Raw genomic sequence first — 288,358 nt, forward strand, 5'->3', positions numbered from 1 at the left:
GGGATAACATTATTTTTATCCCAACATATTCTAACGTGTTACCTGCATTATAAACCACACGTTCACATTTGATGTTGTCTCTCACATAAAAAAGCACCCCTCCTCCTCTTCCATCAGGTCTGTCTCTTCTGAAACATTGGTATCCAGGTACTGTGAACACACTTGCAGGAGTTGTTTGTTTCAACCATGTTTCAGTCAGAAAGAGAAAGTCCAGATTTGAGTCAGACACAAGATGAGTTAGCTGATTGCTCTTTGCAGTAATGCTTCTGATGTTCTTGGATGGATGGATGTCTTGACCTGCTCTATGTGAAAAGTGCCTTGAGATGACTTTTGTTGTGATATGGCGTTATATAAATAAAAATTGATTGATTGATTGATTGATGTTAAAATGTCCACCGAATAGCCCCTTTGGTTTCAGCTTCAGGTCCCATAAGACTTTGGAAGGTTTTGAATAACCTCTGCCTCCTCACTGCAGGGTTTCGACACGCAATGGTGTCAGCAGCAGGTTTCGTGAGATAGACACTGGACCTAGCAAGGTTTCCACAGCCCAGTAGTGAAAAAATCTTCATGGAGCCATCATGCCTGGTGTCAACAAAATCTGCAATAAACTAATATCAATCAGACTCCAGTAGCTAGCTAGAAGTAACATCTCTGAATGTTTATCTCTGTGAATAAACAGACTGCAAAACCAGTATAGCAGTCAAATTTGTGTTCTGTTCGCTACCACATAGAGATTTGGTAAACATGGAAAAAAAAAGGATTGGGGCAGTTACTGCAAGCCTCGTATTCTCTTCTTCCTATCCTCTACCTTTAACTTTCTAAATAAACTTCAGTTTTACAGAAAACATTTCAAATGCTTGTCTGAGTCAAACTGAAAGTAAAAACAACAGAACAACATCAATAAACTCCTAGCACTAAAGCTGTAAAATCTGCAGCATTCCCACTTGACCATACAGTATGCAGTATGATTTCTGTACATGTGATGGCAGTTGTGGGAATAATTGCATTGGTTTGTTTGTAGGAGCATGATGACTGACAGTGTCCATTTGATTTACTGATCCACCTGCTGCTGATCAAATTTATGATCTGTTTTTCATTGAGTGCTGTGGTCGCCTCTCATGAATAATAAGTAACTCTCTTAACTGAGCAGTGAGTCTTGGGCTTGAATATCATACAAGGTCAAGCTGAGCTGCATCAATAATTTATCCTACCCCTCCACCCCCCACACACTTTTTTTTTCTTTTTGGTATTTTTGGATATCCCTTTTAACTTATTTCTCACTTCCACAAGCAAATATACACATAGGAAAATGCAAACACTCACTGATTTCTCTATTTCTATATTTTTATGTTTCTCAATTATATTTTTTGGTCATTATCTTCTCAAACAAGTACACAATTATGGATGCATATACTTGCAAAAATATATTACCCACTGCTTCTTTCATTGCTTCATTTGATCTATAGGAACAGGCATTTATGGCCTTGGCTACTTCAACTCTCTACTGCAACTCTAGTCCCTAGATGGACCTTTAAATGTTTATGGCATTTATGGGTACATCTAATTCGAAATCTAATGTCTAATGTCAAAACTTAACATATTTAATTTCCAAAGAACATAGTGGGATCTTATTAGCTTTGTATCCAAAATTTAAAATGCATGATTGTGACAGGAAAGTTGTCTAGTAATGTCATGGAAAAATAATGGAATACTTGAGGCTCTAACACAGCATAGCAGTTTTATTAATGTTTGAGACATGAGTTTTTAAGTAATGTTTCTATAGATTGTAAGTACTGGTACTGGTGGAAACTGAGAAATACATAGTTCTTCAAGATATAACAGTATCATCTGCATACATGAAAACCTACCCTATGACATGATTGTGGTAAATCATTTGTATATAAACCAAGTGGCAACTACCACAGCTTGGGGTTGAAGCCAATAGATATAGATGTACTAAAGTGCAATGCCACTGATGACCACTAGATGCTGGCTCCAGTTGACTCCTATTCAAAAATGGTCAAAAAGTCAATAAGTCAATAAATGCACTGCTCGGTGTTCCCAATAAGCTAGTGTTAGCTTGGGTCCAAGGTAGTGGGATATGCTTCCAGAGCGTGAAAGGCAACACCCTGCACTACTTATTTGGAAGGTCCAAATGAAAAAGATGGCGCCAACTGTAAACTGTAACTCTGGGCTTTTAACTGGCACCAGTGCAAACCAATGGGTGACATCACCTTGCTACGTCCATCTTTATATACATTCTATGATATAAACTAAAGCAAAGGAGACCAAGGATAGAACCTTGTGGTATTCCTCTTTTACTCTCTAAAAAACATGATTTTTCATAGTTAATGATTACACACTTACAAAGATAATTTGAACCATGTCAGAGTTTTGTCAGAGCCATGAAATTGCCATGAAAACTGCCCCGATCACATTGTCTAATGTGACTGTCTGTCTTTTAATTAAGGATTTAAGTGTTTAAGTACTTTTATTAGTAGTTTTGTGCATTTTAAGTCAACTGTGTTGTTCATTTCACTGCGAAACACACTAACACACAAACATCTACCTGCTCGATCCAGCTGCCTACTTTGACTGGAGTGCAGAACAGCTTCACAGTCCTTTGAAAAAGGAATGAGAGATGAGCGAGGAGGAAGGGAGGGAGGGTAGAGAGGGTGGGCGTGTGTGCATGTGTCTGTGTCTGTAAGAGAGAGAGAGAGAGAGAGAGAGAGAGAGAGAAGGAGGGAGGCGCTGCATCAGCCCGGCATACAGCAGCAGCAGCACCAGCAGCAGGCTGGGCTTAAGGATCTATTGTTCCCTGTTTTATTACTACCAGACCTCGTTCTCTCTCATTAAGGAGCAAAGAGAGAAACAGAAACAGAGAAGAAGAGGAGAGCAGGAGGAGACCTCAGCCCTGTTCACCCGGGATTACTTCTTCTTGGACGCACTGGTGTGGACAAAAGCAGAAAACATTCACACTTCAGTCCAGCTCTCTACCTCGTGGCCAGGCTTCTTATTTCCTCCTGACTGCACTGGGAACTACAGTACTTGCCGTGTGTTGGCCATGGGGCTGGCCAGTAGAGCCATGGGGACGCTGGGGGTCTCGAGAGGGGCACCGCTCCCCTCTCTCTGGAGGTTAGCGCTGCTCTTTCTCTCCATCTGGGAGCTGGATGCACAAACTGCAGTGGAAACTAAACCCCTGTACATCTGGCAAACAGGTACGGTTCACCCTCTCTACTCTTTCACACTTCCCCCCCAGGGCTCTGAGGATGGGGGGAGTCCTAGAGATGCTGAGTTGCTGGATGGATGTCCCATCCACTACTACTCTTGCAGTCTTGATGAAATATTAATATGTTAATGTTTGTGTACATAGAAGGGTGCAGGAAAGCTGGTGAACTTTGTGGTTTATCAATTCCAGCTTCTGATTTTTTATTATATTCTTCACTTTTTCTGTCTTATAGTCATCCTGCAGAGGGACCACATTAATAGAACCTTTCATTTAAAGTGAAAGTTTCTTTCTTGGACCTTTTTTTCCCCCCTGCAGAAATTCATGTGGCAGGGGTTGATGCATTGGAGCCATCTTGCCACAGTATAGTGTGGTAACATATTTACTGCAGTCCCTGAGGTGAATGTCTCTGTGCCCCTCGACTGGGGGTTAGAGGAGCAGGCTGTGCTGGCTGTCTTTTGGCTGCGCTTCCCCCAATCTGGGCTGAGGCAGCTGGGACTCCTTGCCTGCCCCGTGCTGCTATCGGACTCATTTATCACAGTTTGACATGTGTGCAATTGATGAGAAATTGTGTGTGCACTGTAGCTGCATGTGGCTCTTTTCTGAGTAAGGAAATTCAAGCTCGCTGTAGATGGCAAAAACACTTCATAGTATTTTAGTGCTGATGCAAGTGTTTGATTTGTGAAAAAGTGACCCAGAGGGGGATGGAGTGGATTTCAGTGTTGTGACTACAGTAGCTGTACAGACTAGGCAGCTGTGCAGTACAATACAAGGCTCCCTGCTGCTGCTGTTTTGGGTGGTGCCTCTCACCGGTCGAGGCTCATTCACTATGACAGAGCAGCACATGGTCAGAGGGACACAATACTAATACATGGTCCAGCAAGCAGAGTGAAGGAGAGGAAGGAGCATGGGTGGGGGGTGGGGGGAGGTGGTGGTGATGGGAGCAAGAGTAGGGGGATGGATCCCCCCCGACCCGTCGGGACAGGAGTGCCCTTTGGATGCAGCTGGAGATCAATGTTCTCTTTCACTACGTGTAATCTCTCTCTGTTTCTCTGGATCAATGTACTGGTTTCACTGGGATCCTGCAACCCCCCCACCAGTAGTATCTGATCAATGGTTGTAGTCCTGGCAATGCAGCTCAGCCTGCATGGGATCAATGTAGGCTTTGGGTGGAGTCTTAAATGGAATCTATACTTGTTAATAATCTGTGTTTGTAATAACTAAAATGTGCAGGAAATAATTATCTTCATGTTCTTAAAGTCTCACTAAAATTAAAAAATCATTTAAAATACATACTGTATGTATATATATATATTGTTTTGACTTGTGCATTTATTTTGGTGCTTAGCAAAAAGAAGAAATTTAGATTTTTCTGCTGTGATACCGCCCCCTATATTGGTGTTTTCCAATGTGGAGTGTATGCTTGGTACCTACTGATGATGCTGGTGCTGTTATTTGATTGGTACAATATGTGTGTGTGCAGGCATGAAAAACAGCTTGTTAGATCAATTCAGTTCCAAAGAAATGAAGAGTTCCATACATTACTCCATGACTTTGTGCGTTAAAGGACAACCCATTGCTAGGAGTTTTGACAGTCTGGTTATTTCCCATCACCACATTTGGACCCATGAAGGAGGTCCAGACATGGTCTAAGAAGACCCACTCCTTTATGAAATGAGAGACGAACACAGCACTGAGTGTGCAAGAGCTGCAACTGAGCAGGTGTTGAAATAACATGCATGAAAAATAACCTCTAGTGGGAATCAGTGTTTAAATGAGCAAGCTAGCCTAACTAGCTTCTTCTTTCCAAGTGAAATACGAATGTAACTGCATGTTAAGGGACAGATGGGTTAAATCACTAATGGCTGATAGCTAGCACCATGTGGTCTTGTTGAGAAAGGGAGAAAAAAAAGTCCTGTTGGCTATACAGTATGATGAACTCTAGTTAGCAGTGAACCACAGAAGCTAACTGTGAATCCTGGCAACACCATTACTTAACCAATGCCATAGGAAACACCCAGTTAGACACTCGAGGCTTGGACACTGTTTTCACAAATGGTTCAACCAAATAGGATAATGGAGAAATAAGCACAATTATTGTATCATTTTAGCTTTTATTTCTACTCTTCAAAAAGGGGAGAGTTTCAGTTTGTCTGTAAAGGTTAAAATCTTAAATTACATATGTTTCAAACTGATTTCAAGAAAGGTAAAACTATACATTCAGCAGTTATCAGATGTCAGCCTCAGTGCAGCTGATTAACTTAGTCTCTAAAGACTGACAAGCCTTGTATTTTCTTTACACATTTTATGTTTCTGTCTAATTGTCCAACAATGGTTATTTTGTATTTAAAGCAAGAACATGCTTGTAATTTTTTTGGCAGCAAAATTCAAGAGAAAATCAATTGCTGTCTCCCTTTTTTAGCCCTCTGGGAGCAAAATTTAGCAGAGGAGGGAAAAAGACAGCTTGTTAGATTTAAGACATTCTGTGCCAAAATCTAAATTTTAATTTGTAATTTAAAATGTTGGATCTGAATAACAGGCACCTCAATCAGAAAAAAAAAACAAAAACAAACCCACATATAGGTCAAACTCTCTTTAGATTCTCTCTTACACCATACATGATGGTTTCTTTCCTCACTTATTGTTGTTTACCAGCTTCATTGTTCACACCCTGTGCAAAGGAATGGAAATCCCATTGTATTATGTGCTGTGCCTCCCACCGTGTTAAGGCAGGGGAGGAGATTAAGGGTAGAGAAACCAGAGCAGATTGGCCAGACAAAGTTAACCTAGATACGGTATAGACATGTTTATGTGTGTCTACTCTTGGCTTAAGTGCGTCGGCAGTTGCCTCCCTGATGCTAGTTTGGTTCACTGACAGGAACGTGGCCCCGATGCCGAATGGAAGTGAACTGTTTTTGCATGTTGATGTGTTCTTGTCTTTGATGTGACATTTGGGTGAGATTCTGCCTTCCTCTCTGAGCTCTGATCCTTCCTCATGTGCACAACACAACAATGCAGAAGTCTTTTTCTGTACCTCTGCACCCTCTGTCTGGGAGGGAGGGAGGTTCAGGTGCAAAAAGGTTGCCTGTTGAAGACCTAGAAAACAGAGATTTTTGAGGGGAGTGTAATATATTACAAATTGGCACCTCTGGTGCAGATGGGTGGCTGAAATTTCGCACACAGGAGCAATGTGGGGGGGTGGGGGATTGGCTTCTCAAGAGACTGCTGTTCCCAGCAATATGTGCAGAAGTGCCAGAGGAAAGAGAGCTATTTCACTAAATGCACTATGGAAATATTAGTATTTAATCCATTTAATCTCCCCCTGTAGACTGGCTGGTGTGTAACCAGGCCAGAAATGCAACATGAAACTAACAGATGAGTCATGTGTGTCACATTGGTCCACTGCACTAATTGCATATGTATGGAATTTGTTGCGATGTGTAATCTGGCAGTGTGTGTAATGTCTTTTGGCAGAGAATTTGTTTGTATTGTCTCAGCGTTCGAATCACAGAAGCCCACTGACAGAAGGTTGAGGGATTAGATTCCTGTTCCTCTCTGAGCGGAGCTTGAAAGTTGTGCTCTTGGGTTTCCTCCCGTTGTCAGCTGGACTGGAGAATGTAATTGAGTGGAGCATCTGGGTTTTGCCATTAATGGATACATATGGTTTATTGCAATTTAGGTCATAGAAAAGTTTGACCACAAAAGGTGGTTTCATTGGTTCTTCCTTAAGCAAAGTATCCTTGCAAATTTCAGAAGCCACCAAATCAATGTTATGCATGTATTCTTGGACACCAGCTTTGATTCAAGCTGCTCTCTGTTGTAAATGCTAGCAGATTAGCATCTACCTTGGGCAGGAATCCAGCTCAATTAAAATTGAGGCTTTGTTGATGCCTCCCTGTGATTGCTCTGCCTTGATTCAAGTAAAAGACATGGTCAGTTTTAAAAGCACAAAAACTGGACCAAACTTGTATTAAAGTAATAAAAAGAATCTCGCAGGGTACTAGCTAGTATCCAGTATCTGGATCTCAGTTTAGCCATCACTCCTATTTGTAATAATGTACTCATCAAGTTAAATGGTGAGATCTGGGAATGCATCAACAAGACAAACTCCCAGATTAGTCACATTTATGTTGTAAACATCCATTACAGTTTACAGACAAACTTAGTGGTTTAATTTTTACTTACCATGCCTGCCATAATTGTGTGTACAGAGTTTTCTGTGCAATGAGGGAGTATTAGAAACATTTTGGGTGATCGTCTGCCTTTCAGACTCTAAGATCCCAGATTTCAGCAATTACTTTGCAGAGTACAATGTTATTGAACAAATAAAAAAGGTCAAACCTACAACTTAGCTTCAACTTAAGTTGTAATAAACTAGAATTATTTATTAAACTCCACTTTGAGCAGCTCAGGAACCACCACCACCAAGGCACCACCAGACCTTTTGTGTACAGATGTGAAACAGTAACATGTCCAGCCTTGTGGGTTGAACTCTGCAGGCAAGTGTTTTTGCTAATGTGTCATTTCTCATGACTCTGGTATAGTGATCTCTAACTTTTTTCAAGATACTGACAGTCACTTCTGGAAAGTTCTTTAAACAAGTTCATTTGTATCGGAAGCAGGTTGAAATGGTCTCACCACACTTGCACAATTATTCATTTAGGATTAAATAATGGACAAAATTACTTGGGATTTTGAAAGAGAATAGAGCATGTGCAGTAGGTTGAGTGGTAGATTCGGACAAGGAAAGGTGGATTTTGAACACCAAATAGAACTTCTCTGTGTCTTGTCATTCATATTGATACATATTATAAATACAGTCAAAGGAAGTTGTCAGAAAAGATCACCATTGTGGATCAACCACCTCTTTCGGCACAGTATCTTCAAGATTTCCATTTCCAAATTTTAGGATTAATGGCATACAGACCCAAATAAAAGCCGCTGAATTGCAGTGGCTGTTCAGGCTTCACTGACAAACAGTTGGTGTAACATGCACTCGTTCTTTTCAAAGCAACCTCCTACCCATCACCACAGCCAGTGTACACCATAGAACTGGACACTTCCTGGCCCGGAGCAGGACAACGAAAGTCTCTGCAGATCCAAACACAGTGTAGCAATGACTGATGGTAATTAGCAGGGTAGCTCCCCTGTCCAGACCCAGTCAGCTTTAGAAAGACCCAATGAATAGAGGCTATTTAGGGCTGTATAAATCACACACACACAGAGAGAACAACACAGTGTCTCTGTATTGTCCTCATGCAGCGTGCGGCTGTGTTCAGGCCCTCTGCCGCAGATGCTCGTGTCCATGTGGTGCACAAAAGAAAGAAGAGGCTTCACCTCGAGTCACATGGCCCACTCTTTGTTCTTCCTCCGATGTCCCCAATCACACACACACACACACACACACACACACACAACACACACACGCCACCACCACCACCACCCTCTCCCTCTCTGAAAGTGACCTTTAACCTCAGAGCTGAGAGGGGTCTCGTGAGGGTATCAGTAGTGAAAAGGAGGCGGGGGTGGAGGGTGAAATACAGCAGCTTCTCCAGATCAAGTGTCAAGTGCTTAATTCAGCCATTTACACCAGTAAATTTAATAAGCTGTGGGTGAACTGAAGGTCGACTGATTTAGGTTTTTAAAGGTGATACAGTGATATTATAGTTATATTTTAAAATTAATGTTGTCAGCAATTTGATTTAAAGCTACACTGATCAATATATTGTATATGAACAATGGATCAAACAACTATGTGTAATGTGAAAGATGTTGCTTGTTGGGACAAACCCTAAAAGAATTATAACCAAATGTGCTGCTCCTCTCAGATCTATGGAGCTTTTTGGCTTCTTTTAGCAAATTGTTTTTGTTTTATGGAACACTGTTTTGGGTCAGTCTCACCACCCTCATTTCCAGCAGCAGCAACAGGCAGCTGTTTTCAGTAAAAAAGACTCTGATAAATCTACTATACACTGCCTATTCAGCATCAAACAGCAGACAGAGTTAGACACCAGCTGGTTGAGAACAAACCACAGATAGAATGACAGTGAATATTGAACAGGTCACCACAAACACGACTCCAAATAAATACTAATCTTGCTCCATGTCTGCTGGATGTGTAGTTGCCAGTTTATTACATACACCTAGCTAAAACTAATGCAGTCTAATAGGTCCATAAAAGCCCTGCAATACTATCACACCCATATAGAGGGTATAATGTTTATTTTTCAATTAATTAATTTTCTAAAGGTGTTGATTGAAGTTATGGTCATTTTAGAGGCTGTTTGTGATGTTTTTTTCTACCTTGCTGATGAGCTTGCTTGTTGTGCATGCCTGGAAACAGTACTACTGTAATAGTACTTATTTTTGTTCATAATAAAATGAGCATTATACATGCTAAATTGACCCACTTGACCTCTCTCTGGCCTTGTTTAGTGCTGCAATGCTGCAATAACTTTACTTACCTTGCTCTGCTTAGGCCAGCTCTACAACTTTACTCCGACAGATCCTGAGTAACACCCGACAAATTCAGAACATTAGACAAATGACCATTGCATACCTGTCATGTTAACATGACTGAAATCTGTGAGGTCAATGATTGAAATCCGTGTGCCACCCCCCCCTCCTGTCTTCATGCACACAGTGCAAGAGCAGAGGGAGAGCCTATGACTGAGATTACTCTAAGCAGTATGCATGGGAATACATTACAATATAGATTTGTGTATATTTCTCTGCTTCTCTGTCTTATCTGTCCATGCACTGTCAGTATCCTCTTTCTGCACCACACTGTCATCAGTTATGGCTTTGTTTTTCACTGCGTGAGAAAATGGACATGTGGCGTGAGAGCGTGTGAAAAGTGTCAGTTGTGTGTATCTCATGGTCAAATGCGTGAGAGTTGGCACCCTGATTGCAGGGCTGACTGTTAGTTATATCGAAGTATGGCTAACTGAGTGTATGTTTTATCTTGTCATGTGGATGAGAATACTTTCCTGAAGGAAAACTGACAGGAATACTGATATCAGTTTCATCTCTGTACATCCAGCACAGATAGGTCCAGGATGTGTTTAGCCTAGCTTGGCATCAAGGCCTCGCTCCAACAAAAGACAACTAAAAAAACAAAAACAACTCTAATTTATACATTATTTTTAATTTATTCAGCACATATACATACAGAAATACTGTATATATTTAGCATTGGAGGTATTTCTTAGAGGTGTACTTCAATATGGGTTTGACTGCTACCACATTTCATTTGTAAATACTGTATTTTTTTTATCTAATTATATTTATGTACCACAGGTAGTAGTTAGTTTAACACATTTTACACATTACATACAATAAATATAACTGTTGTCAGGTAAAAAATGTATATGTCAACTTTGCAGGGGAGACTGTCCTCACCAGAAAAATGATAGAATTGGTTATTTATGCAAGCACTTAAATGGCCTATGTTTACCTATTCTTGCAAATAATGACTGTTGTCTCACAGAAGCAAAAGCTGAAGTAGTGTGCTGTTGTTACTGCAGCACAAAAACCTTGAATGGAGGAGCTCAGTGTAGGCAGTTGGGGTTTCAACTTTGACACCAAAGAACTACCAGTCTCCTAAAGACAGTCAGCATTGGTTTCTTTCAAACATGACCATGAGTAGTTTTAGTAACCTTAACTTAACCAAATCTTAACTATACAAGTGGCAGATCAGAACACATAGTTATATATAACTTATAAATAAGAGATTGTTGGAAGGCACATTTTTTCATTTTTGATAGAGATCATTTCAGTTTTCCTCTGCTTTCAGTCTTTATGCTAAGCAAGGCTAATCCCATCCCAGGCCAATCTGTATATGGTGCCCAGAGATAAAAAATTGAAGACCTATCAATCTTCACATCTCACTGTGATGGAAAACAAGCCTGTCTCCCAAAATTTCTGACTGCGCTGATGGAACTCCAGTCTTTGTCGCAGCATTTGCAGCTTCGGGGGCGGGAAGGCCTGTTTTCTCTTTTTTTTGTTCGCTGCTGATGTCGAGCATCGCTTTCAGTGAAAACATATGGATGTTCACAAGTGATTAAAAGGTATTTGTTGTTTTGAACAGACACTTGAGTGTCAGATTGGCCTGTGCAGACGGAGCTGGATGAGTGCTATCAAGTCATAATGGAGGCGGCTGAAATTATTTCTGTTTTCTCTGGGATTCATCAAGTGCCAAATTGCAGCCATTATTCTGTGTGGGTTTGAAGAAGCTGCATCCAGCTGTTCGATTCTGCCTGGCGGGCTGCCCCAGGTGGAGGAGGGATGTCTGTTTGAGGGTATATAAACACACACACACACAGGTGCATGCACACACAACCACTCCACAGAACTCACTGCTGTGTCTTTGTCTCTCCATCGGCCGTCTGCTGTCTCTAATTGTCCCTGTAATCCCCATTAACATTAACACACTCTTATTCCTCCTTTCTCTTACTTGACAAGTAAAAAAGAATTTATAATCAGGTAGTTTAGAATCTCAACCTCCTCACAAAAGCAGAGTGACAGTGCAATTCGTCCCGCACCCACCTCCTTGCTATTTTATGCTATTTCTTTTATTTCTCACTCACACAAACAGCTACAGCAACACTCATTCACATACACACGGGGATGGGCTTTGTGCAGAGTGTGTGTATGTGTGTGTGGCATGCCTCATTACTCCCAGTGAGAGGGTTGACAGTGGGGGAGGAGTGTTGCTGTCAGTATCCCACCTACAGGCAGTGGACACAGGGAGGCTGAGTAATTACATGGGAGTGGGGTTTGTTCGATCCGGGTGCGACTGCACTGCATGGCCGCCACCTTGTCTGTTAGCTGACAAGAGGCCAGTTCAGACAAAATACACACTCCGGTTTGACTGATAAATGGGTTTACAGATGTATGGGGCTGACACCGGCCAAATATTAACAAGAGTACCTGTCTTCAGAGCCTTTATTTTCCCCTAGAAGCCGCAGTGCTCATTGCAACCATGATACAAAGGTGTTTGGCAGGGCCATCAACAAACTCATTGCTAAATCCTAACTGGTCTTAGAGCTTCACCTGTAGAAACTGCAGTTTCTCCTGAGGGTGATACTAGGGGAAAGGCCATACGGTCATTAAAAAGGATTCATCCTCTGGGGAGCATGGATGTGCTCAGCAAAATTCAGGGAAATCTGCCCATTATCTTTTGATATTTCTTGAGTACAAGTGTATATTTTTACATCATTGGTGGAACCTAAGGAAGGGCAGAGGTCATCAAAAACATTAGGATTCCACCTCTGGGAACCATGAAAATCCATAGCAAGTTTAATAGGAATGGGGCCATTACATTTTGAGAGGATCATCCTCTGATGGCTATGAAAATGCACAACAAATTTCACAGCAATCCATTCCAAAGTTGTTGAGGCATTTCACACTGATCTCATGGTGGTGTTAGAGCAAAGTCAGGGGATCAGTAGGATTCATCCTCTGGTGACCATGAATGTCAGTACAACATTTCATGGCAAGCCAACCAAGAATTTTCAAGATATTTTACGAAAGACTGACTGATCGACTGACTGACTTATTGCCATACCCTGAGCCACATCACTAGTGTGGCCAAAAAACATAGAAGGAAGTAGAAAAGAACCATAAACAGTTCTTTAAGTGAAGCCTAGTTCAGGCAGTTAACCGATACGTTGCTACACTTACATTGCATGCTACAATATACTGTGAATCTAATGCGCCCTTTTTGTAATGGAAGTGAACTTACGCCATCAGTGCTCTGCTCACGCTCTCTACCATGCCCGCTGCCACACCACTCATCTGAAAGCTATGCTGTCACTTGCAACTACCGCTGCATATGAAGACTGAGTCCCACCTCCAACCCAGCATCCACTTGTTGGCTCTGAGTAGGTCACTCCCCAGTCACTGCAATGCTGAGCTTGGTGTTTCCTTGTGGGGAGCAACAACATCAGAGCGTACATACAATACATACACTGCACATTCTACATTCACATAACAGTGCATGACATGTGAGTCAGCTGACTTAATTACAGTACACATATTGGTCACTGTTGAGACACATTCAAACAGTGCTGAAAAGATGAGAGGAATAGTCCAGTGCGACACATGAACTGATGAGTAGCTGTTATTACATTAATAACAATATTACAGATTTTGTACATAGTGATTTAAAAACCAGCCCAAGATTTGAAGCATCCAGCATACTGTGTGCAGGGTTTGATTTCATCTATAGGTCCAGATTATTATTATTTCCTTCAGTCATGATAATCTGTAACTGATCCTTGATCTAAACATATCCAAACATATCTTGTATCATCCATCACTCACTGTGTCCTCACTATAAAAGGGCTGCTTACTAACCACTAACAGACCTAATTATGCAAAGAAAGAAAGATAAGAATGGAGGCGTGTGGAGCAAGTGGTGATCGCCAAGAGGACAGACTGTTGAATGCCAAGCAAGTGTTTGTGTGTGGGTGCAGCCTGTGGTCCAGAACAATACCAGTCCAACTAACCACATTACAGTGATTAGTGGTGCCTTCCTGCTCTCAGATAAACCCTTGTTCCCCTCTGGCTAACTCGAGCTTCCCGTGTGGCTTGATTAGCCCTGGGAAATGTGCCGAAGGATTGGCCTAAGCAGCATAAAGAGCTTTTCATCAGCCTGTCTCTGCCTCTCCATGCCATCCCCTATTAGTGCTCAACTCCAGCTCATCCTCACCTGACATATGATCTAAAACTCCAGCCAATGCGCTTAGAGTATGGTATCTTGAATTCTCACCTCAAGATGTCAAACCAAAACACATATGCAAATACAAAGTGAGATACATCTGAGTGCATTTGCTCATGCAACATGCATCTATTATATATTCATGTTCATAGTGGTTTATTATGTTTTTCCAACCTGGGGGACTTTTCACAGGGGACTTTCTACAATTAAAAATGTACCCATGCCGGTCATTTTGCAGGCTTATCAAGTACATTTAGACTTGATATACATAAATTTAACTACTTTCAGACCAACAAAAAAAAAATTAATAAAGAACTATGGCTGGATACATACAGTATAGAATACCTTACATTGGGGAATATAAACATGTTATGGCTCTTTTTACACGTAAAAATCTATCAAACTGTTCAATGAAAAGTGTTGCCTAAATACAATAAAGTCAAAAGTTAGAAATGTTTCCTGATTTAAACAAGACATATGTGATCAAAGAATCAGAAAATAAGCATAAGAATCTGACCAAGCATTCAATATCAACTTTTGATACTTGACGCCTGTCAATACTCAATGCTATGCTCTCAGAATGTATCCAGCCCTGTACAGGACTCAGTGTTTCTCCACCAGAATTTAATTCCTGACCTCTGTACAGTTGGTACATTGGCTGTTTATGCCATATAAACACAGCCTGTAGAAACTCAGTGGTCACATTTGCACAAATATATTTCTGAATGAAATCAAGCTCAACCTTGAAGAACCTTTGTCTTATCCTGTTTCAAATGAGGTAAAGGGAACAACTTCAAAGTTTCACATTGACTGTTTGTAGTTCTGGCAATCATTCTTACTTTATTACACAATTGCAACGAAAAAGTTCTGTTGTACTCACCTTTGTGTTAAGTCTAGATGACTGCTTCAAGCATCTAAAACCTGTCAGATCCTTTAAGATCATGAACCCACATCCACTCCCACTGCTATAGTTAACTTTGGTGAAGTTTGTGGAATTAAAATGGATGGTTGAGGTTAGAGAAAGATTGTGGTTAAAAGAAACTGATGTTGACTGTTGTAGTAGACATAATGCCAAAAAGTGGTCTCTGGTGTCAAAGGGAGACACTTTCTGTATCCAATCATACACCCAAAGAGGTGTCTAACTTTTTCTGTTAGACAATTTGAGATTTCCAAAGTTTCCATTTGTCACCTCTTGTGTGCAGAGAACTGCCTAACACCATAATTTCATTTGGGTTAATAGGGGAAATCCACAGTGTCTTAGTTAATGGTAATGGGGCTCAGCCACATGATATAATGGCTTTAATGATGGAGTCATGCAGTAGGGAGCCCTCGGATTTAGACAAATTAGTGTTCCTCTGAAAAGTATCTCTACACTACGAGGCTGTGCTGGCAGAACCTCAATGACACACACACATACAGATATAGTGGATAGTACTATTTTAGTTCTGTGTGATGTGTTATAAATAGACAAGGAGCTGACACAAGCATAGCTTCACCTCTGGCAGTCAAAACTGTGCAGCAAGACAAACACAATGGAACATGTACACACAGAAACACACACACAGGCACACGCACACAGATAAAGAGAAATTTAAAAAAAAAAAAACATAATGATTTTAATGCCCACAGTGATGAACAAAAGATGCCATTTCCATGGAAAGGAAATCTAAAATGCATTTGTTTAGTGGGAAAATATGTTTTATCCTGCCAACATGTCAGATACAGCCGAGGGAGAAGAGGAAAATGAAATGAAGCCACATCAAATTACAATGTATTTTCTAGTATTGAATGAGGCATAATTACGTTTTTTTTTTTTGTATTTATTGTGAATCTCCAGGATCTTGTATTTCAATTCTAAAAAGAACCCCTTTTAGTTCACCTATCAAGTTTTCTTTTTTTTAATGTTGGTCTAATATTTCCTTAATCAAAAGCATAAAAACATAAGATATATTACAATGCCAATAGAGATTGTATCTGGTTTGCAGCAGGGCTGAAGGGTGGCCATATTTGTTTACATTTGTCAGTCCAATGATCTAGACCAAGATATCTTAAAAACTATGGGCCGGATTGTAATTAAATTTTGTATGGAAACTCACAGTCCCCATGGCATTTATTGAGCTCATTCATGCTCCCCCCAGGATGATCCCAAATAATTTTGCTGAACCCCTCACCTTGAGCAAACACCTTGTCACCTTGACAAATAACTTGGTCCATGATAAGATCTCTCAGAAACATTGACTGAATTGCTTTAAAATTTGGTATGGACATGCACAGTCCCCTGAAAATATCTGATTTTTCATTAACTGCTGTCCTTGAGAATACTGGCAGGCTAAAATTTTTTTCAAGAAACTTGATGTATGATTGGCCTCAAAATCAAATGATTGGATTTCAATGACATATGTCGTGGATACTCATGGTCTCCAGAGGATAACTCCCTAATATTTTTGTGACTCTCTTCTTCCTCTAGAATCACCATCAAAATTTACACTTGTACTTAAAAAATATAAATAATAATAATAATTAATAATAAAAATCCAACATATATGCTGCAGCTCATTCATGCTTCCCAGAGGATAAATCCAAATGATTTGCTGAGCCCCTGATCTTCAGCACAGCAGTGCATTTAGATGGAGATTTTGGTCCATGACACCATCTCAAAAACAATTCCATAAAATATGTTGTGAATATTCATGGTCCCCAGAAGATGATGCTAATAACTTTTCTTCCAGCACCACTATCAGCCCAACTGTTTTCACATCTGTGCTCAAGAAATATAAAATCTAATATAGACATTGCAATGAAGAGAGCTCATTCATGCTCATCAGAACATCAACTTGTTGCACCTTGGTCACTCCATGATCTTTTCTCAATCCCAAAATTACATTTTCACACAGCATATTTTATAATCTACATGGCATTTCATTTTTGGATAAATCCCTAAGGGGATGAAGCCTTCATATTTGGCTCCATCATCAATTCAAACTGTACGTTTTTACCCCAGCTCCAAGGAGAACAACAAAATCACTATATCACTCGCACTATACAACACTTTAGTATGGTAGGTTGTCATGAATAGTGTATTACAGCCTCTGAGGGGGCTTAGACACCCAGTCTGGTTTTGAATTGAATTTAACTGAATTCTTTTCATTCTGTTGAGACTGAGAAACAGAGAGACAGATGGAAAATATGAGATGTGAAATATTTCTTCTCTATACCAGCAAACACCATATAAACCACCTTAAATTGCAGCACTTTAACTGCAGTCATCGCTGTATTATTCATCAGGTCTTGGAGGCAGCGACTCCCTGGAAGACACAAACACAGTTTCACCAGTCATCTTCGGCTTAATGAGGCCCTGAGGAGGCCACTGAAGTCAAAACACAACTAGAGCCCAACAAGTGCGCTTTCTGTTTCACGCTCAAAAGAGACACACTAACCCTTTAATAAATGATCCTCCAGTAGTAAAACTAAAATGAAGCGACACACACTCTCTTCTGAATGAGAGGTTAAATTCAGGTCCCAAGTCATTGCACAAAATATTAGCTGGCACTGGGTCACCACAGTGCCACTTCATATCTCTCTCACTTAATTTCACCATTCACTGATAGCCAGTCAGATCAGCTAATTGACATGAGAGGTTGTCATTTCCTGACAAAGAGAAGTGGTTACATAGATTGATTATAAGTGATGAGATTAATGAAAGACTTAAGAGTAAGGGCCACATCTATGATAATTGTATTGTTGAAATTAATTACATTTTAAAACTTATCAGTGATGATTGCAAACCTTTTAATTTGGTCAATTAAAGCACATTTGCTTTATGCAAAAACAATTTAATTGTCTTGTATGTCTACAACTTCACTTAGCACTTTCACCTAAACCAAAACCTCCCTCAGCACCTTCATGTTAACCACCATTTTAATGTTCATTAGTTCTGTTTCACCTGCCACTTCAAGTTCTTTCAGTTTTTCAACTTTAGGTACCAGTTAATTTACTTAAACGTTCCTTTATCTTTAGCTTCACTCATGACTACCATGCAAATATATTTCAAAACCTTCAAAAAGTCAACATGTTAAGACACTGAAACTGTTGAAATGTTTCAGTTGATATCACGTCAATTTTCTTCAGAAAATCCCTTTTTTAGTTTGATTAGTTTCCATCCACTATAATACTGACTAGATGCTGGGTTCTGTTATGCAGATGATGGTGTTGGCTGTGACAGAGCTTATTTAATAGTTCTGTGTCTATTACACTAGAATCTGGCATGTCCCGTATGAGTCACTTTATTAGTGTGTGAAAGGCTGCTGGCAGGAGTTACTGGTCTATCTTTAGTTATGTTTTTACTGCATTCTGAGTAAATAGTGGAAAGATTATTTGAATGTGAACAATCTGCAGGTTTGGCCTTTGGAGTGCTGCAGGATGTCCCTGCACTTCAAAAGCATTCCATTACTGCCAAACATATTTAAGACTAAAGTATACTGGTTCCACATCAACATTAGATGGTGTAGCTTATAGGTCTTAATGCAACCTAGCTGCCATGTATGGATTAACATCACCATACTCCGCTATATTGTTCTGACAAGTTGATCACTAGTGCTTGATTGCACTAAACTCTCCTGGCTGGAATGATCAGAACAATCAAAGAGTAACTTGCTTCAACTTAGTCACTGAAAAAACTCAACAGTCCCAAGGTACATTTGGAAAAGCAGCAAGCTTTACATTCTGTCACCTTGCTGCAAAAGTAGGCAGAAGTTAGAAGTTGAGCTTTGTTAAAGATTGCTTGAGTCATTTCACTTTTGGATTATGAATCAATTTCAGATTTATTAGAGTTTGGATTTCATGACTCTGGCTGGCATTCTCCATAGCAATGATCATTGAGGCTCAGGGGTAATCAATGGACATAGCAAACGTGGTGAATCACCCAGATCCTGCCACAGGAAACAACAGCCGTACTCATGAAATACATTGCACCTTTCCGCCCCCCAGCCCCACCAATGCTACAATCTCTTGGAGACCTTTGTGTTTCTTTGCTGAGGGACATCAAAGTTACAGTAAAATAAAAGTAGTAAAAGTAAGCCAAAACCAACTCTATCCCCAGACAGACAGTTGATATTGGATGATTCTGTAAAACCCTGCATTATGTTTTCACGTTTTTTTTCTTTCCACATTATGGGGTATCAGAGGGCTAGGCTAGCTGAGCCTCACTTTGCTTATGGTGAGTGACATAAAAAGCAGAACGAGTGCGAAAACATTTTTTGCCCACTTATGTCAGACCATCTCCAAACTCTTCAGTGTGACATCATCAAATGGGGTGAAGTCAGTTGTGCAGCAGCAGTGAGCAGAAGGTGTAACTCATGTTTCACCTCCCCCAAATTTGAGTGGTTAGAGCTTTTATGTATGTGTATTATACTATTGATAGAATTCTCCATATATGGAATTGTTAATGGCTCAAAACATCTTTTTGTGTTTAATTGCTCTTTAAACAAACACGTTTAATAACTGCTCTATATTTAGCAGAGTGTGACAGATTCATACCAGGAGTTCTTATAACTGGGTCACATCACATCATCTGACATGACATAAACACAGCGGTTGATCAAGAGGGTCAGTGAGCTCTGCAGGGAGCTTCAGTGCGCTATGGGTCAGATTTGGCAAACTGTGTCCCTGACCTTGATTTATGGACAGAGCCATTTCCTGACTTTGATGATTTGATTACTGAAAGATCAGTCAAATCATTATCCCACAGCTACACCAGTAAGAAACTAGCTAGGACTACAAACATGAGCTCCTGTCTAATAATAAACACTCTTGGATGAACTGTATACTCGAGGCTTATGTATGTAGAGTGAAAAAGAAAATTAAGATATTGCAACATCATCTATGAAGGAGTATTAACAGGAACAGTATGTGCAGAGTAAAAAAGTGAGCAAAGTGTTGATGACAGAGGGGGCAAAGCTGGTAGGAAAATAAGTTGTGTCTTTATCTGTCAGTTTCCTGGTAGAAGTGAGAAGAAACTTTCAGGCAGCATCTCTTCCTTGGGTTCTAATGCTCATGCTTACTTTTGCCACCTGGACACAAAATTCGGTGAATTTCGTAGATAAAGATGATAACAAATTATAGTAAAAAAAACAAACAAAAACACCAAAAGTATATTAAGCTGGTAACAGACTTTCAACCTGCATTAACAGATTTTTGTTCTCCACTTTGGGGCAGCAAACACAACAAACAAACTTAACAATGACATATTATTATCTTATTAAATAGTTATGGTGAATGGGTTAGCAAACAACCTTTTTACACATCAACTAGAGCAACGTTAGCATTCACTTGTGTTTGTGTCCACTAGATGAATGTAAGTCCTACATTCACTCTCCTTTTAGCTCTGTTTTGGTCTCCACCAACTCCTGCCACTTATATCGGGCTCTTTAGCTGCTAAATGCTCCACGATATCACCAGCTGGTTCTTCACTTTGTCTGTATGCTGTTTGGTGCACCTGGTGGGCAAGGTTTTTCACTGAAATCAGCTGCCTGCTACTGCTGGAAACAAGGTTGATGATGGAGATAATGAACCAAACTAATTTTGAGGCTGTAAAACCAAAACAATGTGCTGAAGAGGCTAAAACATCCATAGGCTTTTTGGGAACTGCAGAGTTGGTGATTCTCTGCCAGTTCATAAGCACAAACTGATTAGTGCAGCTTTAAGATTATTGAACAATAATATGCAAGGACCAGGCACCCCATAAATAATGACTATTTCTACCAAAACACAGATTTTTTTGGTATTGACAGACAGAGAGGAGCACATACTGAACATCTAAAAGCACAGGTAATAGTATAATTTGATTCTCGCCTATGAGTAGATTAATAAACAGCTTGGCTTGCTAACTAGTGTTGCAGGTTGCACAGAAAAGGCAAACAAATAAATGAAATAAAAATGCCAAAATTGAATGCGAGGGTGGATAGAAATAAAATGGCAGTAATAAGGGCTTTAAATTCTAGCTGGAGGAGAGGGTCAAGGGTTGTACTGATTTATTTTTTCTCTTGCCACATGATTTTGACAGTTGTGATTACGTTCATAATATACATTAAAATAATGTTGAGGAGATTGATGGGAAACGACTGAGTCAGAAGGCATATGATAAGAATGATTAAAGACCCCATACTGTGTGATTTGATCTGCCAACTCAACATCAACTGACCCAGAATGGAACAGAAGTGGTCCAACTTGGTCCTAATGGTCATGATGCTGAATCATAATTGACCCTACAATAGTTCCAACACAAGCCTCCAGAACACGTTCAGTGCTCCTTGACATAGATTCTCCAAGTGTGTGGAACTCTACTGGCGGTATGAACAGCATTCTTCAAAAAGATATTCCCTTATGTGATGTTTTGATGATCTAAATCTCAACTGGTGTTCAGCAGGGTTGAAAAATGGTGACTGTGAAGGCCGTAGCGCATGTGGAGTGCTGATATCAGTGGTGCTTTCCTTTGTGTCTTTGTACAGTCTTTTTTCTGTGGCCTAAATTAGTTCATGACCTAGGAATAGCTTTCTGGCCTCCTGCTGAGAACAATAATATATTTCGTCAATAGTGGATGAGCTAACCTACCTATTCAGCTGCCCGGGTTGCTACTGTACTACTCCGTCTATGGGCATTCTCTTACCTAAAATGCCACTACATCCTCTGAGACATGAATGAGCTCCTTCAGAGCAGATACAAAGAGAATTAAGTAAAAAGAAGACAAAGTTTGTAGAAAAAGTGCTTGGTTTCATTCGTATCATTTTTCATCTGCAAGTGTCTACGTGGCCTGGAGTTAAGTGAGTTACAGGCGCTGGTCGATTCATCACACTTATGGCAGTCACTGAGCCATACTCCCCAAAGGAATGCTCCCTCAAATCATCCTACTCTTTCTTCCCCACAATGCACCATTACCCACAACCCACCAGCCGGTCTCCGTCACCTCTGGCTCATCAGGTTCATGCGGTATGGAACTCACTGGCTGATGGGTTTTGTGTGGACCTGTTGGTCTCATAACTGTGTTGACAGGAAAACCATAATGAACTCTTCGGTTTGGTGGATTTATGTTTTCTTTTGTTGAGTATACAACATATTTCTACTGTTTCCACTGGTGGCCTCATAATATATCTGATAGTAAGCAGGGGGAATGATGATCAAAGGGTAACAGGGAAACAGAGATTTCTTGTTCTCAACCAAAGTGTTGGATGGACAGACTGATTGACCAATCAACAATGGTATCTTAAGGTAGGCCCCATCCCCAACAGGCATTACTCTAATCAAACCACCACTAATAACCTATACTGGTTCCACTGTCTTATCCTACAAGGTGTATTATACATGTGGATTGTCCATGGAAAGGGTTCATCATGTGGGGTGTATGTTTACATTCAGTACATTAAATTTTTATATTTTCTTTGTTGAAGTGAAAAATTGGACCTGATGATGTGTCATGAAATTACATCTAATTTCAAGGCCCAAATTTCATGTTGAGCTATCTTGTAGACTGATCGACTGATCAACGACAGCATCCTAATTTTTTTTACCAGCCACCAATTTATAGGTACCTCTATAAATTGTGATGAAATGTGAAAAACAATCTTTCAATGCAACTGTGGTGAAATGCACCATTGGCAGGGGCAAGAGCTGATTTCTAAAGGCTCTAAAGGTTACAACCTTTCATTTCAGCCATGGCAGTTCAACCCAGATCTGATGAAAATCGTACAGTCTTTTAGACACATCAGCAACTGAACATGCCAGACATTTTGGCAAACATTCTTTATCACATGAAGGATTGTATTAGTCGTGTTAATTTCTTTCTGCTTTTCACACAAACAACTCAAATAGGTGCTTTATCTGACTCAGCATCAGTTGTTCCTACATGATATGAACACATACACAATATACACACAAATACGCTGACATGCACAAAGCCAGACTAAGATAGAGCAACACTGTTGTTCTTGTATATTGCGACGTAAGCAGAAAAGGCACCGTTTATTTTTTTTATACCTGCTCACTTTATTGCAGCTACCTGTGCTCTCCAAATGCAGAGCATTGTGATTCACCTACCTGTTCAATGAAATACTGTTCACTGTCTGTAGCTTGAGTAAATAAAATCTGATAGCTTGCATGCAGTAATATTGCTTTAGTGAACATCTAGAGGAACTGAAACTAACATTAACGTTACATTCAGAGCCCTTGATAATGTTACGTTAACGTTAGCTTACCTGTCTATAAATTTTAGCATGCTAGCCTGCATGTTTTTGTTTTTTGTATCTGTTATTCTGTTGCTGTTTCTTAGTTACTGAATGCTGCATATAACGGCAACCGGTCAAGCAGCTACAGTAGTTTTAGGTGATGGATGATATTGTTTTATTGTTAAAGAGAATACAATGTATGATTTCTCAGATGTTTGGAGGCCATTGATTAAGACTTGGCATTAAAGCAGTAATTAGTGTGTCCATTTGTCTTTCTTTCATATAATTTAGTTTTTAGTCTTTGATCAAAATTGTAACACATTTAGTCAAAGTTTAAGTTTTCAATACTTTTTATTTCATTTTCATCTTGCTTTCATTGTGTAAAAAGGTTGTCATCAAAGAAGTAAATAGGATTTTGCTATTAGCAAACATACTCTTCAACATCATTCTTCCAATTTTTGTAAAAGTGGAAGAGGAAGGAGCTGTAGTGACAGTGAAAGACTATTAATAATCTAATGACCATGCTTACACTAATTCCCAGACACTGCTGATATGAATATGAATATGCATGGATGGATTACAGATTATTAAATGCTGCTTACCAAAACTTGCTTAGAATGCTTTAAGAGGATTTGGAGACTAGGTGCACTTCTGCTCTTCATTTGCAAGCTTTCCCGGTCTGCTTTAGAGCTTTGATGAAAGGTGTACAGTCATTTGAATCACTCACAAACTGGCAGCCTATTTACAAATAGTCTGCAATTCATGCCAGAGCAGATATTTTTAGGATGGTTCTCATTTTATCCTGTTTAGCCCATTTTCTCATGCCTACTGTGTCTCCTCAGTGTGTGTGTGTGTGTGTGTGGAGCTCATGTCAACTCTGTTTGGCTGTCCTGATTACAACATGTCACAGTATATTTTTGGAGATTTGGTGGTTGCAAAGGCTCCATGAGTATGGGCTTTGATGATATTATTAACACTAAAAGTTTTACAGGTATTACAGCTACTCAGTGGAATTAAAAATGAAAGCCTTATTACTATGCTAAAATGAAAAGTGCTAAGTTGATCATTTTCACACCAATAAATCATTAGTGTAATCTACTGTAAACAAATGGATAATGGATCTGACGTTACTGATATTTTTCTTGATTTTTACAAAGTTTTGTTTTCTGCAATCCCTAAATATTTATTCCATGATAACTAAATAACACTCTGACATCAAGTTGACAACTTATTTTTTGTTTCATGATCTTCAAATAGAATCTGGGTGATCTCAAAATAACAGGGTGGATTTGTAAATATATTATAACTTCCTAGCAGATCATGAGAAGTTGAAAAAAAAAAAAAAAACAGAATGAACTTTGCCCTCTATTGCCTTCCCCCTGTATACAACCCCTTATCATGTGAACACCAGGTTTTTCTGCCTATTCAAATGTACCCTGTAAGGTTTTTGACTAGTAGCAGTGCTATGGGACAATGTTTTTATGAGACATGATACACATTTCTGCTAATGGTTTCACAGTATTCTGCCTGTTGGCAGTTGGTGATACTAACACGCAAAAAGCCTGGCAATGTGCCTACTAAGGCAGTAAAGAAGACTGAAAGCTAGCAAATGTGGATGTAAACAACACATGATTTCAAATGTTTTAAAATGTGGCTTTGTTAATGCTTTATGAGGAGGGAAATGCATTCAAAAGGTTTGTTAGACCTTAAGCATACATCCAATGCATTTTGATGAGACACATCGATTGTTTGCAAGAAAACTCCACAGGACACCTTTAAATTCACTACACTGTGACCAGACATGTTTCAAGATACTCTGCTTTGAATAACAATGTGACCTAACCAGTTACCTTGTTTAAGTCCTTTAAAAGACATCTATTTCCTCTCCTGCAATGACAAGTCAAAAGTCTATGTATATGCAAATGTTGTTCATTTTTAGAGTTTAACTGCTAGACACGAGATGTTTCCTACTTCACTGTAAAGTCCATTCTCAATGTATGTGCACTGGGATTTTCAAGTTTCCACATCAGACTTGTGTAAGTTGCATACTGGAGCATGATTGACTCCAAACTAGCTTTGATGTCACAAATCATGCTTACATGTGTATGTGTTAAACTGAGATTTAAGATGAGCACAAAGAAATGTTCTTCCTTTCAGCAGATGAATGTGAAAACAAACTCTGCACATACATCATTCTGCACAGTGAAGCTCAAACATCCAACTGAAGGAACAAGAAGCAAAACACATTTTAGAGTGAAGGGGGACTTTAAGTAGTTTTGAATAAATTATTGCATGATTGTGATAACGGTGTGTTTTTCATGATCATCAAATAAAAAATTCAAATAACATAAAAATATAAAAAAAACAAGCTAATTTAAAATAACTCTCCTGACCCGAGAAAGAAAATTTAAAAAAAATCCTAAAAATTGTGCCTTATTATGGATAACTGATGTGCACACCTCCCAGTATCAATAACCAATTGTGCCGTCCTGTGTGTCAAGCAAGCTGATTGGTTGACTTCTTGCCTTTCTGCCTATTTAAGTTGACTACACTGTGTGTGTGTGTGTGTGTGTGTGTGTGTGTGTGTGTGTGTGTGTGTGTGTGTGTGTGAGTGAGTGTGTGTGTGTGTGTGCGGGTCTGAGTGACATTCCCCGGTGCATCTGTTTCGGACCACTGGCCAGCAAAATAAAATGGTCTGCACGCTTTGCTGACACATTGACACACTCACACCCACACAAGTACAAATGTATCACACCGTACACACACATCACCAAACTCTGCCTTTTTCCCGTCTTCTCTCTCTGTGTAACACACACACATACACACACACACACACACGCACTTGCATCATTAATGTTCTGTTTCTGCAGACTGCTTGATTCAGTCTGGCCTTTCATAACCTCTCTCCTACAGAAAATTATTCTTTCCACTTCATCATTTACTGCCAGTGCATTAAACAAAATGTCACAGGCCCACAAGTGCTCCACTTCCTCAATAGCAGTAATTCGCTCGCCACTTGATGGGCTAATGGCAAGCAAACATGACAGTTGGAATTGGTAAGTGTTGGTGTCTGGCTTGCACTAAACAAAAGGGCAGTAGGTCAGGCTGAAGCGTGATCTTTGAATGTGTCCTCATCAGATAATACTCAGACAGGAACACACGGTTCACTATCGTTATTACACTGCATAAACTGTTAACTGCCTTTCTAGCTCTATCGTTTGCAGCTTGAGGTGATGCTGTAAAATCACAGTGCATTTAGTCTGGTGATTTGGCTGCCATTCACATGGTTAACACTGTAGATAAACAGAGAGAGGCGAATAAAGAGGGGAACTAAATGGGGTTGGTAATGATACAATTTTTACTGATGACATATCTTTCTTTCTACACCATCAACAGACTATAAAACTGTACAGGTTAATGACTCAGTAATTCTAACAGTCATACTGTACAGACAGACTGGTGAGACTGCTCAGTAACCAGTTATTATCCATGAATGGACAGTGTCAGTGACTCTTCACTTGATAGCCCTAATAGGTGCCCTAATTGTCTGACATCAGGTAATGCAGGTCAAAAGTCATAAAGATTATTCTTAGCAGGGTGTAGAAGCCTGTTAAACAGTGTGCTTATTTTTAGTGTTTTATGATGTGCCACCTCCTTGGTTAAGGTTAGTGAAAGATGGTGTTCATGGTTAAAAGAAACCAACATTGACTGTTGGTAGGAGACAGTTTCTGGTGTCACAGTCACTTTGTACAAGCAAGCACCCACCTTAACCTCTTTGTGCATTATAATACGCTGCTGTCGTATTTCCTTGCAGCAATTTTATCACATTCACTCCGCAAATCTGCACTTTTTCCTGTATGACATGTTCGGTGGCCACTGGTCATTGAGACCAGAGAGTAAAAGCAAACAACTTGAGTCAGTAAAGCAGCTTACAGCAGCATAGCAGAGGGCAGCTGGACATTAACCTTCAGGTGTTGTCACTACAGGGTCACTGGGTGGTTTGCTGGAGTGTATCCTGGCTGTCAGAGTAGCTGTCTGAACACTACTGTGGTTAACTCCATCCACACATCTACCAGCTCTGTGGGACAGAGACAAATGATACCAGAGAGAGAGACAGAGAGGTTAGAAACAAACAAACAACATATGCACTTTTTCTCTCTTAACACCAACAGGGACTCAAACTGACTGTTTCTGGATTTTATTGAATATTTTATATCATGTAGTCAATGTTGTGTACTATTGATACAGTATGAGGGAGCGTCCTCTATGAGTTTGGATACTTCATTTGTTTAACTGTCCTGCAGTTTGTCCAACACTCTGGTCCAGGGTAAGATAGGTCAACAACTGGTGATGTGGTGTATGTTCACGTTCCCTAGAGGATGAATCTACTTTTTGAAGACAGTTTGACTTTCTGTCTGAAATGAAAGCTCTATTGACAAATAATGTTCAGTGTACTTCTAAGCATGATACTACCATGATAATAAGGAAATTCAATGTCATGTGAACTTTTCAATTTCAAATTTGACTTTTGCATGTGCATTTGAATTATGTTCTAATTCTAATTATTAATGAAAATTAAATGGAAATAGTCTTTTTCATGGTAATTTCTGTAAAGATTGTCTTCACAAAAGGGGCCTAGGAAAATCCTGCCATGAAATTCTTCACTTTAATCATAAATTAGGTAAAATCACAGTATAATTCAAATTTAATTTCTATTTTGGCAGTATTTATGAAATGTTGATTTTTTTGTAGCTCATTATACTTACAATGTTTTGCTCCTCTTAATTAATTCTTATTGTTTTTCTTCTTTGACCATGAAAAAGCAGCCTGTCCTCACAAGAAAAACAACAGTTTAGGTCTAAAATTCAGGTGGGCAAAAATGACCCCATCTAGCAGTTGTAGTTTTTATGACCCAGGGAAGTGATGCAGTTCAGATGCTTTCTTAGCAGGTTGGGTGGATGGCTAGATATTTAGTTAGAGGGCAGAAAGTGGAATTTGCTGCAGTAGGCAACTGTTTGCTTCCGGTTTCCAACTATGAGTGTCAGGTTTTCAACTGCGAGTCAGGACAAAAACCATAACGTGGTGTTTACTGTTGCCATGATGATGAATGTTGTGTTTTTTGAGTGTTTTTTGTGCCTAAACCTAACCAGACCTTAATCACAGTTATAATAGGAAGTGAATGTTTTCAAAGTAGAGCGACAATACAATAAACACATAAAGGTTATTGAAAGGACATTTCAGTGGAAAGGAAATATGCAACAAAGGGAGAAAAGGAACTGAGTGTAAGAAAAGAGATAAAGACTGGAAGCAGGAAGGATTTATGAGGAGGTGCAATGAGGGGGGCAATATAAAAACACATCAGGGTTATAGTGTTTATGGGCTGGTGTGAGACTTTGTGTGTGTGTGAGAGTGCTGGTGTATGTTAGACTGTCAGTCAAGACATGAGTGATGAGATGTCAGGATGTCTTATGGCAGTGAGATGCAATAAGAGGAGAGGAGAGAGCTCTCCCGCTGCTGTCATATCAGTCTGTGCTGAACTGTGCTGACAGCTGAGGCAACAGATAAATGTGCTACAACCTTTTCTTATGGAGTTATATATAATATTGTTTCCAGTATTTAAAGCCTCAATTAATGGTAAATGGACTGAATTTATATAGTGCTTCTCTAGTCTACCACTCAAAGTGCTTTACAACACATGCCAACATTCATCCCTTCACACACTGATGGCAGAGGCTTCCATGCAAGGTGCCAACCTGCTCATTAGGAGCGATACAGCACTTTACAATGTTTCTAATGCTCACACACACTCGCACATCGATGGCAAGGACACTTTGACATGCAGACTGGAGGAGCCAGGGATTGAACCACCATCAGGAGTGATGTCAGTTTGGGTTAAAATGGTATATATTGATACATAATACATAATCAGTGTTGGGCAGTAAGGCATTACTTTGTAACACACTACAGTAATGTGATTCCTTTTTTTCAGTATCGAGTGGTGTAAGGTATTATGATTCGAAATTCAGCAACTGCATCACAGTTACTAATCTCAGTACCGCTCCCTTACTTCCACAACTTGTTTGCTGTCTTATCGGTTGTTTGATGGAGGGTTGATCAGTTTGGTCTGTAAGTTCCATGGACAAACTGGTCCGCTAGAGGTGGAGGTGTGGTGATGTGGTAAGCTGCCACCAAAACTAAGCCGCTATGGTTAGCCACTACCAAAACTGTAAGCTGTCTTGGTTAGCTGCTACTACAAGAAGAGAAATGTGACTCCAGGTAACTAAAGTTGTCTCATTTACATGTTGTGTCTTCTTAGCTGGCTAACATTAGTCACTGGTAAGCCTCCATTCAGTAATCAGCTGGTTTAGTTCAGAGCTGGAGGCTGAGGAGAGAGAGGACCACACTTCATGCAGTCACTGTGGACACTCATGATCAGTAAATACCTCCGAACTGTAAGCTGGCTGCGTTTTAAACCGCAACCTCTCCTTTTATTCCTCTACATGTGTGAAACACAGAAAATGGAACGTGTGGCTTTGAAGTTGTTTAAAGGGGAGAATTTCCTCCCAAGAAAACCAACAGTCGTTTCAGCAAGTGCTTCACAATCACAGTCCTCTATCGGCCGTAGTAATTACGATGGGAGCAAAGGAGGATATCAGGTGATGTTAGAGTGACAAAGTTCACATAGACAAAAGGTCAGGCTGGATGCATGGGTCCACAAACATTGGATTTTAACACGAGAGATCACTGTTTATTTCCTGTTTCTAGAAAATCTGAAAAAGCATACGATGGCCCCTTTAACACAAAGCTCATCTCACTCTCAGGAAAGAAAACAATTTCCCCCAAATTGAACTATTAATCTAAAACAACACTGGAAATGATCTTTGTTCAAAATGGTGAAAGACAATATTGTCTCTGAAATGAATGGCAGCCTCGACCCTGAAATATCTATATCAGCCCTTAAAAACTCATATAAGCTGACATGCAATGATAACATGATTATTCCCTGCTCTTTTTCCAGATGAATTCAGAGTGTGGCTTTACAGTGGAACAGACATCACAACACAGTGCGATTACAGCAAATGAGGAGCAAACAGCCTGATTGTAATTAGCTTGCTGCAGTGTGCCATTAGCTCAGACAGGGTCTCCTCATCTCTTCCCTCTCGTTCCTCCCACTGTGCTGCTCGCCTCGGTCTCATTAAGAAAAACTCCGAGCATCAGCAGAAAGCCGGTAGTGGGTAGCAGACGGGGCTGGCCTCCCTGGGACACTCACATCCCTGAATATTATGCTCTGTTTTTACTGGGGTGGAGGAAGAGGCGCTGCGGCATTTATGCTAAATCCCCAGTGACTGCAGAAAGAAGGCGATAAGGGGGAGAGAGCAGGAGAAAGGGGGAGCCCGGGTGGGTCAGTGGCTACTTTTGATCTTGGTTTCACAAGAAGGGGGAGATTACTATCAAAAGTACTGCTTTTGCTATTCTGCTAACATACACACCACGGGGTGTCTGAGCAGTTGGAATCTTTGGGAAACATCAACTCAGCTTTGAAAATGTAAATCGACACAATTAAAAAAAAACTGTCTTTTTGTGAAATATGCAAACTCACAGCCAGATGTAAAGATTAACATCAATGTACGTTTCTATATGAGCCCAGCAAATAGTGGATTTCTCACTCTGATTTCTCATTTTAATGTGAACCGAGAAATTTGCAGAAACGAGCTGAAACTCCTGCTATGGACGCATGTCGTTTTTGCAGGAAAACTGCATTAGTAGGCTGATACAGATATTAATACTACTAGAAAAACGAAAGTCTGATAACAACGTATCTGCCAATATACATTTTTTTAACAAAGGTTTAGTGATCTGTATAAAGATATTTTACAAACAATTAACTTTATCATCAAAGTAGAAAGCAATAGTAAGATACAATAGCCCCGAAACACATGTAAATAGACAAAACACAAGCAAATGAAGAAACCTCTTCACTAATTTGACAACATATGTTTTTTTTTAGGAAAAAAAAGAAGCTGCTTTGTAAGAAAACACAACCAAGTACAGAAATGCAATACAAATATAAGAAATGGTGTCCTTTGGAAACTTAAGTTGTTTTGTAATTCATTTTCATTATGTTCTGTACAACATGCAGCATTTTTGGTTTTGTTGTGTTTTCTGCTTTTATAGCACTTTGCTTTTCTCACTTTGTTGCTATATTTCCGATTCTTTCAGTAATTCAAATAGGTTTGGTTTTCACTCACTGGTGGCCATTCTCCAGGCTGGAAAACCAATCGAGCCAATCAGATTTTTTTTAAGAATGGGGGTGTGATCTTCCTGTAGCAGAGCCAGAATCCTGTCCAAACAAAAATGCGTAGATGAGATCAAAGCAGGTGTACAGCTTGTTGTAAATCGACTTACAGAAATAACTTCAATAGTCATGAAAAACTGCACTCCTCATGACCACAACCTCAACTTCCATGTTGACTAAAAATTATGTCAACTGGACGGATTTTACTGACTAGTTAGGCCAAAATAACAGCCACTCCCATACCAAGAAACTGACTAATGAGAACATGTCCGAGTGAAAAATGTAAAATTCAGTCTGATCTTCCAGAAGGAGTTAATTAAAAACATTTCCAAACCTCTTACATTGGCTCCACATTCCCATGCAGCCAGTACTATATATCGTATTCACTCACGCAGGCAAACTGTAACACCTTGACCCCAGCTTCCTTTCATTGTTCTCTGCAGCTGGCTGGCCTCAGGCTGTTTTGCCACATTGGCTGCTTTGGCACAGATCTGCTCTACACTATTTTATCCTAACAGAGATTTAATTTGCCACTCAGATAGAGTCTTCCTGCGAGTATGAGGGAGTCACCCACCACTAGTGCCACACCTTTTGACTCTCATCTAGCTCGGCTCACCCCGGTATATGGACGTAGGTTATTATTTAGAGAGTTTAAGTTATTTAGGGGAGAAGCTGTACAGGCCAGTGGCTGCAGGGCTGCACAGAGTCTGAGAGGTCACTGAGGAGACACAGGCCTGATAGTAACAGCACAGGGAAAGGTTATACTAAGTTCACATTTTCCACTTAATTCAGCAAACTTGTGCATGCACAAAGTAACACTAGTACTGATTGTGAAACTGGGATAAAGACTTCATTGTAAGCCGCTTCCTCTGCCTGAGAACTGCACAACTAACATCATATATAGCTATATTTACCTGCAGTGCTTTGCTCTGTTCCAAAAGCAGGTGGCTGAACTGCCCTTCATCACCTCCCTCAAGGATGCTTTCATACAATGAGAGTTCAGGAGAGACTTCCTCTAAGCATTAATAAATACTGTACAAGTTTTATTTTCTCCTTTTTGTGTTTCTTACCTTGGGGTTTATCTTGAGATTGTATTGTACCACAAATACCCAGGGGGGAGGTCAGAGTAATTCTATATTAACAGTTTAATGGGTTTAGCAAATCCATTAGTGGCAGTGTTGTCCAAATACTTGCCAAGACATCAATTAAGGGATTTCAGGTGATGTAATGTGTCCCGTGGAGGATATTGTAGATGTCAGAGAACACAGCTGATAACAGCTGGGTGCATTTCTAAATGTGAATCCCAGTATGGTATATTATATATGGCTAACGTGTAAGCTGGTTTTAGCTGGCGATGGATAATTCAGTCACCCTGGTAGAACCTTGAGCAGCCTGATCATTTCCCTGTCACAGTTTGTTAACATGATGTATCAACCTAGGGAGGGGGGGGGGGGAATTTGGAATAATTCCATAAAAAATAATTTAAAAATCATTTTGTTTACCAGTAATCTATCAAATTTGTTTCTGTTTTTGTAGCCATGGTAACAAAATGGCTGGCAACCCCAGTGCAAGAGAAAATATTGATATTTTACAGAAACTTAAATTATGTTCGTTTATTTCTGCAATATGTGCATGGTAACCATGGTATGGTGAAGGTGTTGGTAAGGTTAAGGAAACATGATTATAGCAAATAAACTATGGTTAAAGCTGCACTTAACAATGAACAGTGTATAATGTGAAAGAGATCACTCATGACAAAAACACAGAGAATTATCGCCAACTCTGCAGTTGCCTTCAGCTCTACAGAGCTTTTCAGCCTCTCATTGTTCTTGTTTTCTGCTCTCAAATTTACTGGTTTTGGCTGAATCTCACTTCCACACCCTCACCTTCTGCCTCACTACACGAAGGGCAGCATACCTCCCGCATCGGCACTGAACATTAAATTGAATGTTGCAGAATTGTCCAATAACCTAGGTTTTATTATATTTTGGCCGGTCTTATTGTACTCTGTAGACTTTATGACATTATACCATGCATATCTTTGTAAAGGGGAAGTTGCTTAAATGACCCGTATAAGTGGCTTTAATCAGTTGTTGTCCAGGTAGCCTGTGTTTTGCCCAGGGGTAAATTAAATATTCCATCAGAGGAAGTGGATCAACAAACAGCAGCTGCACTGGGAGTGCTGCTGGTTCCTTACAAACCACTCTACAGCATGATGGCTTCTTTTAATGGTAACTATGGTGTGTTTAAACTACAGGTGAAAGAGAACAAAACTGCTGATGTGCACGGATACTGTGTTGATGCACTCATTACTGGATGGATGACGTATATAATAACATTACCTGGTGAATCAGTGTTAAAGAGGTCACATGGGTTCTTCCTTCTCTGGCTAGTGTTGTCTTTTTTATTATATTGTAACACTGGTGTAAGTTAGCATTAACTATTACATTGGAAACGGATTATAGTGATCATGTCTGTCCGGGTCAAATTGATGATGATTATTATAACCAATTTTTTTTCTTTTTCTTTATTTCTCATGCAGATTAAAGTCTAATTGATATCTGTATATTTATTAGGTGAATATAAAGTAATGAAACGGGCAGCTTCACTATTTACAGAATTTTACTGACTGTTTCAAAATAAAGTACAGCTATTTCAAATGCTTGTTTCGCTGCTGCATCTCGTTGGCTTGTTTTTGGCAGTTTGTCATAGGCTTCAAGGAGACTATGTTTTTCATTGAGAGACTTTCTTTTTCCCATCATCATTTCAATGTGCACTGCACCAGCCTCAGGTAACCAGCTGGAAGCAGACAGGTTGTGTGTTTAGGCTGCGTGGGTGGGGGCCACAGCGGCCTGCAGCAAGAAAGTTGAACCAGAATCAACTTTTGGAAAAACACAACCCGTAACGCTGCAGTGGCCAATCACAGCCAGCGATCAGACTGATTAGAGCTGTAACCCTGCCATGAGGGTAGACAAAAACATTACTAGGAAGAGGGGAGGACATTTCTCCTCATTGAATAACAGTAAAAGTAAAGTTAGGCTTTTCTGTCGTCTTCTTGACTCATTTTAAAAAAGACAGGACAAAAAGAGAGCGAGCGAGAGAGAGAGAAGCAGTGGTCGAGTGAGCTAGAGAGTGGATAAGGAGAAAGAGCAGTGGTAGCAAGAAAGCTGGTGAATGAGAGAAATAAAATTTATTTTGTGGTTGTTGCACGGCGGTTACAAATAAACACACTCTGCACATCCACACAACCCTGTGGAGGTGCACCGCAATGCCTGACAATGGTGCCGCAGCCACTAATTGCATATTATACATGTATCATAGGAGTAAGGTTAAAAAAAAATTTGTAGTTTAAAATTTTTTTTCCATATGTTTTCATACTTATTTAGATACTGCTTGACGCTAAATCTGGCACAGTGCATCATTTATGTTAAAAACTGTACACTGTCCCAATAAATAAATAAAATACAATTACTATAACTGAATTATTTAAACTGCATTTGTATAGGAATGATTCTATCCCAAGCTTTTTGAGCCATATAAGCGGTTGATCACTGTAACCATGATCACTATAAGTGGTTTCCACTGTACTTTGATTAAACCTGATTTCCAGTTGTGGGTAAGTAAAAGCAGAGGGACAGTTTCATCACAGGAATGTGTGTATTTTAATGTCTGTTGCAACCAGTAGGACCACAGAACACTGGCAACAAAAATGATACATCACTTCACTATACAGCGTATCACTCCGCCCAGTCTATACTATGCTGAACACTCCAGACAAGACGCATAGTGTTATAGTTTACAGTTTACAGTGCATAAAAATATGAACGATATATATAATTATCAAATCTTGAACCATTAATCAAACCATGTTAAACATCACACCAATACCAAAGTAAGATCTACAAATCTACAAGACAAATTTTCACAAAAATAAATCTCATCTTACAATATCAACTTTTTGGGTTCAAATCCTGTGAATGTCCTCTAAATGTTTGTTAAATATGCCACACAGGTAATGTTCTTTTTATCATCTAGCACATAGTAGCAAACATAGCTTCATTTCTAAAAGACTAGCAGCTAGGATTTGTCCCTCTGGTTTTTCTTTGGACCTCTCAATGGAGGGTTCTATAAAAAAAACTCAAATTAATAATTCCTCTATGATCTGTCTATGTAGTGAAAGATTTTTGCTGGAATCTTTTATTAACTGGATGGATAGAAAAGAAACAAAAATAAACTATGAAAATAAGACCCAAGTTGTAATAAACAAGTATAATTCCTTTAATTTGGGCAAACTTGAACCAAATAAACTCATAAGAACCAGCAACTGAAATTAGTTCAGCCAGATTAACTCTTTGCGTTGTAGAAGTATGTGAATTGTTTTGTCAAGTACTATAAAATATTAAAGCTGCACTAATCAATATTTTTATCTGAACAATGGATCTAATTACTATGTGTCAGATCATTGTTTTGGTTTTACAGCCTGAAAATACAGCCGTTTTCAGTGAAAACACTCTGCTAAACCCACTGTACACTGCCTGCCCAGCACCAAACAGGAGGCAGACACAATTAGAAACTAGCTGGTGAACATGGTGGAGAATTTGGCAGCTAAAGAGACAGAAATTTCTCTCAGTAGCTGGTGGAGACCAAACCAGAGCTAAGAGGAGAATGAATATTGGACTTAGATTCATCAGGTGGACACAAACATGAGTCCAAATGAATGAGTTAACCATAACAGTTCTCTAAGGTGATGCTAAAAAGTGTGGGATGTTCAGCGTGATCTGGAGGTCTGATTAACGCTGCTTTTTGGATGGGCAGCAATCAACAATCAAGAAGCTGTAGAAACTAATAAAAGATGATCAATTTATTACTAAACTGTTTTAAAATTTAGGCCAGCTTATTGTTTTTTACAGTGTACCACCCCACCAATGTATTCCAGGCAGAAGCTCCTACTGCCTGCTCTCCTGTGAGTTTTGCTTCTCCTCCTTCAAACCACACTCTACCATGTTGTCAAAAATTGATGAAAAACAGCTTTTAGAGACATGCTGCTGCACTGATGCTTGGCATCTGTTATTTTATCCATCATGTACTCTTCTTTTTCCCCTCATGACTTTTTAACGCCAGAATCACTGCAAGCGTATCAGTGGCTCCTTTCTACCAGAACTGAGTATGAATCAAGTCAAGTCAATTTTATTTATATAGCACCAAATCATGACTGAAGTTATCTCAGGGCACTTTTCACATCGAACAGATCTAGGGGCTGACAATCACAGATCCAGATTCTACAGCTCTGGAGGCAGAAATACCTGCAGAAAGCAATAGGAGGAGAAAGAAGAGACACAAGAGAGCAAAAAAAACTGATGCTGATGCTGAGGTAGTAACATGAAATAATGGTACATGAATGCATACATATAGAGAGGGGGAGGAGGAGAGAGGAGCTCAGTGCATCATGGAAAGTCCCCCAGTAGTCTAGGCCTATAGCAGCATAACTAGGGGCTGGTCCAAGGCGAGCCTCGGTCAGCCCTAACTATAAGCTTTATCAAAAAGGAAAATTTTAAGCCTACTCTTAAATATAGCGAGGGTGTCTGCCCCCCGTACCAAAACTGGAAGATGGTTCCACAGGAAAGGAGCCTGATAGCTGAAGGCTCTGCCTCCCATTCTACTTTTGGAGACTGTAGGAACCACAAGTAAGCCTGCATTCTAGGAGCACAGTGTACTATTGTGGTAATCAGTAGCTAAATCAGTATGGTAAACACTGCTGCACAGTGTGACTCATATTAAGTTGTGTTCCAATTAGCAGCATTTGTCTGTTCTCTGAACATGTTTTGCCATTGAACATCATAAGCTTTTGTTTTCTAGAGGTATATTTCCTCCTCTCCTGTTCAGATGGCTGTTGTCAGCATCCATCCCCCCCTCTCTCTCTGCTTCTACACCAAACTCCACCATGCAGCTCTCCCAGGAGCACTTATGGGCACTGTGGGTAATTTCATGCCACCAACATAATTAAATTCAGTGCTGAAAACAGAGAAGTGGTTGTGGTTGTGAAATAAACGTGCAGTCCCTCTGAATACTAAACATGGGAAGCTGTGCGACTGCAGCAGCTAAATGGAACTTTTTCCTGGAGTCATGTTAATATCCCGACCACTCAGGCATGAACACCATTATTAGCCAATTAACCATTGTCCCTTATTGCTGTTTTCAAAATGGAGGACTTATATGGGATCCATGAGTTATCAAAGGCTGAGCTAAACACCACCTTGCACTGCTGTGCAAGAATAAAAGAACCAATTAGTTATATATACACATAGTAATTGAAAATGAAAATCCTCAAAGCTTAAAGCCTGACTTAAATTAATTTGCATGATTTTTCTGCTGTAGCATGCATATCTGCTTTATAAATCTCATGTCCTGTGTTCTCTTTTCAGTAAAAAATCTGTACCCAAAAGGGAGGGATTTATATTTTATGGTTTCTGGTTTCACGGCGGTGTTCCCTGTCTGTTAATAATAATCAGATTCATAATCAGATAATTGTTTCTCTGTCAAAGACAAAGAACTTCTGTACATATAGCCTATCACATGGTTTTCTTTTTAAACTGTGAAAAGCATTAACGGCTAAAAAGCGGCAACAAAGACAAAATGGCCTATTCGCTCCCTAGCTAGATTTATAGAAAGTTTTCTTACACCTCCTTTTTATCAAGCATGGACACACGTCTGATGTCGGCTTGTTGAATGAACTACAAACGAACATCCCCTTGGCTAATGTCAGGTTGCTTAGTAGCTAATTAATTAGCTAGTCAGCTGTAGCAAATTGAGCAGCTTTAAGTCCCAGTGAAACAGCAGTTAGAGCGTCTTTAGCTTCCATACGGTGATGTTGTTTTCCAGTGAAATGGAATATGCCGGCATTTTCAAAGGCATTTTCAAATCAAAGATCAAATTATTTCATTGGACTGCTAAAAAACAGTTGTGACTTAGTGAGCACCAGTCTCTATACATCTATACATCTTATGTTAGATCAGGAGGAGGGTGTCAGAGGAGATAAATTAGACTTAAACCAAAATCTTTTGGAAATGTAAACAAAGTTTTTTCCTAATTACATCCAAAAGTGCACCTCTGACTCATGATATCTCTCCGCTGGCTACTATGACCATGAGCTAAGGGTCAAGTGGTGTTTTATATGATTAGTGAGGATAGATGTTCATGCAAAGTCACATGTCTCCAAGTGTAGGTTGAGTCATCAGAAATACTTTAACACTTTGCGGTGAGCAAAGAGAGAAGGATCTGGACATTCTTGAAATATATTTGACAGATACCTAGAGACACAGGAGACACAGTATAAGAACTTGAACACTGTATTTTTTTTTATTTCACTGGGTTTAAAAACTTCAACTGCAAATGTCAGCACACATGCTGTGGTCCTCAGATCTCAACAACACACTTTCTGTCCTTAGCTTGTGAAAGGAAGGATGTGTGATGATATCGTTCAAAGGAAGAGCTGGCGAAGTTCATATTTTGTAGACGTTTATTAGACGATGGCCATCGGGTCCATTCCATGTACAAAGATGGTCTGGGCAATGTACCACTGTCGGTGCATAGCTTATATGGGGTTACACATCTGTATCTTATCACTTGAATAACATAGGTTTTCCATGGGCACTAGGTCAGTTGGGAGCCCTCCAATCAAGTGGTTGACAACTACCTCACCACATATTATGTGTCACAACATACCACATCTGGAACAGTTCCAAACTTGACCATAAACCCATTATTTGTATTTAAAGGTCCCCCCAAGAAGGGCTCTATCATATTACCTAAAATGACATGCAAATTATGGGATATTTAGGTCCCATGTCCAACATCCAAAATCAGTGAAATACATGGGGTCAGATAAAAGTCATACTAACAGCTTGTAAGCTCAGCTGTCAATCAAACACATACCTGCCCATCCACTCAGAGTATAAAGACATTTTTTTCTTTCTTATTACAATAAAAACATATTAATGATACATTTGAAACAATGTATTTGCATAAAGCATTAATGTCACTGTTATGGGCTGTGATGTGTTGACAGACACAAAATGTTCCACAGACTGAACCATGTTAGCTTTCTAGATTTCTAGCAGGCTCTCTTCAGCATGAATTTGATAAATCAGGATGATGTTTTGATTTCAGTTTAATGTTAAAGTCCTCTTCCAGTCAGTTGAATGTTTGAGCTTCACTGTGCAGAATGATGTATGTGCAGAGTTTGTTTTCACAGTCATCTGCTGAAAGGAAGAACGTTTCTCTGTGCTCACCTTAAATCTCAGTTTAACACATACACATGTAAGCATGATTTGTGACATCACAACTAGTTTGGAGTCAATCATCCTCCAGTATGCAACTTACACAAGTCTGATGTGGAAACTTGAAGCCTCCGGTGCACAAACACTGAGAATTGACTTTACAGTGAAGTGTCCAGCAGGAAAACTTTTGGAAATTGGAATTATTTGGAAATAAATTATAAATTATTTGAAAATAAATCGATTTTGGATTTTTCAATGAGAGGGAAGGAGGAGATGTAATTTTAGGATTTCAATGAGGTAATTGGACTTTTTTGTGGAAAAACCACATTAGACACATATTATTATTCCAAGCAGATGCCATATGAGGTGTCTGTTCATAACATCCTTTACATGCCGATAATGCTGTGTATGTTTTAATTGGCTGCCCTCGTGCTGCGCAGATAAAACAGTTCAGTCATACAGGTGTAACATGTGATACAGCCTGTTTTAGCAGATGTTTTGCTCTCTGCTGAAGAAACAAAAGGTTGCAATAGAGTTATACATCTCACAAAAAATAAAAGGCTGTAAAAACAGAGAGCGACAGTCTCTTGCTGTGAAAAGCAATTGGCTTAGTGGGGTGTGCATGCGATTGTGATTGAATCACTGTTTTATACCATGGGTTTATCAGTAATTCTGCAGATATATGTTTTCTTGTGCATTGTATTTGTGATTAGTGTTGCGTGTGTGTGTTTTTATAGAGTAGCAGGCTCAGTTAGGATTAAGACGAGCACTCCTCCATGCTTAGCTTTTTACACGGCTCCTCTACGAGTCCTCAGCTTTCCATTATGCTTAGCCAGGTGAATATCACTGCAGGGCAAGGCAATCATTCCCCAGCCAGTGCATCAAATGATACTTTAACATTAAATATTAATGCCAGCTATTGTCTGACAATGGTGCCCCCCCCCCATAAGACTGATGTACTTGTGGAACCCAGATTTGTCATTTTATATTCTAGTTGTCAGCAGCAGCCAAGAATTGAAAATACACAGTGTTCAGAGCAGAACCAACCCTAAACCATTTTAAACAGACTGGAACTGTAGAGGAGAGGCCATGTATAATATATACTGAACTTTTTGTTTTTCATTTAATCTTTTCTTCATATTTGGTAATACGTGTTCATTATTAGGATGCGGTCTCTCTTTAAATGCTCCCTGGAATTACAATCTGTTTGCTATTATGTTTTATCTTGGTTTGTACACGTTGCTATTAAAGTACGCCTCCATTCAATTACTGCTGAAACAATTAGTCCATGCCTCAATTAGTCAGTCAATAGAAAACTAATTAATTTTAATCATTAAGTCATTTATGAAGCAGAAGTACAAAATATCCTCTAGTTCTTGTCAGTCAAGTGTGAGGATTTGCTGCGTTTTCTCAATTTTGTAAACCGAATATCTTTGGGGAAAACAACTAATTTGAACTTGGGCTTTATGGGAAAGTTGTGGATTGTTGTCACTTGTTTCTCTCCCAAAAATGTTACTTATATACTGCTAATTTGGATATTGGAAAACTCAACACTGACTTGAAACCTGAGACACAAGCATCTAAACCTAACCATGTGACCATGTAGGACACAGCACTCAAAATCTGGTCTCCAGTGTAAAAAATCCTACAACCCTCCATTCCAACCTCCTTCCTAGGATTTGTGTGCACTAGACTGGACAACACATTCCTAGTGAACGTAATTCAAGCAGCAATTATGTATCCTATGAAAACTATTGACAAAACCATTAAGCACTATATAAACATAATGTTTAGCAGACGGCTTTGGTCTGTGCACATCTGAACTCTTTCCAGTGCTGCACTTGAGCACTGTTGTGAAAGTCTGATTAACATAAATGATATCACTTCCTGTACACCAAAGGAGCAATCAGACACCTGATACTTGAAAACTTTCTATTATTGGCTAGTTTTCCTCACTATTCTGTAATGTCAATAAAAACATTCATTAGTTTCCATCCCAGTATTTTGTCCCACAGCAGGATGATTTTTCTTATTTTACTTTTTTACTGGAAGGCGGAGGACTGTAATGTCTTTTAATTTGGCAGAGCAGTGCTCATCATCCTGTTGCCTGAAGGTGGTTCATCCTCACGCTCAGTACTGTCCAGGAGGACGCTCCATGGTGAACAACTGTCAGTCAGGGCCAGCTGTATGAAATAACCACAGTGTGTTTGCAGAGCCTTTAAAGGACACATGTGCTGAGGGGTCTATTGTTTGTTGCGGGTGATAAACCCCTTTGCTATAGCTTCCAGATGACAGATTATAAAATGTCAAGGTGGAAGTGGCAGAATTGAGAGAGTGAGCACACCGTAGCTACCACTTCTCTGAACTAAAAAAAAATGGGTTCATATTAAATTGCTCTTCAAGTTTTGGTGTCCGCATTATACCTAAATAGGTAATAACAGAATGAATTCCTCTACAACAAAAGGAGTGACTATTGGGGATGTACATAGATAAGAAAATGACTTCTATGGGGTGTCAATAAGTCTGCATCATTTAAAAATGAAAAATACTATCTGCAAATAAAAACAGCTCAACCTTTCTATGTATCACTCCTGAAACTATTGTTATCCATAATGACCTTTATAGCTACTGCCAGAGGCTCGGTTGACACTAAATAAATAAATAAATAAAAGGGATAACAGGCACTCCTGTTCCATTTGACTGTGCTGTAGCCTTTTGTCTATTACTATACTACTCAGGGGGTGTAATGCAAAAATACAACGTGTATCTCTTTATGTCACAAAAATATACAGTATGTATTTGTGTCTATATTTATAAATGTGTGATGCCTACAATGGAAGTTCTTAGAAATCATCTACACTTTCTGTGTTAAATTGTTTTCTACTGTCATTCATACTCTGCAAATACAAAAATAAAACAAAATTGTAATAAATTCATATTCATTCACATGATTACCACATGGTGCTGGGATCCTAACTGCTGTGTGTCTGTTAGCATCACCTGCTCCCTGCTCAGCACATCCCACCTGCATGGCGTCAGCCCTGCAGACATCCCTGCTAATTTTCCACCTTCATTAGTCCACGCACAACTGTGCACATTAATATTTCAATGAAGCCATATGCTAATTTGAATATATTAATATACAATAGTCAGCATGGCTTATTTGAAGATGCTCACAAGCCGTGCATGAGATGGAGGAGTGGATACTAGAGTAAAATCAATTAAGGAATGTATTTGACACAGTTTGTACTCCGTTGGAGTCATCTCTACATCTACATCCCCCCACTTATGGAGAGATATATCTCATATATATCTGGTTTGAAGCAGAACATCATCTCATCTGCAGGTCCTATTCAAACAAATCCACATTGCTGCTTTCATCTAATAATACACACAGTGCCTGAAGAGTTCAAGACTGTACAATTTAATTGAAATCCCTGTTTTCAGTGACAGCAGCGCAGATTGGATCCTCTGAAAGCTTTTATGCATGGTAGCTGGTTTGCATGGTGAACACAGGAAAATGGATTACATTCTATGTATTAATGTATTTCTTAAAAAGGGAGAAAAATGGATTAAGCATCAACTCTGTGGATTGTCAAATAGCGTGGCGGCAGGTTTGTGCCAACTGAATGCATTAAACCAACTGAGGAAACTATCCACATCCCCCTCCACACACACACACCCCACCCTGTTTCTATATGTGAGAAACGCTCCTGACTGGGAGTGATGAAGCTAAATATATCACTGGCAACATGTCGACAGCCGAGATCTCGGTGAATCTATGGTGGGCTAATCAACACCTCCTCCATCCATCCATCCATCCGTCAACCCCCACCTTCACCTCCATAAAGCCCTCCCTTAGGTGCCACTGTACCCCATCTGCTCTGTTTACTGCAATTAGCCTGAGCAGGAGGAGATGGTGCAGAAGCAGGGGGTCACTCGCTTATTTTCCCAGAGTGCCTTTCTCATTCTCTTTCATATTGTCTTTTATATGTTGAGTAGTTCATAGGATGCCCCGGCCGTCTTTGTTTTGTTGTGCTACAAAAGACATGTTGTAGATAGATAGATAGATTTATTTGACAAAATTTAAATCACAAAGGAGACTGTAGATAATGGATAGGTAGATTCATTTTTGAGCTAAGCTAACTGTTGCATGGCAAACAAAAGCACATATAGTGAATAGTTGATAGATTCTAGGGGTTGCGCTGAGCAAAACTCAGGAGACTCAGCAGCACAAATTTTCCCATTATCTATTTCTCAGTTTAGCGTCGTCAGGTTAGGCTAACACATTGTTTCTAACCCCTTTCACTTTTCCAGCAGTTGGGGAAACAGTAACTTTTCTTGAATCTTGAGAAGCTGCAGCATTTATTAACTGACACACTGTAGCCTGTACTGTACATTTACTGCCAGATTGACAATTTACTGCTAACCTTTTCCTCTGCTCCGCTAGCATCCACCGTCACTTTTCTGCTGCTCTCTCAGCACTGCCCTATTCCTTAAAGAGTTTGCACAGAGGCTCCCAAACGCTACTGATATCCTGGCGGGGGATCTCATTGGCCTGGCAGCCTGCCAGACCTGTACAATTATAGGGGAAACACTGAGGTGTGTTGCCAAAAAGGCAAAACAATATGAACAAAGAGGCCATCACACTGAATATAGAGAATGCTCCCAAAAAAGATTTATTGAATAAAACGATTTTGTTTCCATATCATGTCTTGTGACCAAGAAGGTCCATACACAGATTTTACTTGTTGGGATTCACAAGTAAAATCTGTGTATGGACCTTCTCTGTTGAGCCCTACCATCAATTATGTCAACAAATCAAATTACTTACAATGTTTAGATATCAGTCATAAGAGGGTGCAATCAAATATTCAAATTAAAAAGGAAGGGATGAGAGGGATTATGCCCTTTAATCATGTGGAAACATGGTGCTATTTGCTTTACAGCAATAGAAAAAAACAGCAAAGTTCCAGCAACTGAGCATTTTTATTCAATAATTTTTATCAGTAAGGGGAAATGTATAGCGGCAGAGTAGTGAGTACAAAATGATTTTACTGATGGAATTAGTGCTGTGGGAATGTACACTATATTAAATGGAATGACGAGGGAAGTGTATCAGCAGCAAATTAAAACAGGAGCAGAGCAAGAACCAGGGAGGCTTGCTACTGTAATATGATGACATATACTTATCAAATGGGATGATGGGAGACCCTAATATAAGTCTATTTCAAATACAGGCCTTGTTCTCAATGTATTTGAGGTAAATATATGAATTTATGGTGTGCTATATTAAGATAATGGAAACTCAGGTGTGCAGGTTTTTACTCACTAGGAAATCTTTGTTTTGAAGTTTTGCTGGAATATGCTCTTTCCATTTACTCTCTGTCAATTGTTATTGACTGAAAATGAGCCAAAAAAACCTCTCTGTCTTCTTCATACAGTAAAGCATATGATATCACACAAAAACACACATGCTGAGGCTTAACCATTGCAAAGGATAAATCTCTTTTGCTATGGTTATTAATTTTTCTACTGTATTCAGATCAGATTCTCCTGAGCTGCTGGCCAACACGTGGAGAGTAAATGTTTTTTTTTTGTTTTTATTGCTGGAGGATTATATATGTGTAAAGAATGTGTGTGAAGATTGAGGCTGTGTGGCTTTTCTGGCATATTATTTAATGTTTTCTCTATATGGCATGCTACCACCTACAGAAATAAGTGGCTTTTGACATTATATAGAGTGATTCCATTCAATGTGAATATCAAAAATATTTTTAGATGCAGCTTTTAAAATGGTGTTAAACTCTGCAAATAAAACTCAAGCAACTTTAACAGTCTGCTGCTGTTAACATTTTGCAGCAGCTATTTTATGCATTGTTGAATTGCGCTGCATGTGTGTTCCTACTGAGCCTGTGTGTGTGTGTGTGTGTGTGTGTGTGTGTGTGTGGACTCCCATCCCCCACTTGTCAGAATGTAGCTTCTATTGAAGAACATGCCCCACAGGCTGGCTGGCAGACACAGACAGGAGATGACAGCTCATCCCAAAGATTGTGACACATGGTGACCAGTAATGTTTGTTTTTGGTCTTCGGTCATGTACTGCATTGTGTATATACAGTATGTGTATACAGCATATGAGAGTTGTGTATATAGGAAATTATAAAATCATATGAATAAAAATCTGGTGATTAATAAAGTATATATTAATTGACTGACACATATTTTTAATCTATATTTTTCTTAGTATTGTAATCAACTTGAAGGTTATTTGTATCAAGAAAACCTGCAGTTCAAGTGATAATTGCTACATTACTGGGACAGTCAACTACCTCATTATTCTCAAAAACAATTTTTACATTTACAAGTGTCAGTGTCATTATATGAAGACAGCTATGTAGTTTTTCATGTATGGTACCCACATTCTTAAATGACGTTGTTGCAGCTTCACTTTAGTTGCTGAGCTAACGCTATATTAGCTAACGTGATAATTTCACAGACAGAAACAATCTGCTGCTCATTGCTGAATGCTGCAGGGAACCTGTTAAGGTGATGAGCTCAAAATATTGTTTAACTAAGGGATTCCATTTATTGTTTACTATCTGCTAGCATTAGCTTCCATACAGAAATCTGGAAAACTGCTACCTAGCTAAAATGTACACAGCTACAAAATCACATGCACAGTCGGCTAGGTTGCTCAGACTCACCACTCTCTCATTGCCTTTTAAACAGTAAAATACATAACTTTTTAAATATCAAAATGATACAGAACGGTGATTCTATTTTTAACAAACCAATTTTGGCCGAGCTTATGACATCAGACAAAAGCCAGTAGCTACAGTACATTTTGTAGTTTGGCAGAATTAGACTAACCTTAAAGATCGCCTCCAGACATGTTTTAATATGTATGTAAAATATGTAACTTTGAATAATAATTTCTGTCTGATATGGTTTTTCCACTAAAAAAGTTAAATTATTGTGTTAAAATCCTTAAAGTTACATCTACTCCTTTTACCTCATTAAAAATTCCAGAATTTCTGAATATGCAAATTTTTTTTTTAATTTCTAAAGTTTTTCCTGCTGGAAACAAGATGTCTCCTACTTCACTGTTAAATCCATTCTCAGTGTTTCTGCACTGGAGGCTTCAAGTTTCCACATCACACTTGTGTATTAGACAGTGATTGGCTTCCAAACTATTTGTGATGTCACAAATCATGCTTGTAGGCTCACCCATTAAAACTGGAATTTCAGTGAGCACAGAGAAACCTTATATTTTCAGCAGATGAATGTGAAAATGGCCTTCTAGTGTCAAACTCTGCTTAATAAACAACAAGCTCCAGAAATGAGAGGCTAGCTAACAGCATCTGCCCTTGATTTCATGGAGAAATGTAGGTACACCAAGGTCACAGTGACAGGACATTTTCCCATTTCTAATGACGTGGGTAGACTAAATATTAGCAACATATCCAATATAACACAGTGTAAGTCAACAGCAACATGACCTGCATCCTCAAAAATGACAGTAAAGTGGAATCAACACGTCTCTGAAACAGTTTCAAAACAAACTGAACATTAACCTTCATGAAGGAAGGATTATTACAAGGCTTTTGTGCTAGAATGTATTCATTTTTTTTTTATTTTGATGGGCTGGTTCATACAGATACAGACAAACAAAGATGCTGCATTGTGATGAATTAATTGCAGCTTCTGCATCTCTTCAGAAATTTTCTTGTATTTATTGATGGAAATTCAAGCACTTCTCTCCCCAAGGCCATACAGTAGCATGGAGCGGGGAGAGGTGGTGGTGGTGGTGGGGGTGGGTCATCACTAAGCCAAGTCAATATAGCCTAAGCTTTCGTTTCTTAGCATGCATATTAGCATGCATATGCATATGCATGCTGTGTGCTTTAAACACGCCACACCTAATCCCGCTTACATTTCCACAGCACACACTGTGGTTAAATGATTCCCAGGCTCTTTCAACTGATAACTTAAACACCAAGTGTCATATTGCATTTCATTTGTGTTTGCCACCATCCAGGAACAACACAGCCTGATCCCTGCTTTGAATAATTCATCAGTTACAGTATGCTGCCAGACATTGACTGGAACAGGAGACAATTTTAGAGCGGAGGGACTGCGCTGGCAGTGGCTGGGGGAGATGGCAACCAGGTTTCATGTCTGTCACATTATACTTCAAGGTGCCTTCAAGGTAGCTGCTCTCCAGCTAGGAGAGATATCATCAGTGGCTTTAACACAAACTGTTAAAATTACATTATTCACTCTTATCAAGGTTGTTGATAAGTAGCAGTAGATAATTTTGTGTTTGAAAGTCTTGCACAAGGTGTTAGATTTAACTAGTACAGTAAAAATGATAAAAAAAAAATATCACTTTGTACAACTGTGTAGCTGGTACATCAGCTGTGAAATGCATGGTACTGTAACTGACATTAGTAGACTGATTTATATGCCAGTGTGTTTGTGTGTGCCCACTGACACAGTGGCCCTGATCCGCTGAGCTAATGCTATGAGGCAAGGCTGTGTGTGTGTGTGTGTGTGTGTGTGTGTGTGTGTGTGTGTGGGTGCACTGTGCTAATTTCGCTCCTGTCAGAGTGGAAAAGCCTCTGAAACTGAATTTGACCCAAATGACACTAACCCTCCACTTAAACCCTGAGCAATAATACTGCTAATGATACTAATACTACACTACTGCTGCTACCACTAGCTGCTGCTAACAGGCATTCAGCAGCAGAGGCCCCGCAGTATGATATGATGTTATTACTGGACTATGATTAGGACACATGCTTTCTTTTTCTTTCACATCATAGGTGATGATTGAGAGTTTTACAGGTAAAATGTGAGACCTGACATGTGGGCTGTTATACAAGTTTGGTCTGGGACACCTGCTCTGCTGGTGTGCTGGACTGTGGTAAAATTGTGTGGACACCCAAAGTAGTACAGTATTTCTCATATTTATAGGTAACAGTATGAACAAAAATATTATAATGCTGGCTATTTCTAAAGCACATAAAGAAAAATAAAGAAGCTGCGACTCAAATGTGATTTGGAAACATTTGGGTACAGTCAAACTTTTGCATGACATCCATATTGTTTATTGTTTGTCCTCCTGATTTATTTTTCTTATAACATACTGTAGCTTACAAATGAAACACTAGTAGCAGATATCAGCTATCAGATATTCATGACTGATGATATATCTTTACAAAACAATAAAGGCCTCTGCAAGTTAATTTACATATTGCGGTGAAAGAACTGGAAACTAATGGCTGCCTGGAAACTAAATCTGATCTACAAGCTTTGACAGTAATATAATATATAGGGTGTAAAACCTTTAACTCAAAGCAAACAAACAAATAAGTATGACCTAAATCATAAAGTCTATAGCGGAGGTAAAAAAAAAATACCAGCATAAATATGAATCAGTCCAATCTTAGTATATGCTAAACACACACAGAAGACAATATCTGAGAACTAATGGACTCTGCAGGCAGCTGTGAAGAGGAGAGATGTGGGTTCATAAACTAGTATAGTCTCTGCAATTCACAAGAGGAAAGAATCATTTTTTCAATCAAATTATTCACACGTACAGCAAAAACAGCCCGAGGGAGCACTCCACTTAAGCAGAATAGAAACATAAAAAATGATTTGCCTCCTCTCTTGTAAGGCAATAACCGAGAGCTTGTCAAACACAAACAATGAAATATTCATCCTTCAGGGCCCCTCAGCGTTCACCTTTTTCACACTTTCACTAATCACTGCAGTTCAAATAGAGTTAAAGGCTCCATCGGAGAGAGTGGAGCCTTACAAATCCTTTCTCATATTTAGCTCACTGATAAACTCAGATATAGGCATGGAAATTTAAAGCCGTACTGAGTTCCTGAACAGCACTTTTTTTTAATTCAGAGATGCTCCACACTGAAGAAATAGCTGTTGTGTTTGTCATTTCAGAGCCCCTGGGTGCTGCTGGTGTCTCCACCCATGCAGGGAATCCCCTCATATCATCATATCCTCCCCGCTGTGCTCACCGAGCCAAGCAGCCCTCACCTCGACCTCACAGGCGGACGAGGCAGCTCTGATGAATATTCAGAGCTTTTTTTTGAAGGAGGGACTTAATGTTGATTCAGAGCAAAGAAGGCACAGCGAGCTCATTTTTGTGACCTTGTCGTACAATCGCCGATCATTAGTATGCAAAGCACAGGAGATGGTCAGCTCTATCTGCCTCATTCTTGTCAGTTATCCATTTTTTTTCATTTATTAACCAAATCTGTACTAATCACTCCTTTCTTAATGCAAAATAAATAGAATTACTTTTCATTTTACTCTTTCCTCGCAGCAATTACACTCCTTAAACTGAAGGTTTCATCTCTCGCCTTTGTATATCTGGACAAGTCTATTTTCTTTACTGTTAATTATCAGGAAGCCCAACAGTGTAAAATATGTCCATCAAGAGACTCCTCTAACCTTGCTCATCATAGCAGTGGAATTATTCAGTCTCACAGAAACTTGACTTTTCTACCATTCCTCATTAGTGGAATTATTTCCCTAAAGACAATCCATCAAGAGAAAGTCATCGTCTGTTCATTTGCATCAAATTAAAGAGGTGTTTGACTAGAAATTAGCAAAACATTTTGGTTATAAAATAGTTTTTTGAAAGGTCCAATTTCAGTCTCAGTTACAAAAAGATTTTACTGTAAATTCTCATATACTGGCATTTATTTACCTCAACCAAGTATGGTTATATTATAGACAGGGATTTATTTCAAATTTTCTGTTGCATAATATATATATTTTTTAATTTTAGGGAGACTCCAGGTTCCCTGTCATGTCCATTTTTGAATCTACTGTTAATGCTTCCTGCTGTTAATTCAAACTCAAAACTTATTGTGTACATTTCATCAATGTACATTTCCATGGCACTACTGTTGAGCTGCTGTCTTCTATTCTTCTTCTTCTTATTGTCTTCTATTTGAGCTATTCTGCAGTTATTTGAATACTGGCATTTATTTGTAAATCCAGTTATCTGCATCGCTAATGGTTGTTGGCTTCTCGTACGTCATTTAAAATTTCAACTAATTTTGACGATGAGCCTGGAATTATTAGTATAAGATCTTCTCTCTATTCTAAAAAAGTCATTTAGATATATTTTTGAACATCGTCTTGGATCCAGCTCATCGCTTCGCATCATCTTTGTTCCTCTCATGTCTCCCCGTAGACAACAGAATACCACGTGTATTGAAGAAAAGGATTAGGATTTGTATATTTCCTTCCAAGAATTGCATTAGAGGCAACATTCCAGAGATTTCCTCAACCCCAGGGAATCCCTGATCCCGTTCTTATCTTGTAGTGAGCTGTAATGAGATCTGTACTCATGACCTCTCTCAGACCCCTGGCTCGAGAGATTCGGGAGGAACTCCCACTGCTCTCAATTCACGTCTTCTTTAACATGTCTGCTAGTTGAATATCACTGAAAGTCAAGGCTCTGATGAATGACCGTGTGATGAATAGAATACTTGACAGATTTTTTGATCATCTACTTCTTAGCGTGTAATATCAGGAATCTAAGTGATAGACATGAGCAGATCAGTTGCACGCAAGCTTGGCAACTCAACAAGTCGGAGGGTTAAGGGTTGACGACTTTGACTTCATTTCAGACTCAGTCAGACAAAAAGTTTCAGCTGTGGTGTAAAAAAATCTTGCCAGCTGGCAGACAGAAGCCACTGTAACACTATTTGTCAAAAAGGCACCATATGCCCTCTTGACAAGAGGGTTCATCTTGTTGATGTAATCTCCATCTTAAAGTTTAATCCTCATTCACATCCGATGTAGCGGTGCATATTATTAATCTGCTGCTGCTGATCCTACTGTCCAAACTTGAGTCTTGTTATTGTTATGAATCAGTTTTCATTAGCTTGTCTTTAGGTTATAATCAGTCCTTAAAAGGAAATTTTCACCCTACTCTAAAAGAACAATGGAGAGGCCAACTCATGGTCATCAACAGATTAGAGTCAACATCACCCAGATCTGATTTACACTGATGTATAAAGACGTCTCTGTGGATCTCATCTTCCCTGCCTTCTGTCTCCACATTTCTCTAGATTTCATCTCATCTGTTCATGCCCTGTCTGCACTATCCCTCTTGCTGTCGGCTGGTGCTGATATACTCTAAACGCGTTTGCGCATTATCATCTTCTTGTATTCTGACTGGCAGCAGCAGTCATTTCCTGGGTAATGTACCCTGTGAGGAAGGAGGTAAAACTGACGTACAGGAATTAGGTTGAAGAGGAGTCAGAATCTGATAAAAGATGATGTGAAACCTGAACCCTGTCCCTTATTTAGATGTAACTGTGTTTTATTATTTATTATTTTTTCAGAAGACCCTATGGTCAAAAAGTTGGATTAACATTGGATTAATAAGTATTTTTTCATTTACACAACTGTGACAATGTGTGACTGATTGAAGACATGCCTGAGTTCTCTGGAATCTGGGTTTAGAACACAGTTGCACAATTTAATACAAAATGTTCCATTGCTGTCTGAAATCACTATAACACAAGATTGACTTTTAAGAAGAATAGTTCAACTTTTTGAGAAATACGCTACGCTTTCTTTCAGAGAGAGATGAGATGATTGATATCAGTCTTACAGTATGTCTGTGTTAAGTACAGAGCTGGAGTCAAGACATGGTTAACCTATCTTAGCAGAAACAGAAATTTAAAAATGACAATATGTAGTTGTAGGGGGATTTACTGGAGGGGGCATGCTAGAACAATCTCTTGACAAACAACATCCATCTGCCTTGTACTTCTGTGCTTCATCTCCAGGTACGACTTGGGAAGCTAGATTTGAAACAATTTCAACTCCCATGAAAAAGTCTTTGTGTCTGTTCATGCTGCCCTGTGCTTAATCCGTATTTCCATTGACTTTGTATGTAATCACGCGTCTAAAATTCACTTTGCGTTGTGTCTGAATTCATAGTTAGAGGTGTTTGTATGTGTACTTTTCAACTGAAGCCTCCAGCTCCGTACTTAACACACATGAGACATGCAACTGATATCAATCAATCTCAATCTCAGAAAGACAGCAAATAAACGTATTTTCCAAAATGTTGAACTACCTAGATTATGATTCTAGCTTTCAACTTTTTCTAAATCACTATCTTACAAAGCTCCCAAATTCCAGAAAGATGAAGATAAAACATTTGTGTATGTGGTCATATGTTATGATAAAGATAAAAAGATATATCATCTGTCAAGACTTCGGGGGCTCTGTACTATCTAGATTATCAATCAGAATGACTCATACACAATACAAAATGCTAAATCAAATGTGTGCATTTTTTGTAAAATGAATATTGTCGTTCACAATACTCAATTTCCTGCTGATTGGATAAAAAATCAGTTTCTGTTTTCCTGTGGTGCCTTACGTTATGTGTCTCTTAGTAAGCAGAAGCCCCCCACCTACCCATTCCACCCTCCTCCTATCCTTTGTCTCATCTCACCTCACTCCCAGTGACATTTAAGCAACCTGCCCACCCCCACCCCTCACCACCACCCTCCCTGCCACCCTTTGTTCCCCACCCGTCTGCAGAAGATCCCTTTTTCACATTGCACCTCTGTCTCCTGCACCCTCTCTCATACAGCTTTATTTTCCCTCTTTATTATTTCGCATTCCTGAACATTTAAAACTGGATTTAATAATCTGCCAATTTCATAATATGCCAGTTTATGTGATCAATGAGCTTTTTATTAAGCTTTTATTAAATTCAAAAGATGGTGGCATTGGCCTCCATACACTGAACCCTGATATTAATATTTTAATAAAGTGGCCCCCACTGCTGACCTAGAGTGATCATCATATGAGGATGTCTAAAGAGGAAGAAAAGGTCTTTCAAAATCCCTTCACACTCACACACACTCTATTCTACACTCTATTAGTATTCTTTATTAGTATTCTACTAATTCTTTTAATTTGGTCTTCCCCTTCTACATGCCTTTTTTGTTCTCAACAGCAGGCTCAGAAAAGCTAATTAGTTGAGCATGCTGATGGCATACATAACATGTACATGGTGATTAAAAATGGTTACACTGTAGTTTTTATTAATCTTGGTAGCTATTTGCCATGTGAACCTATACACGCATGACAGAGTCGTGTTCAGTACGACGCGCTCTTTCAGTTTGATGATTTTTTTGCAGCTTTTAGACAATTATTGGGTTCAGGACAATCTTTCTATTCTTTTGCACTTCCCAGAGAATTCATGTTGATGAAACAGTGGGTCCAGAGCTGTGACATCCTGTTTGGATTTTCTGTTGATGAAATTTGAGCTTCTGTAGGTATATACATCTAAAAGTATCTCAGCCACACACACACACATCTCTTTTGGACCAGGTCTCTTTTTGTTTAACTAACACTAACATTACCAGTTGTTTTGGTTAATATTAGGGAATTTTCAAACCTATATTTCATTTGCTCTGGTACACAATCAGAGGATGCGCTGTTGAACTTGTCAAGTTTCATACCTTGGTTCAATTTCTTTTCATACAGAAAGAAATTCAAGAAAATGCATCGTTGAAAGCCACATGCATTGTTCAGTCTGCTAATTACCTAGATGTTTCTGGGGCAGCAGTGAGAATGGAAACACAAGAAGAAGGTCCTGTGTTCTGGGTTATACTGTATACTTCTGTGAGAGAGCATCTCTCTCCTGTAAGTACCATTTGACATGGCACTCCTTCAGCCATTTTGAACATTTCAGTATTTTCATGTTTTGTGTCATTTGTAGAAGCAAGCAGATGCAGTCATTTGCCCTAATATCAAGAAGCCAACGTACTCTGGTGCTACTCCACGTCGGACCTTGGCTAGCTGCTAGCAACTGCTGATTTTGCTTATCCACATCCCAGGATGCAAAGCACACCTGGCTTCAGGAGCCATTAGGGTCAAACTAGTAAACCCAGTAGTTGGGTTGGATCATGTTCCCGCCACAAACGAACTGGTCCAAAATTACTTTGTGGCAGAACTGAGACCGCTTCCTTTAAAGGGTCTCAGTGCCTTTTCTTGTCCATACTAGACTACAAATAATGTGTTCAGATCTCCCCAAATAAAATCATAATGATGAGTAAAACTAACCTGAGTCCCATTCAACTGGACTAAACAACATAGGTTTGAAAGTGCCCTTAACCACTAACATTAACGATGCCATAGTTGCCATGCATTGGCGTTGAATGTAGTCTGTGGTTTTGCAGAACTGTCTAATATCAACATTCTTGTCTGACGAGTTTTGTTGGTGTCATTCGGCCTGAAATACATGCCTACATACAGCCCGGCACTGGTCCTGGAGGTTTTTTTTTATCACATCCTACCTGAACTCCATTTTATATTGAGCTGCACTATGGAGAGTGCTTTTTACATGCAATTTGTATTATCATCAGGTGGGAAAGAGCAGGTAGAGCAGGGCATGGTCTGAAGCCACCGTTGGCTGTTACCAAGCAGAGTCTCATTATCAGATCAGGACAAGTGGATTAGTGCCAATCCTGACCGCAAAGCTGGCGACTCCAGCCTCAGCAGGCTGCGGGCCACCAAGCTTCTCCCAGATAAACACCCCCTGGCTCAAACTCTCTTCTCCTGTCCATCGTTTTTTTTTCTCCACCCCCATCCTTTCTCCCTCTTCCTCAGGGACTGTATTTCCCCATGTTTCACAGCCAAATCCAATCATGTTAGCCTCTCCACTCCCTCGTCCTGGCTGACTAATGCCTTTTCATCTAAAGGGCAGATTTTCGCGAGAGTCACTCTGCTATCTCCTCTCTGATGCCATTCGTCCTCTCCCTCTCGACCCAGTCGCTATGTGTCTCCTCCTTCTCTTCCTCCCTCAGGGCTGCTATTTCTCACTGTAAAGCCTTTTCAGATCAGCCTCAGTGCAGCCAGGCCCTCAGGTGCCTTGATAAGGTCAGTGGCCGCTCAAATCATGATGGTTCTTCATATTTTCTTGCTTCTTGGAGATCATTCAGCACTGCAACACAATTTTCTATTCGTTCATTTTTTTTTGCTCAAATGTACCTAAAAACTACATGCTGGGGAGGGGAGACCATTAACAAGCATGCATTTCACCTTGAGGATATTTTTTATCAGCAGCTATTGTCATTTTTAGATTTCAACAGCATGCAGACTAATTAATATTTCACACTTCCTTGGTGTTGTTTCACATCATTTATTTCGGCAAGTGGCGGTTTAAAGTGGCAGGTGAAAAATGTAGGTTAATTTAATTTCAGAGGAGGAACTCTCTGATACATTTCCAAAGCTAATGGATGCTTTTATTCACCGCATATCTCTCGGTCACAGTGCCTGCGTTTTCTGTTAACATTGTGATGAGGACAAACAGTCCCTGCCCACCCGCTTCAGTCGCACAGTGGATGCTTGCTGAAGTCAAGAACAAAGGAGAAATTCTTAACATCTGGGGGCTGACGGTTTTTAGGCTGGGTGTCTGTATTGGGGGAAGAGAAGGGGCTGGGTGGGGGGTGGGCTGGCAGTTGCTGTCATTAGGGGAAACAAACAGGGAGTCATTGTTTCCAGTGAAGCTCAAGCTGTCACAGCAGGCATGGTCGGTTGGTGTGTTAATGGTGAGCAGGGCTGCAGAGTAGGGTTAGAGTGATAGTTGTAGCCAGTAATGGGATGTTATTACATGTACCTATCACTGTGTAGCTATGTTTGTGTCTGAAAGGCTTGGCTGAACCTGAACCACTTGACATTTCATCTTGTTGAGGTATGATCAACATCATGTTACTATACCAACCCTCTGTACCTGTTTAAGAATAGCTCAGTCAGTGACACTTATATCAAGAAATTGACCATTTATCGCCTTTATGATCCCACAGTTAGACTCTGATCCCTGAAGGGAGCTCTCAAATAATATGACTCACAAACAAGGAGGAGGTTGGCATGGTGGAGAGAGCTGCAGCAATAAACAGCATTGTCATGAGCTCAAGAGTTACAGAGGCTAACTGTACACCTGCATGGAAATGATAAGACATCATTAGTAAGCTGGTAGCCAAGCAGCTAATGAATATGTCAGTGATAGTGAAGCATGAATGGCACTAGTACTAACAAACTTCTCCACTGGCTCTGATTACCTTTTTACAGTATAATGTGAGTTAAGGGGCCAGTATACTGTGTTAGAACTGCTTGTCAGACAGTCAAATAGCTTCCCCTCACACCTTTCCAATGTAGGATTAGGGGAGGCTGTGCCCAGCCATTTCTGTAACTTTACCAAACCAACAATCCAACATTCACACCCACTGCGGAGGTGAAAAAGGAGCCAAGGTTTGAACTTATTTCTCAGCTTTCTTTTTCTATTCTTGACAGTTTCTGTCACTTTTTATGTGAATTACCAAGTGCAACACTATGAAAGATTGTCTGACTATATGCACCGTTAATTAACATGCACTACATATTTAAACAATATTATATCTACCCCATTTCTATGACAACTAACTTTTCACTCCACTTTTGAGTTGCCGTTCAGAACAAATATAAACTCTTTTGATTTCCAACATGGTTAGACAACACAAAACAAACTAGTCCTGGTGTGCTGTAGAGGCCCATTGGGAGTATTCCACATCACTTTCCCTGACCTGAGATGTGCCATGTTTGTTGATAAGTCCATCAACCATGTACTTATTTTACATATTGAAATCCAATCACAATGTGGGCAGAATTCAGATAACAAGAATGCTTTTTAATTATCATACTGATTTAATGCACAGTTTTAGTGTCTGGTGTTCATGATTGCTACTTCACAAGCTTTTCCTCCTTGACAAGAATCAAATATTTATAGGAAGCAAAATATCCTTTGGTGCTTTGCAAAATATTGAGTGGCAGAAAAATCTGTGCAAAAATAGTTATTGTTGATCAATACTGGTTGAAGCGTTTGGTAACACTATTTGGAGCGTGTCTTCTGATTTTTTGTCCTACATGAACAATGAAGCAAAGCACTATATCTTGCAGCAGTAACAGCAGAATGGTTAGCATGGCACAGAGAGGCCTCCTCTTTGGATTTAGCCTACACTAACCCAGTCTATAAAATAAACAAGTCTTTAACATTGCCTTCATTTAATAGTATATTTGATTGCTTGCTGCATGAATACCAAGTAGTAATTATAACAGTGGTATGTGTGTGTTTTCCTGTATTGCTGGGAGTGCTGTGAGTGGGTGGCAGTGTGTAATTAATCCTTTTGAAAACACTTGAGATAAATGCTCTTATCTCTCCCCAGTCACTCTGGCATATTTAGTCAGATAACTATCATCTGTTTTCTGCTTGAGTAGTGCAGTAGCCTAAAAAAGCCTTCATGTGTTGGGGTGTATGTGCGCGCCTCCTCCGATGTGTTTTGTTTTTGGCTGTATAGCTAGCATACTGATGAGTCACAGTGAGCTGGAGAACACATTGCCCTTTGCTCATGTGATAAGGTCAGGGAGGCGTTATATCAGCAGATAGAGGGAGTCATTTTAAACGAACCATTCTTAAATCTGCAGTGCGGAACTTTGACATATAAATGAATGTTCATCACATTCAAGCCCTTGTCAAACGAGTTCACACAATGCTGATTAAGGCTATCACTGCCAGGTAAATCTCTCTGTATTTCACAGTATACAGAGTTTTTAAATCTGGTGTCGGGTTTGACATTCCAGCGCTGGCCGGATGAATGCATACTGAGAGACTTCTGCCGGTTGAGCAGCTAACTTCCGGTTAGCTCTCTGCTAAAGTGAATAGGAATAAATTAGTTTAATTGTGCGGCTCCTCTAGACTTTCCAAATGTCATCGAACCAAATGAATCAAATTCTGATAGTGAAACAAGTCATTTCACAGGGGTTGTCTGACGCTCAAGACAATTTATCCACTCTTTTATAGCTGCAACAGTAGCAATGGAGTCAGCTACGGTGGAGCCTATGATATAAGCACGTCAACAGTGTTTTTGTAATTGCTTTCAATGCCAGAAGGGGGAGACAGAAGTCCTGCCCAACAGCTTTAAACATATGAGACCGTTACAATCAAATCCAACTAAGTTTGAGATTGCTGTCAAAGTTATTGGACAGGCCCAATGCTCAGCTATGTGTATTAAAGGAATAGTTAAATATCTTTGGAAAGAGATTAGATCAATCTCATGTCTGTTTTTTAAAAACAATGTCAGGATGTGGTTAGCCTGGCTTAACATAAACACCGGAGGCAGGGGGAAACAGCTAGCCTGGCTCTGTCCAAAAGTAAAAATACACCCACCAACACAATTAAAATGTTGTATTTCATTTGTTTGTTATGTATACAGACAGAAAGGAGCTATTTCTTGAAAGTTTAGTTTATCCATTCACCCAGCACTTCTCAGAAGCATATCCAACTATGGAGAGCCAAAGTGAAACCAGAATTTATCCAAAAGCGTTGAGGAAAGAGCAGCAGGTGCTCTTGACCCAGTGCTTGAAAACATTTCACCTCCAATCCAAAGGGCTTCTTCAATTCTTCCAGAACTCAATGCTTTTGGAACTTCAATGACCTGGACTACTTATAATCCTCACAGAAATCATTCAAATTCCCATTGACATCTGTAACAACACTAAAAATCCAGCCTTTCTCAACAGTAAGTGGTGTGGCTTGCTTTATGTCTAAAAAAGAATCTAACATTGTTTATTTAATTGATATTTAATTTTTAATTACATAAAAATTACTTTACAAGAGAATTTTGTTGAGATTTATGGATATGGATGAAACCAAGTTGCAATGACGTAAGTAGCTGCACAGCTACACCTGTAAATTTTCATGGGAGCTATAGGTATAGGCTTTGTTTTTTTCAGAAAGAATATTGCATTGAGTTACAGAAGCTAGTGGAACAGAGGCTAGCCCGGATGTGATGTCATGACTTTGACTCTCTATAATGCAGATTTACAGATCCATGAGCACAGGTTCTAGTACAGGTTTCTGTACAGACATAATTGGCGACAAGGTTGTTTATTGAGAAACTGATTTGGATGGACAGAGCCGCTATGTGCCATTAGTTTGGAAATTGTTCATGTTGTAGATAGAGGACAACAGTCATTCAACAAAAATAACACCAGTTACTTGTTAGCAAAATCAGCATGCAAGCAGTGAAAAATAAGAAATAGGCTACACAATTCATTTTTGTGACCTGTAAATTATATTTCAATGTATGTCAGTAGATAGCTGCAAATTTTCACTGTAATCAATTCAATAAAAATGACTATGTTGCCCAGTGAATAAATAACTCTCAATGTTCCCTAAATTAATATTTATTTTTACAGAAGTATAGTCATTAGGCATAGAGTCTGACCATCGTTAGTGATACTACAGTATTATTTCTATAGCTGGTTGCATGTGTTTATTAGTAGCAAGACAACTTGCCCTTTACTCACATTAACAGAACCCCCCGCCCCCGCCCCCACTGAAATCGTTTGTTTATCAGTGTAGGGACCTATAAGCTACATATATCCAATTAAGGTATTGCACCAATCCCATGGAACACTGTAGCAGCAGGAGTTTAATTACTCCAGGGTCCATGCCAAGACAGCTTTTCTTCCATGACTGCATAAATGTTTGACTTTTCCAGGCTTGAAAACATCGATATATCAGTGCTCTATTGTGATTTATCATTACAAAGCCAAAATTATCCCAGAGGTTTGTGCCACAGATGTAATTTTCAGTACATTTCAAGGCCCTATATGACTCCCATGCATGCTTCCATATACCTGCCTTGTGCTTTAAGTATTACCTATTTAATTACTCCCACAGTTCAACTTCCATCTCTCCTTCTTTCTCATTCATTATTACCAGTGCTCAAAGTGGGCTGGTACTCAACAGTACACAGTACTGGAACTTTTACATTTTATTCTTTGGTGTACTGTGACTTTGTGCACCGACACTTCTCACAAGCTGCCAGTACTCTTTTCTTTTTTTTAATAATGGCCCTAAATAAACAGCATTACCTAGGGGGACTATGTGACGCACTAAGTAACGTTTCATTAACCTAACAATAATGTTTGCCTGGCTCCAAAAGGGCACAACGAGAACATGAACAGTCAGACAATGACACAACAGTGCTTTGAAAGTCAAATCCTACCCAACCACTATTAAATGCAGGCCAAGAGCAGCAAGCTAACGATAGCGCCACTCCTAGCAGCGAATAACCTGTTGATGTAATGTTTGCATCAGCAAAAACACCTGCAGCTACCGCCAACACAACCGCAGCCAGCTACTATGTTAACAATAACCTCAGCCATGATGAATGTCCTAACTGTTGGTCAAAGAATAAAATGATGTACTTTTGCTCCCAGAACAACTGGCTCATTGTCAAAGACAAAAAGCTTGGGTGCAAAGTATGTAGCAAAGTTACATCGCCTCCTGCTCAGAAAGAGCAGGGACTGAGGCTGTCAACTGAGTGGAGTGGGTGTTTAATTTCTGCCTTTGGTGCTGACAAGGCTAGACAACAACATTCATTGCGTAAGAAAATCAAGGAACACAGAGATTCCAGATCCCACTTAAAAGCAGCAGAGGTTGAAAAGATGGCATCACGCGATGAATTTCACAAGAAAATTCAAGACATGCACAGCGCTGAACATGATACAAGTTGCTGATACACACTTCAACATGTGAATAAGGGGAGTACTGGCACTTTTTTTTCCACTTCAAGCATTGATTATTACTCTTTTTACCAATGACATTTTTAAAGGTCAGAGTATAAACCAATAAAGAATATAATCTTGGCAGGAAAAGGTGAAAAGGGACATAATAGGTGGGGAAGGATTACTTCTATGAGCTTCAATAACTTCTACGTTTATTTAAAACATATGGATACACTCAGGTGTGACACTAGTATTTTGCATTTAATGTTAAATTTCCAATTTTAGTTGTCATTTGCCGACAAACACATTAGCACAAAACAAAAAAGTATAGGGGACACTAAAATGGGTGGTCTGGGGTCCTCCCCGAGAAAAAAAATTTGCAATTTGAATCCAATTTCCTGCATTTTGTACATATATTTAGGGACTACGGTAACCAACACAATATCTCAGAAATAATTAAGTTGGTCATCCTGCTAAAGTCTGCTAGAATAGTACTAAATGTTGTTTGGGGTTTGATGATGGTGGTGGAGAGCGCTGTCTACCATGACATTCCAAAATCTCCCATAGGTGTTCAATTGGGTTGAGATCTAGTGACTATGAAGGCCATAGCATATGATTCACATCATTTTCATACTCGTCTACTCAGTGACCCCTCGTGCCCTGTGAATTGGGCATTGTCATCCTGGAAGAGACCACTCCCATCAGGATAGAAATGTTGCATCATAGGATAAAGGTGATCACTCAGAACAATTTTATATTGATTTGCAGTGACCCTTCCCTCTAAGGGGACAAGTGGACCCAAACCATGCCAGCAAAATGCCCCCAAAAGCATAACAAAGCCACCAGATCCCCTCACTATAGGGGTTAAGCATTCAGACCTGCACCAGTTTTTCCTTTAATTTGTCAACTATCTGTTTATATTTTGAAGAATAGGACTGACACATCTATGGTACATTATTGTGGCACTATCGATAGATAATAACTTCATACTAGCAAGAGTGTATCGATGTTGGCTCAGTCAACGTTAGCCTAACATCAACGGGTACACACAAAAAATATGATTATCCTGGGCTAAATTACTGAATAGCCTTCTAATCAACTAACTAACATTTCCTTTCTTTCTTTTCATCCCCCCTCCAAAGAAAGACACTAAATTTAACTGCTGCTGTTGACATTTCATTTTTATGAACTAAAAAATTGCTCATTCAGTGAGCAATTTTTTTAAGTGCACAGGCGTGGAACACATCCACATCAGTTGCCAAAATGTACTATAGAACCATGCAGGCAGAATATCCGTGTCCACTACTCGTCGCTGGCAATTTTTTGGGGTATATCAGGGCTTTAATGGGGGGGGGGGGGGGGGGGTGATGGAAATTACGCTCCAGAGACAAAGAAAAATTTGACCTAATAATGCCGCAAGATGAAAAGTGTCAAGAGACAACCAAAGGCAATACATCCTGAGTGCCATGAATGTTGGAAGAACATTTTATGGCAATCCACCCAATAGCTGATCCATCCTGACATAAAATTGAAGGAAACATTGAATACCTGCTTGGATCCATATGAATGTTTCCATAATAATTTATAAAATATATAAAAAGAGATGGCTGCTGGTTGTAAAAAGTCCTTCTTGAAATTCTGACATGGGCAAATAAAAAAATAAAAAAACAATCAAAAATGAATACAAGTCAGTACCATCTGTTCATGTTTTGCTTCAGGTCTGTGTTACAATATCCAGAGCCAAACACTGCATTTAACAAGCAGCACAGTCTGCTCTGTTCTGCTGTAGTGAAGCTGTTTTCCATGTAGCAGCACGACACCCCAAATGAGCCGTGTAATGTCCCTTCCTGAGAAGGGATGGCTTCGCTACTCTGACAAGCCTTATGAAAGATGCATGAACACTGGTTTGTTTGAGCCTCTGGTATTTCTACATACCTTTATCTAATAAACCAGACAAATTGTGTCTGTCTTATTATTCTCGCCATGCTCTTAAGGTTACAAACTAAACATTGTTGAAACACAGCGTATTGTCTTTGGATTAGTGTTCACTGCTTTTGTGGATACACTGTAATGCTTCTTATAGCCCTCACCATGTGAGGTCTGGGTCTTACAAATCGGCCAAATCCAGTCACATTGTGCAGCTGTGTTTGGACGACTAATACTGTGTGATCATGTAGAGACAGATCTATTTTCAAGCTATATCTTCCATCAAGCTGGCAGGGGGTCTTTGGTGACCCCGGGACAAACACAGACCACTGTCCTCTCATTTCCACACCAACTACTCTTTTGATCATGCTGTCTGCAGATCAAAGACCAGAGGCACTCAGCCAGAGTCGACCACAGCCAACCTGAAAGCAGTTCACCCTGAAACAAACAGGGACGGTGGTGAAGATTGTAGCAGACAGACAATGAGCTGCTGTGAAATATGATGATTGGAAACACTGTTACATGCATGTCATGCCTGGTCTACAGTTAATGTTGATACATTTAAAATAGTTTTCTGTTCTCATCTGTGTTTTCAGATGGATTTTTTTTTAAAAGTTTGCTCCTCACTCTCACACTGAAACAACAGATAAAAGATCAAATATCTACTCCTTTTCTATTGTCCTGCAGCTATTTATTTTAATTGATTAACAGAAAATTGAGCTGGATTAGTCAATGAATGTATTAGTTGCCAACTATTGGCAACTCCAACTTGTTAGAGTCATTCTTAAAGAAAAAAAACTCCAAATTCTCTGGTTCCAGTATCACAAATATGAATCTTTTCTGGTTTCTATCATAGCAAACTGAATGTCTTTGGGTTGTGGACTATTGGTTGGGACAAAAGGAGATATTTGAGGACATCATCTTGGGCTCTCTGTCCTAATATCTCTCCTAATATCATGGGCTTGAGGGAAACAATGTTCGATAAAGGGAGCCAAAAACAGAATTACTACACAGTGCATCATGGTTTCATTCTAGTATCATTCCTCCAAGTTTTGTATTTTCATGGACATGTTGACATGTCTCAGTAGGAAAAGCACACAGGAGTAAATAAACTAAATGAAATATTTGAAAATGAAATGAATGACAGCTGAATTCCATTTAGCTGTTTCAGTTTTAGGGTCCCAGTATTGTGCATGCTGGTTAACTGTCATGGCGTACTGGGACACTTGAATAGAACAGAACCATTGTTAATGTTATTAGTAAGACCTGTGTTAATACCACAAGTCAAAATGTCTTCTGCCAAAAGGACCTATAGGTAGTGTATCTGTGATCAGTCAATGGACAACTTAAAACTTTTGTGCCTCTCTCTCACCAATCAGAGTAACAGATGCATTAAGATGCATCATCTCCCTGAGTTTCATCAAAATCAGATCAGCAGTGTCTGAGACACTGAGTCTGATGGACACAGTGAAACAGTGGTGATGAAATCAATAAAATGAGAGTGCAAGAAAAGTACAGCTGCACAAACATAAAGTTAAACTGAATGCATGAGAGTGGCAGAAAAAATGGTGAAGAATAACACAGAGACAGAGCGGCCAGAGAGAGATGATAAGTGAGTTAGCTAGTAAGTCTGCAGTGATATCAGTAATACATTGTTTTCCCTTGAGCCTGTGGGGCTTGGCAATTATAAAGTTGTGAAAGCTGCCAGGAAGAACTCTGTAATGCACACAGAGCATCACCACAGGCTGGTTTGAGACGATTTAGGAGCATTAGGGTCATTAGGTTGGTGAAGTCTGTGTTAGGAATCTGCTGCAGAATGGAGAGCCATGACCATGAGATGGTATAATCTGGATCTGTGCTGACATGGTGAATATGCCATGCTACATGTAGTGACATGACTAGTTTAACTACATTTCCCCATGGCAACAATTTTCAGAATCATCTAACGTTTCTTGTAGCAAGATATTTTTTCCACCAAGTAGTGGGTTAGTTTGACCAAATGCTACATTGCTATATTTTATTTTCTATCCCTCAGAACTGATTGCATTTGTTTATTATATTCTTGACAGTAGATATGCTCTGATATGAGATAGTTTCAATGTGTTAAGTTACTTTTTCTGAGTTGCTTGTTTCTACTTTCAAAAAAAGTATAGTGTTTCCATAGTCTACTTGAGATGAAGAGTACCTTGTAGCTTCACTAGTAACAGTTTTGAAATGGTTTCCCCAACATTGCTCACTATTGACTTTTATCGACATTCTATTGTGTATATATTATTTTTTGAGAAATTTGTCTTCACTTTGATGAAAACAGTGCAAAATTATGCATCAGTACTTACCTGAAGGCGTTGACATTATTCTTATTCTTCTATGTGGTGTTTGAGTTACCAAACAACTTTTAGGTCATATTTTGAGGTTTAAAGTCTCAAAACTGTCCCTGCCACCAATATAATCTGTTTTGCTTTGTTAAATAAAAGTAACAAGAAATGCAATCATGCAATTATACTGTTTAGAATACACATTAGCTTCACCAGCTTCTGACATTTGCATTAGTCTTCACAGTGTCCCAGCTGTCCATCAGAACAATAGGCCACACTATGTTTGCTGTTGCCATTTGAAAAGTACGCTATGTTCATACTTATTCATATTTACAGCTTTTTTGTGTCTCTCAGTCAATAAAACCGCTGAGATTCTCCAGATTTATTAGAACGGCTCAGATGAGTCTACCAGCACTCCAAAATGATTCAGTTCTTTTAACCTGTAACCTCTTAGAATAGTAGATATTCTGCTCTGAACGTTGGTACTATGTAAAGACCTGGACTGAAACTGAGTAAGTAAACATAGGCTTATGATACAAAAATAGGAGAAAATTACCAAAAGAAGTACTTTATTTGTAATTTATTGTGATATAGGTGGAGAATTAGAAAAGAAAAGATGAAAACTCATTCTACATGTTATTGTGACAGACTTTAATGCAGTTTTGTAAATAAAAGACGCTATTTACATGTGTGATCCAAAGCAAGTTATTGGGTCAAGAACTCTATTGTACGAGGATTGTATGTAAATTAAACAAATTTTCAGTATAGGAAGACACCAGAAAATGGGAAAACATTACAAAATGCATTCAGTCCTTTGTTGGCTGTTTATCTTTGTCGTAGTGCGTTATTATGGATTTAGAGGTGGAATAAGATTTCTTTATTTCACTGTGTTATGGAAATATTTGCACTGCACGAGGGCATCCAGTAGTTAATGGTAAATCCCTGACCTTTTCACAGTCCCTTTATCATAGACATGTGTTCAACATATGAATACAGATTGACTGCCTGCTGCTGCTCTCATTTTTCTTGCCTTTCTGTCCAAAAGCCACTGGTAGGATGCACATCTCACACTGGTTTCCATTATCCCAGTAAATGTCAATGCCAATCTTCTGTTTGGCACCATGGGAAAGTGGCAGGCAGACCAGGTGGGAGGTCTAGGTGTTGCAGGGTGCGGTGTGTCCAAAAAGAGCAATCCCATTATTGAGGATTTCACACAGATCTCAATTTTCTTGTGCTGGCAAGCTACAGAGGAGATAAGCCTGTTGAGAAACAACAAGGTAAGGCCTTTTCTCCTCCCCTGTGGCCTGACAGCTATTAAGTCGACTTATCTGAGAATAGTGGATATTAAAGATGTGTGTTGCAGGTTTGAAGACATCATTTACTTCCTTCAGAGATCGACCTTTTCTGCTCTGTTGATTTATATTCATCTGCTGAGTGAAGAACTCAAATAAAATTAAAACCTTGAAAAAATAAATTGAATTTTTGTGTCAAAGTCAGGAGGTCAGTGTGTGAATTTTTATGACACTAAACTGTACAGGGCCTTTTTGGCGCTCCAACCATGATTTTATTTCAATCGAGATTGAGACACTTTTCTTGTCTTTTTTATAGCTAAAAACAAAAACACAAGACAAAAAGTGTAAGGAATGGACTAACCAATGTGTTTGTCTGCTCTAACATAAGCTGCAATCATTAGCATGCCTTCCTTATTACCATTCTACTTCTACCTACATTAGTAAGCTAGCAATGTTATTTTGTGGAGTTACAGGGTACATTACAAAAAGCCATGTTTAAGGCTGACACGAGCTGTTTCCCCAAAAGTGTGGGAGCTGCACCTGGATACTGTATTAGATTTTAGCGGCTGTGTCCTGCTCTTTATTGAATTTGGGAAGGTTAACACTCCACTGAACTCCTAAACTATACCCTGTCCCTGTACCATATTGTTGCGGGTTCGCTTTCAATGATGGCTCAGACGACAAGAAACTTCAGCGTGGTGATTTTTATTCACACCAAGTTCCCCAAACAAGAGTGGCAAAAATATTTACAGTGCAGAAGTGGAAAAACCCTAACAACAACAAAAAAAAAATTTACACGACAGGTTTCCTACTGGCAGCTCGTCACCCACATTGTTACTTAGCCACGACCAAAAACCCAACCAACCCTAAATGAGCAGAGCTCCCCCTTATATATTCTTAGCCCCTCCCCCAGGCAAACCAATTAACAAATTATAGACTCCTACAGTCAAATTTGACAACACAACAAACATAAATTCAAAAATCAATGATATACTTTGTATACAGGAAAAATGGCAGTAATCGCCCTCCATACAGCGATGGCCCAATACCCCCAAACCAAAATAAATCATAAAATATCAGTTCATACAATGTCGATGGTATAGTCCATGGTCACCTGACCCTCTTAAGCGCGCCACCAAGCGCTATATATGGTGTGTACAAGAAGTGCCTCAGTTTGGCCCATGCCCGGAGGCAACCAGAGGCAGCAGCAGCAGGTAAGTGTATATGTGTGTGTGTCGCGTCAGCGCTGAGTGTGCACCCTCAAACGCCTAGCATGAAGAAAAGAGTTTGGACAGTGGGGAAAAGTTTGTGGGAGTGCAGGACCGCGGGACACAAGTGCGGGCCTGCAAGGAACCGTTTTAACTGGAGCATGGCTCCGCAGGAACAGTGGGAGCGCTGCGCGCTGTGCGCTCCCGGACCGGCGCTTTCTCTCCGGCCAAGAGAGAGAGAAACGCACGCCGGTTAGGGCATGACGGAGCGTTCACGGGCGCCCCGTCACATTATCCCCCTCCTCCCCGAGGTTGGCGATGTGCGGCAACCTGGAGAGATAATCTGCCACAACATTGGTCTTGCCAGCTCGATGTCTGATCTGGAACTGGAAAGGCTGGAGGGAGAGGTACCAGCGAGTGAGACGGCTGTTATGATCTTTCATGGAGTTCATCCAGGTCAGAGCGCGATGGTCGGTCTCCAAGTCAAACTCCCTCCCCAGCAGGTAGTATCTCAGACTTTCCAGGGCCCATTTTATGGCCAGGCCCTCCTTCTCCACAGTGGAGTACCTGGTTTCACGGGGCAGCAGCTTGCGGCTCAAGTACAGCACCGATGGTGTTCACCAGGATCACCCTGGGCCAGGACTGCCCCCAGTCCCACGGCAGAAGCGTCAGTCTGGACCAAGAACCGCTGGCTGAGGTCGGGACTCCTCAGCACTGGAGAAGAGCACAAGCAGGCCTTGAGGGTTTGGAATGCGGTCTCGCAGTCCTCATTCCAGACGACCGGGTTCCTCTGGTCCTTCGCTGTCAGAGCTGTCAGAGGGGCAGCGATGGTGGCGAACTGCGGGACAAATCTCCTGTACCAGCCAGCCAAGCCCAAGAAGGACCTCACCTCCTTCTTCGTGCGTGGGCAGCCGCGGATGGCCTCGACCTTGCCCACCTGTGGTCAGACCTCGCCCCGTCCCAGCCGGTAGCCCAGGTACTTAGCCTCCTCCCTGGCCCACTGACACTTGGCAGGATTCAGTGTCAGACCTGCCTGCTGGATCTGGCCGAGGACTCGCTCCAGATGACACAGGTGCTGCTCCCAAGTGTCACTGAAGATGACCACATCATCCAGGTAAGCAGCATTGCAGTCCTTGCACCCCTGCAGGACGCGGTCCATCAGTCTCTGGAAGGTGGCAGGTGCACCATGGAGGCCGAAGGGCATCACGGTGAACTGGAAGAGGCCGGCTGGTGTCTGGAAAGCAGTGTAGGGGCGACTGGATGCTTCTAGGGGTACCTGCCAGTAGCCCTTGCAGAGATCCAGGGTGGTGATGAACCTGGCCCGGCCAATCTTCTCCAGTAGATTGTCAATCCAGGGCATTGGGTAGGCATCGAACTCCGACATTGCGTTGAGCTTCCTGAAGTTGATGCAGATGCGGAGTGAGCCGTCCTTCTTCACCATGATGACTACCGGGCTGCACCACTCAGATTGCGATGGCTCGATTACCCCCAGATGCTGCATGTCCTCCACCTCCTTCAGGAGCTTTGCCACCAGGTGTTGGGGCACTCGATAGGACCTCTGGCGAACCGGCCCCCTGTCTTTCAGGCGGATGACGTGCTCCACCAGGTAAGTCTTCCCTGGGTTAGCAGCGAACAGCTTGGAGACTCGCTGGAACACCTGGCTCAGCTGGCTGCACTGGCTGACAGAGAGATGGTCGAGAGCAGGTTCAGCAGACTGGTTGAGGTCAGCTAGGGTAGACTCCTCCTCCCCTTCGCTGCCCACCTCCGTCACCAACAGGGATGCCACGGGAACCTGAACTGGAGCCTCCTTCCACTCCTTCAATAGGTTGACGTGGTAGATCTGCTTTGCCTTTTTCTTGTCTGGGTGGTGGATCTCGTAGGTCACAGGGCCCATCTTCCTGAGGACTGTGTATGGGCCCTGCCACTTAGCCAGTAATTTGCTGTTGGAGGATGGCAGGAGGAGCAGGACCTTCTGGCCAGGCTGAAACTCTCTGTGCCTGGCCTGTTGGTCATACCATGCCTTCTGGATCCGCCGGGCCTCACGTAGGTTGACCTCAGCCTCGTCTTTGCCAGCCGGTCTCTCATCTCCAACACAAACTGGACCACACTACGATCGCTGGCGCTGGTTGCAGGAGCCTCCCAGGTCTTTAGCAGCAGGTCCAGCGGCCCCTGGACATCCCAGCCGTGCAGTAGCTCAAACGGGGAGAAACCAGTGGAAGCTTGAGGGACTTCCCTGTAGGCAAACAACAGGAAGGGCAACCACTGGTCCCAGTCCCGTCCGGTGTCGGCGACGAACTTCTGCAGCATCTTCTTCAGGGTTTGGTTGAACCGTTCAACCAACCCATCAGTCTGCGGGTGGTATGGGGTGGTCTTGATCGCTGCAATGCCCAACTGTCGATGGAAGAGCTGCCGGAGTCTGGAGGTGAAGTTTGTCCCCTGGTCTGTTATGATCTCGTCCGGAACACCAACCCTGGAGAATAGCTGGACAAGACACCGCAGCATAGCAGGGGCAGTGACAGTGCACAAGGGAAAGGGCTCAGGAAACTTCGTGGCATAATCACAGACCACCAGAATGTACTGATGCCCTCTACTGCTTCGCACCAACGGGCCAACAATGTCCATGGCTATACGCCTAAAAGGGGTGGAGATAATGGGCAGAGGCTGGAGGTAGGCATGGTCTGATTGGCGGACATAGCAGGTTTTCTGGCAGGTGGGACAGGTTCTGCAGAAAGTTTGGACATCTGTATACATGGAGGGCCAATAGAATCTGGAGGCTAGGCGCAGATAGGTTTTGTTGCAACCAAGATGACCAGCCCAAGGCAAGGTGTGTGCCAGGTGCATTATCATTGGTCGACATGACCCAGGAACCACGAGACGCTTGACCCCATCAGCCAGTGCATACAGGACATCCTTGTCAATGACAAAGCATTCTTTTCCCTCCTTTGCCATATCCAGCCCCCCAACTGCTTTGGTGGACACCGGTGCCGGGAGCGCACAGCGCTTTCTCTCCGGCCAAGAGAGAGAGAGAAACGCACGCTGGTTAGGGCATGACGGAGCGTTCACGGGCGCCCCGTCACACATATCCTTTACTATACCCTGTCCAAGCTACAGCCTTCCATTCTAAGAGCGCACAAATGCAGTGTACAATGATAATGATGGCCAGTTTACCAAGCAAAACGTTTTGTCTATTTTTGGAGACAATGGATCCTTGATTTCAGGTGGAGGTAAACATCTAATTTCTGAAATGCCAGCTGTCTCTAGCAGATTTTATTGGTTGTAGCTTGCTAGCTAGGGTAAACGTCCCTTAAAGGGAAAATCAGTGACTTTATGGTTAAAAGACAGAATATTTTTATTCTATGCACATGACATTAAAAAAACTATATGAAATAAATCTATACATGGTGTGCTAACATAACATGAAGAGTATTAATTGATCATGCTGAGAAATAATTAGTTATGCTCATTTATATCCACCCCAAACAGTGTGATTTTTTTTGGTAGCGTACCCTTTAAGCCCACCAGATAAAAATGTTAATTAAAAAATAAATAAAGATAAACATACACATTTATTATACATTTAACAGTATAATAATATGAACTGCATACAAAAATGTAAACTATACATACTAATCATGCTTTATGTCATTGCAATGAACCATACTATGCAGCTACTCTGTGGTCTATTTGCTCGCATGCTAAAACTCATATTTTGATTTCAAAAGAAACAATATTTCTGATTCAAGTAATATTCTAACATATGTCTTATTCAAATCACTAATCTCTTAAATTTTGTTAACAATTGAGTATTTACCAAAAATAGGAGTAGAAATATGCAAAAAATGTTATTTTCTTAGGGTAGCAAAATCACCAAAGTTTTCTTGCAACTTCTTTTGGGATCAGCAGGCACATGTCACACATATGCTTCGATAACTCAATATTGACAAATCTGATTGACTTACAATAAAAAGTGTCATTTATGTAACAAGCAGCTTCATGGGAAGAAACATCAAACAGAAAATGATGTGTTTTTTTTAAATTCGACTCAGAAGTTGCAAGTGGGCTTATATGGTACGTGGGCTTAATAGGGACGTTTACCCTAATTAATGTTAGCTACCAGTTTTGTAAGTTGGTTGTCTGACTCACTCATTTTAAAACTAGAACCCTTTAAAGGGATCTTAAAATATGCATTTAATGGCTATACATGATATCATGCTAAAAGACTAGTGCTAAAGCTGTTCACCAGGCAAAAAGTCAGCATCCTCAGCCTGAGCAGTGGTAAAGAGTAAAGGGTCAATTGTCTAATCTGAGGAACCAACAACAAAAAAGTGGGCTTCAATTGAGGCAAGTGTGTAGTGGTGCCTGTACCAATCTCAGCAGAAGCCACTAGTACTTTAATGGTGTTGATGTTAGGAGGAGAGAAAAAGTCTATGGTTAGATGCTCACAATAGAGCCTTGGGGCTGAGGATCAGGACCAGTGGACTGTGAGTACAGGGCCAATTATGGGCCAGGCACAGGCCTTTCCCCCACCATATTCCCTTTTATCCGCACTGATCAACTCAGCCCATTCGTCTGGCTTCTGTCCCTCACTGTATGTTAACATCTTAGACTTTCATTCACCATTTGGGAAGTTACAGTTACTCTCATTGTTGATCCTCTCCTTTTTAAACACTGCTTGTTATCTGGAGTTTAATATTATATTCATATCCCACTTACACATACAATATGAATACAACTGGAAAAAAAAAACTGTTAATGTCTGCCTCTATATGCTAATTAGGACAAATGGGTGTCTTTTTGTGGCCCTTCAGTGTGAATTTTACCAGATTTAATTAGTCATCACAGGGCATAGTACAAAAAAAATAGCAAATGAAGTTGTCACTCAGAAATAAGTATGTAACAGTTTTTATACTGCACAGTAGCAGAAGGAAACGGACGCGCTTCAGCTCTAGGCTTTCCTCAGCATGTCTGAGACATGTGGGCGTGACCCCTATTAAACAGCAGCCAGGGACCTTCAGGTGATTAACAACCAGCTGATGGAAATCATAAAAACAACAGCATCAAAAGACAAATACTAGTACAAAAAAATAGTAGTACAAACAATAAGTCATGAGAAGAAATATATCACATTCTATTAGTGCAACAACCAGATAAGTGACCAATTGATTTACAGACTAACAATAAGGAAATGCGTGTATATACATAAACTCATCATGTGCAGAAACTCCATAGAAAATACAAATGCATATACATCATAATACACATCTGTATTCATAAAAAACAAGACAACAAAAATTCGTCTTTTAAGCCCCCAGGATACTCAGTCTGTAAGTAGTGTATCCAATAGGCCTCTCTTTGGAGAAGTTCTTTTCCCTGTCTCCTCCCTTCAACAGTAGCCTAACTGCCTCAATATCCATGAACAGTTGGTTAAAAGTGTTGTCAGAAAATGTTGGCATATTCTGTCTACTGACCCCATTGTTGACCAAGAGTTTGTTAACTCTCCCATATTTGTTACTACTAAGCGTAATTTGAGGAACAAGCTCATAAAGACAGATCTCTATGTCAGGCCTACACATTTTATTAGCTCTCTTTCCCCGGGAAATTTTCCTCGTTTGAACTGTGTGAATTGCAATGCCATGACAGTTTCCTTCTGCTATTGCAGACGGACTTCATTTGCTATTTTTGTGCCTTTTGGGTCAGCACCCATTACACTATGAAGACACTGAGTTGAGCACACGAGTTCTCTTGTTTACGTAGTACAAACAAACCCACTATAAACTTATATGTCTGTCAGTCATTGTCAGTGAATGTATGTTAAAATGCTCCCTGAAAGTCAAAAGTCAGGGCATCAAACTGCTCTGAATGCCTTGTTTGCAAAGTTACCTCTACTTCCTCCTTGTGATGATGTCTGATCGCTTCCACATGCCCACAAATGGCCATTCATTCTGTAGTCTTTGTTGCTTAGGTTGTTCCACGGGTTGTTCACTTTGTCCATTCGCATATATTGGATCTGATTCAGGCTCAAAGATGTACTGATGTATTTAAAAATTTATAAAGAACAGGAAACAGAAATGATATCCTACTAATAGTCTACTGTTTGTTTATGTAGCCTCTGAAACGACCAAAATTCATGCCAAGGGTAAGCTTCCAGAAGGTACCTTGCCTGTAACCTAGCTCAGATTTGTGCACTAGTTGGGTTTTTCAATTAGTTTCCAGTAGCAGTAATAGTCAGTAGCATGTTAGTAAAAATGTACCTATAGCCTGCTGGCTAGCTCACAAGCTAACAAAGCCAGGTTGATACCTGAGCTTACTGTTGTCCTCCTCAGAGCTAAAACTTTTCAGCTTAACCTTTATGGTACACTTAGCCTTTGCACAATGCCAGCAGAATCATAAGAATGGGTGTACATTACTATGATTATTGATTATTATGATTGTTACCCCTGATGCTAGCCTTTTGGTCATATGAAATAAATAGCCTGAACTAGCTATTTTAGCTATAAATTTGTAGTGGTTAATTAACAAGTGAAATCAGATACAAACAAATACAAGCTCTTTTTTAATTGAATTGACTAAATTAGAGTTAATGTTGGATTTATATGCATGTAATTGCCCTAAGATGGCGGCTTTGTATCACTTTAGCCACTGGATTGTTGACACGTCTTTAGTTGTTCTTGCCGAGTGAGAAATATTATCGCTGTTAGAATTTCTCCGACTCAGAATTACAACTGCAAAGCTGACTCAAGCGTTTTTTTCCTACTCAGTTGTTCGTAATTACAGTCTTAAAGATATGATGTGAACATGGCATTAATCACCTCCATGAGATAACTAGATGTAGTGACTTTTACAAGTTTTGTGACTAGGAAAAGCCTTTGTTCAAAAAAACCAACATAACTAAAAAGGAAAAACCCAGCTCTTCATCATGTCTTTGTCTCTCATTGGTATAGTCGTGGCCAGACTGATGGGTGTTTGTAGTTTAAGGATGAAGGGGGGGGGGGTGTGATTAGATGTGTGACATCCCTCCTGGAGTTGCAGTCTTGTTGGCACAGTGCCCTCCATGCCTCCTGGCTCTCAGTGGGTGATAGGAGATGTAAGCCAGCATGTGTACAGACACCCTCCTTTAGTTTTTACGCTCACCATTGGCCTGCAGATAACCGTGTCATTCAGTAGTATGTTCATAAATTATGGTGAACACCTGTGTGGAGCTGAGACAATGCTGCCTGCCAGGGAGCTAACACTTTATGGCTATGAACATGCTGGCCTCTTTAGAGGATTCACAATGTGGATGAAAACCTCAGCCCAGATGGCAATTTAGCCTGGCAGCATGTAGCCTTTTGTCTATATTCTTAATTACAAAATCAATTTACTGTTGTTTTTCATCAATGACCCCTGACACAGTATATGAAACATTAAATGGCTATCATTAAATGAGCAGTGTGCCTCAGATATGCTATTCTTACTGTGGTGTATGTCTACATTTCCAGCCAAAAAGGATAATGGCAGCCAGTAAAAGATGCCAGATCTGTGACTGCAGCTGTCTCTTGTGTCTGGGGCAGTTTCTTGCTACCTCTATTGATTTGTATTGATCCCGACCATCTGCCTGCAGCTGTAGGCTAATTCAGCCTGCTGGTTCTTCTGTTGACATTTTCATTGCTGCATCTCAGCTTTATTGAGTGAAACCATAAAGCACTGTTTAATACAGCCTCTGACTACATACTCTGAGTACAATAAACTACTGTATTGTTAAGTGATAGACAGTTGCAGATCAGACTTTTTTTTCCATGGGTACTCTCACTGGGAGTTTTATGCAGACAGTCAGGTCATGAATCCTATTAATTCCTTGATTCATGATGAGGGTGACATTTTTTTGATTTTGAGGGAAATACCTAAACAGCCGTTGGATGGATTGCTATGAACTTTGGTACAGACATTCAAGATCTCCAAAGGCTGAATCCTAACGACTTTGGTCTTCCTTATATTTATTCTATTGCCTCCAGCGGGTCAAAACTTTCATTTATCCAGTGAAATATCTTGACATCTACTGCATGGATTTTCATAAAATTTGCTACATACATCCTGTCATGTCTGAATTGTGATGAATTGTAATAGTTGTGATGATCCCTTTAGTGTCCCTCTAGCGTCACCATCAGGTCAACATTCCACTGAGCCCATTACTCTCCACCAAATACCTACAAAACTAATGTCATTCACATCACATATAATTATACCTTGCCTTTAGTGCTAACTCACTAAACTGAGATGATGAACATGGTAAACATTCTACCTGCTAAGTAGCAGCGTGTCAACATTGCCAATTGGAGGATATTAGCGTGCTGACGTTAGCATTTAGCTCAAAGCACTGTTGTGCCTGATATCACATTCATGTCATATTGGAGTTACAGTAATAACTCATTTCCAACTTGTTTGTAGCCTTCAGAATTGTTAGGATCAAAAACCTGTCAGAACCATGAATGTCTTCAGGGTGGGGGATAGGGAGAGAGAGAGAGGTTATCACTGCAAAAAAACAGAACTCACCACTTGGTGAGAAATTGCACCCTGTTTCTTCACATCTAATCTGTCATACAGCAGAGCCGGGGGTGTTTCTTGTCTATAATAGATAACATCTTCAGGCAACACTGCATGAACTGGTTCCAGCTCTATCTGACATCATCATAGGCACACGAAATAGCACCAAATCAGCCCACAGTCATGATACATAGAAAACACCCTGCATATGTCCAGAGCAATCATATTATACTATATGCATTATTAACCGAAGATTAAGTCAGCTGCCAGCACGCAATTAAACTACGGATGACGGGACATTTGAGTTAATTTTATTTTAGTTAGTTCTTGAAGGCTATCAGTTTTTCAAGACCACCCCAAACTTAGGGGAATTTAGATCTCTTTTAGGGACATAACATAATAACAAAAAAGTTGGCTTACATTCCAAATATATACAGTATGATCAACATTTTCTCCAGTTTTAAATGAATAAAAGTACAGTTCAGAAATCAGTTCTTTTCACTTTTATGATTTCATTGGCCATGAAAAAGGTAAAAATTTCACTTCTTGGGTGTTGTACAGTGCAGTCGAGGGTGAGGCTTAGAGTCAGTTCTCCAGAGCCCATGGTATTTTCACTGCAAGGCCTGGTTGTTGCTGATGATGAAATGACCCATTTCTGCTCTGTGATGAGCATCCCTGCTATCAGCCAGGGTTGCCTTTGCATACCACAGGCAGCGTGAAGAGCTTCACTATGGCTGACCCAGTGCAGCAACATGCTCTGTGTTTTTACCACAAGGCAATAGGCACAAACTTTCTTTCAACTTACTTTAGGGGATGATTTGGAATTTCTTAAGTTTATGTGGCTAGAAATGACCAAATTTGTGTTATTGTACTGTTTTTTCTTTTCCTTTCTTTCATGATTTGTGTTTGATGCCTATTTCACTAGATTTTTCACTATTTTCACTAGACCGTGCCAGCAAATACTCAGATTTTGTCTTTAACTTTGTTTTTCAAACAGGATCATTGCTTGTTTTCTTCTTTTTATTGCGCAGACATTATTTTATAGTCTCAGTATAACAAGCTTTCCGTTCTCATGAACGTATAATACTTAACGTCGTTATTTTGTGATCACAGAAAAGCTAAGTTTGTTATATGGAGATCGCAACAAATTTGTTGCATGATCACAAGGATGCAAAGTATAAAAAATAGTTAATTCCAAGGCTTCCTCAAGTTTACATTTTCTGATGTTCAGATAACAACTGCTTATGTGTATTCTAAGCAAACATAAAAAACAAACTATTTGAGAAACCCATGTATTTTTCTTTGATAAACCTAGCAGATACTGGCTGTTTATAGCAGCAAGTGTAAAAAACAATCACCACTTTCAATCAAGCAATAGGTTGGAAGCAGCACGGTTTCATTTGGGGATAGAGAAAAAGAAAATTACAAAGCTGATATTACCTATTAGAGAGTTGTGAGTGATGCACACTTACATTTTTCAGTCTAACTTTAATTAAAATACCAATTAAATCTAATTCATAATTATACCTTTGACTATTAAAATAAAAATTCAGTTAAATTAGATTTTTTTGTCCTTTATCTAATTTAAAATCTCACAGGAATTTTTAACTTTTATTATCATCTCTGATCAGGCTTGTAAAAATTTCAGAGTGTGAGTGATGTTTTACTGAGTCTTGACCTGCGAAGGTTTCCAGCATTGTTGCACTATACAAAGTTAATGATATACAAGGCAGTGCCATTCCTCACATCAGCTATTTTTTATATTGCTGCTGTATTGATTGAGTTCTTCAGCTGCTCTGGTTCTGCATCTGCTGTGCCTCTAACAGGGGTTTTGTCCTGATGTCGAAATTTATCTAGACCAATAATTGCATTCTCATAAATCCAGTGGAAGTGCAATCACAGTATTGAAAGAGAGTGATTTAACAGTGAGTGTGTATTTGTCAGGACATTATTATTGCACTCGGAAGCACTTAGGTTTCAGATAGTCGGCATGTAAAGCCAAAAGTGTTGTCTGTAAGCACTTTAGGACCATAAATAATATCCTCTTTTGGTGGAATAATAAACCTTGTCTCTTTTTTGCCAACAACTGGTAATGACTGAGATTGAATAGTCTCCAGTGGAATGGTTAGTGAATACTTGACCATGAAACTTCAATATTTTTGAAAGCTATTTCTTCATCAACACTTCAACATCATCAGACATGTTTTCAAATGCATCAACTCAAATTCAAATTTTCACCAACACATTAGGAATGGTCAGAGAAGGTGCTCTTCTCAAAGGCTGCCAACAATAGCATTGAAAAGAGAATTCTGGTTTATTACAAGTTGGGTCCTATTTTTGAGGGTTTGGCCATTGTTTTCTAGAAGCTATGAGAACACTTCACTCACCAAAGTAGTTTCTTAAGTGGGAATATGACATTGGTAGTCAGATGATCAGACAGGTTTTAAACAAACAAACTCTTTATACAGTTTATCTAAACCACTTTATGTGGAGGTCAAACTGAGAGTGAGCTGTGGTGGATGTATACATGTGTGGCTAATGATTTTACTACTCCCCTTAGTTCTGGTGAAAACCTCTCTCATGGTCTGACTGCCCTTTTTTCTTGCCAATCAATCTGCTTTTTATTGATGTTGCTGTGTTCCCAGATCTCAGAAATTAACTTAATGAATAGAGTGTTGTTACTGTATTACTGATAGGAAGGATGGCCAAAACTGCATAAGTAAATCATTTGTGATAAACAGTAATTGAATCCTTTAAGAGAGGGTGAGAGCATTATTCTATTAATTCCCCCAATTGAAACTATTGTCATTGTGACTCTTCCCTGACCTCTGTTGTTCTCCATCTTTCTCCATCCTCACAGGTCCATGGGGTCGTTGTATGGGCAGTGAATGTGGTCCTGGTGGCAGCCAGAGCAGGGCAGTATGGTGCGCCCACTCTGACGGTTGGACTACCCTTCACACCAACTGTGACCAAGCAGAACGGCCGGACAACCAACAGAGCTGCTTCAGAGTGTGTGACTGGCACAAAGATCTGTACGACTGGCAGCTGGGCGCCTGGAACCAATGTGTCCCGGTGTCGATGCGCAGTGTTGGGGTGCAGCGCCCTGCTGTGTGCACCCGGGGGGAAGAGGGCATCCAGACACGAGAAGTGGGCTGTGTCCAGAAAGCGGATGGCGAGCCAGCAGAGGATGCAATCTGTGAATACTTTGAGCCTAAACCTCGCCTGGAGCAGGCATGTCTTATCCCCTGTCCTCGGGACTGTGTGGTGTCTGAGTTCACAGTGTGGACTCCTTGTTCTAAAACTTGTGGGATGGGCCTGCAGAACCGGATCCGCTTTGTTTTGGCTCCGCCACTGTTTGGCGGGGCAGCCTGCCCAAACCTAACCGAGTTTCAGACATGCCAACCAGGGCCCTGTGAGGGAGAGGAAAGCCTGTACAGCCTCAGGGTGGGACCCTGGGGACCCTGCTCTGTACCACTGCCAAGGCAAGCCAGACAAGCAGACAAACCACCCAGGGAGAGTGAGGGTGACAAACAGTCCAGAGAGGGCGAAAAACAGTCGAGGGAGGGGGGTGAAAAACAGTCCAGGGAGGGTGAAAAGCAGCCCAGAGAGGGTGACAAACAGTCCAGAGGGAGAGACAAGCAGTCGAGAGAAGGTGTCAAACAGTCTGGTGAGGGCGACAAACAGGCCAAAGGAGGGGACAAACAGACCAGAGAGGATGACAAACAACACAAAGAAGGAGACAAAAGGTCTAAAGAGGGTGATAAACCATCCAGAGATGGTGACAAACCATCCAGACCCAACAGAAAACTGGGCAGGCCAAACAGAAAACCTGACAGACCATCCCGACAGGCTGATAGACCCAAACGCCAGAAAAAGGCTAAAAACAAAGAAAAAAGAGAGAAAATGAGGGAGAAGGTCAGGGAGAGGTTAAGGGAGAGGGGTAAGGTGAAGGATCCAGAGACCAGGGAACTCATCAAGAAGAAGAGGAACAGGAATCGTCAGAACCGCCCAGGAGGAAAGTTCTGGGACCTGCAAGTCGGTTACCAGACCAGAGAAGTGACCTGTGTCCATAAGAGTGGGGATGTTGAAGCTCTCAGGTAAGAATGACTCAAACAAATTTCTCATGTGTCAACTCACAGCATGTTCCTCGTTCCATCTGTAATGCTGTGTTAATACCTTTGTGTGTCTTTATGCTTTTGATTGTTTATTAATGTAAGCACCACTTAGATTTTTTGTAATTCTGGAGAGAACATTTTGAGTTACCTTCTGTCAGAGAAGCTAGTGTGGACAATAATTTGATTTCAGCATTAAGACTAGAAAAGGCATTACATATACAGTATACCAAGATTAAGGGGTTTTAGCATTGGGACTTTTGGGTTTTGGGACAGCAACATCACTACAACAAACTCAGACAAACACAAGCAGTCAGATAATCAGACAAGCCAGCAGTTAATCCAGATTACTGAAACCACTTTCTTTGAAGGTTTAACCGAAAGTGAAGGGAAGATAACCAAAACTAAGAAAATAAGACCTAGTATATCTGAACTACCCTTTCATTTAGCTACAGACACAGCAATACAACAGTATATGGGATGCACATGCTTGTGTTATGATTTACACATTGATACATTTGGGTGCATTTTATTGCCCATTAATTAGCTCTGTTGTTTAGCTTGTAGACATATTTTGACAAGGAGGAGTGTGGCTTGTTTGTTGTGCACTGTGAGAGTGATGCATGTTCCAACTGGATGCACTGACTATGGCTCTCAGTGACTTCAAGTGTCACAAGTCATAACACTCAGTCATACTTTATGGGTTGTGAATTCCTGCAAGCTTTCAGTTGTTTCTCTGTTGTCTCTGTTGTCTTGAATCTAATATTCAGTCCTAGCTAATTGGGAATATTTCAAATCATACATGAAGGCTTGTGTGCAATAAGTGACCATGTGTGGTTCTTTCATTGTCATAACATAATATAGACTTGTTAATGATATCTATGAATAATTTATAATGCCACAATGCGGGGCCTCAGTACTAATGCCAAAGGTTGTGAAGAAATTTGCTGTCTGTTTCAATTAGCGAATATTCCACTTCATTTTTTTCAGTTCCACTTCTTCAGTGTACATATAGTAGCATAGCTGCTTCCCTCAATAACACCGGACACATTAGTTGAAGTTCCACTGTGAGAGCCATCCAAAGATGTACAGCCTCTATACATGTTTTTCTCCAGTGAGGTCAATATCCATGTGGTGTCTGAGAGCCATGTTCTTTGTTAGGAGATGAATGGCCTCATTCTGTCTCACTGTGCTCGCTCTGCTTTAATAGAGGCCACTGAGCAGCGTCCATTACATCCTGAGAAAATCAAGGCTCTTGTGATACATTTCCTTTTAATGCCTAAGAGAAGGTCAGAAGACATAAATCATTCAAACTTCAAGCAAATGCCACTTGTCATTTCCAGTGTTCGAGTAGAATATTATGTTTGCATGACATACAATTGGATTAATATTTACTTTGGAATATTTATCCAAAAGACAGGCACATATCCATACTCGTTTCTCAGCTACTCACTGAATGCACAGATGGCTGAAAGCTTCAAAGAGGCTTAGTTGATAGTGATGACCGTATTAATGCTGGCTGCAGCCCAGGATCAAGTTTATTTACAGTTGGAGCCATCCGTATGAATCTCTAATTTTATGTGTTGGCTTAAACTGCTAATTATCTCCAAGTGCACAGGCTTTAAAATGATGATGAACTACAAACTCCACTGGACCTTTATCAAGTGTTTAAAGGTGAAAAGAAAGACATGCTGTTTAAAATATTTTTCAATATATTTGCAGTAGAAAACATGAACAGTGAAACATTTTTATGTTAATATTGGAACAGCCAAACTCATTTCAGTGAACAAGCAGTTCAACACACTGCCAAGAGTATAACAATAACAATGTTTTTTATGAAAAAAATATGGAATAAAAGTCAGAGTCCTCATTTTGAAAGCTGAATTTTTTGCTCTGCCAGGAGCATCTGTCCAACACTATGGTGGGATGCAAGATATCCTGACAGCTACAATACTAATCTCACAAGAAAAACAACAGCATTGGCCATTTCTTCAAACGCTTCAAATGACCTACATGGTTTCCTGACATGGACGTCTTGTGGCCTTGTGGATTATGACTTGAGGGAGGAGGTCATGGTGGACAGTTGGGTCAACATAAAGTGTGACTTTGACATGGGAAATGTTTTCTACCAACAGTGCATGTTGGTTTTCATTAACGACCAGTCAGTGATTTTTCCTTAATCTTAACCAAATAATTTCATTTTAATTTTAGATAAAGAAGTTCTCATAAAAAAAAAACAACAAAATAACAGAAGTAAGTCAGGCAGTGCCCTTGAAAATGACTCAAGTTAGCATTCCAAAAATTATTCATGCAAACGTTTTCTGATCTACCTCCTTATGATTAAGGTTAAGTTTAGGCAACTAACTATTTGCTTAAAGTTAGGGAAACATGGTGGTCATGGTTACAGTAAACCAGCATTGACAGTTAGTTGGAGAGAAGATGTTTTGGGCACCAAACTCCTTCAAATTAAATGACGAAATATGCCATTGGTCCATGCCTTCCCGGCATGACATTCAGTATATAAGCATTTTCTGATCTGATGCCACTACCAACAGGGCCATTTTCTAACTGTACATTGCTCAGGTTGATGTTGGGTTCGTTTTTGGCACAGAACCAACTTAGGGTTAGGGAAAGATCATATTTTGTGTTAAATTACTACTTCCTTAAGGTTAGGGGAGCTTTGTCATCATGGTTACAATAATAACCACTTGGTTGTGGTAAAGGAACGACTGCAGCCATGGTTTAAAGAAACCAACCTTGACATTTTGTCGAACCATCCATCCACCCTGATATCCTCCTATTGCTTTGTGACTCGATAATAACGTCACACTACTTATTTCTTTGCTTACGACTTACAACAGTCATACTTACTATGGCTGACAGAGGGTCGCTGTCACTTGAGCGTAAACATGCCGCTTTTGTGCGCTTGCTAAAATGACTGATATTCACGTTTTTCTAGGGAAGACAGTCAGGCTGCATCTGATAGTTTTGTTACTGTGAAACCAACAATCCTACCTACCTTGCAGTGATTGGCTAGCTGTGTGGAGGTATAAAAGTAGGCAGGGTTTGTTGCTGTTGTTCATCTCTTTTTCAAACTATTACTTGTAAGTCTCAGGAGTATGATTTTTATTCTGCCCATGTTTACATATTGAGGGGTGTAGTCTCCACTGCAGCCTCTAGGGGCCACTATAGCAGTCTGCTTTGTAACCTTCTTTAACAGTAAATTTTTGCAGCTATCTGATAACTTTGTCTCAGCCTCTCTAGAGAAAATAATAGAAAAGATATGATGACAGCAACAGCTGGGGGAGAAATCTTTGTCAAAATTACATCAAAGTGCAAAGTGTTACATTCTGTATCTGTAAAGCTTCACATTGCCATACTCATGTCTAGACACATCTGTTCTGATGTTATCATAGCAGGGTGTTGAGAAAGAGCCTCAATGATACAAAGCTAAAAAACAAAAAAACAGACAGAAAAAAACCTAAAAGACCAGACAGTTCATACACAAAGCTGCAGAAAACCTCCAGAAGTTCATGGTAGTTGAGGAAAAATTAAACTGCTGAGACTAAAAGAGAAGAGAAGCAGTGTGTCATTATCCCAAATGGCCTATCAGCTTCCACAAAACACACAGAGGAAAACAAATGTCTTTCAACTCCACAGCAATCCCATCATCAAACAAAGCCATGGTGCTGTGAAGCAGACACTGAAAATGTGGATAACAAATTGTTTGGGTTTGTAATGAGCAACTTTCAAACCCAGTTTATCATACTGGCTGACAAAGAAAAGCTGTGGGATGAACAGCAGTATTTCACCACTCTTTTATATCTTTGTAATCCCTACACTCGCCTTATTCGCCTCTTACAAACCCTCTCTGTGAATAGAGAGGCATTTTAAGAAATATTGCTTTCTGTGGATCTAATAATGTCAAAGTGTCTTCTCAAAGGATGGCAGTGAATTCATATGTTTTAGTCATGTAATTTTCACAACTTTCATGCTTAATTTAGTTTTCTTGCTTTTTCTATTTCTGTTTAATATTCCCCATTGTTTTTTTGTATATTTTCTAGGCTAAAATTGCATGATTTATAGGCATTCACAGTTATAAAGCTTAAGACTCTTACCATATAGAACCCAACTTTTGATACTTTTTATGTCCAGCATTATTTCAAGCTTTTATTGCCACTGGCAGAGCGGCCCTGTCCTGTATGGTATTCAAATGATGTGCCCATAAACAAGGGATTCACAGAAAGTGATGCATGTACGTACTGAACAAATGACAGCGAGTCCATGCATCACTGTGTCAGACAACAGTGGTTACTGTCTTCTTTTGTCTTCCTCAATAAAACAATGTAACACAATGAATCCTCTCAGCCCATCGTTTGTTGGGTTTCACTGTAAAAAGATAGTTGCTCTTCTTCTTCTTTTGCAATTCTGACAGAGTAGTTGCTCAAGGTGTGTTTGCTGACCCCAGTGGTAGATACAGGTGTCATTTTGTAACCCTCTTACCAGACAAAAATGCTGATACTGGACTATACAGCAAAACCACTTTTTAAAATCCCTTCTTTCCACAATATCTGTGCATGGCCAACAGTTTCTTGGGAGATTCAGGTGTGTTATGTTTCTGTCTTTCTAACTCTGCAGATTTTTTTTTATTTTCACACTTATAGTCTTTAACCATAACCAACACTGACTCAAGTGACATTGCTTGTCACACCTGGAAACTGGATGCTGATGTGTAAAATCAGTTCCCTTTTAAGATATGGTTCAGGTTTGCCTAACTAACTAAAACATTCGATTACAGTGCGGGAAAGGAACATTAATTGCAGGTCTGGGACAAAACGAGAACTTTGGTGTCCCACTTGAAATTGGGATGAAGTACTCACCCACACTATTTCTTGCATTACCACTAAACATTAGCATTTGGCTGGAATTGTTCAATAAACTCAGCTGCATTTTAAACTGAGCTCTGGGACCTGTATTATTAAAACGTAGGTCTGAATGTGTTGGAGTTCTCAAGTATTACAACACTGTATTTTAGATGTCCAACACTGTTCCTGTAACATCCTGCCAGGACTTTCTGTTGTGTTTGGACTCTGTGTTTTTGTTCTTTTGGGTTTTCTGTGTTACACTTCTGTTGCCTGGACATTTGGTTTAGATCATGTGTTATTTGACTTCTCTTTAAAAGACTTTCTGGCATTCTCAGTTAGACTGTAGTGATGTGTACTTGAGTTTTGTATTCTGGGACATTCTGACTTGGTGTTACTTTGGTTTTCTTTTATTGGCTGGTCTGTTCTCTGTCTTCCTAGTGTTTCTTCTGCCTCCCGTTCTGTGTGTGTGGTGTGTGCGTGCCTTTCCCTCCACACTTTCCTTTCTCACCTGCCCTGCATTACCCTCGTTAGCCCTGCCCTGCTCCTAGTATCTTCCCCAGTCTGCCCTTGTGTTGTGTCACCTGTTTTTTGTTGTTTGATCAATTTAGTCCCCGTTTTATTTTGAAATGTTTTCTCCTTGTGTTTTGTTACCTTTACTTCCTGTGTTTTCCCACCTTTGTTGATTGCCTCATGTGTTTTACTCACCTGTGTTCAGTTTGTAATCAGACCCTGTGTATTTATAGTCCAGTTTTCAGTTCAGTCTTGGTTGAGTTGTCTGTGTATCTGGTCAGTGTTCCTGTTCTCAGTGTCTCGTATGTCTTTTGAGTATTCAATCAATAATTTCTGGATCTGATCCTGCCTGCAGTCTTCTGCGTTTGGGTCCATCTGCTGCATTCACTTCATGACAGTTCCATTCTTTAAAGACAGATCTTTCCATTTAAAATGTATCATATTGTTGCTGCTGTTTTGTATTAGCATTGACTGCTTTTGGTGATAGTGTAGCCGGGGAAAGAGGTTCATTAAATGGCAACGCCACCTAGGAGAGAGCCTAGGACTCTTGTATGTCTGTCCTAACAGGGGTGAGCAGTAGAAATTACCCAAGACGGACTCGAACTGAATAATTTATTCACAAATTACTCAATAAATAAAGAATGCACAATGCAAGGTTATAAAACAATTACCCTAAAAACAAGGCATTGTGTAAAATGATAATAAAAAGATAGAAGCTCAATAGATATGGGATGAAAAGGAATTAAGTCTCTTATTAGTTATTAGTCTGTCATTAAGTGTTCAGTTTTACTGATGGCTATGGCCAAGTGGAAATTGAAACAAACCATACCCACTAAAATTCAAAACAATACATGCAAAAAAGTTAGAAAACCATAATAAACATATATAAATAATCATAACTAAACCCAAGACAAAATAAGCAAACATAGGTTATAATACATGCAACTCAAAACACATCAGCCCAAGTTATGACTGAAATAATAACAAATAAAGTCAATAACAGGCCACAACCTCACAATAGTATTTGCAATACTTGGCACTACATGGCACTGGTTGATTCTTCGGTATGAACAATAAACAACATACATTTAAAAAGTACATATCCAACTTAGATTAACACTCATATGCTCTGGTTGACTGTTTGTTTACTTATTATTGTGTGTTTTTTGTCTGTTTTTAACGGCGTTTCTGAGGCAAATTCCTGTCAACTGTGTTGACGTGGCAATAAAATATTGAATTGAACTCAATATTTTAATGCAAAATTGCAATAATAGTTAAAGAATCAACAGCTACCATATTAAATCTTCTGGTATTGTTTTTTGTCTTTATCATCTCCAGCCTGTGCTCTCAGGAGTCACTGCCTGTGACCTACCAGGCCTGCGTCATGACCAAAGACTGTGATGTGACTGACTGGTCTGAATGGTCAGCTTGCTCCAAGGAGTGCTACGATCCCAACGGGCCCAAGGGTGAGCGCACTCGCACCCGAAAAGTCAGCCAGTTCCCAATCAATGAAGGAGCAGAGTGTCCAGACCTGGAGGAGAAGGAGCCCTGCAGCCCCCAGGGAGACGCAGTGCCACCCTGCATTGTGTAAGTGTTGTTATCCATCTAATGTACACCTTTCCTTCAATATGTTTATCCTCTTCAGAAACAATGAACTGGTTACTCAGAATCCACACACACGCCAGGCTGTCAACAGCTATCACTAAGATATCTTTTCTACCAAGCAGAAGGATGTGATAAACGCTTGTTTCATTTAACTTTTCTAGGCATGATAATGACTGTATAACTGCAGCCTTGCTTTTATCACTGAACACGGAGCACTTGAGCAAATGATATCCAACGCTGGGCTCACATGGATGATTTAGACATCTGTGTTTGTGTCACTTTATGAGAAAACAAAATAATGTAAAACGTTGATGTATTTTATCAGATGAGATATACAGCAAGTTAGTTAATTTATTGATGTAAATATCACTATACAAATATATAAAATAACTTTCCATGATCCAATCAAAAAATTAGGTGCAAATAATGTTTTAACAATTCTTTCATCACATTAATAAAAAATTAATAAAACACAACCTCAAACCTCCATTCCGGGTTGTCCTGCTCTCTTTGATCACACATGCTGTGTTTTAATTGAGCTGAATTCATATTATAGTTGTTCTCAAGTGCATATTTTTCTGGGTCTGGGTAGGACTGGGTAGAAAGGAGGTTTAACAGGCTGCCTCAGCAGGTCAAACTTGCTGTGTTTACTAATCTGTTCCCTCGGAATAGTAATCTGGTCACAGGGATTTCTGCACCAATATGGTTATTCTACCACATCTGTAGTTGACAGTGGAGAGATGACAGGAAGTGAGAGGGAATGGACGAATGGGGAATGACATGCAACAGAGGTCTCTAGCTGGACTTAAACCAGGGATGTTGGAGGTCATGGTTGGTGCCTTAAAACCTTAAGTCCACCTGAGGGCCCCATGTTGACTAATATAGGAAACAATTGTTGAGCTTGTGTTGTTTGTCTTGTGAGTGGGAAATAAACAGCAATAACGCACAGACTGTATTTCCTATACAAATGGAGTTAACCACATGAGATGCGGTTGTAGGGCTGGATGTTTAGTAAATATAATTATGACAAATGTCACTGTGATTGTTAAATCAGCTTTTCATACTTCTAGTACCAAACCTGGAAGTTAAAGTTAAAGCTCTCTATGACCCATGTATATAATGCAAAAAGTCATCCTCATTTTATTGGTACGTTTTATGGGCAGAGTAAATCAGCCATAATGTGAAACAGTAAATCAATGCCCATCGACTGCTGCTGCCGTCTGTTTGACAGACAGCAGGAAGAGAGGCAGCAGCTCTGTCCATGGTGCTGAAGAATTGCTCTGTTTGAGTGTCCCCATCTGGGCAACTTAAAGCCCCAAGATGCAATTCTCTCCCAGGGGCCCCGTTGTCCCGCAGCAGTGCTGAGAGACAGAGAGACCTTGCTCATGAATATGGAGCCTTTCATTGGCGACCTCAAATGAATTCCATTATCAGCAGAGATGGAGGCAGGGTTTACATTTTCTGACCTCAGGGTGGGAACCACAATGCATTATTGCTGAAGCAGACTGCTGCCAATTCAGTAACCAGACACAAACCCTTCTATGAATAGCTGCTGCAATTAACAACCGCCTTTCAGCTTAAAAAATCTTGTCTTAGAGAGCTCTCGGTGGACACTCTGGTTAAATTGCAAATCCTGAGGCGTATTGTAAACAGAGTTCTAAGGTCAATAATGTAAAAGTCTTTCTAACAATGCTCGCCATCCCAGCTCAACCAGGCATAACCAATTTTTTTCATTGCCTGGAAAAAGCCATCCACACTGAGTTATGACAAAACATCGATAAAATGAGTTGTCTTTGGCTTCTCCATGACACAATCTCTTTTGGGATTATGTGTTTAATTATATTATAATTGACATAAAATATTGAAAAAAGATCAAGTCTTCTATACAAATACCCTTGAGTATAATTGGTCAATACAGAGCACAAGCTGGATGTGCTGTATTTGGTAAGTTATTCCTATTTATATCCAAGATGAGTCTAATAATGCAAACAGAAGCAAAGCAAATGACACATTTGTGAAGAGAAAATGTAGCTCAACAAAAGCGTCAGACTTCAAACTACAGAGAGAAGACAAATAAATAAGACAAGAAATACAGAGAGGAGAAAACAGACAGATTAATTGTCTAAGAGGATTTAGATGACAGATTGGTAGAATGACAAGGTGCAAAATGACACAGGAAAAAGACCACAAATAGAAGGTGGAGGTACAGGGATATGAGCATTGTGTGTAGAATTTATTAGCACAAGTGACAAATTTGTTGTATTTCCTCAGGCACCAGAAAGTCGAGGACATTGTTCAACTTTAACTGTGAAATGGGTCCTCTGATGGCGAGGTCTGCTCAGAATGCCTCTGGTTATGCAAAATGAAGAGAATTATAAGTAGAGTTCCTTTCAGAATTGATTCTTGATTCAATAAAAAAGATGAGAGGACAGTATTTTAAGGCTTTACTCTACTGCACAGTGTGCTGAACCATTCAGTCATGTTTTTAGTCCAATGAGCAGTTAAGCTGACGGGTCCTGTAGTTAGCTTTTTTTGAAAAAATGGAGCATAGTGTTAGTTCAGGCAGAGCCAATCATTTGAAAGCACACTGAAGTCGCGTTTGTTTCAGATGATTGGCATCAGCAGTGGAAAGTAACTCAAGTACAGGACAATTTTGAAGTATTTGTACTTTACTTGAGTATTTCCATTGGATGCTACTTTCTTATTCATACTTTTGACAAAATGGATAATATAAGAAGCTTTTAAAATACATACACATTGTTTCTAACCTTTTTGGCTTTTGACGTCTTACAAAAAGCAGTGTGTAGTCGGGGTCACACTTCAGATGTCTATGAGTTGTGAACAGCTCCACCAAATAGTGATTTTTCCCTATAAACTTCTCACATGCTTTCATTTCAATAAATGTTCAACTGATCCAATATTTCAGCAAAAATCAAAGATTAGAGAAAAAGTCCAAAAACTGAAAACAGATTTTTGTATCAGAACTTTGTTTTTTCTTCTTTCCTCTCTCATTAATCATCTCATCTTGGAGGGGCCCGACCCCTTGGTTGGGAACCACTGGACTAAACTAGCTAACTGTATATAAAGTAGTTGAAACTAGCTCCACCTCCAGCAGCTACAACAGTAACATGCTGCTCTAACACTGATGCTTCAATATTAATAATCTAATGATGTCATATATAATAATATATCAGTCAGAGGGACCAAACCATTAGTTTTACTGCAATACTTTAACTACATCAAGCTCATAATACTTTTACTAAGCTGGATTTTTCATGCAGGGCTTTTACTTGTAATGGTGTATTTTTTCATTGCTGTAATGGTACATTTACCTAAGTAAATGATCTGAATACTTCTACCACCACTGGCCCCAGCTGTGTGGCTGGTAACATCCAATCATATCCATGCAGGTGTACAGGGCAGACATTTTAAGCTGACACTGTCACAGTTCACTCTACGGATTATGCTCCTGCCAGCGCAGTTTATTGCTGTAGCTCCCTCCAACACCCCGATTAACTAAGATTTTAACTAAGACTGAATGTTCATGCACGTTTATTAGGCGGATCAGCTCTCTAAGCTGAATACTTGTCACTGCTCAGATTCTTTGAGAGTTTCCTCAAATAGCAGAGCCTTTTCCACCAAATCTAATCATTTGCTAGAAATGGTCAGTTCCTTGTCATAAGTGTCTCTGACTGAAATGCAATAATTTGGAAGCATGTTAGAATCTAATACTGTATGTATTGTTAAACACTGGTCTGCATGTTCTGGAAAGAAAAAAAAAGTGTTCTGCTGTGCTGGTACTGATGCTATGTCCCTCACGGTTGAAAATACTGGACACTCTCCACTGCAACAGTACTGTGAAGGAATCCCATTGTTATCCACAACACTGTACAGCCACAGGTCTTACAATGAAACAGACCATGACCAAGTTATTTTCTACACCGATCTGAGTTGGCTGAAGTTCGGCAGTGTATGTGGCTAACTCATTGGTTACTGCTGGAGTGTTTGCTTTTGCCAGTGTTAGTCTCTGGGTGATGACATTTGAAATATTCATAAAATTATTTACCCTCCTCTTCCAAAGATAATTATTAAGTTATTAAATCTAAAATGCATCCAAACATTTCTTGCACCCTTCTTTAAAAAGATAATTCTAGTGTGTGTGTGGGATTCCGCCTCCATAGTTCTGTCAACATAATGTTATTAAAGATGGAAATCTTTGCTCTGCAAATGATAGCAGTACAACCTTACCTATACTTTTTTCATGATTTTGGTAATGTTTTATTGTACTTTTTCCTCCATAGTTCCCTGGTAATTTCCCAGAAAGCAACTGATATGTAACTGTGCATTCTTAGGAAAATCCCTGGAAAGAACTATATAATTTGGTTTTACAAGGCAATAGCATTTCCCAACACTTGGTATAGTGAATTTTAACTTCTAACTAATTGCTAGTGTAACTTAGAGAGTTTTTTAGTCAGTGCACAGCAGGTCAGCTGAAAAAAAATGTAAAGTTTGTAAAGAGGGAAGCATACAATTCAACAAATATGGAGAGTTAAGCTTGCATTAATAAATGGATATTTAAACAAACATCTGTCTGTTTAGCTAGTTATGACAATTTTAGCAGTTTTAAAGGAAATTCGTCTGGAAACATTGCCTCTGTTTTACTTATAATTAACACCAAATTACATAAAAAAAATTCTGTCATCATTTTGTGTTGGTAAAGCCAAATATACATGACATATATGGATGTTTGCCATCTAAAAGTAGCAAATCTGTCAAATGTAAATATATTTTTTGTTAAACTCATGGCATGTCCCAGGCAATGAAACTTAATAACCAGTGACCTTTCATCTGACTGCTCTAGCTTCATATTATACACCTGGTCAATATAAATAGAGTTTGGACCAGATCAATAGTCAATAGTCTGTATGGCAGCAACTCAGCAGCACCTCAACAGCACAAAATGATAGATCTCCTTTCCTCTTAGACTAACTCTTCTTTTTTCCACCTCTGTCCTCAGTTACAGCTGGAAGACCACAGAGTGGACAGAGTGCAGGGTGGATGTGCTGCTCAGCCAGCAGGACCGTCGGCGTGGAAACCAAACAGGGTTGTGTGGAGGCGGGATTCAGACTCGGGAGGTTTACTGTGTCCAGACCAGCATGGATACACCATCCAACCTTGGCTCACTCAGGAGCAAAGAAGGTGACTTTCCCAGCATGCCTTTCTTCCATCTACTCTTCTCTTGTATTGCTATATTCCATTCAGTCTTCATCTGCCTTATGCACCATTTATTGGATTTTTAGTTTTACTTTGTCACTACTTTATCTACATACAAGTCATGTTAGACTCCACCAAGACTGACCTTTGTTGCCAGTTGTGACATCTAGTGACAAACATGTGTACTATTAATCAGTACAGTATGGAGGTATTACAGGGACATTATAGAGTTTTTGTTATGTTGCAGGTCCACAATATCAGCTATAATAATTAACTTTGTTCATTAACAACTTTTCTCAGAAGACTTAGATGCTGATTTCAAAACGCTTATATCATCTTTTGAAAAATGGGTTAGAAAAATATGCTCTATAGCTGTAGTATTATTATAGTTTAAAATACAAACAGTGCTTCTGAGGCATTATTATGATTACTTTAAACAAAGACCTCAACCAAGAAGAGTGAACTATGAATGGATTTGGCAGGAAAACTGCTTTGCTCCACAAATATTGCTTTGTAGTAGAATACAGTTTTAAGGTAATCTGTGGCTAAATTCCAGTTCTGCAATAGAAACTGCAAAGTTTAATCTTCATGCAAGACAGAATTCATGCAGAGCTGTTATCAGCTCAAACACAAACAAACAAACAAATAAACACCAGGGAGGAGGAGGAGGAGGAGGAGGAGGAGGTGGTGAGTAGCAACATCTTCTTGGGTTTATGGAGGAAATTGACATTTTTAATAGCACGTTTTCAAACAGGCTAGTTAAAAACAACCCCGAATCACATCTATAGCGGACAAAAAAAGTTGTTTATGAGCTTTTGAATCATCTGCTCAGGCTTGCATTTCACACACACACACACACACACACACACACACACACACACACTAAAGTCATGTCATCTGTTCCAGCTCAGCACACAGTCACTGATATCCTCCCCTTGCTTTAGCAGCCACATGTGAACCAGAGAGGAGAATTAAAGCAGTTTCTCCTTCATATTAAATCTGGGACTGCGCTGTATGAATATGCTAATGTACGTGCAAAAGCCACACGCACGGAGAGGATAGGAGATGAAATATGAGCTTTCACCTAAATTGGTGGCATTACTGGGTGCACAGAGGCTGGAATTGACCTGGTAAGCACGCCCATGCTTATCCAGCACTGACACAATAAGTCTCAGTCCATCTGGCCAGGGAGGATGAACCGGCGTCTGCTGCTAGAAATTATTCAGATCAGCTGCTCACAACCAGCCACACTACTTTCATCACTCAGTGTCGAGATTCCACAGTGCCAATTTTTGTTAACAGCAGTGAGTCTCACACTTTCTACTATTTGCCTTTACTGTACATATATTGTCAGGAGGAGATAGGAAACTGTGGCTGCAGCTCCAAGCCAAGCCATCCTTGCCTACGTGTTAACACAGTAATTGTTACGGAAAGTGTTTTTTGGGTGGAAGCACGGTGACATTAATGAAGGTATTATGACAGGTGAAAAGTGACTCGATTTGGCTTCAAGGTGTCACTAACAAAAGGATGGTGGCAGAAGGAGAAAAGCGAGAAAAAGGAAATGTTGAATCAATGTGATGAATGAGAAGCTCTACCAGCTCAGCTGCAGCACCACATCCTCCTCCTCCTTCTTTTCACCCTGCACCTGTCCTTACTCTCAGACAGGTTCTGTGCTATCATGTCATGTATAATTTCAGCTACCCACTAACTTATCCACACCATGCTGTAAATTGGAGTCTTTATCCATCCCCCATATTCATGTGCACACTTTCTCACACTCTGCTTTTAGCCATCGCTTACAATTCTTTCACTGCAGTATTAACAGTAGAGGGCTTTTTGGTGGCCATTGATGCATCTGATTGACTCTGTGTTTGCATAATGTCAGGTGATTGGACAGAGGAAGGGAAATATCTGGTCCATTATCTCTCTCTAATCTTTCACACTAGCATATTAGCCACCAATTGTGCACAGAGTTTGCATCAAAGAGGGTGTAGAAAAAAGGAAAATGTTCAGTTGTTGTTTGCGAACCAAAGTATGAAATAAGCTGAAATTGCAAAATAACACAATGTGCTAGTCAGTTACTGAAGCCAGAATATCCACATATGAGCAAAGAGGAGGAAGCCTGAGTGTAGCTGAGGAGGGATGAGCAAAGGCTTAGATATCTGTCAGTTAGGTTAAATGTTTCCTCAATGGAACAATGATTCTCAAAATTAGCCTTAAGATACATAAGAAGAAGTGGAAACTATTTAGACCGTGGGTGTGAAATTTCCTGCTTGACCTTTAGAAATAATCATCACTTAATAATCACATCAATCATCTTCACTTCATCAATCAAGGTCACTTTACTAGATCTTTTCTAAGCTTTCAATTTCACATTATGGCTATTTTGACTCCAACATGTGAAAAAAAAGCCACTGATTTCTATTTCAAGAGAGAAGTTGAGTGTTTTTTTTTTTCTCATTCACTTCAGCATCGGCTTCAGCTCAGCTGTTGAATGTAATGTTCACGTGTGACTGTTCTTATCAAGACCACAGTAACCGTATCGTTTCCTAGTTCTCCTGTCATTGCACGCGGTGCCTGATTTTATTATGATGAGCCAAGTGGCTGAGAGAATCTGTGGAGAGAATCTGTAGCTCAATTAAGTTGATGTAATCTTATCATTTGCTTTTGAGGATGATTAGCAAATCCCAGAGTGAGTGAGATAGAATAGTCTGGCAATAATATCTCTGAACATGTTATTCCCAGTTTGATTACTGGGAGCTACTCCTATCCCAGATCCCTGCTCGCTCTTAATTTGATTTACTCGCAGTTGGAAAGCAAAGGCTCACTATACTAGTACTCAGTATGAATTTTGTCACAGTCATGCAAAGATTACTGCTGACAGCATCACTGTTTATTGCAATGCTACATTCACAAGTAGAGTGTGTTTTTGATTGTCACAAGCAGCTTTTTATTTTTCCCTGATGGCATCTATTTCATTACTCATTTCCTTTTGAAGAAAACAAAATATTTCACTGTTAGTGTGCTCCAATATAAGTTGTATCAGTTATTTTTCCTGTACTGGTACCGATCAATGCGAAACCCTATAGGGAACAAGCCATGACATGCTGTATAACAGCTGTGCCACTGTGATGCCATGAAACCTCAGCTAGAAAGGAACTGGGAGTCAGGTTATTGATGGCAGTCAGCACATGGCAGCGCAGGGTGGCAGCCTCTGAGGTCCCTATGCTGGCGGCTGGAAGGGCAGCACAGGGAAGCCTAGACCATCTGGCACAGAGTTACCTGAGCAAGGTCAGTCTGCGTGGAGATGTCCATTAATCAGCCTTTGTTATGCTTGTGGAGAGCTGCTCAGACTGGACAAGGAGGGAGGAGAACAAAGAGGCTATTGTCCTCCAAATGAACCACATGGTTGCAAAGCTTAAATAAGAAATGGGATTTCTGATTGTTCAGTTAGCATGACAACACATGGATGTGTTGGAATTAACGTCATCAACAGGTCATTTGGATGCTATAATTGAGCACCTGTTAGCGCAGTGGCATATTTGCTAATCTTCTGTTTAATACCTCCCAGTGGTAAGTTATGGCCCGTTCCAGTGACAGGGCATTTTCACAGCCAGTACTGGCAATTTGGTTTGAATAGCTGATATTTTCTGCCAATATAATCAGAATTGCCCATATTTGGCAGGGTGGCTTTAGAGATGGCAGTGTTGGCCAGTCAGTCCAGACTGAAATATCACAACAGCTAACTGGATGTATTACCATGAAATTCTTTTACAGACGTTCATGGTGAATCCGATTGACTCCCTGACACCATCAGGTTGACAGTTTTGGTTCAGATCAAAATGTCTCAACAACTGTAGGATGGCCAACATAACAAAGAGTAAGATATGTATTTATACACCAAATTAGTTACATCATGCTGAAGTCATTATTTGTACAATTTATGGCAGAAATTGACACAATCAAGATCAAATACATTATCAGCATCTGACAAAAATCACAAAGAACAGTGACACTTTCCACAAAATATATACAAATAATATATCTTAATAATTGTTAATGTTGCTCCTTTAAGTCACAATAAAGTTTGGGGGAGTTAAAATCTAGTGTGTGACACACTGCTTTGTTCTTTCATTGAATCTTTTGTCCTGCACCTGTCCTAAATATAGGATGGGATGTGTTGTTAATACCTGCAAAACTAATGACAGTCATTTGTGTTCACAAGCAAATGTTAGCATGCTAACTAAGGTGGTGAACATAGTAAACATTACCTGCTAAACATCAGCATGGTAGCACTGTCATTGTGAGCATGTTAGCATGTTGCATTGGTATTTAGCCCAAAGTACCATTGTGCTTACATGTAAGTACAGCCTCACAGAGCTGCTAGCATTACTGGACTGTTATGTTATACAAATATGTTATTCGGCAAAGCACAAATAGTGGGTTTTTTATTAACATTTATTTTGTACAAATATTTTTTAAATCATTTGGTTTTGGGAAGAAAAAAAAGACCATCAAATACCAGCACACCAGGTTGGTTACATCACTATCTCAGTCTCTCTCCTCTGTTCCGCTGTTACGGCTCAACTAGGGGAGTCACATCCACCTGCTACATGACACACATTTCCTTATTTGGGCATCACTCCCAGAGTTGGGGGTGTTTGCCGGAGATAAAGCTGAGCTATTGACACAAGTGAAATGCTCCCAAGGGACTCTCCATAACCTGTTGTTCCCCTTCTCCTTTCTACAAAGTTACATTGTAAAAAATAGGCAATAAATGAAAAGCACAAGCAAGAATCTCCTTTTGAAGTTCTTCTCTACATGTTACACAGTGTGCTGTCTCTATGATAGGGGTATATTTATTTATATTACTTTGTAACGCATTACACCCAAAACTGACTATAACACATCAAACTATATCAAAGAATTAGAAAATATTTGATATTTATTTAATGAAATAGCACCTAATCACATTTTACCATTTGACATTTCACTGACTCCTGTGTTACATGGGCACTCAAGGGCATGCCACATGTATGCACATTAAAGCGACACTGTTAAAGGATGCACCTTCGGCCAAGCAAAGGCAATTTGCATGTGAATGAGGCTGAGTCCTGTTGTGGCACAACCAGAATGATTCATCAACCTGATGACCTTGCAGAGAGTCACCTACAGCTGTTTATAGCTGAGGTCCGCCGAGAATCAGGCCAAATGGATGACTGGCCTGCTGTGCTGGGGAAATAATAAAAGCTTTGTAGATTCAAAGTTGTCTGGTTTTGGGGGTCCGTGGAATGAAAGAGTAGCGTGTTTGCATTTTTTGGTCTTTGATTTTTCAGCTGAAAGGTTTTTTTTTTCTGTGGGGATATGGGATTCTGAAGACAGTGCTATCTGAGATCTAAAGACCAACTTCTGTCTTTTTTCTTTTGAAAATTTTTTCACATCTATGTGGTTTGTTCTGTTAATCCATACACATTTCACATAGCATTCAAGACTGGCGTTGAAATACTGTAGTTATTGCACAGCATATATGCATGGCTCTCTGTACACAGCTTTGAAAATGAATGTAAGGTTACCTTATACCTTATGTGTAAGCTAGAAATTCTGTATTTATTTCTGGGGGTGCAGAGGAAACAACTCACCCACCACCTCAGGATCCCACGTTCAGCTTGGCTTGGAACCTGGCATCATCATTCTTACAGGGTATCAGTGTGTTCCATAGTTACCTCTTAAGTGAATATTCCTTGGTGTAATATTGATATATTTTTGTGTCTCTATAGCATTGCGACCAGTGGACAGTGATCTGTGTTTGGGCATCCCCCCAAACACCACCCAGCTCTGCCATATAAGCTGTCCTGTTGAGTGTGAGGTGTCTTTGTGGAGCGCCTGGGGACCCTGCACCTATGAGAACTGCCAGGACCAGACTGCCAAGAAAGGTAAGAGCTCACTGCAATCATTATAATGCTGTTGTGCTGTACAGTAGGAAATTGTGTTCTATTGGGATTGCAGGCTTAGGACCCTACTGTCCTGAAACTGGACGCAGAAACAAGCACAATTTCATGCTAAAATGAACACTAAAATTGCACTGTGTTACTTTAGCAGCATGAACACAAAGTTAGCTGTGCCAATCTACCCACAGTGGCGCAAGCAGGTGTTCTTAGAGCCAAGAAATCACCAAACAAGTGCAAAAAACTGGACCACCACATGATAAAAATGATAATGGCTTTTTCCCACTGACTTTGTGCCAACATGAAAATAGGGCCCCTAATGTGCTATTGAAGGCTAAAGCCTGTATTGAATTGTATTCATTTTATCTGTTTGTCCAGTATAAAGGTTTTCAAAGTCTGACACTGTTGGCCCCTTCATACCAAACTGAGACAACAGGCCCCATCAAAACACCCACCATCTGAAATTTCAAATTGTGATATTTGAGTTTTTAGACTGTAATGTTTGTCCAGTGGTTTTCAAGACATGGCACATTATATATTATATATTAGTAACGTCATAAAAATACCGAGTGAAACCTGAAAACAATCATATTGATGGATCTGTTTTTATTCTATGTTCCTTGTCTTACTTCGACTTGGGGCATAATCATGCTCTCAGTGTTGAAGATAATACGCTAATAGCTTAGTGCAAGGCCTATAACATAAAGACTGCTAACATAAGTAGTTAGCAGACAGACTGCTAAACTGGTTGTGGGTAACTGGTTAGCAAACTGGTTTCATCAAGCAAATAAGGATCTATACAATTCAAAATTGATAAACATTCATAAGAATGTGTAAATATGAAACCTTGTTCTGAAATATTGCTGGATATGTTTTCCAATTTCTCTGGTATCATTTTAGCATTAATTATTTAGATATTAAAGTTAGTATTGGTATCAAAGTCAGAGCCCTGGCCTTGTGACAGCACTAGAGGAGGGCATAAGTTTGAAGTGAGAGCCAAACCGTCACCATTTCCTCCGTGTATTTGTTGGCTGTTATGGCAGGTTGTGCTAGTCCATCTGCAGGTTTGACGCAGTCGTTACTTCAGCCCTTAATTACCCCTGGAACAGCGGCGTCTGCCATGACTAATGCATGTTGACTCTGCCTTAATGAAGCGCCTCATATGAAAGGCGACGGCTGGAAATTCTCCTCCATGCATCTTAATGATGGATCCGCTTGTACTCGCTCATTTGCTCGCTCCGCCATTTCTGCTCTCGCGCTGTCGTCTACTGTACATTGTGTAAAAGTGAATACGAACACACAGACACACACACACATCCTCAAGTGTGTGTACCCTGGCTCTCATTATCCAGAAAAGATATGGACTCAAAATGGATCTTCCAGAATTTACATCTTTTTATCCCTCTGACACTCAACATGGGAATCAGTCGGCTGTGATTTCAGTGCATCAGTGTGATGACTGTTTATATTTTATATTGTATGATCTATATGCAGAGGACTTCACACCTTCCTAGTATTTGACTAATATGCTGTTAACAACAGCTAGAGATGAACGATTGAGGAAAATATCAAATTACCTTTTCTCTGACCAATATTGCGATTGAGATTTACATTGCATTATTTTCTTATTATTTCAACTCCACACAGGTATCGGTGACCTGTATAGAATTAAACAAAATAGGTTAGTATCAAGCATGAACACACATCTTGTTTTTATCTGAAAAGAACCAGATAAAATGATGCAGTTTCTTGTTGTTATTGTCCTCCCAGGATTCTAGAAAAAAATATTTTCATTGTTTAAGATTATATAGGTGATGTATTTGGCACAACTCAATCATTTTAAATAATAATGTATAGTATTAAAAGGTTCTATATGCAAGACTTGTAAAAGTCTGGGAAATTTACATGTATTAATCGTTTTTTATTGCCAATGGGTTATAATGTAACGTAAAAAAAATGAGACCTTCCCTGACTTCCTCAGTTGTCTGTAACACCCTGTGGACTGATTTCTATGTGAAGGACCTGGGACGGATTTTCCATTAAAATCCAAAGGATGTGATGTTTTTGCGCTGCTCCAGAATGCCTTCCCTCTCTCCCGCTTACATCAACAAACGACCGGCATAAAGACACAACAACACAACAAAAAACGGTGCTATCTGAGTAGAAACACCCTGTAGATATTAGCTCTTCAGCTAATGAGACACCACATTTCACAACAAAACACCCCTGCAACGCCAAGTCGTCCTCTCCCAAGCACACACACACACAACTAAAACAACATTATTTTCTCAACAAAGGGGCAGAAAACAAGCTCCATAGCGATAGCAGAACATAGCTTACCCCTTTTACTTTTTCTGTTGGTTGTCCAAAGGTCTTAATAAGCACACATTTCACAACAAAACCACAGCGTGTTGCTCCCCGGCCACAGCGCGTTTATCACCCCGGGTATAGCGCATTGATCCCTGGCCATGGCATGTTGCTTCCCTCCCACAGCTCACTAAGCTGGTTTGTGGGTCGGGTCAGGTTCGGGTGTTTGATTAATGCATATTTTTGCAGGTTGGGCAGTGCAGATTGGCTGTCACCGACCAGCGGCCACAGCACAACAAGAGCCTCTATGTGTGTGTTTGTATGTGACAATCCCAAATTATATTGTTGATAGTTCTACACTGTAGCTGGTCAAGCTAATGTGTAGCTTTAGATTAGCTTATGTTATAAAATGGTGGTAGATACACAAATAAATGTTTTTATATTAACAATCAATCAAATGTTTAGCATTTGATCTCTGTAGTGTCATTTTAGGCTCCTTCAGCTAATTGTTTTTGTTTTTGGTTTATTATCATCAAATGTATGACTTTTTCTCCAGCAAAAGTAACACAGTGGTTCTTTTTACAGCTAAATCCATACCTGTGTGTAAACCGGAAGTGTAATGTAACTCTGTGGAACAGATTCCCCATAATGTAAAAAAAAACAAACAAACAAAAAACAAATGATGTCACCAAATGTATTGATATCTTGATGACTGATACAGAACAATTATAATCAGCAAAACAATCAAAGTGATCAAATCTGTGATAATGGGTTATTTCTGTATTTTGTTTGTTTGGCACTAACAGAACATTATTGAGGTTCAGAATGTCCCATCAACATCTTATATCCCTGGAGCCCTGACGGTCTCATCTATCCATTCATATATGGATATGTGTCCTGTACCGAAAGCTTCTGGATGTAAAAACAAGGGATTACAACATTTCATTTTACATTTTTAGTTTTTTCCCTTCACAAGATTCTGCCAGAGAATGCAAAAATGATGGCATCTCTAAATAGCTTAACTTGTTCTGAAAAAACAAACAAAAAAACAATATATGATATGCCTGGGTGACACATATAGTGACACTGACATAAGCCTATAAGTGAAGGAAATTAAAAATGAGCAAAACTGCCATAGGGTTCAAAGGGTCAAACTACATGCATGATTGAAAACTGGACCAGCTGTTGGCACAGCTTCACTTTCAGTGGATTTGATGACTGTTGACCTGACACATCTAAGCAGGCAAGGGCTGAATAGCCTTTTGACATTGGGTCTGGCTCTGGCTCTGACCCCTGGCGCAAGGTAATCTACTTATCATAATGATATCAGAGTAGCTCTCCTCAAATGCAGGACTTCTAATCATCAACATGCAATTTTAACTGTATTGCCGTCATCTGGTCCTTTTGTGGCACGAAAATGAGTTATCTCAAATTTGTGTTGAGGTACCAGGGTATCTGCAGGACTTAAAAAGTCTTAAATTTCAATAACAGAGGTGTGAATTTGGTCTCTTTCCTGCTGTAGACAGTAACATTAGTTATAAGGGGTTTTTTTTTGTATGTGGCTGCAGCTGTCCAACTCTGTCTCCTAGAAATTACATTCATATCTCTTTATATAAAGCAAGAAATCTCTGTCTGTCTGTCTGTCTGTCTGTAAGTCTGTCCTGCCTGGAGAACTGTTCATCTACTTCATACCTGGCAGGAATATGTGTGAAGTTGTTTGGATGAGTGGTTCTCGAGAAATATATAAAAATACCTCATAAATAACAAAAAGAGTGGAAGAATTATGAATGGCATAAAAAATCCAGGTCCAGGCACTCAAGGTGGGTTTGAAAAATAAAAGTCCTTTATTTCAGTGGGCTAGAGTCATTAAAAAACACGACAAATAAAGGCCTTTTTATTCACTTTTCCCTGAGAATCACTGCGCAGCCTTGCTATCCTGAGCTGATGTCATGTACACGATGGGTCATCACATATGATTGTTTCCATGTATGTATGTCTTCAGTCAAAATGAAACCTCCAGCTCTGACAGCAGCTGCCTGTGCTGCCTTGCTATCTTGCAGCCGAGCCATTCATAATACACCCTGCAGATAGCAAGTGAGTGATGCCTGATAGAATTGAATTCCCCGCACCCCAAGTCCCATCTTCCTCCATGCCCCCCCTCCACCACCCCCCCCGATAAAACCCCATCAATGGGTCTAGACACATGACAGTACATGTTCAGCTGACCTGCCTGATTAAATAAAGGTTTTTGAGGGGAAAAGAGAGACAAAAATGAAATAGAATAGAGGAGATTCTGCTGCTTCCACCTGAGTCCCGCAGGCACTCCAAGGCTCTGCCGTCTTATCGGGCTGGAGCAGGAGTGTGGATTAGAGGGTGTGTGACCTTGGCTGGGGTGGAGTTAACACCGCCCCCCCCCCCCCATGGAATCATGGAATCCCATGCCCTTGAGCAGAGGAAACGACACATACATGAGAACAAACCCCAGCTGAATGAATGGCTTCCATGCATCAGTCACTTTGGATAAAAGCTAACGTAATGAGAATAAAACATTTTATGAAGTTTGTCTTGGAATTTCAGTCAACTTCAGGCTTAATGGACTGTCATGTTACATGCATTATTATGGTTATCATCAAAGGCACACTGTGACCACAGGGTGAAGTTAATGTGCTTACAGTTGCACAGATTCTGTCAAACCGCGGCAAGTTTTTGCTCAGCAGATGACAGAGGGGTGGGGGGATGGCGGCTGTGGTTGATTAGCGGGTCTGGGTTGTGTTCATTGACTTCATTGGGATCCTGTTGTTCTTCGACAGGGTTCAAACTGAGGAAGAGGAAGATCGTCAATGAACCAACGGGTGGGACAGGGAACTGCCCCCATCTGGTGGAGGCAATACCATGCGAAGATCCTAGCTGCTACGACTGGCTGGTGGTTAAACTGGAGGAGTGCATCCCTGATAATGAGAAGGAGTGCGGACCGGGAACACAGATCCCTCAAGTGCAGTGTGTTAACAGTGATGGTGAGTAGATACATGAAACGTTTTACTTTAAAGCAGCTCTTTGTGTCTGGGAGTAACAGGCACCTAAAGCACTTTTTTAACTGATCTTCTCTTTTGGTTTTAAGCAATAATTACTGTACAGGGACCAGTCTAGTGTCACATCATTTGATGTTCATCAGTTGACGCCTGTAAGCACCCACTGGGCACATCACCCAGACATGCGTGAGATTAAAAATTGCTGCTTTTCTGAAGAGCTGACACATCTTGTTGAGAGGAAGTTGGACAGTAGCATATCTCAATGCGCTAACACAGATCAACTTGTGATGACGCATATCAAGTAAAAGCTGGCTCACATAGAGAACAATGGGTGCAGGTGTGTATGACATACATCATACACCACTAGTGTGTGTTGCCTCCAACAGTGTGGGCAGCACTGTTGATGAAGCCTTAGTTTCTTTGCTTCGCTTTCTTTTCATGCTCTGTTAAAAAATAATGTCCAACTACCAGCTGTTTATCTGTTTATTCTAAGCAACCTCAAACACCTACAGTATCAGACAAGCCCATATAATCATATATTAGATCACTGTGGGAATGTTGGAAATCAATGAGCAGACCTGGTCATACTGTTTTTTTTTTTATATGATTTCTGCATCAATGTGATGAAGCCAAAAACAGACATTACTATCTCATCCATAAATACTCTCAATTGATTTTTCAGGAAATTTACCATATTGCAATCGATATTGTGAAGCCTTCAGTGCACATACACTGAGAATCAAATTCAGTGAAGTAGGAGACATCTCAAGTCCAGCAGTTAACCTTCTGAAATGAAACATATTTGCATGGAGAAGAAGATGTCATTTTAAGAATTTTTAACTAGGTAATTATTTGTGGAAAAACTTCATCAGACCAAGCGGAAACTACCACAGCTTGAGGCTAAAGCCAATATGGAAGCTAACAGCTGCTGGCTGCTCCAACTGTCAATAATATTGTCATTATGGCAAGGCAATGCAAGTTTATTTATAAAGCGCATTTCAGCAACATGGCAATTCAAGGTGCTTTACATAAAACATTAAATACATCAAGATAAAGTGCAAAAGAAACACACCATAAAAGGACATTTAAATACAATCAAAAACAGTCATTAAAAAATAAATAAAGAGCTAAGAGAATAGAAAATAAAAGCAAGCTAAAATAGTATAAGGCAGGTATAAAATACAAGAATAAATGTTACAATGCAGTGTAAGAAATGAATGAATATTTGATTCAATCAAAGGCAGTGACAAACAGAAAAGTTTCCAGCCCTGATTTGAAAGAACTGAGAGTTGCAGCAGACCTGCAGTTCTCTGAGAGTTTGTTCCAGATATGTGGAGCATAAAAACTGAACGCTGCTTCTCCATGTTTAGTTTTGACTCTGGGGACAGAAAGCAGACCTGGCAATACAGATTATAAACAGCAGTTCAGAAAAGTCACCAAAAAAGGTTGCACAGTATTTAGGTGGCCTGTAGATATTTAGGAACATAGCTCAAGAAGATGCATTCAACTGAAGAGCCTCATATTCAAAAGAGGTAAAAGCGTATCTGTGACGATTGTGTCAAAACTGGTAGAGGTGAATGCCAAGGAGAAAATGGGAGTGGGGCAGGGGAAGGTGTGGGGGGGGTAAGTTTGGTCCCAGCAGTGACCAGCTCTTTCATCTGGTCAGTTAACTCCAAGAGCGGGTAGGAGGGTGACCTGGATGGGATTTAGGGGGGTGAAGAACCTGAATCCTCACAGGCAGTTGTTGGTGAGAGGGGTGGAGACTCCTCTTCCTCTCGGCTCTGATAAGTCTCATGTTTAAAGCTCTCTTCAGGTGGGGGCTGCGGTGGCTCTCTTTCAAGGTTTCTGTCACACTGTGTTAGGTCTTCCTCCTGTTCTGATTCCCCTCGTCTCTTGTCCTTGGCAGAGGGAACAGACGGGTGATGCAGGAAGTAAAATAGGTTAGAGGTGAACAATTTTACTCCTGACTTGTTAAGACAAAGTCCATCTGCCTTAAAAAGATGTCTGTGGTCCCAAAAAAAAGTTGAGAGCCATGTGTTCAGTGCCAACAATCTGCTGAATCTCTCAACTCCTCTTCTGACTGGCGGTAGAGGACCACTGATAAACACCTCAGCATTCAAAGAGCTGACTGTGTTTAACAGATCAATAAAGTCTCGTTTCAATACTTCAGACTGGTGTTTCACTACATCACTGGTCCATGTGTGCACAATTATGGTTTTCACAGTTGGATGTGCAGGTTTCTTTCTATCATGTCACAGACCATATCCTTGGGAAAACAGAGTATTTTGGTGTTTTTACTGCACATGTTTCTTACATCTTTTAGAGCAAAGTCACCCACAATCAGACTTTGAGGCTCAGTCGTTAGCTTTTCTAACCTTTTACTTTCTGATTTACTCCCAGTCCTTACCCTGCTGTTTGAAGATGAGAGGTTATCCAGGTTTTCAGACAGAGATCCAGAGTCCAGCAACAGGGGGTAAATCTGTTCTCCAGTTGCACACTTGGTTGTTGGGGAGGTTTGTTGCTTGTTCTCCCCTTTGCAGCTGTCTATAGCTGTGTGGGGGTTTAACAGTTTCATCATTAATTTCACAGCACTTGGCTCTGTCTGTTAGGCCATATTCAGGTCAAATGAGGTGGTGCGGCGAAAACGCCAGTCTTCCCATTGATCTGAATGGGGGTAGTGCATTTTGGCTGAGGCCATTTTGGCCGAAAGAAGAAACACAACCCAACGTCATTGCGGTTGAAGGCTGCAGTGGCCAATCACAGCCAGAGATCAGACTGATCAGTACTGTAAACTCTGCCATGAGAGAGCACAAAGACATTACTAGGAGGAGGGGAGGACATTTCTCTTCGTTTGATAACATTAAAAGTAAAGTTAGACTTTGCTGTCGGATTCCCAACTCATTTTAAAAAAGACGAGAGAAAAAGAGAGAGAGAGCTGAGAGCACCAGCGAGAGAGAGAGAACAGCAGAAATGATTTACTCTTAGGTTTTGCACCAAGAGAGTTCCAGGGAGGACTACCACTTGTAGATTTATTACCCGGTACACAGCCCTCTTGTTTCTTGATCTGATCTGATTTTCAGATCTAATTTAAAACTCCTCTCAACTAGGTTTAGCTTGAGCAAGATAGGCAGCTTGTTCCATTGACATGAGGCTGTATATAAAAATGTATTCTTCCCAAAACATGTTTTAAATCTCGTAGGAACAAAATTTGTTAGACTGTCTCGAGTGTTGTGGGAGTGGTTGTTTTTAGATTAAAATGGTTGGAAAGGTAGGGAGGTGCAGATTTGTACACAGTCTTGTGGGAAATATCATCTTAATTTGCACCACACTTTTATCCAAAGGGAGAAGATTCAATTTTGTAAAATGAACTCCATCGGGATGTGTGCAGAGGGATAGCTCTAAAACAACTCCTATTAACTTATTGTGTGCAGTCTGTAATTGTTTTTAAGAGACTGCAAGGAGCTACTGTACCAAAAGGTGGCAGCATAATCAAAATGGCATAACACCAATGCTCCAGAGTTTTTAAGGTTGGTATATCCAACAATTCGGCTTTTCTGGCCAGGAATTTTGTTTTATTGATACGTTTGTTAAGAGCTTTTAAAGCCATGTCTTCCCCTGATAAAAGATTATCCAGAACACATCCATGGTAATTTACTGAAGATTTTGAAGATATTGATGTCTGACCAATCTTTACTATGAAATTAGATGAATTTCTCAATTTAATTCTTGACCAATAGAGGATGGCCTCTGTCTTTCCTACATGAAGGGAAAATTTGTTATCCGAGAGCCACCTCACAACTTTTTGAATCTCTGTGCTCAAGGTATCTTCCACAACTACTTTTTCTTTGTGGGATACAAATAATGCAGCATCATCAGCGTATATAAATATATCACAAGAACAGGCCGATTTAAGGTCATTGATATATAATAAAAACATTAATGGTCCTAAAACACTCCCCTTAAGGACACCACAAGTAATGGGTATTGGACTGGATAACATCCCATTGATATCAACCCTTTGATATCTATCTGTAAGACAGGATTTAATCCACCTAATGGCCATATCATTAAAACCCAGAACTTTTAATTTGTAAATTAAAATGCAGTGATCTACCATGTGGAATGCCTTTTGCAGGTCTAACATAACAATTCCACACACTTTAACTGAGTCAATTTCCTTTCTGATTTTGTCTGTCAGAAACAACAGGCAGGATTCGGTAAAGCAAGATTTTCTAAATCCTGACTGAAAGTGAAATAAAATATTATTGTTTTGAATGTACTCCTCAATCTGTTCATGAATTATTTTTTCCATTATTTTTGACACTACACATAAAATAGAAACTAGTCTATAGTTCCCCCAATCTATCTTACAACCAGTCTTATAGAAGGGGAGAACTCGAGCACTCTTGAGCTCTGTTGCAACCTTATTCTGTTCAATTGACATATTTATTATATTGGTAACAGATGGAGCAATAATATCTGCAGCATCTCTAAGAAACCTGGCTTGAATTTTATCCAGACCTGCAGCTTTACTAGTGCTGAGTTCCTGAAGTCTCTTCAGGACCTTACCATCACTGTAGAGTGCCTCTATACCTGCTCCTCATTGAATACATCCGAGTGATCAGGGAGCTTATCTACAACATTCTTAGCAACTGTAGTAAAATAGGTATTTAAATAGTCAGCCACTTAAGTTTTGTCTTAGGTGACTTTACCTTTGACCTCCAAGCTGAGCCTAGCAGCTTTTTTTTAATCACCCAAATCCTTGAGAGCCTTTCAAAAGCTTTTTTATGTTCAATTATTTTTTCTTTGAAGAAGGATTTTTTGGCATTATTGATCAACCTTTGTGCTTCATTGTGTAAGCTCTTATACTGGATAAAATTAGTATCATCCTGGTTATTCTTAAATTCTTTAAAAACTGAATTTCTTAATTTAATGACCTTTTAAAATATCATCTGTCATCCAAGGCTCAGTTCTCTGCTTTATTCTGACAGTCTTAAATGGTGCTATTTTATTCACAACTTGTAGAAATTTTGATATAAATAAATCCCAGGCTTTATCAACATCGTCACAATTCAGATAGACTATAATTTTTAAGGGATCTCATTGTTACTGTATACTGACATTTAAAAACATTTCTTTGAATTTTTCGAGTAGCATAGATAAGAAAATGATCACTCAGACAGCATTCAATTACAGTTTTACAGATGTTCAACAGATTGGACAAACAATAAGATCAATAATTGTTTGGGTAGTAGATGTAACCCTAGTAGGATCAGAAATTTAGCTAACTGATGTAAGCTAAACAGCTGACAGAAATTTCTAAAACTTTTATAAATATTAGTGTTCTTTTTGAAAATGTCCATATTCAAGTGATGCTGACCTCTGATTTTGTAAAATAAACACAGTTATTATATGTTTCCTCCAGCAGCTCAAAAAATGATGCTCGTCCGGTGACCGATCGCCCCGATTAAGATGGGTTTGGATTTCAGAAGTAAAACATCCAACCATACATCAATTAGGTCATTGTTTAAATCGGATCTAACATTAAAAGCTAATTCTGATCTGGTATACACACATATTCCTCCTTCTTTTCTATTTCTATTTCTTCTCATCACTCCATAATTTTCTTTTTCAATTTCTGAATCACAAACAGAGTCATCCAATCATGTTTTGGAGAAATTGCCACTCTACTCTGATGGCAGAGACTGCGAATCTCCTGTATCTTTGGAATGAGACTGAATATTAAGATGCAGCAGGTGAAGTCTCCTCCGCGCAAACACAGAATTAAAGTCACTGAGTTTGTTTTTGTGAGTCTCCGTGGCGCCGGACTGACGTTAAGCACTAGCGTTCCTTTTCCTTGCTGGTATTGTGATCCCATCCACTTCTCCCATTCGTGGCACTTGGATCTGGTGTAAAAATCCAATCCTGGATGACTGGAACAGTATAGGCCTTGTCCATTCCTCCACTATCCAGCTCCACCCTTCCACGGCCGACAATTGCCCTGATTGAGCTCCTGTGGGAATGTCCTCCAGGAATATATCACCACAGGTAAACACAGTGTTCATCCCATTTCTTTCTCTGGGATTGGTTGGAAGCTAATGTCCAGGGCCGGGGCCCACTTGTTTTTACTTTCACCGGGTTTTCTTTTATGTCTCAGAGTTTGCAGCATCCAGGCATGGGAAATGAAAGCATCATGTATGGCGTTTTTTTGCATAGCCAAAATGTTTGCCTTCAAAAGTTTTCACCTCACCTCAAGTCTCAGCAGTGGTAGTGCTGGTAAACTTGCTCACTGAGGGAGTTTTGCTATTAAAAACAGTTTGTCAAATAGAGTAAATGATAAGAGTGATCAGGACGCCACTCTTGCCTGACACTCAGCTTGACGCCATCTTTGTTCACACTCATTTCATGTCTATTGACACTCATTTCGGGTGATGTCATACCCTCTGGCTACGTCCATCTTTATGTACAGGCTATGCATCAGACACACATTATTATTCCGCGCAGAATACTTTTACATTTCTTAAAACACATCTGGAGGGGACCTTTAAGTTCAAATGTTAAGTAAAGAAGAAATTTCCACATTCAGAGACATTATGTGTTTTACACAGCCAGGCGCAGGTGTTTGGAACAGCAAATGTAACAGCATTGATGAAGTGGCTCTGTTGAGCCTATAAGCTAATTACCAGATAAGTGTAGATGTTTCTGTGTTGTTTGGAGCTTGTGTTCAGTGCGTTGTGGGTCAGTTTACTCAGCTCTGATTGCTGCGGAGACGCTTGGCCTCACTTTGAACCAACACTCTGTAGGCCTTATAGCCTTGGCCCGCTGCCCAACATTGTAATTGCTGTATTTGTTGTAGGGAGATATTCCTTTATTGTTTGTGCTATTCTAAGCAAGTTCATTGTGTTCCTGTGTGTGTGTGTGTGTGTGTGTAGCTGCTTTCCCCTCGGCTCCAGCACAGGCGACCAGCCAAAATTGTGCTGGAAGAGAATGTGAGGCACCAGGAGATCAGTCCTGGCACTGCCTGAGGGAGTTCTCTCTCTCTCTCACACACACACACACACAAACGTACACACACATATACACACTTTCTGACCTGAGGACGAAGCAACTGCTTTCTTGTTCATCCGTTACTATACCAGAGAAACAGCAGGTAGTCATGGTGGTGTCTGTAACGCTGTTTAGCATCGAAAAGAGCAGTTCTTTTCACATACTGCTCTTTGTCTCTGTGGCACAGAAGCAGCTTCCCTCACTTGTCTTTCCAAGTCATGCACACCTACTCACAGTGTTGGTGTAGCTTGCTTTGAAAGTCTCACAAGCTCTCAATTTCTTCACATGGGAAGCAGCTGAACAACAGAAGAGCTTCCCTGAAGAGAAACAAGAGTTAAAACCGACTCTCTACATCTGAAGTTAAAGAGAAAAAGTAGTTCAAGATGCTACATCTGACTTACGACGTCACATGTCAGCAAAAAGTAACAGCAATAACAAAAGTGTCTGACATTAGATATGAAGTCCAAAGGTTCTGACTGTGTTTCTAAAGGCCACACTTCTACTGCCGCAAAGTAGAGTGAAACTTTATTTCTGTGTAGCTGCATCTTAAAGTTGAACTTTTTGCTGGGTGTTGAATGTCAACATCCATCACATATATGACATTTGACTCTATATGTTAAACAAAAGTCTACAGTTTTTTTCTGCTTTAAACATTTAGGTTTGTCTGTTAATTGTTGTATACCTACCTGTGACTCTTTATGTGCTATGCATTATTTCTCTTGGGTTAGAACTATTGCTGTTATAGTCCTGGACAGCCCCATGAGACTGTGGATGTAACATTATGCAAATAAACTTGAATTTTGGCATATAAAATGGAAATGAAGGAGATGAAGCCAGTGACACAACAAAAAATTCATGGAACCTTTATAAGGTCAGTGTTACTGAAAACTATTTATAACGTTGTGTGTGTCATAGTAAATCATTTTCAAGTAAGACAACAGATCTAGCAGAAATAAATTCATGGAGCAGTATGTGCCAGCCTCTCCACTGTGTTTTACATCATGTGCCAGTGGGTCCAATTAGAATGAAATTCTGCTGGACCTTTTATACTTCTAGCATGAATGCAGCTCGAACTTTCAGAGCAGCTGCTAACAGCAGTGAAAGGAATAATATAGCATTGAAAAATAACTGGATATGTGTTTCTTGTCTTCAGGGAAGGGTGGGACCAATTGGGAATGTGGGAAATATTTCACATCTTTGATTTCTGTTCATTGTTGTTAATCGGAGTCTAACTTGCCTGAATCAAAGAGATGCTAAAAGCCATCATTCTTTGCAGATTCTCTGAGGCTTTCTGAGGAAAAGTAAACATTTATTTTGGTGAAGCAGCGTACCTTGAGAGAATTGTTCCAATGCATTTTTAATTGGTTTTTTGTGTGTGTGTGTGTGTGTGTGTGTGTGTGTGTGGGGGGGGGGGATGTAAGGATCAGACGATGTAGCCTGCTGGGGAAATGTTGTATCATTCAGTTAATGAAGGGTCAGAGAAAAGCTGAGTCATTTGCTAACTATGAGGGGGGGGAAAAAGACAAAAAAGCTGAGACAGTTTGGCCTGAAAAGTCAATGATAATGAAGATGTAGCTGCTATAATACACAGCGATTATAGATGACAGTGAATGATGTGTATGGATTTGTATCTCTATCATTCCATAAGTTGGTGAACTGAAAAATGTTGGAACTCATTCTGCATTAATGAATCAATTATGACCTGAATATTGTAATTTCATCCAAACTTTTTTTGTTCTTTTTTTCCTATCAAAATGGTGTGTGCATATGCATATGTGTGTGAGTGTTTGTGTGTGCGTGTGTGTGTGTGTATGTGTGTGTGTAGGAATAGGGCAATTATGAGTAGATTCCTGAACCATCACACAGTAGCTGCTAATGAGAGCTCTGGGGAGAACGAGAGAGAGACAGAGAGAGAGAGAGAGAGAGAGATGGGGGTTGTTCATCAGTTTCCATATTATACTCATAATCAAGGTCCCCATTCACAGGCTGCAGTGTGCCATGTTGTTGCAGTGGCAGTGATTACCATCTTCCTCATCCTAAAATGACTTCTTTTCTACTACTAATTATCTTTTCTCTCTTTCGCTTGAAAAATTAAAAGAATATTGTCCTTGAAAGGTCATTTATTATGAAGTAGTAGAACATACCAACACTGTGAAGGGGTTCAGTTCAGAGTAGACGTGCTGAACCTGCCATTTGCTAGAATTTATCCCCATGGTGTTCATATTAGTTAAGAACAAAATACAAATTGTAGAGTATTATAGCCGCAGGCAATAATATCGCAGCAGCAGCTATTGTAGCCATTTAATTATGAGGGGAAAAAAGGAATGAACATTCTTAGAATAAGTGGTTTCTCATATTTCACATGATAAAAGTGAAATATTCATGACACATTTACTCAGGCCATATTCATTATCTTACAGAATGGTGTAGGTTTACCATGTTTCACGTTCAATGTGATGAATTTGGGCTTACTTCAGCAAACCAAAATGCTTAAAAGGAAAAAAAAAGGCAGAATTTGAATGATGTTGCAACTTTTGCTAAATAACAGTAAATTCTATGGAGCTCCTGAAAGGCAATTATGAGAAAAGGTTTTTTTTGGAACTACTTTTGCGTTCCCTCGCATTAAGCATTGCATTTCCTCAGAAGACTTTTGTGCTACCTTTCAATAGTTTTTGTCATTCCTCTGATCTACAGCATATTTCCACCAAAGCTCAACCACTGGCTGTGACTGCTGCCTATGCCTGGCTGTGCTTTATGACTATGGCTAGAGCTATGGCTGAGGCTGTGAATCTGGCTATGGCTATGGCTATGTTTATTTCAAAGGCTAGGACTGTAACTGTGGCTGTGGCAACATACTTTTTTACAACACCTATAAAGACTTGTCTTCACAGGAGTCATTTCAACCACGTTTTTTGTATCTATCTCACATGTGTCTGATGGACCAAATATGCTTCTATTTACATCAGTCCAGCTGTCTACACATGCCATAGCATGTAACATAATTACACATGTAACCACAACCCAAAGTGTATTTTAAAGCTTCAAGTCTATGCTATGCATGTAGCCACAGTGACTGTGTATTGGGTCCTGGGCACTGACCTACAATGTGCCTGAACACATCCTGTGTAAATACTGGCAGAGGCTTACTGGCTTACTCACTACACACCCATGTAGACATACAGTAAGAAAGTAATATTAGCCAAAAGGACAGTGTAAAGCCTTTCACCAGAACCCTGTGCTTCTATCTGATGTGATGTGTTATCATATACTACAGGAGTTCAGGAATGGCTTCACTATGAAGCTCAGCCAACACAACCACGTGAATTCATACACAGATGCAACCCTTGCATGTAGTTAGGTACACCCATTAAAGCCTTGGCAACCATAGTTATAATCACAGCTACAGGCAGGGCCATACCGTTGCCCCAGTCTGTCCCATCCATACATTAAACCTAACCCTAACAGAGGACAGGTACAGAGAACTTGCCTTCCACTATTTATATTCACATTAGCTGCAATAACACGGACTGAGTAGCCTACTATTACATTAGCAAAAAGCAGCCAGAGCAGGGGAGCACCCAATTTGCTATGGTCACAGCCAGTGATTGTGGCTGCTTTGGTAGTTTTGGCTTATTCTGGGAATGCAAAAAGTATTGTGAAATAGTAAAAGTAATAAAAAAAAATCCACTGTGACCTTTCAATTCTCCATAGACTTTCAATAGGTGTCAGTTTATGAAATATTAGGCCCACAATTATGACAAACTTGCAAAGCCATAGCATGTATGATGGATTTTTACAAGATTTGTTTTTTCCAGTCATTGTGGTATCTCCATAAGAAAATGGAGCCATGTATGTACCAGACAGCTGTGCAAAATCTTGTTTTTGTTGTTCATTGGAAAGCGGAAGAAATCTGAAGAAATAATGCCATCAAAAATAAATACAATTTTTTCAATTAGTATCAGTCCAGGCTCTGAAGCGGACGCATTCAAGATCAAGAAGAAATATCCTAAAGTATCACTTATCTCCATCTTTTGCCTCTTCCATAATCCTAGAGTGTTCTTTATTATCAGGATCCATTTAAATGCAGTTTCAGCCCCAGTGATAAAAGGAAAAACAGCTCAAGGTGACCTCATCTTCATCTTTCTTTCTTTCTTTCCTTCCATCTTCTGAGAGGCTCTCAGCTAAAGAGCAGTGGGCTTCCTTTTATGGCACCCTGTTGAATCAGACTTATTGCTAAATTAGATTAGCACAGCCTGCTCCACACAGTCAGCTTGGATTTAGTCTGCCTTTCTTCCCCATTACCTCTGACTGCATGAGAGGCAATCTCCCCCGGATGTTGCAGAATTGAATAGAGGAGATGTCAACCTCCGTCTGGTACATTTCTATCAACAGAGGTTCAGACAGAGGTTTGACTTGTCTGATGTGTGTAATGTTAAAAAGAAAATTGTCCCTTTGATCGCTTCAATTGCTTGCTGAGCTCAGGGTGAACTGATATCACTTCAGCTTCTCAGATCTGTGAGTTTAGGGGAATGATTTTGAACACCATGAGGAACAGCAGAGGAGAAAGGTGCTTTATCTCAAACACTTCCTTCCTGCTATGCTACAAGGCCTCTTTTGATATGACATTCATTTATGCTGAAAATCATTTGTTTCTGTAAAGGTGACATTTTTTGTTACTCGGCAATCCAGTCTATTCCTGGAAGGCATTTAGCTGTGGATGTAATACTGTAGCTTCATGCTTCAGGAATGGGTGCTCATTGGATAATCTTGTGGGAAAACCAACCAAAATCAACGCCTTCCAACCCATATAATAAAACAGATTGTTTGTCATTGCCCTTCAAGAAAACAGTATGAGTGTTTTCTGATCTTGTGCCCCTTTCATCAGGACAATATCTATCGTCATTTCCTTCCAGAACAACTCATATGACCCTCACAAAAAATGTCTGATCTTCCACTGTTTTAAGGTTTAGTTAAAGGTCGGCAACTAAAACTTCAACAAATACTGTAAATAGGTAAACCATGGTCATGGTTACAAAGAATCACTTGATTAATGTTAAGAAAAGATTGTGGCCATGGTTGAAAGAATTGATGAAAAAACAGTAACACCTGCACATGGACTCCAAATCCAAAATTTTTCTAAATGAATAAGGTTTGATTCCAGTTGGATCTTCATCAGATCAAAAATAACCAAACTTTACTATTTTGACCTGATGAAGATCCACTGTAGATCCACAGTCCTAGTCAGGTCTTTATCTGAAATCAGTTTAAATACAATAGAAATAGATTTGAATACATTTAAAGGATAAAGCTAGTGATTTTCTATATTTTTCCTATTGTTAACAAATCTCATATGCAGAGTCAAACTAACAATCAATTCTTCCTACACACCATTGCACTGGGTGACATGTTGCTTCTCCCCAAAGGCAATGGTTATGTTGATGTGTTTAGAAACTGCTCCAAAGACATTGTAGCGCCTTGTATGACACCACTGCACATGCACAGGAACACGGCTCTGTTTATAGAGCTTTGCTAGCTTACATGCTACATATCACAACCTTTTGACTTTGTGCAACGTTGTAAATTTCTCGAAGAGGTACACAGTACAAAGTCAAGAGGGTTAAATTTGTATATAGGTTGTTTACAGATGGAACATTTTTCCTGATGGTGTTATTAAAGGGTCATTGTCACAAGAAACATCAGGATTGATCCTCTGGGCACCAGTAGTATTCACCAAATTTAATGACAAACAGATCGGTAGTTGTTGGGATATCTCAATCTGTACTTAAGAGTTGAATGGATTTAAATATAATCTCAAAGATGAGCATGTTAAAAACATGTACAGTGTGTACTGTTAATGGTCTCTGGAAGTCTGACTCTGCTCATTGTTGGTATATGGGCCAGGGTAAACTGGCACAGGTGTGTTAAATCATCAAGTCCCTAGTGGCAATGCTGCCACTAAGAAAAGACATCATGAAACCCATCAGTGTCATACTGACACTTTAATGATTTCCTCCTACACCTATCACATGGAAGTTTTCTATTACCCCTGTCAGGGCTCCATACATCCCCCATCTCCAACGCCACCCTACCCCCACAGCCATGTGGCATCCCTCAGAGTTTCTCTTGACTGGCCTCTTATTGATGTCTTGTTGTCTCCTTCTGATGAAAATGGATCTGTTTTTTCCCCGGGGTCCCAGACATGTCATTCGACTCACTGGTCGCCATTCTTTCTTCCCTTCACAATGAGATTTTCACAGATATGGTCCTCAGGACAGGATGGGATGGAATGGAATAGGATGAGGGGAGTAAGGAGAGTGAGGACAGCCTGCAGATCTCGATCAATATAGGCCGCATTAGCAACTCAGCACCCCCACTCGTCCAAAAACAAATCCACCAAACGACTTCAAATGTAAACCAATATACCTTCTCAGACATCCATTTCCCTTAAGCCATTTAGGACAATCTGTATTTAAGAACGTAATCGTCCTGCAACTCAAGCTTAACCTCCAAGGCTCCAGTGACAGACCTGAGCTGTTCTGTAAAGAAATTAAAAACTTTGACATTAATTCAGCCAACACCTCTGAATTAATTAACACTTTGTATCCATTTTGTTTCTTCGCAAAGTGTATGAGCACAACTTCCCAAAGTCTTGTCATCACAGTGATGTTTCCAGTTGAATCTGAAAACCTGGAAGAACAAGTCCCCTAAACTAATCAACAAAATATGTCCTCAGCATTTATTGATCTTGGGCCTCAATCGACAGGATTATATAGGTACGATTAGGTAAGATTCATGCCCTCCATTACTTATAAATCATTGGTACAAAAATGATTTATTTGACTGTTTCTGATTTGCCACCACTACACCCAAGATTTGCTTAGATTTAGGCAATATAAAATGCATTAAAATTATTCATAAGGTACTTGACTGTATAATTTATTTATTGAAGTGATTGAAAAATTATGCAAACACATTAAGGATTAGACTGCTTACAGTATGTTCTGTATGTACGTATGTGTCAAAGATTGTTATATTTTGGGCTCTTTTGGGCTTTTCTACCCATACAAATGTACAAAATATGTGTGTCCATTTTTTTTTTATAAATGCAAGAAAATTATCCTCTTTTGAAATGAAGATTCATGATGTATCATTTCACTGTCACATGGAAAGAGCCCAATGGAAGATATATTGCCCTACATACTCCCCACAGACACATGTGATTTTGAAATGAGCATGTTTCTGTGCATGCAGCTTGTCTGGTTACTAATCAAGGCATTATTTTAATATGCACAACTTCATTGTTGAAAAAGCTGGTATTCATTCATAAGGACATGAATATTTCCTTTTGGTTTGTCTATTGTGTGTGCACAAGAAGCAATGCTCCTATCCTTTTTTCATTGATTTTGTTCTTCTTTGGGGGTGAAATAGAACTAGGAGTAAAGGTGTCTTTTGGAACCTTCCAAAACAGACAATCATGGCCACCTCACACAGTGATTGATCAAATCACTGCATACTAGTATGCAGGATTCAATTATCCCCATTTATCATATATGATTCATCATTATCCCCCCCCCCCCCCCTTCCTCTCTGTGAGAGCAGACTTTTTGACCCACAGCCATAGACTCTTTTACCTTTCAATTTGGTCAAATGACACCTTTATAAACTATTTTGTGTCGAGCATGCCTTAACTTTTCCTGTTGGATCTCCGTACTATGTAATATATACTAAGTTTTTCAAACTAAACAACAAAATATATGTTTCCTATTTACAAATGACCCACATTAGGATTTTCTAACCTTATCAGTGCTTTTTCAAAATGTATACAGTCAGCCTTATGGTTAGGGTTTGGTTAGGTTTAGGCACACAAAAACTCCTTGGTAAGGGTTAGGCAAAGATGGTGGTTTAGTTTAAAAACTCGGTCAGGGTTAGGGAGAAGTTGTAGTCATGGTTAAAAGAAACTGACATTGACGATGGTGAGAAATGGGAAACAAACAATCTCTCATGTCAAAGTTGCATGCTTTGTTGACCATCCATCCACCCATCTATCTTGACCTCCTACTGACAAGGTTTTGCATTGCTGCAACAATTTCTTGCTACTTCCACCTTTGCTCCTTGATAGACAGTAGTTATGATTCACACAGCTACTCGAGGTCTTTGTCAGTAAAATGTAATATTTAGACATTTGAACAAATGACTGATGGCTTTCATTTTGCTTGTCTTGCGAGTAACATGCAATATGCTTCATTTGCACTTAATTTACTATGGCACAGCTATATGGGTGAGACTGTCCTCCCAAGAAAAACAACACAATAGGTCGTAATGTCAGTTGCCCAAAAATGACCTGTTTAATTTGGAAGACTTGCAACTTTGCAACCATTTTTTGAGTTAATATTGGGAATATGAAGCACATTTAACCTTTCAACACTTTTTCTCATAGTTTTACTTAGATTACCCAAAAAGCCTGACACTTTTTAGTACTCAACATGTGCCTTTTTTGCATCCAGGTGAATATGTGGAGAGGCAGCTCTGCCGTGATGCCATCCTGCCCATGCCAGCCATCTGTGAGGTGCCTTGCCCAAAAGACTGTGCCCTGAGCCCCTGGACTCCCTGGTCTCTCTGCTCTCACACCTGCTCTGGAAAAAACACAGAGGGCAAGCAGACCAGAGCTCGCTCGATCCTGGCCTATAACGCAGGAGAAGGTAGGAACTGCTAGGTCCTGCACTAAGAGAACAAAGCAGCATGGGACACACTGGTAGAGTTAGAAAGATTTATCTCTGTAGGACAGATTCTTTAATTAATTAGGAATCAGCCAGCTATCCAAAAAGATCAGTATTTATCGTCACAAACCTATGGTCTAATAGCTCAGAGTGGTTCTTGTACCACTGTTAAAATCCCAGTCCCCGCTGTATTTCTCATTTGCCTCTCCCCCTTATATACTGCAAGAGAAATGTCAAAGTGAAATGAATTATTCTGTGTGTTCCTCTGCAGCGACTGCAAAAGTTGTGGCGTGGGTTACTGTGATGCAGGGTAAGAAGTGACTGGAGGGATAACAAGCCCACAGCACTGCTGCAAGACTAAAGCTCAGTGTTTATATTCACATTGTCAAACTTTATTGTATAATATGTTCCTGCCTTTAAAAATTCACAAGGGTTCTGCATTTACCTCTCTTCAAGGTCCTTCCCTGCTGTCATTGGTCCGTCCAATCTTTGGTACATTCATTTTTGATGTTGTAAGATGACGGTTGTCACCCGAGTGATTTTTGCTGATGTACAGTAGTGCATAGTCTCCATATGTTTAATTAGAAGGGAATAGAAATGTGGCTACCTTGATGTTATCTCTTTCCCCAGATCTGCAGGCCCAGCAAAATCCCTGTGCTTTTAGAATAGAAAAAAGCTCTTACACCCTAGTCGTAGTAATGACTATTGCTTAGTATTAAATGTTTCAAACCCCAAGGTGTGTAGTGGGTATCTAAATGGTGCTGGCATGATACAGAAGTGAGTGCCTCTGGGTTAAAGCCCAACCCTCCGAACTGCCAATCCTACTGTGAGAATCAAGCCATTCTCACCAAACCTCGTTATGAGAAAAAACGGGAGGCTGCACAGATGGTTAGTGTCTGGCTTGGCAGAGCATCCTAATTTTATCTTTTATGGCCCCGCTATCATTTTAACAGCTCTTGTCGTCTCACTTCTGGACCACATTGAGTGACATGCTGTCTTTGGCATATTCACAACAACACAGCATCCATACTGGAGTAAGGAGATACCTCATACATAATGGATTTCAGTGTGAATGGATACTCCCACCCCATCAACCATGCTGGGCTTCACGAGGAAGTCCGTGCCAGAACACGATGCAGGCCGCATGCTGTGCCTTGTTTATTAGCTTTCCTAGTATTTAGGAGGCAGACAGTGCTGCAGTGTTAGATGGATGACAAGCACACAGACAGAGCATGGAGCCAGACAGGTTGATGTTGTGTGTACTGAATGAAGCGTCAAGTCACATAGACCTTTCCCGGCCATCAGCTATAGTACACTGAGACAGGATGGAAAGGGCCTCAGTATTCAGCATGGGTCACAAAGTAGAGTAGGGAGTAGTGGAGTAATTAAAGAGGATTAAAGTACAAGATGCTCTCTTTACAAGATTTAAATCTGTCTTCAGCTGAGATTTGGAGTTAGCTGCCGTAAAGCTGCTCTATGTAAGAGTTTTAATAAAGTCCAGCTTTCTTATACACTTTGAGGAGATAGGATATGTTCATTTAGAACCTTTCTCAATGAAGATGATTTTTTTTTTTTTACACGTAACAGTGCTATGAAGTTATTTTCTTGAGATGATGTTTAATTCAAAATCTTTTAAAAACCTGGGTCATAGTTTTTGACCATCATTCCTATCAGTTATGATAATATTTTATCTTATCAACTTAAATTTTGAGATCTATTTTTGCAAGTCCATGGGGCTCCCCAGACACAGACAGGTTAAATCAGTCAGGTTACCAGTAAACCATTTATTTGAACTACTAATTTGTAATAGAAAATAAAGCTCAGTTATTTGTCTTCTGATTACAAGTCTCACCAGACAGCAGGTATTTTATTTATATAAATGTGCCACAGCCCAGTTTACTCCAGTGGACACCCAATTTGTGCTATTTGTCTTCCTAGTCCATGGAGACTGTAACCACTTGAGTATAATTTCTATTGACTGAAACATTGCAGCCGATGAACTTTGGACTGACCCAGGGTAGCTTTCGCCAACCGTAACTCCACCTCAAACCACACATTTATGTTTTTTATATTTCTGTTTGTTATGCATTAAATAAATAAAATACCATGTGTTCATTTGTGAGCTTTAGAGATATAGGCACAGCTAGCTGTTTAATCACCTGCCAGCTTCAGCTCCGTACCTCATGCACAGACATGGCAGTGGTGTCTAACTCTTAGAAGAAAGCAAATAGATGTATTTTCCAAAATTGAATTACAGTATTTCTTTAAGATTATATGTAAGTCTTCTAGGGAAAAATGTAGATGTTTAAGCAGAATAGTAAAAGAATAGTTAAGTAAAAGATACAGACTGCAATGAACCATTAGCTGTACAATCACGCTGACACACTCACACTGAACACTAATGTAAGTATCTAGGTAACGTGTTGGTACAAGCTAATTATTCAGGTCAAGATAAACATTGAGAATGACAGGAGGGATTATGGCCTGACAAGATAGAGTTGAATAAATAACTTAATTATCCACACAGAAAATGTGAAGGCAATGATGACGATAGAGTGTAGACTGTTAAAGAATTGTCTAATATATAGACAAGACAGCAAATGTGACATAGCTAATCTGCCGCTGTTTGAGCTGTGCATTTTTCTAATAAGTGTTGAGTTTAATTGGTAGCACTTAAATATTTATCAGCTCACTATTTAATTAGCCAATGAAGCAATAATGATGTGTCCTTCTAGGTATTAATGAGCTCTGAGTCTGATAAATGACTGGCCCTGATGAAATCCAATAATATCTTTTATAAATGACCCTGTGAAGGACATTACATAGAGGTCAGCCTGTCTGAGGCTTTCTCATGTCCAATTCAGAGGCTCTATCACTGACTGGAAGACGTCGTTCAATGACTTCTGAGGCGCTAATGACTGACCTTCTCCTCAGGGGTTCTCTTTTCCCAAGGTGATGGTGGCTGCTAATGACAAGGTTTTGTGGTGAACAGGTCACATGGTGTGCACACCCCACCTGGGTCCATATCCGGGCTTCTGACTCTGTATAGACATTCTGCCCCCTGGGCCATCTCATCTCTGTCAATCCTGCCGACTGGCCGGGCCCCTAGAGACCCCATGGTTTATCTCTCATGCTGCCTCAGCTTTGTTTGTTTGCCAACAAGTCATGGGAAAATCAAAGCTAAAAGCTAATCTATAGCTCTGCACAGTTCCCATTATCTCTGATTGAGATGCTGTAGGTTGCTCCTGTTTATCCAAACACACTGTACTTTGATGTGGTGTTGGGTTTATATATTTGTTCTCTCATAAAAAGAGAGAAATGGAACCTGATAAATGTGCAAATTGTCATGCAATAATGCAATTTTAAGTGGCAATGTACAAATTCCTCTTTTAATTTTTGTTTCCATCTTTGGTCAGCTACACTGCAGACATCAGTATAAAGTCAGGCATTATGCTCCATTATTATTATTTCCTTGCATTTTCTATTGATGAAGCCTGATTTTTTGCATATGGTTCTCTTGGCTTTGTCCAGACAAGTTGGCGCTCACTCTTACTAACTGCCCAGTTATTTGTCTACTGATTCCAAGCAAAAGTCCCACCAGACAGCAGGTGTTTTATTTAATATGAATGTACCACAGCCCAGTTTACTGCTTACAAAGTGAACATCCAATTTGTGCTCTTTGTCTCCCTAGTCTATAAAGACTGCAACCACTTAAAATTTATATTGACTGAAAGATTTATATTTATAACACTGTAAGCTGTTTATGTATACACCTCATAGTGCACACATAAATCTTAATATATTAGTAATAGTAAGTGTGATGGGCTCGAAGTCCCTCTATTTAGCATTTAAAAGCAGTGTATAAAAAGTTAATAAATAGTTTATAACATACTAATGTAGTCAGAAGCAGATATAGGTGTTTATTAATGTTTGTGTATTTGTCAACAACTATAACTTCTGTGGGCACTCACAAGTGGATGCTGCTGTATAAACAGATAAGGAATGACTATAATTAAACACAGTTGTAATAATATAAAATATGTCATTGTAGAAGTTATAACTGCTAATAAATACTGAACATTAATAAATACTTAAAATGTTTTATTTAATATTTATATGATGCTTACAAATTCTAAATAGGGGAAGTTAAAGTAAAGTGTTACCCAAAATAAATATTTACAGAGAGGCACAAGTTATAAACAAGATTAAACAAATATGCCCTTAAAAGTTCCCACATTTTCCTTTGATTGGAGGTAGACATATCATGACAGGCCATTAGAGCTCTATATATACAGAGCAAACTTTAAAATCAATTCTAAAAGACACTGGAAGCCAGTGCAGCCTGGCTAGAGTGCACATGCCAACTGGTATGTTGGCATTTCCTGGTATCCATTGCGCTTAAAGTTCTTGGCGAACCCTCAGACTAGTGCAGCCTGTGGAGTGAGACTCTTTACTTGACTGTTAGTGTGTGCTCCTCATCGTGTCCAGCTATTAAAGGCAAGCATCCTTGTACAGTAATATTGCTACGTATTATCAGCTCAGCATGCTAGTTTCTATCTACCTTTATCACCAATTCTAGTCAACTTTAGAAAGCTACAGCAAATGATTTCTTTCTTCTTTTTTTGGTCTCCTTGTTTTGGTCTCATATAAACATTAGAGAAACATTATCACTTTAGCAATGGTACTAATTTCCAGTTGGCTGATGTATTTTGCACAAGTTTTCTCTCCTCTTGGCAAAACAATCGACTAAAAGCCAAGAGTCAAGACCGAGTCTAAATGGAGCCATGACCGAGAACTCATCCAAGATAATAGACTTCTAACAGACTTTTTGAGTCACTTGGATCTTAGACCAGACTACCCATTTGTATCCAAAAGCTCTGATGAAGTTTCCTATGTCAGTGTTGAGGTAAGAGTTGAGTTTTTGTCAGTATTACAGCTACAACATTGACACTGGTTTATGTGCCAATATTTCTCAGGTGGAATCCAATGTCCCAACATAAGTGCCCTGCAGGAGGTGAGGAGCTGCAACGACCATCCCTGCACTGTCTACCACTGGCAGACTGGCCCATGGGGGCAGTGCATAGAGGACTCCTCCATCCCAGCCACCAACACGTCTGTGGGCCGAACACGTGGTGATGATGCCTCCTGCTCAGTGGGGATGCAAACCCGTAAAGTCATCTGTGTCCGGGTCAATGTGGGCCAGGTTCCTCCCAAAAAGTAAGATTCCCCATAATTACACATTTTAGAGTTTAAGCGGGATCTCATCTCTGTTACGTATACTGTAAAACAGGATTATTCAATTGATGTCCATGTTATTACTACCATATACTTTATGCTCACAGTTATGGTGGAAAGCAAAATCTCCCTTCCAAGGCTCAGATTACATGAAACTCTGTTGGTTAAATCATTAATACAAAAGAGCAACTGTGTTAAAAAGAATAAGAATTAATTGATTAAACATCAATGGTTAAAGAAGAGAGGTTAACCATGACTTCTGAGGAGCACTTCAAGAGAAAAATATCAAATCACTGAGATTAAAACTTCTTTGTCATTACATGAGCTCCTGCTGTTTCTCTGAAGCTAAAGATTACACTTGGTAGAAACCTGACAAAACATTCAGCAGTTTAAAATTTCATTTTCAGTATCTGGGTCAATTTTGGATGAATTTGCCAATTGTGGCAACATGCTTTGTTCCCAATTCCAACAGGTTTTGAATTTGCTACTGCTCTGCTTCATGACTGACTGGCTTCTTCTCTACTGGCAACAATGAATTAGGTTCATGGGTATTGTAGAGGCATTAACCATACCAAATTGATGGAGAAAATAAACTTTTTGTGAGGTCTCCTTAACAATCATTTGTCTTTTTAACTTATAATGATGAAAAAAAATAATAATGAAAAAATGGGTGAAAGCACATTTTCAAATAAATGAATGATAATTGACTTTTTATCACATATTCTGATTCTACACATATGTGCGTTAAGATATGGTTTGTGTCTTGTGATTCAAAAGTCTATCTTGAGTAAAAGTAAAGGATTCTATAAATGAAGTAAAAACAAAATAGCAAGGTTAGCATGTGGAATGTTAGCCTGGTTCAAGAGCCTTGTATCACCACCCACGTCTCCTAGTCGAGTAAAGCTTTAATGTCCCAGAGGGGTAGTTTGGCTCAGAGGCAGCAGTCAGTAAGAATAAATGCAGAGAAATACCACAACAGAAAAAAACAAAAATCAATACAAAGAAAAACACAAGCACACAAACTTAATGCCACTGTTACTGTTGTCATTCTCACATGTCACTAAAACCATCCAGAGAAAGCAGCGAGAAAAAGGAAACTGAGGGACACCCTGTCACATCCACAGCTGGTAACAGGATTAAGAATGGGGACGTCATCCTCCTACATAGTGAGCTTCCTGGTTACATCCATTAAAAATAGCAATAGGAGAAATTACCATAAAGATGGTGAAAAGCGAGATTGACATAGTTGTACCAGTTGTTGTACAACTATGTATGAATTAACAATGCTTGAATCTACATATTACCTTGATTGTTGGACACAATGTCAGACAGAAAGAAAGAAGTGACATGAAATGGCGGTTCTTTATTATCGGGGTTGGCTGAAAAATTAATATTGCTGAAATTTAACCCTTATGCAGATGTAAGAGTAGTCTTTACAAACTCAGTCAAATCTGCACAGCATGACGGTATAGTTGTTCTACACCCTTACTGATAACTCCTCAGGTGGTGACATAATTAACAGTGCTTCAGGACTAACACTTTCATTTGTATAACTGAAAGACAGCCTTTGTTATTGGTTGCAGACTTTGTTTGCACATGGCACATTGTGCCGTTTAGTCTCCTGGTTAGTCTGTTGTTGCTTGTGTCTGGCAGAGGTGTTAGCTGATGAGCTGCTGGCCAACTGTTTTAAGCATCTGGGTCTGTTTCCCCCCTGAAGGCATCTGCTGGGAACATGAATTATCTATTTATTTATTCAACAGAGTGGGAGCATTATTCTGGCAGCAGAGCAGCACTACGCAGGCAAACCCCGCTAGCCCCCATGCTGTGTATGGAAATTAATCTCACTTTTTATTCCTGCACTTACTCCTAAACCTACTGTTACATGCTGAGCAGTGAGCCTTCTGCCTTGGGACACACTTTCACATCAATGGAGAGATGGGCACCCGGTTTCACCAGCAGCACCAGCTGTGACCAGGATGTGAAGACTGCTGCCAGTACACACAAAGTGGCAATAGGGCATTCTAATGCATTAGCATGATAGCATAAATGAAAGATACATTAGGCTATTAATTAGGTATGTATGTCTTGCTTTGTAAAAGACACTTTGTTGACCAGTATGTGTGCATATCAGGTGTTTGGTATTTTCTTGCAAAAATGTATCTTGCAATGGGAATTCTCAGCAAAGCTAATTTTGGGGTTGATTCTTTGAAAACAATGCTACTAGTCTATGGGGAAGTGATTTTCATGATTTGGAGGAGGGTTATGGTTGATAAAAGTAACCCTGTCAACACACAAGAAAAATGATAAACCCCAGAGTAAGTACAGTGTGTACAGTAAGGTTAAGGAAGGTTAGTGATTACAGTTAACAAAAAAATTAACATTAATGCCAGGTCTGTGACAGATCACAATCCCCAGTCTCCTGCATGAAAGTCTGACATTCTTCATGTCAATCCACCACCCAGACCTTCACACCTTTACTTTTTGCTACACTATTTTCTACATCGGCACTGAACATTGGCACTTGATGTAAATCTTGAGGACAGTTGGAGATGTGATGCATAGCATTTTCAACATAATTTTATCATTGTGACTGCGACATGTGGAAAATTACCATAAACTACTCATATTTTTCTTCTCACAAAATATTTTTATGCTTGTGTCTCTCTCCTTGGGCATCTTTTTTGTCATTTTTCATCAGCTTTTTCTCTCCTTCTACTCATTCCACTCCAACCACTGCAGGATGTTGACAGTTTTAGCTCCATGTGCAAAGAAAAAATTGCACTAACTGCCATGATGCAATGTCAAATCAAATCATAACCATCTATAATACAACCTGGAGACTACAGACTACCCGTCTTCTGCACTGTGTTGGATACAGCACATATTCTGACACGTATACCTCAAAATGAATGTCATTGATTTACTGATGATAAAAACACAGTGAGCGCAGTTGATATTGGGATATTTTGTTTTGGCTCTGTATTACAGCACATCACATTTTATAACAAACACAGACTATGAGGATAGACTGCTTACAGGAAAAACAGCTTTAATTTGAAGGTATTTAACATTCAAATTGGCTGAATCATGTAGAAATTGTCCTTTTTGCAGCAATACACATATAATGTATTGTGATATCCTAACACTGTTAATATTTTAATTGAATTAATTTACAGACCCAGTGAAATAAAAACAAAATTATCCCAAGTTCATAACATGTAACCCTGGGAAAATTGTTAACAAAAATTCCTCTCCAGTAAAATGGGAGCCAACCCATCACATTATATAAAACTGGCCCTGGAGTGTGTCTCATAGCCAAGCAGTGTCAACACAGTTGAAGTAGTCACTATTATGAGAGGGGAGAGAAGGCAAGAAAAGAGACAGTCAGCATAGGCGAAGTGGTGAAGAAAACGGATGAGGTAGGGTAGGGTTAGGGTCAAATCCAGAAAGCAATAGTAGATTTGGTCAATGATGTGGCAGAAGTATCTGGTAAACCGAGGGTTAAGGTTAGGAAGCTGTACGGGGATAAGGTTGAAGTGACGACTGACGAGGGTTGACAACGACAGCAAAGCATGTATCCAGGAAAAATTAGGGTTAGGGTTAGATTGTGGTCATGTGTCCACTCCAACCTCCGCTCTACGTTTTGTGGCACTATAACAATGTTACATTATTTCAACCTTTGTTCCAGACAGAGAGGAGTCATAATTCAGTTGAACAAATGACTAATACTGTTCTTTTTCTGTAAAAGAACAGAAATCTTTCCCCCACTGCAGCAGTACACACACACACACATATAGCCGCAGTCTCACAAAAAGATTCAGTGCTTGAATCAGGCACATTGGGGAGCCTCCAAGCGAACTCCCAGCATGGCTCCTTTTGGCTCTTATCCAACACATCTCTATCAGATTTTCAAGGGTACTCTGTGTGTGTGTGTCTGAGCATGTCAATGATGTACTTTCAGATGTCCGGAGAGTCTGCGCCCAGACACCGTCAGGCCCTGCTTACTGCCATGCAAGAGAGATTGTATGGTCACCCCGTACAGCGACTGGAGCACCTGCCCATCAACATGTCAAGCAGGTATCTCCGACTCTTTATTGGCTTCAGTACAAAGAGTGAGGCTTTACAGGGTGCCACATAGGCCAAATGCAGCAGTATCAAGAGAGAAAATTCATTAAAGCTGGTGTATGACTGTGTTTCTCAGTTAATGAAGCATGCCAAATATGCTCATCATTATTTTAGCACCAGCAGCCAAATAATAAAATCATCATGCACACTGAGACGGAATAACAAAAATTCCAATTCTATTTGAGATGTGACATGTTTAATAGATGTTATGGAAATGCAATGTTTCCAACATAAAATGCTTCAGTGATCAGGGTTTCCCTGAGGACACTGGCTAGTGGAGGTGGAAGGCATCATGGGGAAAGGACTGACAGACATTTTATGCTTTTCTAAGGTATTACTTTGTAAAAGGGTAGACAATTACAGTGATGTTAGTAGAGGCCGTTGCCAATCCAGTGGGGGCTGCCCACAAAACTGCTGCAGGAAATCCTGATAGTGTTTGATAACTTGGAACCCATTTGCCGAACAAAAAACCATGTTAAGAGAGCTCCAAAACATTTCTCAGTTTAATTGATTGACATTTGTGTGACTGTGTTTGAGTTTTGCTATACATTTTGCCATAGTTATTTCCCAGAGGCATCTGCTGAACAAATCCTTAAATCTCTCTTTTATCCTCGATTTATATTGTATCTATTATCTTCTATTTATATTGTATCTACTGTATATACCGTATATCATCTGTTATTGTAGAAGTTCATTTAAAGTAATATACAAATTATAAGTTGGATGATGACTTACACTTTCCAAGTTTCCCATCAGCCATAATTAAACCTTCTTTTTAAAATTGTAGTAGTCACTTTAAAAATTATATGCAAATCTATTCTAATACCTGTCAGCACAGAACTTGAAGGAACAAGCGCACTGCTTGTATTAAACATTGGCAAGAACAAGTCATAAACACTAGCTCTAAACACAACCCTACAAAGCTAGACATGGTTAGTGGCTTGGTTGATTCCTACTGTCATCTTGAATTGTCCTGTAGGCTCATGATGTACAGTACTTTTTTATAACTCAGTCAAATTTGAACATATAGATGTTATACAGATGCTGCTGGAATCACTGTGACTTAGTCCTTCCTGTAATCCAATAATATTTGTCTGTACATTCATGGTTAGGGTACAAACTGGAACAGCTTGTAGCTTATGCAGCAGAAGGACTCACCAAAATTCACCAAAATGTAAAGAAATATAGGCTAAAAACCTGGGGCTAAGCTAACTGTCGTCACCACCTGTAATAAGGCTAAAATGTGTCCCATCAATATGAACCCTGACACTCCCCTTTATACATTCATATGTAGATATTTTACATATAATACATACAGGAAATAAATCTGTCCCAGAACATTGTCACTGACATGCTAGTTAATGGCATTTCTGACTACCATAACCTAATTTGAAAATAATTATACCTAGATAAGACATGTAGTGACTATGTCAAACATCTGTAAATAAAGGGAGTAAAGACCAAGCAAAAACAGCTGAGGGTTCAATGGGTTTAAAAGTATATCAACTGAAGGGAAGATGCTGGGGTTTCTTGCAATTTTGCACAATTTTGCACAACGTAAACGTAACTAAACATGATAACACCCAAGTAGGTTATTCTACTATTAATGTTAAGAGCAGCAAGGACAGTTAAGCTATATTTGTTTCTCTTCCAAATTTCCTTCATTGTTGTTTGGTTTAGTCAGAGTCCGCTGCAGACCTTACTTCACATCGTGATTTACTGTCCCTACCTATATATCATGAGATTTACCTGTGATATTCTGGGGACTTGTCCAGGGTGCACTTTGGGATAGGCTGTAGCCCCGACGACCTTGAACAGGATAAACAATTTCCTGATTTCCTGACTTGCCATCCATATTTCTGTCCCCTTTCCACCTGAAAGCTCTTTATTTTTGTATAATGTGCATTCTGTAAACCATCACAATTCTTCACAAATTAGTCTCCAACATGAATCACCAGTACACTGGCATTGTGAGAGCTGTAATGTGATCAGATAGTCCTGTTGATAGTCCTAGGCGTGGACTTCCTGTAAAGTCAATAACCTCACCACCAGTAGAAGTATATTGGATACCACAGAGAAAATGATAGAGGTGCTATTCAATATTCTACTTGATTGTATTAGCCTCCCCTTGAAGTGGCCACTTCCAGCAGAGGCTGAGCAGATAGACACAGTATATTACAGAAAAATGGAGATCAACTGGGCCTCATTACATTCTCTCTACATCGACACGTTTAATGAAATAAAGCATCCAAAAAAACACCTATTTCTAAAGTTCAAAGATCTGGGATGTGCTGGTGCTGGTGTGACTTACAGTTTCTTCTTTTGTATTTAATTGAGTTTACTCTGCTGCATTTTGTATTTTGCATTTATATTCAGTTACCATTATGAGGTGCTTGCTAAAACTAGGTACTAAAACTGATGTTTCGGAATGTGTTTTCATGTGGCTTCCCTTAGGTGGTAACACTAAGAAGAAGCAGTACAGGAAACGTATTGTCATCCAGCTACCGGCCAATGGGGGACAGGATTGTCCTGAGGTGCTGAACCAGGAGAGAGAGTGTGAGGCTCCATCTGTATGTCAAGGATACAGGTACCTGGTCATTTGTATCATAAACATCTACAAAAATGACTCCTCCTTGTAATTACAAGAAAGAGTTATGGGGACAAAGAATTACAGAAGGGTCTGGAAGATGTACCACAATAAAGAATAGGTAATTTAGGATACCTATTTAAATAATTGAATTAATATCATAAACATCGATGACTAGTAGACTAATGGCTTAACTAACAACTACAAGTCAAAAATCTTTGGTCGTGGACTGCCCTATCAGTATGTTATTTGTTTCATCAAACACATATATGGGGTGTGATGAACAGTGCATCTTGTAGGGAGTGCCAACAGGGTCAGGGATTTAAACTAGCATCTTTTCACTCTTTCTACCTTTTATTCTGTCTTGTTCCTCTTCTTCTATAGATGGAAAACCCACAAGTGGCGGAGATGCCAGCTGGTTCCATGGTCGGTTCGTCAGGACAGTCCTGGAGCTCAGGAAACCTGTGGGCCAGGCCTGCAGGTTCGGGGTGAGGACAGCTACACACACACACACACACAAACACACACACACACACACACACACACACACACACACACAAACAATACACAAATATTCACATCTTATTTTCCTCTCTCTGTGAACACATTAGTTAAACAGAGCAGGGAGAACAGTGTAACTATGAGCAGTCATCAGGAAAAGATTTACACTCAGCTGTGAAGTGATTCCAGTGTATGGGTTGAAATGCTGTCTTGATATAAATGCTGCAAATCATGCAGCACTGCTATTATTTGCATAAATTCTTTTGCGTGGAAGTGAAGTTGTTGGTTGCTCAGTGGATGTGTGTGTGTGTGTGTTTCTCTAGTTTTTCAAAAGTATAGATTTGTTGCTTTTCTCTCTTTTATGTAATTTACATGATTTTATATCACTTCTGGATGAAGGAAATTGTAATGTGCATTCAGACTTAAAACTGCACTAATCAATATTTTTATAATATTCATATGTTAGCAATGGATCAAATGACTGTGTAATGTAAAAGAGGACATTAGTATTGACAAATTCAGAGAGAATTATTACCCTCTCTCTAGTTTCCCCCCAGAGCTCTTTAATGTCTTTCAGCTCAATGTTTTGGTTTTCCAAACCACACATTTACTCTTTGGTTCAGTCTCATCACTCTCACCAATTTAATTTCCAGCAGCAGCAGGCAGCTGTTTACTGTGAAAAAACTCTGATAATCCCACTGTACATTATCTGCCCAACACCAAACAGAAGACAGAGACAGTTATGGACTAGCTGGTGAACATAGTAGGGATGTGCAGAGAGCCCAGTATTTGTATTTGTGTCTGTATTTGTTGAGGCAGCAAAAATATTTATATTTGTATTTGAATAAAAGTGGAAATAGGTGTAAAGATACAGTTTTTGTTTTTATTACACTTTTAATTCTAGGATATTAAAGTGTTAAAATAAGTGTTTATGAATAAACTATCTTACAAAGGAGGTCCCTTGAACTCAAGTCTCATAGACTCATAGACGACTGTGCTGACTACTGAGCTGAAACATAGTGCATCGCAAATGTGCAGATAGACACACATAACACAGAGACAGCACAGCGTGTAACATGTAGAGAAGAACTTCAAATGCGATTATTGCTTTGCACTTTTCATTTATTACCTATTTTTTTACAATGTAACTTTGTGGAAAGTAGAAGGGGAACAACAGGTTTTGGAGACTCCCTTGAGAGCACTTCTCTTGTATTAGTAGCTCAGCTTTATCTCTGGGGAACACCCCAATGCCAGTAGTGATGTCCAAATAAAGAATTGTGCGTCATACGGCAGGTGGATGTGACTCCCTTTGTTGAGAATTGCTGATAGACATAACAGCAGAGCAGAGGAGAGAGACTGAGATAGTGATGTAACCAACCTGTGCGCTGGTATTTAAAATGTTTTTTTTTCCTCCCCAAAACAAATAATTTTTCATATTTTCATATTTGTATTCGGGCACACCCCTAGAATATAGTGGAGCCTTTGGCTGCTAAGGAGACAGATATTTTTCTCAGGAGTTGGTGGAGACCAAACCAGAGCTGAGTGAGAGTGCGTATTGTACTTACATTCACCAGGTGGACACAGAAATTACTTCAAATGGATGCTAATGTTGCTATGTGTCTGGAAGTGTTTGTTAACACATTTGCCATATCAACTTTATATTGTGTTTCAGACTTCATCTGTCTCCCCCAAGTGGCCAAAAAAAATCAATTAAAACTGCCTTAAATGTAGTATTAGTACTGGTTTTGCATGTTTCAGCCCTCTTACTACAAATCACATCTAGTTTAAATCACAGGTATGTATTTCACAAAATATGTTTCCTACTAGTCCTTGTATGGTATAAAATCCATACACTTTAAATAAATCTGCACTTCAACTGCATTACCATACAATAGTAATGTAACATGAACCAAAAGCAACACACACTTGATGTTAATTGTGATGGATTACACATCTCGAGCAAGTTTCAAGGATCTGCTAATTGATCTTTATACTTTACAGAAATACATTCAAAAACAATGGCTGTCTAAAACGGTTATAAAACACATCCAGAAATCTAAATCTGTATCGATTTAGCATTTGAAAATGGTCAGAAAAAAAAAGCCATAGGACTGTCAGTGGTTATAGTAACCACAAAGTAGTTAAAATACCAATAGAGATGCATGTTTACATCAGCTCTGTTGAGTTGATTTATATTTCAAATGACTTGTCATGATGATAATTTTAGTTCCCATGTTTTGATCAGTTAACACCCATAGGACAAAAAAAAAAAAAAAATCATGGATTACTGCTTTAATAAGATGACTTGCTGGGTGTAGCACTGATGCCTGTACAAGTTGACTTGTTATCAGCACACACATCCAGATTCCTATTAAAGTCTCAGACAGAGGCCATTATCTGATTCCAATGATGAGCATCCTGCTCCTCCATCTTGGGAGGCTCTCGTCATTATGTACCATTACCTGTAATAGTATACTCTGAGCTGGAGAGAGACAATTCAATACAGGCCTCTTACTTTTCACCCACTCACTCAATACAACGCGCGGAAGGCAATAGCCATTTTACAGCCCTTACATCTAGTATTTCCCATGGATGTGTGTGTGTGTGTGTGTGTGTGTGTGCGTGCATGTGTTTGGATGTTCAGTAAATGATGTGGGTAGAGAGGAAGACTGAGGGGTATCCTGAAATAACGACTGCTGGTGCTGATATTGGTGTTTTTATTGTTAAGGTATAGACACCGATGTTTTCTCTGTCCACTAAGGCCACAACGACAACAATGTGGTATTCACCACACCTATTAAGGTTCTGTAATGATGTCACCATCTTAGCCCCATGCTCCACATTGAGGGGCAGAAGCAATACATCGACTCTGTGAATAACAATACCTAATTCATTGTTTTTTTGTGAGTTTTGCTATTAAATGTGGCTGCTGTCCACCATCTTCAGAGATTCAGAGCTACAAAGATTCTGTGGTAAAATAAGGGAAGTACACATATATAGGCCTATACGATGCTGTACTGTCTTTGCACAGGTATTTGTCTAAAAACGTCCACATGCAACCTCAGCTCAATTTAGTGATAGCTGGATCTACAAACCTGGTAAACAAGCATGCTAAAATACTGCAGAGGAAATTTTCAAAATATATAACAAGCAGCAACTGTGTCCATCTTTCGTTCAACTTATCACGTTTAGGTTCATCAAGGAGTCCCGTCTGTTTCTTATTTAGCTAATAAAAATAATGTTACAGCATACATCATATCCTGCTGCAGGCTTCACATGAGTATAACATGGCCTAAGAGACAAAGATACGGTTAATCACGCTGTTCAGAGTCACACTTGAATATTTTTAACTGATTCTACATAATGTGTGAACTAAAGCATGATTAGCCAACACTTCCTGACATCTGTACTTCTCTGTCTTTAACAAATCTAAATACTGTTTCTCAAACAATGTCTATAGTTAACTTTTAAAAATATGAATGTCACCATTTACAACATGATCACTCCAAAACCTTGAGAACTCTGCAGGCTCCAAATTTAAGTGATACAATGGCCTGTTTCTCTATAGTTTTCTGCTGATTTCCATAAATCTCTGTGAGGCGTATTGAAAGTAATATGATGAAATTTAACTGGGTTTGACAGTTTTTCTGTTCATACAGTTTTTGTGTAGAATATGTTGACATTTTCTTTGATAAGAATGTCATGTTAAACTAGCTGCCTCAGTACACATTTAAACTAGGACGCATGTTTTCTGCTGAAAAGTATGGTGGCTCTGATGTCAACTGCAGTTGTGTGGACAGAGCCTGCAGCAAAAGCTAGATAGCAAAATGTTAGCCTGGCTATAGATACTCTTTGGCTGATAAAAACATAGACAGTCAAAGCTGTGTCCCCATTAATTGCGTGGCTATGTCATTTAATGCTAACATTTTAGCTTACATTACAGTATGCTGAGCAAAAGTAGAGCACTAGTATCATCTCAAAAGTGAAAAAGGACTATTTTTAGCAACAATTTCAATTTCTTAAGTAATTTCAAATGCTGTCTGTCTGATGTTCAAATTTGCACACATGAAAAAGGACTGTTTTCCCAGTGCTTGTAAGAACTCATGGGACAACCCATTTGTGACTCTTGATACTGATGAAAAAAACTGACTGAATTGCGGAACAGCTTTCTATATGATCAAAGTCTTTGCTAGATGATTAGCTCTTTGTGGTGTTTTATTAGCAGCAACCTTGTCAGAGTACATTTTTTCAAAAAAAGTATAAAAAAAAATGCAAATTAAAATTCTATCGCAATCTTTTACTTTTTGAACAATTGCATCAGAACATACAAAAAAAAATAAAAAAAAGAAAGGCAGTACTAATGGTCACTTCATACAATGCACAGCACACTGCATTCTACATACTGAATGAATCTATGCATGATGTATAATGTATGTACAAATATGTTTTATTAGAAAATTGATGAATCAGACCATATTAGCCAAATTCAACTCTTTTTTTTATGGCAATGTTTGCATAGTGTAAGTCACTTACTGTATCTCAGCACAGTGAATCTTGGAGTGCCAGTATGGAACATCAGACCCAACAATTTACCATGGAGTCATGGGTGACTTCCACACTGTCATCATTTACACTGAAGTTGATCACAATCCCCCCAAAAAAGTCTCCTCTTTCTCATAAGACTCCATCACTCCTTTCTCCCTGTAGCTGTTTCGTGCCGGAAACAGGATGGTGGGCAGGCAGACGTTGAAGCTTGTCTGAAGTTTGCCAGCTCCATGCCGCCTCTCACCCAGCTCTGCCAGCTGCCCTGCCAGGAAGACTGTCAACTCAGCAGCTGGTCCAAGTTCTCCTCCTGCATGGCTGACTGCATGGGCGTGAGGACCCGCAAAAGGATGCTAGTGGGTGAGTGACACATTTTAACTTCAAGCTGACTTCCAGATTACATCAACCTTGAGCGTAAGATCAAAGTTGAATGTGTTAAGATGACTGAGGGCTCCAAACCTTCCTGTACGTCTCTATATTTAGATTCCCACACTACCTCAGGGAACTGCTCAATTCAGCAGCCTTCCACTGACAGCCAGTGAGCAGCCCCAGTATAGCAGTTGGGTGTTTAATGCCTTGTTTAACTGCTAATACTCATCAATCAAGTATGTTAATTGTTAATATGTTTTTGCAGGGAAGAGCAAAAAGCGAGACCAATGTAAAAACCACCAGGTGTATCCCCTGAGCGAGACCCAGTATTGCCCATGTAATAAATACAATGCTCAGCCTGTGGGCAACTGGTCGGACTGTATCCTGCCTGAGGGTGGCCGCATGGAGGGCCAACTGGGCATGAAGGTCCAAGGTGACATCAAGGAGTGCGGTCAAGGACACCGCTACCAGGCCATGGTGTGCTATGACCAGGACAACCGCATAGTGGAGACGTCTCGCTGCAACAGCCATGGTGAGTTTCACACGTTCAAATAAGCCTCTAACCCTAACTCCTCTCAATTTTTTTTAAAAATACCAGATCTAATCACATTTAAATTTAAAAATCGATTTTGTTGAGCTGTGTCCAAGCATCTCCTCACCACATGAGACAATATACAGAGATTTACAACATCATTGCAAGCTCCCACCCTTGCCTTATCAAAACTCACAATGCCCCCAGGTGCACTTCTTAATTGCTACAGTCTGAAATATATTCAATTCAATTCAAATTTTATTGCATAGCACCAAAGTGCTTTACATGAAAAGAAAAGAAAATGGCAAAAATGTTCTTATAAAGAGAAACATCCATGCATACATACACATACAGTATATACACACATACATACAAACATACATACTAAATGAATATGGTGTGTTCATTTAAGAAAATGCTTGATTGGAAAGGAAAGTCTTTATTTTGTTTTTAAAAGAACAGTGTTGGAGTCTAAGTTCAGTTGGCAAACTGTTCCATTCTTTAGGTGCATAAATGCTGAATGCCATCTCACCAGACTCTGAAAACGCTCTAGGCACATAGAGGAGATTTCCACCTTGTGACCAGAGAGATCTGCTGGGATTGTAAATCGACAGCATGTCTGAAATATACTGTGGTGCCAGACCATTAATTGCTTTGTAAACAAAGAGGAGGATGTTGAATTGTATTATGAGTTTGGCCTGAGGAAATCTGCCTCAAATTGTTGACAATTTGTTAAACCCAGGGATAAACTTAGGTAAGTTTACAAGTTGCAGTGTTTTCCTATCACTTTAACTATTAAATAATGCACTAGTTAAATGCTCCATATAACTTACTTTTCTCAGTCATAAATGATTGTAACAACCTGCAACTAAAACCAACTCAAACTTGAGGGCAATTGGTATTCCCCTTGGACATTTTAAGGCCTTATTATCTGATGTTTTTTTTTATGATTCTTGCAACTGTTTTTATTAATTCCTTGTTTATTGTGTAGTTGTGTTGTTTTTGTCTGCTGACTGTGTTCTTGTCTTATGAATGTTTTTTTGCTCTCAGGTCTCTCTTGGAAAAGAGATCTTAATCTCAGTGAGACTGTCTGATTTAAATAAAGATCAAATAAAAAAAAATAAAATAAATATCATTATGTCATAATTGGCTGTCTTCTTACAGCAGCAAAGCTTACCAACTTATCAGCCGTGACCACGATCTTTCCCAAACTTAAATGGATTAGTTTTAGTCACTATCATCAGAAAACGCTCATATGAACCTAGCTATTTTGTCATTTACGTGGATGTGTTTGATGTATCTGATCTTTAAATGTAGACCTCACTTCCCAACATGCATGGGTCACAGCTGGAGACTACCTATTGTCTCCACCATCATCTTATTTTTAGTCACGCTGGCAGTTCCGTGCAGAATAGAACAACTTTAAATGTCTAACTGATTATCACTGTGGCCTTTTATCAAGCCTCCAGTACAAATTTAACAATCAATCAGGGGAACTTGAGGCCATATCCGCCAGCAGCCCAAATCTGTCAGGCCACTCGGAGCTGTATTAGCATACCACTCCAGCAAAGCGAGTAAAGGGAATTAAGAATCATGCTGTCGTATTCTGCATCTTAGCCCTGGGAAAATACAGAGCACATCAAAGCACTCGGGGGAATGAGTGTGTCTGTGTTTGTTCAGTGAGAAACCCATAGAACCCATCTCGTTTGTGAGTCAAAGCTTTCCTCCCAGTATGGGGCTGCTTGATGGTAACTGGATGTAACTGTAATAAGATACTGTGCTCAAAGTCGTTACTGCTGCTTGCCTTCTCTCTGATTTAGCAGTCTTTGTTTGGCTCTTACATGTCACAGAGTATTGTGTGAGTAACATGGTAATACCTGCTCCTTCCAACTGTTATTTGCCCTCAGGCTACAGCTGGAGATCAGTGATGCTAGGTTTGTTTATGGCAGGAGTCAGCGAAAGGGCTGCATGTGGGAACCTGAAGGAACAGCAAGAATGCTTTCACGCCTGAGAAGATGAGGAAGGCAGCAGGGCTGGGGGTCTCACTTGGAGTTTTTTTTTTGATAAGAAAGTCAGACCTTTAAAATAGAGGATCCCATCCCCCTTACATCTCCTCACGACAGCGTAACTCACTCTATGCACTCAACATGTCAAAAATCCTACCTCTGATTCACGTACATGGTGATGCTGGATACATCACATAGTTGCTTATAAATTCACTTTTCTGGTGTGCTTACTTTTTTTGGCATTTCTACTTCAGTGAGTGATTTCTTCTTTGAACATTTCCTTGAATGTTTATTGACAACCTTAAGAGAACAGCTGTAAACTTTTGCATTCAATCAAAGACGGGTCTATAGACAGGTATAAAAAGCTAACTTGTGTGTAGATGCTTTCCAGCCACATCCTCCAGCTCTTCCTGGGGGATCTCAAGATGTTCCCAGGCCAGATGGGATATGTAATCTTTCCACTGTCTTCTAGATCTGCCCTTACCAGCCTTCCCAGTTGAACTTACCCTGAAAACTCCCAACAGGAGGCATTCAATCGGCATTCTTATCAGATGCCTGAACCACCTTAATTGACTTCTTTTTACTTTAACATGAATGCTTGGATGCTTGAGCTGGTCATTGTGTCCCAGCCACCAATTGTATCCATGATCTTGTTATCATTACTCAAAGTAAAATGACCATAGGTAGAGGTTGGGACACAAGGCTGCCTTGCATTAGATTTTAGAAGTGACTGTAACACCTCACTGTTCTCGTGGAAAACTTATCTTTTCTCATATTCACAGACAAAAGCACATTTTTTTTTTACACCTTTCAAGGTTTATTCTTTGATCCAAGAGCCAGACTGAGGAATAAAAGAGTGTGTATTTGCTCTTTGAGCGCCAAAACTCTGAATAGTTCACCAAAATGCTCAACTAACTATGTGCATTCTTTTGAGAATCTGTTGAATAGGCTGGTAAACATGTAAGTATATTACAGTTGAGTACTAATTGAGAAGTTCAATCTAAAAATGATCCATAGATGATGGTAAAATGTTAGATATTTAATTCATGCTCAGTTTATGAGAACTACTTTTGTCTGGTCTTTCAACCACATCTTCTCTTGTTGTCCCAACCACCAAGAATGTCTGTCTACTGATTTCTGTCTTTCCAAGAGTGAGATAAGAAAATTGACATCAAACTCGGTCTGTGCTTTAAGTTCAGAGCTGGAGTCAGGACATGGTTAACTCTCTAAACACCTCTAAAGCAGATCTCAGCATGTCTGTAGAGGATCATAGCCCTTTACTGAAGCCTATATGTTTTTTTGGTTGCAGGGTATATAGAGGAAGCTTGCATCATTCCCTGTCCGTCTGACTGCAAGCTGAGCGAGTGGTCAAACTGGTCACGCTGCAGCAAGTCCTGTGGCAGTGGGGTCAAAGTTCGCTCCAAGTGGCTCAGAGAAAAACCTTACAATGGCGGGAGACCGTGTCCTAAACTGGACCATGTCAACCAGGTGAGGGAGGTCTCACTTTACACAGTGTGATTAATGTTTAAACAAAAGATCATAATTTAATAATTGCCATTGTAGGGTTGAATGTGTTTCATTTTTACAATATGAATTTAGATCTTGTGTTTAATGTATATCTCTGTTTAATTCCTAAGTACAACAATGAATGACCTTTTTTTCTCTTCTTTGTTGAATGGATTCCATCCACAGGCTCAGGTAAGCACATTGTTGCTTCTTTTTCTGCGTAATTAAAATGTTTTCTTTTGTATATCATCATTTTTTAAATTTAGCCTTTTCTGAACTATTTTATTTTTTCATGACTTTGCTTTCAGCCACTGTCATAGGGAACGTTCAATAAGTAATAGTCTAATTTAGATTATTGACTTGCATGATGATTTGAATCTGCTGTTAAAATGCTGGTCACTGTTTTATTTATACCTTTCCACTGCATACGATCCATTTTTTTTGCACAAGATCAGACAGATAACTGTGGTGTTTGTACGTCAGGTGTATGAGGTGGTGCCTTGCCTCAGTGACTGTGGACAGTATGTCTGGGTGGCAGAGCCCTGGAGTGTGTGGAAGGTCAGCAACGTGGACCTGAAGGATAACTGTGGTGAAGGCGTTCAGACCAGGAAAGTCCGGTAAGACACCGGAAACCAATACATGTCTACAGAGAGACACATTACATGATATATATATATATATATATATATATATATATATATATATTTGCCGTGTGTACACATTTTGTGATGTATGACTTGTATTCCCTTATTTTCCACTTGTGTTGTTATTTTCTCAGCTGTGTCCGTTTGCTATTGCAGTGCCAATGACCCAGTTTCCTCAAATGGATCATTAAACTTTCATCTTGTGTTTTGCTACATGATAAGATCTTTTACCTTTCACAGTGTGTACAATGATCACAGTCTACTATTATTCAAATCTGATTTGACTTGTTTTCAAATGACAGTCTTGAACAATCCTTAGAAAGTGAACATGAGGCTGTAATGTCTCTTACCTTCTTAATATTTACCTTCTAATGAGATGTGTTGGAATTCAAATATAATGACAGCTTTAAAAAAAACAAAAAAAACCCAAACTACCATAAGTAGCATTTTTACCATATCAGACATAGACTGTAAAAACATGGATATAATGACAGTAAACACAGCTTTCTAAAGGGACACTTTGTCAGCTTTGTCAGGTACTGGAGCTAGTTTGAGTTTTATTTGAGTTTGCATGGATCTGAAATCAGTCAAATAGGCAGAAACTGCTATGGCTGACTGTGATAGGGTGAGACACCTGTCAATGAGGCAACTTAATCTCAAATCCATTGGTCTTCTTTTCAGAGGTATAAGTCAAATTAAAACCCTATTTTTCAGAGGTATAAGTCAAATTAAAACACTTCTTTTCAGAGGTATAAGTCAAATTAAAACACTTCTTTTCAGAGGTATAAGTCAAATTAAAACACATAGACGTCATGCACACACTGCAAAAATCAGCATTCTGGTGATATTGTTATCTAGTGGTATCTGATGTACATTGAGGTTAAACAACCATAAATCTACTTCATATGAATTATATAGGCTCTCTTTATGACTTCAGATCCTCATAATCATCATGTTTCGACATTTTCTTCAGTATCAAAATCAATGCAAATGATGGTACATCCATGGTTATGGTGCAAACAGGAACTACCAGTACTACCATTTTTTTTTAAAAAAAGCAATGTTTTTAGTTTTTTGTTTTTGTTTTTTTTCATAGAAACCATCCCAGCACATGTATAATACCCACTGCAAAACGCAAATTAGTTGCATTCCTGAGTACCCTTACTCATCCTGAAAATAACAATATATGGCATAGCTAAGACGTGTAGTGAATATGCCACACACCTGTAAATAAAGGGAGTATAAACCAAGCAAAAACTGCAGTTCAAGTTGTAACAATGATTTTCAAAATCACCACCCAGACATATTAGGAAAGGTAAAATTGACAGCTGAAACCCTGAATTACAGCTTTCAATTTTTGCTTTTTCTTCTGTTAATTGTTTTAGCCAAAAAAGAAAGAAAAATCATTTCAGCTAAAAAAAAAAAAAAGCCTGGAAACAGACAAACTCTTTTTCAAACCCCTCTGTGTCCAGGTGTATGCTGAACACTATAGATGGGCCCTCCGAGCAGGTGGAGGACTACCTGTGTGACCCCGAGGAGATGCCTCTGGGGGCCCGTAACAGCCGGCTGCCCTGCCCAGAGGACTGTGTGTTATCAGACTGGGAAGCCTGGAGCCCATGTCCACTGGTAAGAATGTCCTGTTATTTACTCTGTCATGGCACTGATTCCTCAGTGCTTTATGTTTATGGAAGAGCTGAATAGTCTTGACAGTGTCACTGCCATTTGTACTCTGTACCCTCTGAATATGTTTCTACATCTTTTTATTTGTGGGAAGTGTTATCAAACTGAAGCAAGCCATACATCGTCTGTTACTTGTTGCCTTCTCTGGGCCAAATGTCCAGTTCACTGGAGAACAAAGAAACATCAACTGTGAGCTAATGTCAAAACAACCCATCCAGTCTTCTGTTTTGCAAAGTGAAATGAACCAAACAAAAACCAGAGATGATTTTGAAATCTGCTCCTAGTTCATACAACTCAAGGAAAATGACAAATGTGCGAGTGAGTGAGTGAATTACATGTGCGGTCACTTTATTATACTATCTATTGATCCTGGTCCCATTTTATCATTGCAACAGAAGTTATTTTCCTTTTTCCCAAGAAAATCCAATATTTCCGTCCACTTGACCCCCCCCGAAAATCTGTAAAAAAAACTATGATCTATCTCCGCCCCCAAAATAAGAGATGACATCATGTTCACCCCCAACACCCCCACCAATGTTTGAGTATTTTTTCAGATGACAAAGTAACCATTTAGATTTTGATTATGTGGTCCATTTATCCAAATAATGCCGGTTTGCTTTTGGTATATGCAAATCACAGTATGAATGAGTAAAGTTAGTATCCTCTCTTCTGCTCCTCAGCCATGCAGTGGGAACAGTTCTCGGGAAAGGAGTGCTTACCCACTCCGCCAACCTGGAGAGAGGAAGGAGTGTCCTCCGACTACAGAGACAGAGCCCTGCAGACTCAACAGTAACTGCTTCCACTACTCCTACAACATCACAGGTGAGACTCCGACAGCATGGATGAATCCCGTTCATTTAAAAGCAGCCAGGTTGACAGTTGGGTTACATGAACCGGGTTATGACTGTGAGAATAGTTTTGATGAGACATGTTCCCTGCAGATTGGAGTACCTGTCAGCTGAGTGACAGAGCTGTGTGTGGAAACGGCATCAAAACCCGCATGCTGGACTGTGTGCGCAGCGACAGCAAATCTGTTGACCTTAAGTTCTGCAAAGAGGTGAGTTGGGTGTTACTCTCTGCTTTCTAAGCCTCTTTAGCGTTTCTGAATGAGTTAATAAAACAACTTTCTGTTGCAGCTTGGGCTGGAGAGGAAGTGGCAGATGAATGCTTCTTGTGTTGTGGAGTGCCCTGTCAATTGCCAGCTATCTGATTGGTCAGCATGGTCTGAGTGCACCCACACGTGCGGGCTCCAAGGTATGTGTGTAGCTCTGTCCGTGGCAGTATTTCCACGCTGAAGTAACCCAGAATTTCATCATTTCATCAGTCTCCCACAGCCCAACTTTTACTCCATCATCTGAAAATGTGAATTTCAGTTTGCATCGCATTTCTTTTAGATGAATGCAATATGAGCAACCACAAAGTGATGTAACATGAGCATGTGACACAATACAAATTCAACTAGTCCATTCCATCTCTTCATCATGTTGTGGTACAGGACACATCATCCCCCTCCTCCTTCTGCCTTTCTACACACAGTGAATATACAAAGACTATGTTTTGTTATTGATCAAGGTAACTAAACTGCTGTTGTCAACAAACAGGAAAGAATATCCCCCTCATACCCCACCTCTAACATGATGGTTCCAATAGTAACAATACATAGTGCTTGTTGAATGTTTGTTGACCATACAAGAACCCTTATATACCCTTATATATAACCTTAATGTATTAGTCTACACTAACAGGAAAAAGAAAGGAAAACAAAAATCAATTTGTAAATCTGACAAAATAATCTTAATTAAAGGTACACCTATATTTCCTTCCAGGGCTTTCAACTGCATCTCATGGTCTCCATCAACAATTGAAGTTTGCTCAGTTATCATGGAGTTGACACCATAACAACTCAGTATATGTAGAATAACTCATATCTATTCAGTATAACAAAGCTCATTCTCTGATGAAGACTGTAAGATGGGGTCAAAAGCTGCAGAAAAAGTAAGCTAATGAGTAGACCTTTAGTGAAGATGACTTTTTAGACATGGCAGCTTCTTCACACAGTAGCTGCGATAACACAGTAATGTTAGCTGTGAGTGATGATCCATCACTGCTGCAGGTCGACAGTGCTCAACTCTCAGCTGTGTGGTAAAGGAAGTCAGCCTCTCTTACGGTAATGGTGGAAACCAGAAACGCTTTATGACGTGAGAAACGATTGTGTTATAGCCCTGAACCAACTGAGAGAGGGATAATAATGTCCTTGCATGTAATTCCATAGGATCAGCTCATTGATTGGTGGTCCATTATGAGTGTGTGCTCTGGGGCTCAGGGAGCACTCTGCTCTCCATGAGTCCTTGAGAAGAGCAGAAGCCAGAAGCAACAAGAGCAAATAGTAGATATGAAACCAATACAGGCCTTAGCTATTGTGGTAACCTTAATCTGTCCCCAGGCGAGAAGGATTTTTTCTTGGTATGGAGAAACAGCAGGAAGGCGACGAGAAGAGAGGGCCTCCTCGCTTTCCTTCCTGTGTTTCTTTTTATCTCCAGGCTGGCTGCGGGGACATACATCCCTGGAGGAACTAATTTCTGTTCCTGAGCCAGGAATAGCAATGAGCTGGATTGGTTTTTTCAAGCAAATGAACATACCTGGAATCAGTAAGGCTCTGTTATCAATCAGGCGGTGTAAAAACAGAGCTATTTTCCTGGATGTGTCCAACCTGTGTGCATAGATAATCATGGCATTGTGTGTTCTCCAGCCAAACACTGATAGTGACAGCTGGCACACTCCTTTTTTTACCCAGCAGCCCTCCCTGCCACCCGCCGTTCAACCTCAAACTCTGCCATGACCGCCCGCAGGGAGACCACTGAGGCATGAGAATCGTAGTGGAGGGTGATGACTGGTTTCTATGGGCATAAGGAGCAACCAGTGAACAAAGCAACACCCACACATGATGGTGAACTTTGATTAGAAATCTATGGCCCAGATTCACTTGGGGTCTGTGCAAGAAAGTAATGGGCCCTACAATACAAAGGGGTGAGAGAGGCATTTAGCTTGCAAATCTTTTTTTCTTTCAAGGCCACACCTTCCACTATTGATGTGTTCACTTCATCATACTATGTTATTTAAAGCTACAGTGATCAATATTAATATTATATAATATTTACTAGTTTGACAATGGATCAAATGACTGTGTGTAATTTGAAAGGTGTCGTTCCTCATGATGAACCCACAGAATTTTCCCCAACTCTACAGTTTCTCTCAGCTTTGTGCAGCTTTTAAGCCTATTCTAGCTTATTGTTTTGATTTTACAGCATATTTACAGTATGGTTCACTTGCTGCTCTAATGAAGCTCAGTTCCAGCAGCAATAGGATATATAGGGTGTATCTTGTCACCAACAAGAAATGAAAACAACAAGCAAGGGTTTTCCAGTCTAAACTTTCAGACCAGATAATAGTTAAAAAGTGATTTAAAGCCCAAGGGTATCAGCACTGGTAGATAATTTCAAGAGTTAGGTCCTGCTGTATGAAATTGGCAGACATGGTATCAGAGGACACGAGACAAGTAGAAGATATTACTACAGCGGTCAATACTGTGTCAATGGTAAGCAGTATAATGACAGAAATAAAGAAGGAATGGTTTAACATGAATTGAGAGGCTAAAAACATCTTGCTATGGAAACTGTCAACAACTTAGAAGTGGGGCAGTCAAGTTGATGTGACAGTCATGGAGATGGACGCCAAAATACATTTCGCTGTAGGTGATGTTACATTGTTGGGTCCAATGGAGGATGTTCCTCTGGATGGAGACTTGCATAAAGATTTTGAGCCAGCTGTTGAAGTGTGGCAATTTTCCTAGCAACTACTGATTTCTATGAATTGTGATGCGAAAATCCTTATGCCAATAAAATCTAAAAGAATACAAGGTTTCTAACCTCTTAGTTAAGATACACAGCCCAATGATACAGTGAGTTCTTAAGTTCTTAAGTGTTGGAGAAAGGCATCTGTATATGACACATATAATAGGCCTGGACTACTCAACAGTTTGTTCATGGCCAACAGAAAATTCTAAATAATGGTTAAATTAGCGAAGTAAGTTCTCTTATATCACTTATACATGACTCTTAAGAAATGCTTCTTGCGTAGGGCTCATTGTTTTACAGCGAAGATCCCTCTGTGGTTCATGTAATTCTGGTGGGTTTTGCTTGAAGATGAACTGGCAGCTGGTGAGACCTGCTGCTGGGGAAACATCACTCAGGGATTTGTTCCTGATGGTGTTCAACATTAAGAGGAGTGTTACAGTGCTTGGCAAAACAACACTGGAGACTGAATCAATTAATCCTATATGCATTTTATGAATGGCAGTTAATGGTCTTTGTGAGAAGCACTGGACCTCTGAAAATAATCTCTTGGAAGTAGATCAAACCTTACAATGGCATTTATATCAATTTTCTCCTTAACAAGCACACTTTAAACATGTTTTATATCAGAACTATTGCTCAAATGAACTTGCAACGTTCTGTGATTTTTTGAGACCCACTTTGTATTCTGTGCCACTGGTAAAGTAGTATAGCTGAATGTATTATTTGTTTTAGGTGGTATAGTCGACAAAAAACACATACCACATTTCCTTTGAGACGGCAACTAATTGAGAGTTTTCTCACATCCCTCCCCCGGGGCTCTTTGTTAAAATGCAGAGTGAATTTGTTAAAGGGCACTTTTTCCCTCTTTCTCACCTCATATCCTCCAACCTAAGATAGCTGCTGGTTTCATTTGAACACAACAAAGAAATATGAATATTCAAAATGGCTGCAGGGAGTGTGATGAAGGCCCAGAATTGCACCATAGATGAAGTCAGTAGAAAAAGAATAGAACACTCTAGATTATTGCATATGAGACATAGGAAAAGGAAAAGGAATTCATAGTTTATTCCTTGGAAAAAGATGTTACTTGAGAAATTAGGAAAAAAAATAGATTTTTCAGGTGTCACACTATGCACAGTTCTGTCTAATTAACAGAGACCTGAAGTCATTCATTCAAATGGATGGTGGATTCTGGACAGTAATGAACTAATTGGGTGGCTGTGGCTCAGGAGGTAGAGTGGGTTGTCCACTAATTGGAAGATTGGTGGTTCGATGCCTGGCTCCTTCAGTCTGCATGTCGAAGTGTCCTTAGGCAAGATATTGAACCCCAACTTGCTCCTGATGGCTGTACCATCAGTGTATGAATGTGTGTGAATGGTTAGTTCCCTCTGATTGGCAGGTTGGGACCTTGTATGGTAGCCCCAATACCCATTCAGCATATGAATGTGTGTGAATGGGTGAATGTGACACGTAGTCTAAAAGCTCTTTTAATGGTTGGAAGACTAGAAAGACGCTATACAAGTACAGTCCATTTATCATTTAGTTCCCCTTTGCGGTGTTGGATCTGCTGATCATCAGATCATTGATAGAATGGATGTTCCCAAAGTCTCGACAGCCAGAAGCCATTTGGCTATTTTAGACAAAAGAAAACTGATTTTCACAGCAAAAAAAAATATATCATGTAACATTGCCTTATCTTCCAAAATGCATCATCACTAGTTATAAAAACTTGATATTTGCTATTGTCGGACCATTTCACTAATCATGGCATCCAAGCTACGTAAACCTAGCTCCACATTTTGCTCATGGTGCCTGTCTGCTGCTGGGTCATAATAGCAGGGATACTCGAATACAGTGAGGACTAGGCTTTCTTCTTTGTTGTTCCAATTTGGCCAAGTAAAGAGTTCCTCCAGTGGTGGAAGAAGTAATCTGATCTTTTACTTAAATAAAAGTAACAATACTACAGTGTAGAAATACTCTGTTTCAAGTATAAGTCATCAATTCAAATATTTGCACCAAGTATACTTAAAGTAAAAAAACAAACAAAAACTTAAAGTATTCATGCAGAATTGTTAATGTATAAGCATCATTTTAATGTTGCAGCTGGGAAAGATGGGGCTAATTTTAACTACTTTATATACTGCTGCATAGCTTATTCTACATATATGCATTATATTTGTGTTGATTATATTTTGTATTCATAATCTGAATCTGCAAAGTAACGAGTGACTAAAGCTGTGAAATGTAGTGAAGTATTTACAATAACAGTACAATATTTGCCTTTTGAATGTAGTGGCGTAGAAGTATGAAATAGCATACAATTACTCAAGTAAAGTAAGGCCTCCAGTCTTTGAGTCTGTATGTGTGAATGGGCAACCCGTTCTCATTCCCAGGTCATCAAATACTGATGCTTTGTCATGCCCCATGGCGTCTCATACAGACACACGAGGTACCCTTTGATGTCTGTATGAGATGCTTTGGGCTTTCAGCTAGCTCCAATATAAACCCACCCAAGGCAATTATAGATGCTCTGAGCAACTGCTCTGGCCGTCCATTGACTCCCATGTTAACCCACCCGTGGCACTATAAGACGCTTTGAGTGGGATACAGAGCTGCTGCCTGTATTTTCCCCACTGTCAATTCTCATGTTAAGGTTTTCTTTTAATGATATGATATCCTCAACATTCCTCAACACAAAAACACAAAAGTGTCCTAATTCAGCAATACACTAGATTCATGTTATGGTCATCAGTTTGAATTATTTCTCCTTCAATTCTGAGAAAGTTTTGTCAGTTTTGTTTTTTGTCAGTTTTCGAGAGCGGAAGGCTACATTACCCATGATTCTCAGCCACCTTTGCTATGAAGAAGAAGCTAGTCCATTTTGTGTTACCCGTTACAAAACTGTAATTACAGAATTTTTTACAAACTGATTAAGATTTTGCATAAAATCTTGTTCCATGGCCATATAAACAGGATGAAGATGGGCTTATCAAACTGGACTTTAAAATTCACATCCCTCATTTAATCCCTGCACTTGTCACTTTCATATATTTCATCAAACTGGACTTTACATTGTGCATTGCATTTAACCTCCAATGTTACATAATATAATTATTATGCATGTCACATTTAATTGTTGCTCTTGTCACCTTCATATATTTCATACATTTTATTTCTTTGTCCATGCACAGTCACTATTTCCTTTCTACGGTCAATATTTCATTTCAAGTTTTATATCCCATTTCAAAACTATTACTATTCCATTCTGTAAATAGATTTTAAATGTTAAATTACTTTGTTTATTTCATTATTATTATTACTTTGCTTTTGTCTATTTTTATTTTTCTGTGTTGCATTTGTGTTGCACAAACACCAAGACACATTCCTTCTATGCTTGCATTGGCTAATAAAACAGATTCTGATTGAATTGACTATATCATGCTGACAGAAAATCCCCAAACCAAACCATACCCAGTACAAAAAATCTCCACGATTGTGTAAATAGTAGTCTATGCATTCTGTCAGAGGCCTGCTGGAGATGCCTAGGCGTCCTTGCAGCCTGGTTTCTACCCTTAATGATAATTAAAGTGGTCATAATACCTCATATGCTGATACTGATGTTTCTAATTTGATAACATAGCTTATGGCACTTTGTTGACAAGTGGCCATGGTATAAGTAAAGCGGGATAATAAAGTTCATAATAATAAATAATAAAAGTAAAGTTCATGCACAAATCATTCAGTCATACTGCTTGCTTTTGTTTATTTGCACACAATCATCAATTACACAAAGAGACAAATCATATATAAATATAATACCTGTGGATCCTCATGTGTTGTAGGATTACAGATAAAATGTAGTATGTTGCTTATGGAACAAGATGTATGAAGTACATTTGTATCTTACAATAATTGCACATATTGTGCTCTAGATGTTTAAAAAATGGTAGCATCACAACTAAATACCTCAGCCAATAAAGTGATGGCAGCTAGTTAAGTTGTTTGTAATTTGTTGTTTATAGCCTGTGTTCTCTGTGAGGTCACCAGAGCCAGAGGGTCAAAAGGGCTCCCAAGTTTGCAGTATCCTGACATAACCAGAAAATAGATAGATAGATACTTTACATAAATAAGACCCCTCCTGTCTCAGACACAAAAATGACATTTCATAATAGGATAACTGAATGTCTTCATCCCGTTTATGTGGCGGATTTGATGCTTTTATCAGGACGGCTTTGGCTCAGGAGGTAGAGTTAGTTGTCCACTAACTGCAGGGTTGGCGCTTTGATCCCCAGCTCCTCCTGTCCATGTGTCGAAGTCTCCTTGAGTAAGACACTGAACCCCAAGTTGTTCCTGATGGTCAGGCCAGTGCCTTACATGGCAGCTCCAATGCCATGGTGTGTGTGTGTGAATGGGTGAATGAGAGGCAAAACTTGTAAAGCACTTTGTCCGTTAAGGTAGAAAGGTGCTATGTAAGTGCAGTCCACCATTTATCATTTTAGTGTAAAGGCAGGCTAGGGTAAGGGTTAAGGAAGTCAAGCCTCTGTCAGCACTGGTCCTGGTGTAAGAGTGGCTGCTAGTAATACAGCAAAAGCTACCAATGAGGGACAAAGTATGACAATTTCAATAATGACAAAGTAAATCATGTCCAATTTGAAACTGAGAATTGCAAGTGTGTACAATTTGCAGATATATGTTAATATAACTTTAAGAAAATGAACACTAGTGAGATGTTGTGACAATGGAAAATCACAAATTAATACAACTTTGAGTAAGTTTACAAGTTAAAATTCATAGTTGGACAAACTAGGAAATTCCGTTTAAAAAGTAATTGTCTAATTTGAGATTTTGTTGAATTAGAATTTTCACTTAACATTTAGAATTTTACAGTGTGATGAATATGACACGATGGGGGTGTACATCATACATCAGTGTTTTTAGTGCCTGGCCTCCTTGGCCATTATTTGACTTCCAGCTTTGATTTGAGAATTAATTGTAGCTCCACAGCTGTTTCCAGCTGCTCTGACTTGACTGTCTTCCTGATCTTAACAAGGCTTGGACATATGTAGAGGTCATAATTCAGCATTCCACTCAACGCCTCATGAATTAATAATATTTTTTTTTTCTCTTCTTCTTGTTCTGCAGGCAAGCTATGGAGAAGGCGGACAGTGATCCAGGCTCCCCAGGGTGATGGGAGGCCATGTCCCTCCCAGATGGAGCAGTGGAAGCCCTGCCTGGTGAAGCCCTGCTACAGCTGGAGATACAGCGCCTGGTCTGAGTGCAAGTCTGAGGTCAGTCAGCCTTCAGCTTTCTGTCTGTCAGACAACTAGATAGAGTTTGACATTTTACCAGAGCAGTTTCACTAGAAAGTTACATTTTTCCATCATCACAATATTTAAAATTGTTTAAAGAGGGACATAGGTCTATATTTATATTCTGGGGCTCTACTGGAATATCTTTGAATGATTTACAGTTAAAATTCCTTCTTTATCTTGTACTGACCCTTTATGCAGCCCCTCAGTTCAGCCTCTGTCTGAAACAGGTGGTTTTAGCTCCTATCTCTTTAAGGCCCCGCCTCCCGATGAGCCCACTCTCAACTGAATTTTGATGACTTAAGTTTCTGTTTATAGAAACAATCCAGGTGAAAATTGTTGCACTATTCATTCAACAATCTTGACATTGAGTCCATGATGGAGGAAGCATATTATTCACATTATTATTATAATCATATTACTCATCTCGCATCAACCGCTAATAGTCTCCATGTCACCAAGACTCCAGCAGGAGGATGTTCTGAAAGCTTGGAGAGTACCATGCAGTTCCTCTTCTCAATCCCTCCCCTTTCCTTCTTTCTCTGACGTGTTCTTCATTTTGTTCTTTCTGTTTACCCTTCCCCCACCCCCCCCCATCATTTTTCATTTTTCTTCGCTTGAAGCATTACATTGACATGCTGCTGGACTTCAGAGGAAAGATATGTTGTGGTACTTTGTTCTTTTGAAAAAAAAAAAAAACTTTTAAAAACTTAAAAAAAAAATAAAAAAAAGCTTTGAAGCTGGATTTTGTGTAAACAGCCAACTAGTGCTCCATGACTGCATGTGCTGCATGAGATGAAGACATTATATATAGAGACATGTCTGATGGATACATACAGGGGGCGAGGTGTGGAGAGGGCCTGCGCTTCAGGAACGTGTCATGCTTCGTGTCGGATGGCTCAGGTCTGCAGGACAGCAGCCCGGTGGATGATGAGCTGTGTGGAGACCTGGAGCCTTCTGTGGACGGAGATACACACATCATACTACAGGAACCCTGCACTGTACCCTGTCCAGGTAAGAAGACACAGTAATACAGGTTCCAACAGAGAGAGAGGATATACAGTACATAGGTACTCTACTATATTTATACCAGGTTTTAAATCTGTAACCCAGTCTGCAAGATTTGTGAAATGACTAGAGAAATCAAATTTACAAGTACAATCCCAGCAATACTTAGTTCTGGCAGTTGTTCCTATCAGTAACAAAAAACTTGCATTGATAGAGATAATAGCTAAGATCCAGGAATGCGGCAACATCCCTAAAAAGAACTACACCCAGAAAATCAATTGAACCATTTCTGAGCCCCAGAAAACCACAGGACCAAATAGAAATCCAATTGGATTGGTCTGTAAAAAAGCAAAGACCTAGTGGGAATTGGAAACAATATACTGTATACTGCAGTTAGCCTATAAACACACTGAATGCAATTGATTCGCTGGAATATCTCACTCTTTTCCAGGAAAAACAAGATTTCTCGTCATAAATAAAGTTTGATTTTAAACACAGAACTAAGTTAACTGAATTTAAACAGAATTAACTGTAAAGTGGTGTTTAATCTATTTCTCTAAAATGACCTTGAATGAACAACAAACCTTCAAGCTTGGCTCAATTTTCAGATTTTTTTATTTTCTTAATTTTCTTCTTTCATGTGTTCATACAACTGTACAGAATTGAAAAATTCCTCATCTTTTATCATTTCCTCTTACAAAATTTCATACATCTGAGTGTTTATAGGTGAGCAAATGGCTTTCTTTAGAGCTGACCTGAGGTTATACTCTGCAGAGAGGGAACATACAGCCATCTCAGCTTATTGCTTGGTGGTTTGAGGCGGAGAAGTACTGTTTTTAGATGTTTAGTTGTAACATTGAAACATTCAAGTCTAACCACTTGAATGTTGTCTAGGGGCACCATAAAAATATGACAGTGTGTTGATCCATAGCACTAACAATAATACTAGTCCAATAACAACAAAGAAGTGGCTGTGGCAGCACTTAGTACTGAGTATGCTTGATTGTAGGAGCTACTAGAGCTCCAGAGTGCACCACACAATGCACAACACTCTGATGTTAACAGGTGGGAGGAGGGAAGCTGAGGACAATGTAGAAAGCTTTTACAGCTGAAAATGGATGCTGGAGACAGTCAGGTTTTTTTTTGTACCTCAGTGAAAGCCTTCAAAGCTGCTGCTGCTGCAGTCATTTCAAGTCTTCCATTGACATGAGGAGAGGATACTGTGGTTGTAGTTACAGCAGCTACAGTGCGTGTACAGCATTTATACAAGTGTGTGTGTGTGCATATGTACTCTTACACGAACTATGGTGTGTGGGCGTAATCAGCCCATAATCAAGTTAATTGGCTTAATGGGGGCCACAAGGGTCACAGAGGACTCAGTGAGACCTGTTTGTGTCTGTTCTGACACGTGAAAACAAAACCATTCACTCTCAATACACGTGAGACAGACATAGAAATGTGATTTTGCACTACAGTCTTAATTACCTCATCTTCTTTTTGTTCATGTATCTTCATTATTTATTAAACATGTAGAAATGTGCTCATATCGGCCATTCTCTGTTGAAGCTATTCAACAGAGAATCTTCTCTTTGCTGGGAATATCATACTTCTGGGCAGATGGTAATTTGGTAATTTTGGTGGGGAAATATCTGAGATTAGGTTTAAATTTGATATCACTTTGGTGTGTGTTCTTTCTAAATTCTTTATTTACCTCAACTGCTAACTGCAGAGACACCCAGATCTTTATTTGAAACAGGTTTATTTATAAGACAGGCATTTATTCCTAATTTCTCCCGTTTTTCAGTGTACTTCATTATATTGTATTTTGGAGTCTGCCTGTTTTCTGATCTACTCCTGTTTTAATTTGCTGTTGATGCAAACCCAACACATCCTCCCTGTCTACGTGTTGTCTTAATAAATTCAGTATGATGTGTATATCCGCACAGCACTAACTGCATCAGTACAACAGTGTCGTCATGTCCTGTTACACTCACTGTTCTGCTGCTCATTTCTCATTTTAACAGAAATATTGTTTTCATGTACAATTTTTTTTCCAGTGGCTTCTTCTTTTCCATTTGTCCGTTAAGCTACCTTCAGTGAAACTCAACACTTCCAGCCCAGATGTTTCACACTAAAAGCCCTCTAGTAGCATAAGCAGTCTTTATTGGACAGTAACAAGGGGAAAGAGAGGGCGATGACTGGCTTGAAAGGAACAAGGGAAGTTGCAGATACAGTATGTGGAGTGTGATTCCGTCACTGATGGTACTGTATCTTATCAGCGATTAAAATTGAACAACTAGAGCTAGTAGAATAAAACGTACAAGCCATAGGAAACACTAGAAAATGAAAACAGTATTTCCATTAGAGAAGAGAGTATGACATGACTCTGTCTCTGTACTGATGGATTTAGTGTTGTGGAAATGAACATTATACTGTATGAACTATGTGAGCTACAGAAAATTCCACCCCTCCCAATGTATATTATATTATTACCTGATGTTTATCAGGTAAAAATAGCAGCTTTTATTTGTTCCATGATTTGGTCATCAGTTGAATGTTGGCCATTATTTGAGGATTTACAGTATGCATCACTGAAAGCTATTTTCAATTCAAAAAGAGTGGGGGCAAAGATGCTTCATGCCAGAACTCTTTAATTATGACTCCACTAAATGCACATTTAGATTTTTAGTTGCTGAACTCTCTATATGTTCTGTAGGAGAGTGCTACCTGACAGACTGGACAGTTTGGAGTCCGTGCCAGCTGAGCTGTGTTAGCGGAGATGACTTGGGTTTCGGCTCAGTCCAGGTCCGATCCCGAGCTGTGGTGGCGCAGGACCCAGAGAACTTGCTGCAGTGTCCAGAACAGGAGTTGGAGGCCCGGCCTTGTACAGGTCAGTCTGACAGGTGTCCAGCTGGAACTCAAAATGAGCGGGTTGTCCACTAATCGCAAAATTGGTGGTTCGATTCCTGGCTCATCCAGTCCGCATGTCGAAATGTCCTTGGGCAAGATATTGAACCCCAAATTGCTCCTAATGGCTGTGTCATCTGTGTGTGAATGGAATGGTTCCTCTGATGGGCCCTTGCATGGTAGCCCATTGTATGAATATGTGTGTGAATGAGTGAATGTGGCTCGTAGTGCTAAAGCGCTTTGAGTGGTCGGAAGACTAGAACGGCGCTATACAAGTACAGTCCATTTACCATTTACCATTTAAAGTGATTCACCGAGGAAACTAACAGGAGTAGAGGGAGTACTGGGACCAGGAGATCATTGCATTGCATCATAAATTAATTAGCATCCAATTATAATTGCTTCATGGTCAAACTGGGATAAGAACTTTCACCTCCTTTATACAGTTTCTGTTGAATCTACAGTATTAGCTGAATTGTTATTAAAAGCTTTTAATGAAGTCATGACCATGCTCTTCCTACAGAGGGCCAGTGTTTTGAATACAAGTGGAATACTGGACCATGGAGAGGCTCATCTCGCCAAGTCTGGTGTCAGCGCTCAGATGGACTAAATGTCACAGGTAAGCATAATGAACTCTGCCTGAGCCTTTGAGTGATACTGTGGATAGCTAATGAACTGGAATAAGAGCCTTGTTACATAAATATACAGTATATTAGAAAGGTCAAAAGTTAGGAGACCTTTTCTCATTCAAGTGAAGGGGAAGGTGTGTCCGAACTTTTGACAGGTACTGTGCGTATATACAATAGCAATGAACAATTATATGAACAAAACATTACAAATAAACATTCACAAATGGAAGAAAAACATTAAAAAGACATTGGGAAATTGGGAATTTTGTTTTATCCTTTATATACAAGGATAAAACAAAACAAATGACAAAGACAATACAGAAGATTCATGACCGATATATATTGGTTCATTGAGCTGTGAGACAGTAGTGTTACATACAACACAGAAATACAAACCACTGTATATTTGAGATGAACCAATTAGTCAGTTAACCCATCAGTCCATCAAGCTTGTTTTATATGACAGATTAAGTAATTACCATTGGGCCCTGTAATCAATGAAATAACCCAGGATGTTCTGAATACCCAGACAGCCTGTGTGGATCAGTCTGTAGTCTCTACTCTGACAGTGTGGATGTAAATGTGACCTAAATTAGCTCTTAAGCTTCCACAGCTCTGACACGTGAGGTCTGGTGATACACACGGCAGGGTGATAATGTGGAAGACGTTACTTAAAACTGTCTCGTTCAGAGTGTCAGAAGCTATCTAAGCATTTCTTGACAGCGAATTCCAGGAAACTGTAAGCAGATGAGGCTTTTAATCCCCAGCAGTGCCACAGTCAAAGTTTAATCCCATTGTCCATCGCATGTCAGGGTAAAGCTCAGCACCAACAGCATTGTTCTCCAACTCCACAAAGCATCACTTATCCACTGGTATGCCACTCGATGAAGGGTGTATGTAGAAGAATGTATTTCTTTCATGAAGGCATCTGCTTTTACTTACAGCTCCTGCTTCCTACAGGCCTGGAGCCATGTAGTATTTGTTGGTTAGGTGAGCGTACAACACTCAGCTCTTAGTTTAAGTGAACGATGAATGTCAGTGCTCCCAGTACTCCAGATGGCGTGCCTATCTCCGGCTGCTCTTATTGGCACACTGCATCTTTTTTCCTTCTTGCAAATGTTTCCTCACAAGCAGTGGCGTTCCCCTCATGAATATGCATACTGAGCTCTCTCCTCCAGCATGCTGCCTAATAAATATTCAAGAAGCTCTGATAGATTACCGTGTTTTTGCAGACATGTGTTTTATCTGAATGTCTGGTGGTTGGATCAATGTCAGTTGTACTGTCTGTCTACATTATCCTGCTTATTTTATCCTCAGTGGGAATACATACTCTTTACTCTACACAGTCTGCAACTCAGCAAAACCCTGGATGAACCTGATTACCAAGTGACTGAATGATAACTCCAACTCTGCTTCTGACAAAATTAAATTCAGTCAGCAGTTGATTGAGATAAAAAAAAAAAAAATGTAGGTCCCTCTCTACTGTAAATAGTATCTTCCCTCTTGTATATTTGTCAGTGAGTATTGATTTAGGTCCAGAGTGGTGAAAATAATACCTTTTCCTTTGCCTCCAGGCACTCCATTCCATCGCTGTGAGAGGACAATAGTATTCTCCCAAAGGATGTCTTGCAGTTCATTCCAGTAGTAAAGTGCATAGTACTGGAAGCTAGTACTCCCCTACTGTAGTTCAGAGTTGTTATGAGGAAGTTAGGAAACTACCTTGTCCTGTGTTATTGTATCATGATTGTTCACTCTGAACTGTGCTATCTCAGCAACTTCTACAAAAAGGCCTTATGACTGAAAAGATGTCAGTTATGACTTTTTCCTATAACTCACATCGGTGAGATCATGAGAGCAATAGCTGTCTCAAATGGTTCTCTGGCAAAGGGTGCACAGTGGTTTAAAGGTGTGAGTACCTTTTCTAAACACACAGCATTCAAAGTTGGCCATCCCTCCCTCCCTCAATGAGAGAGAGAGACAGAGGTAGAGAGAAAGAGAGCAGTGGTGGTTGAGCAAGCTAGAGAGTAAATGAAGAGAGCAAGCAGCACTGGCGAGAATGAAGTCAAGAATCAGAGTAATAAAATGCTATTTTCTGATTGTTTCAAAGCGGTTACGTTCTAAAGCACGAACAAACACACCCACTCTTGGTTCTGCATGTGTGTGAGTTGGTGAAACAGACACACCAACAGCAGAGGAGTGGCACACAGCAGCACTCTGCACACAACGAAGGAGGGAAGTGGAGAAGCACTGAATCAAAAAAATACCTGGACGCTACGCTTCAAGTCCCAGCTTCTCACCCTGCACCCTGTTATTGGCTGAACACCCACTGCCCAAAAGTTGTCCAAAGTGTCTCGAACATGACCAAATAATAAGAAAATAATAATTTACAGGCAGAGGGTATACCCAAGCCTTAAGGGTAGTGGCAGCAGCAAGCCAAACCAAATCAAACCAAACTATAATAGTGACTATAATGGTATTTATAATATTTGTTACTGCAGACTCTCACAGCAGGATGTGTGTGTATGTGTTTGTTGTTTGTTCATTTCTTTTCAGCTGCTGTTGTCTGCAAACAAACTGCCTTTTCTATCAGATACATTTCTCCATTTCTTACATTTTCTACCTGCTTTTTTGGGGGGAAGTGTTTTTTTTTCATGTCGTTGTTCTTGTGGAGGTGAAGCTCAAAGAGGAATTAAAAGAAAGCTAGACTCGAAGAAGAAGAAGCGAACAAATATTAAAAAGACAAATACATCTGATTGACAGGAGCTGTGACACTGTTTACATTAAAGTTTTTCAAGTAAAGACATGGACTGCTTGTCCACTTCAAAGTGTAATTATCAGTCTTCACAGCTTGAGCAAGTGGTGTGGAAGTTAGTATGCACACAGACTATCTCAGTGGGCTTTTCAGTGCACTGAAGTCCACTGAAGGCATGGATTCGAATAGGAACATCAAAGATCCATGCTCTTGTAAAATGCATCCTTCTTGTGTTTTTTGGTGTTAGAATAAGCTTTTAATTAAGTTGTCTGGAGGTTTGGAGATCATCAAATTTGGACTTTAAAGACCTGAGAAGGCATGCTTTGCAGCAGAGTCCGTGGCATAGAAGATGGTATCATTAGCATAAAATGAACAAACAAAATCTTGCTATCGACAATCAAAAACCTTGGACAGATTTACAAAGAATGTTGTTTTTGATCAAGCGAGGTAACAGTGTCATAACAGCAGTTACAGCAGTTATGTACTAAGAGCAGACTGTTGTGGCTGACGGATATTATTGTCCTCAGGGAAGGCACGTAGTTGTGAACTGATCAGTGATTCTAAATTTTAGACAGGCAGCCTGGATAGAGGCTAATACTTGTTTAAGTCACAAGTGTCACCACATTCTGTATGGTATTACCTTGTTGAGTAAAAACAGCCCAAGATCAAGACTTCACTTCATCTTGGAAAGGGCCATTGTGTAGATAGTGTAGTGTGTGTTGTGTAGACCGTTATAATGCAGTAAATCACCACATAAAGGGGCAAAGACATAATCTGCCACGGGTATTAAATCTCCCCTGGATGCATATATACTCTCAGCATTGCTACAGTGTATCTGCCAAAGCACGGATTTCAAAACAAGTGCCCAAATCAGTCTCTGGATTTGAGTAAAATCTTTTTAGTGCTTTTCAAACTGGGCTAATTATCAAATTATTCCAGCATAACAAGGCATGGTAAGTATCATTGTAATGAGCTGAATCTTAGTGTGTGTTGTTTTCAGAGAGACAGGAACAGAGACGGCTGTGGCTGCTGTAATACTCACTGCCTCCAACTCAACAAAAAAGTGTTGGAGTTAGGAATCTGGGCCACATTTGTACTGTTCATGGATTTTTTGGAAAGTCTGTAATACTGCTATTGAGTGACTACCAGCAAAGGTCATTATACTGTTTCGTACAACTCACAATAATAGAAACACTCGCAGTAAACCTCTGATGTTTGACCTTATGGCCTTTTCTCTGCAGGTGGATGCCCAGGGACAGCCAAGCCAATGGCTGACCGATCCTGTGACCCACCCTGCACCAAGCCACGTTCCCTGTGCACAGAGGTGAGTTTGATGACAAATATTGCATACATTTGCAATCAGATCCAGTCTTCAGCATTCACAATAGTACGGCTGCTTTGCTGTGTTGAATGGTATTTTCTGTGGATCTGCTTGATCAGGGACTGGCTGTAAGATCCCACATGAAGTACAGTATATCTACTTGGGAACCCTTGACACAGGTTCCACATCCTTGAGAGATGTAAGCAGTTTGTTCAGAGTAATTTTCCTTTCTCAGAATTAATTCCATTGAATAGTTTGAAGAGGCCTGAAGAAGTGGAAATATGAAATATTTGCCTAGAAAAAGAAATGATTTAGGGAAGGTCATGAAAAATAAATATAACTTTGAGTAACTGATTTTTTTTTTCTTTTACATCTTGTAACCCCTAAGGTTTATCTCGAAAATTCTTTAGGGTTCCCCGACCCCCAAGCTGGGAACTATTGCTTTAGGCCTTTAAGTATCAATGTATCAATTAGCATAGAAAAAAATTAGTTGTGTTGTGGATGTCAGTTTTGTCCAGGGTTGTGCTTGGCAAAACTCAGTGTTAGGCTACTGCAGGGAATTGGCAAACATGGCTTACCTACAACCTTAGAGCTCTGTCTATTACAATATTGCAAATTTAACATGAGGATTCTGTCCTAGTTCCTGTCTGTCCCTTGTTAGTGTGTTCTGTTTCTCCTCAGCAGAACTGCTTGTCAGATGGTTGAACAGCTTCCGAAGGACTATACTATACTCAGGACTATACATCCTGATAGGTCTTTTCTGACATTGGTCAACCTCCTCCTCTTTAATGTTGGCAAGTCAGGTCCTATTTTATTGGTGAAAAGACGGATGGCAAGGTTTCAAATCATTACACAGTCCAAAACACCAAATCAAAGAGTCCATTGTTGCGTGATTACCTAAACGTAGTGCCACTCAAAATAACTACTTTTCCTCTGCTGATGTTTCTCAGTGTCCTTTGGCATTTATTGGCATCTCTTGGTGTCATTTGGTGTCCTTCTGCATTTTTAGGTCTCTTCTGGTGTCTCCTGCCATCTTTTGTTTCTTGTTTTGTTTCTTGGCATCTTCAGGTGCCATTGGCATCTCCTGATGTTTCTTGGCATTTCCTAATGTTTCTTGGTGTCTCCCAATCTTTCTGGGTGTCTCCTGGTGTCCCTTTGAACCCTCTGGTGTCTCTTGGTGTATTGTATTAGTCCATAATAATGAGCCAGACCTGTCCTCTCATGTGTGACTTCAGTGCTTACCCTTCAATCTTTTCCTATACACACCCTAATGTACTAAACAAAAACACTCATCTTAAGACTGACCAAGCAGATTTATCTTCAAATGTTAACTTAATGTGACATGTTCTGTCTTTTGCCCAAGTATCTACACCAGCTCAGGAACCTAAACAAACAGATTTTGGCTTTGGTTGCTGGCTGTCCCAGGGATTTAACAAAGCAACTGATGTTGATTCTAGCATACAGCTAATAGCCACATGCTACTGTAGCTACTACAGTACAAGATACATTAGATAATTTCACATTGAAAACGTAAGACAGAAATGTTTATCAAACTTATTTCAGCCATGTTAGAAATGAATGAGCAGCCCAAGAGCCATGTCTGTAACCCCGAATATGGCTGAGCCCCAGAGCCCCTGTTGGGATGAAAGCAGTCCATCTGGGTAGTTTAAGGAAGCAGAAAAAAGGGAATAGAAAAGAGAAAAAATGAGAGGGAAAAAACCCACAATAATCTGACTCACTTGGTGTTGCCACCTGTTGTTAAGCTTTTCCTATTATCCTCTCTGAACACACCTGGACTGAAGCACTACAGGGTAAAGAACAGCTGCTAATGTTTTTCACGAACACACAACTAAGCAAATACACTAGGAGAACCTGCTTTTAAGCTTGCAAATGAAATAGCTCAGAATACACTGACATGAAAAAATCTGTACAGAGAATATCCAAAATATCACAATGCTATTGCAGTTGAAAATAGCCATTATATAATATGTTGGTATGTGATGTGCTGTACTGTCAAACTGCTATCACTGGTTTTGAAGTGATTCTACGGCAGCCTGTGAAAACAGTTGTGTTCTGTGGCTCTGTTGGAGCATTGTCAAGTCAAAAATAACCCTGTTGACTTCATCAGCATTTAGCTCAAAGCACCGCTGTGCTTAATGCTGCATTCATGCTCTGTTGGATGGATGGGAGGATCGGAAAGATTCCCTCTTGTGAGCGTCACATCATCTAACAACTCAGGAGGGTTATATGTTAACTGAGTTGGTCGTATGAGGGTTTAAAATACTGTGCACTGACAAAATTACATTCTATCCATTAAAGTTGGGTTTAATTACATTGAATGACAGACTTTGGCTGATGTGAGGCATCCATGTTTGCTTGGTTTCCAGGTACTTTGTATTATTAAGTGGCAAGTCTGGTATGTTGGAGCTTTCAGAAAGATCCTTGTTTCCCAGTTGTAATTACATCTTGGAGGTTGACATTAACGATTATTATAAAAATTATTATTATGATAACGATTATTTACAAGTTGGAAAGTCGTGATTACAGTAACTCTGATATGACATGAACATACCGCATCTCAAAGGTGCTAGCATAACTCTAGACTCTTAGGACTTAGGAGTCACAACAACCAGCACAAGCAGCGTTATGATAGTTTGGTATTTTTCTGACCTTGAAATTTGCTTTGCCTGTTCTTTTGGTATCTTGTGCACAGGTGGGAGGAGAAGTGGAAGTAGGTAGGAGATTCATTCAAATGAGGCAGCGCAAAGTGAGTTGTTGATACATGGAAATTGGGTCTTTGACATTGAGCTGAGAATAAATGTTTCTGGTGTAATGTCAATTACTGACACATTTGACCTGCAGTAAATGGCACTCTCCCACCAGTAGGTGATTTAAATTGGCATCAAAAATAACGTTTAATGTTATTAATGCAAGAACGGCAGTAAATCAGTGTACCCATATTAATGAATGTTTTGCAGTATCTGTGTGCAACGCTGTATGAAAACCTCCTTCCATTTATCAGACTCCTTCATCAGGACAGCCTCCAATAAGAGAAGAGCTGTGCCAGAGCACAGTGCCATTACGCACGGCTGGTCACTGCTTACACCTTGATTAAATCATGAAATTTACACCAGGCTACTACAAAATGACCACATACAACTCTACACACATCAGACTGGTTGGTTATAACTGGGTACTCTGCCTGTTTAAATGGGCCTTGTGGAGTTTTCTTGTAAACAAACAAATGTTGGTCTAATAAATGTTTCATGCATTTCCTTCCTCATAAAACATTTGCAAAGCTCTCTGCCCCCTACATTGTTTACATTTGTTTTCTAGCTTGCTGTGCCATTTCTGGCACATTGCTGTGTTTCTTGGTGCATTACAGCCACCTGTAGATGATTGGAGTGTTGGTACCATTGGTAGGACTGTGCATGGCGTCACCTGCGTGCATGTGAGTCCTTGTGCATGGACCTTTAAGTGAGACATGTTGGATTACCAGGGCTCATTTTCCTGTGCATCATGTCCTCCTTTCCAACTTTTTAAAAGTAGAAGTGCCATCTCATATTTTATTCTCGAAATGCACTACAGTGCAAACATCCAACCAATTACTAAACTATGTGACCACTTGCAATGTGAGATACCGTAGAATAATGGCAGAAATAGTGTCGGTCCAATGCAATCATACAAACAGCTTCATCTCATGTGTTTAATTATCTATTTCTATTGCCCCCCCCCCCCCCCCCCCCCCTTCACACACCATCTGCCTCTGGCTGCAGATTTGTGGAACTCTTGTTGTCATGCTTCCCTGTGACTGGCACAGCTGTTTCAGAGCTGTGAGAGTAGTGATGTGACTGGGTGACAGTGTATTTATTAATCACCACAACCTCTGATCTATATTTACCTTCATCCTCTAGCACGTTGTGCTGCTGCACATACATGAACCAAAATAGAAGGTGCACCTGGAGACACCCACACAGTCAGTGATTACATTAAAACTGTTTTCCTAACTTATTCTATTAAAGGGACAGATTAATCTCATGGTTTCATTTTGAAACACTGAAGCATTTTGAGATTTGAGCTCGACACTGTTATGGGCATGTCTGAGGCAAATAAGAGTAGTTCAAAAACTATTAAATATAATGACACTGTTACTGTTTTATGCACATTTAATCTGATACAAAGTTTAAAATTTGTGATGCCATCTGTGTGAAAATGGAATAATGGAAAGTAATGGAATATGTCTGCAAACTTTAGATCACCCAACAGCTGCATTTTCAAGTTCAGAATGAGTGATCATTTGGCTACTTTTATTTAATATCATATGGCTCATTGATTTTAGAAACTAAATGATTTAAGTATATTCTCTGTCAAATTAAATTAACTGTCTTAGACCACAAGCAGTTTAATTTTCCTTTAAGCTTTGTTTCTATCTTTAATTAACCATGCACTCTCAAGCAGCATTTGATGCTAAAGGAATATTTAATTCTTATGAGAGGATGTTTCCTCTCACCAGATATCCATGACATTGGATTTGATGCTTTTTTTCATCCTTAGTTTTTCATGTCAGGCCATTTGTTTTGAGACTAAATTTCCTGTGAATACCGAGGGAGAATTTAAAGTGGTACTGAGGGAGAAGAGGACAATAATCAATTGTGTTTTGCTCAGACAGTTGTCAGGCTCTCCACTGTGTACTGTCTGTACACAGGAATCTGCTGCTGATTAGAGTGACATGAAAAAAAACAGCAACACTTTTGTTTGAAGCAAAGATATTTTTCATATATAGATATAGACCATTTTAAAAAAAATCAATGGTTTCAGTGTTTGTTCTTGTCAAAAAATCTTTAGAACAGTAATTGGACCTGAAACCAAACACCATGTCTTTCCTAGGATATTAATATTACCACTGTCTTTTTCTGCAACAAATAAATATAGCATCAAACACCCAAACTGCAATTACTCATCAGGAGGAGTACTACCCAGCCTGTGAAAACAGGGTCATTTCATGAGTCATTTCTTCAAGGAAAAAATGCCAAACTCATCTGGTTCCAGCATCTTTAATGTGAATATCTTCTGGTTTCTTTAGTTCTCTATGACAGTAAACGGAATATTTTTGGGTTATGGACTGTTGGTCGGGACAAAACAACATTTGAGGACATCACTTTGGGCTTTGGAAAACAGTGATCAACATTTTTGACGATTTTCTGACATTTTACAGACCAAACAGCTAATCGATTTATCAAGATAATAATCGACAGATTAACCTGAGTGATGATGAAAATAATCATTAGTTGCAGCTCTAGTTTGTTCATCTGAGACTAGCCAGGATGTTGTCTGAGCAGAGCAAGGTATGTTACATCATCCTGTTGTATAGATTCAAGATGGTAGATCACAGCGGCTCTGTAGTTTTGGGGATTTAATGTGCTCCCCTGTAATACTTCATTCATTTTGTTTTGGGGGGATTACGTCTCTCAGCAGAATCCTCGCCACTGTTCAGATTCTTTAAAACTCCCTCAAATAGCAGAATAATTTCTGCCAAATCTTACTGTATAAACATTTGCTACAAATGGTCATTCCCTGATGTAACTGTCTCTGACTGAAATAAAGATTGTTCAGGCAGAGCACTGAAGTTGTATTGGCTGATTGGCATCAGCTGTTTATACTACACGTCACTAACATTGGCTCATTCACAGCTGTTTCGCTGGTAACATCCAATCATTTTCATTCAGATATACAGTACAGACATTATAACCTGACACTATCACTGTTACTCCCAGCTTCCTCCACCATCCCAACTTCCTGCTTATGTGGCATTTTTCATATTGTTCATTTAACAAAGATTGACTGTTCATGTATGTTTATAAAGGGGATAAGCTCTCTTAGCAGAATCCTCGTCACTGCTCAGACTCTTTGGGAGCTCCCTCACACAGTAGTCTTTTCCCGCCAAATCTAACTGTAACTATTTGCTATACTGTAAATGGTCAATTCCAGTGTGGTTATGACCTGTTGCAGATCTGTAATCTTCATACTTTACTACAATGCATCTGTAGCATTAAGTATTGAAATGTGTAAGGTATTGTAACCTGGTAATGACTGCATGGTCTGATTCTTAAACTTGAAATCCTAACTTTGCCAAGTTCATACAATTTTATGGTTCTTGTATGGCTACTTGTGCTGAGAGATCAGTAAACCTTGATGCACTGAGCTTGGCTAGAGTATTAGAAAATGATCATTTTGACAGAACCTCATATATCATATTGGCACCTATATCAAAAAATCTTATATGGTACCCAGCCCTACTTTGAGGATGACAGTTTTACAGTGCAAATATACACCACGAGGCACTATCCACCACATACCAGAAGAGGAATTGTATTTGTTTAAGTATGTGGTTGTATGAGTCAAAGATGTGGTTGCTAGAAGGACACCAGAGATGTCTGAAGAATGAGAGGAGAGCGCGTAAGTTTACATCATATATGAGCGTTACTGCAGTACCCTCCAGAGACAGAACCCAGATATATATAAAATGATAATACAACGCTGAACCACACTTCCTTTCTTTTGTTTGCCACTAAGGAGATGTAAATGATCCCTCATTTCCTGCACTGTCTGCTGTTGGATGTACGCAGCTACTGTTTGCACGATGGGGATTTCTGAGGCCGATTATCCTCCAGAGATTGTCAGGGAGCTGGGGACCCCCTGCAGGGTGATGAATATAGTGAGGGATGAGAAAGAGGGAGAGAGAGAGAGAGAGAGAGAGAGATGTGGAGGAGGGGTGGCTCCCCTGCACACACACACACACACACACCATCCAACATAATCAAACACACACCCTGTCTGCCAAAACAGACAGCGGTATCAGACAGCAGCACTGTAACAGAGCTGATTAAAATGAGATTGTACAGCTAAATTATAGCTAAATTGGAGGTGCTCTATGATTTGTCAACTATGCTTTTTGTATTTCATTCCAACTTTAGTTCAAACAGCCTGCCAGCAGATCAGCCCCTTCTTTCAAAACAAAATACCAATCAGTCCTAGAGGATGAGAGTGTTTTCTAAGTGTGATTCCAAAAACCCTCACAAAAGATGGCTTGTAAAACCTATAGGTGCAAATTATACCATGTATTGCATGTCCCAGACTAATATTTCAGATCTGAGAAAAAATCTTTGAGTCAGCACGGAATCCATGCTCATGCCCATCAAGTCAAGGTCTTTTTTCAGTGGAATTCAATGGAAAATGTGGTCAACCCAAAAAGACCCAGATAAATGGGAAACAACGCTTTTTCATGTCCTTTGTAGTTCACACTCCCCATCCTCCTCAGAAAGCACATTTTTGTGGTCAACCGTGTGAACAGAGCTGATAGAGAGTCTGCTTGGATCCATTTAGGTATTAGACATATTGACATTCAGTCAGTAGCCTGGGGCAATACAATTAACCTGACGCGCCAGATGGTTTGTTACACAGAACCATCTGAGAATTTGTCCTTGGAAACTTTTTGGAAAAGGGCAGGCACTTGAATCCTCATAGGATGCTGATTGGTCCGAACCACCAGTGGTTCGGACACGGACACATAACTTGAAGCCCTACAAGATGGAATCTCATGTGATCTTGTGATGTCGTGATCTCGCCAATCCAGCTGCTTCACAAGGTAACAAGACAATGGGATTCTAACTGATTATTTGACTGAATGTAAATGTGGACCCTCTAGTCAGGTATCAGTTACTAGAAATCAAAAGGATCCTTAAAGGCCTCTACCATCAACCAGTTTGAATGGATCTTGACCACTTCTTGAGATGTCCCAGTTTTCAGATGTGCTTGGAGTTGAAACATCTCTGTCAGCAGTCTGTATTTGTTGAATATTGTGATCATTTGCTCCAGTCACAGATCTGTCCAACAAAAAACTTTTTTTTGTAATATATAAACTTCATATAATATCAGTGTAGTCTGTAACCCTGCATGTCAACAGTCCTGTCTCCTAGAAATTACGTTTATATACGACTAAATTGCGACAGCAAATTTCATTCATATTTTCAAGGAACCATAATGCCACCTGAATAATGTTTTCTGTATATAATGTATAATGTATAATATAAGGTATAATGTTTACCATAAAAATTTATTGAATATATCAGTAAAATGTTTAGTGACAACAAATGTCTTTTTTTTGCCCAAATATCCGATCTTTGCTGGTAGTGACTTCAGCGCTTTTTTATGGTTGTGTTTAGACACTGGAAGCACTCGGTTAAGGTTAGAGAAAGGTCATCATCTTTGTTTGAGATTCCCAGTCTCTGGTGTCAATGTCCAGTATTTTGTATGCCAACCACCCACCCTGACCTCCTCTCTATGACATCATGGTGGTACATACACATAAATGTTGCCTGTCTGAAATCCAGACAAACCATTGACGTTTGTAAATGCAACATAACTGAGAAAACAATTTAGTGTTATATAAATAATTTCAAGGAGACAGGGTTGGTGAAATGTTTAAGAAACATGGCCAGTTACACGATCAGTTGTAATAAACTGTGTTTTTGCCTTAAAAAGTGTATTGAAATTGCTGTCAGTGGTAAAGACGGTTTTAAAGATTGCAACAATATGCTTAGAATAGTCACACTTTACCTCACGTGCTTTCAAATATATCCTAAAGACAGATACTCCATCTCTGTTGGATTTCATATAGCCCAATACACAATGTTACAAGGTGAAAATGTAAGAAAGCTAATTTAGCTTGCTTTTAATCAGTGTGACTGTTGCTCGAGGTGGATATTGCCATCACACACAAATGAAGAACCAGCATCAAACCCGCAGTGACAGCTTCATGCAGGCATTTGTCACACTGTCATCAACCTAATACTCCTGCATGAGGTCCATCATCAACTGCACATTGAGACAACAACACACTCCAGAACAAAGAACAGAATAAAGAAGGGAATGTCATGGAAACTAGAGACAAAAAAGAAGATGGAAGAAAAGATCAGGTTAATATTTGTGAGAGAGCAGATTTGTGAGAGTGTCAACTCCCCCCCCCCCCATGGTTCTCCCTCACCCATTCTTGTTTATTCAGCCTGTGCACAGATTTGTCTTCATTTGTTGACAGTTTATGCTTGTAGTTTTCACAGATAATCCCTCATGTTGCATGAAATTCAACTTTTATTTACAGAGCACGCGTGGTTATAATACATCTCTACTATATCTACTATAAGTGTTTCTGAGGTATAATCCAGTGATTTCCAACCTGGGATTGGGACCCCCCAAATGGTTGGAAGATAAATATGAGAGGTTGTGAAATTATTAGTACAAATGGAAAGGAGATACAAGAAGAAAAATTCTGCTACACAAGTCATGTTTTCTCAGACTTTTCTCTAAGGTTTGCCAGCATAGCAGTGTGGGTCGGTCAGTCGTTTTGTCCACCTCTCTGGTCCAGACTCAATTATCTCAACTATTGGATGGATTGCCAAGATATTATGGTCAGTCATGTGTCAGTCATGGTCCCCAGAGGATGAATCCTGTTTGCTTTGTTGATCCCCTGACTTTTCTTCTGGCACCACCATGAGGTTGAAATTTTTGGTTTTGAATGAAATGTCAACTACTATTACATGGAATCTGTTACATATCTATAGTTCCCAGAGAATAAATCCCAATGATCTAATGATCATTTTCTTTGACTTTTCATATAATACCACCAGTAGGTTGATATTTTTGGTTCACAGTCAAATATCTCAATAACTATTGGATAGATTCCCCATGAACTTTGGTGCAAATATTTATGCTCCCCTTCTATTGATTTTGGTGATCCCAAAATTTCAATCTGTCCAATACTTTGGTTTATGACCAAATACCTGCAACAATATTGGCATTCCTACCAGCCTCAACTGAACTTTGTGTTTAGTGCTTATTATCAAATGTTAGCATGCTAACACTCCAAACTCAAATGGTGAACATGGTAAACATTATACCTGCTAAACAACATTGTCATTGTAAACATGTTAGCATGCTGACATTAGCATTTAGCTCAAAGCACTTCTGTAGCTACATGCAGCCCGACAAAACAGCTGGCATGGCTGTAGACTTTTTGTCTTGTTTATTATGAAACATGGAATTTAAATGAAATAATCCAAGTGAGGGGCACTCACTCAGCTGCTTTCAACTTGAAGACAAACCCAACCTGTGTCAAGCGAGTAGACATTGCCTTGTGAGTCACCAGCCGAAAAGGTTTAATTAAAATATTTTAACAGCACACAATTGTAAATAGATGTGTACTGTATGTGAGGCTTTATAGTTATCAATGGGAAACATATTTGGCTGCTGGACAATTTTACAGCACAAAACAGGCAGGTGCTGTTTTTCACCAACATAGCAAAACTTTTCAGTTTCTGGTGACTGCAAATGTGTAAGAAGTAATGTACTGTAATGGTCTCCACTACTAGTCCATGTCAACGTGTTAACCCTACCTGCTCCCTGTGTCAGGCGGGTGTGTGTGGCTGCGAGGAAGGCTACACTGAAGTGATGACATCTGATGGCCTGCTGGACCAGTGTACTGTCATCCCTGTGCTGGAGATCCCCACCGGTGGCGACAACAAAGCAGATGTCAAGACTATCCGAGCCTTCAACCCCACCCAGCCTGCGGCCAGCACACCTGGCAGGGCAGGACGCACCTGGTTTCTGCAGCCCTTTGGTCCAGGTATATAACACCTCCACACAGTCTGTGACATCTGATCGGTCTCATGTTGAATGGCATGATGACTGTGAAACTGGAGACTTTAAAGCTCAAGTGAAGAATAAAACTGAATAGATAAGAATAGGATAAATCATAAGTCATCATCACATTCACAGAGACATCAGCAGATTATACTGAGACGATGAAAAGTGTGCGGCAATGCAGACAATATTCAATATTCTGAAAGTGCAATTTGTGGAGAAAATGTGTGATTGCTGAGAGAACAAAATTATTGCTTGCTAAGCTATATAAGGAGGAGTGGAAAGAGAGGTTTTAATAGGAAGAGGAACAGAAGGAGTGTTATGTGAAGGAGAGGAAGGAGGAGATGACAAAAGAATTGAAGAGAGAAAGGAAGGGCAGACGAGACAAAGAGAAGAAAACAAGAAGAAAAGAAAAGGGAAGAAAGAAAGGACAAGAAGGGAATGAAGGGAAACAGGAAGAAAGGCAAGATTAAAGGAAGAGGGAAGAATAAAAGGAGGAGTAAGAGATGAAGGAGGAAAAGGGGAAGAAAAACAGGAATAATGAAAAATGGAAGGAGGAACTGAGTAAGAAGGAATGAGGGGGAAAGGAAGATGAACAAAAAAGGAAGAGAACATAGAAAAGAACACAGGAAGAAGGATTTAATAGAGAAAACAGAAGGAAAATAAGAGTTAGGGAAAAGGGGGAGAAAGAAACAAAGAATGAGTGAAGGTGGATGAACATGAAGGGGGAGTAGAAAGAAAGAATGAAAACAGAAAGGAAGATAAGATATGAAGAGGATTGGTGGAGCAAAGGTTGAAAGAGAGAATAATGGGGAAAGGAAAGAAATGCTGATAGAAGAAATAGAGAAAATAAAGCAGATAATAGAAAAGGGGGAGAAGAAAATGGAAGGAAGAAAAGAGAATGAAGGGATGAATGGTGAAAGGGAGAAAGGAAAAGGGAAGGGAGTGAAGAGGAAAAAGGACTGAAGTGGGGAAAAGGGAAGAACAAAAACAGCAGCGAGGAACTAGGAAAAGGAAGAAAAACAGGAAATGAGGAAAAAAAGAAGGAAGAGAGAATGAAAAGTGCAAAAAGGAGAAAACTGAATGGAAAGAAAAAGAAAAGTAAGAAATGAAAGGAAAGGGGAGGAAAAGCATGAATAAAGAAATGTGAAGTGGAAAGTGGAAAAGCAAGAAAAACAAGACAAATAGAAAAGGGAAAGCAAAAGATAAAGAAGAAATTAAGGTAGAAAAAATGAAGAAAAGCAAGAATAAAGAACATGGGAAGTAAGGAAGGAGGAAAAAGGAATAGGGAGAAGAAGAAAAATAGATATGAAGAAAAAAGTTAATAAAGAATGGAGGAAGAACGAATGAAGACAAATAGGGAATATTAAGCAAAGCAAGAGAAAGAAGTGTATAGATATAATAGAAAGCAAAAAACAAAGAAAAAAGTAAAGCAGAGATGAAAAATGGAAAGACAAACACAGGATTAATGAGAAAAAAAAGTTAAGAAATCACAGTACAGTATATAACATATAGACTAATATGTAAACAGTGCAGAGCTCTTACAGTTTTTAAGCTTATAGTGATTGTGTCATCTCATCACGGAGTTGAATAGAATGGAAATAACTGGCTTCTTCTATAATTAAAACTCCAGAAGGAGGATCAGTACATAAATGTGATAGTGTGAGAGGAACATGTATATATTTGTCTGTTAACACTGATTTATCAGAGCATATTCATCGCTGGAGATGTTGCAGTAAATCTCTCTCTTTCTCTCTCTCTCCATACTGCACTGAACACTGGTGTTGAACTGTTTGTATCATTGATGCATGTGACTTTGTGTTACATTTATGATTCAGTGACCGACAGTTATTTCCACACTGAAGTGTAGGAAAACATGAGGACAGGTTCCTCAGTGTGTTCTGTGTATAACTCTACTGCCCCCCACTGCTCAAGGAAATGAAGTGTCACGCAGTATTTAACCATACAAGTGTGTTAACTCTCAGTGTGTGTGTGTGTGTGTGTGATTCTCTGTGCAGATGGGAAGCTGAAGACATGGGTGTACGGAGTAGCAGCAGGAGCCTTTGTTCTGCTAGTCTTCATAATCTCCATGACTTACTTAGCATGGTAATGTACTAACACTTCAATGTTACTGCTGTGTGTCTCTGCTGCCGCTATCATCACATTAGTGGCCGTTGATGCATCATTCACCTCTTTAAGTGATGTAATGGAGATTAAAAAAAAAAACAAACACATCTGTGCAAATTAAATGTGGTAAAGGTTAACAAAGACATTCATTCTTGCCTTCCTAATAAAGTTTAAGGCTGGTTTCCTAGACAACAATTTAGCCTGCCCCTAACCTAAACAAATTTGCAGTGGCTTCTATTTATATTTATAAAATAAAGGATCCAAAAAAAGAAAAAGAAAAACGTGCTAGAAGTATAATAAAATGCACCAATATTTTAAATTATTTGATAAAGACATGAATGATTCTACTGAAACTGGCTTAATTATATAATTAATCTGTGTAATAGACTTCACCCATTGCTGTGTCCAAATACCATAGTTCTGAGCAGGTTGGCGGTGTATGGCTGTAGAAAAATGACCAAATTAAGTATGAGTCAGTGTGCATATTAAAAACCTTTGGAGGGTCTTTGAGTGTGTTGTTGATTGCACAAAGGAAACAAAAAGTTCAATAAATTACAGGTGGTGAGACAGGTATAGAAAGAAGAATTAAATCTTTGGAGAAAAAAAAGGTTTTCTTTATTCAAATTGGAAATGACAACCCAAAGTCAGTTTTATTTACACTTGTCTGTGCTCAGTGAAAAATGCCCATCATAAGTTCCAATAGCCCAACATAGCGTCCTGAAATGTCTTGTTTTGTCCAACGAACAGTCTAAAACCTAAAGATATTCAATTATATTACATATCGCAGGTTAAGAAAACCATCATCATGTAGGCTGTTGTACACTAACTGTAAAAACAGTACACTGTCACAATTAGTATTAAGTACACACAGAGTTACTATGCAGTATGAATTGGGACACAGCACTTGTCTGGAGTTCGTCAAGGTGTGTTGACGGAGCTAACAGGTGTAAATCTCCATTACATCACTGCCCATGTTCATTCACTCATTCGTTCATTCATTAATTCGTTCATTTTTTATTTCACTTTGAGTTCCCTCATCATTTGTCCCTTCATTTCTTGTCTTTCTTTCTCCATCTCCACCCTCACACCCTCTGCTCAGTTATTGTGGTTGTCGCTTTTGCTGCAAGTCGAGCTCCAAGTCCCCCTCAGACAGGGTTTACTGGATGGACCCAAACAGCTACACAGTGCCTTACACTTGTCCTGCCTGCCAGAAACTAGAGCAAGACGAGTTACATCGGCACAGCCAACTCCAACTCCTAAAACAACAACAACAACAACAAGAGCAGCAGCAGCAGCAACATGAGACAGAGCTTCAACAGCCAACTCCATCACCACAACAACAACAGCAGCAGCAGCAGCAATCACTGCCACCCCCACCACCTCACTTTGAAACTCTCATCACTTAGTCAGGGCTTCACCTCACCTCCCCATGTTACTCGCTCCACCTGACATTCATTTGTGCCCCAACACCTCCAGTGCCTGTTAGTCATTTCCATGGATCACTTCCTGGAGGTGAGCAGTCCAGCTTCCACCATCCACACCACGAGTGCAGTGTTTACTGCAAATACAAACTGTACTTCCTAGGCTCGCTATATACTTTCTATGTAGGTATTAGCAGTTGAGTCTTAAAATTTCTCTTGACCAATATAGGTTTAAAAGGAATACTTCAACATTTTGGGAAACATGCTTAATTTACGATTGTGAGATGTTCAGATATTAATCTCATTATTAGTATGTTGAGTACAGATCTGCAGTCAAGATATGGATAGCCTAGCGTAGCACAAAGACTGGAAGCAGGGGGAAATGTGGAAATCCATACTTGCTGCTACTACAACAACTACCACTGCTGCTTCTACTATTGTTCTACCACTGCTTTTGCTATGTGGTGGTGAGCTGCCAAAATTATGGAAATTTTCTACTATCTCTCTTTCCTTTGTTGGTTATTGAACACTGTTGGGCCTCAACACTGCTCAGTTTACTTCCAAAATATGTATTTAGAGTCAACAGTTTCTTTTAGCTAGTGGTTGCAGAGCTGTATCCAGGATTTATGAAACACTAACACTAACACCACCTCTTTCCCCCATCAGAAGATACCAAAAGCTAAATATTTTTTAAATAATATATTCCATATTTTTTTCCAGCTCTTTCCTACACTGCCAACAGTAGAATTATAGTGAGGAAACAGTTTATTTTTATGATTATTATTATTATCATTTGTATGCTTGAAAGTAGTCAAATGTAAATATAAAAAAGAGTCTTCAAAAATTGGAACTGAATACCAACCACATCCCTCCAGGTTACTAAAACTCCCAAATTCCCAGAAAAGAGCACAAAGGACATGAAGTGTCCTTGATGATACCTGCAGCCTGTGTGGTCATCATGTCTTCAATCATCAGGATACTGTAGCAGTCACCCATTTGTGGGACTTGCTATCATTTCCCTGTTTCCCCATTCTGAATTCGGATAGTTGCATGTCTAGGTTGATTGGAGGGTTATGCAGATCACCTGTGTGCAGAGTGTGGGGACTGGCTCCCAGGTGGTGATTGAGAGCAGCCGGTTGCATTCCCCTCTCGGCCAATCGGGGTGTGACGACGCCCTTTTTCTGAGATTTAAGAGAGGAGAGAAACTGCACACCGTGGTCACTCTGTTGTTTCCTCCACTGGTTGCAGACCTCATTTGAAAAGATTGTCAGACAGAAACGCTGGCCTGTTCAGGTCCTTTTATGTCCTCTTTCTGGTCTCTTTCTTTCTGATGTGAGGGTACTTTTGAGGGAATACCATGACATAATCCAAGTGTCCTGCATTGGTTTCTCAGTGGCCATAGTGCAAGAAGTGCCCATCGTGCTTGCCCCACAATAGCCTAAACACCTGCAGGCTTTACTTTTTATACACATTAAAGAGGAATTTGTTTAGCCTTATCAAAGAGGCATTTTTTCATTAGTATTACTGAAGAGGCATTATTTCATTATAATTATTAAAGAGGCATTATTTCATTAAGGGGACGTTTCCCATTGTGCAAAACCTTGTGAGGTTCTCCAAGTGAATATTATTTGGGTTTTTTTTTTTTATTCCTTTATGTGTCTGGGAGCTGGTTTTCCGACTTCTTACAGAACATCTGTGTAGAAGGGGAATCAATACCGCCACAATACAAAAGGCTTTAAGGGGCAAAAACAACCTCTGGATACACCTAAAAACCTGTACGTCATACTGTATCATCTTCCCATTGCTGCCATCTTGTGGTCATCTATCTACATTGCATGTAGGCATGCAGACGTTAAAAATAATGTATAAAAATAATGCCATTTGTTTATGTGGAGATGTTTTGAGTTTGTGGTGTAACTGTGCAGTGTTTGTGTTTATCATGCTGTAGTTGCCATTTAGGTGAGTGGGAATGACTTGAGGCTTTGAAGCCGATGTCTACAATATATATATATTCAGTGTGTCAGAACAAGAGCTAAAACCAGAATTGTGTTGCAGTGTCCTTAAAAGTAAAGAAGTAAACCTTGTATTGCCCCTCTACACTGGCAACTAAGTGCATGCCACATGACATTACAGTGAAGCAGGGCACTTCTAAAGGTCATCTAGTTTGGAGGAAATTGTATCAATGACACGTAAATGATATATTGGAGTTAAGTCAGTGGTATGGTCCTTAATTTATGGGCTAAATAGTCCAGATACGAGTCAGGAATGTGGAAACATCCTGACTCAGCTTTAACAGCATTATGCCTTTCACAGTGAAGGCTGAGTCTTTAAAGCTCGGGGTGAACAGTTTTAATATGATTCCCTAAATCTTCTTGTTGTTTGTTTGTGCTGCAGCAAAAAGCCAAAGAAACCGCAGCGACGGCAGATGAACAACAGACTGAAGCCGCTGACTCTGGCCTACGACGGAGACGCCGACATGTAGAGGTCTTCCTGCTTACCACGCTGACCTACAGACATTCGTCCTATAGCAGGACACATGGGGTTGCTATGGAAACCCCCCTTCATGTCAGGGCTGCCGCTGGACATTGTTCAACCAACAACGCAGACACCCTTGGAAGATGATTCTGACAGATAGAGAAACCTCAAAGATCAAGACACTGAATCCATGTCCATTAGCAGCCTTGATGTTCCCGTCCTCTTTTTTTTTTAATTTACATTTTGATACTTTCTTTCACAAGAGCCTTCATGAATTCTTTATCTTCTTCTGGAAGTCTGCCTTTGCTTCTTTGCCATCTACTACTGCCAGTAAAATCCAAACCACACTTGTTGGAGAAAGTTAAACAAAGATTTTGCTGGAAAAGCACAAATCTTCATTCATCTTTTTGTTGATTTTGTCACAGCTGAGTGGCATCACCTCTGTAGGACACTTGACATTCTTTGTCCCATTAAGAACAGTCAACTCCCTCTGTGTTGTTGTGGCCTGGGTTCATTCTGCAAGAAAAGATGAAACTAGAGAATAAAAGCGTAATGAACCTCAGAGCCACCATCACTTCTGCCTGCCTCTCCCTTCTCCGTTTTTCAGGCATAATTTTGCACTATATTAGTGCAGCATGATATGTACTTATGTCTAGCTTTGCCATAGGAAACTGCCTCTCTCAATACAAGATGGTGTACAGTCTTGTGCTAGAAATGTAAAAAAGTAGACTTTTTTTGCAAACAGAACTCACCAATGTTTGTTAATATTTTTCTTCTATTACCTCTTATATGTGATACGATGGGACTCAGTGTAAATAGGATTTTTTCTGTGATCTCAACTTTACCTTTCTAGTATGTACAGCTACATGTCCCAAACTCTGCCTGAGTTCCTTTATTCTCTGATGATTTTTTTTGACTGTGGCTTAATATCATGATTTTTACTTTTGTAAATTATTGATACATGACACTATCATCGATTCAGACAGCAGGAGATACATAGAAACCCCTTACATTATGGAAATCCTTTAGCCGTGACATGGGAAGCAGGAAAGAGCAAACAAAACCTGAACATGGAGGATAAACTGACCTCAGGTATTCAGGTGTATGAAGTTGATTAGGGCCTCTGACATTTGAAGATTAATCTTAGAAGCCAGTTCAAATAAATCAGAATTCTGAGTTCAAAGTTAGAACTCTGACAGTGTGTTCAGGTGATGTCTGTCGTTCACTGGGATTTTTTTTCCGAGGACTGTTTGTGCAGTCCATGTTGATTCATCCTAAACGTCCAGTGTACCAACTGTTAGCTGTAAGCAAGCTCGAAACGGACAAACCAACCATGTGTGTGAGTTTGTGTCTGTGCAAGTGTTTGTGATCAACTCAACCTCTGACTGAACTCAAAAGTCACCAGAAACTCCAGTTGTCTGTCATTCTTCCCCAGTCTCCCTCTTTTTCCTCTCGTCTTTAGATTCATAAGTAGATTTTTAAAGCTGCAGGAGACATTCAAGTTGAGACATTCAACCTGCGGTCACATCTTTTTTTTTTTTTTTTTTTTTTTTTTTTTTTAAAACATTTTTTTTTTTAAGTGGAGTCCTTTATGCACAAATCATTAATGAATATCCAAATATAAGTATTAGTGAATATACAAATCTAATACAGACACCATTCTCCTTTTAAGACTTGCAGCCTAGACACCCAAAACAAAACCAAAGGATCCTGCATTATGATGTTAACAAAGATCCGTAAATAGCATTACACTCTGTTTTTTGTCTTCTTCAAATATTGAAAGACAGATTGGCATCAGGGGAACTAGAGAGCTTTTTTTAACTGCATCCAGGTGTGAATTGATGCATATATATTATTTAATTATTATGATATTTAGATTTGGGAGGTCTGGAAGGAGATAGGAGAATAGCCCCTGGGTTATAAGGGGAGCAGTCTTCTCTTTCTATCAGTAGCCATTAATGAGAGGCAGTGGGAAAGTGAAAATAATACATCCAGACATGGACATTCACAGCCGATAGTAGCAAATGAAATTGGGTAATCCCTGATCTCTCTCAAAGAATTTTGCGTGTCTAGTCTTAACGAGATTGATGGTACACATGGGAATAACAGCACACACTTTCAAACAGTCTCTCCTTGAAAGCATTCATGGTGTCACACAAAAATAAGCAAATTGTTGTGCAAAATGGGTATGATAGTTTGATTATCTGCTTTGGAAATTGTTGGACGTTTTAGGAATGATTCATCTTCAGAGTTGGGATACAGAACTCAGAATTCTGATTTTGGTACCACTTTTTTTTTAAGGGTTTAGAAGGTGTAGCTAATGGCTTTATTTATGGTGAATGAATCATTTACTAATGCTTTATAGATCAGTTATATTCTAAGCCATTAATAGGAAAAACTTTTGGGTTACCAGATTGTGAACAATCCCTTTGGCTTGTGTTTATCCTCTATAAGCCATTGAGTTTATAGTTACAAATGTTAGTCTATGCTGTTTTTTGGTTTTGTTTTGTTGTTTTCCCCAAAAATCTGTCCAATCTGCAACCATCTTACGACACTCCATCAAGTCTGTAGTTGTAAATAGTGATACATGTTCCTAAATGAATGGTGGTTCAGATGATTGGGAAGAGAAGGGAAATCTGGCACCCAAAGTTGTTCTTATCAATGGCTTTTAACAGATAAACAAAGCATTAGTAAATGATTTATTAACCATTAATGAAGACATTGGTGGTCACTTATAAACCCTTTTTAAAGAATATGTTCTTATGAGGTGGTACCTTGACATAATTAACTTTTTTCCTTTGGCCCTCTTCTGTAGCAGTTTGATTGTTGACTCATTTTGAATTTACACAGGTCTTCAGGTACTTGAGATGTCCTGTATGAACTTACCGGGGTACACCAGGAAATAGAAACACTGAAGAAATGTCTTTCTCTTTGATTTGGGCTTTTACTCAGTAATCAAACATTAGCCTACAATGTCATACATCTCTAAAATGATGGTGGCTCCTCCATGTTCACAGCTGCAGAAAAACATTCAAATATGTCCAGTCTTTGACACTTTATTCACCCATTCAAGTGTTTAGTGACATTCATCCAAATGAATCTTCAGTCACGTATCACAGAGAGATCTTACCAATAAAAAGTTGTTGTGGTCTCCCTGTTTTAAAGAGCTTTCAGCCCTTTAACAACTGTATCACTCTGGGTGACTTTTAGTGTCATATTATGGTGTAAAATCATTTTTAGGAGCTTAAAGATACGATTCAAAAGGAGTCACTGTATGAGGGTATTTTGACATGAAAATCAGAAATAGCAAAGTCAACTCTGATGCCACACTGACATTATTTTGTCGCTGCATATGCAAACGCATCGGTCAGAATGGGATCACAAACTGCCTGGTGTAAGATAAAAGTCCAGTCACCCAAAGTGAACAGTGTATTATTTATTAGTACTGAAACATCATATCATTGCCAGTGAATGGCAGTTTAATATTCTGTGGAGTTTGTTGCTAGTAAGTTAACGGAATGTTTAATTTATATTTCTTGGAATATGAGTTGTAAATAAAGTGCAAAATATTCTTTTTTTAATTTATTGTTCATGTACCATAATATGTTTCCTTTTTTTACTGCACAAGATGTTACGCAAAAAGAAAAAAAAATGGAGGCGTGAATGTGGGTGTGCTAAAAGCGATATTGATAACCTTGTGAAAAACAAAGTCGCTGATGAACTCTGTCCTTTTCCTACTGTTTGTTTATATGTATTTGACTAATTGCTGATAATAAACAAGGGAAATATTTGAAAGTGTCTCTCTCAAACCAACAACTCTTCCATTAAATAGGCCATCCAATCTGTCAAGGCTTAACTCTTATATATATCTCCCCCATCTTTGTCAAAGCCCTCCTCAGCCTCACTATGAAAAATGTACACATTACATATTACTCATTAAAAAAGTAATTACATTACTAATAACTCAACAGCAAAAGTAATTTGTTATATGTTTATTTACTCATGATAGTCCACTCAGCTCCATCAAAAATGCCTTTAAACAGGTAGGTAGGAGGTAATTACTGACCATCATCAGCTAGCTTAACATTAGCCACAGTGACTGCATGAAGTCCTGTCTCCTCAGTGATGCTGCTTTGTTCTCACAGCCTCCAACTCTGAACTAAACCAGCTGATTCCTGAATGGAGCCTTACCAGTGTGTTACCACCCAAGCCTTTCCCCCTTTAGGAAGGTGGCCTTGTGGGTAACCTGTGTGTGACGTAGTTTAGTGGGCTTGTTGTGGGAAGTGAGTCTCTCTTGATGCATACCATTAAGGGTGGTTAAGTTACCATAGTCAGTAATAAAGTGTCTAGATAAGCTCAGGGTACCTACAGCATAAAGTAGAAATAAAGCTCCTGTTCTTGCAACGTGACAACAGCTCTCTCTGCTATTCTTCACCGCAGAGTTGGTCTGGACTATTAAAGGCTAGTTACCAGCTTCAAGCCAGGCTACAGTGGGGAGGAAGGGGGAAGAGGAATGTCTTCAAATTCCAAACGTTTCAGGGAAGGCCATTGCATTTTGGAGACATTATGACCTTGTAGTGACAACAAATAAAAACCTCCAACCTTCCTCCACAACTCTTAAAGAGCATCATGATCACCTGCATCTGGATTATAACGGTTTGGAATGTTGACAAATTCAGCTGGAAAAGATGTTTGGAGTTTACCAGCCACATTAATCTGGTCAATATTCAAAAAAAAAGGCAAAGTTAATATACTAACCAGTAAGACAAATCATTTATTATTTTGAGGTGCTGAAGTGTTCTGTGCTGAGTGCAGTGTGTGTATTACCACTAAACCTACAGCTAATCAGATGGCAGAAGTTGTAACGCTATATGTTTTGTGCTGGTAGGCTGCCATGCTATATTCTGTATTTGCCATTGTCAGATGAGTTATTTTTTATGTGTGAGAAAGCCTTGCCAAAGTAATATTACTTTGTCCTTGAAATAATATTAATAAAAATATAGTGTTGGGTCTCAGGTCAGGTTTTGGCAGGTTCTATCGGGTCATGTCTGATAGGCTCAAATACAGACCCGGTTCAGGTCTGTGTTTTAGGCCCGTACAGAGATCTAGTCCCCCAGTCACCTGATCTCAAAGCTGGATCACTAACCCAGTTCAGCAGGTAGCTGGCCTGGGCTCTGACACTCTGGGGACTCAAAAGCTTGCCATGTATCAACTGATTTGCACTAAATTCATTGAAATTGTGTTTGGGAACATGCAGCAGGAGAGCAAGATATCAGCTGATATGATAAAGTCATTACGGCAGGTTCTGTTTTATTTTACAATCTTGAGGCTCTATCTTGAAAAGGGCCCCTGTGTAAAAATCTAGGTTTAATACCTACATTAATTCAGTTTTCTACTTACATATTGCGTATTGAATTAATGTGTTTAATTAAATCACCACATCGCAAATCTGCAGTCAAGTAAAATCTCAGCGTAGAAAAAATGTACACAACCAGGTTAATCCAAAGCTCCAGAGCTTGATGTCTATCCAGTCATGCCTAAATTGGACCAGTTGTTGCCCTGTGCTGCTGTGCTGTGTTTGTTTCAGTTTTAGTGTGGAGCACTGGAAATTAAGCTCATTAAGGTGTACTGCATTATAGGTGAATCATAAAGGAGAAGCATAAAATCTTAGATAGCAGTTGCTTTTTTCAGGAAATAGAAGTCTAAAAGTGCTGTAATACTATTTTTCACCATCAGATGTCAGTAAAAGACAGCTAAAGGTGTGCAGGGTTTTGGTCTGACATGCAGTCACGTCACCTACCTTAACACATGCAGGGCTGTAAATCTTCAAACTACTTTCAGAACACTGTGTCTCATTTTTATCACTGTTCTGAGAGGACTGGTGGCCTTTATAGAGCTGGGACAATATTTGCAGCACTCCATTCTATTGAAGAATTGAGCTCATAGCTTGTGTAAAACTTCCAGCTCTCTAAGAGACAAAAGAGGAATTCTTCACTGGAGAGGGATGGGTCAGCGCAAATTAACCTCTGTCATGAGAAATGTGTCTAAAGACACAAAAAAACTGGTTACACACACTGAGGGCAAGCATCTACTACTGGTTTAGAAGGTTGTAGACTGACATTCTGCATTGTTCTGTTATTTTTACCCACATTGTGTTTTTGGCTAAGGGTGGATCCAGAAAGCTCTGACTCTGTCCTAATGCAGCCATGTAGACAATTGAGCTTAATTATTCTTTTCCTCTATTGGTTAAATTGTTGTCCTCTGCTTGTTGAAGTAATGTAATTGCCTTTATCATCAGAGCCCCTGATTATGATCGGATGTTGGGAAGTAAAACAGAGACAGGCTACATGGTTTTGGTCCTCTCATTTAATCAGCACTTCACGTAATCATGTCTGTGTCTTCCAATTAAATTCCCTCTGCCAAGAAAAGGAAGTCCTACAGGCTGCCCTAATCAATTAAGTCATGTTGTAAAACCCTCCTCAAACGAGTGACTTTGCAGCGACCTCGGAGACATCAAGATCTGGCAGAAAAATTTGATTAAGGATACCAGGTCAAACACTAAAGATCATCTACGCAGCATTCTTTGTTTCTAAGTTCTGTTCCCTGCAGCCCGAAAGATAAAGGATGTCTCCTTTAACTGATAATCTCCTCCTGATAAAAATAAAGCACTGCCTCAATCAAGGAAACTGGTGGTCTGTTTTAAAAACGGCTTTCAGAGAAGACTGCAAATATAGTGGTGTGCAAGAGAAAAAGGTTGTCATCTTCATCTTCATCTGATTGAAATATCATTCATGCCGTCTTCCAGCCGATGACAAAAACTGAATTTTTCACAGACCCAAATGATGGTAAGACATTAATTTTTGAACTTGAGAATCCTGAGAAATCCCATAGATTGACATCAGTAAACTAGACTCAGCACACAGATGTTTACCATCAAGCTGCAAGAACAAGAGAAGCTAAAGATGTGATGTTCAGTTCACCTTTTTCTGTTTTTTATTTGATTTTTAAGTTTCACATTCTTTCTTCCTGTGACTGGAGAAGGATCTGAAAGTAGAATTCCATTGGAGTTATTATACTCTACTTTGACCTTAAAGCATAATTCTGGTTTGTTGCAACTTTGGTTTTACTTTTGTAGTTTTGGCCATCATTGCTATAAAAGCAACATTGTTCTCACCAAGTAAATTGCTGAGATCTTGGAACACTGCAGCATCACTAAAAACAAGTCCTACAGGGCAAGAAACTCAACACAGTAGTCAGAAGATCAAAAAGGTTTTAAACAAACCCTCCTGGTATGACAAACATATTTAGAAGAGAAAACAAAGGTGAATGGTGAGATTATTTCCCAGTCTGTTGTATACATCCATCACAGTTTACAGTTTACGCCGCTTTCCTGCTTCAACTTGAACCTACTGAACTTACCAGAGTTGTGTGCACAGTTTTCCTGTGCAATGAGGGATTATAATAGACATCACTGGTGGTTGGTGTACTTGGTATACTTTCAGTTTTACCTCTAAATAAAGTTGTTTAGGTAATTTGACTGACCTGTTGTCTTGTTTACCACCTGACCGAGTGCTAGTGAAGTCCAACCCTTTCTTCTTGGTATCAGATGTTTCTATGGTAACATTATTTAACATTCTGTGCCAATGCTTTTACAATTCTTTCTTACTTAAGTACTTAAGTACAACCATGGTAGTAGTGGCTAGTTGTAGATTAGAGTAAGATTGTGGAAAATGAAATGTGTTTAAGGTAAGGCATCTCTCGTCTTCCACATTTAAGTTGAACTCTCTCCACCCATCCACCACCACATCCACCACTTCATACGTCATACACTGGCACTAAATGTTAGCGAAGCACATACATTTAGCGGCAGATTGATTCAGTATGAACATAATGAGGTATAGTGGGCTTTTCACCACATTCCCATATCTCAGCAATTAACTTTGCATGTACAATGTTACCATGACTGATAAAAATGATGGCCAAAGCTACAAAGATAAGACCCAGGTTGTAATAAACCAGATATATCCTATGAGTCAATCTCCTGTCCTTCAAGAATTATCTACCTTTTATTGAAAACTCAGTAATGGTTTATAGCAGCATAAAGAAAGCAGGCATTCCAAGATACAGTACCCAAGATTAGTTCTGAAAGTTTTAGACGAAAATAAGTCTTCTCAATCTCTGGCTGTCTTTTACTTGAAGACTTGTATTCACACCCTTCAATAAGCCAAATGGAAACTTGAGTTTCCGTCCCTGCTCCTTGTGCTGAAGCCGGCAGTCATTCTAATTGTGAGGAGGAAGCGATTGATGCGCAGCAGCTGCATCCTGTGACCGACGCTCTGCTCAGCCATTTGTCTCTGTCAGCTCCCCCTCAGCCCGCCCACCCTCCACATCCTCCTGAAAAGCACTGGCAGCCTAGACCGTGACTGCAGACCACCGGGCCTTTTGTCGCCACACATGGCGTGAAGCGCGCCCTCGGCCCTTCTGGTCAAGCCCAGTTTGACTCCTATCCCTTGCCGAGGATGTGGAGTGACACTTCAGATGGCAGCTGGTTGGGCAGCAGCCACGGCAAACCTGCTGCCACCGCGTCAGGGCCACGCCTGAGGGCCCGCAGCAACATCTGCCCTCACAATCGGTGATGGAACCGAGCCAGGCGAACATATTCATGCCACCGGACGCCAGCGTCACTCAGCTGGGCAATCATCCTCTTCCTCTCTCTTGTCTTTATCTCTTGCCCTCCTCTTTGCAGCCCAATGGTAAGCTATTAGGAAGAGACTACCCTGTAATTTTCTCCCCCGGCACTGAATGGGCACCAAAAGGTGTGCCTGGAAAATTAGCAACTTGACCTCCTGATTATACTCTATCAATGAGGGACAATCTGGAGCTGAAAAGAGGAAGGAGAGCAGGTGTTTGATTGAGAAGTAAGAAACGTTCTCTTTCTCCCTTTTTTGTATTGGTCGGCAGGCCCCGGCTGTGTTCACATCACTCTTGTGAATGGTTCTCATTCTGTGACACTGACACAACTCAGCGGCTCAGTTCTAACTCTCTGTGCTTCACTGATGCTCTATAGTGCCCTTGAAATGCAATGAGACTCATACTTCCCCGCTGACTGTCTATGTTAGTGACGGGGAGCACATTCCAAAGCATTAGTCAAAGCACTAAAGAGTATCTCCATTTTTAGTCATGCTTTTATTACATACATTTTGACACTAGCAAGGCCAAACTAGCCTCAGATGAGAGTTTTCTCTTTACTTGATGTATGTGCAAGCCAGTGTTACATTTTTACAATCATGCAAATAGTCTGTTTTATTAATCTAACTATTTATACCATTCAACATCTTGCAGGCATGAAACCAAACAGACTTTATATCAGCCCTGTAGGAATTATGTTCATACTGGACCTTTCCACACCTCAACATTTATGTCTAGTGACAACATTCTGCTGGAAACAGATATTGGCTTCATGAACACGATTTTTTACTCACCAGCCCTCAACAAAATACATCTCAGACACTTGGTCTGCTTCCTGCATGAACCCCACTGACTACAGAAATAAAATCCCTCTCCGGTCCTCTTCTTGCATCACTGCAGCTCAGGAAAAGAACAACCTTCTTTATGATGTTTTTTAAGTGAATATAGCTTAGTTAACAGTCCCCACTGGTGGTTTTGCCTGATTTTAACTAATTTAATGCAAATCATGTAGCCTATACTTTAAATTTCGCCTGATGAATTTCTAACATATAACATAAACTGTAAGGAATCCTAATCCTTTCACTATGCAGCAGAAATCAACTTGCAGAGACTTGATCAGATGATTGTATTGCTGTCAGTGTTACATCATCCTTAAATGGTAATGCAGTTGAGATGTTTTAAATAAATCTGCACTGACAACTGCATTACCCCACCATGTTAATGTTATGTATGAACACTTAGTAACAAGTAACAGTTATTATATGTTGCTTTGGACAAAAGCTTTTGAGAAATAAATATTATGTATTGTAATAATGTTTACTTGATGGATTGCTTAACTCGAGCAAGTTTCAAGGGTCTGCATGTTGTTTTTTGATGGGTAGGTAGGAAAACACATTCAAAATCTCAAACCATCACTGACCCTCCAGCTCTACTATCAGACAACAACACTGATATTTGATGTTCAGTGACAATGTTTTTAAAATGTTGGTGTTACTTGGTTTGAGTTATGGTTATAGGCTTCAGTATGCTACAAAGTGCTTGTCAGATTGTCTAACAGCATCTAATACCCCCATTCTGATTGCATAATTGGGGGCCGAGCTGCATCAAAATCTTTTTAGAACTTTCCAAAACCAACAATCCGACAATAACAACCACTTCAGCACCAGTAATTGGCCAGGTGTGAAAGCAGGCACATTTTGAATTCCTGTTCTCTTTTGTCATTCTTCTCACACAATTAGCTTCCCTCAGACACTTTTTATGATCATGTTGAGAAAGTCTGGACACTTTTGCCTTGAGATTAAGTCTGTTTGAAACATACTGAAGACTTAAGGTTAAGTAACACTTGAGTAAGGTTAGGGAGAGTTCATGGTTTTGGAATTATCCAGTATGAATGTAATCCTTAGGAATACTGGGTTCCTCAGATCTGCTGACCAATCCCTGCTCTCCATTCCACACACGCAGTTAAAAACCAAAAGTGATCTTCCCCCTCCGCTGATGTCTTTAAAACCGTCTAAAGACCCGTCATGAAGTCATGCTTGACCACACTCTGGCTTTTATTTGTTTGTATTTATCTGTTGTTTGTGCTATGCTTTAATTGATTCACTTATATCCTCTTATTTATGTCTGTGTTTATATTTGATCATTCCTGTGTTTTTGTTGATTGTAATCATCAATCAAATAATCCCATAATTTAATCTCTCTGTAAAGCACTTTGGTCAGCGTTTGTTGTTTTGAAATGTGCTCTATAAAGCAAATAACTTGACTTGACCCTAAGCTCTGACCTTACTGGGCTCTGCCTGGATGACACCAGCATTTCAGGGAAAACCTGCAGCATGGAGGTTTCCAGTTGAGTGAGGCTGTACTTGAGCTAAATGCACACATAAGCATTGCTAACATGCTCACAATGATAATGCTGGCATGTTGATGTTTAGCAGGTATAATGCATGTCATGTTTCTGTGTTGGTTTAGCGTGTTAGCATGCAAATATTTGCTAATTAGCACTAAACACAAAGCACAGCCGGGGCTGATGGGAATGTCATGAGTTTTGCAGGTTTTTGCTATTGATAAGTATTGGACAAAATTCAATTTGAACTTTGTGATGGTGCTATATGAACAGTCAGAGGATCGAAATTACAACAATTCATCCTCTGGGGAACAGGAATTTGTAAACCAAATTTTGCAGCAATCCATGCAGTAATTGTTGAGATATTTCAATGAAGAATTAAGAAGTCAGCCTCATGGTGGAGCTAGATGAAGAGTCCAGCCAAAGTCATACATCACCTGGGAACCATGAACATCTGAACATTTGTTCCTATTTTGTTTCCAATTTGTGCCAATCCCTGAAGTACATGTTGACATGTATCACAGCATAAATGAAAACTTTGACCTGCTAGTGGAGCCAGAGAAAAAATCAGAGAATCACCAAAATTGTATGTTGTATTGAGTGTATCTTCTAGGGACCTTAAATTTGTAAATGTCATGGAAATCCATCTAACAGTTGTTGAGACATGTCGACCTCATGGTGTTGCTACAGGAAAAGTCAGGGGGTCATCAAAGTCAGTAGGATTCATCCTCTGAGGAACATGAATGTTTGTTTGAAATTCAGACTTTCATGTCCTTAAATAAAATTTTAGTCAATATCTTGATTTAACATCTTTTCTTTGGTGGGGGGGGCATCTTTATAGTAACAGTGTAGATATGACAGGAATTGAAGGGAGAGAGAGAGATGGGAGTTGACATGCAACAAAGGTCCGCAGTCGGATTTAAACCGTAGACCATGTGGGTCATGTGGCATAGGCCTTAACCAGTAGACTACCGGAGCGCGCTGTGATTTAACATCTTTGATCAACAAGGACGAAATGTTGAGTTTATCCTGAATTATGAGACCTTTAAGTTGCCGTAGCCCAGATTGTGCTTCATTACAGCCACAATGGAAGTCAGCCGGCCCCTGGTGATTTATCTCTGGCTGCTCTGTGACTGCATGCCATGCTGGGCCTGTGAAGGCTATCTGGGCCATTCAGAGCAGGATCCCATCAGCCCTGCTGGCTGAGTTATGGTGACAATGCCAGACCACTGCAATGTTGTAGCAATGAGACTGCTGGGGATTTATTAAAGCACAGCCCCTCCTGTCTTTTCTTTTCTGCTAACCTCCTCGCCCCCTCTGTTCCCCGACAAAAGGGATCCTATCTATCTATCCTCAACCCAGAAACACACACTCAGCATTTGAGGAGGCTTCACTCACCTTGTCCTGCCTCTGCTGGCATGGATGGCAGACTGACGGGAGGCAAAAGCACACACCAATAAACACACAAACACACACACACAGGACTCTTTTTGGTCCTTGATTTCTATACAAATTTGGATGTGCAATTTTTCTTTTTACATGAGAAATCTCTCATATGACACACACGTTTAAACTGTGTGACAAAATTTTCACGATTCAATGGTCCACTTTGACCCTTTTTTGAGCTTTTCTGAGCTTTCAACTGCATCTCATGTTCTTTGTCAGTAAATCCAATAGGCTCAGTTATAATAATGTGACCTGAGTGTTAAAAAAGTCTTAAAGGTTCTATATGCAAGAATTGTGAAGCAATTTACATGTACATTATTGTTTTTTTTATTGCCAATGAGTGAACGGGTAGTAATGTAACTTAAAAAATGCTACTTTCCCCAACATTCTCAGTTGTCTGTAACAGCCTGTGGACTGATTTCTATGTGAAGGACCCGGGCCGGATTTTCCGAAAATCCAAAGAATGTGACGTTTTTGCGCGCTCCCGAGTGCCTTGCCTCTCTTCCACTATTGTCAACAAACAACCGGCATAAAGACACAACAACACAACAAAAACAGTGCTATCCAAGTAGAAACACAATGCCGATATTAGCTCTCCAGCTAATGAGAAGGCTAGCTGCCTTCATCAACCACAACACATTTCACAATAAAACACCCCTGCAATGAGAAGTCCCGAGCACACACACACAGCTAAAACAACATTATTTCCTCAACAAAAGAGCAGAAAACAAGTTCCAGAGTGATAGCAGAACATAGCTTACCCCTTTTGTTTCTTCTGGTGGTAGTCCAAAGGTCGTAATAAGCAAACATTTCACAACAAAACCACAGTGCTTTGCTTCCCAGCCACAGCTCGTTGATCCCCCCCCAGCCACAGGGTTTTGATCCCCCTGGCCACAGCGGGTTGCTCCCTGGCCACAGTTCACTGAGCCTACCAGTGTTTACACAGTTGGTAAAAAAAAAAAAGTTGCCGTTTTTTGGGTTGGGTCAGGTTTGGGTGGTTGATGCATATTCTTGCGGATTGAGTTGTGTGAATTGGCTCTCACCGGCCAGCAGCCACAGTGCAACAGGAGCCTCTGTGTGTGTGTGTTTGTGTGTGAGCAAGCATGTGCACATACTGCAGCAGGGTGGGGGGGACTGACTGACTGGGAGTGAGAGATGCTTTGCTGAAACAGTGCAAAACACAACATTAGAGATCTTTTATGTTATTATGAGAAGTCACCTTCAATAGTCTTGCACCACTGAGCGAGCACGCGTGCGAGCATAAGCACCAGGATGTTGACTGCATCTCGCTTAACGGCCAACGGTGTAACTAATGAGAAGGAATTTCTGGTTCTTACAAATAGAACCTTTAAAATAACAGATGTGACATTTCCCACACTGCAAAAATCATCCAAAACTGTTTTTACCAAATGGGCAAAGTGGGAAACTCTCCTGGGGCCCCAGACTGTTAGGAGCCCCAAAGGCCCTAGGTTGTCTGGTCACTGACTACATTTAGATGCACACTAATATTCCACTATTATTCCAATATGACAATATTCCTAATTTGACACAGGTCATGTAAACAGCATATTCTGTTTGGATATTCAGAATTGTAGCATTTTACGATTAAGACGTGGGATATACTGATATTCTGGTTTTAGGAGCATTCTTTGGACATGTATACAGCACGTTCAGAATATGCATCTCATTTGAGGTTTTTACTGCAGTTTGCAACACACGGCCTCTTGCCTGTTAACAGTCAGCGCTATGCGTTGTAAACAAACCAACTAGCAAATAGTTTGCAAGGCTGGGATAGAGATGCATGATGGTGCTGGTTGCGCAACGCACCCCTGCACAGGCAAAATGACATATGCTGGAACAGGAAGGCAGACAGAGGAGAGGAATGAGAGGAGAGTGGAGAGATGTTCAGGGCAGGCAGAGTGCTCCTTCTCCACAATAGGGATGGAGGGGATTGGTTATTATCCTGACCGACGGTGACAACTCAGTGTGATGCACCAAAAACAATCAGCAGCGTAGTAAACATCATGGGACAAGCTAGGTACTGGATGTGCCTGTAACTATATATTTATATCAGTCATATCAGTCTCACTTATAAATTAATATCAGGCAGCAGCTCACTAATGTTTTTCACCTCACTGGTTTCTTGAGATCTTGTGATTCCCGTTCCCACTGGGAATCACAAGGGGGAAACCTTGAAAATCCTCTGCATGTAATATTAGTGCAATATTAGTTTTCATTAGCCATGTAAACAACTTAGTAGGAATAATGGGCCTCATTCACAAACTCACGTGCTCACGAACATTTTAAACACAAATCTAGAATTCTTCAACATGTTCTTACCTGAATTTGTTTTTACTCTGCGAACAAATTTAGAACTGTCTTAGGCCATGTGTATACACAATCATAAATGTCCCACAGTCTTAAAAAATGATGTAGTCAATATTTCTTCAACATAAACAGTATATCATCTGTATGCATCTGTATGCATTCATGTACCATTAGTGCATGTTACTAACTTGGCTTCTTCCCCTGAGTTTTTTGTGCTTTCTCATCTGCAGGAAACCCTTCGCCGCAGGGATGTCCTTCTCCGGCTATTGCTGCTATTTGTTATTGCTAGTCATATATCTATTATTATTATTTTTATTTATTTTATTTTTTTTGTTGTTATTATTGTTATTATTGTTGTTATCCTGCTTCTCTGTATCTCCAGCCCCCTGCCCCTTCTCTTTCTTTCTCTCTCAACCCATCCGGTCATGGCAGATGGCCCACCTAGAGCCCAGTTCTACTTGAGGTTTCTTCCTCTTGAAGAGGAGTTTTGCCTTGCTGCTGTCTCCAAGTGCTGCTCATGGGGGAATTGTTGGGTCTCTGTAAATTAAAGAGTACTGTCTAGACCTGCTCTTTGTGAAAAGTGCCCTGAGATAACTTTTGTTATGATTTGGGGCTATATAAATAAAATTGAATTGAATTGAATATATTAGAACCACAATTATTTAAAAAATGATTGGGCCTAAATATACAACATTTAAAAGTGTGAAACTGAAATAATACACAACTTTACTACTTATAAAATTAATAGCTAATAGATGTTGTAATCCATAAATCATCATCGTAAATATAATGAAATTATTAATATATTAACATTGTTCTGTTCCCACTTTTAGATGACAATAGCTTATATATCTGAGTTTCCATATTGGAATGTGCAGCATCAAATGTAGTTGTGATATATGCAGCTGGTCAAGCAGCGGCCTGACAGTTCAGTAGCGGTTCAGGGAGGACGCTCTGCTTTCACTACATCACAGCCTGATGTGGACAGAGATGAAACACGATGCACACCTGACACAGCAGTAGAGATTTCTTTAGATCAATTCCACAAATCTACACATTTACCAACTTTTTATACAGACACCACTACCATGCAGTAAACCACTACCATGCAGTACGTCTTTTACAGCCGTACTGCATGGTAGTGGTGCAACAGGTATGCAGGCTGTATACAGGTTTCACAATCTTCAAATCTGCCTTTTCTAGCTTCTACTTCTGAAACTATTGTTTGCATTTCACTCACAGTAAAGTTTTTCTACATTTTTACCATCACAGCCCCTCTTTGCAATGAGTGACAGCTCTCTCCACTGCTGCACTGATCCAACAGAGCTCTCCTTATATTGAGAAATGGGGATGTGGTTGTATGCTAATTACCAGTAGTGGGCACACGCCTGTCAATTTAGAATGATTGTGATTCATACGCACACGTGTCATGATCTGACAGTAATTCTGTGTGCACACTTGTTTTGTGCACAAAATAAGAACATTTCTACGCACATATTAGTGAATAAGGCCCATTGTCTTTTTCAGAATAAGGGCAAAAAACTGAATATTTTGTGCATGTAAATGTAGTCATTGTTACTTTTTGGCAATTTGATTAATTGTAAATTAGCTTGGTAACATGTGAGACTGCCTGAGACTGTCATAATTACTACAGCAGCTAGATGGCATCTGTCACTCCAATGTAACTATGTCGTTTTTGACCGAAATTACAATCTATTGTGTCATTTTTCCTTGGTGAACAGCTTCCAGTGTAGACATACTTGTGGCTTTCTGGGACAACTGCATTGGGGTAGTGTGTGTGTGGGGGAGTGCTCAACAGGGGCTCACAGCTCATTTTTGCCCCAGGGCTCCCTGGCAGGTCAATCTGGCCCTGTTTTCATCAGGAGTTTTGTCTTTAATTTGATTTAGTTAAATGGGCCCTGTGGTGTTTACAAGAAAACAAACAAAAATAACATTTCCATTGAGTGTTACTCACCAAAATTCATTGTGTGTATCGTTGAAGTCAAACAAACACATTGAATGCATTTCACTCCTCATGAAACATTTGCAAAGCTGATTTTTAAAGTATTTTAAATCCTGCATGTTCTACATCTGTGTTTACTAGCTTGCAGTCTTCTTCTTCTGCTGGTGCATTGTTGTTTCTTGATGCATTACAACCACCTGTAGATCACTGGAATAGCGTAAGAATAAAGAGGCTTCAGTTCCTTTTCAAAGTGACGAGGGACGTGCAGAATGTGTTTTTATTGTGTAATTATTTTTGCAAATAATTAAATAAAAATATGCCTGGAATGACTACTTTTGTGACACTGTTAAAGGGATATTAAAATGTATGTACTATTTTTCCTCAAATAAAAGATGGTAGTCAGATTAAAAAAAAGTGTTTGACATGAACAATAAAAGGCCGGCCCCAAACACAGGCCGGGGAAAAAACAAGGCAACAAGCCAACCGTCACAGAGAGGGGAGGGGGACGGAGGAGACATGATATCATTTGAATACGGGGATAACAATGATGGCAGCGACACTACATGAGCATGAGTAACCAGGGTAACCAGGGTAACTCTCTAATATAAGCCTGCTTCCAATAAAGGCCTGGTTCCCTCTGCAGTTGACATAAATAAAGGCTCCGACCACGATTTCAGGAAATCCAGTATTTAAAACCAACCCATGACTGAGGTTGGTTCAAACACTGCTACATGACAGTTGATTAATGATAAATTCAAATAAATTAAGTGTATTTCAGTAAATTCTTCTCACATGTTAACCAGCCGTTCTCTTACCTCTTACCACCTCTCAATAGAAGGCATAATTGTTTCAGTAATAATAGGCAATAAGAAGATGCTGATATTGTATGACTAAGATACTATTATGTGCCAACAAATTAGTTTAATATAATTCACATATCATATCAAAATACTGAGGCTAGGAAGACATCATGCATTTCAGCCACAATTCTAAAAAGCAGCAGGTGTATCTGTTTTTTTTAATTTTATTTATTGACTTAAGATAAAGATTTTAACAGTTACTGTTTAAGTCCATTAGCGTCTTTAATAGGACAGAGAGAGAGAGAGAAAGAGAGAGAGAGAGCTAACATTAGCTAGCTAACGTATTACATTAACTAACAGACAATGAGACAACATTAAAACTGCTGTGGTGCGATGGGACCGTTCTTTTAAGTTCATTGGATGAGACACAAGAACTTCACCCTATTCCATTGATCACACATTACTAGCAAAAGGTGTCAACGCTAATGATAGCTAGCTGGCACATTTCAAGCTGCTAAATAGTTCAAGCATAGATAGACCCTACTTGCCAAATAGTGTCAAGCAATTCCTCAAGCACATCAAAATGAACAGTATATTTATACTTTGTTCGGCCAAATACCTGATGTCTGCTTCAAAGTAACTCATCACACTGACTGACTCATGCTGAATGTCAAGTGCAGTGAATACAATTTTGCGTGCTTGCGTTCTTTCACCGTAGAAAGGCTCGGTGCCCACACAGTGCTTGCCGCTGTGGCAGGAAAGCAGGAGGGAAGGTAGAGGGCATCGCCCGGAGGCACCTATCTCCCGACCTGATATTTTGATTCAATCAGTATATCTGTTCAGCAGGACAGGCTGTGCACAAACAGGAATTCATTTATTTATTAAAAAAGAAAAAAAAACACCCCAGAAAAAGGGCACTTTCACTCTAGGAGGCCAAACGGCAGGTGTTTAAACCCCCTTTAGGGTCTATCTATGCACGTGACTGAAACTGACATGTTTCAGTCACTGGGAACAGGAATTGTGTTTCTGAGCAGCTTCTCTGCCAGAAATACAACAGAAGAAGACACAAGCAACTTGTGTATCTGTTTACACTGCATGATGACAGTTCAAAGTCTACTTTATAGTAGCACATCAATTCTCTTAAGGAAGACTTAATTAAACAAAGTTGCAATAAAGTATATTATGTAGATGAAGCTAATGAGAATTTTTTGTCTATAATAATGTAGAACGTAAAGTAGTAAAATATGTTGATACATATGGTTAAGTAAGGGTACACAAAGACTTTTGAAGTACAGAGCAAAAGACACTGAATGGAAATGGGAGGGAAAAGGCATAAAAAAACCCAGATGTATTATGAAATACAGCAAAAAGGATTATTATAGTAAATGATTGGGGGACAACATGAAGGGATTTAATGAAAATATTAAAAATTGAACTAGGAAAGCAGGTTACTCAACCTATTTTCTTAAAATGATTCATTTTTCATAAACATGAATTTGTTTGCAGAGTTGAATTTTTTGTTAATGTTGGACCTAATTTAGCTAAGGAGATTATTGAGCCTGCCAATAAAGATGGAGTGACAAGTGATATTATAACTGACACATATTTGTAATCAGTCTCTGCAATTTTTACTTATATATAAAATTATCTGCAATTTGTAGTCATATATAAAACTGGAAATAGAGTGGTAGAACTACTTCGCTGACATTCACTGTCAGCTGCAATACAAAATAATAAATATACAGTGGGAGTATTTCTTGATCTCAGAAAAAAAGATACTATCGATCACGGCTTACTACTTAAACAATTGTAACGATATGACATTAAAGGGGTTGCACATTCCTGGTAGGTAGCTACTTAGACATAGGTAAGTGCAAGCAAACAATGTAATAATCCATTGCATTACTGTATAAAATGAAGGACATCCTTCCTAAATGAAGCTTCATGTATATATTCAGGACATTACTTACTGGAAGTAGGAAACATACTGTATAAACAAATACAAATCTAATTTTTGTACTTTAAAAGAGCATTATAAGAATTATAAACAAATGTGATTTTTAAGATCCAACTAACTCACTGTTTATTAAATGACAAGCTCTAACGTTCATACACACAAATTATGTGCAATGTGCACATGTGCTGACACTTATCTTCCCAGTTTTGTCCTGTATGTGCGTGCACCATTTCCTGTGAATCCCTTATGCGAATTCTTGCATTTGAATCCAGGGCAGATATGATGGACTCCAACACTGACAATGCAAACTACTATATAAATAAGTGAGTAATAAGTGTAACTCTATTTAAAGGCCATGCACTCAAGAACAATACATAAAGGCCTTTTTTGATCTTACAACACTATCAGCAGGATGACATTAAAAAAATATAACTGTTCTATGATGCAACACTGTGGTTATACGGTTTGGTTCAGTTTAGGCATAAAAACAACTTGGTTTGGGGGCAAGAAAAGATCATCAGAAGATGTTTGGGTTAAAATGACCCTAAACCTAACCCTAAACAGGCAGACTAAAACATATAAAGGGAATCTGATACATTCAATGGGTCCCAATCAACAGAGAACAACGATGCATGTTTGGTAAAAAGGTTACATCCCCAATTAAGATGAATATTTTATAGGGTGATTCAGAATGTAAGGAAAACAACACCTCTGTAGTAAAAAAGATTTCCTTTTTAAACCTTTATTTTGCAAACATCTCTGTAATAAAATAAAGGGAATGGGTAACATTTTAAATATTTATTTCACAAACACATCTGCAGTAAAAACTATTAACATTTTGAGAATTAGCTGCTTTGAGCAATCTTGTCAGGGAAGCAAGCTTTTTAGCCATGAGTTTGTAAATGTTAATGACCTCGTTATGGTCAGTTGGGATGTCCCTCTCAGTGGACAACAGCAGAAGATCTGAGAGCCTTCCTTCTCCATGTCTGTTTCTAAGCTGGGTCTTGATCAGCTACACTTTGGAGAATGATCGCTCAGCTGACTCAGTCACCACTGGCAACTCAGACTGCACTGACTCAAAGACAATAGAACAATCTAAAGGGGGTGTGGCTGAGCAAAATAGTGAGTAGTACTGTACCAAAATCAACTGAATGGAATAATGTCAGCTATAACAAAATGTTTTAAGGGTACTTTATTTTTTCCTAATGGTCAGCCTACATAAAGGAGACATTAATTTCTACCATAATGGCCAGTTTGCTCCATCATAAGGACATCTTATAGAGCACAGTATCTCATGTTCTTCACTGGAAGGACACTTCATGTTTTTTGCTCAAAAGGGCACTAATCATGGCATCATGTTTTCTCACACCTGGTGGCACCCTAGAAGGCACTTAATCCCTCTCTTTCACTGAAAGGACACCCAATTCTGCACCCTAAATGGCATTTTTGCCACTTTTTTTCAGTAAAAGGGGAACCCAATCTCCAGCTCACCCCATTACAATGGCAACTCATACAGCACTGCATTACATCTTGTGGGGTACTTTACAGGGCACTATCACATTTTCTTCAACTGAAAGGGCACCCATGAGGGCACTTCATTCCAGATTGTCACATATATAGAGATGTTCCACAGGGCACTTCATCCTGATTTACTGTAATTACAGAAATTTGGTATTTTTCTCCTTTGTAGGGGCACCTTAGAAGGCATTTTATCATGTTTACTCTGCTGTGGAGGCACATTAGAGGGCACTTTCATGGGTTTTTTTTTTTCCTCAGGGGCACCCGAGTCAGCCAGTAGTTAGGGGATCTTCGTCATCATGGTTACAATAATAAACACACAGTGTTCGGGATTGACAGCAGTCATTGTAAAAAAAAAAAAAAATAGCAATGTGGACTGTTGGAAAGAAACAGAAAACAAACTGGTTTGCCATGTTAAAGTCTGATGTTTTGTTGGCCCATCAATCCACCCCGACATCCTCCTCCTGCTGACAGCATCCCATTGCTTCCTCTTTTGGTCCCGATCGACAGGAGTCATAATTCCTACAGCCGCTAGAGGGCTTTGTCACTTTCACTTAAACATAACTCGTTTTTATACATTTGCTGAAACGACTGACGCTGTCGTTTTCTGTTAGGAGGAGATAGCAAAAATAAATAATACATTTGGCTTTGATATGATGAAAACCTCAAGGATTACAATTTAAAAACTATTTCAACTGGTTTTCAGTGTAAATCAGCTTCCTTTAAGTCGCCTATTTTTGAAAAAGAAAGTCATTTTTTTTCTTGATTCTATAGTGCAGCAGCTTCTTACACTTTCTTGTTTCAAGAACCTGTCACTGGTTTCTAGAAAATTCAGTGAAAGAAGTTGATTTCTGCTGGCAAAAGCTTAAAATATCAACGGATTTTTAGCACTCAAATGTAGACAGAGATGATTTGATAAGATGAAGATTTGTGCAGTGTAACGCACAAAAGGGCCACGCGCCCTCTTGCATATATGTGTGAGTGTGTGTGTGTGCGCGCGTGTGAATCTGCGTGTGAATTCATAACACACATTAGCAGATGTTTAAAATGTTCTTACTTGCATGAATATTAGCAGTAACACAGCGGGTACTGACAGAGATGATGAGTATTCATATATCGGACCTGCATCATGAACAACAGCTGTTGTGCTGTATTTGTTCAGGTTTGAGGCTCTCTTGTTTTGGGCTGGATGGAAGAGGAGGAGGAGGAGGAGGAGGAGGAAGAGGGTGGGGGGGTGCCTGGAGTTATTGGCAGCGGAGTTCTGAATGTCAGCTCATTTATCTACATCAAGCGCACAAACCAGCAGCCAAGGTGAAACGCTTTTTCCTCACGAGCATCTGTTTAAGAAAAAAAAAAGAGAGGAAGCGAGAGAGAGAGAGAGAGAGAGAGAGAGAGAGAGAGAGAGAGAGAGAGAGAGAGAGAGAGAGAAAACTTCGCTTTCTTCATCCTCGCTGCGTCTTGGACCAATCTCCTCCCGTTTTATTCGTCTTTTCCTGCCTTTTTTTTTTTTCTCCCCCTCATCTCGTCCCTCCCCCACAGAGCGAGAGTCTCCCTGGTTGTGTTGTAGGCGCGCGCGTTATAAAGCGGAAAGCCCCGCCGTTCCCTTCAGATCGTAGCGCTCCGACAACAGCTGCGCGCGTCAGCTATCAGACAATCAGGACCTGAACCCTCTCACAGCTATGACCCCGCTCCTCTCTCTACCTGGATTAACTCTCAAGTAACCGCTGTTTGTCGCCCCCGCCCCTTCTAACACCACCCTCACCCGCAGCAGCAGCAGCAGCAGCAGCCTCTTCACCGGCTTCTCTGTCCTGTCCCCCCCCCTCCCTCCCCAGTCTCCAACTCTCTGCTTTGTTCTGCGGTCATGGGGTGCGTCGTGTCCTTTTTGCCTTGGCTGCTGAGGGGCTTGGCCGTGCTGTGAGGCGGATACCAGGTGGATTTATGGTCCGCAAAGCCGCAACTACCAGCCGAGGGAAATAAGTGGAAGTTTGAGCTCCGGGAGGATGCAGGTGACGAGTTGGTGCGCCGTGTTCCTCCTGACGCCTGCACTTTGCCTGGTGAGTTGGATTCTCCTGCGCAGTCTGCACTTCTCTCTCAACTTTTACTCCACTTCTCCGTTCTGAAAGAAAGTGTAAAAGCCATGTTTGTTATTTGCTCTCACCTCACTATGAGATGACTTTTCTAGGTTCCGCCGTGCGCTTTCCAAATGCGTTTACACCGCGGCTGGAAAGGCGCGGCTGTCCGGAGGTTTCACTGGGCACCGTGTAAAAAAAATGTCAAATATGTAAAGGAGGAATCCAAACTTTATTTGCACACTAATAATTGTTTGAAAGTGAAACTTGCACCAGGTGGGCCTTCCCTGTGCGCAATGCCGCTGTGCGTAAAATGCAGTCACTTCATATTACTGAAGAAACAATACTTTAATGCAAATGGAAAATTGTCAAAAAAAACTCCAATTGATGAAGATTATTTTTTTCTAGCATATTTCTAGGTTGTTGTTGAATATTTAGAAATCTGGCAGCGATTAATTACCGGCACAGGCTGTGAGATCGTCTCTTGGGGGCGCCATTACAAACCAAAACTCCATGTCGACAGTCAGGCTGCCTGGACAGACACAGCACATACTCTACAGCGGGTTAGACTGTGACAGACTCCAGTTGGAGCCTTGTTTGATTGTGTATTTTAGGAGGCAAGTGCAGAAGAAAACATAAGTTATGATAAATATGCTTTCAGTGTTCAACTCTCCTCCGTATTTGAAAATGAGTCATCCAGGGGAAAAAAGCCGCGAGTTAATTAAAACTTAATTCCAGAATTAAGTGAATTTCTCTTCGGGTATAAACATAAAAATATGCCCTAAGACGCAGTTAAGTGTAAGTAGTTACGTGTAAGTTTAGTTTTCATAGCGACACACAGAGTGGAGTTTAGTTGTTTTTATTTTACTGCATGATTACATTAATTTTACAAATAGACAATATTAATTAACGCTCTCATTTTCTGCACAAACACGGAGAAGAAAATTTAAAAAATAGAGGAAAACACATTATTTTCAATGTTTTAAACTCTACATTTAGTTGCTGTTATTTCTTTGGAAAGTCGGGCCTGAAAACATAGACGTCAAACTCCTGCTCTTCTCTAATTAGACATACACACCCCAAAGAGCCACTAATGCAAAGCTCTATTTTAAATTTTTTTTAATACATATTCTAACATTCATTTTAATTGATAAACATCTCGCCTGATAGATTTCAGCCCACTGCCAACAGGTGTAATCACTTTTAAATTTGAATTCTTGCACATCATCTAATGAAGTGAGCCAATGACAGTTCTAGCAAATGTAGTTATTACTCACACTGATATTTCACTGGCTTTCTTTAATGTAATCCCACATGTGCATATTGTGGCAGTATATATAGCCTGTGCCCGCAGTGTGTTAGTGTGTAAATGTGTCATTTCTTCGTTTAGCCAAAAAAAACCGAAAGTGGAAACATACAGTTGGCGGATGTGGAGCTCTCCAAGGTGCTGAAAGTATGTAAACACATTTCCCTTCAAATATCAGACGACAGTAAGTGTGATTTATTGAGTCACAGCGGGAATAATAACAGGCCTAACTATAATCGTGTTTTAAATGAAAAAGTAGATTTTTTAATGGATTTTTAATATTTAAAACAAGTCTTTCAAGCCGAATTTGTATAGTCTGACCTTTTTATGACACCATTCTCACATTTTTGCCTGCGGAGTCCAAATTATGGCTACTCTTCTTCCTCTTGAAATATTTCTCCTCATATCTCAGTGCTCCCCTTTCCGAATTTAATTCTGAACCTCGGTGTCGTTTATAGACATCAAACACAAGCATACATTTATTTGAAATTCTTACTGTGACGAGGGAAAGGTGTGTTTTAAAAAAAAATACTGCGCACTGGTGATGAAAATCCACTCGGCTTTCCCAATAAATCCTGTTCGCCGTGTTGTCTGACTTGAACTGTGTAGCTGGGAAACACACACACACACACACACACACACACACACACACACACACAAAGGCAGCCCGCCTAGAGTAAACCGAGCTTATTGTGCAGCCCGTTAACAGTCAGCCTTATCCACAGCAGCGGGGATTAGAGCTGAACTTTGATGGTTTTATTTCGTGTTAAAGGCTCTTGTCTCTGCTTAAGCCTCTTGTCTGAGAGCCGCGCCTTGACCCCGATAACAGCACAGCCCAGGTAGACAGCAATACAGTATAAAGCAGAGCGGGACGCTCACCTATGGGTCCACTATTTAATTAACGCGCCTCTTCATGGACAGCAGAACTCCATCTGGGATTGTCATGATTTCCGTCAATACCTTATTTTAATGCCGCTTCTATGTATTTCATTCAGAGCAGTTTATATGGATTCAAAAGTTAAAGATGTTGTGTTTAGTTCGGTTTACCGTTTACATTACACTGCCACGTAATCAAACTATAGTTCATCCTTTTAAATTCACCAGAATTTTAAAACATACCATAATTGTCCTTTGACAAAATAAGTCAACAAGTTTTCTCATATGTATTAATTATAAATAGACGCAGTATTTGTAGTGTGGTTGGTAACATACTGTAATTATCCATTTGTTTAGAAAAGGGATGGAGAGGCTTTCAATGCTGAAATTCAAAACAGCTCTGTAATTTGGCCTTTTTGCTAAAAATCCACTTATTTTCATTTTAATAGATGTTGCTGTTATTTAAATCTTTTTAAATGTTTTTATTAGTTATGTACATCTTTTACTGCTCTTTTTGACATTTCTGCACATGCTGATCCTCCTCATGCGCTCTAATAGTATTTATATTAATTTATCTCCTTATCATTTGCTGCTGCAGTGACTCTTTTTCTTGTAAAGGACTCAATTAGATTTGATCATGATTACCTCATCACTTCCTCCTATGGTCAGGGATATAAACTCAGAGTGCAGGAAGGATTTAAGGATTTTAGCCACGTTGACACTGCTGACAGCGTTTTTAAAAAAAGATGGCAGATGTGCTTCTCGTCTGGGCCTCGGTGCAGTGTTGTGACTTCAAGCCAGGCATGGAGGTCTTTCTGGTCCCCCCCCCCCCCCTTAAGCCCTCCTCCCTCTCCCATCCCCTGGGAGTAGCAGATGCAGTGGTCCCACTGGCAACAGTCATACCAGTCACATTAAAGTGTTATTATCAAACAGCACAAATGGGGCCTGCAGTGTCAAGCAGTCTGTGCAGTGGGGGGAAAGAAAGTCCCACTGAGATCACTACAGCACAGCTCACACAGCGTGACCCCCCCCCCACCACCCGTCCCCGACACACACATACACACACACCTCCATCCCCTGACCACCATCTCACACCACACATCCTCTTCAATCCACAGACTTCTAAATTAACTCATAATAATGAAAACGGAATGTGTTTTCATTGAGCTGTTTGAAGCTGAAATCAAGAGCAGTCAGTATTAATTAAATTATATAGCAAAGGCATTCGCGCAAATGCCCACATGCTGTGGACTGAACACACGCACGCTCACACATATACACGCGCAGGTTGCACGCATTCGGACAAGTGCATTGTCTGGCCATCAGAGTGGGAACCGTGGAGTGAGTGTGTTGTGTTTTTTCATCCCAGATGTCGACTAAGTGAACATTTCTCTCAGTTCCTTGTTCAACCTTTGTGCTACTTAGCTTTTAAAGCAGCACGGAGGCGTCACTTTAAAGCTATTCAAGCCTGGCTGCTGGAGAGAGCCGAGTACAAAAGGGCTGAGAGTTCAGTCTCAGAGAACAACGCTGCAATTCCCCCGCTGCCGTCTCAGTCACCTCAGCTCAGCCCAGTTACCCAGCTCTGTTACATGCACCGGCTTTTTCTCACTGACTCAGTTGCCCGTGAGGCGGTGACAAGTGGTCACCAGCTGCGGCGAATGCTTTCATATATGTCGGGGGTTCTCAAAGTGGAGATCCTTGGATGCTTGAGGGGCTCCAGGAGGCCTTAACAGGGGTTTTAGACATCCGTGAGGGATTCCAGTGGTGCTTGAAGGGGTTTGTCTTGTTTTTAAGGAGGTTGCAGGTGTTCTTAAGGAGGGTCTTTAGCAAGTTTCATGGGAAGTTCAGAGTGTTTAAGCGGTCATTCTGGTGGTGCTTTAAGTTATTGGTGAGATCCTAGGAGTCCTTGAGGGCGTTAAAATTCCTCCTTTTACAGGACTTTGGGATGTTTTTTGCAGGTCCTGGAGGATGACACGGAGCAGCTCCAGTATAATGAAGATGGGATCAATTTAATTTACTACAAACGATCCCACCAAGAGAGGTTATGAATGTCATTTTAATCCAAGGTTTCACTTTCACCGCTAGTATTTTCCTCTCTACAACGACACCGTTGTTGAATTAAACACTGAATCTATAAAATTAAAAATATTCACATTTTAATCAAAATGAATGCTCACAGACTATCCATCCATCCATTAGCTGTACTGTCTTATCCCTGGCTCATTGACATGAAGTGATCCCAGCCACTTTTTTTTCTTTTTACCTGACTTAGAGGACCTTCACTGGGAGAATGTAATGAATGCAAAGGTTCACACACCCCCTCGATTCCAACACCCTCCATGCAGGCACACTGACAACCAGCAGGAGTCACTAATGTGCAGTAAAAAAAAAAAAAGGACATGATCCCTCACTGGCTTCCCACCCGCACAAGATTATACCATGATTAAGTCAGAGGCAGCAATGCTGAGAACTGAACCCCAGTTTTCAAATATTATTATGATTATGAGCTTGACATTAAGTTACAAATGATTCATGTGAACTGAGGAAATAGGATTAATAGCATAAAATGTAATTATATCAGTTGTCATAGCTGCTTATTGAAGAGAAGGAAGAAAAAATAACTACATGAAAATATTATTTATGCCTTTCAAAACTGAAATAAAAGACACAATCAAATAAGACAACTGTTAGTTGATTCAAAAATTGAATGTAGGAGAGTTTCATCTAATACACCTGGTGTCACTGAAAAATGTGCATTTTTGGTAGAACAGTCAGGGTCAATATATTGGTCAATATTAGCTTATTGCAGATATGTTGATATCATCATATTCTGTAAATTTGCTAATTAACAAGAAATGTCAGAAACCTCAAACTACCAGAGAGTACTGACAAGTTTATTCTTACGCTGTATACACACCAGCCATAATTCTTTAAGGACCAAATTAAATGGATCCTTATCAAAAATGTTTAAGTAAAACATTATACATCGTATTCAGTATAACTTATTGTTAATGGATTTAAAAAAAAACATTATATTGGTTGGGTTCTAATTTTTGTAACATCCTACAATAAAAGTATCTAATTATTAATTTCATTATTGCAGCATCATCATCAATTAATCATTTAGTCCATGAAATGTCGGAAAATTGTTAAGAATGGCCGTTACAGTTTCCCCAAGCCCTAGCTGACATCTTCAAATTACATTTTTTTTTCAAACCAACAAAACCAAGATACTCAGTGTACAATTATACAAAACAGAGAGAAGCAGCAAATCCTAACATTACAAAAGCTTTTTGATGTTTTTGCTTGATAAATTTCTAAAACTCTAAACAATTAATAAATTATCAAAAAAGTACAATTTCAGCCAATCTACTAATTGATTTATCGACTAATTCTTTCAGCTGTAGTTTTAGTAATTAATTCATTGTCTCTTTGCATATCGTATGTTTTGTTGTACTCTCCTCTGTTTACTCACCTGTTGTCTCATCTTCTCACTAATGAATAGAAAAACTTTTGGGTTAAATTCCCATGGCTTCTACTGTCAAAATTCTAAAAGAAACAAAGGAAAAAAAATGAAATCCATAAGAAGCTTTTCCAAAAAAGAAAAAAAAAAGAAAGAAAGAGAGTTCTTCGAATGGAATCACGTCTGAAATCTAAATACAATTGAAACTGAGGTTGCTTGTGTGGAGCTGACCTTTGACCTCCAATCAAAGAGCTGCTGTGCGTCTTGGCAGGCAAATTGATGGTCCACAACTCTGGAACTGACACATCAAGGTGACTCATTCTGGTTGTAGTGCTTTATCCTGCATGAACTGTAACCTCTCTGATCCTGCCTGCGAGTCCTGGGCCGTCTGATCTGAGCTCAGCCTCCCCAGGCGGCCCCACGCCCCCACAAACAGCCAAAACAACACTTGACCTTGGTGCTTGGCCATAAAGTCAATGATAATAGCACCTACCGTGGTGTCTGGAATCGGCGCTTTGGGTTCCTGCTTATTTTTTTTCTCTGCATGCATCATTGCAGGGATGACTGTTCACATCCAGAGGGGGGGGGGGGGGGATCTGTCTCGGATTTGTATCTTTGATGGTGTTAAATTAGAGAGGAATCTCCTTGCAAATATTCCTAGAGCAAGCACCCAGTGTCGTGTGTGTGTGTGTGTGTGTGTGTGTGTGTGTGTGGGGATGGTATGTTTGAGGTGGTAGGCATCTGTGATTAATGACCACAGCCTCTATTCTCTCCTCCACGTGCTGCTCCAGATTTTCAATCGCATTCACAGTTCAGAGGTCAGAGCTGGAGCTGATCGTTGAAGGGCGTTGTTCTCGGAAAATCCAGCCCGACCCGCGACCCAGGTTTGATCCTGAGGGAAGCTTCAACCCCCTTTCTCGCTTCCCTCTCTGCATAGAGCAATCCTTTTATGGCAAAGCGTGTGGCACCTTGATAGCAGCACTTTGAAGCAGCCCGGGGAGAGAAGTGTCTCTGAAGGCAGGACTAGATAACCTCGTCCAACCTGCTTTACATCTCCAGGTAGTCCTGTGACTCCAGAGTCGGCCGCATGCTCGACTTCGTCACGTCTGAAGTGATACAGCAGACCCCTCTAACGCTCACACTGATATCTGCATTCACATGAGATGATTCAACAGTCTTTTTGATGGCACTCTGTCTGGTTTTTAGGCCTTGCTGCTTGCACCCACCACCTTATTTTTCACATTACTTCTCCTATATAGCCCCAAATTATTATGATTATTTTCTTAGCTTTCGCAATCTGCACAACATACTTCACCCTTTCTCCTTAAACCTTTCATTCAGATAAGGATAAACAGTTATAATTTGAGTCTTTCGGATTTTTTCTATTGTTTTATCTCAAATCATCAAAGAGTTCATCAAGAGCTTTCCACAGATATAGGTATACATTTTCCAAAACACCACCCTCACACTTAACCTTTAATAAAAATGGATCACCTATCTCTTTATTTGACTGTGATTACAGCTTTCTAGTTCTGCCCTAATCAGCTGCCCTCATCTGTTATAGAGAAATCAGCCAGCAAACACATCCAATTAAATTCTCAGAAGGTTTAATACAGAATGCATGAGTAGAGTGTGTATAATTTTAGGATCATGAGAAGATGTACTCTATGTATATTTACCCTTATCTACATCGCTGTGTGGCAGCATTTTCATGGACAGGATTAGATAAAGAATCCAGGAATATCTGTAATAATTACATGATATTAGCTATCTCCATTTGAACGCAAAGATGACAATTAAAAATCACATTGTAGAAAGAAATCTGGAGCTTTAACAAATGATTTGATTTATTGAAATAAGTGAAATTCTTATTCAGTCACTCCTCATAGATATAGTTATTTTGTGCCATTAGGAAGTAAAAACATACCCCTTTAAAATGCATTTCATGATAGTGTTATTGTTATAGTAGTGTTATTTGTTTCAATATACTGGAGAATTCCTCAAACAAGGGAAATCTCACAGGGGCCAAGCGGAAACATTTCACCTCACTGGCTGAATTCTCTCTCTTATTTTAAGACAAATATGTCGTGAAGGTTGAAATTGAGACTAATGACTTGAATTTTTTTACAGTGCATGACCAAGTCTCATAACATCCATATATTGAGGAGATAAGTGTTTCAGTTCCAGTTGCTCAGGCTGAGTTTAGTCATTAGCTGCGGTAGAAAGATACAGTAGAAGCAACACTGTCTGTACTCTGCTAGTGACTGGATACAAAGGCAATACAGGAAGTGAATTTGGACTTGTATAGTGATGGATTGCCTTGCTTTCTAACCTGATGATGGGCTTGACTGACCAGTGAAACAGAGCCGGCTGAGATGCTGCACTCCGTAGGGGAGGAGGAGGTGGAAATAGTGGAAATGGGGGGGGGGGGGGAGGAGGAGGAGGAGGAGGCGGGGAGGGTGCAGAGACGCTTCCCTCCACTGCATCGGCAGTGATGGATCTGCCATCGGAGCTCACGTCTGCTGCACAGTCCGACAGTCACGGCGCCCGCTGATGGGAATTACCAGCCATGTCCGTTATCTTCCACTTTAGATCTTTCCATCCTGTTAGGTTACAGTGACTGGCCATGCGGGCGCTGTCGCCCCGCTCCAGAGACATGTATGGATGACTTATAAAAAAATCAATGAGTGATGAACACTCATGTGAGCACTCCAAAGCGAGGTTCAGACCCATGTATTGGTTGACAATATTGGACTATTTCTGTAGCAGAGAAATCATTGCAGTGGAATGTGGGAGGATTTTACTCAACAGTGTAAAACCTGCAATGAAACCAGCTTCGGCCTGTCTAAAGAGCTGTTAAAGAATTCTATTAGTCTGGGCTTCACTGGAGAGTTTGAGTTTCTGATGCTCTAAGTGCTGTTTCAGTAGCTTTACCATTCTAAAACTAAATCCTTGAGCAATCCAGTGGATGCTTATAACATTTTGAGCACAAAAATACTCAACTGATCTAAAACCCCCCAGTCTATCCAGGAGTTTGCAAACCTGTCATCACAAAACACTTGTACAAAATCAACCACTGTTATTTGTGAGGATTGTCAAATTAGATGACAGATTGCAAATTAAGCCAACAGTCGCCCTTTTTCTCATGAAATTCTCCAGTTCAGAGCCACTGTTGAGAGCCCTGCGGTGTGTGTCATGATGCAGGATTAGTGCTTTATCCAGCTAACCTTGGGCTTAACTGTTCTCACAGTGAGCTTGAGCTCAAGCTAGGTTCTTTTGGTCTGTGGTAACTAATACTGCAGCCCAAACCAGCCAGGAGCAATTTTTGACTTCCAAACATATAGGGCCTCTAATCATATTAGTAACTAAAATCATTGTATATCATGTAACCTGAGAACTCAAAGCAACTAATGTGTACATTACATCAGTGTTGTATCATATAAATGAACAGTGCACCCTCTGAACTTTAATGACAAGTCAGGAGCAAATAAAATGAAACCTTGGCTTCAACAAACAACAGGTCCCCAGAGTTCAAAGACTAAATATGCTGTTGATATTGATTGTCAGTGCCTGCCATAACTGTTTCCTGATCTGAATGACCGTTTCCTGATCTGCCATTGCAATGGTGAAGGTTTGGGTAGATTTAGGCACAAAACAACACGGTTAGGGTTAAGAAAACCTATGTTGACTGTTGATATGACACATGATACAAACAGCAGTCCTAGTCGGACACTTTGTTGACCCTCCATTCACCCTGATCTTCTTCTAAGAGGGTTTGAGTTGCTAATAGCAATGTCATGCTACTTCAAACAATCATATTTCACACAGTTCATTGGAGTTTCTAGTTCTTGTGTAGTCTTAAAGGCATTTGAACGAATGACTAAATGTCATTATCCCATTGACAAACTGACAAACCAACATTTTAAAAGTATCTAATCTAATTGGAACTTTCTTTTCCCCCCAAAATGCTCTCTTTCATTTTGTATAACCAGTTTCAACCGATTCAAAGTACCTCAAACTAATTATTTGATTTATGGAGAATGTTGGAAGTGCTACACCTCCTGAGATTATTCAGAGTAGAATTTGCTCTCTAGATATTTAATATTCTTCCCAAATATCTGCCACTCACCACTCGCCGGAACCTACTAAAATTCTACCTAAAACTTGCAAAGATGATTTTTTTCTTGAAATTTCTAAGCCATCATTTCTTGCAACATACCAAAGTCACACATTGCATCATAATTATTCAGAGACGGTGCTGCAAATTCAGTCCTTTTGGGCTGCAGTTATCAGAAAAAAAACTCTGAGATCTGTAAGATGGTGAAAGTGCTTACTCTGAAGTGGCCTGTTTGTTAAATACTACCGTTATCCATGAGCTATATCTGTTCTCTCCCCTCCAATCTTCAAATCAGAGCAAAGCAAAATCCCAGCATTAAACCTTCAAAGCAGCAACTCTCTCTGACAACCGTGGTTCACTTTCAGACTTTGTAGTGCAAAGCCAGATGAAGTGAGAGAAATGTGAGACGTGGAACAGGACAGGAAAAGGAAGAGGGAAGAGGAGGGAGGTGAGCGTGAGTGACTTTTATGCTCGGGCTGCTTTACGAGTACAGTACTCCCAATTTGTCGTCGACACCCACATGTCTATCAGGCTGGGCTGTTTGTGCTGTCGCTGTCACTCCGAGCAAACAAGCTGATATATAATGCAGCGCAGGGGAAGCAGACTGCAAATTGTCAACACAGATGGGGTTTTTTTTGAAGAGGAACAAATGATAAAGTCAGTTAGGTTTAACAACAAGCTGACAACGTCGGTGTTATTCCTCTCTCGCTCCCTGTTCATAGATGGGGAAAGGTAGTGAGAGCAGTGAAGATCAGCAGCTGTCGGCATGAAGGAAACATTTGAGGTGCTTAAGTAAAAGTCATGAGCTGGAAAACTGAGGATTTGAGCAACCAATCGTGAGTTTTAACTCAAATGGTCACAGAATGGAGAATTTCTTATATTTCTTGGAACAGCTTTTGTTTGCATATGGCTCCCTGAACACATTTTGGGAAATAAAAGTAAACCAATTTATAGACATACTTGGGCACATCCACAGTACCATAATGAGAAACCCTGCCTGACAGAAAATATGTTTTTATACTACTATTTTGGAACAGCAAATACATTTCTGAAAGAAACATAATGCTGCCAGAACTACATTTTTATCAAAGTAATAAGGAAACATTTTTAATGTTAAGCAAAGTCATAAAATGTTTAAACTACGCTGACTTGAAGCATGAGACAGATTTTGTTTACTAGTTCAATATTTAACCAAATGTCAGTGAACATAATCCAGGCATTTTTCACAAAACCACTTAATAGCACATAAATGTAATTCTAAGGGGACAAATTTACTGTGGGAAATAGAATAGTATCAGTGTTCCCATCCTTTAAGTTTTTAGCAAGACTCCTCATAAAAAGAATGACAGCATTGGTTGTTTCATCACATGCCTAAAGCAACCTATTTTCCTGAACCTACTAGTAGGTGTAGTAGGCCCCTAATAGACCATATATTTGGGACAGATGTGTGATGATAATTCCTGTTCAATAGGAAGATAACAGTCAAATCAGGTGGTCACCTCCAATGTGTCAAATTTTCCATATCTAAGAAAAACAGCCTTTTTATTGCCTGACCATTGTACATCTAAAAATGCATGTAATTGGCTTTACAGTGAAAAGGTTTCATAAGTCTAGTTTTTGTATAATTTCTTTCTTGTAACCTCATGACTACATGAGGTTACAATGCAGTGATATTATCGCCCTGGTTTAAATGGGTTTCCAACTGCATAAGTGGATGATTTTTATTATTGCTTAGACGTCAGCTAGTAATGATCTTAAATAGTCGGAAATTATAGTTTTTTTGAAAAGTTTTTTTGAAAAAAGCAGAACAGCACTACAGAGTAGCACCATGATTAAAACTAGTCTCATCTCTCATAAAATTACATTTTGCTCTGAAAGTGAGTGAATAATTGCTATTATTGATTAGACATAAGTTGCCAGCTATCAATCAGTTACACCCCACTGGGTTAAATAGGCTGCAGCTGGTTTAAATTGCTCTTATGTGTGTATTTTTTTCAGGATACACACACCGGGTGAGGGGGAAGGGGTGGGGGACTCTGTTGGGCACTTCAGCAAAATTATTGAGTGTTACTTCAATGATAACAAATATAATTTCACAGCAAACACTTAAATGCAGCTTATCCTGGTTCACTAATCGATATATTACAGCACAGATCTTTGTGTCCTTTTTTTCTATCTGAAGCAAAGGCCGCAGTGATGATGGAATAGAACAATCAGAGTCCTTATCAGTTCCCCAATGCAGCAAATGACAGGGCTTCATTACTTACAGCAGCCCTGGAGATTGCGGCCATATTGATTTTCACAATTACAATTCTATTTTTTTCGCCTGTGGATGGTTTCCAGTCACAGCAGAGGGGCAGAGAAAAGTGCCACGAGGAGCGCATCTCTGTGGCTGACAGCTGTCAATCATGTGTCAGCGGGATGAGAGTCATCCTTTTAGAAGAAGGCGAGGAGGAAGAAGAGGAGGCCTTCCGTTCCTCCCTTATCTCTCTTTCTCATTTACCGCCTCTCTCTGTCTCCTTGTCTGGTTATCGCGCTCTCCTCCGACTTTCTATTCTCCACACTCTCTCCTCAGACTCACATGAATAACTCTTCTTATCGAGCTGACCCTCGACTTCATACGCTCCCTTCCTTCCCGGGAATCAGATGCACTCCTCCTTATTGTTTGCCATTTTCCAGATTCCCCCTCCTCTCTTATCATTCTATCGCCATCAATTCATGTTTTTCTACCTCTGGCGGAGAAAATGAATTCCATGCAGGGCGTTGGTCAAATATACAGTGTAAACATGCTCACATGAATTTCCTTGTTTACTGTCAGCCTTCTGGACGCTCTCTGTTAAAACAGACTGAATTCAGATCCTGTGCTAGAGAGTATTGCGGGTGATGGAGACACCACACCCGACAGGGAGATACTTTTCCTAAGTCAGCTCATTTTCAGTCAGCATCACCTTTACAGAGGCACACAATCTCCTGTTATGTGTCTGTTTGCTTGTGAATATAAAGCCTGTTTGGTTTATTTATCAGTGTTTTGTCAGTGAAGCGGCTTATGCTGCAGTACAGGACAGAAATGCAGCTAATGTGCAGGTGAAATTCCATCAAGTCTGCTGCTTGTGTGTACAACATAATTCCATCAGAACCTGTTAATTAACAAGAGTATTGTTCTTATTAGATTTATTATTAAAGCTGGTTGAATTCTTCTCTACAGCTAAAACTGATTTGAACAAAGGTTAGTGAGGCTTGACAATAACTTAAGGTTCACTTACTGGCTTTTTCCAGAGATTTCAACCTCTTTTATGGATGGTCCAGGAAGTAATTGAGCAAACCTCTGCTGGTTGAAAGCTCTGGGGAAAACATTGTAGGCGGAGATTAAGTCAGTTCTTTTCAAATGACTGTTTCCATGGTTGAAGATGATATTTGTCACTCAGTTAAAGAGGGATTTATATTAAGAATGATGATGTTTTATCATCTGTACACTTCCTGAACTCTACCAATTTATCCAGAGTGGTTTGGTCACAGCAAACAGGATGTGAATCTAAATCTTCTATCACAATATATGTCATTTCATATCATGATGTGCCTGCTCTTGGCTAATCCAGGCGAGCTGAATATCTAATTCAATCAGACATATCAAAATGATATATACCTCAGTAAGAAAAGCTTGTTAGTCAAATATCTGTCATCTTCATAGCCGGATTAACCTGTTCGGGATCCGTGGGGCAAGAACGAGCTGCTCCATTAAACCCCCAATCCTCATCCTCTTTTTACAGTGTCTATGCTGGAATAATGTGACTTGACTAAACACTAAAAACTAAAATAATAAAGAACTTAAAACTAGATTTTAAGGGTTTTAAAGTCAGGACATAAAGCAGGGCCCACTGTAAGGTTAAAACAGATGAAAATTATTTCGGAATTCTAAAAATAAAACCCAACTAATTCTAGGAAAAAAGCAAGGCTTAAAGGATGAATCTTAGTACACTTTATTCTATAAAATTCCATCACGTTGATTATATAGTAATTGTTTCATTTGTGAGTGTGGCATTAATGAACACGTTTGTCCCACAATGCAAATGTAAAAGAGATTGCAGACAGTGATGCAGTGGTTAATAAAACGTGTATTAATTAAAGGTAGAGTTCATTCATTTGTATATCAAGTTTACAATTTATACTAAGTGTCAAAACGAGTGTATTGTGTCTTCTTCTAAGACACCAAAAAAATGAAAGCCTCTAAAGTTTTTAATCATTTGTGTTTTTCATATTTTATTTACTGAGTTAGCAGTTCAGGAGCAGTTCTTTCAAGGAAATACTTTTGGAAATCAATGACTGCTTATAAACTAAACTGACCGAACTCTGATTAAAATAACTGTCTCATAATTATTTTCTGCTTTTCTATAATTGGTATCAGATTAAATAGTTCTTTCCTGACAACTTCCTGGGGAAATTAAGAGGAAATTACGGTTAAATAAAGCATTTTATTCCTCAGCATGAAAGCGGAAAAGGAGTCAAATTTAAATATGAGTCTAAAAATACTGGAATCAGTCACCATGTGAACATTTTCAATTGTAGAATGATTCAGCAAGTTGCTAAAACCTCCAACTCCCTAGAAAGTCATGACTTGAGCGTCCAAGATGGTTTAACCGTGTAAAACCTTCAGGGTAAAACATGCATTGTATCGTCTTCTAGGTTTGACTTCCTGATATAAACTCCAAATGAGGAAGAAATTCCTGTCCGCTGTGTGTTTTGAGGCAGTAAAGGCTATTAAGTAAGTCAGATCCTGTTTGAAAATCTAATTTCGGCTGAGGGGAGTGAAGGTGTCAGAGGTGAATAAAAAGTTGTTAGCCACTGGAAACAGGTGTCCCGTTTTAACGAACCTTAACTGAGTATAGAACTTTCTCTCTTTCATTCTGTGTGGCTCTCCATCTCTCCCCTCGTCTCTCATTCTGTGTATGCTCGAGCATTTATCAAATCAATTACTGCTGATGGGAGTTCCTCCTAACAGGTAGTGAGGTGTCTCGGCACTAATTCATCCTGTCGCTTTGATGGATTCGCTTGGCTTTCCGAGCGTCAGGCCTGCAGCTTGGGGAGAGCGCGGCCGATCTGTCAGGCCTCACAAGCCATTACTTAAAACATTAGCTGCTCAGGACGCGGCGAGCAGCTCCGCCATCATGATGTACAAGTGGTTTCTGTGTGACCGCTCCTGTGTGTTTGAGGGTGGACAGTCACAGATAGAAATCCTCACATCAGACATTTCAGGAGATATGATGAGAATATGTATGAACCAGCACGGCCCCTCAGGTCCCCGGGGAACCTTTAAACTGTTCCCAAGTGCAGAGGGGAAACTTGTGGTGAGGCTGCCTGTAGTTTCTAATCTGGCAGCTGTTGGAACCTCCTCCCTGAGGACCTGTGGGGAGCAGAAAAATGTCACACACTGTATTTAAACATCAGTCTGAAACTTTTTAGCCAGCTTTTTGCCTTGAGTTCCTCCAGCATCATTAATCACTGTCTTATTGTATTGTTTTTATTTTCTATCTTCTTTAAATCAGTTCCTTTTCTATCCTTGTAACTGCTCTTATTATATTTCTTTTGAATTATTTTTCTCACTCACATTTGTATTTACATGCTGTTTATACTGCACTTACAGTATCAGCATGATAGGTACTATATAACTTTACCTGATTGAAATATTAATACTTTTACAAAATTTCCATCAACAAACAGAAACATTTTATTAGATTCATTATATTGACTATTCATCTGTTGATTAATATTATTTACTGTCTGGTTGCACCTTCAATACAATAATATGACTGTGACTGTTATAATTGTTACATATATACTTATATAATCTACACTATAGTTATATTTATACTTACCTCTGCAGGTATATTACATAATATTATATAAAATATTTAAATACTTAGATGCTTTACATATCATCTCATATCATATTATATCATATCATGCCTACCAGTGCTTACAGTACATATATGCCTGTGTTTTATATCTCTATTATGAAGTACAACATACATATATTTATAAACTACATACATACATAACTGTATGTTACACATTTGAGGATACATGCTCAATATTTTAAGACATAAAAATACTCTGTTTAGCATAATAATTTGTGTCTAGTCTTCAAAAAGGTTTTATTCCCTTGTTAAAAATTCTTAAAATGACATCTTCTCTTTCTCTCTCATTGAAAATTCCAGAATCTATGAATATGTAAATATTGTTCATTTCAGAAGTTGAACTGCTGGACACCAGATGTCTCCTACTTCACTGTAAATTCAATTCTCAGTGTTTGTGCACTGGAGGATTCAAATTTCTACATCACACTTTTGTAAGTTGAATAGTGGAGCAGCATGTTTTTATAATTTGATGAAAGATGCCTGTATATGTACAGTAAGACTGCTCCTCTATATCTAGATGCACATTTGGTCATACTACTGTACTGGAAAGAGAGGGAGCCTGCAGACTGAGTAAATAACCAAATTAATAAACTGGAATTCTTCCTCCCATCAGAAGAAACTGAGCTGATATCTGAAGATGTGAACAGATACACTCTCTTTCAGTGCTTTCAGAGGTGTATCAGTAAAGCAGGAGTGTAATGAAGTGTAATGAATTACTACTGCCAGACAGTAATAAATAGTAAAATTACTTTTTGAGTAATGAGCCCAACATTGAATAGAGCTGGATGCAGTATTGCTGTTGCAGTGTGTCTCTTGTAGTTGCACATTTCCCAATAAAACTCCAGTTTATATCTTCGACTCAGCTAAAATTTAAAAACTATTTGGCTCTAAGTCTCAAGTTAATGGCTCAGGCAGTAAAGCCATTCCAAAAAAAAAAGAACAAAAAAAAAAAAAGAGCTGTGGAGTTAATTGAATGTGTTTGCTCTTGCAGATTTCTTACAGTCAGCATAAATGCACAGTTTAGGCTGCAGCAGAGCAGGAGAGAGGATGGGACAGGAAATACTATAGTGATAGTGACTGAGCAGACCACCACACCGGTCTGCTTGGATTGTTTTAAACGAGGTAGCCAGGCTGTTGGGAGAAAAAAATGTGTAATTATCAGAAACAACTAATGACTGATCATTTGAATATTGTAAATTAATATAAAATGAAGTAAATCAAAATCAAAAGAGGAACATTTTTATTGTAGACTCATAAATCATACTATTTAAATGATAAAAAATACTATTCAGAGAACAAGATATATCACTCAGAATAACCAAACAACAGAATGTCAAAGTTTAAAAAAAAAAAAATCTGATGAAAAACATTGTAGGCCCTATAAAACCATATGTCTTATATGGCAGTTTATATGCTGTCAGTTCCAGACCACAGTGGCAGCTGCAGCTTTACTGATGTTGAACTGAATGTTCTGATTTATTTTGTTCTTAATGAGTGAAGTGATTGTGGAGTAAGGATGTCTGCATCGTCTGCGCAAACACTGAGACAGAATCAGACAGACAGCTTTAATGTGCTACCTTTTCCTCTAGATTTTTTTATGTCCCTCCTACAGTTTGCACTTTGGAGTAAATAATGACAGTTGACAGTGCAGCTAATACCACGTTGAATCGAAAATAACCATAAGTGACCCCCACTGAATGGTAATTTAGCTGCTTTTAGCATTAAGTGCTAACAGTATGAACAAGATATTTATTCCTTTTTTGTGGCAGTTAACACATGAGCCCACTGATAACTGTGTTATATTCAGAACTTCAAGATATTCAAGGCTGATGAACAGTAATGTTAGCCATGATAAACAGCAGGGCTGGTACTGGTACCTCCCAAAGACACACTGCTAGTAGAACTGCTAGCCAACTACAACACAGCTACACACACAGACACTTTCTCAAAGACCCCATTTACACCTACTGTTCATGTGATCTGTATGTGGATACATTATCTAGAAAATGTGATCCATTTACACCTGGGTTAATAAGCACTCTTCTTATCTTGATTCTACCAACATTGTCATTGGATCTCAATATGAAAATTAGCTAGGCAAGGGTGGCGGACATGTTCCAGGTCAAGCAAAGCAATGCTGTTGATGGGTGTCATTCATTTTTTTATGAGGGAGAACTTGTTAACCACTACAACTTCACTTTTGCTAGGGTTGCTAAAGCTAGCAGGAAGAGTTAGGGGAGCCCATTCCCATTCACACGGCATTCACACGGCATCAAATATCAAGGCTTTGTCACGCCCCTCGGCATCTGAGACCAGCGCACAAAGTACACTTTGGTGTCTGTATGAGACACACTGGGTTTTCAAGTAATTCCAATGTCAATCCCTCTGCATCAATATCAGACGCCATGAGACCGATGACGTCTATATAAGGTGACATTTGGAGGAGGTGGGTTGGATGGATGGCTGAATAGTTAGATGACAAAAAGTGGACCACTGTTCACCTCCCCCTTCCAACCATGAGTGTCATGTTTCCAATCACGACAGTTTTTTGTTGTTGTGTTTACTGTTGCTATGACAACATTTCAAATGATTATTTTAACCCAAACTACGATCTTTCCCTAACTCTAACCAAGTGGTTTTTGTGCCTAAACCTAACCAGACCTCACCAGCTCTGAGCATGTAATATTGCTAAGGATGGGTCTACATTGGATTTAGTTGAAAGCTTGGTGCCTCTCATACAGACGCCAAAGGGTGCGTTGATATCAGACACCGACAGGCATTGACAAAATGTTGGTATTTGACAACCAAGAATGAGAACGTGTTGGTTAGGGGAACTATCACCTTCCTGGGTGGATTTTCTTCTTAAGAATATAATCACGCTGTACAGATTGCATTTACTCCTGGATAAAACCTGAATACAATGCAAGCCAGACCACAAAACCAATAGCATTCCAATCACAATGTGTTCTGAGTGCATTTACATCTGTCATTAACATGCATTTCTCCTTATCCAGATAGGATATCCAGATACAGATCCCATATTGATGGCAGGTGTAAATGGGGTCAAAGAGGCATAAGGGGGCCTTTTCAGACTGTCAAAGCACCGGCAGACTTCCTGTCTTTCCAACAGAGAAAAGGAGAACCCGATAGTAGCTGCTCATGGCTGGTTAGTGGTGGGCAGTGTATCACTACCCACCCCACCACACGTCCCCACACCCTCATGTTGTCACACACTACATAGCCACAAAGTCTCATACAGTTGTTTGCCCCCTCACTCCTCTGTTAGATTTTTTTTAATATCCTGTGAAAGAAGATTCTCACAGAATCTGAGGGTGGACTTCTTTAAGGCTTCTGCCTCACCTACCTGACAGTCACTTTGGAGACCGGCCCCCCACCAGCCTAGTGTGTCACATACATTTGTAGGTAATAAGCTCAGCCAGTTAGGTAACAGAAATTTGCAGTGGCACTGGAGGTTGCCAATCTGGCTCCATCTCTGACCAGTCAGCAGCCAGATACAGAGCTTGCCATGTCATTCCGCCATGACTGACAGATCTGTAACAACTCGCCGGCATGTCAGAGGAAAGCAGGATCTCCTCACCATGTCAGACACCTGAGTAACATTTCTTACAAGCCCCTGGTGCTCGCTTGCCTGCTCTACCTCAACGACGTAAAAAGCACCTGTCAATCATAAATCACATTCTGTCATTATTAAGACATTAGCAGCAGTTCTTTTACTAATGTATTACTCGCCCCAGAGGAAGGTTTATGTATTTGGATGAATGTTTTACACAAGGAAATGTTTCTAACCATTAGCCCGAGGATTGTGTCTAATGAATCATGCATTGAAATTCAGCTGCTGCTTTGTTATTGCACTGTAAGACATGCACATTTACCCCTCTCCCACTGTTTATTTAGCTTGTTATGACCAACAGCAAAGTGGGTTGAATATATACACTCACACACACACACACACACCAGCTGAGCTCCAGCACTGGCCTGTAGTAGGGAATGCAGGGATGGAATTGGCTCTCTAATCCTTCCCTTTTTAAATAGTTGGACTAAATCCTCAATAGGTTTGAGCAGCTCTCAGTCACCAGGAGAAATACCCTGTACAGCTAATACCGCAGCTGTTCAAATGACTGTGAAATACTGCGGAAAATCTAGCAGTTTAACTCTGCCACATCACATCAGACATTTTTTTTTTGTGCCAGATTCAAATAGAGGAGAAGAATTCAGACTGTACGCAGTGTGTGTGCCGTCAAGCAGGATGAGTTGTGGATCAAGCAGGCGAGATGTGACACAGCTTAGTTCAGCCCGCGGAAATCACAGATGTTGCCAAATAAAGACAGCTGTTTCTGTATGGATTAGTAATGTGTCTCACTTGGAATCACTGACTTATTGATAGAGAGTACAGCTTTATATTATGGAAACAAGCATGTAATATGCATAATATGTGAGGCTTATTTTTCAAGTATGGAGTTGCTTCATTTTTTTTTTAGCTGATTCTGCTGTCAAGAAGTTATACTTTCTTATGGGGTTGTTTGTGTTTCTATAACCATACTTCCAGCCCATACAGGGTCATGTGATCCATGAACCTCTTTTGGTGCTCGCAACATTGAAAATTTTGATTTAAAAATAGACAGCAACATTTATTTTAAGAGTCAGTGTCTCTTTGGTAACAGATGTTATATTGCCAATTATATGCTAGAAAGTAGTTCCAGTGAACATCTGTTAGCAGTAACATCTGTTCAAGTCCACTGTCATCCAGTTCAAGTGGTTCCAAGACACGTCATGGCCAGTCATGAGGTGTCCCTGATGGTACAATAGTTTTCAAATATTTGACTGTAACCTAAAACAAGATGAACTTGTAGTTGGAGCACCTTGGAGACAAGATTGAGACAGGAGAGGGTGGAAGCAGACACACAGCAAAAGCAGTGATATGTAAAAGAATCAGCACTAGAGGACACAGTGGAGAAACTCAGCATCATCCAGTATTAATTCAGATCAAATTTTGCACAGAAAAATGCATTTCCTACGAGAAAATCTCAGCATTGACCCCCCCCCCCCCCGTGTGTCATAGTGTCGAGTGATAACAGAGTGTAGCGAATGCCATTTAAGGTTAAATCTAGCATTTTAAATCGACTTTCATTTGTAAGCCCGCTGCTTTTCCTGCCCTGCCATGAGTGTGAGTCATTCCCAGCTAATCTGCATTCCTCTCTCTCACAAGTTGTGTATCACAGACTGTAAGTGTAAGTTGCTGTGAATATCTCAGCCAGAGCAGAGCCAGCTATCTGTCGGAGATCCATTGTTGTGTTGCATTGTGTGAATCCCCTATTTTACACCTAATGTGTGGCTTGTAATGATACTGACAGCTGCAGGATGAAAGCACTAAAATAGGATATGGAAGGTCAGACATGTAGTTATTTCTAATGTTTTGTTTTCTTGAGATCATGAAATAATTCTGTGATCCTCAGATTTGTTACTCATCATTAGGAATATGTTTCGGTCAATATTACTGATGGATTTCGCATCAAGGTCACAGTCATAATGAAATCTCAAAACAATTTTCTCATGAATGCCAAATTTTGTGACAATAATAATAATAATAATAATAATAATAATAATAATAATAATAATAATAATAACAAATATGCCATGTTAGGATTCCAAAATAGCCTTTCCATGATCATGACAAAAGCTCTTTTTGACTTTTTAGATTTTAAAAATCTAACACATGTGTGTGTTCTTTCAAACCACTTCTGTTTTGAGACATTATTATTATTATATAATTATCAATAGTAAACATTAATGTTGGAAGTGTAAATTTTGCTTTTTTGCTACCTGGAGGGTAGTAGCACAGGAAGCATGGCGTTTCTGGGAAATATAGTACTAAACTTGCAACCCAGATTTAGTCTATAGATTCGTGAGATTTAATCTAAAGAGATTTAATCTATAGATTTGTGTACATGGACACGAATTTTCCATTTTTTTTGTAACACTCACGACTTTCAAACTTATGTATTTCAGTTGGAAGTATGTTTTGTGCCTGTACCACTTTTTTCTGTCAGTCGAGACTCGGGAACACAGAGGCTGTATTGTTTTTTTTCCTCATTTGTTATTAATTTTTTACCATAACCACTACATTACTCAATATTTAATCCCAAGATTTATCCTTGTTTTTGCTTCTTTATATTAATTTCATCAGTAGCCTACACTCAGTGGTCCGCATCAGTCTGTGAAGTTGCTGATTTAGTTTTATATTTCAAAGAATATGTGGCTCAAGATATTTAATCATGTTTATTAAAACATAGCTTCTTCAATTAATATTTAGCCACGTCATCCAATAAAGCACTCCGACATTGTGTGTGTGTGTGTGTGTGTGTGTGTGTTGTGTCCGTAGTTGAGTAGTGGTTGAGTGGTTATAGTTAAAAAGTGAATAACAAATGAGAAAAAAACAATACAGCCTCTGTGCTCCTGAGTCCTGACTGACTGGCTGCAAGCACCAAAGATTGAAATACTAATATACTAATTGAAATACATTGATTTGAAAGTCATGTTGAGTGTCACGAAAAAAAAGTGGAAAATTCATGTCCATGTACACAAATCTATAGATTAAATTTCATGACTATTTCATAAAGTGCCACAAGACTGGGTTGAAATCTGAGAAACACAAACTGTTAAAGACAGGCCCTGTCATGACAGGATATGCAAGTATTTTACAAACCATCACTACTATCAGAACATTTTATTCAGCAATTCGTACAGTGAAGAGGCAACTCCAGCTGGGCAGTTAGATGATAAGACATTGTAATCAAACCTGGCCAAATCTGTGACAGTAAGACCCTGGTTGTAGATAACAATAAAGTTTTATAAAGTTTCACACAATCAATGCATTGGGTTAGGGTTAGGGTTAGGGTTAGGGTTGGTTTGGGTCTGTACATTAGATTTATTGATGAGAATAAAAATATGGAATATACATGGCCAGCCTTTCAGTTTTAAGGGTTTGGTGGTCAAAACTCTGTCCTTATTTCAAATGGGGATAGAGGTGGCAACGAAGTTGAGCTACTGTTAGCTTTCTTTGGAGAACTTCTTGGATTTTACTCTTAAGATAGATTGGTGTCTTTATGAGTGCATATTTTCAGGAAATTAATTTGTCTAATAATGTGAGGGCTAGTATTGTTTGTTCTGCCCACACTGGGCTGATAAGACAGCTGGCTTTTCAGCCTGTTTTCTGTCGCACACCCCTGAACCCCCAACACACACACCACCATGTATATACACAGGACCACCCTCTTCCTCTCTGGCCTGTACGATTAAGCCCTGCCTTTCCCATCAGTCTGAGGATGTCAGCCGGCTGCTGTCCTCTGTGATTAATGGTACACAGCATCAGGCTGAAAGGCACACTGGGAGGACAATGAGCATTTTAAATGGACATTATTCCTACAAAAGCCCCATCGTGATGCTGGACAATAGGCAAGGTCTTGACACAGACAAAGTCAACCTGTGCATCTTTTGTTCAAATATCAGCACTTGTTTTTGGAGCGAGGGCTTTACAAATGGGGAGTTCAAAAACATGGACTGTGTTGCAAATAGGTTTTATTCTCATCCTCATTATGTATGCAAGGTTGAGCATACTGGTGACCTACAACGTGAAGAGGTTTATTTTGAAATATATTAAGTTTCAGAGGTGGTAACATACTCCTGCACACACTCATGTAGCAGCATGGATGTAGTGGAAATCAATGCCATTTACATACACTTTATCTACTTTTTTTTCTCTTCCATAGCATTAAAGGAGAATATAAAAAAGACAGTAAAAAGTATGGTAATGTCAATAAGACAGCAAATCACTGTAGCTGTCCTGCATGTTGGTTCAGAGTAATGTATCTCAATGAATTGCAAGAACATGGCAATCTTGCAGTGAATTGGCAAGATTCCCATGTTATTCACCGCAGAAATTCATGCTCCCCAGAAGATGAATCCTAATGTTTTTCTCCCAGCCTATCAGGTCTAAATTTCCTTTTGACCAACACTTTAGTCAATGACAAGGCATCTTGAAATAAAGCATATCATTAAACTTTTAGTGGATATTCATGGTCCCCAAAGGATGAATCCCAATGAATTTAGTGAACCTGTGAGGCTCCTCCTCAAGTCAAAATGCAGACTTGTACAAAAGAAATATGAAAATCTAATGGGCAGATTTCCATGGCATGTTTTGAGCACATTCATGCTCCCCAGAGGATGAATCCTAATGTTTTTCTCCCAGCCTATCAGGTCTAAATTTCCCTTTGACCAACACTTAAGTCAATGACAAGGCATCTTGAAATAAAGCATATCATTAAACTTTTAGTGGATATTCATGGTCCCTAAAGGATGAATCCCAATGAGTTTAGTGAACCCGTGAGGCTCCTCCTCAAGTCAAACTTCAGACTTGTTCATAAGAATTATGAAAATCTAATGGGCAGATTTCCATGGCATGTTTTGAGCACATTCATGCTCCCCAGAGGATGAATCCTAATGTTTTTCTCCCAGCCTATCAGGTCTAAATTTCCCTTTGACCAACACTTAAGTCAATGACAAGGCATCTTGAAATAAAGCATATCATTAAACTTTTAGTGGATATTCATGGTCCCCAAAGGATGAATCCCAATGAATTTAGTGAACTTGTGAGGCTCCTCCTCAAGTCAAAATGCAGACTTGTACAAAAGAAATATGAAAATCTAATGGGCAGATTTCCATGACATGTTTTGAGCACATTCATGTTCCCCAGAGGATGAAATTCTCCACCATTAGCATGAACAGTTAACTGTGCACACATCGCATCTTGTAATCTCATTTTCAGATTGCCATGGAATTTGCTCTGCATGTTCATGCTCCCAACAGGACATATCTGTTTGATTTTAAAGGTACCCTGTGGAGTTCTTGACCACTAGTGGCACTATAGAGCAATGTTTTTATGAGTGGGTCCATGTTTTGTTTGTACCTTGCCCACACACAAGGATGCACATATGCAGGTAAATGGTTCACATTCAGTCATTCTGCTCATAGACCCTGTTGGTGGCAGTAATGTGCCAGCATATGTAGCACTGTACCAAGAGGGGGCTGCCAGTAAGCAAACATGGATATAAACAAACAAAAATTCAAACAAAAAGCATTGGAGGTAATAGAGTAAACAATGAAAAAGAGAGCTTGAGGGAGAAAATCAAACCCTGCCTATCTTCACACCTCGGAATACCTGACCAATCACACGTAAAGTAAACATGATTGTCAGCTTGTCTGTTTCGGACAGTTACAAAAATTGCATTACATTAATTACATGACATTACAGTATAGTCCATAGAGTCACGGTGAGCTGTTTTACACTCTACCTCGTACAATGTGCAGTTGTCATCTCAAGGTACATTCATTACATCACATTAGGTTGTATAATCTACTGTGAGTCTGGTGATGGGTTGTTACAGGAAATAAAATTGACAAATGTTATAATAATTATTGATCCCCTATTCATTTAACACATCATTGGACAGTAAAGTATGTATTATGTTTCAAATATCTCTCCTCCCTTATATCTGTGCTTTGACAAGTCTCATTTGTAGGTCATTTTACTGCTATTTCTGTCAGACGTCTTGTCACAGTGACAGCCTGTCTGCGGCGGTGTGACCAGTACATACCCCACTGCCCTCAGACGTACCTCCCGGGAGCCTGAAGCTCATCTGAAAAGGATGGGTGACTGTTTAACAGGTCTGGTTTATATCATACCTCGACAGAGTGCTTTGATACAATGACATCGTGTGGCCACTCAGGCGGTTCAGAGCTGCTGAAGTGAACAGAGATCTGATATGGAATTAAAGGGCCAATTAGTCCTCAGGTAACGGATAACAGCTCACATTCCTGTGCTGCTCTGCTTTGATGAGGCGGAGAGAGAAAGACAGACATGGCATGAAATCCGGAGCGTGGCATTCACTTAGCAGCCTCCACCCTCTGGCTTCAGCTGCGACACAGGCCTTTGATTTTCCCATTAGCAGCTGGAATAGAGGAACCATTGCCTAAACCTACCTGGCTTATGATGTTCAAAAATGAGCAGTGGAGATAGTGTTAGCCTAACCCCACAGCCCCTCCTCCCGTCCCCTCACACATGGGCTTCAGTCAGCCTGATAAGGGCTAATCTCAAGCTAGCTGCTGTTCATTTACAGCTGAGCTTACCCAGAATCCACATTAATGTTGTGTGGCGGGCCTTATATCCACTCGTCCTGCCCTCTCAGAGGCTGCTGCAGCTCTGAGATGCAGGTGAGCACTCGGTTAGCTTTATTGGAATGAAAATGAACTTCCCCCCACACAGTAGTGTGTTCAAGAAGTGCGGATGGGCAACATGCTTTGAATAGGAAGCAGCTGGTGTGAATTTAATTGGAATAGAAAGATAAGACTGGCTAAAAGCCACCTATTGGCCATCACTGTGATTCTACTTCTTTTGAAAAAGCTGTGGGAATACTTTCAATTTGACTTCTGAGAAGTGATTTGAGAGTGTTTATCTCCCGAGTTTTCATTATTATTATTAAATCATTTTGCTTCATTTCTTGTATTTATACCAGTCTTGTAATAATTTCTACTTTGTCAGCAGTGAACAACATGGTGGTATTACATTATGCTCATAAATACTCTAATAAAGGTCATTAATGAACAGACAAGTATGAACAATATCAGCACTAGAACTCCAGCTACTTATCTAGATTCTTTGTATCACACTTAAATGATCTGCAATTATTGCAGTATTTTGTGCAGACAAAAAAGTTCTTCTCATGGATTAATATATTATATCTCTATTCATTAGCAGACACAAGACAAAGGGCCAAATCCACAAAAGGATTGTTCAGCTTTTGAGGTCGTTAAACATGTGCAAATGAGACAAATAGATAGCGTGTGATTCACAAAGCACCCGCAAAGGTTGAAACGCACCACAGACTGCGCTGCCAAACATATATAGTCATGGTGTGCCTTTGCCATTTGCATGTATATAAACTGGGTAATATTCATACATTCAGCATAAATTTGGCCCCCTTCTATGCAAATAAGCCTTGTTGCAAAAACAGTCCAATTCACAAAGACCAGCACTTATTGCTGGTCGGAGTTATTAGTGTCTTCAGATAGTCGGCGTTAACTGTGCACACACTCACTCCTCACTCTCTCTCTCTCTCTCGCTCTCTCTCTCTCCCTCTCTCTCTTTCTCTCTCTCTCTCTCCTGAATCTTCAAGCTTGTGAGGCTTGAATGATATTAAGAGTGAAATCTACAGTCAGACATGGGGGGGATCAAGAGGGGTTGTGGGCTTATCTTGGATTAAAAAATAAAAATAACAATGCTGATGGAGCTGAGGGTTCATCCATACAGTAAGGGGCTGCAATTCCACCATATAAACCTGGAATCTGTATGTAACAGCTGATCTATGTAGATGTGTAGCAAAACACATTATACATTAAGTTACTGCTGCTGTGCCACGTGCGTAAATGCGCAGAGCCTCTTCCTCAATTTGGAGACGCACTTATCGTTTCAGCTGCTGTATGATGCTGCAGCCAGCTGTGACATGCAGCCAGCTGTGGGCAACAAACAGAACATACGTACTGATGTTTCTGCAAAATCCCAGATACATTCAGTGACACCTGAACAACATTATTGTAAGATTTAGACATTAATCTAACACATTTCAGACCTGCCTGAGTCACATTAATAGCTGTATTCTGACATTTGATAGTTCAGTAGATCATGTTATAGATGCCAAAAGATAAAAGAAGCAAAATACATGAAAGTTGGTTTGTGATTGTGGAGAGCTTTGTGTATGTGCACCTCTGCTGATTAAAGACACGCAATTTTTGTGCCCTCTTCAGTTTTCATTATGGACCAATCTGTGTGCTGAAATGTGGAGGAAAGCCTGAAACACTGGGAACAGCTCTGTTCACTCAATCAGATGCAAAACAAGGACAAATTGCACTCAGCTGCAAAACCTAAAGGGTGTGTTTGCGCCAGTATATCATTAGTGCAAAATCTTTTGTGAATAGGACCTTAAAACAGGACAGTAGGACACAATCCATTCATTGTGGATTTGGCCCTAAAAGTCTACAGCCTTGCTAGTGGCTCTAGACACATGCTAACTTGTTGATGTTTAGAAGGTATAATATTTAACATGTTCACCACCTTTCACATCTATGTTCACAGCACTGTAGCATGCTAACATTTGCAATTTAGCACTAATTTGGACAAGTAAGTTTTGCAGGTATTTGGTCATAAACCAAAATATGGGACAAATTCACCTGATGACCTGATGATGGTCTGGATCCCGTCTCTAGTCTACAGAAGAGGCTGTAAGAATCTAATTCAATTCTCTCAGTATTTATTATTATTTATACATCCAACAGAGATGAAGCAACATTAGCGTTCATTTTCAGGCATTATGTCCTCCAGATGTAGGTATAATATCACTCTGCTTTTAGCTCTGTTTTGGTCTCCACCAACTCCTGAGAAAAATATGTCTCTTTAGCTGCTTAATGCTCCACTATGTTCACCAGCTAGTCTCCAACTGTGTCTGTCTGCTGTTTGGTGCTGAGCAGGTAGTGTACAGTGTACTGTTTTCACTGAAAACAGCTGCCTGCTGCTGATGGAAACCAGGTTTATGAGAGTGGTGAGAGTGAACTAAACAATGGAGTTGAGGGCTGTAAAAACCAGAACACTGAACTGAAAGATGCTTAAACACTCCATAAAGGTGAGGGAAATCACCAAGTTGTTACAATTTTCTGTGGGTTTGTTACTATGAGTGATCCTTTTCATAGTACACATAGTTTCTTCATTCATTGTAAATATAAAAATATCCATGGGTGCCCCTTTAAAAACAAAACAAAACAAAAAATTGAAAATCGGAATTTTGGGAGCGTTTAAATTTGAGAGCTAGGGCGCCACTGGGCCATGCTAGGAGAGCTAAGAGCTTGAATTTAGAAATGCTGTATGTGTCAATAGTGGTTTTACTAGTGGACCTGAAATGTGATGCCATTTAGAAGTACTTATAAGTAATAGTGGTGACATGTGCCAAATCTTACTCAAAGCTTAATCTGAATAAAACATTTTGCAGTATAAAAAACAACTTGTCAAACAACTTACCTGCCTCCTTAATTTCTCTTATTTAGTCTCAGAGTAAAGCAGAAACAGCAGTCAAGTGACTAAACTGACTGTTTATATTGTGCTTACGTGATGCATATTCCTACGTTAAGTTGTGTTTAATCAAATTGGCTCAAACTTATTGACACAGAGAATGATCTGACCTGGACCCAGCTGATAGTCCTGCATACTCTCATGCACCTGGATCAAGATGCACTGTATTTGATTCAATAGGGGCTCAGAAACAGAAATTTGCCCCAACACTAACTGGTTAATCCTGCCATGCAAATAATCATGGCAATAATCAGTCGAATACTTGATTATGAAAATAAGCACCACTACTTATTTTTTAATTTCTGTTTCCTAGTTTTATTTGCTGATCATTCTTGAATCCACTGACTATGCTTCTTGAGAAACCTTAATTAAAAATTTGTGATTCAGTGAATGTGCATTAATGCATCAGTGCTGTATCTTTGCCCGCTCCCCCCGCCCCCCCATCCTTTCCCTCTTTACTGTCACCTCATGACCTGAAAATCAATGATAGACAGTAGCGAATTAAAAAGCATTTCTGAAATGCAATTACAGGCAGCCAATACAAAGAGCTGGAGTGACCCTGTAACTACATCTTATTGTCTCAGCTGAGTTAGTTATACCCTCAGCATTTATATCATATTGATTACAGCTTGTCACAGGTTTGAGATGAGGTCCTTCGGGGTCAGTGGAAGCAAAAATGGTGGTTTATTGGATTATGGGTTTAATTTGATTTCAGGCAACAACTCTGCATAGTAATGAGATGTGGCTGCGCTCCTGTGACTCTCCCTTTACCTGACTGCAGTTATACCCCATCCTCATAGCAACCGCAGGTCAGCTCCACCACACACGCTGAATTCAGCCCTCCACATCTCATGTGTAAGAGTAAATCAAATAAAGCACTAGACTGGACTCCATCCTATTGCTGATTATCTATTTTGCATGTCTCAGTGACTGAGAAAATGTGTGGGGTTTAACATGGGGGGGATTTGGATGGCATTCCAAGTAAACTAAGTTCATCAACCCTTTAGTGCTGTGATAGGCCGTTTATACATAAGTATATATAGCATCCAAATAAAAGCTGAAATGATGTCAAAAGTAATCCATGACTGCTGCTGTGTCAATTTCCTAGTAAAAACTTTAATATCTTCCTAATATGAATGAGCTATATAAAGATAAAAGAGCTGAAAAAATCTGTAATAATTTGTACACCCCTTTTTTGTTCCATTCTGACTGCTCTCAGTACGTGTTGTGGTCTTTGGTCCTTCAGCAGACCATCTGTTATTTTCTTTTGTAGGCTGTGCTTGTACTGATGTAGCTGATGATGGGTTTTTTTAAATGCACTGGAGGGTTGCAATCATGGCTTTATGTATAATATTGTAAATTTTCAAATACAAGCCAGTATTCAAATAACAGCAGAGACTAAAATAATAGAAACAAAAGGCTGGTTGTTAAAACATGTCCCCCCTCAGTTTTTTTCAATGCAGAGACGATATATCCCATGTTTGTTAACACATCTGTTATAATAGCATGATATTGATTTTGTTTTGTGCTTTACTTTCTGCTAAGAAACTTCTCATACATCAAAAAACTTTATTATGTCTCAAATATTATACTTTCACAAGGCTGAAGAGAATGTAACTGTTAGGGACAGCGTACACTTCTTTCTGCTGTCATGACATCGTGGTGACGTATATTTTGTAAACGGTTGTTGATTTTGATTGATTTTCACATTTGAATGCTCTGCAGTCAGGTGTGCAGGATATGATTATGTGTATCTGTATTTCAGTCATGGTAGGCGGGACCTATGTTGCAAGTGGGTGTGGTTTGGACTGAACCAATGATAGCACATTAAATAGTGTCTCTGCTGGAAGGTCTAATTTACTGGAGAGCATGCATGGAGTGAGGAGAAGACACAACATCCTGGCTGTCCTGAACTGACTTGTGAATTATACTAATGCTAAATTAGTAATCAAAACAATGACACTAATCCCACAGCAAAGTGTTGGAACAAACTCAAACATGCTGTGTATCTGTGTGTTAAGCGGACTAACTGGGGAACAGAAACAAACTCCTTCACCTACAAGTTCAGCTCTTATGTTAGGGGAATACTATGCAAACACTAAAAACAGCTTAGTGAAAAGTGCAGGAGGAACAAATATTAGTTGAAATCACAGTGTTTAAGTCCGCCCTCGCTGTGTTGAGAATGCTCTTTGGATATAGGAAGAGTCATACTGTTTCTGGAGATTCAAACAGAAGTGTATTATTAAGTCACACAAGAGGAACTCACTTATTGAGTTCAGTTATTCTGTCAAGATTAATTCAAGACAATCCATAGGATTTAACACTATAATGGAAACAGGAAATCACCAGCGCTGCAGTTCTTTCTGAAGCGTGATGATTCATGTGAACACTTGGGAGTTGCTCTTAAAAGTTAATTTTACAGTTTGCTGTAAGTAGTGCAAGTTTCTTGATGAATGTGTCTTATTATTATTATTGCTCACATTCAGCCAAGAACTTTTTTTTTACCTTTATTCTTAGAAGTTTGTTAAATATGGGGGCAGTACAGGATAGACACAAGTCTGAGACAAGTGAAAAAATAAGTCAGGGCCTGCACTGTATGTGAGTGCTGCAGCCCTGCAGTGAAGTGACTGAGTGACTAACAATTAGAGAGAAAATGCAATTTCATGACAGAAACAGGGGGAACAACAGGATCTAGTAAAAGCTAACATCTCTGTATCCACACGTCAAAATGTTAATGTGTTGCTCTCTGTTAGATCCTCTCAGTAGCCTGAGAGATTAATTTCAACATCACACTAATCAAAACACTAATTACATGAAATAAAACAGCTTTTTGCAGATGGCAACAGAATTAACTGTTCATTTCTATTTAATTCAACTAATGTTGATATGCATATTTATCTCATTTTCATGATGTGTAATGAGTCATTGTTTGTTCTTCTCCAGGACTGGAGAAGCTGCAGAAACTGCTCATTATGAATAATGAAGCAAATAACGCCACACATTACACACATACTGTACTTTCAGCTGCGTACTTGCACAGTGAATAATTTAATGCGATTTGTGTAAGTAATAATCCTTCATAATGCATCCTTTACTTAGAGGAGGAATAGACAGAAGGTGCAGAAGTGGTTGCTTAAAAGCATTGGAGGCAATGGTGGGAATGGCGACGGCGGCGTGTGCTGGGGGAGTTATTGCTCCACTTACTTTACAAACTGAAAATCTCATTAAGTGTGACACTGAAGATTAGTTGAGAGGGACCAAAGTGGAAAGAGAATGAACTCACAAAGGGGCTGCGAGGAGGCTTTGGCTTTGTTTGCCATCATTAATTCAGCATTGAAACAGCTCAGGGGGGAGCTCCAAGCCGCTGATCAGAAGAGCTGCGGATATGACAGGTGAACAGGTGCCCTTTTTCCTCTCCAAACACTTTTCCCTTTTAGCTCCCCTCCTCAGGTCTTAATTGAGGTGAGCTGTGTATTTGGGCCATCTGCGTGCTGACAAAATAAAGCCTGCTTTGATTTATGGTACCTCGGGACGTATTAGCTTCTGAATTTCACCAGCAAAGCCTACAAACTCCACTTGTAAACTCCAAGACAACAGGAGTGGGGAGGATGTTTTATATTTTACTGGAATTTGTAGTAAAAATTGAAAAATGAAAAGGAAGAAGCTACAACTCGGCCGAATGAGCTGCAACAACTTACACTATGTGCAAAAACACTCTTGATTAGTTTAGACAGACACTCATTGTTCTATGTATCAGTGATGAGTGGCTTCAGGTGTGGAGCACATGTAATTCAAAAGTAATAAATAAATTTATGTAAAAGAACCATACAAAAGCCACCACAACTTATACTAAATGCCCCCTTTGTAGTTACACCTTTCTGTTACCCCAAGAAAAGTCTGAATTCTTCATGGCATGGACTCAACTGCTAGAAACATCCCTCAGAGATTATGATCCATGTTGACATGATAGCATCCACAGATGCAGCAGTTTTGTCAATAATTTTGTAATGCAGCACATCTCATCCAAAGATGCTCTATAGGCCTGATGTCAAAGCAGGAAAATCACAGGTGCAAATAATAAAATGAATGAGAATTCCATTTAGCACACTAGCTAGGTTTCAGTCCAAATGTAATTTTTAACCAATTTTCTAAAAAATCTGCAAATGAAAAGGATCCATCCACTACTGTTGCAAATGCAAATATTAGGAGTTGGTTCATCAAGATAAACAGTTGGTGGAGCTAATTCTCCATTCAGTGCCATTAAACCATTGCAGTAGGAGAGAGGACACAACAAGATGATGTCATTCAAAGAGCTGCAGTCAAAGCTTAAATGATGTAAAACCATGTGGAGAACGTGATGGAAATATGACATTTCTGTTTGTTTCATGTATTCATTTGATGTGTCCTCATCGCTCCACACAGATCTGATGTTTTCATCTCCTTAGTGGAGGTTTCACTGATATTTAAGTCACATGACCATTGCACTTTGTCTCATTTTTATTGATACACCTACTTTTCCACCTTAGTCAAGCATAAAAAAAACATCTGCATTTCCACTCAGGTTTTTTAATGCTCAAATTGAAAATGCAAATAAAAACAAGTGGATGGAAATACTGTCATGGCTTACTGAGACACTTAAATAGAATAGAGCCATGGTAAATGTTATCAGTAACACCTGTTCTTTTCCTAATATGACAAGTCAAATTGTCTGCAGTGAAAAAGGTGTATTGAATTGAAATCTGAAGACTGCGGACATCACCAGAGTAGTCCTAGTAAACTGTAGTCATACAGGGATGGACATGGTAGACTTTGGTATTTAAATGATGCTCAGTTGGTATTAAAGGAGGCCAAGAAAAGATTTCATACACAATTACACCATCACCACCGACCTGAACCGTTGACACAAGACAAGATCCATGGATTCATGTTGTTAACATGAAATTCTGACCGTATCATGTGCCTGTTGTAGCAGAAATCCAGATTCGTCAGACTTGGCAATGTTTTTTCTTCTTCTGTCCACTTTTGGTGAACCAGTGCCTGCTGTTGTCACAGTTTCCTGTTGTCAGCAGACAGGAGTGGAACCCGCTGTGGTCCTCTGCTTTTATAGTCCGTTCACTTCAAGGTTTGACGTGTTGTCAGGTCTAGGATGCTCGTCTGCATACTGTAGCACTGTTGTTATTTCAGTAGCTGTCACTTTCCTGTCAACTTGAACCAATCTTGCCATTCTGACCTCTCTCATTGACAAGGGGTTACCGGAATTTTTTTTGTTTTTTCATCACTCTCTGTAAACCCAGGAGATGAGTAGATTGAGATTCTCAAAGCACCCTTTCTATAATAGACCTTATTCACAGCAAACCTTCTGACTTATCATAGTAGGAAAAGTACAGATGTTAATGGTAGCAACAATGTCTCCGTTCTATTCAAGTGTTCCAGTAAAACATGACAGCGTGTGAACATGCATAGTATCAGGACTCTGAAACTGAAGCCGCTAATTGGAATTCAGCCATCATTGCTTTTCCTACTGTCACATGTCAAAATGTCTTCAATGAAAAAGTTCCATCATCTCATATCAAAGCCACTCTATTAATATTTCTTTACAATTAGGATGTTTGGTCTGAACAGCGAATGAACATTTAGACTGCGTCTGTTTGCTCTTATCCACTGAGGTGCTGATTGATTAATTTGCATGAACAAGCAGCTGTACAGGTGCACCTAATGAAGTGGCCACTGAGTGTAGATAACTTGACAACATCATTATGGACATGAATCTGATTATCATTTCTGGAAATCCTGATGACTCAGTCATAGTTGCACAACATCAGGCCAAAATTTCTAAATTAAATTCGCTCATCTGCATCCCAGTATGCAAAGCACACCTGGCTATGGGAGCTGTTTAGCTCAAACTCACAGGGTACACCTAATAGTTGGGTTGGATTAAGGTCAGATCACGTTCCCACCATAGACCTCCGGACTGGACCAAGACCATCTCCTCTAAAGTCTTGGTTGTTTTGGTCTGCACCTGAGTACGATTACTGTGTCCAGCCCCGCCCAAACAAATCACACCCAGGAGGAAAACGAGTTTGATTCAACCAGACTAAAAAGCACAGGTGTGAAAACGTCGTGAGTACCATTATTTGCACAGGTCTAAGAGCAGTCATTCTTCATTATGTTGCTTGTTGTATTTCTTTGTTAATATTCATATGAGCTGGATTTGTGCACCTGCTTAAAATTTGTGTTTGAATGTAATAAACATGCTCAAATAGATCAAGGGAGAGAAACTAACACACACACACACACACACACACACACACACAAACAGTCTGCACATTTGTATTCACACGGACCAAGACAGTCTGCTCTAATGATGTGTTGAACACTCGGCTTACATGACCATTAGACAGCTCCAGTACATGGGCAACCTGTGATATTCCAGCAGTATTTAGCAGCAGTGTGGCGCCAAGCACCAATAGTTTAACTCATATTGTGTGGTGTGGATGTTGATAGCTGTTAGTGGCTGTGTTTCATGGCTTATGCTCTCTGAGGAACACTTTATGAGATGTGGACACTGGGACTGAAAGCAGCCTCTTAATGCTTTGGTCATGTCTGAATGTGCTGCTCAATGTACCAGAGCAGGAAACACATCTGAGAATAGGATGTAATCTGTGTCACACATCCACAAAAGTGTTTCCTCAAATGTAGAATTTATTTGGGCAGCTCTTCGAAAGGGATTTTTTGAGTTATATTACTTATTCCTTCAGTGCTGTTTCAGCAATGATCAGTGATATTTGTGCTGAGCACTGAAATGTCCCAGATGAATGGCACTGAGTTTCTGTTTACTTTATATTGTGCGATAGAACTTTTATATCAATTAAATCTAACATATGGTACTTGCTGTGCACAATCTTACACTACAGACTAACAGTGTTAACACTGAACAAAATCCAATACAGTCAAAGGGCTACATAGATACACAGCCACAGATCTGAGCCAAATTCGGTGTGAAATTTGACAGATATTGATACAACTATGAATAAAACAATCCCTCCAAGCAACTATTTGCTATTCCCTGTGCTTCTGTGCCTTTTGCCAGCATGTGTCTTTCAGTGTCTTCCACCCCTGCCCTACTAGCTAACATCTCTAATCAGGCCTCAACTAAAAAATGTCCACTTTGAAAAAAAATTCTTAAACTGTATACAGTGTTGCCAGAACAGTGAGAAAAACTCAGCAAAGATTCATAATAACTGTGAAGCACACTGTCTGTTTTACTCTGAGCTAATAAACTGTTTAAAGGTACATACATCGGAATTTAATGCATCACCGTTCTTAACACTGTGTCCTTCAGAGTGCTCTTGACTGTGCTCAGTTCAATAGTAAGTTCAATATATTACCTGTTCATACTGTTACATACAGGATACTGTTACATTCAGTTCAGTACTACACAAGCATTGTGTATTAAATTGATAACTCAGCAGCCAACTATTTGAAATAGTTATTACTTCGTTGTTTCTGCTGCTTTTGCAGTCTTTCAGTAAGCTTTTAAGTTGTATGACATGCTGTGTATCACAGCTGAGCTGACAGTTGTGAGGAGCATCACAGCTAAAAGCTATTGATTCATTCAGTGCCAATAATTAATCAGTCAGTTCAGGCTGAAGATTTCTTTGTACATGTACAGCACACCTCTAAGTATCATAAATCTCATCGAGCGCTAAACTTAGTTACCAGTAGAAGCTAACAAGTGATGCTAATATTTATTCCCAAGCACAATTGCCCCAAACTCCTCCTGATCAAAGGCAGTAACTGAAGCCATAAGTTGTTTAGATGGATATTACTAACCCTTAAAGTAACAGTAACAGTAATTACATTCAAAAATATGGGCGTAGTTACTGTGACATCACTTGTTGGTTTCTGAAGAGCGGTTTTGAAGCTCAAAGTGAGCGGCTCCGGCCGTCACCATGTTGGCAGTGCGACCAAAACCGTTTTTTGTACCAGGCTGTAAACATGTTTATTTCTGCTGTAAAGTTGGGCATTTTAACATGGGGGTCTATGGGGATTGACTCACTTTTGGAGCCAGCCTCAAGTGGCCATTCAAGGAACTGCAGTTTTTGGCACTTCTGCATTGGCTTCATTTTACAGCCCCAGATGTTGCCGCTTGCCTTAAACCTATAAAGCATACACAGTCTGCAACATTTCAGTCATCCATTCCCCAGTCCCATCCTTGGGGACTAGCTAAAATGTTTACCATTGTCTTTGGGGATGTAATAATTTCGGCGGGCATTTTGTATTAAATACTTGAAATAATAAGTGAGGAGCTAATGACTGATATCACATCTGGGCTGAATAGATACTGAGTCACTGCAGAATCTGATTTTATCGAATAAGCATGGAGAAGTGAAAGAGAACCAGGAACAGAGAAGTTGGCCTCTGGCACCTTCTTACCAATCACTTACATACTGTACATAGTACAGTACCACAGCCTGAGGTTGAAACCAGTGTAGAAGCATCTTAAGGTGCAATGCCACCAGAGACACTTATTTGAAATTAAAGCCTTGGGTCAGGCTCATTAACAGCTGTCTTATCAGCACTGCTGTGTTGGACAGGGTGGGGCACCACGACAGAAGTGATAATAGTGCAAAGGATGAAGTAGTTTATGTGCAATGGGTGAAGTAGTCTGAATTTTAATCCTTTAACTCATACCTACTGATGACTTTTATTGCCACTAGCTAAATGTCTGAATGACAAAAACAGCTGCACAGTCAATGATTATTGCATGATTCCATAAATAGGAAATTGTGATTCATCAAAACCAGTTTGTAGCACATGTGCATGGCCCACCCTGTAAAAAGAACATCCTTCCACACCTTTCTACCATGTTCATTTATCAGTGTACAGCCTGAGATGGCTCAGTTTTCTATACGACTCTGCTCAACTGAAGGTTAATTGTCCGTATGTTCAGGGTCAATTCTCCTCAGTCTTCCTCTTCCTATACTGTAAAGCTAACACCCTCATATTGTCCTCTCTTTCTCTTTCTCCCTCTCTGTTTTCATTCCCTGGAGCTTTTATGAGGCTTCTTTCATACACCACATTGTGCTTGAGCCTTCATTCTTCGCCCAGCGTTTTATTCCGGCCCTGCTTTGCAGCTCCCTCTGCATGGATATGATGATTGGAAATTTACAAAGGAGCCAGAGAATCTGGAGCTCATCTCATCTCAGATCTTTTGTCTTCTGTCTTATTCAACAGTAAAAAAAAAGCAAATGGTGCCGGCCCCACTCATTTTCTAGAAACCAAAACCTGGGCTGTAATTCTGTTTGACTCAGTTTCCTTCTTGTCATTAACTCATGTTAAAACTAGAATTTACAATGCATGGTTCCTGGATGTATGTTCCTCAGGTATTTGTTGTTCCTAACCACTACAGTGTGCGCAGTATGAATTAATACAATCTAACCTCTCAGGCCATTTCCTTCTCCTGTCACTGAGGTGCAAATTACCACAGTGCTCACAATACAACATGGATTGCAATGCAAGTGTTGAGATCTGATTTATTGTTCCACTCTTCAGCTCTTGGCAAAACACAGCCACATCAATAATACCCGTGTGTTCAGCAAAAAGCGACAAGTTAATTACAAGAACAAATGAAAGAACTTCCAGGATTTCCTCTAGGAGTTCGGGGCACTACAGGGTAAATCTGTAGATGATTTTTATTATCAGTGTTTTTCCTTGATCCAAATGAGGCATAACGAGTTCTTAAAGATAGGGAATTGAGCTGGGTTTAACTGTATGCTCAAGTTGTATGCCTGATTTTGGCAGGTGGGAAGTCAGTGAGGGATCATGCCTTTCTTTCCTACTGGTTGGTTGGGTCATCTGTTTGGAGGGTGGTTGGGATCTGGGGGAACAATGTGAATTCTCAGTCCATGAGCCCCAAGAACTGGCTCTTGTTCTTTATCTGAGCCCGCCCCCTTGTCCTACAGTGTAGTTTACATTGTAGTGACTTGGCGTCTTTTACAAATATTAAACCTTCATGATTTTAAAATTCATATAGAGTAATTTTTGACTCAGTCTGATATAGACTGGCATAATGAAACACTCAGTGGATTAATAATTACTGCATTACAAAGCAAATGGGCAAAACCAACATAAACAACATCAGCGTTTGGTCTGAAGCGCAGGGCTGCAGATTTTGGAGGTGTACATGTCAGTTCCTCTGTTAATCTCTGCAAACAACAGTGACCAAGAACCCCTTTAGAGGAGTAGAAATGGTGGGAGCCCTCTCAAATAGATGCATACAGGTAATCAAAGTTTGATAGGTTTGACGGTTGAAAGTCAGTATCTATTAATTATAATCTGTAAGGTGTACAAGTGTGTGTGCACAGGTGAATGTCAAGTTAAAAGTGTGAGGTAGGGGCAGTCCATTTACATTTTGAATTTCTACATACTTCAGCTAAAAAGTTGTACTGCAATCCTGCAGGTTGCTTCTGGACTTTTAGACAAGACTCATTAAGCATCTCAGACTGGCTTCCCCTTAAGCTGCAGGCACTCCCTATGATCCCACCCAGTTCACTTCATGCAGAGTTCCATCTGATTTAACTTCCACTGATGAAATCTCACAGCTCTCCAATGTCCAGCCAAATTAAACAAGTGATAGATTCACCTCTCATTCAGGATATCTGGTCTGACCACTCAACCGTTTTTGTTGCTGAGTGTAAATCCGACAATATATATCATGACTAACTGAATCTCAAACAGTTAAGAGATATTACTTTTACATGATTTAAGTTATAAGTTTGATATTCAGCATCCTATTCAATGTTTTTTTCAATTTGGCTTTGAGTTGTGAAATCTAGTTTTAATGGCTATTTTAATAGTGCAAGTACTATAAGTGCTATTGAGTGGCTAATGAAGGCTCACACTGGTCCAGGTTGTGGTTTTTTGTGTTATTACATTGTCGCCCTAATGAGGCAAACATTTCGAATTAAAATTAACACCTGAATAATTAATACCCTATAATTTTAGTAATAATATCCAACAGTCATAAACATGCATATTAATCTTGCTAATCCAAATCTGTTCATCTCTATGAGTGATATTAAAAGCATGTAGCCAGTTTATGGAAGTATTTACATTTACATAATGCTGTGCTGAACACCTGCTGCCTGGCTAATCTTTCCTGGAAAAAACTCTGCAGCACACACATGAAATACATTAAGCTGAATAAATCTCAAATCATAGAAATATATACATACATATATTGACATATTGACAACCCATGTTGCCAAGAAAAAAATCACAATAGTGGTTTAGAACAATGTGTGCTTACTGTGCATACTGAGTTTAAAATGTAAAAAAAACACCACCAGAAATGGAAACAAAATAAGAAAAAAATGCTGTAATGTTTTAAAATCTGTTACACTGCATTTAAGTTAAAGTGAGGTGATGCTGCATCCTGGCTCTAGTTCCTACTGTTGAATCACTGTATCCCGCCACAGCCTACAATATGTACCCACATCGTGTGTCTGGGATAGTATTAGAGATGGCTTTGTCAGTGGTGACAGCTTGTCAATCAGAGAGCACATCTGATGGTTATCAGACAGCTTACATCACACACTAACACTAATGCACTGCAACACATTCTTTTCCACATGACCTGTGGCTGGAAACAGCTGAGACATCTACAGGACAACATACAACTGCCTCATACCAGCTGGTATAAGGCTGAGATCAAAGGTCAAGAAAAATGAAAGGAATTAGGCAACACAGAGGGGGAGAGGAGTGTACAGTAATGTCAGAGCAAATTGAAACAACTGTTGCTCTTAGGCAGGGAATGGGAGATAATTGCCTTATTTTAAAGTTTTATTGAGATTTTAATCTTTGGTTCAAGAGCAAAAAATATTCAGAAATAAGATATGACGATGTAAAACACAGTTCAGCCCCACAGCGCTGGGAGTTGGTCCTGTAAATCAGCAGCTGCCCAGCATGCAGCTTTTATGATGCTTTTATGTCTGGTTAATGAATGACCCACCAACAGGCCGAGCATTTCAAGTATATTAGTCTCTTGTTTCCACATGGATATCTCTTTATGTGCTGTATACAAAACAATGAAAATAAAAACATTTTGGATTAATTCACATTATAATCTAAGGGCTCAGTTACAGCAGTTTTGATTCTCATACAATCAAACTTAAGCGTGACAGACTATGAATGTATAATGATTTAATCTTCTAAGGGGCCTTGGGGTAAAAATTACACATTGGCCCGCATTGCCCCCCACCCACTATTTCTTTCACTCTCTGTGCAGTGTGCATTTATTTGTCAGTAATTAGATTGTGGGAATCTTGAAACCCGCTGGCTATCTGTCGGACGACTATTTAGTGTCTGGAGGCAATGGACAACATTTTGGGTCTTCCAGTGTAGCCAGCAGATATCCGGATAACACATATCTGGGCCAAGACTTTCTCTTCTGTTCACTAGTCATTGTTTACAGTCTGATTAGTAACTTGAGACGGTATAGACGACGTTTCGGCTAATCTCATAAACAAATATATGCATATGAATGCAAAAATTGCTAAATTGTGGTCACATGATAGCTGATGGGTTCTAAGATTGCTCAAACGTGGACTACTCGGACTTCAAATGGAAACCAGAAGGCTTCCGGTGCCAAAATCTTGACCGTTGCCTACAGACTCTGCATTCATATACAGATATTTGTTTATGGAGATTAAGTTTGTGGTGACTTGATAGGACACACATTTACTTAGGAATATGGAACACATATGCAACAAATAAGTACAGTATCAACTTAAATAAAAGACTTAAAGCCCCTGTACAAGATGGGGCCTCAAGATTATGTAAAAAAAGGCAGGTGCCACTGTAAAGGCCCTATCATTTGGTTTATTTGGTGCTTTAGTGGTGCATACAGTACAGCACAATGCAAATTTGCAATTCATCAGACTATCCGCCATACAGTAAACCTTGAGCCTTTGGGCCCCCTGAGGGTCAGTTGTTTGGTTGGTAATCCAGACTTGGGATAAAGAACCTTTGGAGCACAAGCAAACCTGGTTAAGGTTGGGCATTTGCTGAAACGACTGATGCTGACTGATGAGAAAACTCCCAAAAAACCACAAACAACAGCAGAGCATTTCTAACTAAACTAACAACAAACTAACTCCAATTTTCGCTATACATTTAATCATCATTTTCACGTTTGAAACTTTTGTATTGATGATCACATTTAGTTGCAGAAATAAAGACAACTTACAAACCAGGTTTTTGAAATCATGAGCCCTTCATCCTGCCACTTCACAAATATATTTTCTCCATTGTATAATGAAGGTGAACCTTAAAGAGACATTAAAAATGAATGATCAAAATAGAAGTAATAGTGGCCAATATATCCTGACTTTTAGTCCCTAGAATGGGTCAAACCTTTCCTATTCTGCAACGTAATAACATCTTTTTGTTACATTCTCCCTGCTTGGTAAACTTTTAAGCTCCACGTCCCCAGTTTGTAACACAGGCTTTCTGTTAAAAATGTGTAGTCTTTAAGTCCATTTCTGATTTTCTCAATCTTTAGAAGACTTCCTCCAGAGCCACAGAAGACATTATACAACTTATTTCACAGAATGAGTAATAACTGTAATACTATGAGCAAACTGACATGTAAAATCAGTGGAGTGTATCTTTAAGCTATATCATAAGGTGCATCTCCTAACAGAAAGATGTCAAGTAAACAGTCAACATGTCTGCTTTCCTTCTTTGTAGGTGAATAGCTGTGAGGTTTATTAATGGCATGCATTGTAAAGATGTACTTATTTAGATGAAAACACTGGCAAACTTTTGATAGCAGTCAAGAAATGTAGAAAGTGCTCGGCAGCATGAGCAGAGACTTTAGTATAGAAGTCATGTCTGGACTGGACAGAACAGACAAAGACTGTGCGGCTTGCCTTGCCCAGCAGTCTTCCTTGCCTGGGGGAAACCAACTGGCTGTCTGGCTGGTAGTCAGGTATCTGCGAGGCCTGTGCTGGCCGCGGAGCCGGCCATGTTTACCAGATGCACTGTTCCCTCAGGTGAGCGCACTACAGCTGGCAGCTCCAGGATCCAGCGAACCCACTGGCCCTCATCCCAAAACATGCTGGATGATGCCCGAGTCTGAGAACTGCACAGATAAACATGTCTGTATGCACCGCATAGAGCCCACCCACTGGACAAGACAAACAATGAGCACAGATAAACAGCTGCAGCCTGCACACTTTATGCTCAGTGGCAGTCATATAGCACTGCTGCAATTAGTTTGGATAAAGACACTCTAGTTCTTCAATGGTATACCCTTTTTTAAACATTAATTTATCAATATCAGTATCTTCACAGACAGAGTGGTGCGTATTCCCAGGGGAACATCTTTGACCTAATTCAAGTGGATGATTATGCACAAAACGAATGTAGATATTCTGAAAATATAAAGTAATCGAGGCAAGGCAAAGCACTGTTTCATCTGCTGAACAGACTGTGCAAAGCTTAAACTGCCTCTTAATAACTTTATGAAATGTGAGGTGGTTTATTGTGATGGAGCTCTTATTCTGGCTATGAACTAACAGGCTTCATGTAAACAGCTGGATGTCTAACAGCTGGATGTCTTTAAAACACAACATATAGGATAAGATGGTGTTATTCTATATTTAACCAACAATGAATTGATCTACTAGTAACAAGAACTGTGTGTGTATCCAAACCCTGATATATCTTATTCCTCTGTGCCATAGAGTTCCACCGTTGTTGTAAAATTTTTGCACTGGGTGACATGTTCCTTCATTACCATGGACAATGAAGTTTATTTTGATTCAATCCCAAATACACCATATTTTGATCCTGACCCCTGAATCACTGCCCACATCTGAGAAGTCTGGTGTTTTGCTCATTAATGGCTGTTTCCTCCATCTGGAGAAACAATCGATCTATCAGGGCTTTGTTGATGGGATAAAGACTGGGGATGACATGTTTCTACATAGCTAGCTAGGTTACCAGCTACATCCATGGAAAATAGTGACAAAAAAACATTTCTTCTATCATTATGAAAAAAAGAAAGTTAACAGTTACTACCAGCTGCTACTTCCCCCGTGGTGACTTAAAATTTCATTAATGTAACCAATACATTACTTGCTACTGAGTGTTTAGGGAAAAAAAATAGAATAAAATTCTCCAACTGTTCGAAACAGATATTGGCTAACATGAACACAATGTCAGGCTGAATAAATTAAGTGAAAGGCAATCAGAATTCAGTGTGATGATCAGGCTAACATCAACCCTCCTGCTGCTGTAAACACTCACTAGAGCACCAAATGTGTTTCACTCCTGTGCTGAAACTCTTCTTCACAAATGTACTATGTTCTACTTTTGAGTAATATCAGCTAAAAACTACAGCACCCAGCTTTTTCCAGACATTACATAGCCCATAAAACAAAATAAAACCATATTTTTGAGAGATAAATTTAAAGATTTACATGTTTTGGTTTCAGGAGGAACCAATGGGGAGACTATTGGTTTGGGTCTGTTCATGCTATTTGTTGACAATAAGAAAAGTACAGAATAACACCAGCCAATACCTTTACTTTCAGTAGATGTCTAAGTTCATTTACATACTAGAATCAGTGGTGGAAAGTAACTAAATACATTCACTTACTGTACCTGACTACTTGTGCTGTACTTAACTATTTCAATTGAATGCTACTTTATATTTTATTATTTTTACTCCATTATATTTATTTACTAGCTGTACTAGTTACTTCTTTTTTTTTTTCTTTAGAAATTTTTAAAAACTTATTATGTGCAAATAATGAGAGACATTCTTATATATCATATTACCCAGGAGTATATAAAATACTTAAAATTGGCACTTTTTTCCACCTGCTACAGAGCTGTTTACATGTTAATACATTAGTAATATTGTTCAATTATAGAATGTATAACATAATACTTATAGGTGTCATCCTGCATAATAAAATGTTACTTTTGATACTTATAATACAGTTTTGCTGTCAGTACTAAAATCTTAAATGCAAGAAACCTGCATGCAACAGAATTTGCAGAATTTTACTCTGCTGTTTAAGATGAAAAAAAAAACAAGGTTACACACCACTGTATTGCTGGCTTGTTTCATGCTTTTTATGTCATTTTCTACAGCTGACTAAATGTTCAAAGACTGAATTTCTATGAGGATTAAAAAAAAAAAGACGATTCCCCTCAATGCTACTGCATTCTAGCGTTTTGTCTTGTGTTTTAATGTTCAGTTTTTAATAAATTCCATTGAATGCACTGTGAGAAAAGGGACTTTTCCCGATCCTCTTCATAAGCAGGCACATTATCATAAATCCATTCCAATGTAATCCTCACCCTCAACTGTGCTGTTATATTCTTCAGTATGAGAAGGCCACCTCACCTGTTTGAATAGGAAATGATTGCTGAGTGTGTCTGCCTCACGCAGCCAAGTGCTCTCTGAGTTTAACCCTTCGCGCTAAAGATAGATCCCCAGAGACCCTCTTCAGCTCCCCTGAGTGGGCTTTTAAGTTCAGTCAGCTTCTGTTTGTTTCTTCACTTTTGATTTCCCTCATGTTTAATGTAGAACAAGATCTCCAGTTGGCTTGTGATTTAACAGTTTGTACTTACAGGTTTGAATGTAATGAATACCCTTTTAATGTTATTTTTTTTCAAATTAGCCATCAGTTTGTACCTGTGAAAGCCACAGCTTGTTGGCTGATGATCAGTGTTCATTTTAGCACATGAATTTGATGTAGTTTTAGTCGTATGACAAAAATGTATATTTGTTTTTTCACATTTTGTCATTTTATGGTGGTTATGGTCTGCACTGTTATACCAGACTCCTTGGTAATTGCAGTCATTCCCAAACTCACTGTTGTTCTTGGTTACTTCTTGCAGCTACCTGTGCTCTCCATTGTAGAGAAGCTGATCATTCAGAAGCTGGAATCACTACAGTAGTATTCACAGTCTAGGTTTAGTTTGAGACGAACAGCTAAAGCATAGTATAACACTGATGCTATTCCTTTAGCGAACATATAGAGAAAGAAAGAGAAAGGTCACAGTTTACATTAATCCTGCACTCATAGCCTTTATATATGAAAGATAACCAACTTAAAGTGAATGTTCAAAGTTAATCTTACATGAACATCACCACTAGCTTGTCACATTAATGTTAGCTTTCCTTTCTATAAATGTTGTTTGCTGGCTTGCTTCTTTGTATAGTTTCTCCCAGCTGTTTGGTAGTTTTGTAGGTTCCTTGTCAGTGGTATTGTGATACATTCAATTTATAAATTGCCCTTTTTTCCCTCTTAGAACTGCTAACATTAGTTTACTTTTTAATAAATGTTCATAAATCTGTTATTTTTTCTTCCAAGAACTGGAAACATTAGCTAACATTATGGCAAAGATGCAACGCAATGCTAGATGCTCCTTATTAGCTACCCCTACACCTACGACAACTGAAAATGAGTGCCCCAACTTGTTGAAGAAAGATCTACATGTATTATTTTATAAATTACAATTATAGCTTTGGCCAAGAGAAGTAGTTCAACACAAACACTGTTATAAAACGTAATCCAAAACTTAAAAACCCCTTCAAGTCCAATCTTATTTTCATTCTGGTGTCCAATCTGTGCCATACTTCACAATATCGGTATATTCTCCTTGTAACATTATGTATAAAGCTGACTGTATGTCCCTGTGCTGCTGAGAGACGCGCTGGGAGGCAATTCAATTCGAAGGGCCAACTGATTGGTAGCGAAACCTTATTTTCTAAGTATCGATCCTGGGGGCAAACCGCAAAATGCAAAAACCTCAGCAAGACGGATCTGCTGTCACGTCTTACAGTAGAAATCAGGCAATCAATGTCACATACCTCCACTGGGGCCTGTATGAACCTAATTCCACTCATCGGCACTAAATAGTGAAAACCCTTGGGTTCATCAATCATCAGTTCAAGTAGCACTCTTTAGTTAATAGGCCGGTCTTTACCTGCTGAACAGCTACTGCCTTTATCTGTGTGAGCCAGCGGATACTCCCTCTATTTGACAGAGGGAGGAGATGGGAGCAATATGTTTTACTTTGATTGCTGTATTCTCTTTCTCGCTCAGCTTGCTGCACTATAATTCCCAATTTGGAGCTGTCTGCCTTCATGATTTGAAATTGAAGCTTGCAGCAAAGATTGATTATCTCTAACCCCCACAGAATACATTTGATCGGTCAATTTTGTAGAAAACGGCATGCTTGAATGTGAAAGTCATTATTTCCTGAATGATATAGATGATATAGATAAGTAATATTTCATGAAGCATCACTTCTCCCGATACAGAAGTACATTCTTGTATTGGCAGGGCCAGCCCAATTCTTTTTAGGGTCCTGTACTGAGATCCCCCATCCACCTTTTTGAAATTACACATGATTCTTTAAAATTATAAACAAGTGATACTGTAAGACAAAACTATCGCTGGGAGAGTAAAAAATGCATTGACTTTCAAAGTCAGTAAAAAGTAAAAAATGCACTGACTTCCATGATATTAACAATGAGCTGAGAGGAAATTTGAGGATTTGGGGCTGTTGGGTGGCATAAGGAATTAATTAGCTGTTATTTTAAAGGGCATCTACATCCACACAGGTGTCTCCACTTATTCTAGCTGATTAGACCTCTGCTTTAAGGTGTGTTTGGCCATCAGTGGCGCTATGGAAAAGTGTCTTGTTTGTATGTTGTACTCTAGTAATGAGAACACATATGCATGTGTGCAACATTACACATTGGCTAATGGTTTCACGCTATTTCACCAATGGAAAGTTGGGGCATTAACATACCAACAAAGGTTGAAATGCATCAGGAAAAGACAGAAGACCCATTTGATTCCTGTACAAAAGCTTACAGGAGCTGCTGTGTGCTGCACTTAAAGAAAAGTTGGAAAATTAAAGGTGCAATGTGTAAGAATTGGCCACTGATCCAAACAAATAGGGGGCAGCATATCACCAGAAAGCACAGTCCCCCTCACCCTTCCCCCATTATCACTCACTGAATGTAGTGTAAAGCTTACTGTTTAAAGTGAAACTGTGCTATACTGTCGTCAAGATATTAAAAATTTTACAGAGACATTAGAGCCAGCGGTAAATTACCAAAGAGCTGCAGTAAAACTATTATTTCTTGACATTTTGTTAATAATTTTAGTTAACTTTTGAATGTTTTAAACTAAAATTCTGCACAGGTCTTACACATTGCGCCTGTAACTCAATGTACATTTACCAAACCAACCAGTTATTCCTCTTCACTATTGATACACAACTGATGAAGCATGCAAACAAGTATCACCTCTGTGCGACTTGTCTTGTCAAAGTAAGTTTTCAAAGCTGAGCCTTGTGGCTGAGGGGCCATTACAACTGTGGTTCTCACCAACTGTAGCTGCAGTAGGTGTTTTCCCCTTAGGCCACAGCAAGGAAATATATTCAACATGTGTGCTAGACATTAAGAACATACTGTATTTTAGTGAAAAAATACTAAAATACAGTGAACTAACAATATAATTAATATTATATTAATAATTATAAAGGTGTGAGTTGCACATGCCAAACAGGTTCAAATGAACAAACAGGAGAGCCACAAACACATTGCACATCAGCTGATGGATTTTTTATTCTCTCTTCCCCAGGTCACAAGTGCCCACGCCTCAAAGTCAGACATTGTGAAGTCTGGGAGCCCCAAATCCACACTAAAGCATATATGGACAGAAAGCAGTAAGGATATGTCCATCAGTAGGCTGCTGTCACAGACTCTGCATGGCAAAGAGAACAGCACAGCCTTGGACCTTCGCTATGATACTCCAGAACCCTACTCTGAGCAGGACCTGTGGGACTGGCTGAGGAACTCCACAGACCTACAGGACTCGCGGCCGCGGGCTAAACGGCGGCCCATGGTCAAAACGGGGAAGTTCAAGAAGATGTTCGGCTGGGGGGACTTCCACTCCAACATAAAGACGGTCAAACTCAACCTGCTGATCACTGGTAAGATCGTAGATCACGGCAATGGCACCTTCAGTGTCTACTTCCGCCACAACTCCACAGGCCAGGGTAACGTGTCTGTCAGCTTGGTCCCTCCCACCAAGATAGTGGAGTTTGACGTGGCAGCGCAGCAGTCAGTCATCGACGCCAAGGATTCAAAGTCCTTCAACTGCCGCATAGAGTATGAGAAGGTGGAGAAGGGTGCCAAGAACACGCTCTGCAACTTCGACCCGTCCAAGACCTGCTACCAGGAGCAGACCCAGAGCCACGTCTCCTGGCTCTGCTCCAAACCTTTCAAAGTCATCTGCATCTTCATTTCCTTCTACAGCACCGACTACAAACTGGTGCAGAAAGTGTGCCCGGACTACAACTACCACAGTGACACTCCCTACTTCCCCTCCGGCTGACGTTCCCATACGTTCACATGCAGCATAGTGGACGAGTGGAGCACAGACTGGGGCTTCTACCTAACCCAGAGAAATGTGTATGTTAGCCGTTCTGTCCCTAAACATGTCCATATCAGAGTGTCAGCCATCCCAACTAATTTCCCAATTTAATGTTCTGAATTTCACAGCGACAGCTTTTAACTGTTAAAGAATGCGGAAAAGAAGACTGTAAAATGCTTAAAATTACCTGAGAAACTCTGTGATTACTAGGATTATTATCGGTTAGATTTGTTTTCCTGAATTATGTTTTATCCCTGTGTAACCATGTGTAGATAGCAGGGGATTATTGGTCATTTTATTGGGGTTGTTATCACTATTTAAACTCTACCCTTTGTTGTTTGCTTTAATGTTTAGTTCACACTCCTTGTCAAACTAGATGTTAATAACTTTGTTTTGCTATTTCAGTATATTCCTAATACAATGCATTGACTCTCTGGATACCAACATATGGACTGTTTGCCCCTGCTGTGCTATTTACGCTCTGCAGTTTATCCTGCATAACTGGAAAACAAAATTAACTCCTCATTTAAAAAGAATTTTAAAAAAAACGAAATCCTCTGATGTTTTTACAAAACTTGCAAGGCAGCTGAAGATGCAGTGATGATTCTAATGTGAGTTTAATGCTTTTAGAGATGTGAGGTGGTCTTACCTGTGTAGGGGTGAGCTGGGACTGAGCAGACTTCTCCCTCAGGCGAGTTTCAGCATTAATGCGCTCTGATACTGTAACACTGTCAATCCTCAGCTGTCATCAGAGTGCTCCTGCTAGTACAGCCAGATGTTGAGTTCGTTGGGTGATTGGTTCATTCTTGGCTGATTGAATGTCTGATTACTTGACTGATCTATCAGTGGGTTGTTTGAGGGGGAGGGGGCTTGCTCATTGTCACTTAATATATCAAATGTAATGTATTGAATTCTATATCTTAGAACCTAATTTGTGTGAATGGTTTGTATTGTACATAGTTTATCCCAATTGCGCTGCTTCTGTATATGCCCCCCATGAGCTGTGTTTACCCCCCTTCCCGCTCTTGTTCACTCCATTTATGCTCGTTCTTGGTTCCTCTAACAAAGAAAATGATGTTGCTGCCCTAGATGTGAATTTCATGAAAACAGCAATCCTGTACAGAAGCTGTAAAACTGACTAAATATATTAAAAGTATTCATTGAGTTTTTCTTTATTGGGGGTGGGTGGTAAGGGATGGAGATGTACATATGAATTAAAGAATACAGTAAATTTTATCGATTGAATGTTGGTTTGTGTGAGTTCTTTCTGTCAGTCTGGCTGTTAAAAATGAGTCAGTAAGTAGTTGTTGAAGTTTGGTTACATATCACTACACCTGTCAGTTGATTGAAGGAGCTACAATACCAGGCTCCAGTGTGTAGTAATACAATGGCTTACAAGAAAATAGTTCTGAGTTCCCGAGAGCTCCTGACAAGAGAATTAAGCAGCACAAAGAAAATAATGGAGTTTACTGCACTGTGCACTGTGTTGTGGATGCTTAAAACATCTTGTTACTAGTGTGTTGCAATTTAAAATGGGTTGTATTCTAGCCCAGGGTGCTGCAGTTCATTTTGTTCTGAGCAGTCAATGGCAGGCTGCAAATCTCTGACCACAGGACTTCACACACTGATGTCACAACTATCACCAAACAGAATGTTGTTAGTGGATAATTCTACAAAATCATTACATTTCAAAAACAATTTATTACTAGAATAACCACACTGGGAACTAAAAGATGTTTAAGGTTATGGAAAATAAACTATGGTTAAGGTAAGGTGTTGTGGATATTTTGAGCGATGGTCAGCACCTCAGTGGAGAAAAGTGGACACAAGCCTTTGATGTCTTAAAGCTGGAAATGTTTATTGAAGTACTTGATCAAGGAGAACTGAAATAGCGAAAATCGAAGTCATCTGCAACTCGGATGCTGTCTCTTTCTGTTCTGTCCTCTGAAGGTCTGAGTCCTAGTCTTTATCAGCCTACAATATGAAAAATTAGTCTAATTGATTCACTAGTTTCTAAACAAGGAACTGCATTTTACCCGTGTCAGTTCAGGTCACGTTGCATGGAACTTCAGCAGTTTTGGTTTGAATGTCTGACTGTGTCAATAGAATTTACACATCCACCTATCTGTGTTGTTTAGGAGAGCTTCCTCCGACCTTGGTGACCATGGCAATGCTAATTTACCTTCTATCAGAGAGGTTCCTGCTTCCCCCAAAACATCACAGACAGCTGGAGTCTCAAGGAGAGGAGAATATGTCTCCTTCCTGCTTAAGAATTACAGTGTTACCTCAAGGCCCAGACTTGACCCAGTGTAACCCAATTTGTAACCCCTAAAGATGAAAAATTCCATAACATAAGGCAGTTGAACATATTGAGATATTTGCTTAATCACTTTCCTTCCAAGAGTGAGATGAGGAGATCTAATTACCACTCTTAGACCTGTGTGTTAACAGAGCTGGATATGGTTACTCTAGCTTCTGGCTCTGTCCAAATTAAAAACAAAAACAAAACAAAAGGTCAACTTACACCTCTAAAGCTCGCTAATTAACATGTTGAATGTCATTTATTTATGCTGTACACAAATAGAAAGTGAATAAAGTGCATATTTTTCAAAATGTTGAACTATTCCTTTAAAGGAGGAGGTAAGCTTTAGTGGCGTCTAGTGGAACAGACTTGGCAGAAATGGAATATAATATTCATAAGTATGTTTTAATTAGTGTATAATCACCTAAAAATAAGAATCGTTGTGTTGTTGTTACCTTAGAATGAGCCCTTTATATCTACACAGGGAGCGGGTCCTCTTCCACGGAACCCACCATGTTGCACCACCATGTTTCTATGGTAGCCAACAATGGACAAATTAAACACTGGCTCTAGAGAGGGACTTTTGTGCAAGTTTAGCAGCCACCGTAGCTTCTCCTACACACTTGGAAGGGGAGGGTGAGGGGAAGGGTATTCATTTGGTTGCAATCTGCACCCTCATCAGTAGATGCCACTAAATCTTACACACTGGTCCTTTCAGATTATATACTGATTAATATTAGGGAAATATCATGGCTATGTTTAAAGATAATAATAATTGATTTTGATGCAAACTACAGTTCACATCCTTACTTTCCACCTTGCTACAGATAAGCCACACTACTTCCTGCACGGGTGCTCAATGTTGGCACCAGATATAAATCATGCACTGCTGAGTTGTCCAGTATTAACGTGACTAGATTTCATTACCAGTGAGAAATGTCAAAAATTCCAAACTGTCCCTGTGTGCTTAGCCAGTGCGTCAAGGAAAGTGACAGAAGGAATACTCAGAGACTTTTTCAATGACTTAAAAAAGTAATTTATTCAGACTAATATAACCAAAACGAAAAAACAAGTGTCTCAAAAAGAATGACATGAAAACAAACAAATCAAGCTTAATCTGGTTTAACTCAGGAAACTCATCTCAACAAATTTAGGCATGATTACATGCACACAGCTGCATGGACATCCTCTTTTCTGCTCCCTTCTTCTTCACCTTCTTTTTCTTGAGGTTTATTGGTTGGTGGCAAACAACGAAATGGTGCATTACCGCCACTAGCTGGTATGCAGTGTGGATCGGGAAGCTAAACTAAGATGCTGTTATTATAATAATGATTTAAAAAAACTCTTAATCTTAAAATTCTCTTAATCAAATTTGCTTTCTTAAAGTAATTAAACAAAATAGATAAAATATATTTCCTGATTTTTTCTCTATCTCTTTCTCTCTTTTTCTTTCTTAAATTGCTCTCCCCTTAACCAACTACTCTCCCATTTAATATGCCCTCCAATCTGTCCAGGCAGAACCATATTTCTTTCAGGGGTGTGCTTTCCCCTATATCAACAACTGGTATATGACAGTGTCACTTCACCTGATCAAAGATTAGGTATACAGTCTGACTGGCATTCTCAGAGCAGAGATGACACTGTAGCAAGACTCTACCAATGAGCAATTGTGATTCAACCGGTAACCAATCATCTGGGGTATTCTACTTCTGAATCAGTCACCTAGGCTTTGCACAGTGCTGTATAACATGAATCTGGATTTATACCTGACACAAGGGTTACAGAGGTTGATGCAGCAGTCCCGAACTATGGCATGGGTTTTGATTTACATAAGCATAGCATCAGATTGCCTTGCTAGCACCACCCAACATTAGACATATTTTGCATGATCAAGCCATTATTACTAACCACAGTTATTGTTTACATTCTTTCAGGTACTAGATTGGAAGGTTTGCCTCATCTTGCTACTGAATAGGAGATTACTGTCCTGCAGTCACTGGGTTTTTGTTCTTGGGCAACAAGCATCTCCAAAACTCATCTGCAGACACTGAAGACCTCTCCAGTAACAACAGCCAGGACTTACAGCTTTCTGTGCAGAGCTTGACTTTGGAAAAAATACTGGTAAATGAAAGGAACCACTCTGGATCTACAATCCTGCAGCATGCAGGATGACTTAATATTCAGTGACCTTGCATTTTGTGCCACTTTCAGTGCTTGATTATTACAAATCAGACAGTACTCAAAAACTAGTGTAGTTAAATAGTCTGACCCATTTATTACACATGAATACACAGCATATAGGAAATCTTTGCACCCCCTCATGAGGCATTATAAGGCAGCATAATCACAGCCAGGAGTCACATTATTTCTGTACTATATAGTAAGTCTGTCTTCAGGCTGAAGAAATGACTAAATGATTAAATATGGATTTTTCGGAGCACTTGGTATGTGTTATGACAAATTACACTGCCTCCATAATTCACATGTGGATAGTGTACAGAGTGTAAACAGTCTGTGGAAAGCGTCACTTTGCCTCCTCAGTAAGAGAGAACCAGTACACATAAGCTCCGTGCCTGACTATAATTACTTCTTGGAGCTTCTTCTGATCTCGCACCATGTGTGATCGAGCAGATTTCCTAATAATCGAGCGTGCCAGAAAGTTGGACACATAGAGGCAAACTTGTATTCAGTCCCTGGGAGATGTGGAGATTGGGATGCGAGACTGATAGCGTCTGTTCTGGGACTTCACAGTGGCACCTGCCATCGAATCCTCCGACTCGGCAGTTAGGATCAGCAGTCGGCTTTAAACAGATTAGAGCCTCTGGGGGAGGGAAATCCGCTGCCTTTAGCTGGCTCACAACTTATCAGTAATTAAAGTGGATGCCAGGTTTGTGTGTTCATTGGCGGTCCGTGGGGTGCTTTTATAGCTGTCCTCATTAAGGAGCTGCCTCCAAAAGTTTGCCCTCAATGCTCACTTTTAACAAGCCAGCAGGGATTTCTTGAACATGTGATTGTATATGACTAAATACCATCACTGTGGAGGTAAACATGTAACACAAGTGTTCTTGTTCAGTTTAAATGTACTGAACACAGATGCCAATTTTATCTCACAGCAATGCCACAGAGAAAATTATTTAATTTAATTCTATGAGTACCTGTAGGGAATTGTTACTTCACAAGATTTATTTTATAACTGATGAATTGATAAATTGTGTCCAACTAAATAAAGAGGTACAAGAGCTGAAGGAAGGAAAACGATCAGAACTGCGATTGAAGTGTAGGACATTGTAGTGTACAGACTGACTGATGCACAGACAAAAAGCTGTAAACTAAATGGAATCCTATACAGAGACATATAAAATAGGGACTGATTCTTTTCAGACAGCTTTGCCAAGGATTATATGTCCATGTTTATGGCAAAAAACAAGCACCTGTCATGTTTGCTTTCCCAAACCTTTCACCAGACAGAATGTTGATACTGGATGATTCTGCACTTGCCTGAAATATGACCAATGACATAATTTATTGTTTAATACCAGCATTTTACATATGCTTGGTTTCTATAATATCTGCTCATCACAACTACAGGATGGTTAAGACTGAAGAGAGTTTCAACCCTGTTTAAGTCCACCATTCCCACACTGGATTCAAACAGTCTTCACAAGCACGGGAGATTCACAGTAAATGCTTCAGCATGTAATCCAGTGTTTCTATTTGTGTTATATCTCATTGACATCACCCTCACTGTTTACTGTTCCCTCTCCCACAGCTGTATCAGAGCTGTATTAAGTTACCACAAATGCAAACCCAACATTTACTGCTGGTGATGTCCTTATTTGAAGGACACAAGATATGTTTCTTGAGTATTTATTGGACTCAAATATTCAACCCACTACATCTTGTCACTGTGAATGCTTTTTATTATACTGCGTATATATACTGTATAGCAATATACCTCATGTGGCCCTCGCACACTTTCTGATATCCATGCTCTGAGAGTCTGGACCAAAAAAATTATTTTAGTTTGATATGTATTTCTGCTTATTTTAAAAAATTTACACATTTGAACTTAATTTTTTCCACATACTTATATGTAACAGATGTATTACTGACTGTTTTCCTCTGTGGGAATCTTTATTGGATACACTTTGTGAATTCATAGCATTTTTTAACAGTGAGACCCACTATCAAATTTAATGTGGTACACAGCAGCCATGAAGCTTCCTTTCAAGGTGGTAAGATTTCAATCACTCTTCTTAGTCTCAGTTGGGACTGAAACATATTTGTTCCACATATTTCCACTGTGGAGGATTTTAAATGAGAGGCTCAAGAAAACATATCCAGGTAAGGACTCATGTTTGAGTCAGCTCCAGAACAAAGTTAAAAAATGGATATTAATTGCAACTATCCACATACGTATATATTGAGCAATGATGAATATTTGGAGAAAACCAAAGAGACACCTACCCCCTCATCCAACCTTTGCGTAAAGCACACACTGCACATTAACAGCTGTCTTACAAATTCCAATAAACATGAACACTATTTTACAATCTGACCACAGCTTTATTGCATGGTCACTCATTTTGTGTACTATCAGCAATATGATGTCAAGAAAACATAGGGAACAACATATCCTGACATGAGTCTTAAATACATTTAATCCCATACCTGTGACCGCTGCATGGAATTTGTATGCAAAAGTATTTATAACACAATTATCATTAATCATAATGACTGCTTAGAGTGTTTGGAGAGCCTATGTGCCCCACAGTTTCGGTTTATTTTTGCCAAAGGCAGGCAGCAGCAACACAATCCAACAAAAACAGTCCACACCATAGCATACTGCTGCACAGTGACTTAGTTTCACTTGGCATTGGTGGCAACTGGAACACAATACTGCCAGTTGACTCTACTTTCGGCTCCTGTCGGTGCCTTTGTCTTCATTGTACTGGATAGTGATGCGGCTGCTGCAAGGCAGGCTGCCAGAGAGCCAGTAGGTCTGCATACTAGCTGGGCAGCAAATACTGAACAATACTAAATCCACAAACAAACTGACAAGGTCTACAACAATGCTAGCAGTGCTGTAAGCCTGTACTTAGGCACAGAACTGCTTTGAATGTAATGGTGACATCAACTTGCTAACATGCTTACAATGACAATGCTAATATGCTGATGCTCAGCAGGTAAGGTTCGTAACAAAAAATGGCAAGTTGCTGGTGGCATGAGATAAAACATCAAGGTTTCAAGAAAGTCAGTTGGATTCATCCTCTGGGAACCTTGAATGTGTGTACTAAATTTCATGACAATTCATCCAAAAGATATTTCAGTCTGGACTTAAGTGGTGCACCAATCAACCGACCAACCCGCCAAATGACCACCATCCCTAGGGCCATACTGCTGGAGCAGCTACAACCAGTACTACAGTAAATCATGAGTATATTGTTTGTTCTGTCCAGCACTTTAAAGGAAAGGTTCAAAAATTTTCAAGTCTTTCTTAAAACAATAGTCAGGTGTTCATATGAACATCGAACTGTTTTTTCTTGCTGTAATCATTCCTCCTGGTCATACTGGCCTTTTGAATATCTTTTCCTTCTTAATGTAATTAATGGGGGACAAAATCCATAGCCCTTGTTCTGTGCAAAAATACATTCCAAAGTTTACCTATAGGTAATAAAAGGCTTTAGCAGACTGTGTTAGTAAAATTATTAAATTAATCAAGTGGATATGTTGCAAAGTCACAGTGTTTTTAGTAGCAAAATATTTGTCAAGGTGCTTATAGACTGAACAGCAGCGATAGTGTAAATTTATTGCATGTTATTGCATGTAGGCTACCAGATGGGTCTAATAAAATCTTGGTTGCAATCTATATCAGACTGTATTCATCATTATCATTTTGAGGTTGTCAGATTGTGCAATGATTGTGTAGTGAAATGTTGTGCTACGATGTAAATGGAAAAAAGTAAATGAAAGCAGAGAGACATCATCAGCTTGTGTCATTTGTGCTGCTCTGATGTTTGAAAATGCAGCAAAGTCACATAACCTTATTTTTTTGTTTTGCCTCTATCGTTTTGGTTTGGTTTCTTCCTTAAAATTACCATACTTACTGTAACTTTGGAAAACATTGATTTGACAGTCTGCTGAAGCCTTGTATAAACTTCAGATAAACGTTGGAATATATTTTTACACTGAATGAGGACAGTGGGTTTCATCCTACATCCCTTACATTGGGAGGAATGTGAGAGAGGGGTCTCTTAAAAGCCAGTATGAACAAGAGGAACAAGCAAAATCTGTTTCAATGTTCATATGATGCCTTTATTGATTATTTAATGTAAATGGCACCCATAAGGTTATTCTCATGGGACTTTAGATGTAAAGTTGTGTTGTGTGTTTTTTCTCAATTTGCTAACTGTATCACTTACAAGCCTATAAGAAAACAAATATTTAGTGCAAGTAACAAAGTAATGATAACTATGTTTATAACAGCAACTTGATGATAAATATTAAATTACATAATGCTAATCCTACATCAAATAAAAATTAAGCTATTCCAGTTGCTGGTATGTGACCGTACAATAAATGTTACCCTGAAAATGAGTGTAAGAGTATTAGAATAGTATATTTGTGACAATATGTACATAAGATTAAAGAAATATGGCAATATTTTCCATTTTAAATACCTGATTATGCAAGTGAGTAGACTATGAGTACAATCTACCATGAAATAAAGTATGACCTACTCTAACTAACTAATCTAACTGCCAGTTATGTAATTTGCCTAATCTGACAGAACATTTATTGAGTATTGGTGATGCAACTGGAACATTCTGAACCGCTCCCTCTTCATTCATCAGCACAGAGCATTATTTCATGTCAATATTTCCTCACACAGGTTGTGTCCCACTCAGCTGCATGATGAATGCCTGTAATAACTGCAGATCTTATGCAGGCTGCCGTCCTCTTGTTCATGATAAGGATTCTTCCCATGAGAAGACATGTCTGTGAAATCAGGGCATCAGAACAATGAGTTTGGGATCTTGCCCACATTAAGCCATCTTTGCCAATCCCATGCTGACCTAAACCGCGCTTTTTCCCCGAACAGAATTTCTGCTTTAATCAAAAGCGGAATGGAAAAAGGACCCCGCGTGCCTCTGGGATATTTTTCCATTAACCATTTTGACACATGACTGACTGTGGGGGATTATTGGTTTTTGAAGAACTATTAACAGCTGTACATTTGCATTTTAATACAGTTCTCCTCAACTTACTAATGCAATTTGCTTCTCAGCTTTGTTGCCACCTCATTCCTGCAGCAATCCAGCCTAACAGCAAAAAGCCCTCCAGCTTTAATTATTTTAATTGCCATGAAATATTAGTTTTCATTAATCACTTCTGAATCTTCACAGTTAGATACCGGCCATTACAAATCCTCCCCAAACCGTTGCTCATCACTTCGCGGAAAGGTTTTGGACAATGTCGATGGAGAGGCCAAATGGAATTGTAAGTGACAAGAAAAGGTTCATCTAGGGTCAGACAAGATGTTTACCTCATTAAGATGTTTGTTTTCTAGGATTCTTTTGTTTTATTCAGACAATTTCAGGGATAGAAGCACCCTAAAGGGTATGGGAGGAAACTCCCATATCCCTAACTCTAAGAAGTTTCTAAGAAGGGCATTGAAATTCTACAGCGCTAAACTAAACCTGAAATAAATGATATAATTACAGAAATACTAATACAATATTAACTGCAATTTCTATTTCCCGTCCCTGGCTGACCTTGTATGATTGGTAGGTGAAAAGGTTCCTGGAAGTTGTCAGATGGAGGTCCCTGAAGGTCTCTTCGGCACAGTGAAAAAGTTCAACTGGAATAGTTATTCAGATCTCCTAGCGTTCCCCTAGCTCTCAGGCCTTCTCTACACAGAAACAAACTATCTCTACATCTGTGTTCCTCCCTGCATCTCGTCATATTTGTCCTCAGCAGGAGCTCTTCCACTTTCTTTCTTTAGCGGAACACATTAGTCCCTGAATGTTACCTGACTGTGACTGAGAAAGAAAATGATGCATTTGAGTATTTGCATGACATTTTCAAAGGGCAAAAGTAAACTGAAGGAGTGCTTTTCATTTATACTGTCTGGCATTTTGTGAAATATAAGAAAGGGACATTTTGTACCAAATAATTTTATTCAAAAAAGTATGGCAGCTGCAGGTAACTTTCCATGTAGATGTCTTTCAATGGCAGTGATGGATAGACAGACAGATACTAAAAAACAGTATTGTTGGCCTTCAGAATTGTTGACTCATGGAAAGTATGTACAAAGGGCTCAAAAAGTCAACCAGAGAGCCATTAAAGAAGTATTACACACTTAAATGTGTTTTTTGAGCTGTAAACTAAATTAGACTGTACTGTGATGAAACATATCAATGCTGGTGTTAATAGTGACTTTGACACCAAATTTATAAAAAAAAATCAGCATTTCATGGTTGAAAATAGCTCAACCTGTCATCTGCTGTTTCAAGTCGGCCTTGAAAAGTTGGAGTCAACGCTAACATAGAGTCAACCGTTTGGGAGTTCTCTACGTCATGAAATTTATATAGATGGTAGAATGTTAACGCCCATCTCCCCCAGCCCCGTGCTCATTTTCAAATATATGCTGATCAGTTTTAGCTTCAGGAGCTAATGGCAGCTACAGTCTGTCAGTCTGCAACTCTCCACGGGAGGAATAGTTGCTGGCAGCCACAAAAACAACAGAAATCCTCCTCACGTCTCGCCCTGGTGAAATCGTGTTTTAAAATGTTAAATCACGGTGTAACTGGAGCTCCACCGAAACTGTCTGCCCTGTCTGTCAGCTGAACCTGAAACTGAACCTGTCCACTGTGGAGCAGAGCTGCTACACCACGATTTAAGGTTTTAAAACAAGATTTTACCAGCTGATAACTGCAGAGCGAGACTTCTGGCTCATTTAAGTGTTGTTGCACTGTTTGTCTTCCTCTCATTATTATTATTATTATTATTATTATTGTACACCACTGAGCTCCCCCCTCCTCTCCATTGCCCTCTCCTCTCCTCAGTCCCTTGCCCACTTTTTAGTATTTTTCAAAATTATGCTGTGAGTGGAGTCAGGCTCAGACCTAGGGGTGCAGTTACACCAAAGAACATTGAACATTGATAAGAAGTGAAAGCTAATTGGTCGTTCCATTGCAACATCAGCGTGCAGCAGCAGAGCTATGCCTCCGCCACTTTGGACTGAGGGTGACTACTGTATTATCAAAGACCTTAATGGTGCTAGCCATCAAGATTTACGTCCCACCTGCAAAGTGCCGTACAAAAGTAAAACAAAATACTTTCTATTCTGTTGTCATAACTTGAATGCCTCTACCTAAATGGTAATGTTGAACAATGGAAAAAAGTATTATAAATATGCATACTATTATGCTTACTTATTTAGCTATTAAATTTAAGAAAGAATCAAAGCAAAAATTTGTAAAAAAAAAAAAAAAAAAATCATTCAGAATTTCATTTATTAAACAACAAAAACCTTCAAATCATGGGTTCAGATTTACAAATTCTGAATGTTCTGAATAGAAAGACATTACACGACATGACCTGACAAAACATAACTGCTTCCCAAAGGAGCAAAAAGTGAGCAATGGATATAAATGGAAGCTAGAAAAATCAAGAACTCTTGGGATTTTGAGAAACCAGGCAGTCTCAAACTTTTCATGTGAAGGACCTCCAAAATAGATGCACAATAGACCACAGACCCATGTTTGAGAGGATTTTGTCCTAAGAAGCTACATTCCCTTGAAGTTAGTGTTATAAAAGTGAAATTAATCTGTTTGTGCTTTTGCTGGGAACCCCTGCAGCCCTCTCAAGGACTTCTGGTGGTCATCAGATCCCAGTTTGGGAACCATTCTTGTAAACAACTCGACAACCACATTAAAAAGTCAATAATTAAGGGATTTCACAAGAATCAATACACAGATACATAGATACCAAATCAATACCAGCATTTAGAAATTAATACTAATACCAGCGTTTTTAGTTATTAGTAGTATGAACACCTCACTCTATAACTCAGTGTTATTACTCTAATATAGCTGGAGTGTGTTTGTTTAAATGCTGAAACACCTAAAGTTTCGGTCATACTTACAAGAAACCAAAATGAGAGCACAGAATCACACAGCTGTATTTTTTGTTACAGCATGACATTTCATACAGTTCCTCCAATTTGAAATGATTGTTTATTGGGCTGCTTTGCTTTCTACTTGAAGGTTACATGCCAACATTTAATTTGTAACTCTTACTCTAATGCAGCCTGTATGCACACATGTTTCTGTTCAATTCTTAATGTTTATGAAAAGTTTTTAAATAAAGGAGTATGTCCTGGTTTTGCCACGGTATCAAATCAGGTTTTGAGAGCGGTGGAACTTCAGTGGTAATTCCAGTATGGTGACATCACTAGTATATACTGTAAGAGCTTTTTCACCTGCTGCTGGAAACAAGGTTTATGAAAGTTGAATTTGCAGGCTGTGAAACCAAAATAAGGAGCTAAAAGAGGCCAAAAAGCTCTGTAGAGCTGAGACAAACCACAGATTTACTGATAATTCTCTGTGGGTTTATCATTACAGGCACTACCGTGCACATTATACACATTACAGTGACCAATTGTTAATATGAAAATATGGATCAGTACAGCTTCAAATTTAGTTATTTTGAGTTCCACAGACTATATCAGTACCATGTATTGCTTTTTACGTTGTCTTCATTTTCCTATACACAAGGAAAGCTTTAAATATTATGGATTGAGAACATTCCATGAAACTTTGTTTTGATGGATAAATATTTTTGATATGATTTAATAATTTGACTGATAAACTCAGACATACTGTCCATGGTGGTCAGTCTGAAATTCACTGGTATCTGATTGTTCATACTTTTCATTTTGTGGTCTCTCATGACTACCAGTGTGTAACATTTTAAACACCAAAAACTCAGCCTAAAATTTTGGGATCTTAACTGGAATCTGAATAGTGCATGAGCATGAATTTATAAAGAGATCAGTGGGGTCCTTCTTTTCTTTAGGCTGATAAAACAAGTGAATTAGCACTTACGCCCCTTATGTAGGACATCTTTAGTACCTATTATGTTTTGACATAATCATTATTTAACATATGATGACCACATAATAGAGGCACAGCAGTGAAAATCACCTGAATTAATGCTTCTTGACAAACTTTATCAAACTTATGATGTCCTCCCACTCTCATTCTCAAATTCCATTAGACCTACATGAGTGAGTCTGAAATGACACAGAGGTAAAGGTTACCCTCATATTTAATGATATACATTTCCCAAGGGACTCAAGAGAGCTTTCAAGACAGCTATAAAGGGCTTCTCAATGGGTGTTTATTATCCTTATTAAAAGTTCAATAACACTATGGAAAACAATTTAATTAATACTGATTGTGTCTAAAAGAGCACTGCCTCAGGGCCTCGGAAAATGTCTGATGAAACATGTAGCATTTTAATCTAGGAGAATTAATTACCTGCTAAAGTACACACCCCTCTTTGCTACATCCCTTCCAGGCCTTATCTTTTTGATCTTTTCCTTTCTCCTCCTCCTCTCCTTTATTTAAGCACATTTCCTGCCATAACTGCTGTAAACTGCTCCTCTTTATAAACGTTCTCGCTGATGAACTCTAGTACTAGCAGAGGTATCAGGCTCTACTGACTGAGGGTTAATAGAGTCAAATGCAGGGCAGGTCACTTTCTCCACACATCAATTTGACCTCAAGGGGTCAGGCTCAAGTGTTTGGTAATAGGGGGAGATTATAAGCATGTGTTATGGAGATATTTAAGAAATAAGGCCATTATTCCACACTTGTAGTAAAATACTATTAAGTTAGAACTAAGTTCATTATCTGCTAAGCCCATAAAAAGATAAACGATGCTACACTCTGCGTTCACACGCACTATAAAATACTCTGCCTGCAGCCATAACAGCAGCACAAGTGAAATTTAAATAAGAAAATACAGCATCAACTTAAAATGGAAATGTTTGACTAGTTACCATTTAAATTTTCTACATAGATCAGTTTAAGCTTCAATGGATCATTGTCAAATTAAGGTTATAGCTTGGTAAAATTGCTGTAAATTAATGACACACTTTATCTTAGGCTAGTAGCGTGGTGTGAATTTGGTATGAAGACCACGTTTTCCTTACATATAAGGACATTAAAGACTGTATAGATCCATTACCACAAAGCTTCAGCTCAGTGTGTGCTGGTGGAACAGCTCTACATTTCTGTTTTGTGCTGGAGGCCTATCCAGAAGATTTCCCTCAGTGATGTTCCACATTTTGGCATGCTATACTAAGATGGTGAATGTACTAGCATAGCTAGCGGCTTGAGGCTACATTAACATTCTACTAGCATAACACACCTGAATCTTTGGAGTTGAGTGAATCAAGTTGAATTGAGTTGTGGGTATTGTTGGGATTTTTGAATTTTGATCCTTTTTCTAAAAACTGTCCATCATAAGTCTGACAATGATGTAAGATTGCAAGGTTGAATTGGTTGAGTAGTTCATTATCGGTTAAAACACAACTTTGATCATCATCAATCGCTCTCCTACCCGATGTCACGATTGATCTCAGCCTCTGCTGCCACCCTTCCTTGGCTGCCTTCAATGCACACCGGCACTGCCCACCTGGAGAGTCCTGAGGCCGAAGCAGATGGTCATTCCTCCGAACGAGAGCTGGTTGTAGGGCCACCAGATACCACCACCTCCGCCGCTGCACTGGAGCTGCCAACTGATCCGGAGGTCGGCATGGGAATGGCCCCAGTCCACAGCTCCACTCCGATGCCGTCCCAGCCGTCCTGGGCTTAGGTGGTTCATTGCAGCTGAAGGAAGGATTTGGTTAAAGGGAGAGTGTCTCCACCACCTCCTTTCACTCTATCTAACCGCTTTGTTTCCCTGATGGACGAGGCTCCAGTCCATCCGGTTGATGCCCCTTCAGTCCTACCAGCAGTCCCGCCGACATCCGAGCCAGCAGATTCCACTCCGGCTCTGGCCCCTCCCGTCACCGCTGTGTCTCCTCCACCTGTGGCCAGCGCAGAATAGGCAGCTCGCTGCTCCACGATCAGGACTAAGCACCGTAGGATGCTGCAGGAAGCCGTCATCAGACGCTCGGGAGATCTTCCTCAGGCTAAGCCTCGTCACTCCTGCTCACCTGTGCAGACCATCATCCCTGAACAGCCATCCTCATCGCAGACAGAGTGCCCGCTGCTCAGTCCAGGTAGCTCACACACTTCACCTCCTCGTCCTCTCATTCCCCCCACCACATTAATCATCGGTGACTCCATAACCAGGCACATTCGTTTCACTAATGCTATTATTCGCTGTTTCCCTGGTGCCATAGTACCTGTGATTCTGGATAAATTCCTCTACTTGCTGCCCTCACTCCCACCCTCCATCACACGAATAGTGCTGCATGTAGGGACGAACGACACGTTCCGTCGGGAGTCTGAGCACACCAAAAGCAACTTTAATCTCCTTTTTAACCTTTTAAAGGACACTGGAAATTCAGCTAAAGCTGAGCGCTTTAGCCGCATTCAGCCTGAACACCTGGCTCCACTCCGCATGTAGCGCTCAAAACTTGTTTTTTATTGTAACTTGTATTTTATTTTAACTTGTTCTGAGATTGTGCATAGCTCGTCAAAGGAGATGGGATTCATCCCAACCGGCAGGGTATTCAAATGCTGTTGGCAAGTTTTCAGCATGCGATCCAGTCTGCTCCACGTGCATGACTGTGTACACAGCACACACCCGCTCCAAACCCTCCTCTTCCTCTCCTGTCTCATCCCATCCCATCGTCTCCTGCGCCAGCACCCCCTATTGTCCTCCACCAGCAGTAACTCTTTCACCCGTCCATCTTCCCACTTCAAGTCCTGGCTCACTGATTCCAGTTATCAGGGTCAGGGCACCCCATCCACGCTCCTCTGTGCATGGTGGATCAGACCCGCGATACCTGCGCCCCTTGGCCCAGGCTGCTGCTAACAATGACTCTGTGCCCCTCAGGTTAGCACTGTTGAACGCTCACTCCATTTTAAATAAATTCCTTTTATTGAACGATTTTTTCATCTCAAAAGGATTGGACTTTCTGTTTCTGACTGAGACTTGGCAGAAATGTATGGATTACAGCCCTTTTATTGACCTGTGCCCGCCTGATTGCACTTTTATCTGCACCCCAAGATCCACGGGCCGGGGTGGAGGTCTTGCTGTGGCCTTGAAGAACTGCTTTCAGAGTCGGACGGTGAAGACTGCAATCTTCACCTCTTTTGAACTGCAGTTAACCAAAGCTGGTCTTTCTAATCTGTTTTATTGTATTTTAATTTACCGACCCCCTGGTTTTCACAGTTCTTTTATATCTGAATTCAGCGATTTTTTATCCTCCATCAAAAGTTTGGACAAAGTTATTTTGGTTGGTGATTTCAATATTCATGTGGATGATGTCACTTGCAGCTTTGCTGCTGATTTCTTTAACATCACTGAGTCTTTTAATTTTATTTTAATACATGTCTGGGCCCACACACATTAGGGGGCATACCCTGGACCTTGTTTTTACACATGGTTTATCTATTGACTCTGTTTGTTCTGAGGTGCTGCCTATTACTGACCATAGTTGTGTTTTGTTCAACCTGTCTTTTAACCTAGATTCTCTGCCCAGTAAAAGTTTGAAATGCTCTCGCATCTTAAATCACCTCACAGCTGGAAAGTTTCCTGCAGCTTTTAACCCGAGTGCAGTATTGTTCCCTCAAGCAGAGGGATTGTCTAGTCCAGTCTTTTAACTCTCATTGCTCCACAATCTTGGACAAAGTGGCTCCTTATAAATTGCGACCTGTTCCATCCATAAATTCATCTCCCTGGATAAATGACACCATTTGTTGTTTCTGGCATAGATGTGGGGGGGCAGAGCGACTGTGGAAATCCACTAAGCTCAATGTTTACCATCTTCACTTCAAAGACCTTTTAACCGAGCTAAACAACTTGATTAAAGATGCGAGGGCTTCTTATTTTTCCAACCTCATCTCCACCAGTAAGTACAACCCCAAAGTCCTGTTTGACTGTATTAACAACATTGTAACTCTGGCACCTCCGGATGTGCCTGTCTGGTCAAATAAGGACTGCAGCAATTTTCTTTCCTTCTTTGTTGATAAAAGTAGAGATGTCAGAGGTAGCATTATCAATTTTGTAAAGGTTTCTTCTATTTCCATGCAAGAACTCACAGATCTGGTGAGTAGTATGAGATCCTCCCCCTCCCCTGTTGATATTTCACCCACTTCTGTGCTCAAAAATGCATTTGAGTGTATTGGGCCATGCCTGGTTTCCATTATAAACAGCTCCCTGCAATCTGGTTGTGTCCCAGCATACTTCAAACATGCAGTTGTTCAGCCCCTCCCGAAAAAAACGAACCTTGATCCATACAGTCCCAATAACTACAGACCTATATCCAAGCTGCCTTTTATTTCTAAAATTTCAGAGAAGGTTGTTGCCAGCTCACTGCTGTCTTGTCTGCACACAACATTTTTGATAAATTCCAATCAGGTTTCCGTCAGAAGCATTCCACCGAAACTGCTCTTCTCAGCGTTTCCAATGACATATTGATGTCTTCAGATGTGGGTGAGTGCTCCATTTTAGTGCTGCTGGATCTTATCGCAGCTTTTGACACTGTGGATCACAGAATAATGACTGAAAAGCTCAGGCAATGTGTGTGTGTGAGTTTTTCTGTGTCTCTTGGTCCTTACACGTCTGACACTGCTTCTCTTTCCTGTGGTGTGCCGCAAGGTTCCGTTTTGGGTCCTATTCTCTTTGCTGTATATATGCTCCCCCAAGGTCAGGTTATCAGCAAATTTAGTTATGTTTCCTATCATTGTTATGCTGACGATATTCAGCTCTATGTATCTTTTAAGCCTGATAACCTCGATAAACTGTCTGCGCTGCACAACTGTCTGACTGCTATTAAGGACTGGATGTCAAACAACTACTTACAGCTTAATACTGACAAGACAGAGGTTCTCATTATTGTTTCTGACAGTATAGCTCCCAAGGTAGCTAAGAATATTGGGTCCCTTTCATCTCTCCAACACTATGGAACTCTCTTCCTGTACATATATGGTCAGCAGTCTCCATAGAAGACCCATCTTTTTTAATTGGCTTTTGTGTCTTTTTGAGTTGTGTGATTGGAGTGTGTGATGTGTAATAATCATTTGTTCATGTGTTTCTACTTGAGGTACCTTGCTGCCTGTGTTTTGTTTTTTGTTTTTTAAGGTTAATTTTAACCTGTGGCATATGTTTTTACTCTATGTATGTTTTTATGGTCTTATTTTTAACTCTTACTCCTGTGAAGCACTTTGTGAATTTCATTTCTGTGAAAGGTGCTATACTAAATAAACGTATTATTATTATTATAACTCTTGTCTGCTTGTGCCACATTACAATCACATTCATGCTAAATTTTACTCTATACAACACTAACATTGAGCCTTAAGCACTATCCTGTGGCCATCCCACTATGGGGTGGCTGTGGCTCAGGAGGTAGAGCAGGTCATCTACTAATCGGAAGATCATTGGTTCGATCCCTGTCTCCTTCAGTCAGTATGTTGAAGTGTCCTTGTACAAGATACTGAACCCCAAATTGCTACCTAAGGCTGTACCATCAGTATGTGTGAATGAGTATTAGATTAGATCTCCTGATGAGCAGGTTGGCACCTTGCATGGCAGCCTTTGCCATCAGCATATAATTGTGTGTGTGAATGGGTGAATGTAGCATGTAATGTAAAGTGCTTTGAGTGGTCAGAAGACTAGAAAGGTGCCATATAAATACAGTCCATTTACCAGTCCGTTTAACCTGTAATTGTCACTTGTGGTTACAGTGGCTACTGCTTTGCAAATGAAACAATGACATGCTTTAAGGTGAGCGAAATATTATTGTCCCGCTCAAACATAAAGAATTGTTGGTCTGAGACAGAACGAGAGCCACCACATGTGGTATCAAAGTCAAATATGTTACATGACCCTCCACAAGCTCCTCATCATCTCCATGTTTGTAAAGAGTACACTACTTTCTGCAGTGAATGTTGGCATTGGATGTAAATCGTTTCCTGCTGAGTTGCCCGATATGAATGTAATTCCTCGGGCGACTGGAATGCCTGATGAGGTCCCTGATGAGCCAACTGAAGCAAGGGCAAGTGGCTGTTCAGCTCTCTGATTGGACACTTGACACCTAGTCAGCCAAAGTACAGGCTTAGAGAGGAAGAGAGATAGAAAGCAAGAAAGAAAGACAGAAAAGGAGCAAGGAAAGACGGAAAAAATATTATAGTGGACATGTTAAGCTTTTTGTGATTTTCTCTCATTTATACTGTACTGTTATGATGTCAGATGTCCATGTGAAACATGGTTCAAGTTCCAAAACCTGAGGTGAACATCATCTAAAAATGTTCCCTGTTAGACAAAGCCCATGTTTCAGCCAGCCCTGTGCTTCAGTTGCAACGGTCTCTTTTACTTTCCTGACATCAGCTTGTCATGTATGGAGATAGATTTGTTTCATAATGATAATAATATAATTAATAATTTATAATGATTTGTAAACTCACAAAAATATTTTGCAAATATAAAACGGATCTGCAAATACACAAACAAATTCCACAAATACAAAAAATATATCTGTGAATACATTAAATTAATTTGCAAATAAATGAAAAGCATTTGTGAATATCTTACTAACATTTACAACTTTCCAACAGGCATTTGTAAATCGAAAAAACATTTGTGGATCTCAGGTCTACACTTGTGGATTTGCCGTCGCATACTGATGTCATCATTTCAGTATTTCAAAGTAAGAGCACGCAGTCTTTCTATGAGCTGTTTTTTTTTGTTGTTGTTGTTTTTAAATGATCAGCGATAAGTAGCGTGCGTTCATTGTTTTGTAGCCAGGTTAAAAATACCATATATTGTAATAAAGTTTATGTTAAGAAAAAGTTAATTAAAGTTAAAAGATACATCATAAATATGGTTAAAACAGCTATTTCCTAAAAGATTAAAAAGTTCAGTGTAATAAATAAGTTTTGAAAACATGCAGATGTATGGTTATAAATATTTCATTTTATTTTGAAGAGTTCATAGTCGTAAAAGGAAGTAGTATTCCAGAGTAAGTTTAATACTGGTCATTCATTGGTTGAAGTGGGTGGGGCTCACACAGGTGTATATAAAGAAAGAGAGAGAGGAAGTAGAGTGTGAGAAAAAGTCATGTAACTTGACGGACTGAGTAGACGTATGCGCAGTGTTTACAAACAAATGTGTGGCTGGTGCCTGAGATTATCTACACGACAGTCTATGCCAGGATACTCATGCTACATATTTTCTGCGAGCAGCTGAAGATACTTCTATTTGAAGTTTGTTGTACGGTTGTTCACGTTTGTTTGTTTATTAGCTCATTAGCCGAACGTGTGTTGTTAGCATTCATTAGCACAAAGAATGGACTCATAGCCACTATAGCTAACACACGAGTGATTTATTAGCATTCATTAGCACAGTGAATGGACTTATAGCCACTGTGTAGCTAACCCAGTTTATGCTAAAGGCTTTAGTTAATCGTTTTCGTCGTGGAAACCCTGAGGATTTATCGGACAGTGCTATGAGCTACCAAGTCATCGCTCAGAGAGACTTTTACTACATGGGCCGGACCCGCCATCTTTGGACTTCAGCGTATATCCTGTTCCTTTCCGGAGACCGAGGCTGGTATAAACTGCATCCTGTTCCTTCCCGGAAACCGAGGCTGGTAGAAACGGCTGATTGGAGTCACACTTCATGACCAAGGTAACACATTTTATTTTGTTGCTCTTTGAGTGAAGCGGCCAAATAGGTTTGGGCCTTTCCGTTCCCAAGCATCGAATCAGGCCTGCAACGGGGGTTTTATTTTATTTTATTTTAAAATAAATTGATGTTTGGTTATTTCTTTGACTAGAGGTATTTAACAGTGGATATCAGTGACAGCTTTGTTTAAAGGAGTAATACACTTATTTCATTGCAGTAGTCTAATTCATCAAGTAGATTACAGTGCATAGATTTAATACAAGAGTTAAGTAAATCAGAGCCTAATAAGTGAGTGACAGTTCATTAACAGTGAATAAAGGGACCCAAAACAAATACAAAAGTGTATATAAACAAAAGAGAAACATTTAAGTAGTATTTATTATACATTAAGTTAGTTGATTTAAAGAACTCAGGTCCCTTCCCTGATTAGACTAGGGATAGGTGGGCTACAGTTTTATGTTAATGTCATACAGTGATTACTAGTGTGTGTTTATTTGTTCTGTATATTATCTAGCACACACTTTCGTATACATTTCTGTATGAGTATGAAAGGTACGAGGATGCTTGTGGGCAATGTTTAGTTCTCTAAAGCGGTGGCTTGGCTGCTTCTTCAGTTGGCAGTTATCAGCCACCTCATCCTTTATATTTTTCATTTATTCTTTCAGGTGGGTAAAAGTCACAAAGCACTTCACATCTTATTAGTTGTGGAGCCTTACTAATGTAGTTGTAATGTCTATTACAACTACACTGAACCGTGTTTAGTGAAGTTACATTGTTTCAGTGAGGCTACGTTAACTGTGATAGAATGGCTGTTGGTGTTGATAGTTGCTTTGGTTTAGAAATGTATTGTAGTTTTATTGTTCACTGTTAATATGTAGATTCAGCTAAGCTAACATTAGCTACTGAACCGGTATCTGTTACCATAGCAACAGTAAGCAGTGATGTTGCAGGCTGGGGGAACAAAAGTAGGGTGCAGGATTTTATACATTGTAAATATGATTAAGATGCATTGTAAATAGACCAGAAGTCATACCATCCAACCTGTAGGGCCACTGTAGACTGACATCCAGACATCTCTCCACAACCTTTCAATGCTAGTGTAATCAGTAGAAAATTATGCGGTAAGATTTAGACATTTTCAGCACAGCATTTAAAAGATGACTTCTTTTATGTACCATTTTATCGTTAAACAATAAATTAAAAAAAAAAAACACAACTATTCATAAAACAGAGTGAGTACAAACGCAAAATGTAGCTAAGTGTACCTACATCTGATTTAACGGATCTCACGTCCTCTATATGCAACTAAACACGTACATCATTACCTTTTGCAAAGACCACGTTCGTTCGTTTTTGACTGGTGTTGACTGGTGACCGATCAGTGTTCAACTTGTTGGATGACAGGATAAAGAAATATACAATGCATTGTGTCCCCCTCAGGAAAATCAAATGCCGTCAGCAGGCGATCACGTGCTATCCAAACATGGCCGAATGATCCGAGTGGATTTTCGTTTGGACCAGCGGAAAATGTGCTTCAAAACTCAGTGCGTGTAGCCTCCAGAGCCAGCGGAAGCTTGCCAAGCCTCTACACCCAGAACAGAGTGGGCTCATCAGGAAGGGGGGTGTTAAAGAGACAGGAGCTAAAACAGCCTGTTTCAGAAAGAGGCTGAACTGAGGGGTTGCATAAAGGACCAGTGTAAGATAAATAAGGAGTTTTTTGAACCTTAAATCATGCAAAGATATTCACCCCAGAATAAAAAAATATGCAGATAGAGTTTGCCTAGTAGTCATGGAGTTGTAGATGTTCAAATTTTCATTTTTCTGAGCGCTTTAACTCATCGCACCTAACGGACGCAACTGAGTCAATAAGCACACTCCTTCTCAGAATCATAACTCTGAATATCGCACATCGTGACACACATCTTGATAGATTAAGTGTGATTTTCACTATTCTGGTATATAAATATCTCTGATGTCGCGATCATACATCCGCTTTGAAGTCAATTTAAAAAAAGACGCTCCCCATAACTGCGGATCTCACCTTGTACACTAATCGTCATGTTTTGAGTTTTCTTCAGTGTCAGTGTAATCCGGTGATAGTTGTCTGAACATGCATGGTCACAGTGCAAACAGGAAGTGCTAATAGTTCATTCAGCAGGACTTTTCATACTGACAGTTTTCCAGAATGTAAATAACCACACACTGACTCCATTGCAACATCACTTCCTGCCTTTATCCATTTATCCAGCATTATGGAAACTGTAGCTCCAAAACATAGTTCTAGATTACTCCAATAAAAGACAAAAAATAATAAAACAAAATCCAGTAATATGATCTATTTTTGGTTATTTGGTTATTTTTGTGTTGAGAAGCTGTGGACATACCGACAAAAAAACTCAGTTTGAAGTTGCACAAAACAATTTTCACAAAAACTAAAACATGCATAGTACAACTCACACGCAATCTGGCATTTCTGAGTAGCCAAATGTATTCTGAAAATAACTATACATGGCATGTAGTGACACTGCTAAAAGCCTGTAAATAAAGCGATTGAAAAGTGAGCAAAAAAAGCCTAGGGTTCAAAGAGTTAAGGACGTCTTGTCCATGTGGGCTTAAGATTTGATCTCTGAACATCTACAATGTATATATGATGTAACATTTCAGAACAACTACTAAATGGACCTGTGATCATTTTGTCTACTACTTTTTCATGAACATTAGAGCTACAGAGGATGCTGAATTATGATGGATACTGTCAGGTAATTAATACACTGTCCAAACCTGGTTGTGTGAGTGAGTAAACATATAGGCTATCACTGGCAATACTGCAATGTTAAAATAAAGCAAAATTCATCCCTTTTCTGTTGTAATCTTTCACTATGCAGGATATAAAAAAATCAATCGAGAAGGTGGTTGGACAGTCGAGGTCAAAGGTTACAGAGATTTGCAGGAGATTCTACAAAAACTAAAAACACATTATTTGAATTGGATTGCCTGATTAAAAAACACAGTGCCTGCTAATGTCCCAAAATAAAATGCTACTGATTTATTGATGTTGGAACTAAACATGTTTTACTTTGAAATACAGTATTGTCTAGATGATTAGCAAACGGCAAAAGGTGAGTAAATCTCAGTATCCCTATAATGTCAGGGCTCTCTAAGGTTCAGCTGGTATCACTCACACATCATTACCTGTGCTAAATGTTAGTTGTTATTCAGTGTGCTGACATTTAGTGTGTTGTAGTTGGGTTTGAATTGTTGAGCTCTCTAATCCAATTATTAATTGAACCAAGATGACCTCATGTTTGTCTCAGATTAAGGACTGTATGAAAATTATTAGGCAGGATGGAGGAATTATGGAATTATGAATTTTTCTTCCTGCTGGAGAAATATTTTATTTCAGCCTAACCTTGCAAGATTTTGTGATGTCAAGTCAAATGTATTTTTTTTTAGAATATATTTAAAAACAACAGAAGTAGACCCAAGTGTTTTACAGAAATATGTAAAATACAGTTAAATAATTAAAACAAAACAAAATAAATAGATAAATAACTGTAATAGACACAGTTAACAATTATTTTAATTATCAATTCTAATAATATATATTAGGGGTGTGCTGGAATACAAATACATTATTCGGCAAAGCACAAATAGTGGGTTTTTCACGAAATTTTTGTTTCATACAAATATTTTGAAAAATATTTGTTTTTGGGAAGAAAAAAAAACCCTCATATACCAGCACACAGGTGGGTTACATCACTATCTCAGTCTCTCTCCTCTGCTTTGCTGTTACATCTATCAGCAGGTCTCAACGAGGGGAGTCACATCCACCTGCTACATGACGCACATTTCCTAATTTGGACATCACTCCCAGAGTTGGGGGTGTTCCCCAGAGATAAAGGTGAACTACTGACACATTTAAAGTGCTCCCAAGGGACTCTCCATATCCTGTTGTTCCCCTTCTCCTTTCCACAAAGTTAGGTTGTAAAAAATAGGCAATAAATGAAAAGTGCAAAGTAAGAATCGCCTTTGAAACACCTCCCTACACATTACATGCTGTGCTTTCTCTGTGTTATGGGTGTATAAATAGGTAGAGGTGATTGAGTAAAATTTTAGCTCAGTTATCAGCGCAGTCGTCTATGATCTGGGAGACTCCAGTTCGAGATCCAGTGTGGGGACCTCCTTCATAAGACAGTTTATTCATGAACATTTTATTGTAACACTTTCATTTTCTAAAATTAAAAGCATAATAAAAACAAAAACAGGATTTTTAAGCCTGTTTCTACTTTTATACCAATACAAATACAAATAATTTTGCTGCCTCAACAAATACAGATACAAATACTGGGCCCTCTGCACATCCTTAATATATATTATATTATCAATTCTCATGCTATTAAAAATTAAAGGAACTTAAAGGCAATTTATTATTAAAAAATGATTATAGTTAAAAATGCTTTAGTGTGCAATATGGATTTATTTGTTCGTGGCTCTTTATTTAAAAAAAAAAAAACAGTTGAACCAATTCAATAATGTCACATTATCTTTAGATATTGGGGAGGGTCCAAATATTATAATAATAATAATAATAATAATTGGGTAGAGTTTTGCTTTTTCAAAAATGAAACATAAGGGTGCAGCCCCCATCCTCAGGCAAATAATTTGCATACAGTACCTGACTACATTTCAACAGAGTCACCAATTACATGAATGGCAAAGTATTACACTTTACAAACTGCAATACATATTGTTTCATGAAAAGGAAAGATTTGTCAACAGATACAACGCAGAAAAAAAATCCTCTCTTCTGCAGCTGAACAAAGCTCTTGTTGTCTTATGTTGCTTTTGTTTCATTTTGATGGGGTTATCAATTACAGACAATAACCGGGGACCCAATGGGTGGGGAGTGTGGGTGACAAGGGTAAAAGAGCTATTTGGATTTCTAGAGCCACACTCCAGGCTTTCAATAACAGGATTAATGTAGCCCCCGGTGCTGCTGTTCCAGTTGGAAAAGGATCAATCGGAAAAAGGCAAAAGCGTATTAAAAGGATTATAGATTAGCAATTAGATGTCTTCTGACTGGGGGTTAGAAAGCGCTCTCACACAGTATTTTGAGTCTTAAGGTGAGCTGTGTGACAGCTGGCACTGTGGTCCACTTCCTCACTCACACTAGATCTTCTCTAGTTTGACACCCAGAGGTTGATCTGAGTCCATTGGCTGTGTGCCGCTCAGAGATTAAGACTGATCTTCTTTTTTTTCTGCAGATATGTCTTTGTTATTAAACTTCCTCAGCGTCACAGAAAGAAATAAACCGTAATTTCTTTATCTGCTTTGTTTTATTATTGATATTTAGTTAGTTGGATTTTTAGGAAGAAAACAATACTATACTGATGAACAGAAACATCCGAAAGCTGAACAGAGGAAACTTTTCATCAAGAGTTCCTCAAATATACTAAAATATGCACTGAAGGAATTGTTGTTCAAATGGTTTTATACAGTTTGACCAACCAGCAATTAATTACTGTTTGACTTAAAATACATATTGCATGAGCCGAAATACACAGTTTTCCTTTAGTAAATTAGGACAAATGCAAAAAAAAGGCAGCTAATCCTTAGTGAACATCCCCAAGCTGTCACTACTGACCATGCAATGACTCTTAAACATCTCCTAAACCTTGAGCCATAAGCATCGCCGCTGGTTGAGGTTGGGTGTGGTCAGAAGTGTGTTTTGCTGCACAATCATGTCACTATAACAAATGAAGACCTCTGCTTTTTAGCCATGCTTGCAGCGGAGCTTTAGGGGTGGCAATGCCGCTGTTTGTTACATACTGTTATATACTGTACACTGTCAAGGTACACTGCATAAAACAATTTACAATCTAGAAGTCTTAAAACCCTGCAATGCTGTCTGAATGTTACATGACTTCAGGTTGTGAAAATGGAATGGATTTCATCAAATCATCAGGATTTGTATTTGATTGTACATGGGTCACCACTGTAACTATTGTTAACACCATAACATCACCATATTCTAGTGTTAAGTTGTTAGCAACAGTATATTTATAGGTAAGACAAACAACGCTTTTTGCACTGTGTTTTTATCTGTATGTTGTTGATGTATGTTTGAATGAAAAACAAATATATAACTTCCTCTCTTACTATATTTTGTTCTTCTCTGCTACATTATTTGTAGTAGGGTAATGTTACATGTACAACACAAACATATGGTTACCATTCATTTAGCACTAGCTGTGGATGATCACTCATGTTTGTAAAGCCAGAACTGAATCACATATTTCCTGCTTCATTTGGTGTTTTCCACTGTGTTCCTCATTAAAAAAAAAATAAAAAAAACAACCAAACAAGAAATATCCTTCCAGAAGTGACCTGTGATAGGCTTCACATGGCCTCAGCTGCATCTGTGCCGTCAGTGTGAGCTGTCTGTATCATTTGTTATGTCCAAGGTGACTCTGCAGGGTCAACGCAGGCAGATCTGGATCCTGAAGAATAAGGGATACGTCTACAGCTTCACATCAAAGACAGTTCATGAGACCACACATCATTTGTCATATTATTAAATAAGATTGCAAAATAAAAGTCGCCAAGGTCAATACCGAGTTGATCTTAAAATGTCAATGCAATTTGACCGTAGCAAGAGAGAAAAAAAATGATTCTGCTCTGGTAAGACATCTTTATGTGAATTCTGATGGAAAATCATCAGATACAATAAAACATGACGAAGAGCAAATGTCCATTTTTAAGAATAGGCATTAACTGGTTGACTGAGCACACATTCAACACTTTTTTCATTCAGTCCAAGTCCAAAAGCAGTTTTTACTACTTCCATTTATCTGCTTCTGAAAGACTCTTACAAGCTTCAAAATGAAAGTATTGCAAAGGACAACCAGGACGATTTGATGAAAAATAAACATATGATGTGAATAGTTAGATTAGTTAGAATAATATTTTAATGGATTATAAACCATACATGTACAATTTAGGGTCATCTAGAAAATAAATGCTCTTTTTAAATGCTCTTGTTAAATATAAATCAATATTAAAATCTGTGAGGATTTGGTGTAACCGACAGCAACTATGGATTTACAACATCATGACTGACACAGAAAAGGTTTGTTGCAGAAACAAACCAGAAGTAGATTTTACTCAGATTTTACTGGAGTCAAATCATAGGCCATTCTTAATCTGCATTCTTGTCTGTACTGGAGTCACACTCAAGAACTGTCCCAATTCAAAGTCAGCATTCAGCCAAGTATGGTCCAACCGTAACACTACAACCAAAATTAGTTTTGAGATTTTTTTCAACTAGAAATTAAATTTGAGATTAAAAAATTCTCTCTTGACCTTGGGAAACGTAATTGACAAAACAGCTTCATAAAGTCCATTTAGTAGCTTTCCTGGAGCTTTCAGTCATGTCATGTTCCATTGTATCATGTTCTGTGACAACTGGCAAACCATCAGCTACTAAAGAAGATTGTGTGATACAGGGCCACTAAATGGACCTTGTGGTGACATTGTTTTGATTGCTGTTTCCAAGGTCAATAATGAACTTCAATTTAAACTGTTATGCACTTGTGGATGATAAGTCCCTGTAGTGTTCAGAGGAGTGGCAATTTGAATATGTACAGTTCCAAGAGAAATTCATTGGTGAAATTTTGAATATGTAGTTGACTATCAAAAACAAGTAGTAAATAAATACCTGAAAATTTGCTTCGACATTTTCAGAGATGGACCTGTTAGTTGGGCAAAAGTACTGTCATCCCAGTCCAACCATTACATTGATGGTTGAAAGTAAGTAACACAGTAAGTGAACCTCTGAGTTGAGATAATTTTGTAACACAACAGTCTTACAATTGTGATAACTATTACCGGAGCCCAGCTAAGCTGATGATGTAGGCAAGAACGCTGTTGTCCTTGTTACAAGATAACTGTGCAACATCCTCCCATTTGCAGGAGTTTGGACCACCGAGTTCAAGTTAGAATGCCATTTTGAACTTCCTCTGTATGGAGAAAGGCCCTATGCCATACCATGACTAATAAATAACACAACTAACTATATTTGTCTGCAGTACTAAAAGGGGAACTCCACCAGTTTTACACATCAGCATGCGTTTCAAGGGGTTGAGGAATACTGCTGCATATGCGAAAAAAGTAGTGTAAAGTCTTTTGGAGCTGTGTTAAATCTGATAAATTGCCTCGAGTGATGTCACCTGAATCAGTGTCAGTTGGGGCTGAAGGCTACAAGTTTGAAAATGAAAAGACTCTAAAAGAAATTAGGTTACCAGACCTCTGTAGCCCACCCCTCATCTCTGCCGGAGGCTAGCAGCTCTAGGCTAAATTAGCCACTACTACCACAAACCCAAATCTGAACAGTTGAGTGATCATAGTTGAGTTGCATTGTGGGTAATGTAGGTGCCAAGTTTTGGCAAAGAAGAACGCATGGAATAAAAAAGACGATTTCTCTGTTTCTGCTGGATGGGTCCATGAGTCTAACAAAGTTTCAGGTGTGCAATGTTAAACCAGTGCAATATTCTTTAAGTCTTTACAATTTCTTCCACCACTTCAGGAGAGCGGGACGCTAACTTGATGGGTATGTGATGCTTTGATCACCAAAGCAACAGGCCAGGAGGCATTACAGCTAAATATGATATCTCATTTTCAGGTGAGACACACCAGTTAGTTGGAACAACAGATGGTTCGTCGCTGCTCTTGTGGGACTGATGGGAATTTTCCCTTTATTTCCTGGGTGACAGTGGGGAGTGACAGGAAACTGTGGAGAGAGGGATGGGGGTGACATGAGACAAGGGTCCACAAAACTGATTGACAAAAATCAACAGTTATCTGTAATCAGTGTGAACATGAATGACAACAACATTAACAGTTCTATGGCTACAAGTTTACTGACCTGTAATTGACAAACAAAAGAAAGTTATTTTCCTCCAGCAGAGAAAAGATCCAAAAAAATGTCTGGAGAAGAGATTAAATATCACTGTACTGATATAGTAATTCTGCTTTGTCATGTGCTTTTTTTGGCCCAAGGTGTGTGAGTGTGTGTATTTCATCCCCTCCCTCTTCTTTTTTTTTATCTCCCTAAACGCTCTCTCGGGTAGTGCTGCTCTGACCAGATGGCCGACCAGTGCTTATCCAGCTCCAGGGGAAACCCCTCAGCCATATAACATTAAACACCACTCTGTCATTCTCCAGCTCTCCGCATCAAAGTAATGAATCAAAGTACATTTTAGTAAAGATCGTGACATCATTAAGATTTTCATTGTACAGTTATAGCATAATGAGTTGCACACTCACTTTACCTTCAACACCTGTAATATTGAAACACAAACCAATCAACCCCAGTTTATTGGTTCACTCTTTTCCACACTTATAAAATGCTTCACCAAAATGAAGCATTCTATAAAGCCAGGTACTTTTTGCCAGGTACTATTTCCACATTACTTTCAACCTTACATAATAAAACTGAATCTAAACTGAAAAGTATAAACGAGTGTTTTCTGTTTTCTGGTTGGATGTATCCATGAATCTGCACACAACATGGTGGGCTCCGTGGAAGAAGACCTGTTCCCTATGTAGCTCATTTTAAGGTAACGAAAACACAATGATTCTTAGTTTCAGGTGATTATATACTGATGAAAACATACTTATGAATATTATATTCAAATTCTGCCAATAGATCCCCCTAAATCCTACACACTGCTCCTTTAAAGTCAAAATTCTAAGTATATCAAAAGTAAATAGTATATTGCTTTATTGGATATGAAATCAAAGTACATCAGTATTACAAATCAGCAACCGTAGTATATGTGCAGCTATCTGATAGCAGCCAAAGCTGGCCAGCATTGCTGAAACAAGGTCTAAGTTTTGAGGGGACAGGGACAAATGTAATTAATGAGATCACCTAATGATTTTGAATAATGAATTCAGCATTACTAGGCACAAAACACAGCTGCTAGCCTGCTGCTCTACTCTGGCTACTCCTCTGTAAGTAACCGGAGTAGCCACAACAACCTGTAATTTATTTAAAGACTTGAAACCTGTAAGATTTAAAAACATACAAAAATAAACTATTCATTCATTTTAACACCACATACAGTATATAGTAGGAGTGTGCCCGAATACAAATGCATTATTCGGCAAAGCACAAATAGTGGGTTTTATACAAATATTTGTTTCATACAAATTGCCTTTGGAGTCCCTACACGTCTCTGGCGTATGGGTGTATAAATAGGTAGAGGTCTGCCAGCAGGGAGGTGATGAGTAAAGTTTTAGCTCAGTAATCAGCGCAGTCGTCTATGATCTGGGAGACTCCACTTCGAGATGGAATGACACTTTTCTGAATATCACAGGTACAATGATCACCTTTTGGGGGCAGAAAGAATAGAATGTGTTGAACAGTCCATTAGAGAAGGGAAATCTACTGGATTTTTAAACCAGGTTTGAAAGAGGAAATCCTTTTTATAAACATTCTTAATTGTACCTTTTGATGGAACGGCATCATTCTGAATGATATGATTTGTATGGTCATTATATAGTTTTTCTTTTAATGATATTAATATTTTGAGGACATTGTGAAATTTGTATTCTTTGTGTCTGTTGTTAATTTATTATGTGATGCCATATTTACTTCTGGTGTATCATTTATTTAGAGTATCAGGTGTAACGCTGTTTTTACCGTTTCTCCCCCGGTGACCCAGTGAGGTTGAAACTGATTGGTGTCTTAACCTATATGCAAGACTAAATAAATTTTAATATTTTAATATTTTAACTCCTTTCATTGTCAAACAACTCTGTCTCCTATGAATTACATTTATGTATAATTAAATTGCAAGAGAAAATATGTTTTGGATAATTTCTATGAAGCCCATGTCTATAATGCATTATAAACATACTTATAATGTGTATAGCACTGTATAATTATAGTTTTAAGCACTCATATATATTCATAATGCTTTATAACGGTAATCATAACACATTTAAAGCATTTTATAATGACTTATAAGGTCAAGTATAATACTTCATAATTGCTGGTCACTCACTGACACTTTTTTGCAAGGATCAGTGTATTATGATTGTCATAGTTGTAATACATTATAATCATTTTATAAAGCATTATAATCACTGTTATAGTGCATTATAATGTGATTATAAGTTACTCTAGATGGTCATTAGGTGCTGTAGGTAAAGTGAGGAAAAAAAGAAACTCTATGTGTAGCAAAGGAGGGTTCCCACACCAGGTCTCAAACCCCAGTCTCCCAGACCACACATGCTACGCTAACCAGTCAGCCAAAGACTACAACTATTGGCTAACAACCTCTAGTCATCCGTGATTATTTGTTTTTTCCTCCATGGCACCTGCTGGGCTCCATAAATGTAGACATGATCAGATTTAATACAGCATTGGACATGTGAATAATAATAAAATTAAAATCAATTAAAATAAAACAAACTAGACTGAGCATGTGAGATTAATACACTGTTATGCATAAAACTGAAGCATGACACACACAAATAAACACATGGTTAACATAATTTATTTCCATAGACTGCTGTGCCACTGTTACTTTACAGACTTAAATGGACGTTGTGATATGTAAATGTGGTTATTATAGGTATTGTGTACGTATGCTAAAATATTAAATACATTCACTCTATTTCATCTTTCCATTTACTTAATAAAAAAGTTTTTCCACCTGTAAATACACCCATTATTGAAATTTGGAGGTGAAGCCTGTTTACCTCTTAACTCAATAGGTTTGTTTTCCCCGGCAGCCTTTCTGTCTAAAAGGAGAATTGAGGCAGGAACTGGACTGTGTCCAATCTCTATTGATTTTTGGCCTACCTTGCCCTCTGTCCTGGTATTGGTGTAAATGTGTAGCGTGGGAACGTCGAGAAACAAATGGACTCCTTCATCGGTTGTGACAGCTGTGCGGGATTTGACGGACAGGAACTAATTTTTCCATCATACGCAAATAAAAACAAAAGAAGGAGAGCCAGTAACTGGCTTATTAGAGGCAGGTGTTGAGCAAACCAGATAAATGCAAATATCAGCCTGTTTCTTTTCCATCATGATAGATTTGGTGTCATTTGTATTTCTACTGTTATATTCTAAAAATGGAATTCTATGTGGAATATCTACCTTTCGACCAGTTCTTAACCAGAAAGAACTCTGTTATATAAGGAAATTAATCCAACACTCCATTACACTTACATGTAATCCCAACAGCTTTTCATAATGATCTGTTTCTATAATCATATCTTTCCTGTCCTTCAGTGATATGAACAATGTCATACAGGCCTCTATTTTTTCTCTCTTTAGTCCCCTCAGTCAGAATACATTGTAGGATTTATTTTAAAGGAAACATATGCTTTATCTGGTTATTTATATACTGTTATGATGTCAGATATCTATGTTAAACACGGTCACATTTTTAAAACTAGAAGGTAATGTATGTAGAAATGCTCAAATATGCACAGATGGATTTGAGAAGTTAACATTTCCAGTATAGAACAAGAAAAAGTAGTAAAATCCTACCACTGTTTGATGGTTTTCTAATGTAGCCTCTGGAGTGGAAGCTTCCAAGAGCTGGCCAATCAGAACAGAATGAGTTCATTAGGAGGGGGGCCTTAAAGAGACAGGAGCTAAAATAGCCTGTTTCAAACAGAGGCTGAACTGAGGGGCTAAGTAAAGGGTCAGTATAAGATACCTAAGGAGTTTTTAACTGTAAATCATGCAAAGATATTACAGTAGAGTCCCAGAATATAAATACAGACCTGGACATGTGCAGAATATGTCCCCTTTAAAATATAATTACTAACTATTAAAACACAGCTCAGACTGTGTAGACAACATGTGACTGTGGTCATAGATCCTCTAACAGTTACGTCTTCCTGTTCTTCGGTACAATTTTGCAACCAAAGGGAATTGGGCTGTTGTCCTGTCCATGGATGGGGGTGGGGGTTCAACTCTTGAATGCTGTTACTCTTTTGATCAAAATTGTTACAGTTTAACAGTTGCATGATTTAGCTTTAGTGTTTTGAGAGTGAAACAAGCAGAGTGGTACCGAATATGATGTTAGTGTTATCAAAGATGATGGAATAAATGTTAGTGGTACACTTCCTAGCTTAAAGGCAGTGGAATGAAAGCCTAACCAAGGCAAACACATGTTACACACACATACTAATGCACTACATTATAGTCCTTGATCCAAAATCCCAATTACATTTTAGAGTTTGTGTGTGTGTGTCCACATGTTTGGTGCGGATTGTGTTGGTAAATGTCCATGAGTGTCTGTATGTCACTGGGACATGACATGTGCAGGAAGTTCTCCTTGTTGTTGATGGTGATGACTTGCAAGCTGTCTGCTGCTCTTATGCTGGTTTGCCCAGTGATCAGTTTTTTGGTTGGTTACTCAAGTCCTGAAAATCACAGTTCACAGTGGGATTAAAGTTGGTGCCAGCTAGTCTCTGTATATGACTGGCTCTTAGAGGTGAGTTATAGCTGATAGCCAATGGTGGGAGTCGTTTATCCATGTTGTGCTAACAGCTCACACTGGGGTGTGAATGGGTCTTTCCATCTTGCTGGCTCTTGGAGATCTTGAAGGATCAAAAGGTGATTTGGGTCAGTGGCCTGGTTTAGTGGCCATGTAGGAGAAAAGGGGTCTTCTTATCTTGATCATTGCTGTTTGCAGGATATTGTAAATCTCACTGATGTCTTTTGGCCAGCAATCCAAGGGGGTTGAAGAAAGGGCTGGTCCTGTCATTTAAGAGTTGTCCTGTCTGCATTCGAAACATGCAGGGGTTGTAAAGACTCATTCTCTAGGATTACATTTCTTTATGTAACATTATATATTTGTCTGTAGGTATGCAAATGTGTATATGTGCATGTGTACTGTATATGGGATAATATCCAACAAGTTTGTGTCAGGTGGTTCTTAGCCTCCACGTCATCCATTACAACTTACAACTTGGAGGGTATTAACCCACAAAATGCAATATGTAATCAAATTAAGAATATTAGTCATATATCCACTTATATACATTTTACATCTCACTTCTCTTTTAATCATCATAAAATACAATTGTGAGGTGGGATGGGCTGCTGGTTCCAGAAGTGTTTTTCCCCTTTCTGTATTCCCATTTTTCTTTGTACAATATCCTCACTGTTGCTTAACACAGAAACTTGTACTCCCCTGGATAATGTAACAATTGTATTTGTTATGACCATCGGTTTAAATTATTTTGAATAATTTCTGAAAAATCATGTGTTGTTTTTCATTTTCGTGGACAACTAAACATACTGCAATTACCATGAGCCTCGGCTGCCGTTGCTTTGGAGAAGAAGCCAGTCAGAGTGGTAATGAATTCAAAATGCTTCATTGTTGCAGTTGTAAACAAACATGGTGCCATAGTTGCTGAATTCACTTCAAAATGAACTGATTTACATTGTTTATTGTAAAATCAGTTTTCACAACACTTCTGTGCTCTGTCACTGGATGTTTCTTGTCAAGCCTCGACCAGCTTTGAAGCAAGTCGCTAGCCTAGAGGCCAACAGGCAAAGGAGAAAGACCTGGAACCAAGACCCATCAGCACCCCCTGCAGGCCTGATATTCAACTGTGGCCGCTGCAGGAGGCCCTGCAGCCGCATGAGTCTGCACCAAGCATGTTCAACATCCTTCGTGATCCTTCACGAATCTAAGCCGAGAAGAAGAGGCATCTTGGTAGTCATAGTTAACTTCTACCCAAAGTTTTTTGTACACAGCCTAGTATGTTTGACTTTTTATCAAACAACCAGATGTTCTCTAACACAGTTATTCATCTTTTGTACTGATAATTTAACCAGGAGAGTTTCATGTTGATTCAAGACGTAGAAGAGCTCTAACTGTGAGTCATGTAACATTGTCTATGGGAAAAATCAATGGAACTTTTATTTCCAGAACCAGGGATGTCTGAAATCCACATCTTCCAAGAATTCTCAGTGGCCATGGTATACAGTAAGTGTATATATTCATATGTGTATGTATATACATGTGTTTATATTATGTATATGTGGGCACATTGTTTTATAATTTCTATTCCTTACTTTTGATTTTTTTGTGGCATGGTTTTGTTTTAGAAATGTTTGTTTTTTACTTAATTTATCTTGTTTTTACTGCTGTTTCATGTTTTGAAAAAAATACTATATGAAGTCTTATTGTTTAACATTAAAAAAGCACTTTCAACCATATCTTGTGTTCTTCATCAGCAGATGGCATTTGTTAAGAGTTTGTTCCATGATAACAGAGCAAACTTCCCCCTGTAAGCCAATTTACCCCTCAGGGCCTCCATCTGCTGAGGAAGGCCTTGAGATGCTGTAGAAAATGGGAAAAAGCTAGCGAGTGGACCTTGAGTTAAGATTTTTTATCAAGATTGTGTTTTATAATCTAGGTCTTTGGACATTGCTGATTCCTGGACTAACATATGGTTTTCTGTCATCATTGTATTGTCATTGTCGTTCTCTGTTTCTCTTTAAAAGCCACAGCTCCATCTCAATGAGACTACATGATTAAACAAAGAATAACTGATAATGCTGTTTAATGGAATATCATCCTGACATTGTGTCATCGAATTCCCCAGCCTCCCCATGCAAAGCAGCTTGTTTTTGTACAGAAACCCATCTCTTCAATGGGCTGCATGTTTTTGCTTGATCACATTATTCATCATTTGAAAAGGCAATCATGCTTGAACATCCAAAACAAGACTATTAGGTTGTTCAGCAGCTAGAACTGTGCTGAATGCTCTCTCCTGTTTTTATATACAGATGCTGTACACATTCAACTCTTGTGTGGATGTCCATGGTATTAGAAAACAAAGTGAAAGGACAGGATAAAACATGAGCATGAGAGAGGCGCATGGCACTAATATACTTGATTAGATATTTGATATTAGCCAATCAGTGTCAACCTGACCACTGCAATGGAGAAAAATAATCATAAATTGCAATGATTTTGTTCATAAATGTATTTGAAGCTGCACTAATCAATATGTTTATATGAGCAATGGAACATTGTATATACAGAGCTTTTAAGCTTTTTTTTATCTCATTGTTTTGGTTTTACTGCCCACAACTTGACCGTTCCATGGGCCCGATTCGCAAAAGAGATTTGCAAGCACTACTTACACACAGATCACAAATGTTGCCAACACCCCATTTCACAAATGATCATCACTCGTAAATTTCAGATCAATTTGTGAATCCTGCAGGCCTCTCCCATGCTCATGTATGGGTCATAAGTATGGTATTTCTTTTGATGACTTAAACATGTCAAAATTAACAGCTCTCATCAATGTTCTTTCCAGAAAAGTCTACTGTACACTACCTCTCCAGCACCAAACAGATACAATTAGCAAGCTGGCTAAAGAGCCAGATACACAGTATTTCTCGGGCTTTGGAGACCGAACCAGAGCTAATAAAGGATAAATATTGGCTATAAATTCATCAGTTTGCTAGAAAACCGAC

General features: G+C 39.5%; 2 protein-coding genes and 1 long non-coding RNA gene across 5 annotated transcripts; all 3 read left to right on the plus strand.

Moving 5' to 3' along the window:
- Window positions 1-2,789: 2,789 nt before the first annotated feature.
- thsd7aa (thrombospondin, type I, domain containing 7Aa) lies at window positions 2,790-181,989 on the plus strand. Of its 3 annotated transcripts, none has more exons than XM_044335929.1 (28): window positions 2,790-3,218; window positions 79,484-80,720; window positions 87,449-87,697; window positions 92,733-92,914; window positions 98,707-98,862; window positions 103,992-104,195; window positions 119,762-119,956; window positions 124,951-125,191; window positions 129,171-129,286; window positions 131,789-131,921; window positions 132,306-132,409; window positions 137,130-137,324; window positions 137,599-137,865; window positions 141,181-141,359; window positions 141,564-141,569; window positions 141,861-141,994; window positions 143,494-143,647; window positions 144,382-144,523; window positions 144,643-144,758; window positions 144,838-144,955; window positions 152,698-152,843; window positions 153,704-153,878; window positions 156,589-156,762; window positions 157,303-157,398; window positions 161,402-161,484; window positions 171,946-172,159; window positions 174,195-174,282; window positions 178,119-181,989. In XM_044335929.1, exons 1-28 carry the CDS (start codon window positions 3,065-3,067, stop codon window positions 178,204-178,206), a joined length of 5,346 nt encoding a protein of 1,781 aa, XP_044191864.1. In that variant the 5' UTR covers window positions 2,790-3,064; the 3' UTR covers window positions 178,207-181,989. The 3 variants fall into 3 exon arrangements, with proteins under 3 accessions (XP_044191864.1, XP_044191862.1, XP_044191863.1); XM_044335927.1 differs by lacking the exon at window positions 178,119-181,989 and adding an exon at window positions 175,403-175,815; XM_044335928.1 differs by lacking the exons at window positions 2,790-3,218; window positions 178,119-181,989 and adding exons at window positions 67,952-68,109; window positions 175,403-175,815.
- Window positions 181,990-200,695: 18,706 nt separating this feature from the next.
- nxph1 (neurexophilin 1) lies at window positions 200,696-251,869 on the plus strand. The gene is made up of 2 exons (XM_044335853.1): window positions 200,696-201,297; window positions 249,861-251,869. The coding sequence occupies exons 1-2, from the start codon at window positions 201,244-201,246 to the stop codon at window positions 250,614-250,616; spliced, it is 810 nt and encodes a 269-aa protein (XP_044191788.1). The 5' UTR covers window positions 200,696-201,243; the 3' UTR covers window positions 250,617-251,869.
- Window positions 251,870-280,429: 28,560 nt separating this feature from the next.
- LOC122969733 lies at window positions 280,430-281,340 on the plus strand. The gene is made up of 2 exons (XR_006399079.1): window positions 280,430-280,510; window positions 280,959-281,340. It is a non-coding gene; the product is annotated as an uncharacterized LOC122969733 (long non-coding RNA).
- Window positions 281,341-288,358: the final 7,018 nt, after the last annotated feature.

The sequence above is a fragment of the Thunnus albacares genome, chromosome 19 (genome assembly GCF_914725855.1).
Source record: "Thunnus albacares chromosome 19, fThuAlb1.1, whole genome shotgun sequence".
NCBI lineage: Eukaryota > Metazoa > Chordata > Actinopteri > Scombriformes > Scombridae > Thunnus > Thunnus albacares.

What these genes read in the sequence shown, in the direction of transcription:
- nxph1 (XM_044335853.1), top strand. Translation starts at nt 201,244, where the DNA reads ATGCAGGTGACGAGTTGGTGCGCCGTGTTCCTCCTGACGCCTGCACTT. An exon ending in TGACGCCTGCACTTTGCCTG is followed by an intron (nt 201,298 to 249,860) that starts GTGAGTTGGATT and finishes TCTCTTCCCCAG; the next exon opens with GTCACAAGTGCCCACGCCTC.
- thsd7aa (XM_044335927.1), top strand. Translation starts at nt 3,065, where the DNA reads ATGGGGCTGGCCAGTAGAGCCATGGGGACGCTGGGGGTCTCGAGAGGG. An exon ending in GGCCAGGTTCCTCCCAAAAA is followed by an intron (nt 125,192 to 129,170) that starts GTAAGATTCCCC and finishes ATGTACTTTCAG; the next exon opens with ATGTCCGGAGAGTCTGCGCC. An exon ending in ACCTTAAGTTCTGCAAAGAG is followed by an intron (nt 144,759 to 144,837) that starts GTGAGTTGGGTG and finishes TTTCTGTTGCAG; the next exon opens with CTTGGGCTGGAGAGGAAGTG.